The sequence below is a fragment of the Watersipora subatra genome, chromosome 3 (assembly GCF_963576615.1).
Source record: "Watersipora subatra chromosome 3, tzWatSuba1.1, whole genome shotgun sequence".
NCBI classification, from domain to species: Eukaryota; Metazoa; Bryozoa; class Gymnolaemata; order Cheilostomatida; family Watersiporidae; genus Watersipora; species Watersipora subatra.
In genome coordinates this window covers 54,376,332-54,592,657 of record NC_088710.1, presented here as the reverse complement: position 1 = coordinate 54,592,657, position 216,326 = coordinate 54,376,332, and the positions used below count along the sequence as shown (strand labels likewise).

Genomic DNA, 216,326 nt, shown 5'->3' with positions numbered 1-216,326 from the left:
ATAATTTAATTTACAAGTACAATATGTAAATGACTGCTTTTATTAATTATTACAAATAGATCTCGATTCTTTTAAGCAGTATTACAGACTTGGAGTGTTATCGTAATTGATTTCAATATCCATAAAACCAGAAGCCCCCTCAATCTAAGCCTAACACACTCAAAAAAGCACAGGCTAACATAAACCCAGTTACTATGATATAACAAACATCCTAAATAGCATTCATGTTTTCTGTCGCCTAAAGTGCAGCAGTAATCTAGAACAGCATGATAGAAGTGCAGGAATGTTGTGCTGTTAATACAGAAAAGAGTTTTACAATTTTTTACCTAGTAGTCTATTAATTCAACGCAATTTCATTCCATGTTTAGCTCGTTGATTACACACAGCTTTGATGATTCTAAAGTGATTAGCAAACATTGAGTTACTTAAATGATACTTTGTATAATTGTACAGTTGTTGGTGATACCTATTTTGTATTGTTGTACAGTTGTTGATAATACTTCCTATTGTTGTACAGTTGTTGATGATATTTTGTATAGTTGCACAGTTGTTGATGATATTTGGTATAGTTGTACAGTTGTTGATGATACTTTGTATAGTTGCACAATTGTTGATGATATTTTGTATTGTTGTACAGTTGTTGATAATACTTTTTATTGTTGTACAGTTGTTGATAATACTTTCTATTGTTGTACAGTTGTTGATGATATTTTGTATAGTTGTACCATTGTTGATAATGCTTTCTATTGTTGTACAGTTGTTGATGATATTTTGTATAGTTGTAGATAATACTTTCTTTTGTTGTACAGTTGTTGATGATACTTTCTATTGTTGTACAGTTGTTGATGATACTTTGTATAGCTGTACAGTTGTTGATGATATTTCGTATAGTTGTACAGTTGTTGATAATACTTTCTATTGTTGTACAGTTGTTGATGATACTTTCTATTGTTGCACAGTTGTTGATAATACTTACTATTGTTGTAGTTGTTGATAATACGTTGTATTGTTATACAGTTGTTGATGATACTTTGTATTGTTATACAGTTGTTGATGATACTTTGTATTGTTGTACAGTTGTTGATGATACTTTCTATTGTTGTACAGTTGTTGAAACTGTAAATTGACACTCGCTTTGCGTAATATTTGTTTGTTATTGAAAGTCTAGAATTCGTAAACATTTTAAAATACTGTTTTGACTTAAACTTTTACATATTATCACTCATCTTCAACTGAACCTATCTTGCACAAACATAATCACACTACATTGTGTGAAATTTGATGCGAAAACCTCTGTCTTGAAAGCAAGATGACAGCCCTCTGCTATTACCAGTGTGATGGCTGCATGATTATTTTAACAACTTTTAACACCATCAACAGCTCCAAATCAAAGACCAGAATGGTATCATCATAGTACTCAAAATGGTACAACACAGAATCAAACTACTATTTGGCAGCGTAGTTTGGCACCATTACTTTTGGTGATGTAATTTTTGGGTACCAATTGTTTTGGTGTTGAAGTTGAACCACCATGTCATAATGCTGTTAACTGGATTTGTGTAGATATCATTATTATTGACAATATCATTATTACTATTGGTTATTGACGGCATGACACTATTCGGTGACAATGTTTTGGTACCTTTTATTATGGTTCTTACTGAGCTTGTCGAACAGTGATAAGTATTCAATATGAGAATATTTCAGCATATTTCTTTCAAGATATGTTCAGTGTGATTATTCTAAAAACTTGGTGGTATTAAACCTTGCAGTTTTTTAATCTTAAATCTCTGATATGCAGTTACGAACAAAAGGAAGTTAGCAGGCTCTTTCAGCTTCAGTCTAATGTCCGCATCTGGCTTATTTGTCTCACATTACAGTAACCAACTCTGTTGTTTTATCAGTCGGCTGTTAGTATCATGAAGGTCAAATAGTTTGTAGCTATGAAATATTTATGAACTAACAGAAGACAACTGCTCAACCGTTTCGTCGAAATGCTAAAACAGGCTGCCGATGACTAGGTTTATTTGTAATATAGAACCTTCGTGCAACCCATCACGGAGTTTAGATGCTTAACTATAGTGCTAGTAATTTAAATATATTTTCTTACTAGTGAATTTTCTTACTAGCGTGCCTGGGCACGTAATTTTTCTTTTGCACCACTAGACTGGCAGGTGTAAATAAGTATGACCACAATTAGTCCACAGTATGGCAAGAACAGTGTCCTGTAGTGGATAGCATGCCTGTCTGCAGAACAGGTCTTTCTGAGTTTAATTCCAGTGCGAAGCATGTTTTTTGTTCCTAGATTTTAATCACTATAACTGGACATACGGATGACAGACAAACAAACACTGAGATTTATATATATAAATTCCAGCAGCAATGCTATCTCACTAAATTATCTGAAGGTATTGTGCTATAGGCTTGAAACCTTTTCAAGCTTAAGCATTTTTAGTAAAAGATTTGCCTGGTTTCTTAAATTTTTAAGCATTTAAAAACCAAACGAAAATTGTTCCATTTCATCCAATAGCTTAGCATGCCGATCGACTTTTAAAATCTTTCTCTTACTCTGTTGATATGAATGTAAGATAAACTTTCTCTTCACTTGTTTAGGCAGATTCCAAACAATCATACATGAAAATCTGGCTGTTAATAGCTATATTAATATTATTAGCCGTAGGTAGTTGAGATGTACATGTAGAAAAGCTTGTTCAACAAATGTGCTTTAGCACCATTATGGCAACTAGGTGAAGGTCAATCAGTTGTACATGATATGAGAACAGTTAAGAACAAAAGGTTTGGCTCAAAACCTCAGTTTCTGTTTTTGCTCGAGCTATGTTATCGCTTCCGTGTAACTTAGAGGCTGAGTGAATGACTAGGGCTGTTAATATTTCAGAAGTTGAAAGTACGTATATTGGAGTGATGTATACAGGATGCACAATGGAGACATACTTGTTGTGAGTCAGTCTTACTTAATAATATACATGTAAATACTGCGCAATGAATAACAGTACGCGGACATCATTATACATGGTTTATTCTAACATTCTGCAATAGTACAAGAAAGTCATTCAATTCTACTCCATCACTAATGGAAACAAAGGTAGGAGTAAGTAGTACAGATATTTTTGCAGAAGGCTACACTATAGACTAGACAACAGATAGCTCGCTATAAACTACTATAAACTACCGCTACACCTGTTAAAAATGGTTGACTTTTAATGTTTTCAGTTTTTATTTATTTTCAATATCTTCAGCAAGTTCTCTGACCAGCATGGCAAGGCTGCCAGCAAAAGGGTTGCTGGATGATCCAGGCCCACCAAAAATGTTTAAGAAGCCCGTGTCGTCCGGAAAACCAGAGGAACCTGATCCACTAGGGAAACCGGAGGAACTTGACCCACCAGGGAAACTGGAGGAGCCTGACCCACCAGGAAAACCAGAAGAACCTGATCCACTAGGGAAATCAGAGGAACCTGACCCACCAGGAAAACCAGAGGAGCCTGATCCACTAGGGAAACCAGAGGAACCTGATCCACTAGGGAAACCAGAGGAACCTGACCCACCAGGCGAACCTGACCCACCAGGGAAACCAGAGGAACCTGATGCACCAGGGAGACCAGATGAGCCTGATCCACCGCTAGTTGGCCCTAATCCAATAGGAATACCGGAGGGCTGATCATGTGTGCAATTGACAGGCAGTCCCAAACCAGCAAGAATGCCTAGTGGTCCTATATTGCTACCATTGTTAGGTGCCCCTGATCCGACATTGCCATGGGAAGGTCCGAGGGTGCTGTTGTTTGTGCCATTGCTAAGTAAGTCAGTGACACTGCGTTGATCAAGGCTGGATCCATTGAAGGATGGTGCTGAATGGTGTGTGCTCTGGCTGTCGTTATCACTGTATGGTAGTAAGCCGTAGTCAGGCGAACTTCCCATTTCTTGCCTATCGGATGTACGTAGTATTAGAAACAGCTTTTACATGTATGCTTTTTATACAAAGCTGATCATTGATGCAATTACATAATCATGTCTCACGGCAAACAAGATGATGTAATCTATGCCCGACAGATATATTGTGCAATATAGCTGCATGTTCAAAACAAATGAGAGTTGATTCAGCAAATGGTTTCTTTCCGAGCTGATGAAAGTTCAAGATGGTATTTAAACCTATAATAATAGACCAATTTGCATAAAATTGACGAATGTTATGGACTACATTGAGTTTGGACTTCAAATATTTAATACTATTTTTAGAAGATTACCTGTCGCTTGATAAAATCAATTGTATTACCAAAATGCTTGATAATTACGAAAATAACCTAGTTATTGAAAAAAAACTAAGAAAAAATATAAAACAATAAAACAAATAAAACAAACTTACCTTATGAGAATCCTGATTGTTTCTTTCAAATGAAGCACGACTTGAAGCAGAAATCTGCAATTCATTGAAATAAAATTTACTTAACAAATAGTACATACTAGCAGCAAGCCTTCCGACACATGAGATTTTTTATTTTCTGTTAGATAGAGTTCTCATGAACCAGCCTCTTAAACCAGTGTTAAAACTACTGGTAATTATTTTGGCAACCTTATGGAAGGCAGGGCACATATACATGTACATGTGAAGTTGGGACAAAATTGGTCAAAAAATGTTGAAACGTATGGCGTTTATGAAAACTGATAAACTTACCCGACATACTGCTCTATAAATCTTGGTTCCTTCCAGCTATTTCTGTAACACAAAACACACCCAAACACTTTTAAAAAAGCATGATAAATTGTTTGTAAGAATATTGGCAATTGAGAATGTGTTTGAATACAAACAAGAGTAAGTATGTTATCTACAGTCGTCCCTGTGAAGATAGACAAATATACGAATAGCCATTTTGAACTAGGATTTTAACAAACCTAAATATAGTCTAAGCGGTGGAGAAAGAATCTTGACCTAGCTGTGTGCTAATTCTGATCTAGATCTTTCAGTTTCAGAATAATTTGTAATTTTAGTTCTAGATAATAATTATTATAATTATAATTTACTAATAAACTACCCCATTGATGTAGTTGTGCGTGGAACAGGTACATGTATGTGGATTAGGCTCTGCTGGGGCAGCCTATTGGTTAAAAAGTCTAAATACATGTATGTTAGCATGCTTATGCTAACACCCTAACGTGCTAACACCCTAACGTGCTAACACCCTAAAGTACTAACACCTTATGCTAAGAAGTTGTGACACTTTAATATGCACTTCAAATCATAAAATTGCATTTTCACCGCTTTAATAGAAAAAAGAGAGCTATGTATCGTAAGAATATAACTGTTCATAATCTTACACGAGTTGTGCTTTCAGGCTGTCATTGTCATCTTGTTCATCCGTTGGGGCTGCTGGGTAGCTCGACACAAGACAGCAAACAATTGCAAAAACTGCGACAGCAACCAATTTCCTACAACAATTATAATACCAGACATTTAATTATGACTGTTTTTTATGAATTTGCAATTGTTACAGAGTGCACAGGAGCATACCGACTAGCGGATCTCTGGCCGTGTCACTGATTAGGCATGTGTTAGTTGACATAAATAGATATGAACTTTATTATCACCTGTAAATTCCATTCAAAGCAAATTAGACCTTTAAACAAAAAATAACAAGAATAAAATGAAGTCAAATAAAATTATGCACATTAGAAGAAAAAGCTGTTTTTGCACAACTCTAGTCTATAATGATGATTGGCAAGGCGTTGGTGTGCGTTATTCAATTCTGAACAAGCAGTGTGAAAGACAATTGTTTTTATTGTAAAAGTAAGGTGCTGCGGGTCAACGCATTTATTTTTTCCGTCATAATGTAGCATCATTAGTTTTTCTATCATCTTTATTTTGCCCATCAATAATTTCATTTTTTTATTGTGATTACAAACAAAAAAGTGATACATACGTACATATATACGTACATACATATATACGTACATACATACATATATACACACATACATACACACACAAATATATACATGCACACACACACATACATATATATACATACAGAGTAATGTTGTGACATACCTCATATCAAGTGTGTTCGGTTCTCTCCCTCAGTTGTCTGATCAATTTACTTACCTCCCTCTCTTTTATACCTATTGCATTTGAAATTACTGACAGCTATTCACTGATTGTTCTATATAGAAGACATAAGCGTGCATGCTAGCTTAGCGTAAATGTATTGTTTGTGAACCTATTGCAGGAGGATGATCAGAACACGAGAATGTTATGTAATCACGAACATTGCCTTATACATTTAGCTCTTTTGGACAATAGAGTCTGCATTGCTATAAATTGACTGTCAGACGTTTGGAGTGAAAGAACTGGTGATTTGTTGTTACAGTAACATTAGTGTCTAAATCCAAAACCCTGGGCATAGCCTGGTAGTACAACCATCAAAAGTGAAAGGGGTCGGTCAATTACACGCGAGAATGTTGTGTAGGATTTCGTTGCGTTGTAGCAAGCCTAACCCAGCCGCTGCAAACAGTTTATAACATTTATTCTACAACTGAAACACAGATTTGGTGAGAATAGAACATTTCATGCTCGCTGCGTGTTAGTATAATTTGCATGTAGTCTCATGTGAAACTGGCACAAAGTATACCATGATCAAGACAAGCTGGAGCACAACGCCATATAATTTTATTTACAGTAAAATATATACATGTACATATGTACATATAGACATACTTTGCTAGCTCAAAAAAAGTCATATGCATTTCATGAAACCACTCTTGAGAGTGGAGTAATAGGATTACAAGTAGGTTGAGATATCAGCTCACGTCTTCTCGTTTCTCACGTACTGTTTCCTACGAAAAAACATTACGATGAACGTTCTTCGAAGTCTTACATGTAAAACAGTCAATGAATTACCTCCTATTCTTAATTGTCTAATCAATACTTAGAGTAACTGAAATATCTTGAAAGTAGAATATTTTATAAATATTATTAGAGACTGGAATACTCGGTCTGTATAGTCAGGTGAAATTCAAATTTTGCTGTTATTGCAGGAGGCATCTGATTTGAAGCATTTTTTTGCATGAGCGAGTCTAAACCTTGCAGTTAGGTCACACGAGAATGAATTTCCAGTAAGCCCTACGACAAAATGAAATATTAGTTTATCTGGCTGGTCACATCTCACAAAAGTGTCTTGGGCCGTTTCGTCCGACTCCCCGACTCAGTTGTATTCACCCTATCCTCTGCATGAACCTGAACATTATAACTTTACCACGAACGATTGACCAATAGCGTAAAGATATAGATTTATTCAAGATAGTGCTGACAAAGGCTACGACTACCCAATCATATAAATTCTCCCTCCTAATGGTTTCATGAAACCTCACATTGCTTGATCTTTGCGAGACCTTAACATATCCATCATTTTGACTCAAATGAATTTCGTTGCAAGGTTTCATCGGATATTTTTCAGACACAATTTGACATAACTGGTATAGACTAGGTATTAATATGAAAGCCTTCGACTGATCGTATGCCAAACCTTGAACCGCTCTTCAAGTAGAGAGATCTCACTGATGAGGTCTGTAATGGCATTGGTGAGAGCTTCATGAGGCGGATAGTCTGCGGACGATGTCTGTACTCTGATGACAATCTTGAACTCTAGAGGGTGGGGGTTCTTATAGCCCGCAAACAGCACTTGTGGGTCTTTAAGTAACTGACTGCAAGGTATAAAGCTAAATTTTTTAAGCAGCCCTCAACATGACAAAAATAACCTAAGGAGCTTTTTGAGGATTTTTAAAGACTGATTAGTGTTGCTAGAGTTGAAATTGAACTCCGCTTCAGACTGGTATTTTACTTATGCATCAACGCTGCAACGGTCAAGCACTAGCTGATAGCTAGCCTTAACCACCTGCACTACTTGTCAACATGACATATCAGATTGAGTTTACTGTTGTGATAAACATTCTAAACAACTTACAAATAGGAAACAAATTTTGAAGTGAAAACTTTGCAATTAATGTTAGCTAATGTTATATATTGCACACTCTATAAACTTTACTTGTTCTCTGTGCAACAAGTAATATAAAGTTTCTAGCATCAACTATGAATAATATAATATAATAATATGAAAGACAGATATTAAATTCTATAATTTGTTAAGCCTTACCAGTCAACAGACTGCACATTTTAGAAAATGTCACATCTTGAATTAGCTCAACTTGACATGGGTGCCAAAAACCAGAGAAAACTTTGCACATATTCCATTATACAACATACCGTAAAACGTCTAATTGAAGGCCATTGCGCTTATTTTTCAACCCTTCCTCAGCAGTGGCGGTCAATTGAAGGTGGAGTTCAAATAGAGGCTGGCGTTGTATTGTTCAAATGGCTCATCAGAATTTTGGGAAGATAAATTTAGCCCTTTTTCGGGCGAAGCTAATGTCGCCTATATTTTGCCCTCTTTTTCCGGTGGAGCGATATTAAACCTTTTGGATGCAATAAATCTGCTAACTTACCTCCAACTTGCCGAAGATCTCTTAAATCGATGCATTGAGAAACCGAGAAATATCTCTACTAGTTAATATCTATTGTTTGCAATTAACCTGTAATGACATTATAGCCTGTGTCTTGCTTTGCAATTTGTTGACATTTTCAATTTTTATTTCATTCTCAATTTGAAGACCTATTTTTATTTTATATCTAAATTTACCAATGTTGCATAAAAGTTCATTGCACTCATGAATATGTTTGCTACAAAATGCAGCAAAAATTAGCTTTTTATGTGCAATAGAAGAGGAGTGTCGAGCGCCGATCAATTGTAAGATCAGGTTATCACAATGATGCTATCAAATAAAATGCTATAACCCATAAACCTGCAAATTTATAAGTTATATAATGATAATCTATCAAATGGTACAAATAGATATTCAAGAACAAATACATAAACGAACCATACGTATACTACATGCAAAAAGAAAAATTAACGTTTTTAAAATAAAATATTTGCATCGTTTGCTACGATAGCTGTGTTCTGATTGTTGCTTTTGATGGAATGAACATCTTCTGGTTGTCAAATACCTTCCACAATGTCATCTGACCTCAACTCTTCTTCTGCACTGCATAACTAGTCGATATTAGCATCCAAACCATTTTTGGCAAAGCAAAACTTTTACGCCTTGCATTTAGCACAAATGCAACGTGTAAAAGTTTTGCTCGCTAAACGTAACCTTCAGCCCACAACTTGCAAACCTTTATATATATGTACATCAAAATATCAAGATCGCATTAAACAAAAAACTACTATTAGCCTGAGACAGTTATGAATTATTTCTATGGTGTTGCTATCAAAGTTTTTACGGAAAAGAGCGAAAAGCTTCAAAGTTGGACAACGAGCGAATTATTTGTTATTAATATAAGCAATTCATTATTAATACGATTTTGTGGACACTTTTCTACTGACCGCTTGATATTATGGGCTCGTAAAGATCAAAGAATGTCAAAGCAAAGGTCAAATGGAGGTGGTGTTCAAATAGAGGGTGGCATTCTATTTTTCAACCTTTCTCTCATAGTGGCGTTCAAATAGAGACGGTTGGTTTTCAATTAGAGGTTTTACAGTAATCCAATTATCATTCTAGATAACTCATCAGAGAATGTTGTACAACTTTGTGTACAAAATTGTAACATGATATCTGCAATTTTACCAAAGAAATAGTTAAATCATTTAAATGTTGAGTTAACGTTATAAATGTACACAGCATGTACTTACGTTGTGATAGCATTTCCCAGGGTGTGGTCCTCTTTGTTGATAGTAAATATTGCAGCATTAGGAACTTTTGTGTCTTTGTCTATCGTAATTCTAAAAATGACGATGAAAAAATTCCAAGGACAAGTCACACCAACCAAATAAGTGTCTGTAGAAGAAGCCGATAATTTAGTACAAATGTTAAATCTATGTTACGAAAAAACAAATAATTGACAGATAGATTTAAACTTTGGCATATGAAGTTCAACTGTTCTGATGTTTAATATGTATGTCGAAACCGTAGTAAGTTGGAGCAGCTATTCTCATAAGAATTCAATGTTGTTAATTAGTTCCACAACTTACAAAACTCAGTGATAAATACTTGAAGATAATAAGTCATTACATATAGCATTAAAACAATCGCATTATATACAACTATATATAAGATATGCGGTATGTAAAAACAAAACTATATGTAACAAAGAAGTGTTTACTGTCAAATTGCCATTATGTTAAAGATAGAATTGAGGTGTAGCCTTGAAGATATGTGAAATAGATGTAGTAGTAGTAGATGTAGTAGTAGTGATAGATAGACAGAGCTATCAAACTAGTCTAGCTTGCCTACAAGAAGTTTAAATCATCACAACTAATTTATGTATCTTTTTTTTAATATTTTTAAACATTATATCTTTAATTACGCCGCCAGCTTTTTCAAATCTGTTTGTTTCAGGCAAGCTTTCTTTGTTGCACCAATTCCCATGCTTCCTCACGATAACTACTAAATGGCTTGTGAGATCTTTTGATAGAATGGATGATGTTCAATCATGTTTTCTATTACATGTATTTGTTGGTTTGACATTCATGCTAAAAAGCATTGCCTTTATTTTTTTTCATAATTTTAACATCAAGAAAGATATTAACAAGATGTTTATGCATAATAAAATGTTTCATATGATTTACAACAACGCTGTGTTTCAAAAAATTTGAATAATGCATATTAAAATTTACTTCGGATGTCGAAACAAACCTTTCTCAACATTTACATCATATTTAACAACTTTTATGTTGAAGCTTGATTGTAATTCATAGTACTCAAACACAAATCACAAGTCAATAATACAATTGTATTATCTAGTTTTTTATTCTACAGAAATTTAAAAATGAAATCACAATCTCCTCTCTTAAACCGGTATATTTTAGTCACTGCCACTAGTCTGCTAGTTGAGATTGTAATGCTGTCGAACAGACTTACTTCTTTTCACCATCAAAGAGTAGAAAGCATTCAAAAGTTGGAGGCGCATTCATAATGTCTTTTAATATGTAGCCAAATCAGTCGTTTCGTTCAAATCCTGTAAGGTATAGCATATCAACACCTGCATTAGCAGAATAACAGCAACTGATAAATCATAATAGCTAATAAAAACTATGTATAGTTGCAAGCTCAGTTTCCCACAACTAAACCAATCAAATTCTGGTGAATTTTGGTTTTGTTTTATTTAATATCAAGGTGATGCCATCAATTTGTATGTAAGACAAGGCAGCCCCAAGACCACTATTACAAATGTCCTTTAGATCATATGGGGCCATCAGAAGTTGAAATTTTTTTCATTATCAAATGTTTCCAATTTTGGTTTTTCCCAAATCGATTTTCTATTTCTCTGTTGGCATATTGAAAAAAGAAACTAACTTTAAAGGTTGACTTGCACTAAAATTCACCCTACAGTTATTTGATATCAAAAGATTCACCATGTCTTGCTCTGGCATGTTGTAGGGGCAAAATATGTGGAAATGCGATTACAAGCTCTTAAAAGCTCAAAAATGAACAGTTAATCGCAGCCAACACAAAACCGCCGTATATTAGAATTGACATTAGTGTCCAAACAATTTTTTAGCAGAGTAAAACTTTTACGCGGAGCTATCTAAAAAACTTTTCATGAAAATAATGATAAATTTTTAGCCAGATGAGCGCAAAGCATAAGTCATCCAAAGTATTGTAATTGTTAAAATGTTTCTCACATACATCGAAGTAGCAAAACCGCATTCAACAAAGCAATACTATAAGCCTGATACAGTTACTAATTATTTTGTGGTGGTGTAATCAAAGTTTGTAATGGAAAATCTAAAGACAGAGTGCGGAAAGAGACTTTACAGAAACTATACAGAAACAATGAACAAAAATTTGTTATCAATGTAATCGAGTCATTAGAAAAAATTTTCTTTACACTTTCCTACCAATCACTTGCTATTATGGGTTCATAAATATTAAGAAGTTCAAATAGTATCCGTCAAATAGAAGTGGCATTCAAATAGAAGTGGCGTTCAATTAAAGGGTGACGCTCTAATTTTTAACCCTTGTCTGATAGTGAAACTCAAATAAGGATGGCGTTCAAATAAAGGTGGTGTTCAAATACAGCTGTTACAGTATTTATGCAGATGCATTCTAGCCCTCGTTTAACATGCGCATCACGTTCTTAGATGGCGCATGTAACAGCACATTATTCAAATAAATCAATGTTTCATTTATTCCTGTGAGCAGCATGTCTAAATTTTTGTAATATATATATGTAAAATACAGTAAGCGCTTCTGTAAACATATGTAATCCGATCCAGGGACGTATACGTTACAGAGATTTTACGTTATACCAACAGTGAAATACATGCAAACTGCCTAATCTGTCCCAAAATCTTTCCAAACTCACCCCTTTGGCGATACAAAAAGAAAAAAACTACACTTAACCTTTTAATTTGTTGGCTGCATTGTAACTGTAATATTATTAATTTGCATCGAAAACATGTCTCTTTTTCTGAGCAATTTCACTGGCTTTATAGACTATGTTTGCGATAATTTTACAATAAGTTGATGGTGATCACACATACAGTCAAACATGGATAACTCGCCCACGGATAGCTCGAACATATGGTTAACTCGAACGGTTTCTTTGGTCCGTTCCCAGGTAATGATAAATTGCTATAGATAACTTGAACTCAACACTGTTAACTCGAACTGTTTTTTGCCCAACGGCTACCGAAACGGTTGTTATCGCTTTAGAAAATCACTTTATTCAAAGCCATAGAGGTAAACCTCAACTTTTCGTAATTCATAAGCGTCGTTATTACCACTATCGGCAAAATATTTTTGTCAACGACTTTTCTAAAGGTTTGGTGAAATTTGATTTATACCAAACATCCGCTTAACGATCGCCCTTCAGAAGCAAGGTAAAGTGAGGTAATCTTTGCATAAACTTCAAGAAAAATCGGCAAAATTGATCGTGGGTAAAACGCTCAAAAGAAAAAGGTGTCTTTTCTTTTGAGCATTTCAACAACGATCAAGTTTTGCCAATGTCAATCTAAAAAACGTCCTGACAATAACATCACCTCAAACAACAAACCAATCTCAAGTGATAGAAAAATCTCTATACTTTTTGATAAAAACGTTTTAAACTTTACATTAGAAACATTTAATTTGAAACAACCCATTTGTGCTTTTGATTTATATTATAGTTTGTATATGTTCATGTATCTACTAATAAATAAGTAAATACATGGGCTTGTGACAGTGCTCTGATAACTTGAACGCTCTGATAATTCGAACACTTTTGCTAGGTCCCGTGAAGTTCGAGTTATCCATGTTTGACTGTATACAACATCCATTCACAACGATTTGCTCAGTCTTTTCTAGACATTAGTATGTTTTGCCAAGTAAAACTAATGAGAAATATTTTATACGCCTATAACAACGCAAAACGAAAATATAATTTCACTACAAAAAGAGCGGTGTATACCTGTTCGTCGTCTATCTGTACCCAGGAGGTGAACGTTAGGATAAAAGAAAACGCTCGGCGATACTCTTAACTCGTGGTATTCAAATTGGTAGAGCGATGCTGTAACACCTGCACCAATCGATCACCTCAAAGTATTTAAGAACAATTGCACAGCTACTATTCTCTGTTGTATCGACACATCTGCCTGATCTATCACGACGAACTTGAATGTCATGGAAGTTGTACATACCGTAAAACCTCTAATTGAACGCCACCTCTATTTGACTGCCACTACGAAAGAAGGGTTGAAAAATAGAGTGCGATCCTCTATTTGAACGCCACCTCTATTTGATCCACCTCTAACGCCACTTTAACTATCTTTGATTTTTATGAACCGATAATATCAAGTGATCAGAAGAAGTGTCTACAAAATCGTATTAATAATGACTAGATTACATTAATAATAATCAATTATCTCGTTGTCCAATTCCAAAGCTTTTCATCTTTTTCGTTAAGACTTTGAGAGCCCCAGGATAGAAATAATCAATAATGGTCTCAGGCTAATAGTAGTTCCTAGTTTAATGTGGTCTTGATACTTCGAAGTTCCTGTACATATATAAAAAAGAGGTTTAAGTTTATGATGGTAGATGAACTTTGAAAGCAACGCCATAAAATAATTACTAACTGTGTCAGACTAATAGTAGTTCCTTGTTTAACGCGGTCTTAATACTTTCTAACAACATGCATATAAAAACGGTTTGCAAGTTTTGGGTCAAAGGTTACGTTTAACGAGCAAACTTTTATGCGTCGCATTTGTGGTAAATGCAGCGCGTAAAAGTTTTGCTCTGCCAAAAAATTGTTTGGACGCTAATATCGACTAGTTCAACAGTGCGGAGAGTTAAGCCAGAAGACATCATGGAAGATATTGGACAACTAGAAAATGTTCGTTCCATCGAAAGCAACAATCAGAACCCAGCTATTCAAGCAAACGATGCCAATATTTTTGTTTTAAAAGTGGTAATTTTTGTTTCTGCATGCAGATAATAAATAATATCAATAATAAAAATATGCAGATTTGTAACGTTACTCAATAGCATCCTTGCGGCTATCTTAACACGACTTACAATGGATCGATGCTCATAACTCCACTTCTAGTGCACATAAGAAGCTAGTTTTGGCTGCAAACTGTAGCAAACATATCAATGAGTGCAATGAGCTTTTATGCAACAATGTTAAATATAGATATAAAATAAAAATATGTCTTCAAATTTAGAATGAAATAAAAGTTGAAAATGCCGACAAATTGCAAAGAAGGACACAGGCTATAATATTATCGCAGGTCAATAGCAAGAAATAGATATCAACTGGTAGAGATATTTATCGGTTTCTCGATGCATATTTATTGAGAGATTTTTGACAAGTTGGAGCTAAGTTAGCAGATTTATTGCATTCAAAAGGTTTAATATCGGTCCACCGGAAAAAGAGGGCAAAATATAGATGACATTCGCTTCACCCGGAATAGGGTTAAATTTACCTTCCGAAAATTCTGATGAGCTATTTGAAAAAATAGACCGCCAGCCTCTATTTGAACGCTGCTCCCAATTGACCACCCTATAAAGGGTTGAAAAATAGAGCGCCATGGCATTCAATTAGACGTTTTACAGCATAATATATATAACACTACACGCACGTCAATTTTTCTTTTGCAAGTGCGGCAAGATAAGTTACCATTCAAATCAAATTTAAGAACTTGCCCCGAATTGACACTTTACATTATATGGAATTTTTTACGCAGTACGAAGCAAAATACTTCACATACATTCTTAATGTTATCTGGAATTTACGTTATATGAGGTATACGTTATAGGAGTTACACTGTATATATATACAGGATGATCCATTATTGCCGTGGGCATTGCATGTATATTTACTAAAATAAAAAAATTAATAAAAATTTTTTTATTGTTTGCATCCTTTTCTCTCAACTAAAATGAAACAAGGAATTATCCGCAATTCACTATGATGACGTTTGCGCCAGCCTATCTAATAAAACTCTAATTCTATTATAAAATGAGAACTTGAATTGGTCCAAGCAAACATAAGGAGCAGCAGCACTCTTTCGGGTAAAATACGCCATATTAAAAACGACAATAATTTATGCCAATGTCATATTGACCAGGTTCAACCTTGTCAATAAATTTTTTATCTAACTCCTATTACTGAGCCTCAAGTGTTTCCATAGCATGATATTTCATACAGTTGGTGACACTTTTTGACTGCCCGTCTGAATATCTATCTAATGGCATGTCACTGGATAGTTTCTAGCATATCTATTAAAGACTTTTCATATGGCAACCACACCTGACAGGCGTATTCAAGAATTGGCCTCAATTGCTTTATAAGTGATCAGTTTGGTCTGACAAAAAAGTCTTAAAAAGACTTCTTATCAAGCCCAGGGTCTTGTTACCTTTCATGACAACTTTTGATGTGTTCATGCCATTTGAAATTACTTTCTATAAAGACCCCCAAAGCATCTTACACTGTTAGTTTGTGGGATAGGAGTGCTATTTAGCTCTAATGTGAAACTGGAAAAGTCCTTCCCAACCTCCATATGAACACATTTAGCAGAGTTAAAGTCATGTCCCATAAAACTGACCAGTCATGCAGTTCTATTATGTTATCTTGAAGACCTGCAGTTCCGCACTCTGTGATATGCATGCCTAATAGGGTGTAATCTGCATCAAGTCGGCAAAATGTGTTTTTCACAGCCAGGGGCATGACGTTTACAAAAATCGAAAACAGCAGAGAGCCACGAACCGATCCCTGCAAGACCCCAGAGAAGACAGGAAACAACTCAAACCTCATGCCATTGCCGTAACAAATGAAGTTCGGCTCTCCAACCACAGCTCCATCCACTGCACTACATGAACATCTAATTCATAAGCCTTGATTTGACTGACAAGTTGATGATGAGGCACCTTATCAAAGGCCTTGGAAATTCGAAAAAAATATGATGGTAAACATTTCGCTCAGCTAGAGCCTATTTGCTTGTGGAAACCATGTTGGCTACTACTTCTCAGATTGAAACGGTTTACGTGTTGCCAGATGGAACTACCTATGCCATGCTCAATCGCTCTAGGGATAATACAAGTGAGACTAATAAGTCTGTAGCTATTGGGAAGATCTCTTCACCCACTTTTATATATAGAAACAACATTAGCTGTTCGCCAGTCACCAGGAACGCATTATTGGTCTAGACAGGCTTGAATTATAAGTGTAAGGCATGGTATAAAATCTTTTACTTTACTGCCAAATGCTTTCAGACAGTACGGCAATATATTATCAGAACCATGAACTTTTCAGGTGTCTAATGAGTTAATTAGGTTGGCGATTCCTTCCTCTGTTATTATTAGCTTTCCAATTTTTTTCCAGGAGGCAGTGTAAAGAAAAAACTAGGTACTGAACTTAAGTTTTAAATAAACACTGATAAAGATAAGTTGCAATGGCATTGGCAGTATCATCTGTAAGAGTGTTATTTAGGCATCCAATATTGTTCGTTTGGCCTCGTGACTTATTAATGTATTTAAAGATTGGCTTGCTATTGCCTTTTTAAAATTCTTGAGTCACATGATACTCGATGAAATTAGATTCAGCATCACTGCATTTTCACTTGGGTTTCAGGTGTTTCAGGTTATAAGAATGTTCTACTGAAAATTTCTGCCGAGCTGTTTTATATAACCTGTCTTTTTAGCCGACTAGGAGTAAAAGAGACCGTGTTATCCAAGGTTTTTTGGGTTTGATAACAATGTAGGAATATATTTTGACATAAAAAATAGTGTGGTGCTTTTAAAAAGGTCCCACGTTTTATCTGCAGAGTAATTATTAGTACTCAGCCCCTCAAATATATCCGAGAATAAAATCGTCCAGAATAGTATTTCGACGTTTTATAAAAAACCAACTGCGATCGTTATGAAATTACGAAACAACTTGCAACAGAATTAAAATCAGGCAACTTCTAACAACTAGCTATAATATCTTGCTAACACATAGATGAAAACTTCGTCTGAAGAAACCATATTTGGTTTAATAATCAACCAACTGAGAAAACTGATGCATGATTTCAGGGTATGATTTCAATGATAACAGTAGTTACACAAACTAAAGATTGAATCGCTCGACTCATAGAATATTTCATAAAAGGAATCAAAATCTTTGCTTGTATCGCTCATAGCGTGCGTATCCCCTACATATGAGTAATTTTACTTGTTCGCATAATCTTAGACTATCTATCCGTAACGCTGATTTACTGTCTGGCTTTTCCGGAATAGATCTGCTAGGATGTTTTGATTATTCATGTATTAAAACGACAAATATTTGTATTATTGATAAATTTCTATGGCAGCAAGTCAACAAACTGCATCACCAGAGCAACAATATCCCATACATTGGTCAGTTTGGCATAATAACTTAAGAACATTGACATCCCAATTGGAAAGCAAACAGGTTCGTACTACACTTTGCTTACGAGGATCGGTGCTTACCCTTTGGGTTAGCTTATAATAGGATACTAAGAGAACGCACGATCGTATGAGTTTTATTGCGGGTTATTTGCATTAGGTTTTTTTATAGGTCTACGAAAGCTTTAGTTATCTGATGGCCTTATTAGGAAGCTGTTATGGGACAATCGACAAGTAGATTGTAGTAGGCTACATGGAAAGTTGTTTTTTGTTGTGTGGCCATAATCTATTTGTAGGCTTACACCATTGTCTCATGGGACAGTGTTTTTACAAAGAGAGACAGTATATGCGTTTTGTGTCTACCCTACAAGGGTTTTCTACAGGGCTTCAAAAACGGAATTATTTAAATAAATAAGCAAACCACAAGGTCTTGATATACAGCTCAACCATGTGATTTATTGTTTTTTTAAATGAAAAGTGATGTTTTCGTTTATTGTAAAGATGCCCTTCTGTTACCAAGAGTCATGTATGGGATAGCCTAATTTTGGTGACTACTATGAAATCTCAAATGACATTGCACTAAATATATACTGTTGAGTTTGCCCCACTTTCAACCACTTTTGCAGTGTTGAGTGAACACTTTTGGAGAGCTGAGATGTAGGACCTGTGTTTAGCGTTGCTGCTGTTAGTCAATAGTACCTCCTGTCCTTCTTAACTGAAGGAGATTCGTGGTGTTTCAACAGTCTGCAAATCATTGTCAAATAGCGGCTCCCTCTGTTAAAACTTGCTAAAATTGATAATGGAGTAACTAAAAAGTGAATCAAGATCCTATCTTTTAGCTCTTTTTCAAATTGAAAACTTAGCAATAAATCTATTTTTGACATACTTCTAGAAGTATATATATCTAGAAGAAAGATCAGTAACATTAACCCATTCCATCACTCTAGTTAGTTATAACACTCCGCACCTTTTAGAGCTTAGAGTGCTGTTAGCAGTAGGCCTGACTACTTATCTATTATATAGATATACATATATCTATATATATATATATATATAGATATACATATATCTATATATATATATATATATATATCACTGAAGCTGTTTTGTCAGTTTTTAGGTTAGTCAACATTCCAATACAGGAAAAAAATACCAAAACGAGATCAGAAAATTAATTGTATTAATTATGGTATAAATCTAACTCCTTTAAGCCAATATTAGACATACCATCAGATGTTAAATATTCTTGCAGGAGCTATATCTAATATATAATCTATTTTTCCATTTGTACCAGTACCACCAGTACCAGTTCCACCAGTACCTATAAGCTGCTGTCCTATCATAAATAATGTGAAAATCTTAAAGGTGATTTTCTATTGTTTTTGGCTTCATTGTGCATGGTAACTGTGTAGTAATTCCTCGGCTTTGTGGGTTGAAGAGGATCGATTACCTATATCTGCACGGCATTAGCAAAAACTTGAAAGTGTAACATGTAAGAAAAGCAAGCGAACAAGGAATGTTGAAGCGTGGGAGAGAGTGGCACACTCGCTGTTCCTTTAGCACCGGTGGCTATATGTCTTCTAGAATAAGCTAGCTAAAATATGAATCAGTCTGCATGCAGCATTCAACATTGTGTGTTTCAATGTGCCATATTGTGCGATAATTAGTTTGTGTACTCCTATCGGCTATTACAGCTTTTTTATGGCCTTTGGTCCTTGTTTCCATTTGAGTATTCGGTGACATAATAGTTAGTAAGTGGTGCGTATTTTTGTTATTGATGAATATCACATTGACAAGAAATTTTGTCTATAAAGCATTTTGGCTTCTCCGTTTCTCTGCAAAAGTAATGCATGCATTTTTTTTCACCAGATGTACATTTTCTTGCTTTACAGGCCTCACTACTGTTTAGATACCTACAAACCTGCCATGCTTGATATGGATAGTTTGTAATTTCTCAATGCTATGGTAAAATGTATTATCTTCTATAGAGTTTTTTGTAAACTTTTAGTATGATTTGGAAGAGGTGGATCCTCGAGGACGGACTCCGTTACATCTGGCCATATCCATGGGCCATGTAGAGTGTGCCAAAAGTCTACTCCGCCATGGCGCCGATGCCAACAAAGAGAATGCCAGATATTGGACAGGTTGTTACACTGCTTTTATCGTGTATGGCTGGATAGACCTGATTTTATTTGGGAATCTGGAGAGGCTCAGCGTTTACAAGAAATTATTTTATTTGCAGCACTGCATGAGGCAACATGTACAGGGGATCCTGAGTTGGTACAATGTGTCCTGCAGCACAGAGATTATCAGCGGTTCATGAACAGAACTGATGGAATCCCGGCTCTCCTTAAAAAGATACAAGAGGTAAAACATTGCCTCGTGAAAATGTTTATAGGCGCATGCTATAAATTTAGTGTGTCTGAAATTTAGGTTGCAGATTTCATACCAGACATGATGAGAAATTTGATCTGAGTGAAAGATTTGTTTAAATTATTTTTTTCTAATACTGTGTTGCTTTGCAGACTGACTTAAACATAAAGCAAGTAAAACAGATATTTTAATGTAATTATTTTGGGCAGCTGTACCTTATCTATATGTCTTAGTTTACAGAATTAAAGGTTTTTGCTCACATTACGGCAGCTGCAATTTCTTTTTCTGTCAGCCTATTTTATTGCATAAGCTCGTTGTATTACAGGCACCAGACTTCTATGTGGAGATGACATGGGAGTTCACGAGCTGGGGTATGTAACTTACAAACAAACTACTGACTTCTGTAAATGAAGTACGCATCTGTAATTGGTATTATACTAACAACACCAGCTATGGTGTATATCTAGTAATATACTAACAGCACTACCTGTTGTGTACAGCTAGTAATATACTATCAACACTAGCTGTAGTGTATAGCTAGTAATGTAATTTATTAACATGGTACCTGTTTCTTCCAACTGATTCAAATTTATTATTTAAAATTAGTATCAGTATACATATATTTAGAAATCTCAAGTTTAACAACAGTGTTAACTTTCTAAACTACACATGACTAGATAATCAATATCGCATTTCGTTATAGGGTATTATCAACTATTGTATTTGTAGTTCCACTCGTCTCAAGAATGTGCCCGAGCGACACTTACAAAGTCTATAAAAACGGTAAGTCGATTTCTATGACCATTGTTCTCTTAAATTATCACTACATTGCTTTATACTATTTCATTGTCTTTATGCACACTTGCTTATTCTTACTTAATGTGACACAGTTTTATGCAATCAGTGTTACATGAATCATATTTATCACATGAAGGGATCTCTGCTTCAACAACAAATGAATACAGAAATGTTACTCGACACATCTGATTATTATGCAGTGAAGTCTAAATGCATCTCACACGTATTGAGACACCTCATCATAACAGCGCTTGTCATGTGTATTGCGCTTGTCATGTGTATTGCGCTTGTCATGTGTATTGCGCTTGTCATGTGTATTGCGCTTGTCATGTGTATTGCGCTTGTCATGTGTATTGCGCTTGTCATGTGTATTGCGCTTGTCATGTGTATTGCGCTTGTCATGTGTATTGTGCTTGTCATGTGTATTGCGCTTGTCATGTGTATTGCGCTTGTCATGTGTATTGCATCAACTCATTTTCACATTTATTAATAGCTGACAGGGTTAGGTGAGAACCCTTGAATACCTCTAAAGATAACTGTTATGCATGACTGTTTCCTGCTTGCCTCAAATTTCAATCGCTAATGGCTTGACGTAAGTCTGGCTGTGTTTTTGATGTTATTGTCGCTTTGCTAACATCTACATCTATTTGCTTTGCTGTAAACAGGCTCCATGGTACGAATAGACACAACTCTGCTTGGCTTTGACAACACCAAGTGGGAGCGGGGCTCTAGAAGCTATGTATTCAAGGCTGAAGGTAGGAGTTTCAAAGAATTTAAAGGTTTTTCTGTTTATGTGCACAGACTCCTCTATTTACTCAGCTCTGATCAATTAATTTCATGAACATAGCAGAACTGTTGTGTAGGCGATAATGAGATATTGTACGGAGAGAGTGGGCAGAGAGGAGTGCAAGTGATTTGAGCAGGACAAAAAGGGAGATGGGGTCAAGGGGGCAGAAAAAAAGGATGAGAGAGCGCAAGAGAAAAAGAGATAGAAAGCATGAGAAATGCATGCGGGTGATTGAATTGGTTTTGTCATATGAAAAATATTTACCTGCTCTGTTGTGTCTCCCCAGTCTTATGTACCTGCTCTCTGTGTCACTCTGTGTTCCTCCAGTCTTACGTTTTGATCATATTAGAGGCGTGTGCAAAGGTCTTGGAAATAGATCATGATGCTAAAGTCGTCTACAGCGAGACGATCAAAGAGATTACTCATAGCCCTAACCTTGACCTACTCTTACCTTCTTCTGACCAGGTACTTTCATGATAATGCCGACTTGATCGATATCTTTTACATTAAATGAAGTCTGTCTAATGTGTCTAAAAACATACTTATGTGGCTGAAGATTTGCTTTATCACTCGATAGTTGGTTGGTTGCGAGATATTTCCTTTAAAGGTATCTGCTCGGCTGACAGCTCCTGTCATTACTACTTACATAAATACTGAAAAGATAGAGTTTGAACGAGTCAAGGCAGGAGTCTGGGGCTTCAGGTCTGACAAGGTTGAGACAGTCAATGGATATGAGTGCAAGGTTAGTGCTCGGTATCACAGCTGCTGGGCTGACATGTCCAAAACTTCTCCTCGCATGTCTTACTAACCTTATGGAGTGTGTATAGTCTGAATAGCTGATCCTTGTCACTTCAACCAAACTACAACTTATCTTCCTACCAATTTTGCAAGATTTGCTGCAATGGAATTCCCACCAATATCATTAGCTTAATCAGCCAATCATAAAAGTACACGTCTAAAATAACTTCGAATGTATTTGCATTAAACTTATTTTTCTAAAATTAATATAATAATGATGTAATTAATAAAACAAATAAAAATATCTGTAGCTTATTTTATAGCTTGAGTTCATTAATCCGGTGGAGATCCTAATAGGTCAATGGAAGCCTGATAGCTTTTGCTGCAAGTTTACCAATGAGCTGTTAGGAGCATCTACATGTATATACGAGGGTAAGTCAGTAAGTAGTGGGTATTTTGTCATAAAATTTTATTACAATAAGATAAAGCTTTAAATTTTTTTCACTTTTCAACATATTTCACTGCTTTTTCTATACCCTTGTTCAACCTTCCTACAGTGTTCTCAGTTTTTGCAGAATAAAATACTGGCAGCTAAGTTTTAAACCATTTACGCACTGCTTCAATGACCGCTGCATCAGTTGTGAAGTGCTGCCTCTCATGCAGTTTTGTAATGGTTCGAAATGATGAAATGATGAAATGATGGCTCTCGGTGTCAGATCTGGGCTATAAAGAGTGTATACTAACACCTCTCAGCCCAGTTTCTCAGTTTTGGCCACTGTATGGGCAGCGGTATATGGATGAGTATTGTCCTGGAGGAACATCTTTTGCCTAAAGGCCTTTTTTCTTGTTTCTTATGTCACACTTTACCAAAGGCAGGAGCTCACAGTAATTTGGAGAGTTAATGGTGTTACCTTGGCTCTTAAAATCCAAAAGTATAGGACTTTTTCTATCCCAGAATACTGTGAGCATTACTTTCCGTGCCGCCCTCTGGGACTTAAACTTCTTCTTTACCGGAGTCTGTATTCCTCCACTCCTTCGATTGTTTTGGTGATTCCGGTTCGTAATGGTACACCCAAGTTTCATCTGTCGTTACTATCCTAAATGGTAAAGCATCCTTCTAGCCTGAGTATTCTTATGCCCTCTCTGGCAGCCATAACACGCTGTGCTTTGTGATCAGCAGTCAGCATCTTGGGTAGTCAGCGTGCGCTGACTTTGTTGAAAACTAGCTTCTCATGAACAATATTGTGTGCAGTTCCTCGTGAAGTAAGTGTCCACGGTCTCAGCAACATCATCTATAGTGAGTCTTCTGTCAGATTTAATCAGCTTTCCTAGCTTTGCCACTGTGTGTGGAGTTGAAACATCCACTGGTCTACCACTTCTTAGCTCATCAGTAATGTCTTCTCAGCCATTCTTGAATTCATCGACCCACTTATAGCAGCTTGTTTATGACACAACTTATCCCATACTGTTCTTTTATTCTACTGTATATCTGTATATGACATTAAATTTTGCGCCTTCAGTCTACAAAAATTTTATAGCGGCTCTTTGTTCTATGAGTGAGCATGCTTTCAGCCTTGCGACCATTTTGAATATAAATACGGTAATATGAAAGAATTGAATTGCTAAAATTCTGAGTTTTTGGGTATGTGATGACAACTCCCATTTCATAGAAGTCTAGAAAATATTAGGTAAATTGCTGGATGAAATAGAATGAAAGTTGTGACACAATTCCCACTACTTAATGACCTACTCTCATAGTTTTAGTTCATTTTGTTATAACTGTATTATAAACTTTACTCATTGTCTGCAGTAACTTCCTCAGCTCAGCTATATAAGGCTCATTACATTGCTGATCGCGTCTGACTTTTGTTGACCATTGCAGGTGTTCAATGCTAGCAATGTACAATTCATAACAAAAACTCGCACCGAACATCTGACTGCCCAGGATAAAAAACAGATGAAGAAAAACAAAACGTTCAATCCTCTGGAGAGCATGCTGGGCATGGCTGAGAAACATTCGGAGAAGTCACCTCACGCAGGAGTAAGTTGTGGGCATGCAAGTTGTTGTAATCTGTATTGCATGCATAACAGATGTTTCCAAATCATGTGGTCAAGTTTCTAGTCACATGTGTATCACATGTGTATATCATCTTTATAAACTCTACTCTTTAGGTTATATGTCCGTGTACAACATTCTGTGTGTGATGGCAACATTGCTCCTGTTGTACAATCAGATAAAAAATGTGCATTGCTAAGGCTCTAAATTTTAGTGAAATTAGGAGCAAACATATTTTAGTTGGAGATAAATATTCTCTATTGATATTTTAAAATGTTGATGATTGGCAAAATGAGAACTATTGAATTGCTTATTAGTGTTGCATATGTCAATCGTATCACATGCAGAGGTTGTTAGTTCAAGCCTTCCTTATGGCAAATGTTTTACAGTAACAATTTAACAGCCATTGACTGTAAACTTGCTCGCAGTTTTTACAAGCTGCTCTCTTTGCACCCGCATGCATATGTATTTTATTCCTTTACCATTTCGCCAACCTAGCTCATCGAAGCTTTTAATATTTTAGTCAGGTACTCAATGATGATAGGTAAACACCACTAGTTATACATAGATGTAGTGTATGGGTATCTTGATGAAATTAATATATGTAGCAACTATTTGCTAACATCACCGACATCACACATCGTATTACGTTTATCTCTTAAACTCGGCTATTTTGTAGCTAACTGAGGTACACTGTGTATCTGCTTTCATTTTTCCAGTAACAAGCTTTCAATAGTGCATAATAATATGGTGTGTATGAATAAACACATAATTATATGCGTAATTATAAAATTATATGCATGTAAACATATAACTATATGTGTAAGTAGAAATTATACAGGATAGTGTGGTTAATTCAACAGGCAGAATGCATAGACATTAACAATCCATGCAGCATAACAGCTGAAGAGTATTTCGACTCGTCAGTAGATCTGGAAGACCGAGACATAGGTCGGCCAAGGGAGACGACCACTAAAGTGCAAAAGTTTAAAGCTAATTTATCTCTTTGTCATGATTATCCCCTCACCCTACAGGAGCAGGTGGGTCGAGTTACTATGGCATACTAATGTTCAATTTGACACACATATTTGTTCTTTCAGCTGTTATCTGAAAGCAAATACAGAACATTTGAGATACGCAGTGAAAAGGTTAATATCTTTAGTGGTTTCACATATATCATATCGTAGCGATTGTCCTTCGAGCTCCGTGTTCTAATTTTAAATATCGCATCGCTTGTCACACAGTTCCTGATGATTTACCCAGCATGTGCCGTAATTCATCATTTTGCCATATATATTTTATTTTTGACTGATTTTCAAGGTTAATGAAGCAATCCAAGCTTGGCTTTAATGTGACAGGACATTCCCATAAATATCACATTACATCTTAATTTTGTACAGTTGACCTTGTTGTCATATATTGTTTGCTAACAAGTTTAATTACTGTGTTGGCCTGGTTACACTGTGAATAGACTATGGCTAAGTATGAGAATATGATAATGCATGCAGCTGTATTGTGCTTTACTACAGGTGTTGCCCATTATAGACCTCATGGCTGCTACCAGCGCCCATTTTCGTAAACTTAAGGAATTTATCACCCTTCAACTACCTGCAGGGTTCCCAGTAAAAATAGGTAAGTGAGATCCTCAGTTGAAATAGGAAAGTGGGATCCTCAGTTGAAATAGTTAAGTGGGATCCTCAGTTGAAATAGGTGAATTGGATCCTCAATCAAAACTGAAATGCGGAATTTTTTGCTACAATTAAGCTAAAATGCGTACAAAATGGGAACCATTCTTACTGTACTTGGAAAACAACCACAATGTAATCTTTGGCAATACTGAAGGTGTCAGTAGCATGTTGGGATTATTTAATAGGCTGAACCGATTAATAATGCATTAAGTTTTTTTTGTTATTTCACAGAGATCCCTATATATCATATACTTAATGCCAGAATAACCTTGTTATTTTACAGAGATCCCTATATATCATATACTTAATGCCAAAATAACCTTTGGAAATATTTTTTCCTCTGACACTCCTGTGCCCCGGGTATCTGTCATAAAGGACACGCTGCAAAGGGAGAATGAGGATGGCGTGACAGTGTTTGAAACCGTTGTCACATCCTGCGCGGTAGATGATACGGTCTTTGACGTCCCTACCGGATATCGTGTCATCGGTAAGAGTTGGAAGTTGTCTACTCTTTGTGTTAGTTGATATTCTACTATTTTAGACCACAAATCAAATATTGGGACTATGTGTGTTTGATATCAAACTACTTTACATAAAACTAGTTTGGGTTGAATAAGTATAAAACACCACATTGACTAGCATAGACCTAGATATGCACATACTAAGGTAATCTTATAACGTCATATAACAAATAATACTTTTTCCATAATCTAGTCCCTTTGATAAGTGTGTGAGCAGATGCTTACTAAATGCTGGTATCACAGGCGAAGGGAGTCACCATGAGGACCGCTATATGGACCAGGATGACCAGCTTCTCCAGTTTGCTATTCAGCAGAGCCTTTCTGATACAGAGCCTTCTACGGATCAACCAGGGGACCTCAACTTTGTAGAAGCTCTGCAGACTTTTTCCAAGGAAAGTCATTCACCTCATCCTGAGAGGAGGGCAGTTCACCTTAACAGGTATTACTTGAGTCCAACATTACCATTAGCTCTACTCTACATGTACGTCAGGCAATGATGGTTTGATATATCTGTCTCGTATATGACCAATATAGCCCTTCTTGATGATGTGTGTGATCTGGTGTGTGGTCTGGTGAGTGATCTGATGCGCGATTTGGTGCGTAATGTTATGCGTGGTCTGATGCGCGATCTGGTGCGTAATTTTATGCGTGGTCTGACGCGTGATCTGGCGTGTGATCTCATCTCTCATAGCAATAGTGATATTTACATTAATTCTAATTAATTCGCTAATTCATAATGACCAAAATCTGATCTCAGCCTGATCGTGATTTGTAAATGAATATAAAGGGAAGGTAACTCGGCACCTGTTATCTATGCTCAGTGGTGATGTTTTATTGTCTCCTACATGATGACTGTTGACCTCTATAGACCTGCGACAGCAAGGCTAATTACCTTTATTGACATGGTTTAGAGTGCTGTTTTATGATTCGCAACGTTCTGTATTTGCATTGTAATTTGTTTATGAATTGCTGGTATAAAATTTTGTTAGCTATTTCCCATCAATATGATGACCATTCTTATTTTATCTCTGTAAACTCCTAAGATATTTTTAGACATGTTACAAAGATTGGTTTTTTATTGTAACCACAGTTGTTCGTCACAACGGATTAAGGTAGTTACTATATATACATATATATTAGCTGTACTACCCGGCATTGTCCGGGTAATAAAAAAGTCTTTGGACAGAAAATCGATTTGTATTTAACATATAACAACATTTGCCATTCTAAATTTCAAACTACTTATTATGAGAAAAGTGTTTTGTGTGGTTGAAAGAAATTAAGGGAGAAAATAAAAACAACTGTGAAGGTTTCAAACTTTGTCAAACAACTGTAACTTTCAAACTTCACATCATGAGGAAAATGCATATATCAAAACTTTGAATATGACAATACTGGTACCTCTCGATACTGGCACAAATGTAAAAATGAGATATTGGACTGTCTTTGTCTGACCGAACAGTGAGTGAATGTCGAGGCTCCTCCTACGGAGATAATACAATTGTCCGTGTGAAAAGAATTGGCCTTGACCGCGGATATAGCAACTGAACCTTACGAAAAACCGAAAATTGAAGTTCAAGAAAACGCGAAAAAGTATTGTTTCATGGAGTTAAAAGAATTCATAGTTTCAAATAAAATGTCATTTAGCGTGTGCATACGCTATACGGTATATGATAGTGTCTTTGATCAACACGCCTTGTATAGCTCAGTGGTAAAGCGCTTGGATATTAAACTTGCGGTCGCAATCTCCATAAGTTTAAATCCATCTTAATGCGGAATTGTAAATTCTAAGATTTTAATACCTATAGCTGGACATGCACAGACTCACAGACAAACTTTGGGAAATATATGTATAAATGTACAAATATGCAAATAATATATATTTGTATAAATATATATTGTTCGCACAAATAATTGTATTATAATATGCAAATAATATATATATATTTGTATTAATATACGAATAATATATATACAAGGATATAGACTAACACGTAATACAAGCACTGTGATTAAGTCAAGTACATATGGCGTAGATACATCATATGAGATAGATTTGTAAATAAGCTCTCAGAAAGGGAAATCTAGAGAGAGAATAGGCAAAACTCACTCAGGCAATGACAGGTATTTCAGCAGGCCCATATTTATTTATAATTAATTATTATAGATTGTAGTTATCATGTGTTTTTTCACCAAATATGGATTGAAGGAACAGCTGCTCTTGTTCATTGCAGGACAATGGCTGAACAGGACTTTGAGACACAGCTAAACATGGCATTGCAAATGTCAACACAGCAGGCAAACACGCGTCAGCCTACCCAGGAGGAGTTGGAACGAAGGGAACAAGAGGAGCTTGAAAAGATTCTCGCTCTGTCTTTAGTAGAAAAGTGAAATATTCTAGTCATTCCAGTTTTTTAGGCTTCCCTCACCTTTACTCACGTACAGTAACTATTAGCCACGTTTTTATCTATATTTCACATTCGGTTTACCTTCGGTTGATAAATCATTCACGTTTATAAAGCTTACGGACAGTAGTATATACATCGGTTTGTTCGCTATGTGATCGGTCCTTTGCTCAAAACCATTTCCTGCTAAACATCAAAGTTTCAACTTTTCTTTTTTTAAATGCCTTCCTTCCTCCCTCATGTCAGCTCGTCTACCCACCACCCACACCCTCTAACATAACGAATTATTTTTGGCTACTGGTGACCCATTAGTATTTGTTGGAACCTAAGATTGCAGCCTGTGAATTAGCAAACCCTTCGGAGTTTACCCGGAGGCTTCCTGTGGAATTTGAATTCAGACGTTTTAGGTTGTTACATACTTTAAGTTTATGAAGGTGGCTACCGTGAAGAGTTTTTGGGTAATAAATCTCCTGGCTATAATCATATATACTCGTTGACTTTGGACGAAGAGAAAATAGTTATACACATATTTGTGGATTTGCCCTTCTCAAGCAGCTTGGTCTATTAAGTGATGACAATTGGACACTTTAATAACCTATGCCTATGGCAGCATGTACCATATCATATGCTGAGGTAAGTCAGCGTGTAACATATCGTCTGCTGAGGTAAGTCTGATCGACCAATATTACGACTGTCCGCATGATCACCTTTGTAGTATAGACTTCCAAATGGCCGTACATAATTGTTTGGCATGCATTGGCTTGCAAACTAGTGATTTTTTTATAAAAGTTTTTAGAGCTGTCCCAAATCTAATCTTAACTAAATTGGAATATATTTCAACATAAAAAATAATCTTTTAGCAGTCATCTTGAAATTTTTACAAATCTTCAGTCCAGAATTTGCCACACGAATGACAAGTTTTGCTGGTTTTAAATTCGAGAAATGAAAAAGCTCCTGCGCACGGATTTGAACTCAGAACCTCCAGTAATGCAGACAGGCTTTTATCCGATACACTACACTGTCCAACTAGCTGTACTATGGAATACATTGGGTACATGCTTATTACACATGTCAACCATTCAGCTAGCATTATGCGTGAAGCCATACCAGATTAATACGTGAAAAAATACTCATGCATGGCCAACAAGAATTGCAATCAGTATAGATTTGTAGTAGGCACTGCAGCTGCTACAGTATGAATTACACAGAAATAAACACAGTACACAGAAATAAATAAACTTCATTTTAAAGTTAGAATGGTAAACGTATATGTTGAGCTACAATAAATTTTCTGTGCAAAACCTGCTTTTACCTATGCAATGCCGGGCATTCACCTAGTAGATACATACGAAATATATTGAGATATACAGAAAGTATAAAAGCTCTAAGTTCTCTAAAATTATAATTTTCCGTCTTTAAATTTCACCGCAAATCCTGAGGGAAATGCTGAAAGTCTATCCCTAGAGGCAGCTGTACCGATAGCATTTTGATTGTTGGTCATATGAAAGATATAGCTTCAGCGTAATGCCTGATGTAGGCAAAAATACTCACTAGGCGCTTCAAATATCTATAGTGTAAATTTAATATATCTCAGGAGCTACGTACATGTACATATTTATATATAAATGTATATATACATGCCTAGAGGACAGGACAGTCTGGCCTAGAGCCAGACCGTCCTGCAGTTGCACACTACAAAGCGTCCGCTATATTTGACATCTTTGATTGCAAGTCCTGATGAGCATAGACTGAACAAATTAGTTATATTTTAAAAATACAAACAAACCATACAAAAATCCTGAAGTTTGAAAAATTTGCTTATCAAAGAATAAATTAGTTTCAAACCATTCTAAAATAAAGGAGCACTTCTAAAATTGCCATACAACCTGTTGTAGTTGTTCGCATGATTGAAAACAATAATAAAATTGTGTCTTTCGTACTTCACGATCATAACATAAACAGCGAGGTGCGCTTCTAAAAAGCTGTCCAATATCTGTATCAAAAATAATGAGTAACAGTTTGATTAAAATAAATCACTCAACGATATCAAAGCCGATTTGAATGATTAAAAAAAGCAATAAAACATTCATTTGTCAGGTTTAAAAGTTATGGTAATACGTGTGCGAGGAAATTTTGCGTGTATATATGTTATGCGTAGTCACTGTGTTCGAAATCAACCACTAACCATCTCGCCTTTCCCAGCCATCTTCAACCATCTGCTGATATGCACTCTCTTCATCCACCTCAAAGGCTTCTGTAAATATGCAACATGCAATAATTCTTATTTACACACTCAAAATTACAAGTATTTTCAATATAGCTGCATTAAAAGCTTTGGTGCTGACCAGCTCTGCTGTTCATGCATAAGAATGGTGAATGACTTATAACAACTACACAAGGAAATCAATAATCTACGACCATGTTTGTAAAATCTTTGGGTTGGTCTTGAAAATTTGATTTTTTAAATCAAATGTATCCCTACCTTCACCCATGGCCATGTTTGCCAGCTGCCGTTCTAAGTCTTCAACAGGAGGATCTCTGTCGATGTCCTCTAACAGCGGCACTCCTGTATATCCACCACCATTTTTTATGTGCTTCAACAGCCTAGTACAGAAACAATGCAAGGATGTGAGCTCCGCAGATATAGGCATCTGTCTGCCAGAGATATGACTCTGCAAAGCATATCTTTACGAAATATGGACAAACATGCTATAAGTGTGTAAGCTTACCTTCTCCAATTCGGATCACGAACAAGGATTGCTGGATTTCCGACGACGATGAGCAATGCTTTCGAGCGTGTGACAGCCACATTAAACCTCTGTAAGAGATAAGATAGAAGGAATGACGAGGTGTGCAGCAGCCAATTGGTCATTTCCTGTCAGCGTGCTGTGTTAAAGTTGATAAAACTCAATAGCTGTACCTTTGATTAGTTGATTTAAGCGGTTTTCCAGTGTTCTGCATAATTAATAAAGCAAGACTGGAAGGTAATATTTCCCCACCTTTGGATTGCCTATAAACCCGAGATTGAAGTCTTTGTCATGGGTGAGGTAGATATCTTGGCTCCTTACAGTACTAATAATAATAATCTCCCTCTCATCTCCTTGAAATTTTTCCACTGAGCCAACCTTTATCTTCTTATAGTCTCGAGTTCGAACAGTTTGTCTATCAAGTTCCTCCAATGCTCTCTGAATTTTTTTCACCTTAACAAAAAGCAAATACTTGGTTTTGTATCATAAAGACATTGTTATCAATTTGTTTGCCACTAGTACATAGTTTGCATGGTCAACTCACCTGCTGGTGGTATGGAGAGATAATTCCAATGTGCCAGTTGCTGACTGTAGGAGACCTGCTTTCCATCAGCTCACGGACATAGTCTTGAACAACGCCCACCTCATGTACATTGAACCATGATGGAGAGCTGGCTTCTCGGTCCTCTTTTCCATTCACACCATGGAATATGAGAGGAAAGTCTTTTTGAGGCAGCCCCTTCAAAGAGAATAGCCTTATAAAGAGCTGTCTTGTGACTTGAAAATGAGAAAATCACTTGGATTCAGACAATTTTCAAATACAAACTGCATCACCCCAATAATTAAAATGAGCTTGGAAAAAGGTTTAAGTTAGTGTGGACATAGTGTGGACATATTGTGGACATAGTGTGGACATATTGTGGACATAGTGTGGACATATTAAAAATATCCACAATCCTGTATAAATGCACCCGACTAATTCATCCACGTTATTATCCTTATGAAATGAAATATAATGACCAGTTTTATAGCCCTGCCATATATACTAGTATATAGTAAATATATACACTAAGAAAGTTAAACTGATAGTGTGACATGTAATCAATGCATTTTCATTTCACTACAAATGTAATCAAAACTATTTATATGTTATTATCACAGAAGATTTCTAGCATTGGTTAAAGTGATGAACAATTTACTATTATTTTTTAAAAGGCTTTAAATACAAAATGGTGTGATTAATTTAGGTGATGTGATTTAAATTGAAAATTTAAATATGATTAATTAATACAAACTTAGGTGCCATTAATTATCTGTATTTTAGAGTGATTCACATACAATTACCTTGCAATTGTGTGAATCACACAATTACAAAAAATAATCAAAATACAAAATTGTGTGAATCACACAATTTTAGAAAAATAACTTATTTTTCTAAAATATGTGAAGATCAGCAGGTGAAAAGTTGCGCAGCAATCTAAAGAAACACTGGCAGCAATGCTGTCAGTTATAGTCATTCATCACACTAACCCCACTAAATATCTTTGTTTTTGAACTTGGGCTTTAGCTATTGGCAACCGGTGCGTATATTGATCTTGTGAGTGTTTTAAAGCTAAACCTAGTGATGAATGAGTGATGATCTCCTTTTGTAAAATAGATTTGCAACAGATTCGAGACCGCTAAGCGATGATATTTTCAAATAGCAACTGTTGAAAACAAAGCATACCTCCCAGTTGCAAAACCTCTCTCGGCTTGCTTGGTCAGCGCAGACCTGTAGCTCACTCTCATAGAACAGATCGTTTGGCACTTTGAGTATGTCAGGATGAGACCTGAAGCTCTGCACCAGTTTGGTTACATAGTTGGGGTTGAATTTTTTGGTCGATCCCTGCCTCTTGTAGTTATCTCGACTCATCAACCTTTCTAGGAGGCTTGTTTCTATTCAACACAGAATTTAGTCACACCTTTAGCCTATTCAACTAAAATGCAATTTAATTTACTACTCGATAGTATAATCTAGAAGAGTGGATTTATTAATTCAAGCTTTTCCTTGAAATATTATGCAATGGAAATTTCGATATAAATGTTTCGCATAAGTGCATGCGTAAAGTTTAGAACTATCAGCCTTACCCAACCCTCCTTTGTTTGCAACTTGAGATCTAATGATAGGCCCTAACTGCTGAGGATCACCAGCTAAAACAACCTGACCACCGTGAGCCATTTGTGTGTCAAGGAGCCCAGCCAGGGGAATGACCGTTTCAGGTTCTGTGGCATGTCCAGCCTCGTCTATGAATATGTGTGTGAAGTGACTGTGCATCTCCGCAGACACGAATCTAATAAGTAACAGGAGAGGACAACTGAGACCAGAAGCAAGATAAAAACAGATACTCATACTTGTTCTAATCTCATTGGCTACTGTAATAAAGCAGCGAGTCTGATGGAAGAAAACTGTTTCTCCTAGTCCTTTCAAAATCGAAATGAATGAAAAAATATTTATTATCGAATGGGTGTGTGCGAAGATCGATTGTTGAGATCTACACATACCCATAAACTGAAAGTTATCATTTACATAGACAGGTAACTGCTGTATCAATTAGATGATGACCTAATGTGTCTGTTATATGATAAGAGGTAGGTTAGCAGAGCTTACAAATGTATACAAAAATTTAGTTATCACATACCATTGTGTACCACATTCATAGCAAAAATTACTGTAATTGTTCTGAGATTTGAACCCGAATGCCAAGAGCGTACCGCATGAATGTAGAGAAGCAAAAAAGCACCCTTTTTACTTCCAGAACTGATATTACTGATATTTTGTAAAAATATGCAATTCGCCACTACTACCCATGCGGTGTGAAGCATATGTAAATTTAAAAGGACAAAGTTGTCAACGATAACATCAGCTACATGTAATCGGCTAAATGGGAAAGTTAAAGTGAAAATTAAATGGATTTTTACAGAACAGTTTGAAATGTGTCTACAAACACACCTTCCACTTGTAACAAGGGTGACAATGAGAATCTTGTACTTCAGAAGATCGTCTTTGCTAGGGTACCAGATTTCCTTATCACCTCCTTTGAAGGACGCAATTCCTTGAGTTGATCGATAATTGGATACCTGACGGATCTACCGTACGAAACAAAGTTTTGGTTTCAAGACAGTCATGAAACAACTCACTGGTATTTAGGACTCTGCACAACACAACCAAGTACATCCTTTTTTCCAAAAACAACAATACAAACGTCTTCCGATTGTAAATATGAAAATCAGTATTATCTGCATCTGTACTAAATGTAGCACCACGGCTTTGCATTGAAACAGGAAGTGTCAATATAGCTAGAGTGTAGACATAGATTATCTTATAGGCACAAATCTGTTAAATGTTGATGGAGTGTCAGCTGGCCAGTTACAAGCATGAGTTACAACATGAGTTACAAGCAGTCACTCCATGAGTATATTAGCATGAAATCACCCTGTTGTGACTCTAGTAGGAATACTGCCAAGTTGAGATGAGTTATATACATATATACATACATGATATATATACATATACATACACGATATACATACATACATGATATATATACATACACGATATACATACATACATGATATATATACATACATACACGATATATACACATACGTACATGATATACATACATGATAGACATATATACATGATATATATATTTTTCATATTTATTTATATATATTTTTATTTATATATACTTACTTATATGTATTTTTATTTATATATATATTTTACCACTTGACCGATAAAAATAATCATTGGTTAAATAATAGAAGAGTACCTTCTCTTCTACATCCTGATAGTTCCTGGACATAGCATGAACTCTTAGCATGTCATTCCTGTCCACATGGCCAAGTAACCTCTTGGTAACTAGATCGGCGGCAGCATTTTGAGGAGCACAAACTAGGATGCGAGAGCGAGGGCAAGTCTTGTACACCTGCAAATATAGAAACACTAGAAATGTTGGTTACTTTAAACTCTAGGGATATCTCATCTTAGAGCTATAGTAATAATAAGGCAACTTCACCTGTTTGATGGCCTCAACAAGGGTGAAGGTTTTGCCTGTGCCAGGTGGTCCATATATGAGATAAGGAGCTGGCTTTGATGTTCTGCATACAATGTGCTTGACTGCATCTTTCTGCTCTTTGTTGCTCTCAATTTCCGTCATAGTAAACCTGCAAAGGATACAGTTAATGAGAGGAAGTGAACATAGTAAACCTACAAAGGAAACGAAAACGTGTGACTCCAGTACGCAAAGCATAGCATCCCTTTTCCTTTACAATCAAACATACATTCATGACATTGGAAAAATAATTTTAAAAATAAAAATGAAATAAAACTTGTTAAAAACCTTCAATTGAAAAACTATTATTTTGAAACATAAAATAATTAAACAGTATGCCACATTTGTGACTACAAATCATATATTACAGATTCGCCAAAAATAATAAATCTTATTTTTTACTCCGGTGCCAGTATGTCCTGGTTTTTCAAATCTAGCAACTGTTTTTTAAAAGAGTGATCTTCAAATGTTCAATTCATGCACACAATATATTATATGTACAAATTTTCCTTAGTGATATTTAATTTTTTATTTATATTTATAGTTATTATTAATGTCTCCATTTCCTTACACATATGACAATCAGAATGATGAGCAAAGTTTAGCTCTTATTTGGTGGAAAAGGGACTATTGCAGCAATTGCCACAAATTGTTAGAGTCTATTTCCAAGTAAATATTTTTCAGCCACAAATTTTTCTGATGTTACCTGATCTCAACCCACATAGTATTACTTGTGTGCTATTTACAAAGTACACGAATTCATAATAATAGCTAGTACACAATTACACGTAACTTACGTGAGCTGCAAATTATCCGGATTGTCACATAGCAATCGTTCTTCATGGCTAACGGAAGGAAAGAGAATGTCCTCCAAAGAACAGCAAACTTCTTCACCAGCCCAAGTTACAGCTCGATGTGAAATCTTCAAGGTGAGTCTATTGATGGTGAACTCGATGTCATGCTTCAAACCTTGTACAAAGTTTTCCCTCATCCTGTAGCAACAAATCTGTCTTTGTAAACTAATGGTTTTGTTTTTCAATGTATCAGATTAGTCTGTGTAAGAGAGTAGCCCGTAGCCCAAGACTCAATCGTCTTAAAAGCAACAAACGGTGAAAATAAGAGCATTTGGGCCTAACTATTCCCTCTACCAAATCATAAAATGTGAGTTAGACTGCTGTGACCACCCCTAATAGGCACATTAAACTTATCTGCGTGTACGACAATCAAAAGAAAACCTCCATAGAAAAGCTGACGTGGTGGGAGTGCTTGTATCTTACGAGGCAGCCATATGTCATCAAGCACTCACTGCCACCAAGTTCAGTCAACTTGAGCTGATCAGACAGCCCTTCTGGGGACTATAATACCTCAAAGCATTTTAGCTACAGAAAACATAATTATAGCAAAAATGATTTTTTACAAGTGTCTCACTCTTTGGTAAATCCTAAAGAGACATCATCGCGGGAGACTTTGTGAACATGACCTTGGTACTTCTTCCGTCCAGCTTCGAAGGTCGGTATGGCATATAACTTGTCACCCCGCAGCACTGATGGCCTATTCTCAGCTAGTCCTGGTACCTAAATAGCAACAGATTCTTATTGGCTGCTTATAGACCTTGTAACTAACAGCCAATCATCCTATTAGACAGGGATTTGGATTTAAAATAGAAACAGGTATTATTAAAAAGAGGGTTGATTGAGTAAAATAATTTTATTATATAATATATATATAATATTATATATAATTATATATATATATTATATATGATTTATATATAATATAAATTATATATAAATTATATACAATTTATATTATATATAATTTTATTATATATATATAATATTTGTATTCTTACATACTGCCTTTTGCACACTGACCAGGTGACCAGAACATAAGGTGTACACTTGTATTTATAAACACTGACCAATGTACACAGCTTGTACTATAGACATTGACCAGTGTACACGGTGTACACAGTGTACACTAGTGTACAGGTCATACATTTCCAGGCACAAATATACAAACAGACTACACTATTTATATTACTGCAGATGTTTGATATACAGAGCATACATTTAAAGGTTGTCAACTCAGCTTAATACGGTGGACAAACAACAATTGAACAGTTGGACTATGAAAGACATAATGATCAGTTGGTTCTTTACTGAACTTGTTTCAAGGAAACACTAACCTCGAGCTTGAGAAGACCGCTATAGCCTTCCTTTCTCATCTCGGCACCAAGAATGGTGTAGCGCTCTATGTCTATTTCCATCTGGTGCTCCTCCAAGTGCAGCAATTTGTTGAAGTAGTCAGAGTAGTTACTGAAGTCGAGTCTGTTGAGATTCAGCTTCTTCCTACAAGTTATCTTAGTGATTCAGGTCGCAGAAATTTCTTGCTAGCCATTCACTTTGTTTCACCATAGATTGATCAACATACATGGGTGAGTATTTGTCATTAGACTTATCTGTTGTACATAGAACCTTTCCTAAGAATCAATATACATGGGTGAGTATTTGTCATTAGACTCATCTGTTGTATATAGAACCTTTCCTAAGTATCAATATACATGGGTGAGTATTTGTCATTAGACTCATCTGTTGTACATAGAACCTTACCTAAGTACCAATATACATGGGTGAGTATTTGTCATTAGACTCATCTGTTGTACATAGAACCTTACCTAAGTATCAATATACATGGGTGAGTATTTGTCATTAGACTCATCTGTTGTACATAGAACCTTTCCTTAATATCAATTTACATGAATGAGTATTTGTCATTACACTTATCTGTTGTACATAGAACCTTTCCTAAGTATCAATATACATGAATGAGTATTTGTTATTAGACTAGGATCAGACATGATAAATTTTATTCACCTTCTTAGATGTGTCTTTCTAGTTGCAAAATTGAATTACCACTAGCTAACTATATGGGACCAAGTGCATATTTTATTGTTTAGTTTTTAGCTGTTATCCACTAGCTATATTTAAAATACAAGCATGATTTGTTTTATTGGCTAAAAAACTATTTTTCTTTTCATTCTAAGTAAATTCTAGTTGGATGACCTCTTTTCAGTTTGCAAACTAATTTGTACTTTAGTTGATTTTGAGATCAATTCAGGGTCAGATGCCTTTTCTGTCATTACCAGAGGCCTTTTCTAAGATTGGTCCTCAACCTGTTGTACACAAGTCAGTCACTTTAGACCACTAAGTCATGACTGACTCCTTCCTTGCTAAAAAACTGCATTTTAATATCACTTGGCGGGAAATATGCCAAAACTATTGTTCTAGAAAATACATTCTTCTTTCATGTTATTACCAAAATAGTTTATCAACATATCAAAACTACAGTACAATTTATCATAGTTAATGTGCAAAATAGTCATTCAGAGGTCAGATAGGGCATTTTGCACAATGGTTTTAGAATCTATACTATCACATTGGTTTGCCTGACTCGATAATACTATGAGAATTTCGCAAAGAAACAGACAGAGGTTACAGCGTCATCAGACCGACTGTGAAAAGGTTTCAACTACTCTTTAAACCCACATCAGGTTACTAATAGTTTTTACTGCCATACCCTACTAATTATGCTAATACTGACTAGACGAAACTGAACGGACAGGTTGCAGACAGAATGCTACTTGAAATGTAGAGCTGTGTACTCACATCATGCGCCTCACAACATATAATGAACATCACATTGTACATCTGAAATTGCAAAACAACACTAGCACCTTTTTGATTTCTATGTGTCATGATTCCGGTTAAATTCATATTTTGCGCAGTAACATCAAAATAGGCATCTGTTCCTCCAGTATTCAAAGTGGTAATATAATACTAGTCAATACTATAATTAAGTCAATTTATTCAAAAATGCAAGAGCCAAACTTATTTAATAAATTATAATACTCACAATATATCTTCCTCTGGAGTGGGCACACGCAGCAGACCGCGAATATTGGGAGGAATGAAATAGTCATCAGGACGAAGGGGCATCACCAAATGGCTGTTACTCCTGAAATACACACGACTCTAATACATACACACGACCCTTTGAAACAAACAGATAGTATGCTGGATGACAATATTCAAAAATCTGCAACAACTATAATGTTGGTTCTTTCTTTTTACTAAATAAAGCTACTTTATTTAAACATCAAAAATTAGTAGTAATGAAAAATGGCAAATTACACAAAGAGGATAACTCCAACTAAAAACTTAGTTGTTAAAGGGCCGATCAATATTGATTGATGAAACATGAGTTGTGTGATGACTGAATAGCTATTAGTAGATATAGCTGTTGAGCCTTCAGCCACTCACTGGAAAAAAACAAACAAGACAGCTTGTCATCTTTTTATCAGGCCATAGTTGAGTGCTTAAGTCAGAATCATTGACTACATTTTTGACAGGATGGATGAACAGCTGTTAACTCATCATAATTTCTTTCTTAAGATTTGGTTCACTTAAGTATTCACTATTTAGGTGCATAACCAAACCTTATGAGTAAAATGTGTGCATGGTGACCCTGCAATGACATTGTGGTCAACGACATTCTTAAGATAAGCTGTTCAGTAGCAGGACTGGGCCATGTAGAACTCTATAACAACTCCAAAAAACACAAAAATTATGTATAAAAATTACATATAAAAATCAAAAAATTTAATCAAAACTAATAGCCAAGTTTCCATTGTTATAAGAAACATGATCTACTTTAATAAATTAAGGCAAAACATATCAGATAAAGTACACATTAAAACTGGGATTAAAACAGACATTTCAACACGTAAGACCATAAGTGATACAACTTGTAAGATAATGCAACTCCATAACCTAAAAATTGTAGCAACTCACTCAAATGTTGGCACAAATTCACTCCTTACAATCTCAAGCCCGTGATCTCTTCGGTTCTTTTTTGGTTTCTTATATGGTATCTTAGGCTGTAGAATATCGAAGAGCTGGAGGTTACTAACAGATGAGATGGCAACCTCTCGCAGAATCTTGAAGTCATCAACATCAAAAATTCGCTTGAATGTAAATATGAGAGGGACAACCTTTCTACCTGGCCAAGCGGGTTTGAAGTTCATCATTACCGTGTGTTCGCCTAACAAAAATAAGTTTTGAATTTGAAATGAAACTGATAAAATTCCGTACAGCTTCACTGTTGCAACAGCCATATCAGCATTGCTCAGAGCAAAAATTTATACACCATTGGTAAAATTCAATTTGGCTTGTAAAAGAAATAGATCACATGCCTGAGAATTTTTTGACGATAAAAATAGTTTGTTTTCAATTAGTAGTTTTATTTTACGATGCCCGCCCATAGAGAATATCTGCTTGTAACTCACCAAACACTGGTATTTCACACGCATCATCACCAGATAAAATAACTTCTGGAATGTCATAGCGTAGATCACAAGCTTTGAATGCAACTGATGAAATTTGTGACAAATTTTTCATGCGGAAGCGGACAATCTGTGAGGACTGATCTTGCATGAGAATGTCTTTACACCCATTAGGTACCTCCTCTCCATCCACCAAAATCCGCACATCTTTTTTGTCTAGCAGTTGCTCTGTCCTAAACATGAAACATCTGATCACATTTTAGGTCATGCGTAAGAGACCTTATCGCTGATGGAAACCTTCCTTTATAGCACTATGTAGACAGATAACTCCTGTAACATATATATATATATGTATATATTTATATATATATGTACGTATATATATTTATATATATATATATATATATTTATGCAGTATATATATATATATTTATTTATGCAGTTCACTAGAAGAGAGTGCTCAATATTAAAATAGAGCATTTATATAAAATATATTAAGAGCTGAAAACTTTAAAAACTGCTTAGCCTACTATACAAATAATATTTAACACAATATTTAATACAAATTTAAATACTGTTTTATATATATATTTCTCAAAGTATGTCTGTGGATATGTGTATCATTCCAGCTATAGATCTTAAAATCTTAATGTTAAAATTTTGCGTACCAATGGATTCACGACGAATGCATCGACAAGTTTCTTATCCGGACGCTCTACCACTGAGCTAGAACACTATAGTGATCAGTTACGTTTTCATATAAAGGATACACCATGCGCAGGCTAATTATTTTAGCTTTGCGTCCACGAGTTACGATGCTCCGGTTCAAAATATTTTGGGACCTAAGTATATGCAACGCGATGCTTATTCGTCTTTTTTCGTTAGGGCTAATTTATTCGGCCCCACAATATCGACAATAATTTATCTCAAATTTAAAATTTGGCGATTTGTGTACTGGTTATATACAGTGGAACCTCGGTTCTCGAACGCTTTGTTTCTCGACTAACTCAATTTTCGACCAAAGATTTTGAGATTTGTTCATCTCGGAGCTCGAACATAAATTCGGTTCTCTACCAAACCGGAGCATGCGCATTGGAATTAGAACAGCTCCGGAAACAGTGTAGAAACATTCGTTAACAAACGAAGAAGCATTTTACGCTTCATAAATTCTTTACAAAAAGTGAAGAATCATCTGGGACGACGTCTCCTCTACCGAAGAAATTTGCTAGGGAAATAACCTTTCAACTCAAGTTACCCTAAATTGTTTTGGAGGAAGATTATCCTTTAAAGATGTGAAGTAAACTTGCCATTGCGGTTTATATTTTCTTTTTGCAACGATTTTTGATGTAACTGATCTGTTGCATTTTTTGCTGTTTCATTATCAATTTCTGCAGTATTGTATCTTAACCTTTAATGTTTTTGATATTTTAAGAGCCAATCATACGAAATGTTTACTTTTGTTTTCTTTTTCTATCATCATAAATAGAGATCCAAATATTAAAATTAAACACGATTTATATCTACCCATTTTTATTTATAGTATGCAGTATACGGTACATTTTATGGTGTAAAATGTTGAAAAATACTTTACCGAAGTTGTTTTCTCGCCTTGGAACGGATTAAAATTTACATAAATTTATTCTAACGGGAAAAAATTGTTTCGGATCTTAAACAACTCGGTTTTCGAACAACCTTCTGGAACGGATTATGTTCAAGAATAGAGGTTCCACTGTACGTTATTAAAAGATATACTGTACGTCGCTAAAAGTTAAGAAATTTTAAATTTACAGTGGTTTGAAAACCTTTACAGTCGTTTTATTTATTTTTAATTTAGTTGTCCTGCACAAGACTTTTTCCTCATGATATGAAGTTTGAAAGTTACAGTTGTTTGAAAAAGTTTGAAAACCTTTACAGTTTTTTTTATTTTCTCGCTTATTTTATCTCAACTACACAAAACACTTTTCTCATGATATGTAGTTTGAAAGTCAGAATGGCAAATGTTATTATATGTTAAATACAAATCAATTTCCTGTCCAAAGATTTTTTATTACCCGGGCAACGCCGGGTAGCACAGCTAGTATATATATATATATACATATATATATACACATGTATATATATATACATGTATATATATATATATATATCTACTATATAAACGGCAATCGTTGTCTGTCTGTGTGATTGAGTGTCCGCCTTATAGAGTACCATACTTTTCGAACTATTAGCCGCTACTAGGTATTTAGGGCGCATTAACGGGAATACCCAGTTAGTACAAGCCTCTATACATAACCTATTCATCGTTTTTACACAAAAATCACGTCATCTCTAGTTAGCGCGTCTCTTTACGGTGCCCAACGACGCTGGTGCGTTTGAAACAGCAAAGTTGCTGCCGTGTTAAAATGCACCGTCCTGAGTTCTGCGACCTATACAAAGGTGCCTATACAGCTATACAAATGTACTAATCATTAAATAAAATAAATTAATGAATAGTAATTTACATGCGATTAATATTTACTGCCAACGTGTACCGAGAAGGTCACGCGAACGTTGGCTTCTTGCGGTCACTGGAAAAAACGCAATTCTCACCTACTAAATTTCTACATAAGAAAAAGGTAAGGACTTCTTATTCAATGTTGTATTGTCTCTGAATTGCCACATTTTCACTACATAACCCTTTCACTTGCGTCCATGTACAAATTTAGCTATTGGCCTACTGCCAGCTATTTTGCCGATATTGCTTAATATGTATACAATATATTTTCAATTTCAAACTCCATCTAGAACGTTTGTTTTGGTTATATATTTCATTTTGCCAACATGTTAACAAGCACTGCTATACAAAAAATTTGTTGTATCTATACTTTGTGCATTGATGAAGCGATGTGAAGCTACAAAGCAAAACGATTCTCTACATTTTTCCTGATATTGCTTTTTAATTATCTGTGTAATCACAAAAATCTAAATCGGCTATAATGTCATCAACATAAGTAGTTATTTGTTTTCTAATTCAGACGCCTTTGATGAACTTACACAAAAATGTTCGTTTTTAAGTTGGGAATCCCCAAACGAAGATTAAAATATTAAACTTTTGGCTAATTTTATAGAGAAATGTTAGGACAAAACTGTCACTACCATAAAAGTCCTAAAGATCGTTGGTCATGTTATCAACGAATAATAAAATTCAGTTACTAGCAATTGCTGGGAAAGTCGCAAAAATGTGTGTACGGCGGTTGATCATAGGAAACGCATAAATGAGTCTACTTCGGTAAAAGGGTTGAAAACATTGGATTTGCCACTGTTTGTGATAGTAAACTTGTTTATTTCCTTCTGAGTTACTTTTGCTTTTTTCCAGCTACGAGTGCTACAGAACTACAGCTACTACAGAACTTGCACATGTACTGCTACTGCGTTTTACCTACTAAATTTCTACATCGAAAAGGTTAGTACGTTTTATTCAATGTTGTATTGCCTATGAATCGCCACACCTCAACTACTTAATAACGTTGGATTTGCCACTGTTTGTGATAGTTGGACGAGTTCATTTCCTTCAGCAGCTGAGTTACTAATTTTTTCCAGCTACGAGTAGGCCTACTGTAACTTACTACTACAGAACTTGCACGAGTACTTCGAGGGTTGCGATAGGCGATGGTGAAAAGAAAGAGAGCAGCCGGTATCGACTTACTGTCACCCTGCTTTAGCCATGACCAGCTGTACGTCGCCTGCTAAAAAGTAGACACAAGCCGAAAACTGTTTGTTCATACACCTGACAGAAAAACAAAAGATGTTGTCTATCTGCAAGTTGTGCTATTGTTATGTCATGCCATGTTCTTTATGTTCTGCTATACCACAAGCAGCATTTTCTAACATATTTTTCAGTATATATATATATATACTGAAAAATATGTTAGATACAGCATTAGCACCTTACAATAATAAAACATAACGCCAACAGGATAGCCTTTTTATGGGATACAATAAGGATAAAGAATGCATGAAAATATATATATATATATTTTTTTTTTCATGCATTCGTTATCCTTATTGTATCCCATAAAAAGGCTATCCTGTTGGCGTTATGTTTTATTATTGTAAGGTGCTAATGCTGTATCTGCCTTGACATTATACCGTCTGTGCAGTTATACATATAAATTTTATCGACACAACCTCATTACTGTTTGTATATACCATGTCAAAACACAGGCTATAGACGAAAAACTGGTGAGCTATGATTAGTGTTTTAAGCATGTATTCTCCATTCAATAAATGCTGGTGATAGCAAAATATTTTGTATAATTTTTTAGAAAAAGCAAAACTTTTCAATACTGCCAGTTTGAAGAACTTCAGTTTGCCTAGCAATGTCAATTTCATCATCAGTTCTCTGTACACAAATAGGGCAATGCCGATTTGAGTGGTTTGAGACTGATGCATTGTAGACTAGCTGTAAAACGTATTGCAGATTTCCATTGGTCTCTCAACATTATTGACATATATGTCTGCATATGTGTATGCATAGTGTGATCGGGGCAAAAAATTTCAGTAGACTGCATATTTGGAGTTGTTTTACAGTATGAAAGACAACTCTCAATAAACCTCTTGCTGTACATGAATCTGTTCCCGTGGACGGGTAATGCAGCTAGCGGTTTGGGGTCGTGGCGTCACTCAGGGATGCACGGGAGACCTTTTTCGCCCCGAGTGCAGCGAGACTATCCAGGCGTGGCTTTCTGGATAAATGAGTTGGCGAGTGCGAGGCGATTGATTGCGAAGCGATTGAGTGCTAGGCGATTGATTGCGAGGTGATTGATTGCGAGTGCGAGGCGATTTGTTGAGAGTGCGAGGCGATTGGTTGTGAGTGCGAGGCGATCGATTGCAAGGCGAGTGCGAGGCAAGTGATTGCGAGGCGATTGATGGCGAGGCGGGCCGATTGATTGCGAGTGCGAAGCGATTGATTGCAAGGCGAGTGCAAGAGCGCGATTGTCAACTGCGAGGCGAGTAAAGACTGGTCAGCCAAGGCGGGGGCTCGGCGGCAGAAGTGCGCGATCGTCAACTGCAAATATAAACGGGTATGGACGGACGCATGAATCTAGACACATGAATCTAGAATATTTACTAGATTTAATACGCATCAAGCTGTAAAACACATTGCAGATTTCCATTATTCTCCCCAACATTATTGACATGTTATATGTGTATGCATATTCAGGGCAACAATTTCAGTAGACAATTTACATAATAATACATCAGGGCAACAATTTCAGTAGACTGCATATTTGGAGTTGTTATACAGTATGAAAGACAACTCTCAATAAACCTTATGCTGCGCGTGAATCTGTTCCTGTCGGCGGGTAATGCAGCTAGTATATATATATACATGTATATATATATACATGTATATATATATAGGATGATCCATTACGCCTGTGGGCATTACATGAATATTTACTAATATAAAAAATTACCAATAAAAAAATTGTTTTTTCCCTTTTTGGCCTTCCTTTTTCTCAACTAAAATGAAACCAGGAAGTAGCCACAATTCACTATGATGATGTTTGCGTGAGTCTATCTAATAAAACTTTAATTCTATTGAAATACAAAAAAAATAAAAAGCATAAACAATTACAAAATTACTCCGATTTAAAGTAGTACTTTATGGAGTTAATTCATTAGTTTTAACATAACAATCGCAATATTTCTGGTTACTAATTGGCTCTTTAAAACATTCTTGTAAAAACCAGTAAAACCGGTGTGTTGAAACCTATTAATAACACCCTCAAATTCAAGACAAACTTATGATGAAATAGTTCATCTGCTGAGTTTCGTGTTAGTTGAACTTTTGTTTTTTTTTTCTAATTTTGACATCGAATCACATTGAAAATGTATAGAACTCTGGCCTCAGAAGTAACAGTGGTACTGACCTGGTTGAGTGAGGAGGAGAGATAAGATTAACTCTGTGCTGTAGGCCGACTTCATGCTGCGTGAGAAGCGCTGCCGGAATCTGAACCTCACATAGATCGCAGTAAGTTAATGTAGGAGCAGAGCATTTCTCAATGGTCAGCGTGGTCATATTCACTACTTTTGTTTTGTCTTGCTTTAGGTGTCTTTTGACTTCAGCTATGTCAGCTGACTTGAAGTCGCAGCCTGGGAAGGAACACGTTGGGAGGCCATTCTAAAAGGAGTAATTGAATGAAATCGGTATTCATTACTTTCTTGATAAAATTAAGCGAATTTTGATTCTGTTTGTAATGTGCGTTTAATATCACATGTTATTTGCTAAGATAATAATTGTTCTGAATGGACTCGGTGTAATTAGTAGGTCCATCTCTAGCATTTACTATTTTACTAAAATGCTTAGGTAAGTTGGAATAGAATTCTGGATAAAACCTCCACCAGCCAATCCAAGAGTCAGCCAGTTGAAAACCTTTTAATACTCAGACAAGGAAAAAAATATATTTTTGGCTCTTAGCCTTTCCAAACTGTTTCACACTATGTAGGACCCTAAGACTAAATATCGCTGTTGTTTACTCAGCTATAGCTTAAGTTCATGACAGTAAGATATACGCATGTTAACCTGGTTAGTTGCAGAAGAACTCGTCAGCACTTGTCAACAAATACTACAGAACCTGAAGTATTTTATATATATATACAACTATGACCTAGTTATGCATTTTTTATATTGCAAGTATGACCTAGTTATGTATTTTATATATAGACAACTATGACCTAGTTATGCATTTTATATATTACAACTATGACCTTGTTACCCATTTTTACATTGCAAATATGACCTAGTTACACATTTTATATATTACAAGTATGACCTAGTTACACTTTTTATATATTACAAGTATGACTTAGTCACACATTTTATATTACAAGGGTGATCTAGTTGGACATTTTATATTGTAAAAGCAAAACTGCAGCTTTATATCTGTTGGTAAATAGTGTGGCCGAAACAGTTATAGACCTAGTTATTTTTCTCTATGATAAGCAAACACATTTTTGACACTATTATCAACATACGTAATTATTATTAAACATATTTATTAAAGACAAGTAAATAATAAATATCTTTGTAACTTTTAGGTCTGAAAATTTGCATTGCAATCACATATAAATGGATCCAAGCTTAGACTAAACTATTTGCTGTCTGCTTTATTCTTGTTATAATAAACTAGCAGTAAGCCCAGGGATGTCCGCGAGTCCTTTCAGTTTTAATCAGACAGGTGGGTGTTTAACACTTTGAAGCCTCGACCTGAGATGATTTGAAATATGTTTGTCACCTAATCTTACAAACCAGTAAACTCGGATTCGAAGTTTGCCTTTGTTTTCATGTACTTCCGATTTTGTGAAAATTATGAAGTTTTGGGGCTTTGCATGGTATAGGAATTTACTATAATTCGAAAATTTTAAGTTGATTGGACAATTAGCCTTTCAGATATAGCAAAAATACTGACGACATCTCTATCTGAGCAATAAATTAAAAATGGCTGCCAATGGAACCCAAGTTCTGTTTGCGATTAGTGACTTCTGGCTTACGTAGAATTACAAAATTCTAAAGACATTGTGAAGTATATGTTTTAAGTGTAATTCCGAAATTTCAAGTTGAATGGACTCCAGTATCATTTCTTAAGATATTGCCAAAATAAGGACACTTTTAATAGGCTGAGAAAGAAAAAGTGGCTGCCAACAGAACTTTAGTTTTTTTTTACATCCATTTTACGTGGCATTACTAAACTTTGATCACTTTATGGAGCGTATACTGTTAACATAATTCATAAGCTTTAAGCCGATTGAACGATTAAATCTAGATAAAATGCTGAAATACCGAGGACTTTTAAAAATGATAAATTGCTGTCGTCAGTTTCTAAGAATATACTGATTGAAATTCTTAGTAATGAAATAGGCAATCTAACTGAAAAGCAAACTAAATAGCTTTTTCCTCAGCAAAAAAAGCTTTACACTAAAACTATTTGTTTTTTCTATTCATAAAATATGCACACTCCATCAAACTCGGTTTACACAAACCATTATATTTCTTCAGTTACCTTTAAAACATCACCCGTTTGAAGAGTGTGAAAAAAACTACTTGCTATATTTTATTTCTGTTTTTTTCTCTGTTGAGTTCTACAGCTTGGAGCTTCAATATGAAATTCAGTTCAATTTTAAGTACATTCGCAGTAGATTGAAAGTGTTAATACTGTCTAGGATCAGTTGGCTTGCTTGTGTATACAAGACGATTGAAAGTGTCAAAAGGCATGTTCTCAGAAACCAGATAAAATTTATAAACCAAATATTCTTAATATTCTTAGCAACCTGGTAAAAAGCATGGAGTATGTGTATAAAGTTGGAGTCGAATCTGCTAAAAGATTGGAAGGGCATACTGTTCACAGAGACTAACAGACAGACACAATGACCAAGTATAATTTATAAACATAGATTATGCAACGATTTTCCTAACTGGGCTTGGAGTGAGTTCAGGGCCTTGTTTGCGTTTCATTAATGCAACTTTTACGAGATTTTCATTTTCATCCTCATTTTATTGGACAATTTCTAACACTTTGCACCAAAATTCTTCAAAAATATAGCTCTTGTCCTTGACTTTTCAGAAGATTATGGATACACTCACGACAGATGTGATGTTTTGAATCTCTTCTTCGAGTTGTTGCTCATGGCACACAGACAGTTGATGTCGACCGAGGCCGTGAGCGTTAGCAAAGCCTCTCTGGCATATCTCACACACATGGCATTCACTTTCAGAACGAGATCTGAAGACAAAAAGAAGCGGCAGACGTCCTGCGATCTCTCCGATGAAGAATGACTTAAAGGTGAGAGTCCAGCCACTCATGTAGTAGAAAAATGACTTCTGTTTTAAGTATCTCATGACCTCATCAAAGGCGAACCTACAAAATTGTTCGACTATAAATGATACTATAGACTACCATTTCGTTTAGACATTCCAACACGCAATGGCTTGCTTTCTAGTCAATGTATAGCCTCAGATTCTCAGAAATCGTTGTCAGCCTTTTCGGCGTCCAACTGCAAAGTTTCAAAGAAATATAAGCACAAGATCTTATGTTACAAAATGTGAAGAAGTGGCAACACGCAAAGATGTAATTCACCTCCTTGGTGTACGTAAATAGCTTGCACATTGCTAAAAAATTCTGAATCATTTCAGCAGAAAATGTAGTTTCAAGGAGTTGTGCATCCTTATGTTTATATAGTTTCATACACATATAGCTCTCTATGTTAATATGTATACAGCGTTGCGTAACTCCACAGGCTTGTACAAACAAGACTATGTAATTCGATAGAGCTGTGCAGCATCCTGTAACCATGCGACTTCATACAAGGATGTGGTTATATGTTACTAAATGCATGGCTTTATGTAGAGCTTCATGAAGCAATGTAATATCCTATAACTAGGCATCATGTTGATATACTATGTGATTACAATTACATGATCTGGTGGGGTTTGGTGGCATCTAACATGTTCTGATTAATCAGTGCCATCTAAGAGTCGACTATCTAAACATCACACGGTATGCAATATTGTAAGTTTTATTATTTGGAAACTTTAAAAAGCCACACAGTAATACTGTAAAGCAACAAATATTGATCCGTATATATGTATATAGAGATCAATATTTATATATATATATATAAATAATTATGTAAAATAGTTGTACTTAACTTGCCACTACTGGCAATTTCATGACATCTTCTGTCCGAAGACAGAAGAAGTCATGAAACTGCCAGTAGCTGCAAATTAAGTATAACTATTTTACATGACTATTACTATTCGCTCCAATTTCTTGTAGAGCTATTTTATTTTGGTATTACTTTACTGTATTATTTTATAATATAGTAGAACCTTAGTTGTAATTATATATATACCGTAAAACCTTTATTTGAACGCCACTATCCAAGAAGGGTTGAAAAATACGGTGTCACCCTTTAATTGAACACCACACGATCTCTATTTGCCTGCCACTTTGACATTCTTTGATCTTTACGAACCCATAATGGAAAGTGATCAGTAGAAAAGTGTCCACAAAATGGTACTAATAAAGACTCGGTTATATTAATAACAATTAATTCTTTCGTTGTTGCCATGATTTTAGTGACGGTATACCTGAGAATATCACCCGTCACAATCATCAGAACTACACTCTGATTCAAAGTTACTAAGGTCGAAACCCTATCCATTGTTTTCAGATTCCTCCATAATGTGGTTTAGGCCTACAATCTTACCTGAAGAGACTTTAAAGCATTTTGACGAACAGTGAGATACTCTTCAGGAACACTGTACAACGTAATAGCAGCTATTATTATGAAATATTCTAGCTTGAAAACCTTAAAAACATCTTTAAAAACTAAAAACGTCATGTCCATTTTCTAACTCCTAAGCTTCATCGTTTTTAAAAAAAACAATATAGCAATACTTAATAACAGCATCACACTAATATGTTATAATCAAAATAGTTTCTTGTTTAACTCAGTTTACTACTTCGATGTATATGAAAAATGGTTTAGAAAAAATGCTGAGGCCGTCAATATTAATGTCGATTCACTCGAAAAAAAATGAAAAATCTAGGTGACATTAGCATCGCTTTGCCCGTAAAATTGTTAAATTTGGCTTCAGAACATCTGACGAGCAAGTCAATAAATACAGAGCCCCCTTTATTTGAACGCTACCTCTAATTAAACGCCACTATAATAGGGGAAGGGTTGAAAAATAAAACGCCATGGCTTTCAAATAGAGGTTTTACGATCTATATAAACAAATACAATGTATAACGATATTGCTAATAATGCAGCTGAGATGAGCAACATTGGGAGCAGCGAACCGTATCTACAAACTTACTCATTAGAATCCAGATTGAGATAGTACTCATAGAAAGTTGACTTAGCAAGACTGAGGCCATCGCTAACATTGTGCTCGTCATTGAAGCCAAGGAGAACTGTATTAGCAAACTCTCTCAGGGTCTTGGCTCTTTTTTCTGCCATTGTTTCCTTCTCAAATCACCAGCATGGAATGACTGCTTCCTGATTTGCCGTAAGCTTTTAGGAAAGATAATATATAAATTATTTTGGTAATTCATGTAATGCTAGAATGCTGGCATGTAATATTGATCTGGCCTTAACCTCAGTCCATAGCTTGTACAGAAACATGCACATTAAGATCTTAGCTGTACAGATATACATAGTCTACAATGTTTTCGAGTTGAGGGTAACTGGATCAAAGAGGTTGGTGAAATCAGGTGAAGTATGAAACAGAGAAAGTTTTCAGCAAATGAAGTGAAACGTGAGATGCTACCTATTACATACAACACTAACGTTTAGTCTAGTTAATACAAGCTATCCAGTGCGTGACACGTCAATGTAGGTGTTTCCGAAATTTCTAAGATAGGGAAACAAGCCATAAGTTTTCACCTATTACAATTCGATAGCAAAGCCCAGCGTGTTCACAATGGAGAGAAGACCATCCGCAACATATTGTTGACTTTCTCTTGTACTGATTCAGCTTGCTATGATCGTATTGTTATGACAAAACAACCGTAAAAATGGGTATCTTGTAACTATCGTTTACGATAGATGCAAAAGATTCACTGAACGGTTTGAAAACACTTGCTTCTTCTTTTTGTTCATATTTCTTCTGAAATTATCAGTAGCTAAAGTGTACAGACTGGGAAGGTTCTGCTATCATTACTATTAAAAAGGAAATAAGTAAAAGAGGATTGCAACGTACGCCATGTGTAGGTGACCGAATAACGCTACAAAACACTACTGTAACTATTTGCATTCAAATTGGCGGAACTGTCACTCATGCATGACTAGCTAATAGAATCTGGGTATAGCCATGAGGAGTGTCAAATAAACATCAATATTCATCCAGCGATTACCACAGAGACAGAGTACATCATCAGTGGTAAATGATGGCATAGAGCAGCGCTACTTCGTTCATTAAACATTAGATAGATTGGTTATGTAAACGTTCTTAAATTTCCAATTAGGATGCCACTGCCAGGTGCCTTATTAAAGTAACTAAATACATTCCTCTGTCTGCATTCCCACAAGGTTTAGATGCGATTTTGGCTTGATAAGACACTAAATATTATAATGCTTCCAAAAGCGTTCAAACTACCAGTGTTATAATAATGAGATTAGTCATTTTACAAGTCTTTTTATACAATTGACTCACCTTTTGCCTTCAGCGAGCAAGAACCTTTCTGTCTATAGCGCTGTTACATCAGCCACAAGTGCTCCGTGTTACTAGTCAGCTGCCCTCACTATTATAGCCCGTGATTGCGATATGTCTGAAAACTTACATGTGGAAAATCCACGAAGGGGATTCCCATTTCCCTAGTCCTGTTCCCAACTACAAGATGCATAGCTAGTCAACCGCCAGCGACCACTGCCAATGACTGCTTGCTCCGCGTCATTGGACTCGTTCACAATTATCCATCCCTGCTATTGAGTCTTTTGTTCAAATAGTCAAGTTTAGGCTATTGTTGGGCATCAAACAAAAGCAACTATCCAACGAATAAGCAGTCACTGAGCTGAGTAACAACTCCTGTGCTGTAGGGTGCAATATGCTTTGCTTTTAAGCTTATTGTCTTATTGCTTTTAAGCTGTTACATAATCGATGATGTAATAGAGTAAACACGTTTGCCAGCCAGCAGACCCCCAGCAGATTAAGATGCAGATAGTGAACTTTAGATAATGCATTATCAGATAGAATTGAGCGGATATGAAACACATGTGTATCTGGTCCTTAGGTTCCATAGCCAAAGTGCAGTACCACAAGCATTCTTGACTTGTCCAATGTATTTCAACAAACATTCACTGAAGCAGTGTGCATAAAGGTGCTTCCGTTTGCTAATATAATCAATAAAAAGCTTCGCTTGTAACAGCAAGCCAAGGAGCCTCTCAGAAAGTAGTTTTTCCAATAAAACCTACAATCTACATCTCGCTGTTCAAGTAGGATTAGGTTTACTGTCGCGACTGATGTAAACCAGTTACAAGAGAGCATGCTGTTGGGTGGAGCTAGGATTTTAAAAATAGAAACTTTTTAGATCTCTAATAAAAAAGTCTTGAACTATATGTAGTTGTTTAATTGCTTGAATGCTTTTTAACTAAATGAGAGGAGTTTGCTCTGTTTTAGTTAAAACTAGCATGATACTCTCAACCGTAACAGACTAAGTGACCCTCAACTGTAATAGACTAAGTGACTCTTAGCCGTAATAGACTAAGTGACTCTCAACCGTAATAGACTAAGTGACTCTCGACTGTAATAGATGAAGGGAAAATGGTCGGTACAACTCGCGATCTGCCTTATTAACCTCGAGCTAAGGTAGTAAGAGATTTGGAGACCTAAACCTTGCAAAACTTCATAAGTAGATACACTTGTATCTATCAGGTAATTGATTCAACCTCTAGCAAACAAACCACATCCCCTCATACACAGGTGACAGAACCTATTACAAGTCAAGTATAAAGTGTTATCATTCTAGCTTAGACTGAAATCCTCTTAAGTCGAACAACTATAAAATACAACAAAGAAATCTACAAATGATGTAGGCCAAAGCATGAGATGATCTACCAACAGGGCATTCGAATTATATGTAATTCAGTTGTCTTCCCTAAAAAGTGAAAGGATAACTCCGAAAGATTCTCTAGTATTGGTTGTAGCTAGACACTAGCTAAATTTGGACAAAAAATATTGCACTCAATTTTGATATTGGTATACTGTTCCTTTTATTTCATTTTTTTATAATATACAGTAAATAAACAGTTAGTGAAATCTCAGAAACTAAACTTAAAACTTTAAACAGGCAAAGCTTAATTTTATTCATCTCTCAAATGAGCTGTAACTAACATTCCTCAGAACCAAACAGAGACTGATTTGCTTTGGTGACAGGTTTGGGTTATATTGTCAATTACTGTGCACCCATCATCTTTATGAAAGCTAAACTAACTTCATGCTGAAATCAACTCATAATATACATCGTAGTATATTTTTATCGCTAGCGTTCAATCGCTGTTTCGGCAGCGGTCTCTACTGAGAGTTTATTAATGAGTTATTACTGTAAAATAGTAAATATGTATAAATTTCTATTAGCATTAGTAATAATCTATAAAAAGGATGTTTGTTGTTACACGCCAAAAAAATTAAAAGACAGAAATCAGGAAATATTGAATAAGTAAAACAAATGCGCTTTACCTATAGCGTTGCATCTTACCTTGATTGAAGATGAACAAATATAGCCAGCGAAAAATTTTTGTCCATCAAGCGCTGAGCTTGTACAAACAGCATTTTTTATCGGTAAACCTCCATTTACGTGTTACCATCCAGTAACGGTTTTAGATATAGCTTGTCAACAATAGTTTCAAGCAATAAAAGCTTCCTAGCCTTGAATACTGCTGCCAAAACATGACGCAGTGCAAGTTTAACATCTGATGATGAATAATGATCATCATCAGATGAAATACTCATGGGGTCGGGTCAACATTTTATTTTAAGTTTCCTGATCCTTGTCAACCGTAACCTCAAATATTAGATTTTTAACATAGAAGTGCTGTAGAATGTCAAGGTGGCTTAGTGGTAGCATCTTTGACTATCAACCACGGGGTTGGTGGTTCGAATCCTGCTTAATTCCAATGTGACAAAAAGCTCTCAGCAAGCTTTCAACTCTAAATTGTTAGGTCTTTTGGGTCTTAACCATTACTTGGAGGCGCCCGTGTACCACAGTGACATTGTGGACACATTAAAGATCCAACTCTGTTCTTCACCATTGGGCAAGTTAAATGGCTATCTGGCTTTGTCAGACTAGACCTGTTGTGAAATGTATCCCTTCAGGTTAATCTGACAGTCCCAGAAGTGATAGATACTCAGAACAGGTTCACCTCTACTCCACCATACTGCTTGATCCAAGCTTGCATCTTCTAAGATGGAAGTCATTGTCAATTTCAATGAATAGCTAGAACAAAAGTGCTTTTACGGTAGATGGAATCTGATTGTAGTAAAAACTGCATTTGTATGAGAACTTGAGAAAAATATAATATGAGACATCACATCATGATTCTAGTTTCCACTGACAGGGTTTTCGTACACATTCTGAAGAGTCGTAAGATTCTGAAACAGTTGAATCGAACATTTATCTTGGCTCTCCTCTTTAACCTAGGAGTGATAGTCAGCAAACGAGATATAATATGGAGAGGCAGCATTCTGTTAAGTGTAGTCATGTCAAAACATAGTTGTTACATCTAACAAGCTGTGCTGTCGTTTAACAAATCTATGTATATATAAATCTCAAAGTGTGTGTGCGCGTGTGTGTGTGTGTGTAGTCATGTCGAAACATAGTTGTGTGTTTCGGTTTGTTTAGCTATAACTGTTAAAATCTAGGAATGACATATCCATTTCATGCTGGATTTGATCTTGGAACCTCCCGCTCACCAGGCAAATATCTTACCGATACCCAAATCTCACGGCTCATATTAGTAAGTATAGAAATACGGATAGTAGGTACTCAAATTAGTTTTTGGCAACGTGCCAGGCTAATGGCGAGCAACTACAATACCTGCAACTATTTATAAGCTTTTTTCTTATACCCGTGTAACATCGGGCATTTGGCAAGTTGACTTATATAACTGAATCAGAGCTTTGTGACAGGTATTGTATAGGTAGTCACATTTGTAAAAATATTTCAAAGCTTATTGGTAGAACAAATTTCAGATGAGAGATAAATTTAATGAATTCCAAAACTATTAACAGTCTCCTTTGTAGTATATGAGCACATTCTTGAAGGCAGCCTTTTTATCTGTACTTTTATAACATGTACTTAAATAACCTTTTTGCATTTCTAGCAGTGCAATTTCAACAAACAATTATTTTGAGTTGATACGAGTTTAGTACGTCGAGATTATATAATATGAATGCAGAACCGGTGCTAACGATGCTAGATCACACTTTTAAATATGAGAGTGCATAAAGCAAACACAAGTAGAGTTTTATGATTATAAATTGTTTGCATAACGCATTGTATTTAAAGTAATAAAACCATAAAAATATAATCTGAAGTGGCAACAAACAGCAAATACAAAAATGTATTATATGAAATGACCCGTAGTCAGTACAAAAAACCGTAAAAATATCAAGTGTCTGCCGTTATCATGGATAAGATACATTCTTACATGACATGTGAGTGTGTAACGCAGGTAAACATACCCATACATTGACATATGTTAAAATCAAACTCCTCAATACTTGCACACACTTCCTTAGCAAAGATAACAGCTTTAGTCTAAAGAAAATTGCACATGTATTTATAAATCAGCAAGTGTAAAAAGATGAATGGATATGAGGAATGTATGAGACAGTTGGGAAAATTGTAACGGAGCAAAAGAGGTGAAAATCCGTTAATGCAGAGGAACAATCTTTAGACCTGAGTCAAGATCATCGATTATGGCAATGCTGAGAACGGTTACTATACTCTCACTAGTCTTCTAGAATAGAATACCCTGTTGAACATAGCCAGTGGGGCTACAAAATATACCGTAGGTGACCGCACACGCAAAGGTTAGTTTTTCAAAACCAGCAACGTAAATGTTTGATTGAAATGTCCGAAAAGCCAAACCACGAAAAAATTAGTTGTATAACAAAAAGAACTTTTACAAGTAGTCATTTTGTAGTTAATGGTCAATTATATAATTTATATCTAGATCAATATATTTTATTGAACTAGTGGGCAGTAGGACTAAGTCTGCTGTTTGAATGGGAACGAATCAACTGAACAGTTTTAACTTTGCAAAAGTTTTAGAGTCACAAGTTGGAACAAAATTGACTAGCGGGCAACCGCTGATGGTCTCTAAAACTCAACATTTTTATTCCTCTTGATTGGCAGATGTACTGCAGACATTCTAAGGGTGTATTTGAGATTTGCCACAAAAATATTCATAACCATAGAGATATTCATAACCATAGAGATATTCATGTGTCATAGGCAATTCTACGCTTGATCCAATTTTGACTGATTCTATACATCTTATTTTGCTCCTAAAATCTCAATGCAAATTTTGATAACTTGGAGTGAAAAAGAAGGCAGTTTTAACGTGAAAAAAGACGAGCAATATGTTTGTTTGTCTTTTTGTTTGTAAAGATTGACTTCTTTTCTCAAGTTGTTACAGAAGAGTCAGTGTTAACAGTTTTGGATCAGTGTTAACAGTTTTGGACCAGTCAATGTTAACAGTTTTGGATCAGTCAGCGTAACAGTTTTGGATCAGTGTTGACAGTTTTGGATCAGTCAGTGTTAACAGTTTTGGATCAGTGTTAACAGTTTTGGATCAGTCAGCGTAACAGTTTTGGATCAGTGTTAACAGTTTTGGATCAGTCAGTGTAACAGTTTTGGATCAGTGTTTACAGTTTTGGATCAGTCAGCGTAACAGTTTTGGATCAGTGTTAACAGTTTAGGATCAGTCAGCGTAACAGTTTTAGATCAGTGTTAACAGTTTTGGATCAGTCAGCGTAACAGTTTTAGATATGCAGTTGGTAGCTCAAGAAGGATGAAGGGTTTGTATAAGAGATAAATTCCCTAAGACTGACCAGAGTTTATCATAAAAAAATCAAAACTTCTGATCTTTTCTGATGAAGATGCACTAAACAATTGCAGAGATCGGCATTGAGCAGCTCTCAATTAAGTAAGCCAGTTCCTAGCATTACTGTTGTCTATCCACTCGTGCATAAATGTCAAGAAATAAAAACTAAACTCTTATAAAAGTTATATAAAAATAATATGTCTATTTGTGTGGCGCACAAACGATTGTCTCTAGTGCAAGAGCTACGTTGCACTTGCATGAGCTCGTAAGGGAATTGTCTCATCTTGCAAATTACTCTTTCCTCCTCCACTCTTGGTTGCCCTGCTGCTGATACTCGCTGACACCATTGGCTAAAGCCTCTGCAAGCATCAACATTTAATAATAGCAAACCAAATGCGTCTTAGGCAGTGATTACAATGTAGAAAAGGCTTTTCTATAGTCTCAATGTGATCTACCATGTGGGCTTACTAAGCCTCAATGAGACTTCAGAGCAGAATCCAACTATTGAACATTTTAAAAATTCAATTTTGGAATAAAAATTGTTAGAATCAGTTATCGCGTAAAGCTGCAATGTAAAACTAACCATAGTCAGGGCTGAATATTACTACACTATATTACACGTGTAGTTTCGGTAAGTGTTTATACTTGATAGTAAGCATCATATCATAGTAATACTAGTCTCTCATTGCCATATTTTAATTTTCAATCGCAATTTAAAAAATTCATTTTAAAACAAAAACTGCCCAAAAAGGTTAAAAAATAGGGCAGATAATATATTGACAAAACTGATGTTAAAAATCTTGGAATGCAAGCAAAAGCTCAATTCACATTTCATAAAAAAACTTCGAATACGGATGAACATCTTGTCTGATATAGAATATTTAGTCAACTTGCCTGTCACTCTTCAAGCTGTGCTTTAACAATAAAATCATGGTTTGTCTATACATTTTATTGTAAAACTAAATTTTGAGAGGTCATCGGAAAATAATTAAAATTAGCCTGTGAATTACTGTAACTCTACTGTTTCTCATAATCAAACCTAGACAACTGTTTATGAACTCTTGTTAGATAATTTCTATTCTACTTTTATTAATATCATAACAAGACTTCCCTTCTCACGTATGACACCACAGCTATATGAACTTTTCGTATCGTGAGTAATTAATGAACCACTTTCCTCCATTTTAAAAAAAAAATGAATGACACGAAGTCTTTACATTTTCTAAATATCATGCGACTGCTAAATGTGACACTCAAACGCTGAAGGAGATAATCGGAGGAAGGGTTTCAACACGTAAACACATCTCCATTTTCTCTTCCGTACTCATTCAACAGGCTGATTAAAAAACTTTAGATACCAAACAACGCAAACCATAATCAATGAGAGGACTACTCTATATAGTGTATGTATTTAAAGATATAACATTTTATCAATCAATGACTGAGATTTGACTTATTGTATCTAGTGATGAGTCTAGAACTTTCATGACTAAAGCAAGAAGTCCAGTCAGATGCCGCGATTACCTTTTTATACCTGTCAGCTGATCATGGTAATCTGGCCAATTAACAGCGAGTGAGTCACTTTTACTCATATATTAGCTCGAACAATCAAAGCTTTGTAATGTTGGTCGTTAAATCTAACGGAAACAAGGTCAAGGATTTCGTAACTAAGCAAGAGTGGCAGGTGCTTTAGAAGATGCGGAAGGCACTGGTCTTGAGAGGAATATGTCAGCCAGTATTACTACAGTTTTTGAACAACTTCCAGCCTTCAGTTTAAACCCATTTAAAAACAGAGTGGAATGTGATGGGAAATACAGGCTGATGTAGAAAGAGCTACCTAAGTGTGGAAAGGTCATGTAGCTGACAAAGTTGGTTCATGAAAGAAAATGTATGTCTAGCTGACCAGGTTGTAATTCCACCCGTACCTTTGATGTCCATGGCCTTCATCATGTCAGTCACCTCGGTTAGCTCTTCATTGTCAACCTCATCCGGTGGAGGGACGCCCACATATCCTCCGCCCTCTTCAATATGGTTCATTAGCCTATAATGAAATTATAGGTTATCGCATGTGACAACATAAATGAGAAACTGTATGACGTGGTATAGGTTGCAGGCACGCTTTGGCAAGTGATGCGAATAGAAAAATGATCTAATATAGTAAGCTTGCTGCTTTTGTCTGCTTGCTGTTCAACTTGGAAGCTTTTGGAGTTGGATCTTTATAACCGTGTCTCTATTATCAAACTGTATGATGTAAAATGTGTGCACTTGTAGGCTTTTGATCTAAAATTTTGGCGAATGTATAGTTATTTACAAATTACTATTCATACTGAATAGCACCAAAATGAGTGTTTTTCTCAAACATTAAAATAAATTACAAACTAATTACCAATACAGCGACTCACTAGCAGTTTTGCTAGCATCTACATGAAGTTAACATATTTTTAGTTGAACAGCTGAAAATCTGGATGAAATTTGTGTTGTTGCGACAAACCTCTGCACAATCCCTTCCAGAACATTCCTAAACTTTTGCGCGCTGCCTTATAGAATCCTCCTAGACTTTTGCACACTACTTCTAGAACCTTCCTAGACTTCTGCACACTCCCTTCCAAAACATTCCTAAACTTCTGCGCACTGCCTTATAGAATCCTCCTAGACTTTTGCACACTACTTCTAGAACCTTCTTAGACTTCTACACACTGCCTTCTAGAATAGAACCTTCTTAGCCTTTTGCACACTGCCTCATAGAATCCTCCTAGACCTTTACGCACTGCCTTATAGAACATTCCTAGACTTCTGCATACTGCCTTATAGAAATCTCCTAGACCTCTGCACACTGCCTTATAGAACATTCCTAGACTTCTGTGCACTGCCTTATAGAATCCTCCTAGACTTTGGCACACTACTTCTAGAACTTTCTTAGACTTCTACACACTGCCTTCTAGAATAGAACCTTCTTAGCCGTTTGCACACCGCTCTTTAGAGCCTTCCTGATCTTTTCCATACTGCCTTCTAGAACCATCTTAGATTACAGTAAGAAAGTTGCGGAGCTCTACTACTTCAGGGTAATATGTAATAGAACTTTAGTGCATAGATACAAGGCTCGAGAGGCCAGCGAGAGGATTTGCTTTTTGCTTGGCTGTATAGCATATAACTTTTGGTCTAGTCACCTGAGCCTTCCAACATATCATGTGATATGTATATCAATAGAAGATATCACATTTATCTTAAAAGGTGATTCATCAAATGATGCAATTTCAAGATGATTGGCTAGCTGCTACTCGAAGCTGGGAAATTCTGTAAATTTGGTAATTTCCCCAAGGGCTCAATTTATATAAATCCAAACTGAAAAAGTCCCTGAATATTAATCAAATCGCAAACAAATATCAATGTATCAACTGCAACTTATCACTTTATGTTTCAAAGTTTCCCAAATAAGAATTTTTACTTAATGCGCTAGATATGCTTAAGCTGGGCTAACAGGGCGTGTCTATATACAATGTACATGTACAGTGTACTGGCTAACAGGGCGTGTCTATATACAATGTACATGTACAGTGTACTGGCTAACAGGACGTGTCTATATACAATGTACATGTACAGTGTACTGGCTAACAGGACGTATCTATATACAATGTACATGTACAGTGTACTGGCAAAAGCGGCTTGTACGAGACTTCTTCAAGAGATGCCAATAAATGCTAGATATGTACAGATATCACATGACCCGCCTTTGAAAAAGAAAATTTATGAGGAATACTTTTGGAATGTGGCAGCTATCTGGCACATGCCCAAATGGTTGTACCACTAATAGGTTGCGGTACGTATGAAAGAAATGGTGCTTTCCAATGCTCTTTAGTAGAACTGTCATTTTTGTTTGTTATCAGAATCAAAAAACCTAATTTTTGTTAGCTGAAATGAGTCGTGCAAGTAAGAATCCTACATTATCATGATGAACAACAAGCTAAGACATATCTATCCACAATGCTTCACACTTTCAATAAGAATAGCCATAGGACGTTCACATATCTTGCTTAAAATCTATTAGGTTGCTTTCGGCTTATTAGGAACATTTTCGTGTTGCTACAAATTCTGTACCTTTCGAGTTATTACACGTACCTTCTCTTTCAGATTTTTTACAGATAGCAAAAAAGAATTTGAAATCAGTTTTCCTTTATGTATATGTATCCATATACTTGAAGTGATCCTCTCCATGTTGCTTTCATGAATATGTGACAGAAACAGTAATGACTGTAGCGAAGACACGGAAATGAATACAATAAAATATTTTTAGCAGACGCCGAACATGTTTTTTTTATAAAATAAGCATTTGTTTATCGCAGCCTAAAAATGTTAAAATATTTATAAAAATTTCGAACCACGTCTTTTGCTAATGCATTACCACGCACGGACTTGTCTACTCTCTATGAGTCTATGCACCATACTCCAGTTATCATGTAACATCTTGTATCCCAATCAGAGCAAATCTACTGTATTTCCCCTACAATTGTGAGAGGTATGTGGTATGTGCCAACTGCCTGTAGGCAATACAAAAAGCACTAGTATATGAGAATCTGCCCATCAGCCACTGCTAGACAGTGGTCTTAGTGATCGCCAGTCAGCTATAGATAAAACAAGATAGTTGACGCAAAAATAAAGATTACAAGCGTATTTTAGAGTGATAGGTTACCTTAGCCAGTCTTTACTCCTTCTCAAGATAGATGGATTACCAACGATGATAAGCAGTGCCTTGGCACGTGTCACAGCAACGTTGAACCTCTACAAAGAGAAATGTTGAAGATAAAGGTACTAGTAGAAACTAGTAATCTTCAGGCACTTGAAACTAAAAGTAAAAGTGGTAAAAGTGATTTGTGCTGAGTGATTATGTCATATATACGAAAACTGTTACAGTATAGCGTTGCTATGGAAACAACTTCACACCTATAAAATTGTGTACTATCAGCGAATTAGTTTTTGATCTAAGCTGTATAACTTGAGGAAGAGCGAAGAGATCAAACGAATGAAAGAGAAATCAAGTAGCGAATGAATGGAAGATACGTGGCCCAAAAGGAGAAAAATAGAATTGCAATGAGATTAAAGCGAGGCCCCGTGGCCAAAGTTGGCGCTCATGTGTGAATTGAGTGTTAGAAGGCTGTCTGAAAGAAGACGACTTGTGACCAAAGTGAGTTCAGTTTTTTTGTGATTGTAGCCTTAGAGAAGTCATACAGATTTTGTTCTTAGTAAAGTTAGTTATGGATGTCCAACGATTCTAAATATCCTAAAACGAGTGGTAGTTCGCACACAACGCCCTACTTATAGTTTTGGACTAGTTCATAAATCTATAGCAAAATGATAAGATAAAATATATAGGGTCTAAAGGATGTGGGAGACGCTAGAAGCAATGGACAGCCTCCTAAAAAACCTCATACTTTATTTATCAGGTTGAAAAGAATATGGAGAGTCGTTAGGGAAGGTTGGTGAATAGCATAGAACAACATCTGAGAGAGAGTCGGTTAGAGACAACTTTAGCTAGATTTTATAACTAGATGAATGTGCGGCGGTGCGCGCTGGATTGTTTTCATTTTTAATTGGGCACAGCAAAGTTGTAGATGTTTAACACAAATTGCTACACTGCTCTGACCACAACAGTTTATGAACATATTCATTTGAGGGCAAATGTCCGTAATGCATGTAAAGGTGAATTCTTGAATTTCTAGTCAGATGGGTGTTTAACAGACTGGTTTTCAAGCAGTTTTGAACTCAAGTCTTTTAGCCATCTGGCGGAGGGCATGAACCGTTTGTGTGTGAAGTCTGGATGAAACCGGCCAATAAATGCGGGAACGTATGGCGTTTACACAGACACCTAGACACACACAATGTGCAATTTTTTAATAAATTTTCATATATAATTGTTCTTATTCGTAGTAAACATTTTATTTCAATATTCTGTGAAATTCAACATTGTTACTGTTTAGACTAGAATTATTGAATGACCATTCCATAGAGATCACCACAAACAGATAACTGATTGGACAAATGGCACAACAAATTACCCATAATTCTCTTTTAGTGCTAGTTAGCAGCAAAACAAAAAGAAAGACAGTTTTTCTTTCAATTTTGCTTCGACGAACTCAAATTCAAAAAATGCTAATACATACAATTTCTTCCCACCGCTAGAGTAATAACCAACTCATCCTTGACCCTATCATTGGCTCTAGTTATCTATTTATCATGAGCTGTGCAGTATCAGCAGGTTGTTAGGGAGATTCACAGACAAGCGGCTACCTTCGGGTTATAGATGAAACCGAGGTTAAACTTTTTGTCAGCAGTGACGAAGGCATCCTGACTTCTGACAGTGCTGATGATGATGATCTCTTTCTCACTCCCTTGGAACTTCTCAACGGAGCCAACATCAATCTTATCATAGTTTCTAGTTCGTTCTCTAGTTTTCATCTCCAGAGCTTTAAGACCCTTCAAGATCTTGTTGACCTTGACATAGCAAGTATAATTGTTAACAATGCACAAAATTGTATGCGGGAAATAGCGGTAGTTATAAACAATCTATGGTACGCGCTACAAACAGTGTCTGCAGAAAAAGGTTGTACACAGTTATATACGCCTCGTGGTTAAAATATTCAAAGGTGCAGTAAAAAATACCTACAGACACAAAAACTATAGATGACTCTCAAATCGGTAACATCAAAGTTGATATCAATGCACTGTGAATTCATTTGTATTGTTTGATGTTTGAATCAATTGCTAACTTTGCCGAATGAATGATTTGATTAGCAAGAGAGAATAACTTATATTGATTAGATATGTTTTATATCTTGGTGGTTAAAAAATGACTTGATACAAAATCTAGCAAAAATTTAACATATAGACAAAAACCTATTATTGAATATGAATACAAAACAATTGTTTAAATTTTATTTATCATATAACATTAAATTTAAAAACTTTTATATTGTAATATTTGATATGTTGGCTTGATTTGACAGAAAACTGTAATTTGAAATGGATTAGAACAGTTTGAAAAAGAGTCATTTCAGCATTGCCATGCAACAAGTATCACATATGCATTGCTATGCAACAAGTATCACATATGTATTGTCATGCAACAAGTATCACATATGCATTGCCATGTAACAAGTATCACATATGCATTGCTATGCAACAAGTATCACATATGCATTGTTATGCAATAAGTATCACATATAGATGTATATGACTTGAAATAAGCGAATAGAAATGTGGTTTGGTCATATTTGTACTGTAAATATGTTATCTTCAACCATTAAGAAGATGAAAGGTTCAGAATTTAACTTACACACTTATTCAAAAACATAACTTTACAGCTGTTTGGTTTACATATCTGAAGTCAGGAGAAATGAGGATTAGTTTAATATATAATTACTGGCTATTCAATACATTCCCAATGAGTAATAATGTTGTGAATGAAAATTTTAGTTTCCTATCAAAGGAGTTCAAATTATTTTGCGCACTACTGTGTATCATCAGATCCGTATGTCTGAACACATGTTAACATATGTTAACTAGCTAGTATCAATCATTTCATAGTTAATGCTAACCTACACATGATTAATAAAGATGCTTCCGGAAATAAGCTAACAAAATCTCATTGCATCTGTTTTTAACCATATCATCGCTTACTATAACAGAAATGCATTGCATAACCAGGTTTTTAATGCACAGACTACAACAGACTATTGCATGCGTTTAGCCATTTTACCTCACACGTGTGCAAAGTAAACCAACCTGCTGGTGGTAAGGAGAAATGATGCCGATGTCACTGGCAGTGACACGAGGTCTTTTGCAGTCCATGAGAAGCTTGACATAGTTAACAACTGCCGAGACCTCTCCAGGGTTGAACCATGATGGCGATTTACCTTCTCTGCAGTCGTCTGAATTCATTCCATGGAAAATTAATGGAAATCCTTTTGTCGGCAAGCCCTGTGAAAAGAACACTAGCAGTATTTCATATGAAAGACAACGACTGATCGAGACATATTTCAGTGGCTAACACCAGAGCATTTCTTGCACGACTCATCTTTTTGGCGACCCAAACTCGTAGACTGTCTAAATTCTTCATAAGAAGTTTTTTAAAAGAAACATCTTCTATAGACGCTTTGGAACAAAGGTTCAGAATGCCATTGAACAATGTATTAACTACTGTTTTGTTAGTTTGAATAAAGAGGACATTCAGTTTCTATCCCCATTATTTCAGTACTAGCAGTAAATGTGTACATACAAGTATTCACTCCTATCAGTGGATAATAGGTTATCAGTATATATACATGTAGTAGTAGTCACTCCGATCAGTGGATAATAGGTTATCAGTATATATAGTAGTAGTCACTCCTGACAGTGGATAACAGATTATCAGTATATATAGTAGTAGTCACTCCGATCAGTGGATAATAAGTTACCAGTAAATAATTATATATAGTAGTAGTCACTCCTAACAGTGGATAATAGGTTATCAGTATATATAGTAGTAGTCACTCCTGACAGTGGATTACAGGTTATTAGTATATATAGTAATAGTCACTCCTAACAGTGGATAATAAGTTATCAGTATATATAGCAGTAGTCACTCCTAACAGTGGATAATAGGTTATTAGTATATATAGTAGTAGTCACTCCTGGCAGTGGATAACAGGTTATTAGTATATATAGTAATAGTCACTTCTAACAGTGGATAATAAGTTATCAGTATATATAGTAGTAGTCACTCCTAACAGTGGATAATAAGTTATCAGTATATGTAGTAGAATTCACTCCTAACAGTGGATAATAAGTTATCAGTATACGGTATGTAGTCGTAGTCACTCCTGACAGTGGATAATAAGTTATCAGTATACGGTATGTAGTCGTAGTCACTCCTGACAGTGGATAATAAGTTATCAGTATACGGTATGCAGCCGTAGTCACTCCTGACGGTTTTATAATATCTTATTAAAAAGTTTAAGGTTGACATGAAGCCAAATTCCCATTACAGTTATTTGACTTCAAACAAAATTCACATTACGGTTATTTGGTATCAAAAGGTTCACCATGTCTTACTCTGTTGTGTTGTAGGTGCAATATATGTGGAAATGTGATTAAAAGCTCTTAAAACCTGAAAAACGAACAGTTAATCGCAGCCATCACGAAAACGGCCGTAACGAAACTGAACGGGCCAAAAATGGCTCAAATGTGACATAGTTGTACAAGATGGCTTCTGTTTACACTTTCATGCAACCTTATTCGTCGAAATATTTCACAAATATACTTCACGCATTCATTCAAACTATGTCTATTGTCCTTACGCGTCTATTTCATCATTATTGTAATGCTGTCACTGAGCACTGATATCTCAAAACCTACCGTAAAAATTTGTTCAGTTTTTTAACCTTAGCTCGAAGGAGTGCATATCATCCTCTGATAAACATGACGAGCCTATTGGTCACCTGTGATACTCAAAAAATGCTGCAGAAATTTTTCGTGCCATTTGGCAGGAAGTATGGGTCACATGATCAGATTACGACTAGATGATTAGACTAAACTGAAGCGAAACTGTAAAGTAGCAAGCATCTATATTTGATAAGGGCTTTTTGGTAAAACTTGAAGTGTTTGTCATAAACTAGTGCTATGAAACGTTTTATATTGAGCCTTTTATTGGCAATTACCCCATCAAGTTGAGTATGTCATCAAAATAAGGGATTCCAACCTATGACCATTTTCGTGATGAGTGTTGGTTTTTGAGCTTTTAAGAGCTTGTAATCACATTTCCACATATTTTGAACCTGCAACACAGCAGAGTAAAACATGGTAAACATTTTGATACCAAATAACCGTAATGTAAATTTTGTTTGAAGTCAACCTTCAACATTCAATTAGAAATTGCTACACTGAACAGTAAGAAAACCAAACATATATTCACCTCCCAGTCACAAAATCTCTCCCTTTGCATTTTATCAGCTTGAGCGATGAGTTCATTGTCATAGAAACAGGCGTTGGGTACCTCCAGAATGTCAGGATGAGACCGGAAACTTCTAACCAGCTTTGTCACATAGTCCGGGTTGAATGAACCAGATATCGGATCCTGGCGGTGCAGTTCTGAACTCATGAGTCGCTCAAGGAGGCTCTTACCTACACAAAAACAGTAGTTGTCTTCCCTAATAAAAACACGAGAATAAGTTCCTACTGTACCATCTCATCTAACTGATAGTACAATATGAACAATTTCCTTTGCAGCAGAGCCGATAGCAAGCCGTATGCAAAGTGATTGTATAATATATTGTATAATATATTATATAATATATTATATAATATATTGTATAATATATTGTATAATATATTGTATAAGCTGATCAAAAAAGAATTTTCAGTATTAAAATTTAAAATGTGCTTTACTCACCATTTATTGATTTTACAAACAGTCAGTAATTTGGTAATAGTAACTTAGTAACTAGTTCTTTAGGTACATATTAGTTGTTAGAGTTATATTAGCCAATCTACATGTATATGCGTGAATGATTGTAACTCAAGAAAATGAATACGTGTAGGCCTGATACCAACTAGAAGCACTGGCTGGAAGTGTCAATTATTAGATAACAACTAAAAGCACTGACTGGAAGTGTCAATCATTAGATAACAACTAAAAGCACTGGCTTGAGGTGTCAATCATTAGATAACAACTAGAAGCACTGGCTGAAAATGTCAATAATTAAATATGAACTAGAAGCACTGACTGGAAGTGTCAATAATTAGATACCAACTAGTAGCACTGGCTGGAAGTGTCAATCATTAGACACCAACTAGAAGCACTGGCTGGAAGTTTCAATCATTAGATAATAACTAAAAGCACTGACTGGAAGTGTCAATCATTAGATAACAACTAAAAGCACTGGCTTGAAGTGTCAATCATTAGATAACAACTAAAAGCACTGGCTCCAAGTGTCAATCATTAGATAACAACTAAAAGCACTGGCTGCAAGTGTCAATCATTAGATACCAACTAGAAGCACTGGATAAAAGTTTCAATCATTAGATAACAACTAGAAGCACTGGCTGGAAGTGTCAATCATTAGATAACAACTAGAAGCACTGGCTGGAAGTGTCAGTCGTTAGATACCAACTAGAAGCACTGGCTGGAAGTGTCAGTCGTTGGATACCAACTAGAAGCAATGGCTAGAAGTGTCTATCATTAGATAAGGATTCATACCAAGTTCAGAGGCAGCGGATGATCTAACAACGGGTCCGAGTTGCTTAGGATCTCCAGCAAGCACAACCTGTACAACCGAGCTGCCACCCACGAGTCCAGACAGAGGAATGACTGTCTCAGGCTCTGTGGCGTGCCCGGCCTCGTCTATGAATATGTGCGTGAAATGATTTCTCATATTAGCAGAGACGAGTCTAAAAAAGAGTGCACAACTTCAGTTTGATTCTGGGTTAGTTTCAAACCAGTTAGTCATCAATACAGAACCATGTGCAGTTGTACAAGCAGAGATATAAAGAGAATACTTCAACAGTTGGTGCGTGGATAGTGAATATCATTGTTATATTTAACTATGCATGTATTTAACCCTCTGCGTACTATAAGCCATGTAGAGGGGCTCGGCACAGTGTTTGCATACGGCCAAGACAAATCGTTTCTGATTAGTGATTAGCCTATCGTATCTGTACTTGAACAAAAAAAGGTTACCCACATGCGTTGAGCCAGTAGAGAATACTTTTACAGCTCATCCTGAGCCTAGTTTCGCTTTGCAAAAACTCAATTGTTTTATCACGATTTCTTCTTAGCAATAACCAGCCGTGTCAGATGCATTACAGGAGGTTTCACTAATTGTAGATCAATTTATATTGGGGGATTTTTATTGAACAATAGTACCTACTACTGAAAGTGATCATTTTATTTTTAGCAGTAATATTAGTGCCCTAAGCAGTAATATTGATAACATATATAGCAATATAATATTGATAACACCTCCAATTCGGCCATACTCACGGTAATACCAAAAATGACCGAAAAAGTGGCTGAGCTCATTCCACAAAACATCTGTGCCATTTTTATGACACCAATTAATGTAAAATTTTATGCTGATTAATTTGCTATCAAAATATTCTAAATAGGTTATAGACCATGTGATTGTAAATATATGACAATTTATATGTGCCTTATCAAATATTAGGTTTGACCGAATATGTAATAATGTCCCGGTAAAAAAGTTAATTTGGTAGTAAAAGAGTTAATATGCAAACATACAATATCAGCTTGAAACTTTTCTTGTTACGAATTAATTGTATCAATGGTTGAGATAGTTAGAAATAGATTCAACTGTAAGCAATAGAGCTGAATGTGACTATAGTTGCCTATGGCATTGAAGGGAACAATTTAACGAGAAAGAACAATTTAATAATATTATTAATTAATAATATTAATTATTAAATTATTATTAATTAATGTTATTAATTAATAATAATGATTTAATAATATTAATTTAATAATTGTTTAATCTGCTATATAATTTATTTTAAATCTGATCATCAACAGAGTCCACTTGCTCCAATACAGTCTCGCCTGCAGTAAAAAGTAATGCAAAATAACCATGTTTATAACAAAATACCAAGTTCATTCTGACACCAGTTGTGATAGACAATCAAGCAACAATTAATTCCTACCTGCCGCTGGTTACAAGTGTTGAGACCAGTATCTTCCGCTGCTTTAAAACATCCCTACTAGGAAACTCCACCTTCATCTTTGATGAAACTGCCACTGGTCCAAAGAGTCTACCACCGCCTGCACGAGATCCACCACTCGAGTCTTCTACGTAGTTGGACACTTTTCGAACTTTCTATAACAAGCGCAAGGTCGCAGCGTCTGTTAATCTTCTCATACTCTGACAGAAACATTTTACACTGGGTGGAATTAAAAATGAGAGCAACATTATTTTTATATTGATGAAGATCTCGTATCAGGATTTTGAAAGTTTCATAGAAACTGGCGCATAACCACTATCACAAGGCTTTTACAAATTGATGCTTTAACGCAATCTCAAATCTACCATAATTCGTGTACGTATGTATGTACATGTATGTACGTATGTATGTACATGTATGTACGTACGTATGTACATGTATGTATAACATTTTATTAGCATTGGTAATCATCAACAAAATGTTTTTTGTTGGCGACATGCCAAACATAAAAATACATGAAGAATACATGACTGGAGTCCGAGTAACATATGCCTACCCTATGCGCATACACCACACATATACTCTCTTAAGTGGGAAATTAGAATGCACTCTGAGGCCAGGAGTTTGAATATACGTTAAAAGAAAAACTTGCACAAAATTTTAGTATATTTTATCAGAAAGTGTCGGTATTTTTTTATCATTTGCGATTGTTTTTTATGTTTGAAGTGATCTGACTGCAAGGATGTTTTAAGTTTAAAATTAATAAGACTTGATCGCGGTTAAAATGCTCAGATCAAGCAAAAGTGCAATTATGACATCTATAGTTGCAAAGAGACCGACAGAATGGAGACATGTAACGCTGCAACTTGAACGTAATGGCCGATATCAATTATAGCAACTAATGACGTCATTCCGTAGACATTTCTTTCCGAACATTTCAACTATGATCAAGTTTTGTTGATTTTAATCCTGAAACATCCTGTCAGTCAGATCATCTCAAACATCAAAAACAATCGCAGATTATAGAAAATACTGATACATTCTGATAAAATCTACAAAGATTTTGTGTAGATTCATCTCTAAACGAGCAGCATAAACTGCCGGTGCTTCATCTGTGTAAACAAACTCTCATAGATGAATCTAGGAAATGACATATATCTACTGTAATTATTAAAATATTTCAACATAAACCATAAAAAATGTAAAATTGATTTTTTTAAATACTAACCAGTGAATGGATATCATCGAAAGAGCGAGACGGAGCATTTAGTCGGAGAATATCCTTCTCATCAACGTGCGCAAGCAGCCTCTCTGTCAGCAAGTCAGCCGCAGCGTTTTGTGGAGCACAGACTAAGATACGACAGCCAGGTTTGCTGTTCCACACCTATAACCATATTTTAACTGCAGATGAACTCATCGGAGGGCAATCGATAATTGAAGCCTGTCCTCGTGAATAAATCCTAACGCATCTGTAGCTTCATTATGTGCTAACCTGTTTGATTGCTTCCACTAATGTTGAGGTCTTCCCTGTACCTGGTGGCCCGTAAATGAGGTAGGGGGCCTCCATGGACGTCCCACTGAGGATGTGTTTCACTGCCGCATTCTGCTCAGCATTGCTTTCTACTTTGCCATTAAAGAACCTAAAGTTACAATTTAAAGATTTATAATTGTGCCAGAGAAAAGGATATTGTTTTAACACTAGCGCATTCCGGATGCCTCCGGATCACCAAAGTTGAGGGGGAACTTGATTGGATATACGAGAGGCATTCAGGCTCTAATCATATATTCTTCACATTTGTAAGAGAATGCTTGATTGGAGTAGATAACAGTACACTATATCTGAGTCTGATAGGATCCATTGATAGTCGATGAGTGCACGGGTGTTAACGCACCATTTAGTCTGAGATCTTTATATATGGCTTTATGTTTACAGGCTGCAGCAATTAAAAAAAAATTGGTTTATAACAAACGTGTTTGGCATATGCTAAAATTGTTTTATTGGATTTTTCGCAGGGCATTAATGAAGTAGGTGCATATTGCTGACAGCAGTGTGAGGGATAACTCAAAGTTTATAGATACACATAAGAGTACCGTATACAAAAGCTTGTCACATACCACATCCCACGATTGATATGTTTTCGATATGTTGTCATGCATAGACAATCTGAAAGTACCCTGAATCTTCAACATAAAACAACATTTACTGACCATATAAAATGGATTGGCAACACAAAACCGAAAAGTACAATTACTTAGCCAACAGTTACGTGGTAATACTGGAGACCTTTTGTTAGAGACTCATAGCGAGTGAAAGGATCAAATGCGAGCACGTATGGTAGGAGTGAAAACATCTGATTTCATTGCATTTGGACAGCGTGTCATGAATGTACGAAATATATATGCATTGGGTACTTCATACAACTTGTCAACATGTATAATAACCACAGCACATGTACATGCATTGGGTACTTCATACAATTTGTCAACATATGATGAACACAGCACATGTACATGCATTGGGTACTTCATACAATTCGTCAACATATGATGAACACAGCGCATGTCCATGCACTGAATACTATATACAATTAGTCAACATATGATGAACACAGCGCATGTACATGCATTGGGTACTGAAACAATTTGTCAACATGTGATGAACACAGCCCATGTACATGCATTGGGTACTTCATACAATTTGTCAACATATGATGAACACAGCCCATGTACATGCATTGAAAAGTATGACTTTATTTTTAAAAACCGTCCATCCTAATCAAATGTAGTCAATGTCATCAACTATGATACATTCTTTGCTACATGCTTTCATCTGTCATTAATTTAATCTGTCATAAGTTCTTTTTGCTTATCTAGTTTCATTTGGCCACTTTGTGTCACTTTGTTTATAGGCAGTGCATTATGGGAAATACCAATTGTACCAATTATTTTTCATATACATAGTTGTGAAAGTGAATCTGTAGGAACAACACCATCGACTTGTTTGTTTGAACCAAGAAAGCTTTGATAAGAGCTATCAGCTAAGATACCATTAGACGCTGTAATCAATGTTTCTAAATCCTGTTATTGACTAGGAGCAAGCGCGTCACAGCTGAGAAACGCAATAGCGTTATGCAGAGCAGTATAGCTTCACAGAGTCCCGCGACCGAAACCGGAAACAAAAATGCTCGTTTCCAAACAAATCCGATCGACATACTGATCTCTGATGGAATATTCATACCTCGCTCTCAATACCTCTCTTTTTTGCATTTACTTTACTCTTTTACAAAAAATTATTGGTAGTTTCTCGTAGAAAATTTCGTCCTCTTTCAAATGGTGTACAATACAACAATAAATTTCAGAGCGACTGCCAATTGGAGTAATTTTTTTGGTTAATGTTGCGACCTCTCGATTATAACTTATATAAAAATAGTGGGCGTGGCCTATTTGTTTGGAAACGAATGAGCTCTCATATACGCTTCCATTGGTTACAGGACTCTGTGAAGCTATACAGCTCTGGCGTGACGTACACGGATATAAAGGTAGATTTACTCAAAACCTTGCTTTTTTATACCACACCTGAACCTCGAAGCCAGAGGTTGTTGACGCTGAGGTGAAGGGAAAAGTACGGATGAGACCTTCTGGAACATCGGCTTGGAAATAGCTCGATGCTCAAGTCTCAATGAAAATCTGTTGATAGTGAACTGCACACCAAACTTCATCCTGTCTATGAACTTGTCAGTCAGCCTAAAATAACATATATAATAAATAATAATATAATAAATAATAATATAATAAATGTACATGTAAAGACTAAAGCTAGAAAATATTACTACTGAAGGCCTCATTCTATCACAGTAGAAAAGTATGTAGATGTGTAACTTGTTTGTTTGAATTAGTTATTAAGGTGTCTTTATACCAAGATATCAACAAGATCAATTCCTTTTCTAAAATTTTCCTATTACAAAATGTGCAGTCGCTTCACATCACTCAAACAGGAGACATTTTACTAATTATCTGAAGCACTAGTCCCACCTTTACTATGGTTGAGTCACATGGGTATTGGGACTGAGTCACATGTGTATTAGGGTTGAGTCAAACAGGTATTAAGGTTGAGTCACATGAGGAAGAGCACATAGTCGAACAGGTGCAGGATTGGTCTGGCTGACATACACTATGTTTCCATGATGCGCAGTGCTTCGGAGTTGCGCTATCTCCGAATCATGGAAACGGCGTCTTCGCACTGAAATCACTGCGCACTGATCAGTGCGAAGCCAGTGCAAATTCGCAGCAAAGAAACAGCGACTGCACAGTGGCTGCGCATAGCTCTCATGCCGTGGATACGGATTCTTCGAAGGCCATACACTAGTACAAAGGTTGTCCTGCTAATCTTGTTTTTTTTAATTCTTTCGATCTTCTTTCACCTAAATTTAATTATGGTCTGCATTCACGAGGATGATGAGGTGATTACTTTCCTGGACTTTGTTATCGATGCCAACACATTTCGAAAAATAGGTGGCAAGTCCTAAATTAACGTATAAATAATATATTACTTAAAAATACTTATTAAAAATATATTACTTTGTAAAAAGTGTGTTAAGGTTTGTAAAACCTTGTGAATGTGAATTGTAAATAAAAGTATAATGACGACAGAATCATAAAAAGACCGTTTATGACGTTCGGTATCCGTGATCGATTCTATTTCTCCATCAGGCGATTCGATTTATACAATTTCTCTTCTCTGGCTAATTTGCTGAAATTCTGAAAACCACTGCGCAGCATGGAAACGCACAATCCCCTCGACTTCGGAGGGGGGCTGCTTCGCAGTACTGCGCACCATGGAAACATAGTGATAGTGTTATTCCCAATAATGCTATGGTTAAGCTTTTTGGGGACAAACTTGCTAGATCTGATGAAATTTAGTCTCCTTTCTGCACCTTTAAAGCAGTGATTTTGTATGGAGCATGGAGCAGCTAAGTATGTGCCAGAATTCTCTAGATGAAAAGCAGAATTAGCAAACTGCCTTCAAATCACTAAAATATTCAGGCAGCCAATATGTAGATACAATTATTTTTTGTGTCAGATGCGGCATTCTCTCAGCAGCCATTTTACTGAATTGCGAATTTGATAACTATGAAGCAACATCTGCAATCATTCTGCTGCATGAACAGACAGACATAATTTATCGTATTAATAATTCAATATAACTCACTAACCAGCCGGTTTCACCTAACAGATTACTTGGTTTTCCGCACATATAACTGTTATTTTAAAATCTTAAATGGAAGGATCTCATCATGCAAGCCGCCTTTTAACAAATGTTCATAAAAATAGTTTTTGATTGCCTCACCTGCTTTAAAATTCCATCACCAGTAAGCAGTTGTTATCGCTATAATAATCTAATTGATCCCAGAGAAGCGAACTACGGGAAAGGGACTGAGTACATTAGTGATAAAATAGTGGTGATGTATTTTAATGATGCCCATGTTTCCCGCTGTACAAAAGCAAGAAAGCAAATTTAAAATAAAACACTTGAGGGCCAACCGATTGCGCTAGAATACAAATGTAAAAAGTCTTCTGCTAACTCGACTTATTACATTTGTATTCTAGCGCAATCGGTTGGCCCTCAAGTGTTTTATTTTAAATTTTAAATTTGAAGTGTGATTAACCAATCACAACTACATGGCAACCAATCACAACTACATGGCAACCAATCACAATTACAAGGCAACCAAACAGTCTACCAACACTGGAATGGGATGTTGGTGCGCTATGACTGCCCTCAGGCTTGTTATTAGTTAGCCTGAGTACACTCTGACCTCAAGCGAAGAAAAAAGGCCAGTTTTTAAATGAACAGATGCTAAGCAGCTGTTATGACTGCTTTCTAATATATTCAATTGAGGGAAGATACCTACTTGGAATCAAACTCAACTTTCACGCTGTCGAGTTCGACTTGCTGCACGACACCTTCATATTTCTTGCCATCAGGGGGTGTTTTTGTGACATACAGTGCGTCTCCCTTCAGCACAGATGGTCTGTTTTCTGCTAATCCTGGTATCTATAAATAGATTCTTCTCCATCATATACCGTACTTTTCGGACTATAAACCACACCCCTATATAAGCCACATCTGCTTTATTTTGCAAAATACGATAATAAAACAATACATAGGCCGCACCTTTGTATAGGCCGCAGAACTCAGGACGGTGCTTTTTAACACGGCAGCAACTTTGCTGTTTGAAACGGAACAGTGTCTAACGGCACTGTTTCGTATTAATTGACGCTTTTTAACCTAGTGCCTAACGGAACAGTATCGTTAGGCATTGTTTCTCATTTTCTTTCATTGCTAAAGGCGCACTAACCGTAGATTATGGTTAATGCTCCTTAGCGGTCAAAGAAAAAGCCACAGAATAGCTGCACCCTTATATAAGCCGCATGGCTCAAATCATCAGAAAAAAGTAGCGGCTAATAGTCCGAAAAGTACAGTACATACGGTAATCTTTTCTTAAATAGCTCAACAGACTGATGCAGAGATGCATCAAGTTATCATGTCGGGTTTACATTGCTAGCAGGGGTTGAGTATGAGCACTGCACAGATTTGCAGCATCAACTCAGGTTGCTGGCAGCTGAAGCTTTCCAGTTGTTGTTCTAGGAATAGAATCACCATAATCATAAGATGGACTCTACATTAGAGGTAAACTTATACAAAATCTTAGCAGATTTTATCAGAAAGTGTCGGTATTTCCTATCATTTAACATTGTTTTTAATGTTTGAGGTCATCTGAGTGTCAGGATGTTTAAGGTTGACAATACTTGATCATGGTTAAAACGTTCAGAGATAATGTCTGCGGAATGACATCACTAGTTGCTATAATTGATATCGGCTATTGCGTTCAAGTTGCAGCATTACGAGTGTCTATTCTGTCGGTCTCTATGCAACTTTAGATATCATAATTGCACTTTAGCTTGATCTGAGCATTTTAACTGTAATCAGGTTTTGTTGATTTTAATCTAGAAACATCCTGGCAGTCAGATCACTTCAAACATCAAAACCAATAGGAAATGATAGAAAAAACACCGATAAATTCTTATAAAATCTACTTCATCTAGTTCATCTGTGACTGAAAGAGAAAACTTCACCAGTTGGAGAGTTATCTGACCGTACAAAGGTAGAAACTTAGCAATAACAGTGCTATGATGACAGAGCTGCTTTCATCTGATTGTCTTGTTGATAGTTTTGGTAGTAATAAGCAAGCGTTTTACATTGTTAAAAGTGATACTTTCATCTTCAAGGCCAAGTGACAAGGTCAAATAGTCTACTCACGGTCACACGCTCTTAAAAAGCTGAATAAAAGCCTTGTATGAAAAGTTACAAACACTTTCTCATTTTCTCCTTGTTAACTATAACAGACGAGGAACTAAGAAACTTAAATGAGTAGCCCACACATTAGCTTTCTCAACTTGCTGACTCGCTGATGTCAGATACCACAAATATAATAATGAAAACTATATCATGCTTTTGACTCGTAATGGTAAACAAATAATAATAACTTAAATAATATAAGCAATGAATAAATTATTTTACTTCAGAGAACCTTGATGATGATATAGTTGGAGCGTTTGTCCTTTGTCAGTTGCACCTCTTCCATAGCGTACTGCGCTATATCCACTTCCTGCTGGTTCTCTTCCACGTGAAGCAAGCCCGTGAAGAACGTTGTGTAGCTCCTCTTGTTAAACCTGTTCAAGCCTAGCTCTTCCCTAGAGAGATCACAAAACTATATTACAGCTTTGCATAGCAGAGAAACTGGTGACCAGTTTACTAAACTCTTTGCGAAATGTTTTCAGCAAATTTCGGTACAAAATTAAAGGGCTGCATGCGTATCAAAAACAACTTGACAGTAGGCTATTATTTGCAAGCATGAAATTTTTTATTGTCTTCTCAATTTTTTTAAATATCAAAAAATACCCCGACTTCAATTTATTCTACATAGTATCTGAGTAAAATTTTTAATAATTACTGCATTTCCAAACTACTATGTTAAAAATTATTTGGTTTGTGTTCGGTAAATAATTAACAAATTTTTCCTACATCTGTTCTCCAAAATTTGTCTGTCTGATATAACATCAACCTTACAGCAGATGCATGAGGTCGAACTTGGCCTTAATATCCTCCCTTTTTCTGTTACATCCTGCCGATCTTTGTTATGTTATGAGGAAACCCAAAAACTAGTAGAATGCACTTTAACCATGTCTACACAATGCTTACTGAACTTCGCTCCACCTCTCTTCTGCCTCATTGCTGGTGAGAGCCTTCTCCATATATTCCAGCTGGTCTCGCACTTTGGCTTCCAACCGATACTGTCCCAATGAGATTTCCCTTTCCAGCTGCATCCTGTTGCTACATCACAACATAATCAATCCTGTCAACTGAGTTCAAGGGTTTCACCACAAGGGAATACCTCAATAAATACTACAAGGTCACCTTCATTTACTGTCAATACCTGGAATGGGATTGTTTGGCGCAGACGTTCTATCGCAGGACTTTTTGGAATGACGATTTCGGGTGCAGGAGTTTTTTTGGCATAGTTCCAAAAATTCAGAATTTATTCGTCTTTGGTTGTGCCTTATTGCTCAACCAATTTTAAGAATAAGTGAAAGAGAAAAATTTGTACATCACGGCTATATTTACGTATTTGACAGTATTGTATATTGTATCGTATTATAGTTCACGAGGTCCTTTAATCAAATTTTGGTAATGTGAACATAAAAATTGATGTAAAGGAAGAATCCACACTAAAAATAGTGAAATGATTAGTAAAAAGACCAGCATGGCCACGGATCATCAGCTGCATCAATTGAAACTGCTCATATTTTATGGCAATAACACGCAGAGTAAAATAATGAATTGAATGAGTGAAATATGACGAACCTAAATAAAATGTCAGCTTATTTTTTATGTAATTCACAAAAAGGTATTATGAGTGAAGTTTTATAAATAAAATGTGTATTTTTCATTTTAATATTATTATCATTGAGTAATTTACTGTATATAAGCATATATAATTTATTTGGAGTAAAAAAATCTAGCGTCAACAAGTCCTGCGCTAGAACGTCCCAGATTAGTCAAAACCTACTCCTGAGAAACCTTCAATTTTTAATAAGATATCATAGGTGTAAATGGAGCCACACTCAAAATACTTGTATAAAGAATACAATCTATCATAGCAATTTATTAATTTAGTTATACCAATATCTATAACTATAATATTGATCATAAATTGGCTGGTTTATAATCAATAACTTTATGGCTACCGATAGTTATAAAATTTTATTAGATTAGGGTATATGAAATTATTATTGAAATGAAATTATTGCCAATAAAGTACTATATATATATATATATATATTACATAAAATATCTACACTAAATGTAATATAAAGATATTGCACACATGTAGAAGATATTGTGGCAATTTGAATGACATGGCAACAGAAATGGTAGACACAAGAATAAGCACTAAATTATGTTTGAATGCTTCTGAATGTAACCTAGTGTTTTTATTAACTTTTTTACAAATTAAATTTTAGAACAGAACTTAAATGTCTGGAGAGCTGTGACTTCTAAAAATATACTAGAAAGATAAACTTTGGTATTAAAAGTAAACAGTCACTGCAAAATAGACACCAAACAAAGGATTAAGAGATGCCTGTTCATGTTCAATTTTAGTCTCCAATTATGAAACTCACAACTTCAGTATTATATCCTAAAATCTTCCAGTGACAAGAAGCTGTCAAATCAACCATTCTATGACTGAGTTGGACACCAGCCAACTAGTGAGAGATGAGAAGCATTTGTCTCTCTATTTTATGATCCACTCTGAAGGCAGGTTCACACTAGGTCCCAATATCTCGGAGTTCATGCCACAATACTTCAGTGATCTTCGATGATAACAATGTTCACACTATCACAAACCCATTCGTGTTTGCATCCGCGAATACACCACGATGTAGTGTTCTAATTTTTTTGTAATTTTTCCCGAAGGAACCTCTTTGTTTTCGCGTGCTTGAATCAAATACTAGTACCACAGCAACTACCATAAACGGAAATGAATAGTTTATGCAAATCGTGACAGCGGATCACCATCGTGACAGCGGATCACCATCACACATTATACATGTGTGATGGCTGTCGTTGATGCTCGGTGAACTATCGGGAAAGTTTGACAGCTGCAAACTTATCCGTCAATATATATAAATCTGTGTTTGATTTTTGTACACCTCTAGCAATGAAACAGTTTGCTAACTATGGGATTTAACTGAGAATTCTGGGTTCATTCGAAATACGTAACACAAGTTCAACCCACCACTTTACGCAACTACCTTGCTCCGCTATGGCATAGCCCTCATACTAATTGCAGCTACAAATCAAAGTGCGCGTGACTGAGCATCAGCGCATCTGAATGCACCCAGTTCGATTGATGAGATGTGCAATCCTTTTTTCCAGCGTTTTAGTGACATGATAGTTGATTTTTTTTAGTGATGCGAGCTTTTCTGTGAACTGCCTCTGGTTTTAAAAAAGCCGTTTATAAAACGTACGCTTCTCTAAGCTGGCTGAACAGCTTGCATGCCACATTGAATACGAACAAAACTTTGCCTACTTTTCTATTTACCATTTTTACGTTATTTTTTTATTTATTTTAATTAAAACTACATGTAATTTTTGTCATAACTAACTTTTATTAATTTCATTTAAAACATTGTCATTGGTATTTTTATATGGATATTATTTTTATGGATATAATCGACATTAAGATGCAAAATTTCCTTTCATAAACAGACGAGTGTTGAGTTCATTACGCGTGTTCATCACAAAAGCTCATTACAGTATTTGTTTTCTGCGTTATCTTGCAAATTTTCTCCCTCGAATTTCACGAATGTGTGATTCACATTCGCTATCCGCTCAGCCAAATAAGGGACATCATTTACCCTCGCGTGCTTCAGTTATATATTAAATAAACCAGCATCGATGTATTCAAAATTTTGATGGATAGCTTCCACAGCAACAGTAATATTGTTTACACACACACTTCTATGTATTCACTGTTAATATTAATTCAACATATTCATGATTTTTATTTGGGTTTCTCAGTTTGCATTAATTGTATCAGTATTAAATATTTTTATCGCAATCATTTCTTCTGGCCAACAATTCTAGCTGAAATATTTAGCGTGAAGCCATGAAAAATTGGAATGTGAAATGAGTATGTGCACAATTTAGTTCATAGTATAGCCAGTTGGACAGCGTATTATATTGGTAGAACTAGAAGTTGCAAGTTCGATCCCAGTACTAAGTGGATTTTCATTGCTAGGTTTTAATCTCTGTAACTGTACACAGGGATGACAGAAAACAAAAAATAGATACTTCCATTTAAAATTTGGACTGACGGAAGTGGTGTGTTAAATAAAAATGTTCTGCGCAAAAACCTTTTTACTACCTGTGCAACACTGGGTATTCAGCTAGTATTCACATATATGCGTATAATCAATGATGGATGCCAAAAGGACAATGCCGACATACGCCGATAGAGTGTGAGCCAGTCTTTAGAAAGACAAGTTTCAGGTATGCTTTTGAAGAGTTATGATATGTGAGAAATATCCAAGCTTACTCAATCGTGGCCTTGACATTGCTGCGAACTATTTCTAGTGGTTCTGGCTTGATGACCTTTGGCTTTTCATAAGGTCTGACAGGCTGAGCTTCTTTGAACAATTCAACATCTGGCACACAATCGTAGAGTATCTCCCGGACAATACCATACTCCTCCCCAGATCGACGAAAGGTGAACAGAACAGGAATTTTGTGCTTACTACAGTCTGTTGGAGTTATAACCACTTTTACGGTGTATCTTCCTGCAAAAGACCACCAACAATGTTATCAGTGTTATCCACCAAAAATGCTCAACAAAATGTGGTTTTTGCCAGGATTTGTACAAGGGAAGTTCGTAAAACTGAACTTGAAAGACTTGACCGATACTTGTATCGGTACAAGATTGACTTGTAAGATATAAGGAAAGCCAAACTTTACAACCATCTGATTGACACATAGTTTTATTTTGGCAACGCCTGCTACTCTAACCAGTTCTTTAACGACAGCGTATGTCAAGTTATCTGGTAAAAATATCTCCCTTTGTTGAAAGTCGCGAGCATTGTCTCACCAGGACTTTTACTTGACCGTAGAGAGTGAAGCCAATGTCACCAAAACGAATTCAGTCGTCAAGTTGAGCCGTCAAACTTGAGGTCAAATACAACTTGAAAAGATGTTGAAAGAAAAGACATAAAAGAAAAAAGGGTTGAAAAATGGAGCGCCACGGCCTCCAAATAGAAGTTTTACAGTGTACATATATAGCGATATAGAAAAAACACTCTATAGTCTATACTCTAGTGAAACCAGCACGTTTAGATATAATTTAGACATTTTTAGATTAATAGATCTGTAGATATATATATATATATATAAACAGTAAAGTGTAATTATATATTTTTTTAAATAAATAGTCCAAGTTTACATACACACACAAACACCTTTTCACGAGCAAAGTCTCAACTTGAATTTTCCTGAGTAGAGTTGAAAGGAAAATGACATATCTGTAAATGTCAATAAGCTCTAAAACCGGCTACACACCATGATACATCATCTACACATGTACAGATACATCATCTACTGATGTACAAATACACGACTGCACATGTACAGATACACCACCTACACATGTACAGATACATCATCTACACATGTACAGATACATCATCTACACATGTACAGATACATCATCTGCACATGTACAGATACACCATCTACACATGTACAGATACATCATCTACACATGTACAGATACATCATCTACACATGTACAGATACATCATCTACACATGTACAGATACATCATCTACACATGTACAGATACATCATCTACTTATGTACAAATACATGACTACACATGTACAGATACACCATCTGCACATGTACAGATACATCATCTACACATGTACAGATACATCATCTACACATGTACAGATACATCATCTGCACATGTACACTGGTAACAGTCAACTAAAAATAACCTATTAACCCATTTTGGTTTAAGTCGTGTAAAACTGGATGTGTTAAGATGTGATACACCGATGTACTGGGTTTATAATACCAAAACTAAACACTCGATTGTCTTACCTCCTTTCTGAATAGAGTGAGTGGCGCCTTGAGAGACAGCCGAGCGATCTGTGAGGCTGACAGTATGCGTGTCATAAATGTATAAATGTTTAAAGGAAGTTAAGTCCACTCGCTCTGCTTTATTGAAGATTACAATCTTAACTTCAACCTTCTCATTTGATACTCCGGTCATGTGAAGCACTCCCCCAACATCCACATCATCGGCTAAAGAGTTGGGCTCAAATTTCACTTCTATTCCTCCTTTATTCTGCAGCAAATTATGCCTACAACAATCCTCGGCAATCTTAATATCGATCACGCACCTCATGACTTGCTATTTTAAATGCGTTTTAGAGTTTAAAGTGTGTGTGCATTTGTCTCAGTAAGAGAAATATAAATGTTTGTGTATATGATCATAAAAAACTGATGCTGACTAAGAAATACATACATAAAAATGTGCAACCATAAAAATCATATTACCATATCATAATACTATTACTTTCAAATGGATATACGCGCGCTTGGTTTATTTAGAATTGTCCTCCTTTCTGACTGATACTATGTATGACGGGGTCTGTATGCAGGCCACTGCCCAAGTGGTTTTCATAAATTAATAGGTTTCCATACAACAATAGTGGCGACAGCTGGGTGCGCCAGTGTCGAATCGCTACGCTAGGCTGACAAACAGATCATGTTTCCAAAAGGCACTATAGTAGAGTGATGGTTGTGTGACGCCTTGTGTCGAGGCATATATCTGCATACCAACAATAGACCGCAATATAATAATCAATACCAACAATAGACCCCAATATAATAATCAATACCAACAATAAACCCCAATATAATAATCAATACCAACAATACAGACTTACTAAACTAAATTGTAGCTAATATTTAGAGAAATTTAAATGACCAACACTGAGCATATGTACTTATACATGAGATGATTTCCCCCTACATGATGACTATTAAAGTATACAACAAGATACTAGCCTTCCTTGATTATAAAGGCTCATCAATTCATTGGTGCGGTGTTTCCTTCCAAGCTGGTGATGCCGTAGGCTGCTGTCAGAGGTGCACTTTATGTTACACAGCTCACAGTAAGCATTTCGCTGTTTGCACGCCTCAACTGAACTTTCCTCAGCAGATACATCCTGCTTGACTCGAACAGACTTGCCTTCTTTGAAGTGCCTCTGCAGATCATCTCTGGATCTCCCACGAAAATTACAGTTGAGCATTGGACAGGAGTTATCTTCCTAAAAAAGAATCAGGAACTGATTCTGTACCTGAAAAGAACCACGAAAACAGGATGATGTGTGAACATTACAGAATAACTTTTATTAAAAACTTAGAGTGCAGTACGAAAGGTGCACAGAGGTGAGAGATGTTCTTAACACTAAAAGAGAAATGGTGAGGTACAACCCTCTGCGTGGTATGAAGTAAAAATGTTTCTGACTGTTAAAGCCATAGCTATTTAATTCTCACTCAGCAGTGCACAATTCTGATCCGGATAGCTGCATGTAACATATTTACATAAAAATTCACAACAATAAAATTATGCTTCTCAACTACGGTATATTTCTACTACATAATATTACGTATGGTACTATTACATATGGTACTATTATGTACGATACTATTACATAGGGTACTATTACGTACGGTACTATTACGTACGGCACTTACGTACAGTAATATTACCTATGGTACTATTACATACGGTACTATTACGTACGGTACTATTACGTACGGTAATATTACGTATGGTACTATTACATACAGTACTATTACGTACTGTACTATTACATAGGGTACTATTACGTACGGTACTATTACATAGGGTACTATTACGTACGGTACTATTACGTACGGTACTATTACGTACGGTACTATTACGTACGGTAATATTACGTATGGTACTATTACATACGGCACTATTACGTACGGTAATATTACGTATGATACTATTACATACGGTACTATTACGTATGGTACTATTATGTACGGTGCTATTACATAGGGTACTATTACGTACGGTATTATTACGTAGTACTATTACGTACGGTACTATTATCATGAAGGGTACTTTCCATTTATCAATCTAGATCATGTCATGTAATACCAGTGAGTCACATGTCCTATTACTTGTAGGTCCTAAGGTTACCACAAGCAATCTTATCATCACTGTGATTACTGAAGATGACCTTCATCTTTGATTACCGCATTCGCCAGACTATAAGTAGCGGTTTTTTGCATAGTTTGGCCGGGATGTGCCTAATGCTCCGGAGCGACATAGGTGTGAAATTATTGACACATTATTAACGGTACAGCATTTAACATGGTAGTTTCACACAAAAAGCGCTCTAGGCCTGAGGTGGTGATTTCAACATTGGCATAAACTTTTAAAAACAGTTGAGTAGGGTACGAAAAGAAATGTATTCTGCAGATTATAAGCTGCAGGTAGTAAAATATGCTGCCAAAAATGGTGACCGGCAGCCGAAAGAAAAGTTGGAGTTGGTAAAAAACTTTTAAGGATTACAAGTTGAAAAGCCGAGGTTACTCATACTGTAATGAGGAAAACAGAAACTAATCGGGGGCTAAAAGTTCAGGTTTGTTTCAGGGCTAAAAGCTCCCGAAGGTCGACTCAAAAAGCCACATCTTCTACTTCTCAAGGAAAAGCGACACTGAGAAAGGCTTCATTGGATTTTAGCTACCGTGTATTTGGGAGTTACACGGATGGTTTCGGTAATTTCTTCAGATGTTATTTACGCTATAGTTTTTGGACTAACTCTTAACATGTTATGTTAACATACCAGCCATGTAACGTAAGCATTCAGCTCAGCCTGTTGTTGCCTCTATTCCATTTTAATTTTAAATTGTTCATCATTTTAATTTCACATGACTTGTCTGTTCTTGATATTGAATTTTATAAAATAAATTTTTCTCAGAAACACAACTTATACTTCATTGCGACTAATGTTTTCTTCTTCCTTATTATATTATAATCACAAGCCAAGAGCATTGCTGCGGTGAGCTACAGCTCTATGTAGCCAAGCCTTCAGTTTTGTTTATGTCAACACACAGCCAACACCTACTTTCAACTACAAAACATCTTTTGAAGATGATTAGTTAACACCCAATTACCCTGGCAAACTGCAGTTGAATCCTCATCTGTTTGTTGTGGTAGTTGGACGACTGGTGGCACATGAGGCTATGATGAGTCGCAAAACCGCGATCACACACTTGGCAAACGAAATACTCGCCAGATCTTTCAGAGCCCGGGTTAACCGTGAACAGAAGTTCTTTTCCTCGCTCCAAGTGGATAAACATCGGCTTTAGAACAACTTGATACTTGGTTGCATATCCATACTTTTTGCCCTTGACATAGCAGAGAACATCATGGAATTTGTACCTGGCAAGATAAGGTGGAGTTGATAAGCTTAGATGTAAGAGACACAATGCAATTGATTAGCATGCTATAGCGCCTGATAAGTGTATGCATTTTTGTATTTACCATTTGAAGCATGTAGTCAAAAATCATTAAATCATTAAAGCTTTATTCTAAGAATTAAACTGCTGCATAGAAGCTTTTAAGATACAGAGAGCTCAAGTCAAAGCGGAACCACTGACAAGAGTGCAACTCCCTATGGTCATCACAAGTCTTAGTATCGTGGAGCCTGTGTACGGGTGGCGCCTACTCTAAGACCACCGGCTGAGCAACTGGTAGCAAACTCTTACATGACGAGCTACTCTGAGAACTTAAAAAATCATTTGAATTACACAGTCATTCTTGGCATACACTCTGTTTCTGATGCGCAGAAGATGTGAATTTGGAATTGTGCATACATTATATTATCGCGCAAAGAGACTTCGATAGACATTAGCGTGTTGCGGATTAACAAGGGCGCTTCGTTAACAAGAATGAGGAATTTTATACTAGAGGTCATTGCAGCGCACTCCTGTCTTGCTTATCAGCAGGCTTTTAAAATAGGAATGACTGAAAGGTAGAGAATGTTTAAAATGGAATAGCTTGCACTGCATTTTCTTGCTCACCGTTTGAAAGAGCCGTTTTCATCTTTCGCAAGCATGAAACAGTCGATAAAAATTTGTAAGTAATGAACTTCACTTGAATCCATAGTTTTTTTTGACGTCATCACCCTGTTTGCACATGCGCTCGTCCACGAAAAAGCCGCCATTTTTGTAGAAAACGAGCGTCATTCTCTTGATTAATAGTATTTTTCGGTGCTGTTTTGATACTAAAATAAAAAATTTGCAAACAAAAGCATTGATTGCAATAATTAATTGCAGAAGCTTCCTGTTTTTAACGATAAAAGTTGTCCATAAAGATGGCAGACAACGATAGAATGACGTCACACAAAAAATGAAGGAATGCGGGTTTTTTGCCCTTTCCATCCCTTTCCCTTCTATCTTGTGCAGGATGCAAATTTGGTGATAAAGATAAACATAAAGATTTAAACATAGTGATAAAGGTCAAATGAGGTCAAATGTTGATGTTTATATGTGTCTTAACTGATTTTCTATGTAATAAAATAGCACCATCACTTTTAGTAGTTCTTTTGGTAATCAGAAATCTATTTTTTAGAAGAAAAGGTGGCATGCAGATGTTGTAACGGAGCCATGCGTATACCCACTGTCTGGAGTGATATTGGACTCAGTGGTAGCATACCATTGTATACCTCAATGAGTGCATTGCAGTTCTTCCGCTACTAGGAATTTCGACGCCCAAAAATTCGTAAGAAATTCAAACGTAGCCTTAGCATTCACTCAAAATCACTAAAATGCAATTGCCAGTTTTAAGGCCTCTTCTACTAATGATGCGATGAAATATGCATAAACTTTAATGTGGGGAACACAGGAACTAGCCGCACAACTTTATACCAGCTTATTTAGAGAGGCAGCGTTACAGCTACCGGATGGCGACTTTACAATGATGACTTTGTAAATGACGACTTGCCAGATGATAACTCATGAGATGACGACTCTCCAGATCACCGGCTCATATTAAGCATGGCGTATGAGGCAAGCAATACAAAACTTTATGCTACAGGCAGTGGCTGACAGCTGAAGCATGCTGCACACACACGCACGCACGCACACACACACACACACAGATGTTATATAGAAGCAAAGCATCACTAAGTGAACTAACCCATTTCATGTGAACAATGTAATATTTTTGAGATGACAAAGGCAGTCGGTTTGATCAATAATTACATGCGTGCAGTTGCTTTGTTAAACTATAATGGATGGTATCGTTCCATAATTGCACAAATTTACTGTGAGGTCAACTTGAGGTCAGATCCAATAAAACTGTATTGTTATTTCACATATGGTTTAGAACACTTTTGGTTGTATTTGCTGAGAGGTTAACGACAGGTAACCGATTTGAGTTGAAAAATAGTTTTTCAACTAGCAATTTAACAAGATCAAATTAAAAACTTCTAAAAAATCAATTTTTTAATGAATCAGATTTCTACCTGGTTTATACCCAATTACGGAATATTGGACATAAATGAAGTTTAAATTTGCTGATTTATCAAAGAAAGTACATTGTCTTACTCGCTTGAAATATTTTGTTTTTTAGCATACTTGCTGCAGACATGCACACACGCACGCGCACACACACGTATTTTGTTTCAGCTGTCTTGTTATCAATGACAGCCCTGCTCAGATTTTTGCATTTTGCACGACTTCATCTGTTTTTAGTTTTTGCCGTGCAGTGCTTGAGGTTATCAAACCACAAGGTCACAGAAAATGTTGAATCAATTTGATTTCGTACTTAGAATTGACCATTACAAGTATACATGTATGGATGATCTTATCACGCTGTATATCTTATCACTCTGTATATCTTATCACGCTGTATATCTTATCACGCTGTATATCTTATCACGCTGTATATCTTATCACGCTGTATATCTTATCACGCTGTATATCTTATCACGCTGTATATCTTATCACGCTGTATATCTTATCACGCTGTATATCTTATCACGCTGTATATCGTCAAGCGCTTAAAGGCTAAGCATGTAGGTGATAAATATGATGCAATACGAAATGCTAGTGCCAGCACTTATATTACAATGACTGCTCTGCAAGGCAAACAGGAAGTGGAAAACACAAGAAAATCTTACGCCATTTGCATTTAGAAATACTTATAATGGGAATTGAATGTTATATTAAATAGTTGTTAGTAATTTTCTTGAGAAACTTCTATTTTAAACTGTAGGTTAACATAATATTTTTAAGAAATCTGGTTTTAATTATAAACGAAACTACATTTTTTAGTGATTTATGGACTTACTTTAAAACGCGCTTGCTGACAACCAGGAACCAATCAGAACAAAGCAGTAGTAAATATAAAGCAGTCCAAACACAAAATAATACACAAGCATTTACTGCTAGCGCTAGCTGCAGCATCAACAACTGCAGGTTCGCCAATCAATTCGTTCAAGATCTCTTCAGCATCCTTTAGTCTCTTGGCTTTTTGACACGCAAAAACACATACCGTAAAACCTTTATTTGAGCGACATCACACTGTATTTTTCAACCCTTCACCCATAGTGGCGTTTTATTAGAGGTGACATTCAAATAGAGGTTTTACAGTAATTGTTAATTTAGCTACATGAAGCAGAATTTCGAGATTTTTGGTTTCAAGCTACTTATCTACCTCAAGATAAGTTGGACCTCAAGATACAGCAAGCCCAACATAAGTTTTTTTTACTAATGAGCCAAATCTATTTATTTATCCAATTTTATTTATTTGAATCGAGCCAAAATTTGGTTTGTCAAGCGAGCTGTTATTTTGAGAAAATTGCCACTTCGTATATGACATTTGCAGCTAATGAGATCAGGTGTATCTAACATGTTTAGTCTGCATTAATACTCCCTCTTTTAAATGAAACGATATAAGTGGAGCTAAAATGGTAAAACCAAGAAATAATTTAATGAAAAAATTTAAGTCTACATTAAAAGATAACAAAACACTTCTTTCTCTCAAATGCATAGATGACTTTTCTTTGTTTCTATTATGCATTGGTAAAGCATATACAATACATGATATCTATATATATATTTCTCAAAGTATGTCATCCGTGTGTCGTATGTCTGTCTGCATTCCGGCTATAGCTATTATTTGAATAACTGCAGCTGGAGAACAATGCTGACGCAATGTCATGGAGTACAGTCATTAGAAGCCTAGCAGCTTACTGCAATTTTCCATTGACAATGTGCCAGGCTAATAGCTTGAAAGTTACAGTTGTTTGAAAAGTTTTAAAATCTTTACAGTTGTTTTCATTTTTCTCTTAATTTATTTTAACTACACAAAACACTTCTCTCATGGTATGTAGTTTGAAAGTTAGAATGGTAAATGTTGTTTTATATTAAATACAAATAATTTTCTGTCCAGACTTTTTTATTATACGGGCAACGCCGGGTGGTACAGCTAGTACATATATAGAGCCACTTCTATCTGACTGTCACTACCTATTTGACATTCTTAATCTTTACAAACCCATAATAGTAAGTGATCAGTAGAAAAGTGTCCACAAAACCATATTAATAATGACTCGATTACATCAATAACGAGTAATTCGTTTGTTGTTTCTTTTGGTATCAAAGTCCGTTTTCCAAATCCGTTTAAGTTTTTTGTTAAAAAATTCGATTGCATCGCCATAGAAATAATTAGTAACTGTATCAGGCTAATAGTACAAGTATTTTAAATGAGATTAATTGAGTGACAGAGTGACATACGAGTTGTTGAAAAACAGAGCTTGATCAGGAGGATCTACGTGTTCTGCTGTATATATGCTATTAGTAAGGCAACAGCTACTAGCTTCTGATTCATTGCTCATGTAAACAACAGTGCAGGGTGCTAGGCTAACGGCTGACCTTCATACATACATGTGGTTGACTCCTGCTAGTTTGAGTCACCAACTATGCAGCTGCATGCTCTAAATCCAGCCTCATCTATTAATCACCGGTACAATTGCTACAGTCAAGTATGAAGCAAGGTCCAAAGCTAGCTATAAACTTGTGGAACTAGTGGAACTTTGTCAGCTGTATCCTTGCAAGAGATGAATATTACTTGCAGTGAGGGACTAGTGCAAGACATCCTCGTCTGACACGGCTAGCTATGTTCGCCACAGTGCTCTTTTGTCTTATATGACTCTGTAGCCCAGCGGTTCTCAAACTAGGGGAATAGCAAAATGGCAAAGAGCGAATTATATTATTCATACAGTGGTACTTCCTCGGCACTTCATCATAACTCGTTTGGGTTCGGTAGTCGAGCATCGATTTGTTTGAAAAATAACACACCTATTTTCCCATATTAAACAATGGTAAGTATTTAAATTCGTTTTTACCCTTAAAAGAACATGCATCTAAACAACATAGAGACCTAAATCTGTACATGATAAAGAATATATATACAGTAAAACCCTTTTTGTTTACTCAGATGAACTGCAAACGACTCGAACTGTTAACTTTACTTTGCTAACAGTTCGAGTTGAATAGCTGCAGCTAAGATGTTTACCAAATTATTGCAAAAGGCTAAGGAAAGCGTTCAGCTCCACTCGGCCTTTTCTGTTCGAATTCAAATGCATTTTTGGCTGAGTTTTCCGTTGAGCTCTGAATTGTTTGACTAAAGAGCAAGCTAACCATCGAGGTGCCACTGTATATGCCAAAATGTCTTTATTAATCATTAATTAGTTGGCATCAGCTTAACCTTGAGGTACAGAGTCAGGCACTGTATCTCAAATACATGCAAAACAATATTTTTTAGTAATATGTAATATTTTTATTATAGTGGCGAAAATAAGTTTTACATTGTAGTAATAACAGTCTTCTATATTATTATTGTCAGCCTACCAAGTATTTATCTGTCCGTCTGTCTATTCGCTTGTCTGCGCCTCAAAGGAAATTACAATTTGGCATTCAATGCACTGATTATGACGAAATAATGAAAATGCTGATATTCTATTCACCGAAATCTCTCCTAAAACAAATGAAAGAGATATACGATGCTCGCTATCGCAATTCATCGTTATTCGTTATAAGTTATAGTAAAAATAAATTCGAAAACAGATCAGTGATAAAATTTTAGCCCGTGACATAGTTGAAGTTTGAATTGTAAAAGCTCATACTTTGAATTGTTTGTATTCTTATCTATTTTCTCAAATATATAAATATGTTTTCCTTGTACTCAAGTGGTCTGGTTCTTGTGGAGCGGTAAAGGGAACATAGCACTTTCCTTTACACTAGTACCAGACGCAGTCAACGATGAGATTTTGGACCTTTAATGAGGTTGAAATGGAATTTAAAATATGTTTTTCACAAGTCATTGAATATGACTTAAACTTCACAAGAAGCCCATCCAGACTACCCACTGATAAGCTGCCAAATGCCTTTTATGATGTATTTTGTGGTTTTCAGAATATCTCGGAAGCAAATGATTTATGGGAGAAGGAACAATGGAAGTTTTGGTCACAAACGGCCACTTCGAATCCAAGAATATCTCGCTTGGCTTCGAAAAAACAGCTGCTATTTGAGCGAACAAATTTCTGCGAGACCGCATTCTCGTCTTTAATACAAATGACTGAACACAGAAGCAAACTAACAGTGTAGGATGATTCGGAGTGTTCTGACACAAACGACACCGCAGATCAATGTACTTGTCAAAGAAGCAGTGTAGCGCCACCCATCATGTTAAAAAAAGAATATTCAAATCTATATATATTTCTCAAAGTATGTCTGTCTGTCCAGTAATTATGATAAAGTTTTAGAAATGAAAATTCTTCTTTCCACTGGATTTAAACTCAAAACTTCCAGGTCTGCAGACAGGCGTTCTAAACAACTAAACTACACGCCCAACCGTTCTTAGCGATAAAGGATCATGATCATATTTATTACATCAGTTAAAGGTTGACTTGCAACAAAATTCACAATACAGTTATTTGGTATCAAAAGATTCACCATGTCTTACTCTGTTGTGTTGTAAGTGCCAAATATGTGGAAATGTAATTACAAGCTCGTAAAAGCTCAAAAACGAAAAGCCGCCGTAGATTGGAATCTCTTTATTTCGACGACGTAGTCATGAAATTTGGTTATCGTCTTGTCACGGATGTTCTCACGTGAATTGAAAGGCCAATACAAAGCTCAATATAAAACTTATCGTAGTACTAGTTTATGACAAACACTTCGGGTTTTACCGAAGACCCCGTATCAAATATAGATGCTCGCTACTTTACAGTTTTGTTTCGGCCTGGTCTAATCGGCAAGTCGTAATTTGGTCATATGACCCAATACTTCGCAAATAATTTCTGCAGCACTTTTCAATTATCACAAGTGACCAACAGGCTCGTCATGATTATCAGACAATGATATGTACTCCTTCAAGCTAACGCTAAAAAATTAAACGAATTTTTGCGGTAAGTTATAAGATATCACTGCTAAAAGCGACAGCATTACGATGGCGATAAAACAGACGCGTAACAACAATAGACATAGTTTTATTGAATGCGTGAAGTATATTTGTGAAAATATTTAGACGAATAAGGTTGCAAGAAAGTGTAAACAGAAACCATCTCTCACAACTACATCACATTTTAGCCGTTTTGGAAAGGGAATCCAAACTACGGCGGTCTCGTGTGGCTGCAATTTTCTGTTCGTTTTTGAGCTTTTAAGAGCTTGTAATCACCTTTCCACATATTTTGCACCTACAACACAACAGAGTAAGACATGGTGCATCTTTTCATATCAAATAACGGTAATGTGAATTTTGTTGCAAGTCAACCTTTTAAATACACACGTTTGAAGCGCTGGGGAAAGTGATGATTGGGTAGTGATTATAAAGTTGGCTTCACGCACTGCTCTTATTATAGTAAAGATTTAGACTAGCTTAAGGTACTAGCTTACCAGCTAAGTTACTCAAATTCATTGGGTAATTGCGCAATACCGAGCATTCAGCTAAGCTTTCTTATAAGAATAGTCTTGTTACAGTAGGTCCATCCATTTGAAGCCATGGTTGGAGGTTGTTTCAAGCTTGCAACTTTCAGCAAGGTAACCCAATACTCCAATAACTGCATCAATCGATCAGTTGGCTGCGTTTTGGAATTGTAATACCGCAAGTCCTTATGCTCAAGCCGCGCGGCTTGTCGTTGAGCGTGGCTTCTGGTTCAAGGTAATAAGCCGCGGCTAAATCCAAGTTTTTAAAACTTACGTGAGGCTTAGGGCAGCTTCTCAATAAATACGGTCTTTGCTCAGTTCCGCGCTATAACCATAGAACCGCAGTCATGATACACTTTTATGTACGGGATTTGGCGACCTACTCATTTATTTTCAGGGTCATGTTTATGGAATACTTTAGAATACTAAGTCGATTGCTAAAGCCTGGTTCCCATATCGATTGCGGGACTCCGGCGGTAACTTGCGCAGCAAAACGCTTGCGACGCTAGGCGGCATCTGTTTACATATAAGCTGCATCACTAAACAGAATCGCGGAATCAAATAAAATGTTCGCTCGCCATCCCGTTGCTATAATGGTGACCTTCACCTGTACAGTGCATTTCGGAAAGGTTTTGCCTGCGACCTTTTGCGAAATTTGAACAAAGCTAAATGATTGCGTTCCCGCTGGCAACTACCGGCGATCCTCGAGGCGCAGGTTCCTATTTCACCGCTAATAGCCTGAGGTGATGTCGCCGGTGCTTTGCGACGTATATAAAACCAGGCTTTACACACATTTTAGGCCTGTAAATGTGGAAAACATAATTCTTTGAATTTGATGAGAGTAGGTATGGAGCAAAAACATTTGGGAAACACTGCTCTCACCAATAACCCAAAGCCTAAGTGCCCATAGTCTAAGTACAACACTGTCCCACAGCCTAAGTACAACGCTGTCCCATGGCCGAGAAAGCGAGCTATTTAGTAGGCTAGGTACCGGCCAAATTCCACAGCCTTGGTGCCAAATCATGTAATAGCATAGCCTAGGAAACCTACCTTCACATGGTACAAGAATCACTATACCTTGAGCTAGGTAGGAATCACGCTATTCCATGACGAAAGGCCTTGCCATGCGTGTAGAATTTTCACTCATTACGTGACCTTATAGACATAGGGAGACACACTGGGTGACAACTCTGGCATATGCGATTTATCACCCTATGTATTGTGTTCATTTTTAAAGCCATGCTTTGTCTGATATAGAAATTTTAAGATTGGTTTGCACAAAAATTTAAGTAGATTTTATCAGAAAGTATCAGTATTTTCTATCATTTGCGATTGTTTTTAATGTTCATATGTGATCTGACTGTCAGGATGTTTCAAAATTAAAGTCTACAAAACTTTATCGCGATCGAACACTCAGAAGTAAAATATGTGCGAAATGACGTCACTAGCTGTTATTGTTGTGATAGTTGACATCGGCTATTGCGTTCAAATTGCAGCATTACATGTCTCTATTCTGTTGGTCTCTTTGCAACTATAGACGGCATAATCGCACTCTCGCTTGATCTGAGTGTTTTAATCGCGATCAAGTTTTGTTAATTTTAATCTTGAATTACCCTGGCGATCAGATCACCTAAAACATCCAAACCAATCGCAACTGATAGAAAAATATTGATACTTTCTTATAAAACCTACAACGATTTTGTGCAAGTTAATCTTTAAAATATGGTTACTAGTGGCGTACTAGTAACTGAACTTAAAACCTAAAATTTTAATTGTTTGTCAAGATGAGCTAAATTAGAGCAAAACTCTAAAAGTAATGCTGTCGGCATCTGACTCAGTATGATGTAACAAGCTTTATACCATGAATAACCGAGGTAGAGAGACCAGTCTGCTGGGCGTTACCGAAGCAGCGGTTCAAGAACAAGAGGCAGCTAAAAATATGGGTGACAATATGCAAAAGATGTGGAGCAATCAATTAATAATCACGAAATTATATAAATAATAAAAGATGAAGAAGCAATAGTGAAAAGGAAAAGCAAAATTAACAGCAAGATGTCGCTTTCTTACAGCACGATTCCATCACTTCTCAACCACACAATCCCATCACTTCTCTACCACACAATCCCATCACCTCTCTACCACACAATCCCATCACTTCTCAACCACACGATCCCATCACCTCTCTACCACACAATCCCATCACTTCTCTACCACACAATCCCATCACTTCTCAACCACACGATCCCATCACCTCTCTACCACACAATCCCATTACCTCTCTATCACACAATCTCATCACTTCTCTATCACACAATCCCATCACCTCTCTACCACACAATCCCATCACCTCTCTACCACACAATCCCATCACTTCTCTACCACACAATCCCATCACCTCTCTACCATACAATCCCATCACCTCTTACACGATTTCATTGACGGGCATCACAGACCATGATCAGCTGAGCATATACTTGAAACTTAGAAATATACTGAAACCTCCATGATGTGAGGGGGTGTTGACACAATTGTTTTCCTTGACCGGCTCGCAGCAGTGATACAAAACACTCACTACTTTCGCTCACCTTGAAGCTCCAGGGTTTCTAGCGCAAAAGTCTCTATAGCGTCGATTCAGCTCCTTTTTGTAGTATCTAGTAGAGCCTTCCTTTGTGTCCAGCTCATCCAAAAAGCTAATAGTATATAGTCGGAGTTTCTTGTCATCCTCATTCATGCTGCATTGAAAAACCAGTGTATTGAGTGAGTAGAGTTGCAGCTACATGCCGTTTATATAGTAGATAGTAATTGACTGCGGACCCAGTTGGTACAACATTTGGCCAGCAGAGCTGCTCTAAGATAATAGACTGTGTTTCAAGAGCTCACGTTTTTACCTCAAGGATGCAAGGATGGAATGTGACATATTCAGCTGTGCATACAGAGCATCAGGCAATGAGTTGATTGAAGGCATTCATAGGACAACATGAGGGTGGCCATGCGTACAGAACGAAGCATAGGGCAAATGGTCTTCTGGTATAACAACACTCAAAATGTAAGGAGCAAAGTGCCTGCAAATCTATTTCATAGCTACGCCCATAAACCTATTTACTATTATTATTACTATTATAGTATAGTTAATAGGTCTATGGCTATGCCCCGCGATTACCTGGAATAACCATAGCCAACATCGTTAGCAACATGCATATTCCACCAATCCTTATTGCGTGGGTGACACAGTATATGTGAAGACGGCTAAAGGTCCGGCCACACGTAACGAATTATTCGTTCAATCTGACCGAATCCACGAATTTCACAGAATTCACAGATCTATTCTGCCGAATATCATAGATTCGTCTGAGCTGTGCATGCACACCGAATTCGTTACCGAAACGCGTTTAATTGGCTAACCAATTTTTTTAGCGAGCACGATTCTATTAGCTTTGACAAGTGATATAGTCCAAGACACGTACGACGACCCACAATAAAAGTTTCACCGCGATATGACTTAATACATACGATGCAACTACCTATATGCGCTATTGTTGGTTCTCTCTCGTTGGTTCACCATGACAGGAACTTCTCATCGTGTATCTAGAATTTTTTTTTAGATATTTTAAAAGTTATGAATTATTTCTTTTTCAATAATAATAATTTCTTTTTATGCAGCAAAAGCTCCGTCGCAAAAACAGTCGCTATCTCTAGCGCATATAGGCAGTTGCATCGTATGTATCAAGTCATATCGCGGTGATACTTTTATTGTGTGTCGTCGTACGTGTCTTGGACTATATCACTTGTCAAAGCTAATAGAATCGTGCTCGCTAAAAAAATTGGTTAGCCAATTAAACGCGTTTCGGTAACGAATTCGGTGTGCATGCACAGCTCAGACGAATCTATGATATTCGGCAGAATAGATCTGTGAATTCTGTGAAATTCGTGGATTCGGTCAGATTGAACGAATAATTCGTTACGTGTGGCCGGACCTTTAAGCCTGGTTCCCATATCGATTGCAAGACCCCGCGGTAATCTTGCGTAACAAAGCGCTTGCGATGCTAGGCGGCTTCTGTTCACATATAGCTGCATCGCTAATAACCGCATGAAAATGTTCACTCGCCATGTCGTTTCAATAATGGTGACCTTCACCTGTACAGTAAATTTTAGGAAAATTTTGCCTGCGGCTCTTCGCGAAATTTGAACAGCGCTAAACTCTTGCATTGACCGCCTGCAACTACCGGTGGTACTCGGCGGTACCAGGCGTGTAGGTTCACATTTCACTGCAATAGCCTGAGGCTCAGTTGCCGGTACTTTGCAGAGTATATGTGAAGACGGCTAAAGCAGCGCACAACTTCGTGGCAAGCGGGTGCATTTACTGCCATAGTGTCAACCGCTGTGATGGAAGTTGAAGGCACTGCCTGCCAAAATGGCAATATATGACCCGCATGATGAAATATAGTAACATTTTTACAGACAATGACAGCAGTACTATTCCGGGTGTTGAATTCATGGTTGATGTAGATGCTTGTCACTCACAGAATGATGCAATGAGCCTCGTGCCAGTTCTGGGGGTTAGTTGTGAAAGTTACTATAATATGGGTGAGGAATGGCGGGAGAACAACGATGATGAACACGACGACGCTCAAGAGTGCTTTTGCTTGATCGACAGCCACCACGTTGGCTAGCAGAAATTTATATAGACTAGTTTGCTTATGCTAAGACACTGCGTAAAGTCATCAATTGTACACGCTAGAAGTTGAAGTATTCTTCATAAATTCGTAGTGCCTTCATTAGGGTGATCCGGTTTAGCTAATTTTAGAGGTGTGCTTATACACACACATATGTTTTTGTAAGCTATCCGGTTTTCTGATAATTTTCTCTGTGATCTTACAGATCAAGGAGGCATGCAGTTAGTAAATTGGGCTTGTTCAGGCCTGTTAGCGCAGTAGCATTTCATTAGTCATTTACTGTGGACACGTGCTGAACAGCTTCAGCATAGACTTCTGTTCTTGCATTCAATTTGAATAAACTGTTATGAGTGAGTGACTTTCTTAAAGAGGCAAACTTTAAACTAAACGCTTGTGGAAGTAGAGTTAATGGGTAGTATTCTTCACTTACCGGTATTTTGTCTCCTTTTTAAACAAGCCAAAAGAAAACAATATACATGTAGCAGTTGCCATGATCTGTGATTATACCAAGTGTATGTCGGCACACTAGCAGACAGAGCAGTTTATGATATCACAAACAATGCACAAGGCAGCTTTCTTACAAGAAAACATTGTACAGAAATTCAATGTAATCAAATATAAACAGAGGCCTACTACAACAAGAAACAATAGAGATTATGCTGCTAGCAACACTAACCTGAATGTGTGAAGATGTAATGTATTAATGCTAGGTTTTCAGACGATAGTGGTGTTATTATCGTTTGCCAGCCACCAAGATACGCCTAGCTATATTACCCGACTGTCAAGAACATGCAGAATTCTTTCAAGCAGTGGCGTTCTTCAGCAAGGTGACTGCTTTTTTATATTCTTGATGAGTGCAGGGACTTCCCCATATTTTAACCAATCACGCAAGCTCTTTCCGAATCATGTGACAAGAGCCGCTATGATTACGTGCCGAGCCGATAGTAAGGATCAAGTTTCCTGTAGGAATTGTTATCTAGGAATTCCCCATTTGACAATCCCAACTGCTGGTAACATTTGCTTGGGTGTCCCAACCATAGACCTTTCAATTAGGTTCATTAATTAGGCCTAACGTTCAACAAGAAATACATAGAAAATTGAATACAGAATCTAACCAGGTTGTAACCCTCTATGACCTCATATCACCATGTTCGGTAGTTTTTACGTTAAAAGCTAATCAAAGCTCCACTGCTGAAGCAGAAGGATCTCCTTATTACACGTAGTTAATAAGGCTGTTACCTCTTTATACACAAGAGTAAGTAATTAATTCAAGATAAGGTAAATTAGAAGTCTATCCATACTCCGGCAGCATAGTACAGTATTTGAAATCAGCTAGAACTCTTTATTATTATATATAGAGTGTAAACTACAAACAATAAGGCAACGTAAAATTTGGCTTGCCATAAATCTTAGAGTTTAGTAATGGTTACAGTACAATAGGATCACAGGTATCAGTCACCAGTTGATACCTGGGTAGGGTTCAAAGTTTGTGATAAGAATTCAGCATTGTCAGCTTGTTCAAAAACTTTTTGTTCAACTACGTAATTCTGTTTGCTTTTTAACTGCGAATCATTGAACATGAGCTGAATATATAAGCTGACTAGCTGATAAAGTTTGGCATATGCAGTGATGCCTATAGACAAAACTGTATTTGATCAAGACTATGCAGTTGGCAGCGCAACTGACACACATGTATTCGGTCTGCATTTACAAATCTGCTACATACTACATAAAGAGAGAGCAACAGTTTCACATTATTGAATATTATTTGTTTGCTTCTAAAGTTTAACTATGTATACACCAAAACTAGGTCTGAAATAGCAGACAATTGGAAAGATGGTAGGGAAGATACGGGAGCCTTTAAAACTAGATTTTTCAGACCTTTGTACTCAAAATAGAAAACCATAAAGCAATAAGTGACTGATGAAAATTTTTCATTATATATAATTATATATTCTTTACATCTACAGATATTTCTCAACATTTGTGTGCGTGGTTTAAGCTATAGCTATTAAAATCTTGGAATAAAGATTTCGTATCACAGAAGAATTGATCTCAGTCCCTCCGGTTCACCAGTCTGACACCTCACCAATTCAGGCACTCAAACTTGATAGATTCATTAGGCGATATATGTCGCTATATGGAAGCAAATACCTTACTGCTTACCGTCACGACGCAAAGTGATGTCGTAACGTCATGAAAAGCGGTAGCTCTTATTAGTAAGCTCACTCAAATTATCCATCGGCAATGTACTCAGGCTAATAGCAAGTGGCAGGGCAGGCAACTCTCATTACCTCTCATTGTTTATAAACTGATTTTTAATACCTGGGCAACGCCGAGTAGCACAGCTAGTATATATATATATATATCCAAGTGATATATATTCATATTCACATATATTCACATATATATATATATATATATATATATATATATATATATACATACGTGTATACTAGTTGGATGCCGGGTGTTGTCCAGGTAATAAAAAAATCTTTGTACAGAGACTTTTTCAACATATAACGGCAGTTACCAGTCTAACTTTCAAATTTCATATTATGACAAAAGTGTTTTGTGCATTAAGACGGAGAAAGTGGGAGAGAGAGAGAGGGAGAGAGAGAGCAGGAGAAAGAGGGAGAAGGAAGGAGAGAGAGGAAAAGAGGAAGGAGAAAAAGGGAGAAAGAGGGAGGGAGACAGAGAGGAAGGTACAGTATCAGAATTGAAGGTCTCTATCACAGCTAATCTTTTCATGAAATACCTTCAAACTTGGGCCCAGTTTTATGTATCCCATAAGCCATCCCATGATGCAGATCGAGAAAGATAAGAATTAGGGAAGTAAGGTGAGTCCTAAGCACAACTCATGTGTGAGTTCAGTTGAGCCAACTTGTTATATAATGAGTAGTAGCATTAAATCTTAGTAAGTCATGTCAGGTCTTAACATATACTATACCTGGTCATGCACATGACAACTTTTTAAAGCTGCCTGTGATGCAGCGTTGATCAAACAATCCCAGCTATTATTATTGATTACAGCTAATATGGTTTGATCACGTTTTAGCCCATTTCATCTAGCCATTAATTGAATTGTTAACGCAAATATGTTTGCTCACTAGTTCCAGCTTTCAAGTCAACTAGCAGTAATGAAGTGGCCCTAGTAGGTGTGTCATGTTAATTCGCAACACCATATCATATAGCAGCTGTTGTTGCTCCCCAGTAGACTAGCAACAGGAGTGAGGAGTTCATGTGACATCATTCTCATAAGGGTAGATGAGAGTTTCTCACTAGTGATTTTTTCCAAAGTCATTTTCGGGATCTTTTCTATGTAGGTATAGTAAAAGCCATGTTCATTTGTTCAAAACCACAGGTCGGTGGTTGGGTAAAAATATTGCATCACATCGGAATTGAACTGCAACATTCGCCATAGCCATCAGGCATGGCGAATGTTGCGCTACTCTAACACCTTTACCTTTCTGCGCCACTCTACCACCTCACTGCATTTGAGAATAATTGTGCCAATACTTATTACACCCAGTGATATCTCGCGGTTTACTGAACTGCTAGTATATTATCATTATAAGAAGCAAGGTACTTATATTCAGTAGAACTGTTCACAAGCCTCTGGGTCTCATGTATTACATTGTCTAAATGGCTACACCTACCTCTTCTCTCTCCTCACTCTCATCCATAATGACTCCTGAGCATTTTTCAAGACCATTCAATCTCAAAAAATTACATGACATTTAATCTACTTCACTTATTTTATTACTCTTATCATTATGATTATTATCACCGCAAGGAAGGGCACAATCCTGTCTGATTATCAGTGCCTCTTCATAACGGACCCCTTGCAAAGTTTGCACTTGCAATTATCCTCAATTTATATGTATATTCTCATTGGTGGGACTCGAGCTCAGAGATTAGGCAAATATTTTTTCAAGTGCCTTATCATTTCATACACAGACCGCGTAGATACTATAATTTAGGGCTGTCATATATGCTATTAAAGGAGTCTCTCCACTGCGCACCATTCAGTCGAGAATGACCCTGGTGAAACAGATTTAAAAAAAAAACGTTTGAACTACTGTACAGTAGGTGTTGTAATCAGTACAGAAATAAATTTCGATGAGAAGACAATTCTTTAGGAATCAATTGCACCGACAGCGCTCTTTAAATACATGTTTTACAGATTTTTATATTTAAGTAAATAAGAAAATCAGTGATGGAAACATTGAGAGTCGCTGGAATATAATTGCTGGTTGCTTACCTAATTCAGTCTAACGTGACTGAATACAATATTTAAATGTAAAATTAATACAAAAACATCTCAATGCGTAATAAAAGTGCTCTTTGATAGTGCAGACAACTCAAATTACCAACGTTTCAAATTTGCTAATGACAGATATGCTATAAAAGAATGACATTGACCAATTTTAATTTGATGGTCTTCTCTCAGTTCAGCTAAATTTTCTCATTCATAAACAACATTAGTCAAACAAATTAAGTGAATTTTGACTGGCTGTGCGTTCTCTAATGAGATGTAGAACTCGGGTCAATGGAATGCTTCATTGGTACCCACTGCTGCAGTTGACCAATAAGATCTTGTGTTACTAATACTCAGAATATATATCAATATACTCTGCAACCTACATATTGGGTACCTATAGGATATTCAACTTTCCAGTTAGTAGTGCAAACACTATTATGTTATCAATATGTAAATACTTATACAAACACGAATACCAGCTGTTAAAATCTTAATAAATTTCATAAGAGAGTTTTAGCGTTAATTATAAACTCTGTGAAACAGTTTTGGACAGTCTACTAACAAAAGTGCTTGGTGCAATAATTTGCCAGGTCTTGTTGACTGACCACCTCACTGACTGCTCAAAGTGATAGAAATCCTAAAGCAAGAATAAAGCCAGTTAGCAGTCATGGTATGAAACTAGTGAAGAAGTACCTTAGCATCTCAGCACCTTCAAAACGTAACAACATGAAAATATCAGCAGCTTCCAAAGGTAGCAACATAAGAATATCAGCAGCTTCCAAATGTAGCAACAAGAATATCAGCAGCTTCCAAAAGTAGCAACATAAGAATATCAGCAGCTTCCAAACGCAACAAAACGGGAATATTATCAGCTTCCAAACGCAACAACATGAAACTATCAGCACCTTCCAAATTTAACGATATAAGATAAAAATAAATTCGAGTACAATCAAAGATCGACTTACGATCACCTCTACATTTAATATTTTCAGTTTTCCAAATATTGAACAGGGAAGAGTTAATAATAATAATATTTAGTATCATAAGAGTGATGTCTGTGAGGTTAATAGCGAGAAGTTATGATTACAGGAGACTCACTACAGCTTACTTTATGTGTAAAAGCAGGCCGACTCCAAGCAATGCAGGGCTCAATTGGCAACCTAAGAACTTTCAGTCTCTGTATAGATGTGCAACGATCTATATGATTAAAAACTCTAGAATCTGTCTTCGTATGCATTAAGGACAATTGCTCTCAATCAGCGTCTTCATCGAGGGCAATTGTAAACAATTTACAATTTTTTGTTGCGATTTTTGTCGTGAAACAATTTTGGTTCAAGATGAATGAGATCCTGAGCTTCCCCGAGCTTAATGCTAGTGCTTAATGCTAGTACTTAATGCTGATACTTGATACTAATACTTAATGCTAATACTTAATGCTAGTACTTATTGCTAATACTTAATGCTAGTACTTATTGCTAATACTTAATGCTAGTACTTAATGCTGATACTTAATACTAATACTTAATGCTAATACTTAATGCTAATACTTAATAAAAGTACTTATTGCTAATACTTAATGCTAATACTTGATGCTAATACTTAATGCTAGTATGTACTTAATGCTAGTACTTATTGCTAATACTTAATGCTAGTACTTAATGCTAATACTTGATGCTAATACTTAATGCTAATACTTAATGTTAATACTTAATGCTAGTACTTAATACTTGTGCTTAATGCTAATACTTAATGTTAGTATGCGCTTAATGCTAATACTTATGCTAGTACTTAATGCTAGTGCTTAATTCTAATACTTAATGCTAGTACTTCATGCTAATACTTAATACTATTGCTTAATGCTAATACTTAATGAATGCTACACCTTTAACATGTGGATTAGTTGGTCACAATGTATGTGCACAGGTAAAGCTTGCTCACAATGTTTATGAACATCGCTCATAAAGTCATTAAAAAGGACCAGATTTTCAAATTTTTTATAACTTCTAGCAACTCTTGAATATAACTAGTGCATAAAAGTATTTAAATTTAAAAAACAATCCAATAAAACAGGATATACTAACAGAAGTTATTCTGATACAAAACTGTGTCATATGTGTAACTGTGTGAATATGATAGCAAATGTAAAATTGAGTGAGTAATATATTTGCTAAAGAAAAGCGCAAGAATATAACTAGACATAATACAAAATAAATTTCACACTTCTGTGCAGCTATATTGCAATTTAGCACATTCTATTCCGTATGTGACTGAGATATTATCTGTATATTAGTAGAACTAAGGAACTGAATGAATGTTAGTATAGAAAATTATTAGAAAAATTAATCTAAGTGGCATGGATAAAAGTAATCTCTAAGGTCAGCAAAGGTATGCCAGACCTATTGACTAGATATTTAGTGAACAACTTTCCAAATTTGCTACAGAACTACCAGGAGTTGTCTACTCATTCCTTTCTGTGCCATTCTTGGTCTCCTACGAGAAGGCCTTCACTCACCTCATCAGCTACAAAAAACGTGTCATAAACTTTTTAATGAAAAAAGTTCAGGAAATCAGATCCAATGTGCAGATTGACATTGAATATGTAAAGATAATCAATAAAACGGTGCTAGTGCAATCAAGCATCATGTCAAAAAATACAGCTTTGCGTCTCGCAATGCTATAAAAACTTAGGCATTTTGAGAACACCAAAGACGCCATCTGCACCATGAATAAGATGGAAGTGCTTTTTCAAATACTTTTGCACCAATCGTGTCTCATTGCTTAATTCCATTCAGTTTTTATGTTTGCCAAAGTAAATAGACATAATGCTGATACCATCGAGATAACTCGGTTGCCTTTCCTTTAGAGTAAAAACTAAATAAGCTTATTGGTCGATAGTGAGCTTGCTTAAGCACCTATCGCACATGCATGAAAGACCTTTCTTTGATATAAGGTATTGCGAAACAAACATTTCGTTGTTCCGCATAAATCGTAAATGATATTTTCTAATAATAGCGCAAACACTAGAGTGACAATGTATAGCTCTGCATAATCAAGCCGCTAGGGTACTGCCAATCATATAACTATACAAGTATTCAGCTTAAGAAAACGAGTGGTAGTCAGATGAGAGTTTGCTGAAAATCTTGAGAAAATGCAAATTCAAAGTATTCCTTCCAAATCCTTGGCTTGCCTATATTGAGCCTGACAACTAGCAATACATAAATGGTATACCAGCACGTGACTATCTCCGGGCTGGAGACATCATGGAGCGAACCGGATGTAATTCCACCAGATCAAATAAGTCGGAGGAGGTTTAATTCTTCGAAAACTGTTCATTACTTGTCATAGGGCACAGAGTAAAAACTTGTGGACAAATTTAAACGGATCGACAATCGTCTATGAAGCGTAAATCGTTGGTCTTCAATTTCTGAAAAAATCAGTTACTTGGAATTCTTCCCCAAACATTTTGCCTATATTTATACATAGACATATACATACAGGTATATATATAGACATATACATATATAATACTGCTATATATAATAATACCGGTATATACATGTATATACCAATCATAGATCTCTGGAATATCTTTCTATGAAGTTGGACCATCCAGCTATTATTCAAAATATTCTGCTCTGCTTTTCTATCAATATTTTGACCTATTCTTTGTCGCTGGAGTATGGCCATCATGGATCAAGAAAGATAAAAAAGCTGATTGAGGTGAATGAAAAGAAATCAATAAAACAGCTAGCTTAGCTCAGCTAGCTCACACCAGTTGGAAAAAATCAACTGAAATAATCACATGATATCTTTAACAATATCATAGTGACGGATAGCTATAGAGGTTTCAAAACCTTGATCTGTGAAAAAATCCACCCGACATGTTAAACGAGTTTGGCAATTTAAGAAGACGGTAACCTCATTACTGTAGATGGTAACGGCAGCTGCTAAATGCACCGCATTAAGAATGATAAATTACCAATAGATTAGAAAGTGATGATTTACTTCTTGCACTTTCTGTTTCTGAAATCTTGCACTAGTTTGTGTTACTAGTTTGTGTTACTAGTTTGTGTTGCTCATATGTGTTATGAGGTAGATTTAGATTTAATGTGACAGAGTTGAATAACAGATTTATCTCCCACGTGAAATGTGGTAATTCTGAAATTATGCCAAACTGAGAAGAATTAACCCAGGGTTAGGGTTATTTGTCAGCTTTTTATCAACGCTCCGCTCAAGTAGTACGAGTACCAACATAAACTAAAACTTGTTATTCTGTCAAAGCTTATTTGTGCTTTTGCAAGAATGGCCACTCACAACACAGATGTAACCATAAAATAGAAATCTTCAATATTACAACATTGAGCATGCTTCTCCGAAAGCATATACAGTGGTGTGTATAAACTTGGAATCACATTGTTTTGTTCACTCTATATCGAATGGATCATCCATTTGCTTTCTATTTTTCCGCCAATTATGATGCCATGCCAGATATTATATATCAATCTGATCAGCAGAAGATGTGCTTTCAAACAATGCATTGATTGATTTAACACAATCATTTCTGAGTGATTTATATTAATCCTATTAAACAGATTAGCAATTTTATCTGGTCTTGTTCGTAATCTGGTTATAACAGGTTAGCACAAACCTTCCCAGCTGAGAAAGTTTACTGCTTGTCAAATTTCAAAGAAAGTGAAATATCCTAAATCCCATCATGATGGCATTTCAGTTATGCAATTTGCTGACTGTTGCATATTTAAAGCAGGACACTTGAAGTCTTATTCATTCTCAGTTTAACTTTGAACTCAGTTTGACTTTGAACTTTACCATGCCTAAAGTGTTATCTACAGAGAGAAGAGCCATCATTCTGCACCTTCACAAACAGCAAAAGACCCAAAGACAGATAGCTGCGGAAGTTGGTTGTTCTCAGAAGGCAGTCTACACAGCAATCAAGACTTGGACCTCCAATGGCAGTCTTAAACCCACCTACTCTGCTGGACGACCCAAGAAGACGACTATCCGTGAAGATCGGTACCTGGTACGAAGATCCCTTGCTGACAGACATCTGAACAGTACTCAACTTTGTAAGGAGATCAAGGACAACAGAGATATTGAGATTCACCCCAGTACAGTGCGAAGAAGACTGCTTGCAAATGGTTTGAAAGGCTGCAAGGCAAGGCGCAAGCCCTTAGTTTCTGAGAAACAGCGAAAGCGTCGTCTAGAGTGGGCTAAAGATAAACGGTTCTGGACAACAGCCCAATGGCAAAGGGTCTTGTTCAGTGATGAGTCAACATTTACCATCCAAAACCACTCTGGAAATTGTTATGTGAGGAGACGACCTGGAGAGGAGTACAGCCCGGCTTGTACGCTACCAACCATCAAGCACCCTACTGGAGTCATGGTATGGGGTTGCATGACAGCTTTTGGTGTGGGAAGACTCTCCATTTGTGAAGGCATGATAAATGGAGACAAATACATCAAGACCATGGAAGATGTCATGCTTCCAAGTGCTCGGAGCCTGTTCACCAGCAACGACCAACCCTGGTACTACCAGGATGACAATGCACCCTGCCACCGTGCCAAGAGAGTCAAGGAGTGGATGACCAGAAGTAATGTGAGGGTAATAGACTGGCCAGCACAAAGCCCTGACCTGAATCCCATTGAAAATCTTTGGCAGCGTATTGGTGTGATAGTCAGCAAAGATAAACCAAAGACAAAACGGGAGCTCATAGAGAAGATTATTCATGCTTGGCATCACATCATCACTCCTGAAGAGCTCAGAAAGTTGGTAAACAGCATGCCTCGACGGTGTCAGATGGTGATCAAGAACAAGGGCTGGCCAATAAAATACTAATGCTCAGCTCAAGACACCTTATCAGTCCTTCTGAAGACCAACAATAATCCAACGGCCCTTTTCAGGGCCACCAATTTGTATAAAAGAGTTTGTTTGTATCCTATTTTATCAATTTTCACTAACAACATTCATAGCCTGCAATAAGTCTGCCTTTCGGTAGATCCACCCCCAGCGATAAAAATTTGAGAATATTTTCGAATATTTGGCATCATCTTGTTCTTCAGAATTTTCCCTTTCAAATGATATATATATTGATGGGGTTGAGGCACTTAACTCCAAAGAATTTCTTAGACAACAGCTTATAAACATACATATTTGAAGATTTAACTGGTGATTCCAAGTTTATGCACACCACTGTACTACTGAGCTATAAGCTAAGAAAGAGAGCAACAGGGTGAAATGGATTGTGTGCGTGCGTGAGTGTGGTGGTGGGGGAGGGGGGTGGTGGGTATCTGTGTGTATGTCTGTGTGTGTTTCTGTGCGTGTGTAATCCCTCAAAGTTTGATCATTATGTCTGTTTAGCTTGATGCAAATACATATAGAGGTTGCACATATTTTAACAGCCATTGTTACACAATCGATGGCTCTCTGATCTTGGCTGGACATGTTTGAGCCCGTGGCAAAGAAACTTTGACGACTGGAGACATGCCCAGTTTCAGAATGCAATTTAAGTTAAATAGCATTCCTGGTAGTGAAATATCTTCACTAGCAACGAGGGCGGGAATGGCGTGTAAAGCTTTTTTGTAAAGCCTAAACATCCTAAACTGTTGTTTGAGAGTCAGACGTTCTAGACCACTACCCCACGGCTGATTCAATATGGCTGATTCAATATGACTGCTTCAATATGGCTGATTCAATATGGCTGATTCAATATGACTGCTTCAATATGGTGCACGTCCATCCAGCCTTATATGAACTATAAGTGTAAGATTGACAGCACTGGTAACGGCATGACGTGAAATAATGACTACCACACAAATAGATATTTGGATATGAATCAGCAGCGGAGCCAGATAGAAAATTTGACCAAGACTCGACGCTAAGTTTTTCCAAATTCGATCCTATAAATGCCCGCTAAAATTTGGTTTAACAGTTATAGCCAATGATAGCAGCACATTTATAAGATCTTCTGCTACAGAACTGGTTAAACAAATAAATGGAAACTTCAATAATCATACGTTTCAAATTTCAACTATTTATAATTTGAGTCAACACTGCCAAATAAAATTCAATTAATATGTTTGCCTTTGATTATTTATAGATGAGAAATCTTATCTGAACAGATACACTGCGTTTCCATGACCCGCATAATTCGCAAATTAGAGCCAATCCGCAAGATAACCGCGTCATGGAAACGGCATAAATCCGCAAGCTATCCGCGTAAATTCGCAAGCTAAGCGAGTTTTGCGATCCGCAAAACTTTATCGAATCCATCGTGCTTGCGAATCATGGAAACGGTACTCGCTATTAATGCGCATTTGATTATCGTTGGCTATTACATTAAAAACATTTTCGCGCTTCAGTCGTTTTTATTTCGATTTCAGCAGTCTCAATGCGCCAACGTTCCGAACGATCGCTGCTAAGCTAAGCGTGACAAGACTGCTTAGCTATTTATAGAGTCATTAATTAGGCTAATACTTGACCTACGGGGTCAAGTACTGGTGTTAAATCCGCATCGCCAGGTGTTCATTGAAACGCTCGATTGCTAAGTAACTCAACTTGCGGATCGTTCGAATTATGGGAATCATGCGGATTAAGCGAGTCATGGAAACATAGTGATAGAAAGCCAACAAACTAAAATCATATGACTTGATGTTATGGTGTTATAGCATATCATATGACACTAGTGAATTCGCGATTGTCCACCATCATGAAGCAAGTTTCAATATCAGCACAATCAATATCAATATCAGTAAACAAAATGTTTTAAAATAATTTTAGAATTGACAGCAGGTAAAAGTAAAATTTTACAGTTGAAGTAAAGTTTAGCGTGCAGTAAAAAATGCTTCAAGTCGACGCTGATTCCTAATTCAACTAAAGCCTGTTTTCTAACCTTTAATCTTCATCAACTCAAACTTTTCCTGGAGTGAATTCAAGTCATCCTCATCTTCCTCAATGTCCTCTTCGGTTAGGGGGCACCCAACATAACCACCACCTTCTTCGATGAAGGTCAACAGGCTATATAACAGAAAACAAACATGTGATGTGCGGAAAGAGGGAGCCTTAACAACTTATAACAGTCATCAGTCTGGTCACCCTGATTCCATTATCTTTTACATAATTACAATCCTCTATCCCTCACAGCTTGCCTGATCCATCTTAATCTAATGTTCAGTTGCATCTATACATATATATATTTCTCAAAGTACATCTGTCGTATGTCTGTACGCATTCCGGCTATAGCTATTAAAATTTTAATATTCAAATTCTGCGATAGAATTGAACTCACAACGAATGCATCGACAAGTTTCTTATCCATTTATTATCTTATCTACCACTGAGCTAAAACTGCATATTGATCAAAAAAGTTTTCATATACCACATACCCCATGTCAATTATTTTATCATTGGGCCCACGCGCTACGATGCCGCTGTTAAGAAATATTTTGGGAATCAAGTTTATGCAACACGAAGCTTCTTCATTTTCTTTCGTTAGGGCTGATTTATTCCGCTCCACGATATCGACAATAATTTATTTCGAAGTTAAAATTTGGCGATTTGTGTACTGATTATATACAGTGGAACCTCGGTTCTCGAACGCTTCGGATCTCGAACAACTCGGTTTTCGAACAGCCTTCTGGAACGGATTATGTTTGAGAACTTAAGTTCCACTGTACAATATTAAAAGATATACGTCGCTGAAAGTTATGAAATTTTAAATTTACAGTTCTTTGAAAACCTTTAGTTGTTTTATTTATTTTTAATTTAGTTGTCCTACAGTTGTTTTTATTTTCTCTCTTAATGTATTTCAACTACACAAAACACTTCTCTCATGATATGTAGTTTAAAAGTTAGAATGGCAAATGTTGTTATATGTTAAGTACAAATCAATTTTCTGTCCAAAGACTTTTTTATTACCCGGGCAACGCAGGATAACACAACTGGTCTCATTATACATAATAGTTACCGTCTATTTTAGCACTTATTACAACTCGATTACAAACAGATACAATTGACTTTCTATTTATGAGACTTATTAGTAATTACCAACATGATTTTGAATTTTTATTCAACAGCTGCAATTAATATTGATATGATTTAGGAACTTTGGCAGCCTCCTTAGTTAACGCTTATGTAGGCTACAACAGAGCCTATCAATAGCAATTTTCTAACGTTTCAATAGATGTGAACTATGTAGTATTCAGATGCCTTCTGGTCTAAAGTCTGCAGAGATTTTCAGCTCTGCATACCCGTGGTAATCTAACAGTGATTTCATTTCCCAAATGTCTAGACAGAAGCAGTGCTGACTATTTAGGATTCACTAATAGCTGTCCTGGAGAGGTCAGTGTTTAAATAAGCTAACAGGATCATTTATTTTTGATACAATATTGACAACTTCTAACTTCCGCGACCACAGATAATAACTTGAAGGCGAAGTATTACGCTTAGCAGTTTGGTAATAACTAGGTGAAGATGTACTCAATACCTCTACAATATTGAGACTATATTAATAAATTGAATATATATGTACCTCAACCAGCTGGCGTCTTTGCTCAGCACTGCCGGGTTTCCGATAATAATCAGCATTGCCTTTGCCCTTGTAACAGCGACATTGAATCTCTAAAAAGTGACAAAAGAAAAGATATAGTCTGGATTGATGGTTAAATGCTGCAAGTTCCCAGCTAAACAAGATGCAAGGGAATTTGAGGTATTGACAGTAAAAGCTGATCTCAAGATTTTGGAAGATGGTTGTTTTAGTGATAGTCTTAACCATATATATTCACATGCTTAATATTTTATATTATAACTGCATTTCTATACTTCAAGGATTACTCCTTCGTTGTGTGGAAACCTGTAAAACTAACAAAATCTTAAGGATGATTTTTCTAGAATGCTCCTCTTTGAAAAATGATTCCTACAAAATATCCTTTGACAGCATGACAATCTCTGAAGATTTTAACTGATGCAAGTGATATCCAGCTGGTATTGACTCTAGCGGAAACATTATATAATTAGCCTTAGGTTATGTCTACATGCCTGTAATACATAAGTGTCGAGAAGGCCACAACTTTCAAATGCTTTATATTTTCAACTAACAACACATGGAAACACCAGGTTTCCATTAAAATAATTTTGCTTTAGGTTACTTAACTCGAGGGAACACGTGACTATATGACAATTCTGGCTAGAAATGGCATTATTTGACCAATTAATTAAAATGAGAACAACTAAGGCTCTGTATTCATGGACCACAATCTTTAATCCGTAGCAACTTATTATCTAATAAAACAATCATGTGACCTTCAGAGCCCACAAAAATAAATGAAATAAATCTATATTCTTCTGTAGGGCAGACGACTCTGTTTTCAGAGAACTTTGGCCATTAAATTAACACATAATCACAGTCTGGTAGCAAGCACCCAGACTACAGTATTTAAAGACATGGTCATGAGAACTGAGTGTATGCTATACCGTGTTTCCATCAGTTCTTATCAAATTCTGATAGCTTACAAGTCCGACTCTACTATAATGAAAGCCTACCTTAGGATTCCGCACAAACCCAAGGTTAAATTTCTTGTCATGAGTGAGGTAGACATCCTGACTTCTAACTGTGCTAATGATGATCACCTCCCGTTCATCGCCTTGAAACTTTTCTACTGAGCCAACTTTGATTTGAGCAAAGTTTTTCATGTGTCCTTTGTGGGAGACTTCTAAAGCCTTCAAGGCTTGTTGAATTTTAATTGCCTACAATAGATTATTCAATTCAAGTACATACCGGAGTATTCGCTGATCTGATGTAATAATATAATTACATATAGGTGAAACTGATCTGATATAATAATATAAATACATATGATGAAACTGATCTGATGTAATAATATAAATACATACGAGCGAAACTGATCTGATATAATAATATAAATACATACAAGTGAAACTGATCTTATGTAATAATATAAATACATACGAGTGAAAATGATCTGATATAATAATATAAATACATACGAGTGAAACTGATCTGATGTAATAATATAAATACATATGAGTGAAACTAATCTGATGTAATAATATAAATACATACGAGTGAAACTGATCTGATGTAATAATATAAATACATACGAGTGAAACTGATCTGATGTAATAATATAAATACGTACGAGTGAAACTGATCTGATGTAATAATATAAATACATACGAGTGAAACTGATATGATATAATAATATAAATACATATGAGCGAAACTGTTCAGATGTAATAATGTCAAAAGCTTAGAGAATTTGGCTGACATTCACAATTTCTTTATTCATAGGATCACCAAATTGAAAATTTTTTGTAGAGTCAAAAACCTATCCTCTCCATATGTCAAATAGCAGATATTTCAGCACCGAAACAACTTTACTCATTTACTAAATTGACTAAATTACTAAATCAAGACTGGCAGAGACAGTCAGACATTCACTTACCATTTCCTTAACATCCAGGCTTTACAACATCAGACATTCACTTACCATTTCCTTAACATCCAGGCTTTACAACATCAGACATCCACTTACCATTTCCTTAACATCCAGGCTTTACAACATCAGACATTCACTTACCATTTCCTTAACATCCAGGCTTTACAACATCAGACATTCACTTACCATTTCCTTAACATCCAGGCTTTACAACATCAGACATTCACTTACCATTTCCTTAACATCCAGGCTTTACAACATCAGACATTCACTTACCATTTCCTTAACATCCAGGCTTTACAACATTAGACATCCACTTACCATTTCCTTAACATCCAGGCTTTACAACATCAGACATTCACTTACCATTTCCTTAACATCCAGGCTTTACAACATCAGACATTCACTTACCATTTCCTTAACATCCAGGCTTTACAACATCAGACATTCACTTACCATTTCCTTAACATCCAGGCTTTACAACATCAGACATTCACTTACCATTTCCTTAACATCCAGGCTTTACAACATCAGACATTCACTTACCATTTCCTTAACATCCAGGCTTTACAACATCAGACATTCACTTACCATTTCCTTAACATCCAGGCTTTACAACATCAGACATTCACTTACCATTTCCTTAACATCCAGGCTTTACAACATCAGACATTCACTTACCATTTCCTTAACATCCAGGCTTTACAACATCAGACATTCACTTACCATTTCCTTAACATCCAGGCTTTACAACATCAGACATTCACTTACCATTTCCTTAACATCCAGGCTTTACAACATCAGACATTCACTTACCATTTCCTTAACATCCAGGCTTTACAACATCAGACATTCACTTACCATTTCCTTAACATCCAGGCTTTACAACATCAGACATTCACTTACCATTTCCTTAACATCCAGGCTTTACAACATCAGACATTCACTTACCATTTCCTTAACATCCAGGCTTTACAACATCAGACATTCACTTACCATTTCCTTAACATCCAGGCTTTACAACATCAGACATTCACTTACCATTTCCTTAACATCCAGGCTTTACAACATTAGACATCCACTTACCATTTCCTTAACATCCAGGCTTTACAACATCAGACATTCACTTACCATTTCCTTAACATCCAGGCTTTACAACATCAGACATTCACTTACCATTTCCTTAACATCCAGGCTTTACAACATCAGACATTCACTTACCATTTCCTTAACATCCAGGCTTTACAACATCAGACATTCACTTACCATTTCCTTAACATCCAGGCTTTACAACATCAGACATTGACTTACCATTTCCTTAACATCCAGGCTTTACAACATCAGACATTCACTTACCATTTCCTTAACATCCAGGCTTTACAACATCAGACATTCACTTACCATTTCCTTAACATCCAGGCTTTACAACATCAGACATTCACTTACCATTTCCTTAACATCCAGGCTTTACAACATCAGACATTCACTTACCATTTCCTTAACATCCAGGCTTTACAACATCAGACATTCACTTACCATTTCCTTAACATCCAGGCTTTACAACATTAGACATCCACTTACCATTTCCTTAACATCCAGGCTTTACAACATCAGACATTCACTTACCATTTCCTTAACATCCAGGCTTTACAACATCAGACATTCACTTACCATTTCCTTAACATCCAGGCTTTACAACATCAGACATTCACTTACCATTTCCTTAACATCCAGGCTTTACAACATCAGACATTCACTTACCATTTCCTTAACATCCAGGCTTTACAACATCAGACATTCACTTACCATTTCCTTAACATCCAGGCTTTACAACATCAGACATCCACTTACCATTTCCTTAACATCCAGGCTTTACAACATCAGACATTCACTTACCATTTCCTTAACATCCAGGCTTTACAACATCAGACATCCACTTACCATTTCCTTAACATCCAGGCTTTACAACATCAGACATCCACTTACCATTTCCTTAACATCCAGGCTTTACAACATCAGACATTCACTTACCATTTCCTTAACATCCAGGCTTTACAACATCAGACATTCACTTACCATTTCCTTAACATCCAGGCTTTACAACATTAGACATCCACTTACCATTTCCTTAACATCCAGGCTTTACAACATCAGACATCCACTTACCATTTCCTTAACATCCAGGCTTTACAACATCAGACATTCACTTACCATTTCCTTAACATCCAGGCTTTACAACATTAGACATCCACTTACCATTTCCTTAACATCCAGGCTTTACAACATCAGACATTCACTTACCATTTCCTTAACATCCAGGCTTTACAACATCAGACATTCACTTACCATTTCCTTAACATCCAGGCTTTACAACATCAGACATTCACTTACCATTTCCTTAACATCCAGGCTTTACAACATCAGACATTCACTTACCATTTCCTTAACATCCAGGCTTTACAACATCAGACATTCACTTACCATTTCCTTAACATCCAGGCTTTACAACATCAGACATTCACTTACCATTTCCTTAACATCCAGGCTTTACAACATCAGACATCCACTTACCATTTCCTTAACATCCAGGCTTTACAACATATGATGTAAAAATTTCAGAAAATACTTTGATTCTAAACAAGAGGTAATTTCCAGTATTTGACACCAGAAGTTTCATGAAGCAGTTTCATAAGCGAAAGTGAAAAGGGAGGTAAAAATAAAACGTAAATTGTGATGTAGCCTATCAGCACCTCTATCTCTACTTTTGTTTACATGTTTCTAAAAAACAATAGAAACCTCTTTATGGATTATTGCTTAACTAATTTAATTTTTTCTATAATTTAAATTTAGTCTTTGACTTTAAAATTTTTTACATTTTCTTAAATAATACAGTCATTTTAATTCCGTGTAGTTATTTGCAGTATTTATTAAGCAGTATTCTAAATTTTTGGGTCGTCAATGAATTAGACAAACCGTAGTAATGTATTCTTGTACAAATTTGATATACAAAAATATCTGCGAACAAATTCACTTTGTATGCAGAGGTTCTTATTTATGCACTAATGCACGAGTGCCAACCATTTTTGGTAACTTCTCAAGAATGGTTGAGCAATCTCGAGTGTAGATATGTAGAAACTATATATAGGCTACATGTATCTATATCTAGCCTTGAAGCAGTTCCCCCGCACGGGTTTCCTTATGGCAGAGTGAAAGTGTACCCTGGGCACTATCCACGTAGACAACAGCACTAAGTTCCTGTCACTTCCTGTAGAAGAACCTCTTCAAAATAGATTGGAAAGTTCCAAACTATCTACATCCTCTAATACATCTTCAAAACTCTCTACCAACCAACTTTATCAAAAAAGAAAACCTTCTAAATGTGAACAAACAGACCTGCTTGTGATAAGGTGTGATGATGCCGATGTGTTCAGGCTTGATCTTGGGACTTTTGCATTCAAATAGCTTCTCGAGGTAAAGTATGAGCTGCATCACCTCAAATCGATTGAACCAGGATGGAGAGTTGCCCTCCTGCTCCTCTTCCCCATTCACGCCATGAAATATCAAAGGGAATCCCTTCCTTGGCAGCCCCTGGCGTAAATGAGAAAGGCTAGAACTATTGCCACAAGTAGCCGACTGAACTTTTTATGAGTTTGAAGAAAAAATTTGATGAAAGTATCATTAACATTGAAATTTTGAACTGAGAATAAATCTCTACTAATTAAATTCTACTATTTTAAATCTTTTTAAAATTGTACCTAAGAATACAAAAGTTTATGACAGCAAAACAGAGTCTGTATCTTATTTTAATAAACATGTTTAACCACAGTAATAACAGCGACAACGTAAGTTGCGATATTGGTTTGACTGCAATATGAAACTCAACTAGTTTTAGATTTTCCTGATTACCTATGAGTTTGTTAATATACTAATAGGTCAAACTTTGAATGAAATAATGAGCAATACCAATGAACTATTTCTAACAAATCTGCGAAGCTCCAGTGTTTTGAGTAAAAACTGTATAAAAAATGACAATATTCAGTACATTGTACTAGATACAGTACAATCTTTATGAAGTTATTTTGTTTCATATATTTCCTTCACGTATCGAAACCGTCGCGTGTTGGAGCCAAAATTCATACAAGCATACACTGTATTTTGACGGCTTTGTTTCGCAACCCAAAACAAAACAGTGGAAAATATTTCAGTAAATGCATACAATATTAAATTAAGTGCGTTACAAAAGGTAAATGTTAAAACATAAGTCGAGGCTTGACTGTATTTAGTTTCTGTGTCAATCTACCTTCTTCAGCGCTAGCTAGTTAACTTTAACTCAAGTTCACCATAGCAGTTTTACCATCATTGAAATTATTTCCTTGACCAACACGCAAAAATATATCTTCAATACACAAAAGGACTGAGAAATAATTAGCTAAATATTTGTGGGTTATAGAGAAACTAAAACTATCTTGAACATACTGGATTTTTTGCGATTGGCTGACTTCACCAAAATCAAAGACAATTAAATACAATAAAAACTGAAGAGAACTGCAATCAAACACTCACCTCCCAGTTACAAAACCTCTCTCTTTGCATCTTATCAGCATGAGCAATAAGTTCATTGTCATAGAAACAGGTGTTGGGCACCTCTAAAATGTCAGGATGAGAACGGAAACTTCTCACCAGCTTCGTCACATAGTCTGGGTTGAACTCTCCACTGAGCCCGCGACTGTAAAGCTCCATCGACATGTATCTCTCAAGCAAACTTTGACCTGCAAGATCCGACAGCCACCCATGTAGAAATCTCGCATTAACTTCACATCATTAAGTCATGTTCAAGTTTTGAAGTTGTCTTCTCACAGCACTCAAATGTTCCAAGAATGTAACTGATCATAAGCTACAAGTCCGGCAGTCAGTGATCTAGAGTGTCTGACATGCAAACAGCAGGTTTGGACTCAATTCCCAAAAAGGCCTTGTCATGCCATACCAATGCCCAGACATGCAATTACTGCCCCCATTTGGGCTGCCTGAATTTAATAAAATTATATAAGTAATTATGCCCTCACCTAAACCTCTGTCAGAAGCGATATTTGATCTGATGATGGGCCCTAACTGCTGAGGATCACCAGCTAAGACAACCTGGCCACCATTAGCCATTTGTGTGTCAAGGAGCCCAGCCAGAGGAATGACCGTTTCAGGCTCTGTGGCGTGTCCAGCCTCGTCTATGAATATGTGTGTGAAGTGACTGCTCAAGTCGGCTGAGACGAGCCTATGTAAAAGAAAAAATTAGATTGACCCACTTATAAAGCTGTACTGCTTATAAAAACTCTCATTAAGTGAGCACACTTTCCATCAGTAGAGTTTATTGTCAACCGAAAACAATTCATGGCGACCACAGATCTTTTAACACTTAGAAGACACCCTTAGTAGGAATACTACCACTATGTTTCCATGACGCACATGATGTGAATTTTAAGCCAATCCGCAAGTTATTTGCATCATGAAAACAGCATAAATCTGGAAACATACTGTACATCCGTCAATAAACAACGATGTTATCCAAACTTTGTCGTTTGAGCATGGTTTGGTTTGTGACATTTGATACCAGCCAGTCTTCCTATTTATTTATGTTTTGGACAATAACGTCGCTTGCACCGCACAACCAATGTTTGTTGAATTCCACAATGGTGGAAGACACTACCAGATGTCAACTAAACTGTCATTTTGTGAGAGATATTCTCGTCCTTTATGATCGAGCTTTTTAATAATGCAATATTCAGAGACCCCAGTTCTTGCAGCCAAATATTTTGCAATAATATAATTACATGTATGTATCTAAATAAAATAATAACTTTACATATATGTACATAATACATATACAGTCAAACATGGATAGCTCGCCTTCGAATAGCTCAACACATGGTTAACTCGAACGGATTTGTTTGGTCCGTTCCCACGTAATGATAAATTGCTTTCGATAACTCGAACTCAACTTTGTTAACTCGAACAGTTTTTGCCCAACGGCTACCGAAACGGTTGTTATCGCTTTAGAAAACCACTTTATTCCAAGCCATAGAGGTAAACCTCAACTTTTCGTAGTTCATAGGCAGCGTTATTACCACCATCGGCAAAATATTTTTGTCAATGACTTTCAAAAGGTTTGGTGAAATTTGATTTTTTACCAAACATTCGCTTAGCGATGGCCCTTCGGAAGAAAGGAAATGTGAGGTAACCTTCGCATAAACTTAAAGAAAAATCGGCAAAATTGATTTTGGTTAAAACGCTCAAAAGAAAAAGATGTCGTTTCTTCTGAGCATTTCAACAATGATCAAATTTTGCCAATGTCAATCTAAAAAACGTCCTGGCAATAACATCACCTCAAACAACAAACCAATCTCAAGTGATAGAAAAATCTCTATACTTTTTGATAAAAAAATTTTAAACTTTACATTAGAAGCACATAATTTGAAACAAGCCATTTGTGCTTTTGATTTATATTATAGTTTGTTTATGTACATGTATCTACTAATAAATAAATAAATACATGGACTTGTGACAGTGCTCTGATAACTTGAATGCTCTGATAACTCGAACACTTTCGCTCGGTCCGTGAAGTTCGAGTTATCCATGTTTGACTGTATATGTATCGTAAAAACTCTAATTGAATGCCATGGCGCTCTATTTCATCAGATTTAAAAACAGTAAACTGTCACCTTATATTGCGATTCCATCAACCAAATTGATATTAATAAAAGTTGATGAATTGAGTTTTGTTCTGATTAAGGCCACTTTTTGATCTCCTGAGATTGCAACCTCAAGTTTTAAACCCACTGTGCTTTACCACTGCGCAATACAAGTTTTATTGATCAAAGACGCTATCATATAGCGTATAGCGTATACCGTATGCACACGCTAAATAATGTATTATTTGAAACTCTGTGAATTCTATTAACTCTATGCTGCTTTTTGTGTTTTCTTGAACTTCTATATTCGGTTTTTCCTATGGTTCAATTGCTATATCGCAGTCAAGGCCAATTTTTTCACGCAGACAATTGTATTATCTCCGTAGGATGAGCCTTAACAGTCTTTCTCCATTTGGTCAGACAAAGACAGTATGATATCTCATTTTTACATTTGTACCAGTATCGTCGTATTCAAAGTTTTGATGGATAGCTTCTGGTGGAACAGTAACCTTTTTTATACACGCACACTTTTATGCAAGAATTGTTATTACTAATTTAACATATTCAGGATTTTAATTTTGTTTTCTAAGTTCGTATTAATTGTATCATTACCGAATCATCTTTTATTGTAATCAAAGCAAAACATACTTAATTTAACTATTACTTACTAATTATTTCACATTTACATTTAAACCTCTTTTAGAGCCGTTTTATTTTTTTTTCAATTTATTTGACCTGCACAAAATATTTTCCTCATGACATGAAGTTTGAAAGTTACAGTTGTTTGACAAAGTTTGAAAACCTTTACACTTGTTTTTATTTTCTCCCTTAATTTATTTCAACTACACAAAACACTTTTCTCATGATATGTAGTTTGAAAGTTAGAGTGGCAAATGTTGTTATATGCTAAATACAAATAAATTTTCTGTCCAAAGACTTTTATATTATCCGGGAAATGCCGAGTAGTACAGCTAGTATATTTGTTCAAGTACAAATATATATATATATATACATGTATATATATATATGTATATACATGTACATTTATGAGGAAAGAAAGAAAACATAAGCAGTGTGATAGGGCTAGAGTCATTACCAAGGATGAAGCGCTCACCTTCCACTAGTGACCAGGGTAGATACGATTACTCTCTTCTTCTTGAGAACGTCTTTGTTAGGATACTCGACCTGCATGTCTCCTTGTTTGGACTTGCCACTCAGACCATGCCTGACTGCGCGAGATGCGACTCCCGACACACTTTTGTAGTTACTCACTTCCTGTACCTGGGGATGAGATGACGGAAGCTCTTAATCAGTCAGAGGCTAGTATATAAAAGATCTACATATCTAAATATCACTCGCATAAATGGTAGATAAACATCCATGTATATGCCACTAGTGCATACACAAATAGTAAATGAGCATTTATGCACAATTCTTGTCTTTAATGTCAAAGAAGGTTAATTCTCTTATCGTATTCTATGTCTGTTTCACAAGAACTTTTACCACCTTTCAACTTTCACATACTCTTCAACATAGAAGCAGAGGTGCTTTATTCCCATACTGACTCAACATTTGCACACAGACCCAACGAATATCACCACAATTGTGTCAACTATACATAGTGAGCCACTCATCCTAGTAACTATGCCATATTCAGTTTGTACATCTGTCGCTATAAAAGCAGTTGTATTCCCTGCTGCTGGTAATAACCTCAGGAAATACAATTGCAATGATAGCAAATTTGGTCAACTTATACTACCAACAAACTGGTTTGATATGCAGAAGCCATTACTGTTGATAGTATTCTTACAACCAACACACACACATAACAGGTAAAGAGAGTAACCTTTCTCTCGATGTCTCCATATGCCCTTGAGAGAGCATTTAGTCTTAAGATTGCATCCTTAGGTATGTGGTCCAGTAGTCTACCCGCTAGCAAGTCAGCAGCAGCATTTTGTGGAGCACAGACTAAGATATGACTTTCTTTGAATCTATTGAATACCTGCAATGGTAGAGAAGCTGACATCGTGTATTCAACTAATGCAGCTTGTGACAAATTATCGGAATTATATTACCACATCAACAAAATATAGTGTCCTCTGGTAACAAGTTATTGACAAATAATGGAAGGACGGAGTGGGTAAGCATGACATCCCCCCTACCTGTTTAATGGCCTCAACAAGTGTGAAGCTCTTGCCAGTGCCAGGGGGACCATATATAAGATATGGAGATGGCCGTGACGTTCCACAAACAATGTGTAAAACTGCCTTCAGCTGTTCATTGTTGTTTTCAACTTTCCTCTCATAACATCTACAGAGCACAATAATAGTTATTACGAAAAGACTACCTCATTGCATATACATCATGCGTGATGGCTGTACAAAAAGGTACCAGTAAATATTGTAGAGCCTGTATGAACAACTCTGAAAGCTACGACAAGACTTGTATTAGCCAGGGAAGACAAGCCTACATCTGAGATTTTCTATCTTGTATTCCATACTAATACCTTAATACAGGCAACTCTTGAGGCTGAAAAGCATTGCAGCTGTTGCATTTTGGTAGTGAATGAGAAGCTGCTATTCCCGCAAGACCCGAACCCTAATTATTTAGTAGAACTAAGGCTACTAAAGCGTGCTAGTTTTGAAGACTTTTTATCATGCGCTAACGTTTAAATGCTCTTCTATTTCCAATCTCACTTTTGGATAGACATTAATTCAACTCTTTGGCTGGGTAAGAGCCTCGCAAAAACAGCCGAAAATCATGTAATTTATTTTTGAAAATTCAATAAAATCGGTATTCTATGAACATACATAGCTTAAACTGAAATTTATTTCTATTAATAGAAAACCTTTTGTGTATAAACATTTATTTACATATGTACTACTACAAAAAAGCTATGACTATGTAAAATTGTTGATGTATGAAGTGCTTGGAAGCATTCCTTTCAGCAGAGTCCAATGCCACAGCATAGCTAACGCCGCAGCATAGCCAACGCCACAGCGTAGCCAGGCCAGTAGCATCGTCATCATCCGAGCTACCATAACCATCATTTTTTTCTGTATATTCAAAGTCTTCAGAGTTTACATCACTACCATAATCGAATTATTATCATACTGATCAGACATAAGATCACTAACGATCACGGGATCAAATAAATTTTTATCTTTTTGTTGACTGGTTTTTCCAACTTCCACTTTTCAAAGGAGTTGCGATTTCTTTAGCTTTTAGCACAAAGCAACACCTCTCAAATGATCGTCTTATATTGTAATTCGTCGACCAATATCTGTCGATAATAATTACGATTTACTAGCGTTTATATCCTTTGTTTATTGTTACTAGGCGACAGCTTTATAAAGCGACAGAAATGTCATTTCCCCACAGAACTGATAAACGACATTTTGGTCGTTTCCCCAGCCAAAGGGTTAACAGTCTAACTAACCATAGACTAACAATGCCTATTATAGTGTGGCTATAGTCTGAATGATAAAGAGAACAACTCCTTACTGAGGTACAACAGCTTATGTAGCTAGGACTTACATGTTAACTTTTTCTGAAGGCATCTGATTTCGTAATCACTTATGTTAGGACATGATTTCGTAATCACTTATGTTAAGACCTGATTTCGTAATCACTTATGCTGGGACCTGATTTCGTAATCACTTATGTTAGGATAGATAACCATGATGAAGACTGTAAATCTCATTTAGTTTTTAAAACTTTTGGACACTCTTGAGGCACTCTTTAAGCAGAAGATTAAAGACATTGATTACTGCATCACCATTCGACGGAGTTTGACTACCTATAGTACCTCAAAGAGCCCGGTTGAGTTACTAATCCACATATCTTGCCCTCAATCACTTTACTACTTTTATGTACACACCAACCACCTACCACCCTAAATAACATCATCCTCCAAACCAACCTATGCACCGACCTACATGTTCATACCTAGCTACTCATCAACTGTCCTAAGCACTGACTTACATGTACATACCTAAATACTCAACTACCTACCAATCTACCTAAGTGAGCCAACCTACTTATTACACATTCAATAAACTCACCATAAACGCAATAATAAATGCAAGTCTAAAAAAATACATAAATCTATAGTGCTGATAAATGAAGCAAATACAGGCTCATCTGCTCAGGGACATACCTCAAGTCAGTTTGTAGCAGAGGCAGAAATGGTGGAATTCTGTCTTGAGCTGCTGGAAAGAGTACTTTTTCTAGCCCAAGGTCACTATGAGCTCCTGCCCATGAAACTGCTCTATGTTCTAGCTTCAGCGATAGCCTGTTGATTGTAAACTCTACTCGGAACCGCATGTTCGCTATGTACATCTTAGAGAGTCTTCAAAGAAAAAATAATGAAACAAGACTAAACAATGAGTGGGGTGTTTTTTCTGAACAAATCACATAGCGAAACTGTGCCCATTTAGTCGATTAGTAACACAATTTAGTAGCGCACTCTAGCAACGCATCCTAGCAATGCATCCTAGCAACGCATCCTAGTAATGCATCATAGCAACACATCCTAGCAACACATCTTAGCAACGCATCCTAGTAATGCATCATAGCAACACATCCTAGCAACACATCTTAGCAACGCATCCTAGTAATGCATCATAGCAACGCATCCTAGCAACGCATCCCAGCAACACATCCTAGTAATGCATCCTAGCAGCGCATTCTAGTAATGCATCTTAACAACGTATCCTAGCAATGCATCCTAGTAACACATCATAGTAACACATCACCGTAACACATTCTACTAACAAATCATAGCAACACATCATAGCAACGCATTCTAGCAATGCATCCTAGCAACACATCCTAGCAACGCATCCTAGTAACGCATCCTAGCAACGCATCCTAGCAACGCATCCTAGCAACGCATCCTAGCAACGCAACCTAGTAATGCATTATAGCAACACATCCTAGCAACACATCTTAGCAACACATCCTAGTAATGCATCATAGCAACGCATCTTAGCAACGCATCCTAGTAATGCATCCTAGCAATGCATTCTTACAACACATCCTAGCAACACATCCTTGCAACGCTTCCTAGCAATGCATCCTAGTAAGGCATCCTAGAAACGCATCCTAGTAATGCAACATAGCAACACAGCCTAGTAACGCATCCTAGCAGCACATTCTAGTAACGCATCCTAGCAACGCATCCTAGCAACACAGCCTAGTAATACATCCTAGCAACACGTCCTAGTAATGCATCCTAGTAATACATCCTAGTAATTCTACTAACATATCATAGCAACACATCATAGCAACGCATTCTAGTAATGCATCATAGCAACACAGCCTAGTACAGTAATACTTCAACTTACGAGTGCTCCAACGTACGAGAAACTTGAGATACGAGCCAGCTTTTAAGCAAGTTTTAGCACTAACGTACGAGCCATGTTTGAGATATGAGCACGTGAGTCAGTTGCCAAGTATGCCGGAGGTGTATTATGAGAAAAGCATCACTCTGTATTTTTCAACTGCTCAGGTTATACTTTTGTACCATGTTTTTTGTGAGGGATTTTCAACGCAGAATTATGTGAATTAAAAGTACTCTGCGTTGACCGAAAGTTTGCCAGTAAAATGAAAGATAATGCAAAGAAAAAGCGAATGATAACAGTTGATATTAAACGGAAAATTATTGAAAAATATGCGAAATGTGTATGCTTGATTGAACTAGCTCAACAATATGACAGAAATACATCCACAATTATTAAACCGAAGGATTATATTCAGGGCATTTAGTTCGCAAAAGGACTAACCATAGTTTCTAAACAGTGCAGCGATCTTCACGACCGCTGATGGAGAGACTGCTCAGGCATTGGACAAAAGATAAACAATTGGCCGGTGACAGCGTAGCTGAAACAATGCTATGTGAAAAGGCCGGTGCTTATCTATCAAAACTATAAAAATAGACATTCGGACAAGTTGGCTAGTGGTCGTGCATTAATCCTTTGTGACGACACCTGTGTTCGCCCTAATCGCAACATGTTGAAAGGGCGACAAAGGCAAACGTCCCTAGATAGGTTTATCTTAAAACGGCCGGCTAGTCGTGAGAGCGAAACAAAGGAGAAATTAGCTAACCAGCGAAAAACTTCAAACTACGAACGCCGAAATTATTTTAATTACGTTAAATTAAAAATGAAAGTTTGCTTTTTGGCTTGCTTCTAAGTTTGTCTTTTAAGACTTTGATAAAATCCAAATTTATCAAAGTCAACTGTTGTAATGAAGGCTAACTTATATCTCCCTCCCTGGCAAATGCTAGCATTAGCTGCTATTGTATGTATTTAATTTTACATTTTAATTAATCACATTTCCTTGCATTATTTTTTAATTGTTGCTTTTTGAAAGCATGTGGTAAATTAGGACAATAACCAACATGTTCTTTCTGTTACAATATATTGTTTTGAGTGTTTTATTTGCATTTTTAGAGTATGGAAACCAATCAATATCTATTTAATTGTTCTATATATAAATTAATTGCACCAACATGCGAGTAAATTAACATACGAGCTCAGTCTCGGAACGCATTAAGCTCGTAAGTCGAAGTATGACTGTAATGCATCCTAGCAACATAGCCTAGTAATGCATCCTAGCAATGCATCCTAGTAATGCATCCTACCAACACATCCTAGCAATGCATCCTAGTAACGCATTCTAGCAACGCATCCTAGCAACACAGCCTAGTAATGCATCCTAGTAATGCATCCTAGCAACACATCCTAGCAATGCATCCTAGTAAAGCATCCTTAGAACACATTCTAGCAACGCATTCTTGCAACACATTCTAGCAACGCATCCTAGCAATGCATCCTAGCAACACAGCCTAGTAACACATCCTAGTAATGCATCCTATTAATGCATCTTAATAACACACCCTAGTAACGCGCTCGAGCAATACACTTAAAGGTTGACTTGCAACAAAATTCACATTACAGTTAATTGGTATCAAAAGATTCACCATGTCTTACTCTGTTGTGTTGTAGGTGCCAAATATGTGGAAATGTTATTACAAGCTCTTAAAAGCTCAAAAACGAAAAGCCGCCGTAGATTGGAATCCGTTTATTAATTTGTTCGCTGTTTCTGCTCGAATCTAGGTCCGTTTTCCAACTATAAGTCTTAAGGTTTTTCTGTTAAAAACTTTGATTGCAACCCCATAGAAATAATTAGTAAATGTGTTAGGCTAATAGTAGTTCCTTCTTTAACAGGGTCTTGATACCTCAACGTATATGGGAAAAAGTTTTCACACTCACGATGGAAAATATGCTACTACATATTTTGAGGCTAACATTTTGAGGCTACCTTGAGTACAAGCGGTTTTTCTTTATTTGCACTAGAAGTTTCTATTCAAGATAGCATCGCGTAAAAGTTTTGCTCTACTAAAAAATTGTTTGGACGCTAATATCGACTAGCTCAGTTGAGCACAAGATGGATTGAGGTCAGAAAACATGGCAGAAGGTATTGAACAGCCAGCAGAATATGAAATGGTTCCAAACAGAAGTAAACATCAGAACAAAGAGAAACGATGCTTATTTTTGTTTTAAAAATATTAATCTTGGTTTGAAAATCTTAGATTTTGTTTCTGCATATCTTATAATTATGGTTTTTTTATGTCACTTGTTTTTGAATATATATTTGTAGCATTTGATAGATTATTATTATTGTAAAACTTGACAATAGATCGACGCGCGTAACTCCTGTTCTATTGCACATAAAAAGCCAGTTTTGGCTGCAAACTGTAGCAAACATATCGATGAGTGCAATGAGATTTTATGCAACCTTGCTAAATATAGCTATAAAAATTGTAACGCAGGCCATAGGATCATCGTAGGTTAATTGCAAGCAATACACATCAAATGGTAGAGACATGTATCAGCTTCTTCATACATATTTATTTAAAGATCTACGACAAGTTGAAAGTAGGTTAGCAAATTTAGTGCATCCAAAAGGATTTACGTCGCACTGCCCAAAGGAGAGTGCAAAATATAGGTGAAAGCTTGACCTATGAAGGGGTTAAATTTATCTTCTCAACACTCTGACGAAGTGTTTGAAAAATACAACGCCACCCTTTATTTGAATGTCACCTCTAATAAAGCGCCATTCTAAGGAAAGGGTTGAAAAATAGAGCGCCATGGCGTTCAAATAATGGTTATACGAGTATCCATTCTTAGTGATGAGCTGGCAGTGCGAATAAATTATTAAACTTGCTAAAACCATCAATGAGAAACTTTGATAGAAACAGTCAACAATATGTAAATCTTGACTCACTAAAGATACATCGGCTAAAGTTATCTGACCCTACGAATAAAAAATGGCAAAATCGCCCACTTTTAGTCTAAACTCGTCCTGATGTGTACAGAAAAAATCGAGGTGATAACTACCATAAAACCAGTCAAATATCGGCCACAAAAAAATCTGAGATTGTAGTACAATACAATAGTTATTGTGTGCAGGTTTAAAAAGCTCCAGTTTATCCTGAAGCAAACATTTTTTTAATTTTTGAAGCAAACTTGAATTACAGTAATCTATCATTTTTCGCGGTTAATCTGGACCGGTGCGGGACTGGTTGCTTCCTTGAAAAATGAAAATCCGTGAAATACAAAGTAATTTTCAAAGTTACATTTTCTTCAACCATAAAAATTTCTCCTTATTCGTAGGTTCGTTAGACGAGCTTGATTTTTGAGAGTGTGTTTAAGAGATGATGAAGGGTGTCACAACTACTCTGCTCTTTTAAACTTTACAAAAAAAATGCAACGAGAAAACAGTGAACCAGAACAACTATCACAAAAATGCTCGCAGAGGGATTTCACTGGGCCGGCGTATGACAGAGATTTATGTACAGTGAAACATGGATAACTCGCCCACGGATAGCTCGAACACATGGTTAATTCGAACAGTTTCTTTGGTCCGTTCCCTCGTAATGATAAATTGCTATAGATAACTCGAACTCAACACTGCTAACTCGAACTGTTTGTTTCCCAACGGCTACCGAAACGGTTGTTATCGCTTTAGAAAATCACTTTATTCCAAGCCATAGAGGTAAACCTCAACTTTTCGTAATTCATAAGCGTCGTTATTACTACCATCGGCAAAATATTTTTGTCAACAACTTTTCTAAGGGTTTGGTAAAATTTGATTTATACCAAACATCTGCTTAGCGATCGCCCTTCGGACGCGAGGTAAAGTGAGGTAATCTTTGCATAAACTTCAAGAAAAATCGGCAAAATTGACCGTGAGTAAAACGCGCAAAAGAAAAAGATGTCTTTTCTTTTGAGCATTTCAACAACAATCAAGTTTTGCCAATGTCAATCTAAAAAACGTCCTGGCAATAACATCACATCAAACAACAAACCAATCTCAAGTGATAAAAAAATCTCTATACTTTTTGATAAAAACGTTTCAAACTTTACATTAGAAGCATTTAATTTGAAACAAGCCATTTGCGCTTTTGATTTATATTATAGTTTGCATATGTACTGATGTCTTTTCTTTTGAGCATTTCAACAACAATCAAGTTTTGCCAATGTCAATCTAAAAAACGTCCTGGCAATAACATCACATCAAACAACAAACCAATCTCAAGTGATAAAAAAATCTCTATACTTTTTGATAAAAACGTTTTAAACTTTACATTAGAAGCATTTAATTTGAAACAAGCCATTTGTGCTTTTGATTTATATTATAGTTTGTATATGTACATGTATCTACTAATAAATAAGTAAATACATGGACTTGTGACAGTGCTCTGATAATTCGAACACTTTTGCTCGGTCCCGTGAAGTTCGAGTTATCCATGTTTGACTGTATGTAGCTTTTTTTAACTTTTTACGTTTTCTTGAATTTTTTATTTTTTAATGAATAGTAAGGGATTACTGTATTAAACATATGAATGCTAGGAAGGCTGAAAATATTGACCTTCTACTGACCTCTTATTAAAGCCAAGAAAGAGTTCGGTCAGGGTCACATTGTGCACATAGCCTTCATACTTTTGGCCACAGATAGGCAACGGGCTGACAAAGACTCTATCTCCTCTGAGGACTGAGGGCCTGTTCTCAGCCAGCCCAGGAACCTGCAATCAGGTGTACATGTCTCTGAGTTACACGGCACATATATTAACAGCCTAGAGTCAAATCCATGCCGATAGCTTGGTGAGCATTAAACCAATTGCTGAAAGACAGTAGACCTTTTACAGCTACCTTTTTAGATAAGGTTAGAAAATACATTTAAAACAGGCAATTATTTACCTGCTGACAAGTTACAAACTCATTCTTGCAATAGACACCAAATAGAGTACACGACAACTACTTATTTCGTTTTATTATGCCTATTAGATGCAGAAGTTTCTACTAATTAAAATGACGTATTCATTATTATTAGCTTGTTAGTTTCAAGGTAGACAACTCTAACAAACAAACATGAGCTGAAAAACACAACTCAGATCAAAAATTCATTTTCAGTTATGAGTTTAGAGTTTGCACTGCTAAAACTTCGCATTTTATTTGTTTACATAGTTAATCTCTTAGCAACAGCTATCACAGAGTTGCTCAAACAGACAAAACTGACTTCATGACTATATCTGTGAGAATTCTAATGGTGTCTGTAATTTTTGCCTTACAATTCTTTGAAATATGTTATTTAAATTAAATTACAATTATGTTAAATGACCAAGTTGCTCTCCCCTCAAAGATGCCTCTGCGCTATACAAAGAAAATAATAAAGTGGTTAGCATTTGCATATCAGAACATAGAGACTGGCAAATTAGATGCATTTAACTTTGCAAACGATAAATACTCATATATATCATTATATATATATAATTATTATAGTTATATATAATTACATATATATATACTATAATTCAGACAGGAATATTACTATTTAGATGAAGTCAACACACAAAGTCAAGTACGAAGATATATCAGTTGACTTGTTTCCTGCTATAATGAATACTTACATGTATAGTTGACATCGAGTCATCAACATGGAGATTCACATCTTGTTCTTTCTATTTCAAAATCTTATTACAGAGGAAAAATCAGAATACAGTTATTTGTAGTTAAAATCGAGTTTCCTGCCATTATGAATATTTGTAGTTGAAATCGAGTGATCGGCATGGACCCTCAAGTCTTGTTCTTCGTATTTACATGAGATCAAATTGAAATATTTGAAATAGAACCTCTAATAAAACAAGTAACTCTCTCGTATCACAAAACTACTTTATAAACTTTATAAGGAAAACTTAAAATTATCATTGAAGGTGTTGGTTCTCCATAACTCATTGTAAAGTTATCGCAATCATAAACCATGTGAGAGTGATATGAAAAAGTGATATGAAAAAGTGATATGAAAAAGGAGAAAGGTTGTCGATATAAACCAGTAATGCTACAGTTAGGGTAGTCATTAAATAAAAAAAGTTAAGTATAGTCTTTTTTTCTGTTTGAAGAACCAAATGGGTGAGTTTGGGAAGACCTTGGAATGAATTAAGTAATTTGCATGTATTTTACTGTTCATATAACTTTAATCCCTATAACGTAAACGTTCCTTGTTTCACATTGTTTAACATAAACATTCCCAAAATGCATTGTTTATGTTGTAGGAGCGTCTACTGCACACTCATAACTTCCCAGACATAACATTGCTGCGTTAACGTAAAGATTGGTAGTGAATCATCAAAATTAAAATTATTTCATCGAACATTCTGTAAAAATTGCTCCTGGTGTCAAGAAATTTGAGGTTCTAGTTACTTCAAAATACTAAAGCAAACTAGTGCTGTGACTAGGTGACTAGGGTCAGAATTTAGTCTGCAGGTGATCTACCTCAAATGTATTAAAATTATCAACATATACAATGTATGTAGTTGCCAATAGAGTATCTAAATGTTTCCAACTATCTGCTACTGCTGGGAATTCTTAATAAAAAGTAAAGAAATATATTTATTTTACCTTATTTCAAATAATATTTATTTACGCAAGTTGTTTGTAAATCTTATCAAACTCATTTCCTTGCTTCTGATACTTACTGAAAAAGGTTAACGCATATTAGAAGTAGAAAATAATTTGTCACATTTTTCAACTTCATGGTGGCTGCCACAAGAATACAATCCTGTTCAAACTGCTTTTAAATAATTTACGATTGATTTTAACACATTCTGGTATTGAATGTAAAAAGAAACTTTGTCATAAAACGTTTCTTACAAATTGTTTTATGAAGGTGATATATGTTGTTCAATTTTACTGTTGGTGTACTATATGACATCCATGAAGGTAAACTAGACTTCTACAAAATTTAACCATATTACGAAATTCTAAAACGTAAATTTTATGCAATTTTAATCAGAAACTATTTAACAAAATCATGCTTCATTAAGCCTTAGACATTAAAGTTACTCGTGGCAGCGTAGCAAAAGTTATCACCTACCCAAATGATAGCGAGAGTTTACTTAATGTACTTTTAACGTAATTAGGACTGATTCAGTCTCTGTTTGAATGGCAGCGACAGCGAGCACTCACAGTAAGACGGAAGAGCCCTGTTCTGCTGTCGAGTCTCATGCTGACCTCTTCTAGCGTGTAATGACCTATATCAACTTTCATCTGCTCCTCCTCTAAGTAGAGCAAGTTGTTGAGGTAGACAGAGTATCGCGGAAAATCTAGCTTGGAAAGACTTAGCTCCTCTCTGGAACGGAGAGTGAGACAATGTTGTTCAGCGTCAGTGACAGTTTGTTTATACTAGCAAATGAATACCCTAAAACTTCTAATTGAACGCCACAATATTTGAACGCAGCCTCCATGTGACCGCCACTATAGAAGGGTTGAAAAATACAGCGCCGCCCTTTAATTGAACATCAGGTCCATTTAACTGCCACTTTGACATTCTTATATCTTCGCAAATCCATAATAGCAAGGGTCAGTAGAAAAATGTCCACAAAATCATATTAATAATGACTCGGTTTCATCAATAACAATTGTTTCTTTCGTTGTTTCTGTGCGTATCGAAGTCCATTTCAAACTCAAAAGATTTTTGGTTTTTGGTTTGTCAAAACTCTGAAAGCAACATCATAGAAATAATCAATAACTATCAGGCATATAGTAGTTACTTGTTTAGCGCAGTCTTGACACTTGACGTATGTGAAAAACCAATTTAAATTTACGATGGTATATGAACTGTTAGTTTTAGGCTAAAAGTTATGCGGTTAAAACTTTATCATTATTTGTGCGAAATACAACTCGTAAATGCTTTGCTCCGCTAAAAAATTGTTTGAACACTAATATCGACTAGTTCAGCAGTGCAGAAGAAGAGTTCAAGTTAAAAGACATTGTGGAAGGTATTGAACAGTCAGAAAAAAATGTTCGTTCCATCGAAAGCAACCATCAGAACGTAACTGGCCAAGCAAATGATGTAAATATATTGTTGTTTTAAGAATGTTAATTTTTGCTTCTGCATGTATTATAAGTATGATTAGTTTGTGTCACTTGTTCTTAAATATATATTTGTAGCATTTGATAGATTATTATCATTATATAAGTAATAAATTTGCAGATTTATATCAAAGTATTTTATAGCATCATTGCGGTAATCTGATCTTACAATTGATCAACGCTTGTAACTCCTCTTCTATTGCATATAAAAAGCTAGTTTTAGCTGCCAACTGTAGCAAACATATTAATGAGTGCAATGAGCTTTTATGCAACATTGGTAAATAAAGTTCTAAAATAAAAAAATGTCTTCAAATTTAGAATGAACTAAAAAATTGGAAGTTCCAACTAATTGCAAAGCAGGACACAAGCTATAATATCATCGCAGATTAGTCGCGAGCAGTGGATATCAACTGGTAAAGATATTTCTTGGCTTTTCAATGCATATTTATTTAAAGCTCTTTGACAAGTTGGAGGTAAGTTAGCAGATTTACTGCATCCAAAAAGATACAATAAATCTGCTAATTAATGCCGCTCCACCTGACGGAGAGTGCACAATAAGGGCGACCGACATTTGCTTTGCCCATAAAAGGGTTAAATTTATTCTCCCAAAATTCTGAGGAGCTAGTCGAAAAATACAATGCTAGCCTCTATTTGAATGTCACTATATGAGAAGGGTTGAAAAACAGAGAGCCAAGCCAAATAGAGGTTTTATGGCATATAACTTGAATTGGATCATATGTTATGTCATCATGAGTAAGAATGCATTGAAGGTCAGATGGAACATCTGTTTTTTTATTTAAAAGAATTTGACTACCAGCAATAAAAAATCACTTTGTTTTTTGGCACTTTATTCAGTTTAATTAAGCTAATATCACTAATATACTACTACTAGCGCTACTAACAACTAATATACTACTAGCACTACAAACAACTAATATACTACTAGCACCACCAACAACTAATGTACTTCTAGCACTAATAACAACTAATATACTTCTAGCACTAATAACAACTAATAAACTACTAGTACTAATAACAGCTAATATACTATTAGCACCACTCACATTATAGATTCATATCCGTCTGCTGCTTTTCCAGCAGAGAACGTGAACTGAAACAGCAGTTTCTTGACCAGGGGAGGGATGAAATAATCAGCAAGTTCTATGGTTCGCTCAAGAGCATAGCTCGTCCTGAGGTGACACAAACCAACAGTCAGAACAGTCACATCTCATATTATGAAACTGACTGGTAACCAAATGACACAAAGCTCAAATACGATGCGGATGAAATCAAAACCTTCATTAGATCTCCTCCACATTACATCGTTAGACTGGTCATATAGCTAACAGTACAAGTAGACAAACTCATACAAAGTAATACAAGGTCTATTTTCACAAACATACATACGAACACATTATTAGTCGAGAATGAGATGATAAAAATCAGCTTTGTTCTGATTGACAAAGCACAAAAACACGTAACAGACAAAATTGCCTTGAAATAACAAACATGAGCTGAACTAAAAACTATTTATTAAGCATATTTCCAAAGATACACCAGAGGTTACCGGTGCTCATACACATACTGTACTCATCATACATTGATAAACTGTACAATTACATGTAATTTGAGACTTGTAATTAATCATGTGGTTGCACATATCTTTTTGTTTCTTGCTGTCTATTGCCTGTACTATCAAATGTAACCAAGTCCTGAACTTCTCAGACATATAGTAACTTTAGTATGTATGTACTAAAATTACTTCATTTTTGATTTTCCCAATACAAATCTCTTTTCAATAAATTTGGTAAACATGATCAATTGTATACAAAACAAACAGTGTTACTTGATTATAGCCAATAGCAGTCTTTAAAATCCGTATAACTGCTCCTTAGCCCAACTTCGATTATTGAAACTTTCTTGGAAGTATTTATGCTTTTACTATATAAAGATAGTGAAAAAATTGAAAATATTGTATGCTATCACTCACACATCGCTAATCTATCATAAACTCTTTGATGAGAATTTGACCTGCAAACATGATTAAGGCCGACATTAAAATTGATGTTTTTATTAACCTCTGGCAAAGCTGATAATTTGTGTTCTTCGTGTACTATCTTATATTTATGTTAAATTTGGCGTTTAAAAGGTTACTATGGTTACCAAAGGTTTCATGTTCTTAGTTCATGTTATAATAGTATAAGCATCCACGGCTTAGTTCAAGAAAACTTTAAAAGCAAGTTTTATTCATTTTATCAGTGACCCAAGGAGTTGTTTCCACAATCTGATCATACAGTACCTTACCACAAAGTTTATAGCCGGTTTTTATGAGCAGCATTAAAATTTATGTCCTTCAAAGACATTCATGGGAAACAACTTGTTAATCTAGCACAGCCCTTATACAGACCAGAGGCGATGCTCATGCAAGACTTGCCCATGGCATTGTTAGATGACTATCAACCTTAACCCTTGCCTACATATAACTCACTCTATGTCAGGCTTTGAGTCACTGTGGATGATATCACAACTGGCAGCCTTCTTTCGCTTTATCTTTTGGTATGGCTCAGATGGCTTTAGCTGATGAAAAATGGCTGAGTTTGAAACACATTTGAGTGTAACCTCTTTACTCACGAGAAAACTCGTCCCACCTTGGCACACGACAAATAGCACAGCAAGCTCGCTTCTGCCATAGTGCTGTGGTCTGACTGTCAGTTCAACTGCTTTTTTGTCTGAAATCACATCACAATGCACAAAATTGAAAGAATGTAAAAATTGGGTTGTAACTGAGTAGCTTTGTTTAAACAAAGGAAATATGGAAATTGAGTGGGCATCAATTTGTAAAATGTGAGTAGTCTGATTTTAGCTTTTAGTGGTGGTAAATAGCGAATTAATCTTTTTTAAAAACTATGTTTTTTTAGAAGTTGATAATTAATATTAATCATACTACATGTGAAATAAATTGTGTAAACTGTGTCATACGGCAAGTATATACATTCACAAGAAACCGTATACATGTACCGGTCATTGTACTTGTATTGAGACAAAGATGTAGCAAAGCGTAACATGAAGTTGAGGGAACTTAGCCTGTCTTGACAAACTGTTGTTTTTGCGGAGTTGTCCTCCGGCGAGCGAAGCGAGCAAAACAACAGCTTGTCACAATATGCACTGCACCTGATGCATCAGCTGCACCGAAAAAGAGTGGTTTTCTTCCGTCTATGCGGCTTGGCTGCGATGCTATTTTGGTCACTCCATTAGTAATTATAACGGATTTAGCCCAAAAATTTATGTTGAAAAAATAAGATAAAACATTTAACCAGAGACCAGTCTCTGCGGTAAACTTTAGTAGAACTTAAGAATAAAATAAATTAAAAATAAAATCGATAAAAACAAATAAAACTGACTGATACAAAAATACAAATAAAACTGACTGAGCGCACAAATAACAACATGTTTAGTTGCTGTTGTTACCTAAGTTCTTATGTTCTACTAAAGTTTACCACAGAGACTGGTCTCTGGTTAAACGTGGTCATCTTAGTTTTTCTACATAAATTTTTGGGCTAAATCCGTTATGATTGCCAATAGAGTGACCGAAATAACATCGTAGCCAAGCCGCATAGACGAAAAAGAACAACTCCTTCTCAGTGCAGCTCATGCATCAGGTACATTGCATTGAGCATTGTGACAAGCTGTTGTTTTGCTCACTCCGCTCGATGGGGACAACTCCGCAAAAAAACATAAGTTTGTCAACACAGGTTAGAGGGAACTATGCACCAACAGATGATGAGAAAATGCGGCAAACAGAGATACATGGAAATCAGTGATAAAGCCTAGGACATAACATGGGCTGTCCAATTGAACTGGCATGTATACCTACACACACTTACATGTACTGAAAAGTTACAATTATAACACACAGAACAGTGAGCAAATGATTTGTAATTTCATGGTCAAATTTAAACAGCTGATAAAGTTCATTTTGTAACAAATCGCTCTACATGCAATGACACCAATATATGCCAACTAGATGCCATTGCCTGCAGTTTATTCTTAAATGAAAATATACCTGAGGGTTTAATTCGGACAGGGCTGCCCAGAGAGATGGTCACATTAACCCATGTATTTATCGAATGTGCGGTGAGAAGTTCAAGATCTACCTCCTGAGACTCATTTTTCACCACTAAAGTGATCTTTTGAGATCGACCTCTCTCATAGGCTAGCGTGACCACATTCTGATCCTCCTGTTCGCAATATATCTTGACATTAGCCCTTGTCTCTCTTAACACATCTCTGCAAATATAGGCCAACCAGCTAAAAATGAGATGAAAATATATACAGTAAACATCTTTTATCAAATTTATCCCAAAGCTCTTTTGGTTAACTTAAACTTGTTGGCGAATAAACTAGTCCAAATTGTGCATTAAGAGCTGTTCAGCTAAACTCAGAATGATTGAAGACACCGCAACCGCCCGACTATTCAACTTAGACATAGAAGCTCAAGTGTTTGACGAATTTGCAGACAAGAAATAGGAATGCACTAAAAGCGAGTTTATTGATTTCTGTGGGTGCGCGCGCATGCATGCCTTACCATGTTTGTGTTGCGACGGAACAGCAGTTTTGTACTTTCCTGTTACTCAGCGGCTGAACAATGTTTACAGTTATAGTGAAACAGTTATAGTTGGGAAAACTTCAACTTACCAAACACATGTTTTGTTATGCTCACTGAGCGCTGCAATCCGAAGCGCCTTCCTTATATGTGGACAATAACAGGAATTGACATATTATAATCGATGCGGTGCCTTATAATCCAGTGCTTTCTATAGCCCAAAAAATATGGTATCTTTTGAAGTTCCGGCGTGCCGCAGAATAAAAACTGACTTGATTTACCACAAGGCAGAGATACAATGTGAGCTTAGAGCCCTGATTGTAACCAGAAGTAATAAGAGATACTGACAGACTATGTACAATTAAAGAGGTAATAAATACATCTACAGACTAGGTCAAATTAAGACTAATAATATCTATAGACTAAATCTAATCATAGAGTCACTAAAGACATCCACCGGTTATGTTCCATCATAGAGGTACTACCTATTGACTATATCTAAACATAGAGGTACTACCTATAGACTATATCTAATCATAGAGGTACTACCTATAGACTATATCTAATCATAGAGGTACTAAACACAGTCATAGACTGTCTAATAATAGAAGCACCTAAGATATTTATGACTACATCCAATCATGCGGATGCTACAGACAACCAGGACGGGTCCAATCAAAGAGGTGCTACATGCACCTAAGGTATAGTTCAAACAATAGAGGCACCAGAGATACCTGTGTGATAAGTAAAGATTTTTGAGCACATTACGCTTGTGCCTTTTTCCTTTTTTGTGTTGTGCCATGCTGACGGCACATGTAGTCTGAACGTTACAGTCCTCGCACCAAAATCCAGTTTCAACATCATCGGAGTGATCTTGTGGTGTCAGCACCGGTGGCGGTATCATTTCCACCCTCAACCACTTCTCGTGAGTGAGATGGTGTGTGTACTTGGTGACGCTGTCGAAACTTTGGTCACAGTGGAGCTGGCTACAGAAGTAGGTCTTGTACTTTTTTCCGCCCTGTCAATACAGTGTAATCACTTTTATTTAGCTAGGGTTATTAGTATCAATGCTCATAGGTGGACAAGTTTCTGTGTAGCTTGTGATATATCCATCAGCTACACATAAACTCCAGAAGACTATTAGGCAAAAATGATGAATGACTTGAATGAGTTTCCTAGCAATAAAAATAATTCTTGCTGACATCAATGATAACAGGCTGCCACAGACAAATCTTAACCGTTAAGATAATATACTCCCACACTGACTACTTACCAGCTTATGAACGAGCCTCTTTACTTGTTGTAGGTGGTCAGAAGAGGTGTTGTGACTCTTGCAAGCATTGCGGGAAGGAAAACCCTTCTCACAGATATCACACGCATAAAAGCTCTCACGACCAAGAAATACTCCAGCACTAACAGCATACACACGATACAGGCCAAGCTGCTTCTTGATGTAACGAGGCTTAAATACTAAATCTGATCTCTGAATATGCAGAAGTCTCCTCGACTGACAATGCTGTGCAAACTCGTTGAACGGGAAGCTGTACAAAAATATACAACATTTATTGAGACGTAAGAATATAAATACTGGGAACAATGAGAATGTTAAATAAAAAGAGAAACGGAAAAAATGTGAGCTCGTAATTTCCTAGCCTGTTAATAATGAATTTACATTAGGTTTTATTAAAAATGTAGGGAGTTGTCTCGAATTACTCAAGAGAACATTCAGCGAAATGAATATGACCTACCGGAGTGCTATTGGGTAATTTTCCATAAATGATTCAAAAATCTCCTTCATCTCAGGCTTGTAAAATCTCGTGTAGTCAGCAAATAGATTCTGCTCCAGAAACACTGCTGCAACATTCTCGATTCCATCTACAAAAATGTGCATCACCATAAGATCTAGAGCCGAAGCGAAGCTTGATTAGCCAAACAAATTATGGCTTAAAGTGTTTTATAGGGCTGATAAAAGTGGTTTAAGAGAACAAATGCGCAAATTTATTATTTTAGTATTAGGCCACCAAATTGAAAATAACACACCAGCTTAGGGACACATAATTAGCCTTGCCATAGCTACATGGTAATTTCCAAAAGGCTCAGATCAAGGTGATAAGGTCACATGATATCTATAGCAAGTGTGAGTCTAATATAAATACTCAAAACTGATAGCAAGAGAAAGATGAGAGCAGAGATGCTTACGAGTCGAGATGAGTGTCAGTTTTTTCTTGATCTGCTCCACTGATGCACCAAGTTCACCACACAGATGTTGCAGAAGCTGCTCCTTCTTGACTGCACCCCATGGCGGACGCGCCTGATCTTGAACGCATGGCCGAATGAACTCATTCCGGGCCTTTTGTACACACTCAATCCAATCGCGATCCACCAGTTCGCTGTAGTGAGTGTTACTCAGTATGTTCTCGATTGAACCATACTCCTTTAACAATGATAAGGCTTTCACTTTGCCAACACTTGGTATTTTGTCAACGAAATCACAGCCTAATAAAATGCAGAGATCAACAAAGCTGCTCATTTTGAGATTCATTTGCTGGAGGACTTTGGAGAGGTTTATTTGTGTAGGTTGAGTTTGTCCTGGTTCTTTCAGATGTCTGAGCAAAATTTCTCCCCCATATGGAAGTGTGTCTAGGTCCTCACTAGCCACGGCATCGCAAACACCCAGCTTAACCAAATGCACACATTGGGCTTCTGCTTCCGCAGGGGCAACTATATATGGCACACCAATCATGTCTAGCAAAGCTTGGCTATCTTTTATATGTGCTGTTGAGACCGTTGGGGCATATTGTTCTGCCCGTCTCATGAGCTCATTTTGTTTTATAGCAGGGGGCTGTCCATCAAACACAAAGACCAGCTTTATACCAAGACCAAGCAAATTGGCAACCCGATGAAACAGACCAAGTAATAATGTGACACGATCCTTCTGACCGACAGAGAGAAATTGATAGAGCACAATATGAGCGTCTACTGCGATGACCTTTCCTCTGAGACTGTTAAGACTGATGTTCTCTATGGCAGACGGTGCATGAGTCTCAATGACCTGTGTCAACTCTTTGATGCCCATTACTGTGATTACTGTGATTGTATTTCACATTTACTGTTACTAACTTCTCACTCTAAAAATAGACAAAAGAAAAGCAATTGGAAACATACACCATGCAGTTACGCATTGCATTTTAGTAAAATACATATTAATAACATCTAAATAATTTGGTTGGTAATTGAAAGCTAGTGAATTCTACGCTCGAGCGTCATGAATGTATGTTTTGTTAATATACATTATGGAATGCCCTATTTGAGCGCATTTAATATTTTGACAATCTGCTTCGCCATATGTCACTACCAACTTTGCACCAATAAATTCCTTCTGTAGACGATACATAGAGGAAACTGCTGTATATGCACGTTTTGCAATTACGTGTTGGGAATTCTCAATCTATATATATATTTCTCAAAATCTGTGTGTCCGTTGTGTCCGTAAAATCCGGCTATAGATCTTAAAATAAATATTCCGTACCGAAGAGGACTCGATCTCGGACCAAACCGTTCACCAATCTGATGCCTTGACCACAAGACTACGGAAGTCGAATTCCTAGCCTGCCAAAATGTCATTATATCAGAGCAAAACCTAACAGCTTTGCGTGTGACGTGGGTCATAGCATAACGTCACCAGAAGCTGTTCGCTCACATTAATAAACTCGCTAATAGCAAAACGCTCACTACTTCTCATTGTTTATAAGACAAAAAACTTTTCTCATGATATGCAGTTTGAAAGTTAGAATGGCAAATGTTGTTATATGTTAAATACAAATCAATTTTCTGTCCAAATACTCTTTTATTACACGGGCAACACCAGGTGGCACAGCTAGTCTATATATATATATTTCTCAAAGTACGTCTGCTGGAAATCCGTCTGTTGGAAATCCGGCTATAGCTATTATTAGAACAGCTGAGCTGGACAACAATACAGACTCAAAGTCATGGCTTACCATCATTGGAAGCCTAACCTTATTAACTAGCTTAGTGGAGTTTTCCATTGGCAATATGCCAGGCTACTAGCTTGAAAGGTACAGTTGTTTGACAAAGTTTTAAAACCTTTAGTCGTTTTTATTTTTCTCTTAATTTATTTCAACTACACGACACACTTCTCTCATGATATGTACTTTGAAAGTTATAATGGCAAATGTTATTATATGTTAAATACCCTAGCACACTTATGTATTCGCCTCATCTAACTTTCGCGTTTTCGCGGAGTCATCCTCTCGCGAAAATTTCTTGAGCGAAACTAAACTATCATAACAAACGAGCGAAAATGCGGAATTAAATAGCTTTGTTCATTGATAGTGTAGAATGGAATTTTATAATGACATTTATTTTAACGTTTTTAACGACTACTATAGCGTCGTTAAAATATAAACCAACAAAATAATTTGACTGTCAAAATTTATTACGTTATTATTTTGCAATTAATTATGATTATTTTCCATTAAGAATGATTTATAATGATAGGAATTTGATGTCAATGCACACGCATTAGTAGCGTTATCGTTTGTTGGGGACATCAATCAATGCAGTGAGCACCGAGTGTTGAAAGAAAATAAGACACACTGACACTCACAGTACTACACAAGCAGCATGGCTCTGGAAAGGTTTGGATTTACCACTGACACCTCTTCAATAACTTGTAATGGTTCAGAAGATGAGGCAATAGAGAAAGAGTTAGCTCCGATAAATAACACTAATAAAAAAGGAAGAGAAGAAGTTATAATAACTACACACTGTGCTAGTATCTGTAGCTGTAGTATTACTAGCAGCTGTATCATGTATGTATTTGTATACAACTTCTAATTACTGTAATAAGGATGTTCAGCAATTATTAGCAGCAGTTGAGTGTTTGGGAAAACGTTAAAATTAAAGGTTGACTTGCAACAAAATTCACATTACAGTTATTTGGTATCAAAAGATTCGCCATGTTTTACTCTGTTGTATGGTAGGTGCCAAATATGTGGAAATGTGATTAAAAGCTCTTAAAAGCTCAAAAACAAAAAGCCGCCGTAGATTGGAATCTCTTGATTTCGATGACGTATCCGCGCTGTATGGTTATTGTCTTGTCACGTGATGTTCTCGCGTGAATTGAAAGGCCAATAAAAAGCTCAATATCAAACTTATCGTAGCAATAGTTTATGATAATAACTTCGGGTTTTACCTACGACCCCGTATCAAATATAGATGCTCGCTACTTTACAGTTTCGGCTTGGCCATTCCGTTCGACTATTCATGTCTGAGTTGCGGTCATAAAAAATGTCAAATTCTGAAGAGTTAAGACCCTGGCGTTTCGAGCCTGACGCTCTATCTGAAGAAGATCCTCAACAGAATCAAACCTCCCAGCAAGTAAGCACCGCCACTAGCCAGCTCTTATGTGCCAAGCTAGCTAGTAGTAATAGTTTTAGCTTGAGAGTGATAGAACGAATATTGTTATATATGATTTTAATGATGATAATTATCGCTTCAATATTGCGAAAAAATAATTACAGATTTTTCTCGAATGACAACATTAACAATTTTAATATTTAAATCTAGTGCTGCACTGATATACTGTTGGATAACATCGACCTGATGTATTAGCTATGGTTGCATAGACATATCTGTTCATTTCTTTAGGAGCTAATACCACCGGCTACAGAGTGGTGTGCCTGCGAGCGTTGTCAAGACATGCCATCTCTTCCTGAATGTTTGTGCTGCCATTATGCTGAGTTTGCGCATTGTCTCCTTGACCGAGGGGAGCAAGAATGCCTGCGTATGCATCCTGATGTAAACGAATTTGTGGCGTCTGCACCCTTTGAGTTGAGGTGGAATAATTACCTGCGATATCATAGTGAGTTGGATATTCATTTAATGCCAACAACACCAAGGCTATGCTAATGTGTCAAGCATTATCTACAATTCTTGTGTTACACATTTAATGCATCACTTGAACACACATATTCTGAACTCGTGGAACACAAGGAGAACTGGTATATTTGCCTTGTACACTTACTACAGTAGAGAGTGTATTAGTTTTATGATTTTATTATATAAAGATCGAGATTATTTTGATGATCAGCAATTATTGTTTTTCAATAGTTGTTTTGGTAGATAATCTATTCCCATTTGGAGAGCCATCGCCAAATGCTCGGAAAAGGTTGTGTGCATACCGCAATCTTGTGTTTTGGTTTATGCCGCAAATCTTGTTTGCAAGTCTGCAAACTCTTCTTCATCATCCGTTGGTGGGAAAAGAGCCCGAATCTTAGACACCAAGCATGCAGGTAGAGGCCGTCGCTCACGGCGACAAATTTGCGGCATAAGCCAAAACACAAGCTTGCAGTATGCACACAACCTTTGTAACAACATCCGTTGTAATGGACCTCACTCTCAGGCTGTGGGAAATTAGATCGGACTGGCATCGCTTGAAGCCTTTCAGCTCCATGGTGTTAGAGCTGGTGGTCTCTGTTGACTGCAAAGTAAAGAAAGTTACGACCAACAATTACTTTCACATTATTTGAATGAACTATTTAGCTAGATGAGCAACTTCATGTTTATGTATTGATATCTACTAAAAAATTTGGGTTTTTGTCAGGCTGCGAAGTAAAAATTGTCAAAGTTTTACCTTGACAAGATGGCTGCTGACTATTAAACCGCAGCTCTGATCCATCATAGTGTAGGCTCTGTATAGTGCGCAATGCCCCGGACTATCGCATCTACCGTCACCTGCCAAACCAAGCTCCCAATCGATTGCTGCCATCAATCCCTCGTTATGCAAGGTGTACTGCTCAGCAATACACTGTAATATATTGTAAAACTTCATTATACAGGATTAATTTGTATCATTATCATTAGTCTAAGAATGTAGAATCATCTTCCCCCTTTTTGTGCTATATTATGATGAAGAATCAGAATTTTGAATTATAACATATTTTGCTTGAAGGATGACATATTTTCATTTCAAAAAAAAAATTGTTTCTAAATGTTGTTATTCAATTAGTGTGCCAAGCTTTTACTCACATTTTCCAAGTTTATGAGTAAATATTAACACTCACACCATGTAAGTATTCTCTTTGTTGGTAGAGGCAAACGCTGTGGCTTGGTATTGCGATGTTCAGGAGCGACAGAAAACGGAGGTTCTGTGTAAGGCATCCGCCAGAAAAGAGTGATGCAGCTGCCAGCAGGGGGTTGATGACGGGAGCTCTGTTCACCCTGGCAGTTGTTTCCTAAGTGTACGATCGGTGACAGGAGGCACATGTAACCTTGAACTCTACCCATCCGCCTTTTCGCACCATCGTGAATGAGCAGGGGAGGGCGCAGGTGTGACAGTGAAATAGTCGCTGGAGTGCTGTCACACTTACTATTATTTTCTCCTCTTTGAAGGAGAATTCGGCTCTGAAATCACAACACAATAGTTGACTTGCAATAAGATTTGTACAATATCATTTCCTGTTATTATATCATATTTGCTTGATCAGAAAAAGAATAAATATATAGCCATGCAATCATGACACAGATTTTACAAAACCCTATCAGAATCCATGATATTGTAAACATAAAATGTGAGTAATAACTCTATGGATATTTCTTATATTTTGTCAAGTTTGGTTTAGTTCAGCTCTATCTTACATGTAATTGGAGAGCGTTTGATGCTGGCCAACATAGCGCTCAAACTCTTCCCAGTCTTCAGTGGTTGGCACAAACTCTTCATCTAATACTAATAATAATCAACTAATAATAGTAATATGCTATTAACGATGATACCAGAAAATGACAATAACTATTTTATATAACATATCTATAAGTGAGTGGGGTTAAGAAATTTGGCGAAATTAATCGTGAAACAACATTATTTTATCAATTATATATTAATATATTACGTTTTACAGATAGATATGCAGTATGAATTAGTTTTGTTATTATAATAAGAATAATACACGTTATTAAAAAGATAAAATACTAATAATATAATATTACAATTAAATGACATTAATATTGTTATATTAAATATAGATTAATACAGTACTATTAGGAGAATACTAAATAATAACCCGAGTTACAACTACTAATACAAGTAGTTCATAAAATAAATTACTCACGTGCTTTGGTGATATGTGGAGTATGCAAACAGGTTAGAAAACATGTCGTCTTTGAACTGGCGAAAACAAAGGTAAGAGTAAGCAGGCGAATAAATAAAGTTTGTCACATCCAGCTTCACCCAGTTGCTCCACGCCCGGTGAAGGTCTGGTCTTTTCTCAGGTCTTGGACAAAAAAAGGTGCTTCTCAGCTTGGCAGCTGCACAAACACTGACATTAGACATTATATTTAGACATTTATACATATTTAGATATTATATTTAGACATTAGACACAAACACTGACGCGTTAGACATTATGACGAATTGAAATAAACAAGTTTAATATGAGATAGCGTGTTTGCTATTTGCGATAGATCAAACTTGAACTGAAACTAACATTATCTGATCATGTGACTTACAATTCCCGCTATATGGCGCGAAAAATTTCTACAGCATTTTTTAACCATCATAGCGGACCAAAAGGCTCATCATTTTTATCAGAGAATGATATGCAATCGTTCAAGCTAAGCTTAAAAAATTAAACATATTTTTATGCTATGTTTTGAGATATCAGTGCTCAAAGTTGCAGCATTACGATGCCGATAAAATAGACGCGTAAGAACAATAGACATGGTTTTTATCGCAAGCGTGAAGTATATTTGTGAAAATAGTTCGACGAATAAGGTTGCATGAAAGTGTAAACATAAACTATCTCGCACACATTTTAGCCGTTTTAGCACACATACGTCACATTTTAGCCGTTTTGGAAAACGAATCCAAACTAGGGCGGTCTCGTGTGGCTGCGATTTTCTGTTCGTTTTTTAGCTTTTACGAGCTTTTAATCACATTCCCACATATTTGGCACTTACAACACAATAGAGTAAGACATGGCGAATCTTTTGATACCAAATAACTGTAATGTGAATTTTGTTGCAAGTCAACCTTTAATACCTATACACAACACCGTTGATCGTTAAAATAAAAATACGTTAATATAAAAACAAGCTAAATTGTGACAAAAACGTTAAAATTTTCAGCGTAATTAAATTCCATTATACAGTAGTCCAAGAAACAAATAACAGCAAGCAACCACATTGCATTATCGATCTCGGCCATACAATTCTACCTGCGGTTTACAATTACAAACTAGTCCCAAAATGAAAAATTTTTCTTACCGGCGAACTGAACCTGAGAAGTATAATTGTTTGTTCCACTGCATTTATTTTCACATCATTATATTTTTGCACTCATCAGAGTTGCGAAATTAAGTTGCAGCAAAATTTTACTCTGTATGCTACTCACGAAACTAAATACTAGCGAAATATAAGTGTCCTAGGGTACAAATCAACTTTCTGTCCAAAGACTCTTCTATTACACGGGCAATTACTCTTCTATTACACTATAGTTAATATAGTATAGTTAATAGGTCTATGGTTCAAATGAATATGTAATTCTTAAACAATTAAGCTCCAAATGTGGTTGGTGGCGCTTATAAAGACACCGTTGATTTGTTTCCAGCTTATAGTGTATAATGCTATTACGCTTTTAATCATGGGTTCCAACAAAATACGCTGCAATTTACAGGAATATCACATGTTTACATTCTTTGCTGTTTATTTAGTTCTTATGCTGCCGATTATGTACATGTAGTGTTAATTTGATTAATAGAGATTATAGTTAGAATACAGAAGTCATCCTAAAAGGAGACACTTAATGCGAGAACATGTTTTTTAAAATGGTGTTGATACAGAAATCACTTGATAAGTTTTGGCCGTCAATAGTCAATGCCTTGAAGAGATGAACAGAGATGGCAAAGTTATACAAGTTATGCATAGTTATATATACAGTGAAACTCGGCTAACTCGACCTTCACGAGACCGAGAGAAAGTGTTCAAGTTATCAGAGCGTTCAAGTTATGAGAAGACTGTCGCAAGTGCATGTAATTATCAGTACATATACAAACTATATATATAAATCCAAAGCATTGATTGCTCGTTGCAAGTTAAGGGGCCTCTCGTGTAATGTCTTAACAATTTTTATCAGAAAGTATAAATATTTTCCTATTACTTGAGATTTGTTTGTTTGTTTTAGGTGATGTGACTGCCAGGACGTTTTCAGATTAAAATAAGCAAAACTTGATTTTTTTTAGCGTTTCAACAAAAACCAATGTTGCCAATTGTAACCAAGGTTACCTCACTTCTCCTTGCTTTCAAAAGGCTATCCCCAAGCGGATGTTTGGTAAAATTTATTTTTTTGCAAACCTTTGGAAAAATCGTTAACGAGAACATTATGCCGATAGTGGTAATAATGACGCATAAGAACTACTAAAAGTGGATGTTTATCTCTATGGCTTGGGATAAAGTGATATTCTAAAGCGATAACAACCGTCTCGGTAGCCGTTGGGCAAAAAACTGTTCGAGTTAACAAAGTTAAGGTCGAGTTATCTAAAGCAATTTATCATTGCGTGGGAACGAACCAAACAAATCCGTTCGAGTTAACCATGTGTTCGAGCTATCCGAGGGCGAGTTATCCGAGTTTAACTGTATATATATATATTACTTTATTGACAAGAATGTTATTCATGCATGTCGAAAAGAAAGGATTGACAATAACTGGGCATAAAAGAAGTTCTAACTTTAGACAAGACGTTCGAGATTTAGATCAATCACAAGTCACTAAGTCCGCTATAGAGAACTAAAGATCTTTAAATCTTTTCCTAGATATTCAAAAGAGTTTTGCAATGCCCTTGCACAATAAATCATAAACCATACACTAGGATACACCATACACTAGCTACCCAAAGTCTAGTTAGGCAAAATTTAGGAGATACTGGAGATAAAAGGAGATACTGAACATTGCATCATATCATTACTGATATTGATGTAACTGAGGTGAGAACTGTAGGTTCTGAACATCTTGACTTTGGGGCTATAGTAGAAAGGATCAACAATTAGGAGACCAAAAATAGTATTTATTACCTCCAAGACTCATTTTGCCTATATGTGAAGCCAAACTTTAAAAAATACAACCACACCGGAAAAATGAAAAAGAATGGTAAAAATTGTCAAAATGAATGAAGCGATGTTTAATGCTCTTTATCTTTTGATTGTGAAAGGACTATTTACGACTAGAGCAAAAGATCTGGTTGCACAGACTGGTGAAATGCATAGGAGACGAGTAGTCTAAATGTTTGCTGTGGCTACACATTCCAATGCTACTAATATTCCATTAGTGTTATACAAGGAACATCAGCATCATTTTTATCTAATAATAGCTGAATGCCCGGCGTTGCTAAAGTAATAAAAGTCTGTGCATAGAAAATTTATTTTTATTTAACACATACAACATTTACAATTCTAACTTTCAAACTTCATATCATGAGAAAAGTGTTTTTTTGTGCAGTTCAAATTGAGACAAAAATAAAACTGTAAAGGTTTTCAAACAACTGCAACTTTTAAATTTCATATTATGAGAGAGGTGTTTTGTTGAAACAAGTTAGAAGGAAAAAATACACTTGTAAGTGTTTAAATGTAAATGTGAAAATATTAGTAAGTAATGGCTAAATATAGTCTGTTTTGCTATGATTACATGGAAAAAATTATTTGGTATAAACTTTTATGATTTTATATGATTTTAGTGTTAGCATCGTAAGGCAAAAATATCTTATAGAGTGGTATAGAAACCCTGTCATTATTTAATGCAAACACCCCCGGGTAAAAATCATCAAAATGACCATCATTAAAATTTAGTAACAAAACAATATGTTAACATTAGTAACTATAACCACCTACAGTAACTTTAGTGCATTTAGTGGCTATGATCTGCAAAAAATGTAACATTACAATATACTTCATGCAAAACGTACTGTGGGGGTTCTTAATTTCGAGACAGATGTGTAACATAAACGATGAATCTAACGTAAATGAATTTAGCTTACTAAACACATAATTAAAAGAGGTTTTAGTATGTATTTTTCTAAACTTCAAACATTCAACTAAAATTTTATTATTTATTTATTTGCGAATCCATTTTTACCATAACGAATAACGCTGAGCTGAGAAAGTGAGTGAGATAAAGATATCTTTCTTTCCGAGAGAAAAGAGATATATCTTTATCTTATCTTTTGTGGAAGATATTTCGGTGAATATCATATCAAATTTTTTTATTTCACCGTAATCAATATGTTATCATCAAATTTTAATTTCAATAAAATTTTTTTTGGTATCGTATGGCGAAAAACAAATTCGCTTTTATATGGCGAGGACGAAAAAGCCGCGTGTTTCATAGAATTAGGCAAAATTATTTTTTATATCGGGGGTATCATAACTCGGGGGCGCAATGTATCAATTAATACATCATTTAGCGTGTGCAACTGAGAAAAGGGTATACAGTATACGGCAGGAGCAAAGGAATTGTAAGAACTACGTAACCTTATGGTTAGAGATAGGCGTTTAGAAACTCGTGATTGCAATCTTCGCGAGCGCAAATCCAGCACGAAGCGAGCTTGTCATTTTAAGATTTTAATAGCTATAGCTGGACAGACAGATAACGACAAACTCTATAATTTATAAAGATAGATGACAGACAATAATTCCTTATACCGATAACATTTGTCCAGCTATTATATTGTTCTTAAATATATTGTTCTTAAGGGAAAATGTTCCAAATGAGTGATAAAACCAGCAACATACCTAAATATGTTAGGATCATGACATAAATCAAACAACATAACAAAGCTTCACAATCAGTGGTAATTTACAATATGAGCATTTGTACATCTAGTGCAAGTGAGAATATATAAATAGTTGTTTGTGTAAAGCTGTCTTGTCATCATCGTTTGAAAGTGAATCTTAGAGGAAACTAGCTTTAATTGAAAATGAAAGAAATGGCATCAAGGTAGCTGGAATCAACTACCGGAGCCAATCACAAGTTTTATCCTTACCAGCATGAACCAACATTTTTATTTTGACACAGCGCATTAACAATGCCTCGCTAATGTGCCGCTATAGCGCTGGTTATGCAAAAAAACGCATTTTTTTTATATATGAAGCCAAACTTTTAAAAATACAACTCCACCAATGAGAATGAACTTGAAATAAACACTAAGGTGTGATGGTAAAAACAATAAACGATGAGTGTACAATAAAAAGCATGAAATGCTGTGGCTGACTTAAAAAGAAAAATTAAGGAAATAGTCAAGATTTGGAATACAAGTATCACAGATACGACTATGCATGTTAGTAATTAAAATTCACTACCGTAAACTTTAAAACTACCGTAAAAATTCGTTTAATTATTCAACCTTAGCTCGAAGGATATCATCCGCTTATATACATGAGGAGTCTGTTGGTCATCTATGATAATCGAAAAAATGCTGCAGAAATTGTTGGTGCCATTTGGCAGGAAGTATGGGTCACACGATCAGATTACGACTAGATGATTAGACCAGGCTGAAACGAAACTGTAAAGTAGCGAGCATCTATATTTGATACCGGCTTTCCGGTAGAACTCGAAGCGTTTGTCATAAACTAGTGCTACAATACATTTTATATTGAGCCTTTTATTTCACGTGATAACATCACGTGTCAAAACAATAACCACAATGTTTGAGTACGTCATTGAAATAAATAGATTCCAAGCGACATTGTTTTCGTGATGGCTGCAGTTAACTGTTTGCTTTTGAGAACTTGTAATCACACTTCCACATATTTTGCACCGACAACACAGCAGAGTAAGACATGAAAAACCTTTTGATACAAAATAACTGCAATGTGAATTTTGTTGCAAGTGAACCTTTAAAAGCTGGCGTGATAATAAGAGGTTTTAGGCGCAAACAAAAGCCCAACAAGCAAAGAATGAAAAGAAAAAAATAGAAAGACTCTCGTAGAGACCTAAAAGGACTGATATCAGAGAGAACCATCATAACCTATAAATTGAGAAAAAATATTAAAGACCTGCTGCAGCTTAAAAAAGAGATTAAGAAATTCTAGGAAGAAAAAAAGCTAGAGCACACAAAAAAAAAGAAAAAAATGTGGGAGTGCTAGTCTTTTAAGAGACATGCTAATCTGATGGAGCCATAAAAAGAAACGTGCTCTTTTTAAAATTGAGACACATTACGAACAGGGTTGGCTCGGTTTAAACCAGCCTGAAAAAAACCGGTTTTTATGGTTTTTTTTATTATTTTTTGTAAAAAACATAATATTTTAAGCTCCTAGCAGTTCATGTGCAGTAAAAATGCAATTATATGTAATTATCAGCTGTGGAAGTTTATTTAGAACGCAGTAGTAAATTGATGGCAGAGCTCAAGTTGCAACTACATGAAATCCTAGCACAACAATGAATTAGTGAATTTCATTTTTAATTGGTTTTATCAAGTGATATGATGATCTCTTTATTGATGAAATATAAAAACCATGTGAAATATACTAATCCAATCATCGTCTCTAATGATGACTGAATACTTTTTTAAGTCTGGCCAGTGAAAAAGGATTACTTATAATTAAAAATTAAAACAAAAAACTCCTTTTGGGCAAAAACTTTAAGTTTGCAAACTAATATTTCATTTATTGGGCACAAGTCAAAGTAGTTGGATTGTTAGAATTCAGTTTATCAAGTTTTTTGTGTTTTGAAAAGTTAAAGTTGAATCTCAAATTTCCAACAAGCCTCGCAAACAGGATCCCATTTGGCAGTTTTTTACTCGAACTGCAAAAGGCGAAGGTTTTAAGGCAAAATGTAATAGGTGTGCTGTCATAACGCGAGGTCACGCGGATAGGCTTAAAGCTCACATAGCAAACTGTCAAGCTGAAAACACCAATTTAGACAGTGATGCTAATATTCAGGTGATAGAAGTTGAGTCATCTGCCACTGCTCCAAACACTAGCAATGCATCTGCATTATGCTCTGCTCTACCCTACCACATGACTAATCACTTGGAATGAAGTTCCTACTTATACATAGAGCTGTATGTAAAATATTCACTTTATGTGATAAGATTTCTGCTCCGTATTTTATCGATCATGTTTGATTTAAGACTCATTCTGAAATTTCCATGTTTTCTCTCATTTTCCCATAACAACTCCCACAGTACCATCTTTAACAGATGATTCCACATATGTGTGTTCAATACTCAATCATGCAGTTATAGTAAGTGATGTTAAATAGACTTAAAATAGCAAAAACCTTGGTAAAATTATAAAAACCATAAAAACCAGTTTAAACCATAAATACCGGTTTAAACCAAAAAGCCTGGTTTTACCAGCTCTGATTAGGAAATCATGATTGGAAACCGAAATTTCGGATCAGAGTAATAAAATGCTGACACTTCCAAGCTATATAGAGATGTCTATATTTTCAGAGTGCTAGATAAAAAATCAAAGGCTTATAAAAGAAAACTAAAAAGTATGCTAAATAAAATGAGACGCTATATTACTATACACATAACAGGAAAAGACGCATAAAAGAACGGGAAAGAAAAATAAACGAACAAAACATTGCATGTCTTGTTTAGATCCAACTAGACTCACTAACAAACAAATGAAGGGTCTTCATGAGAGAGAACTTACAGAACAAGACACAACAGAAAAGCTGTAGCTAACCACAGCAAATCACATACATGACAAAGCAAATTCTACACTGATGTTGGGTGTGGATTCCGATTAGTTGTGCATAACATAATCTTCCTATATCCACCATGACCGGATCGCTGTTGTCACCTTATTTAAAAACAAATGCGCTAAATTTTCAATGAACTGCATTCTATTGCAAAATATCACGACTGCACTGGGCAACCAACAAGTTTGTACAGCGATGGCTAATGAATTACGTAACAGAGTGCCGCATCTACACAAATAATTACTTTAGTTGACGATTGTGCTAAAATCGTATTTAACGTGCTTAAACCACGTGCTAAAATCTTTGTGCTTGCGCCTCCGCGCTGGCAAGAAAAGCTTATACAGTGGGCGTGTCATCAGTTCTTTTGACCAACTATTGACTAGCTACAAATATAAGCCAAGATTCCAGTAAATGCTCGTACTACTGATATTCGGTGATCGGCGCGTATCCGTTACCTATAAAGGAGTTTTGCTAAAAATTTTGGAAATTATGTCTGGGCCATTTCAACACCGCGCACTCCACTCATAATTTATTTTTATAGGGAGAACCAATTCTTCATTTAGTTGAAGCAAGGATTTTTAATATAGAATCTTCAGTGCTAAATGATTTGTGCTGCAATAAATTCTTAGTGCAATCGGGTTAAGCTGATATTGTGGCGTTGGAAACTAAAGGAGCCACCATCCCTGTTTTACAAACTGTAGTAAGATTTGAAGTGCTTCGTTTTACATATACGTGATTTACTGTTTAATGAGGGTTTACCCTCATTAAACAGGTGAGTATATGTATAGTGGATAGTATAATATGTATAGTGTATAGTATAATATGTGTGTGATAGACACCACAATGTCTATCACACATATTCCAGGTTTCTATTGATAGTGGCAAGCTGCCCAATTGGTGGAAGTCTACTCATGTCACCCCAATTTACAAGAACGGCCCAACTGATGAACCATCAAGTTATAGACCAATCTCACTCACTAGCATTCCTTGTGAATTGCTAGAGCATATTGTTCTGCACTATCTAAATGTTGTTCTTGATAAAGTGCTACACAATCACCAGCATGGTTTCCGCTCAGGTCTCTCATGTGAGACACAGCTGTGCTTTACATATCATGATTTAGTTAAGACTGCTGAGACTTGGTCCTGTACCCATGCTGTTGCCGTTGATTTCAAAAAGGCGTTTGATAAGGTGCCACACTGACTGCTTATGCTTAAAATACGACAAATCGAAGGACTTCATCCCCAAATAAAAAATTGGGTTCAATATTTTCTAAAAAACCGAAACCAAGCTGTGGTGCTTCGAGGAACATCATCTTCTCAGCTCCCAGTAACTTCAGGAGTCCCGCAGGGCTCTGTCCTGGGACCCACACTGTTTCTTATTTATATCAACGATCTGCCTGCAGCTGTAAAATGCAAAGTCAGTCTGTACGCGGATGGTACACTGTTTTACTCAGAAGTAAATTCTGCAGGACCAAAGAAATTTTTAGGCTGATATTGATGCAGTTTAGGATTGGTCAACTAAATTGAAAATGCCCTTTAACTCAGCCAAGTGTGAACTGATAGTATTTGGAAACTTGGAGCAGCAACAGCCACAATATTTACTGGGTGATAGGATTCTTACATGTGTTGATGCTATAAAATATCTTGGTGTCACCTTACAGTCTTAACCTACGCTTTGATACACACTCAACTGAGAAAACCAACAAAACTTCTAAGGTTCTTGGATGCATCAAACACACTCTATACGATGCACCATCACAGTCTAAACAACTCGCTTATACAGCTTTGTGTCGTTCTGTGCTGGAATATGCTTGTACAGTATGAGATTCGAGTGACAGACAGACAGTACATAATTTGGAAATGGTTAAAAACCAAGCAACCAATTCATAGCCAATCTTAAAGGTAGAGATAGTGTCAGCAACACCCGTAAAAAGCTAGGTTTACAATCACTTGAATCCAGAAGAAGAAACCAGAAAGAAGCTTTACTGATGAAGATCCTATCACATGAAAGTAAGCATAATAACGTTCTAGCTTTTGATCAGCTAACTACTGACAGAAAGGATACTTCCGTAATCACATGTGCTGATGCCCGTGGTGAACCAACATCCATATATGCCATGACTCGCCTCTTTCATGACAATTTCTTACCCAAAACTGTTAGAGACTTAAGACTTAAATCTCAGACTGAAACATAACTCAGCTTAATGCTGGAATCTAGGTGAACTTAAAGCCTAACCAAAGTTTTACTTTTGAGGCACTTTCTCAAGGCCCATGGGGCTAATTACAAGTGTATTATTACTATCGAGTAAGTAATCGAGTAAGTACCGGTGCATCTCATTTTGTTTACATTGTATGTTACAGTGCTTGTGTGTAGAGCATCTAAATATGTGTTGATGGAACAAGACTCTGAGTGTTATGCGAACGGTTATACTAGAACAACATATCCGTAGCAAAGCCTCATGAGTGAGGTAACATTTTTTTGATAGTATGATGATTCCGTTTGCTATACCATTACCCGAAGCCTTATAAGTGCAACTGAATGTCTGGTTTACACTCTACTTTAAGGCATATAAAAAGGGACCATTGTCTGATAGTATCTCACAAGGTACCTTTTTAAGAATATATAGCTCAGGTGCTCTCTAACTATTGCAGCAGTTTCCTTCGTCAGTTTTTTCACATGGCTGAATAGCTGACATGCTAAATGTCAATAACAGTGAAATGTGTTACTTCATTATAGTGAGTATCCATAGCTATTTTCTTCCAGTCATGTTCTGCATTTATATGTTTTGTTTTTCAACTAGCTGAAGCAGGGTCAAGTCACTTTCATAGATGGCATTCTCAATTATCTTGTCGACAACGGCTCCCCACTCTGATCTTGTTGTCATTTGTTACAAGTCTTACCTATCCGTGTACAGTTACCAAGTCTGTTGCCGTTGCCGCATTTCTCAGTTGTTACTTTATTTAAATGTAAATGACTTACCACATCATCTAACTTACAACATTGATGTTTCTCAGACAAAAAAACACCTTTTACAATGTTATCTATCTCTACACAGCATTCGATTGTCATGCTACTTGCATTGGCACCTAACCTTACCACCCTTTATAATAGCAGCACTTTACTGTTCACCGGCATAGTCTTCCATCTTTTTCCTCTCATTATATTGTGTACCATTGCTCCAAAATACATGAGTTTTATTTTCATTTTGTATAAGTGCATGCCACTTAAAACCATCTTGTCATAGGGTAACACGATTGTGTCCAATGCATTTTTCAAAAATGGGACATACCCAGTTGTTTTTTACTGTTGGCTGAATTTTAGAAGACTCCTATCTCTGTGCTAATCAATAGAATTTGCTGTGTATTTTGGTCTCAGACCCAGAACTTTTGTTGCACTGTTGGTTAGTTCTTCAGGCTCCTTTGATATTACCCCGCATATTTTCAGATCTTGTTTTACTTTTGAATTGATGTTTTGATTTTTCTTGATGCAAATCGAGGTAAATCCATAGTAATTTATTACAGCATGCTTTTACATGTAAGTTATTTATAAAACCTTTCTTATCATAGATTCTTAGCAAATCCTCTGCATTTGAAGCAGATTCGTTCTAAGATCTTTGAATGCCGAAATTCAGAAATATTTTCATAAGAATACACTTATTATTTTAATTCATTTCACAGCCCAAAAACCTACAATAGTTTCTTAATTACTCGTAGCACTAAAACCAATAAATGATATAGAACTGTTTGAAACTGAAAGTAGAAGTAACTATATTAATTAAGCATTACTCAATAAAAAGACATTTTTTCCAGTATATCGCCTTTGAGACGTGCTAATAAAAACGTAGACCCGACAATGGGTAGGTTTAGAAGTGGTGATAAAGATATACGGTGTAACTTACTCTAGTGGTGATAAAGATATACGGTGTAACTTACTCTAGTGGTCATAAAGATATACGGTGTAACTTACTCTAGTGGTGATAAAGATATACGGTGTAACTTACTCTAGTGGTGATAAAGATATACGGTGTAACTTACTCTAGTGGTCATAAAGATATACGGTGTAACTTACTCTAGTGGTGATAAAGATATACGGTGTCACTTACTCTAGTGGTGATAAAGATATACGGTGTAACTTACTCTAGTGGTCATAAAGATATACGGTGTAACTTACTCTAGTGGTGATAAAGATATACGGTGTAACTTACTCTAGTGGTGATAAAGATATACGGTGTAACTTACTCTAGTGGTGATAAAGATATACGGTGTAACTTACTCTAGTGGTGATAAAGATATACGGTGTAACTTACTCTAGTGGTGATAAAGATATACGGTGTAACTTACTGTAGTGGTCATAAAGATATACGGTGTAACTTACTCTAGTGGTGATAAAGATATACGGTGTAACTTACTCTAGTGGTGATAAAGATATACGGTGTAACTTACTCTAGTGGTGATAAAGATATACGGTGTAACTTACTCTAGTGGTGATAAAGATATACGGTGTAACTTACTCTAGTGGTCATAAAGATATACGGTGTAACTTACTCTAGTGGTGATAAAGATATACGGTGTAACTTACTCTAGTGGTGATAAAGATATACGGTGTAACTTACTCTAGTGGTGATAAAGATATACGGTGTAATTTACTCTAGGTAAAATCTAGCCTAGTTTAGCTTATACACATACACTAGCTGTGCTACCCGGCGTTTCCTGGGTAATAAAAAGGTCTTTGGTAAAAAATTGCTATGTATTTAACATATAACAACATGTACCATTCTAACTTTCAAACTGAATATCATGAGAAAAGTTTTGATAGATAGCTTCTGCTGGAACAGTAACCTTTTTTTATACACACACACTTCTATGCAAGAATTGTTATTATTAATTCAACATATTCAAGATTTTTATTTTGTTTTCTCATTTCGCATTAATTGTATCATTACCGAATCATATTATATTGTAATAATAGCAAAACAGATTTAATTTAGCTATTACTTGCTAATTATTTCACATTTACATCTAGACCCTTTTATAGTTGTTTTATTTTTTTTAATTTATTTGAGCGGCACAAAACCTTTTTTTTATGATATGAAGTTGGAAACTTACAATTGTTTGACGAGGTTTGGAAGCCTTCAAAGTTGTTTTTATTTTCTCTCCTAATTTATTTCAACTACACAAAACACTACAAAAACAACTACACAATCGATACTGGTGCAAATGTAAAAATGAGATATTGTACTTTTTGTCGGATCGATTGGAGAGAGAGAATGTCGAAGCTCTTCCTGTAAATGTCCGAGTGAGAAGAATTGGCCTTGACCCCATATATAGTAGTTGATCCTTACGAAAAAAAATTTTCAACAGGGGCATCGTAATGTGTGGGCGCTTTGCTAAAATAGTTAGTGTGTGGTTACGGTATATCGAATATGATAACGCCTTAGATCGAAATTTCCTAATCCGGGGCTTCCTAACGTGTGGGTGCGGCGCTAAAATAATAGCTATAACTAGACAATTAAAACTACGAATACACATACAACCAATTTTGAGAAATATATAGATTATTTGCTATTTATGTATATGTATCGTTTGCCCATGTAACTTTCACAAGCCTCTTCATTGTCACTTTTAAGAAACTTCTAAGGTCATAGGTTAGAAACGTACATGAAGATTAACTTATTTACTTAAATTTCACACAAGCTGAAAAAGTTGTATATTCAGGTGATCGTGAGCAGGTTTGATTATTGATTTGAATTTCATATTTTGTTAGATGAGACAAGATAATGTATCAAGTCGGCTATAATAAAGTTGCATTGATTAGGATCTCAAGCCTCATGACTACTGAAACTATTTTAGCTAGAAAAGGGTAGTGCTGCTCTATGAGATGGCATCCCATCGCTTGTTGAGCTACGGTGATTGTCTGTTGGATGAAGATGATTTAAAGCTCTTGCAGGGGCCGCACTGGTTGAATGATAAACTTATTGGATTTGCATTTGAGTAAGTGAATATTATCAGCATTGTCTGAATGCACCAGTTTGATATGGTAACCTAACCAATTAACAACTACATAAATTATATATAGTATAGTTTTGTGAATGGCTCAAATGTCAATGTTTACTTTTGGAGTTATTTGCTCCCATGCATGATCATGAATGTTTTTAACTCATTCCTAAAATCATATCGCTGGTGTTATAATGTCATAGTAAAACTGATGACCACAAGCAAGTGAGAGATCTAAACCAGACCTTCACGCAATAAAATCATTTTATTTTTAATGTTCCCATGGATACAAACATTTTACTCAATGCTGCTAGTTATTGCAATACCACACAAGTTACGTTATTAAGGCATAGTAAGATGATTTAGAAAGTTTCAGCCTCACTCTGAGATAAATTACTTTCCTTGCTGCTAAAATCAGCTTTAGGGATGTATACAAAACTTTCTGTATGGCTTCAATTAGCGACCTCCTGGTAGCTTAAGTTGTTTCACACTTTTCAGAGGTTTGCATTTTACCCTCAAGAATGTCATGAAGGTTAAGACTTTGTAGTTTGAGATGTTGAAGAGTTTCTTGGTTACAGACATCGATTGCTAAAGATATACATATGGAGCCTTATAGTGTCTCGAGTTGATAAACCGAGTTATATTTACAAACTCGAGTTTGTGAAAATAAGGTACAATATACTGGTATTATGGTAGCATGACCATAGATCTGGTTATATTAACAATGGTACACCGACAGGCACCCGTTAGCTAATAGAAATTAAACTATGTATGTACTGTAAAACTAGAACTTATGGCGAATTAGAGTGTCCCGAGTTTGCAACCCGAGTTGATAAACCGAGTTATATTTACAAACCTGAGTTTGTAATTTTAACTCGGTTTATCAACTCGGGTTGCAAACTCAGGGCACTCTAATCCGCCATAAATACAGTATAAAAACTCTATTTTTGGGTACTACTGATAAAGACCAGAAGTGACATCAAATTGCTTCATTACAAAAAAGTGCTGTCCAAAGCTACAATGAAATACAAAGCAATTGTCAAACATTGATATAGCTATAGCTTTGTGTTGGAAAGTCATTAGACAGGCATGCAAAAAGCACATCTATAACTTCTGATGATTTGTTTTTTGAGACAATCATAGAATCTCAGCGGTCCAAGCATAGGCTTGTCGTTCTGGCTATAGGCTACTTGTAGATGAATTAGTTACTAATAGTAATGTTGAACACCATCAGATGGTTTCGCTTTCTCTGGCCATTTACACCCCACTCCTAAATATACATTTGTTTGTAATTGCTCTGTTTGCAGATACATGACGAATACACTCAGTCTAGCATCTAATTCAGATATCGTGCTGTGTTGCGCTGAGGTTGTTCAACTCATTAAAATGTGTGGCAGTGAGTTCTATGCTTATTTTCTTGTCTTTCGCATCCCGTAGCCATTGTACAACTTTTTCATAATGCCATAACATTTTATTGATGACAGGTTATTTTTGGTAGTGCTGAAGTAGCTAACTGCAAAAGCATAGTACTAGTTATCTGGATACTGGTTATCTGGATACTAGTTATCTGGATACTAGTTAGCTGGATACTAGTTAGCTGGATACTAGTTAGCTGAATACTAGTTATCTGAATACTAGTTATCTGTATACTAGTTATCTGGATACTGGTTATCTAGATACTAGTTAGCTGGATACTAGTTAGCTGGATACTGGTTATCTAGATACTAGTTATCTGGATGCTAGTTGCATGTTCAGTGTGACCCATAACTGATGAGAATTTTATTTATTGTTGCTGTGTTTTTGTCCAAAATGTAGATATTCTATGATCATTTTAGTTTCATCTATTAATCCCTGTAAGAAATCGATCAATTGTTTTATATTAGAGCTGAAACATGTGTAGGTTAAAGCTACTAATGTAGACAGGAACCATGGATGTCATTCCTGTCACCATCATTGATTATCTGTGAGGTTCTTTCCACATGGTGGTTTCAGACATCTAGTCCACATATTTTACAGTTCCGTGCACATCGTGACGTGACATAACTTACAAATATGAAGCATTCTGTTCCGATTTAAGTCTGATAAGATTATTGGTGTCTACATCAACAAAAAGGTTAAAAGAATTTTTAGCAAACTCAAATGCGTTTGTTATCAAGCTTGCAATAAATTTGCTTTTCATCGCCTAAAAATCTAAGCATTTATAGAGATTTTAACCCGAGGTCTATAAGAGACCATTGCCACTCCTACATTTATCTATCATCAACAGATCTTACCTGACACAGTAATCGTCTACCCTCGTGTATTCTAACCAAACTGAAAACTACCATAGTTTTCCTAAAATTGTAAGGAGTATGTGATTGGAACCCGTGCACTTCACACATATGTCAATCGTGTACCTCTATTTGCCTAGGGGACAAATCCATCTAGGAACATCCAGGAACACACTGTAACAGTGTGTTCCTGGTTACTGTTTAACCTGATTGGTTATTTTTCAGACTCCCAAGAGCTGGCCCTGATCCTAGAAAGCCTTGATATTAAAGCAAAGAAGCACGTGTTTCTTCCTGTCAATGACAATGCATCATTGGAGCACACAGGCGGCAGCCACTGGTAACATATAAGATGTGTTGTATTACTAAATGCACAAAAGTACTATATTATACTACTTCCTTTAGAGACACGGTTGTCAGAGTTGAAATATGCATGAATATGGAATCCTCTGCCACAAAATTAATTCATTTGGCTACTTGCCAAATGGGATTAGTTAAAACTGGGTATAAATTGAAACTGTGAGCCTTCAACTTGGATTTGTGTGCTCTAGATTGGTAGTTGTGAACCCTTACTGTACTCTTCAGTTATAGCTGTAAAAGTAGTTGGATCAATAAACACTATTATATGGTATAATTGCAGGAGTTTGCTGGTGTATGAAGGCAACTCTAGGAGTTTTACACATTATGACAGTGCTAACCAAATGAACCACAGTACATCCGCACACATAGCCTCCCGTTTGGCTCCTTTACTTGGTGGTAGGTGATATTTAATAGATACATCTTAATTACCAAAATAATAATAATGAAATCAACGAGCTTTAAATGATGTATGGCTATCGTGATATGTATACGTTTAGCTATTTGATAGATAACTATATGCTTTATAGCTATATGATATATAGCTATATAGCAAAGAGATAAAAACCAATTAAGAAGGAAGAAAAGATAGTGAAGCACGAGAAGTTGAGGTTTGTAAGAGGGCGTGAAAAGCCAAGACTAAAATAATAGCAGTAGTAGTAGGAATGCTTGGATTAATTCCCTTGCCATCTGATATCATGTTTAGCTGATATGCTGGCTAAAATGTCTTTTGTGACTAGTTTAAAAATAGTTCTTTTGTAAGGCTGGAAAGAGCTTCTATCTAGTATGGATGCAGTGATAATTGTTTCATCTATAACTAATGGTAGCCTTTGGTTGTGATACAAAACTCATTAGGAATGGCAAAGATATCATAAAACCAGCATGGCTCTATAAAGCCAGCATGGCTCTATAAAACCAGCATGGCTCTATAAAGCCAGCATGGCTCTATAAAACCAGCATGGCTCTATAAAACCAGCGTGGCTCTATAAAACCTGCATGGTTCTACAAAACCAGCATGGCTCTATAAAACCAGCATGGCTCTATAAAACCAGCATGGCTCTATAAAACCAGCATGGCTCTATAAAACCAGCATGGCTCTATAAAACCAGCATGGCTCTATAAAATCTGCATGGCTCTATAAAACCAGCATGGCTCTATAAAACCAGCATGGCTCTATAAAACCAGCATGGCTCTATAAAACCAGCATGGCTCTATAAAACCAGCATGGCTCTATAAAACCAGCATGGCTCTATAAAACCAGCATGGCTCTATAAAATGTATAGTACTACAAGATCTGTGAATAAATTCTACTCCCAGTTACCTCTTTGCCTCCTCATTTATGTCTAATCACTATTGATGGTGTTTTCAAATAAATGAAGATGGGAGTGAGATAGAAGATTTAGATTACCAACCTTGATTAGACATCTTTGGATATTACAGAGACCCTTTAGTTAGTTACTAGCACTAGGGTTTCTTTACTTTTCAATCAGATATCCTGCAGGTGGGTGTTTATGAGACGGGTTCTCAGGAACCAGATGAAGATTTAAAACCAAATATATTAGAGACTTGGCGGAAAGCGCAGAGCATATGCATGTGAAATTTAGATGAAATCAGCCAAAAAATGTGGAAACACCGCGTTTATGCTGACTAAGACTAACGCATGCACGCAGTGACAGTGTCAAAATTTTTAACATAGATTATTAGTGTTATTAGTCATTATTAGTGTTACTAGTTATTACTAGTGTTATTAGCTTTCCTCTGCAACACGAGAAGCGTAGCAAATCTTTGTTAAAGAAAATTACTTTCATTGTTGATTTGTTTTTTAAAGGAAACTGGCATTGTTCGAATGTTGTATTGCAGTTCCAGCAGACTTGCCTGTGCAAGAAGGAAACTCCCCTACGCAAGAAAATGGTAAACTAAATTATTAATTGTCTTCTCTTGGATTGTGCATGTGTAAACAATTCATATCACGATTACATCTACACGTATGTTAACCACTGCTATTTCAGGTTATGATTGTGGAGTATATGTAATAGAGATAACCAAAGTTTTGCTGAAAGAGCTAATGACAGGAAAATCAGTGTCAACATCAAACGGGATTTCTGATTTGTCTTCAAGTCAAATCAAACAGGCTAGGAAGGAATGGAGTGAAATAATTCTAAATTTAGCCAGCGTGTAAACATTATAAACAATAGTACTTAACACTGTTAGTAGTTCTGTTTTGGATAGCTGAATTGTAGCGTAGTCAAATTATACAGGAGGACAGAAAACTCATGAGTTAATAATCAGATAGTATTCTTTCACTAATGATGCTTAAATCATTTATAAACAATTCGCTAAACACTTACGCTAGCAGTGTTTTAGTGTAAGTGGTTAGCTCCTTGGTACAGCGGTTATTTACTGTTTATGAACTATGTTATTCGCTGCTCTGTTTCAATGTTAATTGTTACCGTGGTCAATAAAAAAGTGATTTTAGATTCCTAGGCTTTAAATTTACTCGAATATCGATGCAGCAAATGGTCACATTGATGCATTAGTAGAACTAAACTTGTGTATGAATTTTATTCCTAAAGAATGTAATTAAAGTGAACAACTGGAAGAACAATTGTGAGGAAAAATGTGCAAAAATGCTATGCATACATGTTCTTAGTCTATTTGACTTTACCTAGACTATGCTGTATTCCATATTTACGTTTCATACGCTGTGGTTGAAGACCCACCCTCACCGAAGGTTTGGGTGGAAGTGTTCTATGAGATACTGTGGATTGCTTGAATATCTCATCGATGCTATCATCACTAGGTGACTCCAAAACCCTGGCATGTTGCTTCCTCGGAACTAATTTCGGCTGATGATTAGACTTGGGTACTTTTCCCATAGGTAATTTTCTTTCTACCAACTTACCTACTGCCACCCTTTTCGTAGGTGCTAACGGGTGTGGCTCGTTGGAAGGTTTCGGTTGCAGCTTCGGTAGTTGCTTTTGTGCAGGTGGTTGAAATCTTTTTTTCATATGTAAAGTGTTCCTTGCTGCAGGTTTGTTGACAGGGGATTTAAACACTATCGGTCGGCTTTCTAGAGACTCCGGGCTTGACTTGCTGATCGAAGGGCTGACTACCGACAGCAAGTTGTTTTTCGAGGGTTCCAGCTTAGTTTTCTGTAATCTTGGAAGTTTAGATGGTTTGTTGATAGTTAGGTTCGGGGATATCTTAGCGGCAGCTAATTTCTCTCTTACAGTCAACCTTGGTTTGTGCTTATATCCGTCTGAACTTTTCAAGTATGTTACGTGCTTTCCTTTGAAATCTTCATCATCATTGCTGTCCAGGGAATCCCCTGTGCCACTGTCTATACTGATGTCACCATCACTTAAATTAGGATGAGGAGTAAAAATTCCCTCATGATGCTCAAGGGGCAAGATCGGTATATGGTTGCTTGGCTTGACTCGCAAGGGAGAGTTCTTGTACACGGATAAGGTGTTCTGATAATTGCTGTCCAACGCCTGCAAGGATTCATAGTCATTCCCCTGCAGATGCTCATGCGCTCTTTTTGTCTTGACTGCCTTTTGCTGCCGATAGATAGTCTTTTGTGTAGATATCTTGGCATCAGTGACTGTCTTGAGAACAAACTGATTTTTGAAGGGGTCTTTAGGTGTGCTCCTCTTTAATATGTAGATAGTCTTTGGCGGGCCTGTCAATGGGTATAGATAAAATATATAACAAATAAGAATGTAATGGTTTAACAAAGAACCTACTAGCTTTAACTAACAGCTCAAATGTTTACCATGACGGTAAAAATCTGCATCATGAGACATCCATTCATAACTAACCCTAAAATTTGCCAGTTCACTGCGATATCACGTCAGAAGAACATGACATGTTCTATGTATGTTTATTACACTGCAACATATACAAGCTTACTAAAGTCATAAACACATAATATGAGCTGTTCATGATATCATGCTTTAAATTTCAACAATATGTTGAGGAGATGCGTGCATTTATGCATTGACATTATACTTACTTCCTGTTAAACATGCAGTCTCCTCAGCTCTTTTTAAATACAAGTTGAAACTTTTCACTTTTATGACCTACGCCTACATGTGTATGCCAAAACAGGCTTTTCCAACATTGAATTCATTTTATTGTTCAGTTTATGCCTCTTTTTATTTAGAGCAATAGATATTATTGTTACGCCAAGTTTCAATTCTCTGCAAAAGTTTTGTTACCACATTCTCCTACTCCTAATAATATTGAAACATGGTTAATTAAGTTGTGTGACAGCACCATTTGTTAAAAAAACCTTTAGGGTATATTTTAAGATTAGCAACCTGCAATTTTCAGCCCATTCATGAACTGAACTTTTCATTTCTGTACCTCAGTAATTTTAATTTTTAAATATTTGTATTTTTGTGCTAAAATGTTTGTGATAGTGACTGCACTGTTATGAGATAGTTCAAATCTTTTTTTAAATTTAGAGGAAACTATTCGTTGAAACAGAAAAATAAAATCAGATTATAACAATTGGAACAAATTATAGTTGTTTCCTTAAAACCTGCGTCTCTGAATTATTGTTTGTAGCATTCATTCATTCAACTACATGAAAAGTTTACCTGGTACAGGTTTGATCTTCTGTTGATAGATGTACTCATCAGACACATCGCTCAATGGAGAATATCTATCCGTATTTCGCTTTACATACTTTTTACTCTGAGGTCTGGAAACATGCATTTCCTGGTCTGAATCCATGTCTGCCTCATCACCGCTTTCAACTGTGGCATCGCCTCTGGCAACATTCTCTTGCACAGGTGCTATTTGCACAGTTGGCTCTTCAACCCTACAGTCTATTGTAGTTTGCAGTCCCGAGAGATCAAGTTCAAATTTCTTCTTTAATCGGTCAACTCGCTCTCTATATTGTTTGGCCTCATGCGTATCCAAGATGCCTGCAGTTGACGGGTTATAATCAGCTAGTAACACTGTCTTCTCTTTGGTTGGTGTAGCCTTTTGCTGCGCAGGAGCAATGGGTGGTGGTGGTGTCTCCTTCATTTGCTCTAGTTCTGATTCTTCACTATCTTCACTTTCAAGTTGCTTTGTCTGTTCCAGTTCAGCGGTCAGCGTATTATCAAGAGTTTCTTCGAGCTGTTCGGCTTCTCCGGAAGAACTGACATGTCCCGCAGAGTCACTTTGTGTGGCTTTAGAGAAAATATTGATTGATGCGTGTGTTGAGTATTTGTTTTGCAGGTGTATGTCCGCTTGCTCGGCTAGGAGCTGGTTCGCATTGGGTTTGTAAAGAGCAACCCAAGCCCTAGCCACTTTAGATCTGAGCTTGTCACACAAGTAGCGATTTCTGGTCATCATTTCTTTGTCTGCAACGATTGAATCGTTGATATCTTTGAGGGAGGACTTGACATCATTTTGTCGCCGAATTAAATCAGTGCGGTTGTCCATTCCAACCGCGTAGTCTTGTTTGACCAACTCCAATTCATAGCTAGCTGTCTGAAGCTCTCTATAAACTCCTTTCATGGATTCCGCTAGGTATTGAATTTGTTCATATGTCTCCTTGTATTGCAGGTCATCTCTGGCCAATGTATCAAGCTTAGGATATTCTGCATTTCTTTCACCTTTCAACTGTTTATAATATTCTTTCAACTCCTGTTCCCTTTCTAAACAGATTTCATATTTTTCTTTCACTTCATCAAATCTCAAAATCTGGTTTACTAGGAGTTTTCGTTCAGTCTGCTTGATTACTCTCAATTCTTTGTTGCGCTCAATTGTGGCAGCCATTGCTGTGATGTCCTGATCACACTTGTCTATTTGAGCAAAGAATTGTTGAATGCTATGGCAGTCAGATGATTGGGACCCACCTAACCGCCTTGCAGAATTGTACCATATCTTTGCAAGCTCGATCAGTTTAAAGCCCTTGACTAGAATGTCAGGAAGAAGACGGAAGACGGGCTCAAAGGGGAGATAACTCTTGTAATCTCTCAATTGCCTCCAGCTTTCCTCTTCAAAACAATTTGTATCTATTGGTCCCATAGTGATCAGCTCATCCCACGAGACTTTTATGTTAAAGATTCCTTTAACTGCAAATGCAAGCCTTTGTTGATCCGTTTTGTTTCTAAGCTTTTCAAAGTCTCTTCCACTTCCTTTTTCTTCGAGCTACAAATATATTCTTTATCGCTGAGCTGTGGAGGAACTAAACCATTTTCCAAAATTATGTTGTGTTTGAGTTTCTGCTTTAACCGGTTTTGTTCTGACCAACATTCAGTACAAGTAGGTGAGATTTAAAGGAGACATGACAAGTATGTATTTTCAGCACGCAACCATTTTTCGGATGACTTCTAGAAATCAATATGAGACAGTTGTGAGGGAACTGCTCTGCTCATCAGAAGAAAGCTAAAGATATGACAAATATGAATAGTTTGCATGCTACTGTCTTATATTGATTTCTGGGAGTCACTAGAATAATGATTATACGCTAAATATGTGTACATAATTAAGTCTAATTGTTGCTCTAGCTCATTACACATTCAGACTAAACCATGTGTAAACAATTCCATTTCAGGCTGAGGATTTAATCAATCTGGAACAAACAGTAGAATAGCAGAATAAACATACAAATATACATAATCTCCTGATCTTCAGCTAAATGGTTGTACCTAGATCAGCAAGCAGTAACCTGATTACCCAAGGTAGTTGTCTGTAAAAGATTATTCTCGAAAACATTGGAGCGTCATGAATTTGAGACCAAAATTTATGAAAAGGGTTTAAACGCGACATTGTTAAATTTGTAAGCCGACTTCGAGCCAGCAAGTATGTCAATTTACCTACTGTTACGATCTGACAAAATATGTCAACTTACTTACTGTTCCAATGTGACAAAATATGTCAACTTACTGTTAAAATGTGACAAAATATGTCAAACAACATGAGCAAAGCGATCTAGTTCTAACATAACTTGTGTATACTTATACTAGGCCTCATTTCATCACTTGTTTGTAGAAACATGGAATCTGAAGCTTTCTAAAGCTTCCAACTGACAATGTACGTATTACCATAACTCGATATTGCCACCAATCATACACCTTATATTAATTTACTATCGGTTAACTTATTATCGAAACAAAATATGAAAACATGATATAAAACAGTATGAAACCAACTATATGAAAGTGATGCGGGTTCCGAGTATGCTTAATGAATTTGTAAACATTCTTTAATTGAAGAAAAAGATGCTGTAGCAATAGTCAGGCTGCATTCATATATAATATATTCATAATATATTATATATATAATATAATAATATTCATATATAATATTTATGCTTGTTACCATGTAACCGTATGACTGCTGCTCCAAGCAAATAGCTTCTTAATAACTTGGCTATATATCTTAGTATTGCTAAAATAATTTTGCTATAAAACCAAAAACTAAAACAAATATGTTTGAAATTTTCTAACCACATCAAAAAGCATTTGCATGAATGTTTTACCATGCAACTACCTTTCATGCGGCTACGATTAGTTAAGGGCTAATTTAACCAAGGCACATATACATGTATACTGAGTAAAATTGCCGGCTGTGTTAAAGCATAACAGAGTATACCATAAAACCTCTAATTGAACGTCATGGTGCTACATTTGTCAACCCTTCCTATTTAGTAGCGGTCAGTTGGAGGCGGCGTTAAATAGAGGCTGACGTTGTATTCTTCAAATGGCTCGTCAGAATTTTGGGAAGATAAATTTAGCCCTGTTTCAGGCGAAGCGCTGTTGCCTATAATTTGCCCTCTTTTTCCGGTTGAGCGATGTTAAACTTTTTGAATGCAATAAATCTGCTAACTTACCTCTAACATGTCAAAAATCTCTAAATGAAATATGCATTGAAAAACTGAGAAATGTCTCTAATAGTTAATATCTATAATTGGTTGCGATTAATCTGCGATTATATTATAGCCTGTGCCTTGCTTTGAAATTTGTTAGAACTTTACACTTTATTTCATTCTAAATTTGAATGCATATTTTTATATCTCTATTTAAAAATGTTGAATAAAAGTTCATTGCACTCATTGATATGTTTGCTACAGTTTGCAGCCAAAATAGCTTTTTACGTGTAATAGGAGAGAAGTTATGAGTGTTGATTTATTGTAAGCCGTGTTAAGATAACCGCAAGGATGCTATTAAATGATATGCTATAAATCTGCAAATTTAAAAGTTATATAACGATAATCGATCAAATGCTACAAATATATATATTCATGAATCAGTGACATAAATAAACCATACTTATATTACATGCAGAAACAAAAATTAAAGCTTTTAAAGCAAAAATATTTGCATCGTTTGCTCGGATAGCTGCATTCTGATTGTTGCTTTCGATGGAACGAGCTTTTTTGGTTGTCCAATACCTTCCACAATGTCTTCTGACCACAACTCTTCTTCTGCACTGCTAAACTAGTCGATATTAGCGTCCAAAAAATTTTGGCGGAGCAATACATTTACGCGTTGCATTTAGCACAAATGCGATGCGTAAAGGTTTTGCTCGCCAAACTTAACCTTCACCCTAAAACTAGTCGTTCATCTACTATCGTGAATTTAAACCATTTTTTATATGCATGTACTTTGAAGTATAAAGACTGCATTAAATAAGGACCTACTATTAGCCTGAGACAGTTATTAACTATTTTTATGGTGGTGCTTTCAAAGTTTTAACGAACAAAATTATAAGCTTTGGAATTGGACAATGAGAGAATTACTTGTTATTGATGTGAACGATTCATTATTAATATGATTTAGTAAACATTTTTCTACTGATCGATTAATATTATGGGCTCGTAAAGATTAAATAATATCAAAGTGGTGGTCATATAGAGGTGGCGTTCAATTGGAAAGCGGCTCTCTGTTTTTCAACCCTTCTCTCAGGGTGGCGGTGAAATAGAGGTGGCGTTCAAATAGAGGTTTTACGGTATATCGACAGTTGGGCATTTTTTAAAGTTTCATATCCCATGCATGCAGGATCATTACTTTAAGGATTTGTAAGCTCGCCTCAGCAAGCCTCAACTACCAGAACATCCAAACAATCTATAGAAACCTCCACAAATCACTAGCAAATCAACACACCAAGCATTCAGTTTTATATTTATTAAGTTGGTGATGAAATAGTGTACAATAAACTGATCATGTTGAAGGTGTCGCACAGCTAGTAGAAGAATCTTTCCTATGATACTCAATTACCAACATACAGAAGCACTGCATATTGCCATACCTTGTGGGCATCTGACTGTTGAGCCTCTCTACCAGCCTTCTCCCTCTGTATCTGCTCAAGCACCTTCATCCTGTTATCTACGCGTTTTCTTTTATTCTTTATGTTGTTCAGAAGATTTTGCTTTGGCTTCCGCCGTTTTTTCTTTTTGCGTTTCACAGTTTTGGCTATGTTTATTTTCATTTCTTTAGGTGGGTTTTCCTGGGTTTTATCTACCTCGATCATACGTTTGTCCTCCAGAGGTTGTGATCGGTTCATACCTCCATCTGATTTGTTCTCTTCATCATTTTCGTCTGATGTGTCGTCTACAATCAATCATTCATATACATAACCATTAGTATCTCACATTATCATCATTCAATAGGAAATTTGTTTGTTGGAGTTAATCTCCCTTGTATACTTGTTGAGACATCATCCTAGGAGTTGTCAACCTATTGCAAAATGTCTATAAATAGCAGCTTGTACATTAGGATCTGGCAGAAATCACCCTATCCCAATAAATCTCTGATATGCAAAAAATGGATGACATTAGAAATGAAAGTGGAGAGAGAAGGTTAACAGTAAGGACTATTTCCATTGAATCACATTAGAAATGAAAATGGAGAGAGAAGGTTAACAGTAACAGCTATTTCCAGATGAGTCACATTAGAAATGAAAGTGGAGAGAGGTTAACAGTAACGGCTATTCCCAGATGAGTCACATTAGAAATGAAAGTGGAAAGAGAATGTTAACAGTAACAGCTATTCCCAGATGAGTCACATTAGAAATGAAAGTGGAGAGAGGTTAACAGTAACGGCTATTCCCAGATGAGTCACATTAGAAATGAAAGTGGAAAGAGAATGTTAACAGTAACGGCTATTCCCAGATAGAACAAAAAATGGGGATCATCAATGAAAGAAACGTCATGGAACATCAATGAAAGAAGCTGTAAGGCTAAACGACTCACTTCAACATTGGTTACAGATTTTGACAATGGAAATCTACTGTAATCAAAACTATACGTAAGAATTGACCAATAATTTTCTCACCAAATGTATATGGACCCACTGAGGGCACTGGCAAGTCCACTAGAAATGAATGTAGAATATCTACACCACGGCAATCATAGAGAAGCAGAAACACAAACATGCAGCATTGCAGAATAACCGATAGCTTTTCCTGGATTAATTTTCCTGAGCTAAAATGGATTGCAAGGTTTAATGCAAAACAATTTCCGTCTGTTTCCGTCTAATATTAGATTATTCTCACTGGTAAATGATTAGAGAGTTCAATATCATTTATCAATATATGATAACTAGTCTTTGCTTGCAGAAGGGGATTACATATCTCAACTCTGTGCAGTCTGTTTAAAAAACAAGAACATAATAATAATAGTATTATCAGAGAGCATATATATATATAAGCCATGAGGAAGACGATTTCAACTGCCAGTAGAGGTTATCAAAGTACTTTTCTAGCAGAAACGTGGTTGTGTGCTGTTTTTCAGGGAATCAAGACTAAAACTGGAAGGCCAATACATATTCTTCTCATTGAATTTCCAAGCTCAAACAAAAATAAGCGAAACAATGTTTTAACCAAAGGTATTAGCTAATAGTAAGCATGCAATTGAAAAAATAATAGTATCAGAAGTGATAAAGACAGCGTGTAGTCACAGCAAATATGCTATATGTCTAGCAAGACAAACGCTTTTGTTCTAAAGCTATGCAGGAGGTCCTTCCTAATAAATTTTCTAGATACTTTGTGATAGACATGTTGTGGAGTATTAATTATGCAAATACTGAAAGTCTATAACCAATTCAAATTCAAAGCAGCAAGTTTTGTTTAATAATTATGAATCTATATGTATAAATCGAAATGTTTGTTTGTCGTGTGTCTGTCGTTCACTCGGTTATAGTGATAAAGTTTTACCAAAGAACAATCACCTTCATACTGGATTTGAACTCGCGACATTGGAATCGCAAGTCTACTAACAAGTGCTCGTGACTACAAGGCTAAGCCGTTCTCATCATTTCCATTGCTCTTACCATATACTGTATATCCTTTTCGCAATTGCACACTCTGAATAAGTAAGTAATACAGCGTGCCCTCGAGTTATGTTGCCAAAATTATAAGAATTTTTTGCCTTACGATGTAGTACACAATGCTTCCCTCGTCTTCGCCTTACGATGTAGTACACAATGCTTCCCTCGTCTTCGCCATACGATGTAGTACACAATGCTTCCCTCGTCTTCGCCTTACGATGTAGTACACAATGCTTCCCTCGTCTTCGCCTTACGATGTAGTACACAATGCTTCCCTCGTCTTCGCCTTACGATGTAGTACACAATGCTTCCCTCGTCTTCGCCTTACGATGTAGTACACAATGCTTCCCTCGTCTTCGCCTTACGATGTAGTACACAATGCTTCCCTCGTCTTCGCCTTACGATGTAGTACACAATGCTTCCCTCGTCTTCGCCTTACGATGTAGTACACAATGCTTCCCTCGTCTTCGCCTTACGATGTAGTACACAATGCTTCCCTCGTCTTCGCCTTACGATGTAGTACACAATGCTTCCCTCGTCTTCGCCTTACGATGTAGTACACAATGCTTCCCTCGTCTTCGCCTTACGATGTAGTACACAATGCTTCCCTCGTCTTCGCCTTACGATGTAGTACACAATGCTTCCCTCGTCTTCGCCTTACGATGTAGTACACAATGCTTCCCTCGTCTTCGCCTTACGATGTAGTACACAATGCTTCCCTCGTCTTCGCCTTACGATGTAGTACACAATGCTTCCCTCGTCTTCGCCTTACGATGTAGTACACAATGCTTCCCTCGTCTTCGCCTTACGATGTAGTACACAATGCTTCCCTCGTCTTCGCCTTACGATGTAGTACACAATGCTTCCCTCGTCTTCGCCTTACGATGTAGTACACAATGCTTCCCTCGTCTTCGCCTTACGATGTAGTACACAATGCTTCCCTCGTCTTCGCCTTACGATGTAGTACACAATGCTTCCCTCGTCTTCGCCTTACGATGTAGTACACAATGCTTCCCTCGTCTTCGCCTTACGATGTAGTACACAATGCTTCCCTCGTCTTCGCCTTACGATGTAGTACACAATGCTTCCCTCGTCTTCGCCTTACGATGTAGTACACAATGCTTCCCTCGTCTTCGCCTTACGATGTAGTACACAATGCTTCCCTCGTCTTCGCCTTACGATGTAGTACACAATGCTTCCCTCGTCTTCGCCTTACGATGTAGTACACAATGCTTCCCTCGTCTTCGCCTTACGATGTAGTACACAATGCTTCCCTCGTCTTCGCCTTACGATGTAGTACACAATGCTTCCCTCGTCTTCGCCTTACGATGTAGTACACAATGCTTCCCTCGTCTTCGCCTTACGATGTAGTACACAATGCTTCCCTCGTCTTCGCCTTACGATGTAGTACACAATGCTTCCCTCGTCTTCGCCTTACGATGTAGTACAAAATGCTTCCCTCGTCTTCGCCTTACGATGTAGTACACAATGCTTCCCTCGTCTTCGCCTTACGATGTAGTACACAATGCTTCCCTCGTCTTCGCCTTACGATATAGTACACAATGCTTCCCTCGTCTTCGCCTTACGATGTAGTACACAATGCTTCCCTCGTCTTCGCCATACGATGTAGTACACAATGCTTCCCTCGTCTTCGCCTTACGATGTAGTACACAATGCTTCCCTCGTCTTCGCCATACGATGTAGTACACAATGCTTCCCTCGTCTTCGCCTTACGATGTAGTACACAATGCTTCCCTCGTCTTCGCCTTACGATGTAGTACACAATGCTTCCCTCGTCTTCGCCTTACGATGTAGTACACAATGCTTCCCTCGTCTTCGCCTTACGATGTAGTACACAATGCTTCCCTCGTCTTCGCCTTACGATATAGTACACAATGCTTCCCTCGTCTTCGCCTTACGATGTAGTACACAATGCTTCCCTCGTCTTCGCCATACGATGTAGTACACAATGCTTCCCTCGTCTTCGCCTTACGATGTAGTACACAATGCTTCCCTCGTCTTCGCCATACGATGTAGTACACAATGCTTCCCTCGTCTTCGCCTTACGATGTAGTACACAATGCTTCCCTCGTCTTCGCCTTACGATGTAGTACACAATGCTTCCCTCGTCTTCGCCTTACGATGTAGTACACAATGCTTCCCTCGTCTTCGCCATACGATGTAGTACACAATGCTTCCCTCGTCTTCGCCTTACGATGTAGTACACAATGCTTCCCTCGTCTTCGCCTTACGATGTAGTACACAATGCTTCCCTCGTCTTCGCCTTACGATGTAGTACACAATGCTTCCCTCGTCTTCGCCTTACGATGTAGTACACAATGCTTCCCTCGTCTTCGCCTTACGATGTAGTACACAATGCTTCCCTCGTCTTCGCCATACGATATAGTACACAATGCTTCCCTCGTCTTCGCCTTACGATGTAGTACACAATGCTTCCCTCGTCTTCGCCTTACGATATAGTACACAATGCTTCCCTCGTCTTCGCCTTACGATGTAGTACACAATGCTTCCCTCGTCTTCGCCTTACGATGTAGTACACAATGCTTCCCTCGTCTTCGCCATACGATGTAGTACACAATGCTTCCCTCGTCTTCGCCTTACGATGTAGTACACAATGCTTCCCTCGTCTTCGCCTTACGATGTAGTACACAATGCTTCCCTCGTCTTCGCCTTACGATGTAGTACACAATGCTTCCCTCGTCTTCGCCTTACGATGTAGTACACAATGCTTCCCTCGTCTTCGCCTTACGATGTAGTACACAATGCTTCCCTCGTCTTCGCCATACGATATAGTACACAATGCTTCCCTCGTCTTCGCCTTACGATGTAGTACACAATGCTTCCCTCGTCTTCGCCTTACGATATAGTACACAATGCTTCCCTCGTCTTCGCCTTACGATGTAGTACACAATGCTTCCCTCGTCTTCGCCTTACGATGTAGTACACAATGCTTCCCTCGTCTTCGCCATACGATGTAGTACACAATGCTTCCCTCGTCTTCGCCTTACGATGTAGTACACAATGCTTCCCTCGTCTTCGCCTTACGATGTAGTACACAATGCTTCCCTCGTCTTCGCCATACGATGTAGTACACAATGCTTCCCTCGTCTTCGCCTTACGATGTAGTACACAATGCTTCCCTCGTCTTCGCCTTACGATGTAGTACACAATGCTTCCCTCGTCTTCGCCTTACGATGTAGTACACAATGCTTCCCTCGTCTTCGCCTTACGATGTAGTACACAATGCTTCCCTCGTCTTCGCCTTACGATGTAGTACACAATGCTTCCCTCGTCTTCGCCTTACGATGTAGTACACAATGCTTCCCTCGTCTTCGCCTTACGATGTAGTACACAATGCTTCCCTCGTCTTCGCCTTACGATGTAGTACACAATGCTTCCCTCGTCTTCGCCTTACGATGTAGTACACAATGCTTCCCTCGTCTTCGCCTTACGATATAGTACACAATGCTTCCTTCGTCTTCGCCTTACGATGTAGTACACAATGCTTCCCTCGTCTTCGCCATACGATGTAGTACACAATGCTTCCCTCGTCTTCGCCTTACGATGTAGTACACAATGCTTCCCTCGTCTTCGCCATACGATGTAGTACACAATGCTTCCCTCGTCTTCGCCTTACGATGTAGTACACAATGCTTCCCTCGTCTTCGCCTTACGATGTAGTACACAATGCTTCCCTCGTCTTCGCCTTACGATGTAGTACACAATGCTTCCCTCGTCTTCGCCATACGATGTAGTACACAATGCTTCCCTCGTCTTCGCCTTACGATGTAGTACACAATGCTTCCCTCGTCTTCGCCTTACGATGTAGTACACAATGCTTCCCTCGTCTTCGCCTTACGATGTAGTACACAATGCTTCCCTCGTCTTCGCCTTACGATGTAGTACACAATGCTTCCCTCGTCTTCGCCTTACGATGTAGTACACAATGCTTCCCTCGTCTTCGCCTTACGATGTAGTACACAATGCTTCCCTCGTCTTCGCCTTACGATGTAGTACACAATGCTTCCCTCGTCTTCGCCTTACGATGTAGTACACAATGCTTCCCTCGTCTTCGCCTTACGATGTAGTACACAATGCTTCCCTCGTCTTCGCCATACAAACTAATAAAATACCAAGACGATTTTTTTCCGGCTTTTTGTTGCCATACGATATTGAAAAAAAGTTTTAAAATTAAATTTGGCAGTCGGCACGCTGATTACGATGAAATAACAAAAATGCCGATATGCTATTCGCCGAAATCCGTCTAACAAAGAATGAAGAGATATGATGCGCAATCTCATTTAGTTCGGTGTTACAAGTTATTGTTAAAACGAAATTGGAAACAAATGGGTGATAAAACTGTAGCCGATGAAAAATTTGAAGTTTTGTAAAATACATACTAAAACTTAGCTTTATGTATGTGTTTAGTAAGCTAAATTCATTAAAGTTAAATTCAACGTTTGTGTCATACCTTTGCCTCAAAGGTAAGAACTCCCCACGGTACGCACTGCCTGTAGTACCTTGTAATGTTACATTTTCTTGCAGATCATAACCACTAAACACACTAAAGTTTCTGTAGGTAACTTTAATTTGTAAGCCTAGCATATTGTTTTGTTACTAATTTTTAATGTAATATGTTTGTTTGTTTTATTTCATCAAAAGATATGAAAACAGAAAAAAACAAAAACAAAAGAACGATGAGGCCCAAACTGCGCAGTAGCATTGCTAGTCAAGGCGCTGGGCCACAAGGTACAGTAAGTATATGAAGTTTATGATTTTTACCAGGGGGTGTTTGCATTAGATAATTGCTATTGCTTTTTATACCACTCTATATGAATTTTCGGCTTACGATGCCAACACTGAAACAAATCAAAATCATGTAATTGTATACTAAATAACTTTTTTCTGTAATCGTAGCGAAACAGACTTTATTTAGCCTCTACTTGCTAATTATTTCACATTCAAACACCTTAACAGTTGTTCTATTTTTTCTCTTAATTTATTTCCGATGCACAGAACACTTTTCTCATGATATGAAGTTTGAAAGTTATGACGGTAACTATTGTTAAAGGTTAAATAAAAATTAATTTTTTGTGCAAAGACCTTTTCTTTAAATTTGGCTGCATGTTGTGTATGCAATCATTTGTTTTAATAGAAATGTACCACCAAATATATTTTGGTTAACATGTATAAACATGAACAGTCTGTATAACATCAGGTAATACCCGGTACTATCTATAAGGGGTAACAATATAAATTAACATTAATTCAGACATACACATCTGGTTTATAGAAATGCAAGTTGAAATCAAATTTTAAAAGATCTCAGAATAAAATGTGGAGAGTATGCAACATGTAGTTCGCCTAATTTTTACTACAATGAAAGCCATGTTTGTTTGTCCAAAGCAATGGCTGGAGGTTAAGAAAAAAAATTGTATCATACGAAATTCAAACTGGCGACCCTCAGCTTGGCAGGCAGACATTCTAGTACCTGCTTCAATCAACCACTGTCTACTATTCAAAAATAATTATACAAATAGTGATTTGCTGTGCTTTATTGGCACGCCTGGCAATCACTCACAACACATCAGACTGCCAAATTTTTCAGTTGGTGTAAGAATTGTACTTGTTGATAATAAACTATGGTTAGCACACTTGTTCTCGTACGCCTTATAATAGCCATTATCTACAGTAAAATAATTGATTTGACAGAAGCAGCGGCTAATTGTCTTTAGGTATTAGGAATAGCTGTTTTTTGCTGCGTTCGCGGGCTTTCTTGCTGGCAGTTGTTGTGCTGTCTAGGTGTGATTGGACACGGGAGTAGTGTCATCACCTGTTGACCAATAGAGTTCGTGTCCAGCTTTGACCTTTTGGCCGGTCCTGCGTGTTCTGTCAGCCCTAGTTAGTAGGTTTTTTAGAGCCCATAATGGAAGGCTACAATTTATCTGTTTATTACCAATTTTAGTCAATAATATTACCTACTACATATGTTACATTTTATCCAAAGAAGAAGCAAAGGTAAATTACATAATATTATATACAACAGTTGTTTAATTCTGCTATCACATATTTGCTGTTTATTGTGCTATTTTTTGTACTTGCTGAGTTATTTCTTGTGTTTTTACTCATGCATTATATTATGGCACACTATACCATATTGTATCATTGCGCATTATTATCACGGTATATGTATGCATTTCAGATTTCACGGTGTTTAGCATCATGCAAATAAACAGCAGTGAACTTATAACTTCAAGTCTCTTTGGAAAATTATAACTTAACATACCACGGCATAAAGAAATTTGCTACAGTTGGTACTTTATTGACATACGTACTAATGAATGCCCGGCATTGCACGGGTAATAAAAAATAGCTTATAAACAGTAGCAGGTGATGTAGTGGCCATTAGCTAAGTTTTTTTATCCAATGAATTTTAGTAACTTAAAGGTTGACTTGCAACAAAATTCACATTACAGTTATTTGGTATCAAAAGATTCGCCATGTCTTACACTGTTGTGTGGTAGGTGCCAAATATGTGGAAATGTGATTACAAACTCTTAAAAGCTCAAAAACAAAAAGCCGCCGCAGATTGGAATCTCTTGATTTCGATGACGTATCCGTGGAATTTGGTTATTGTCTTGTCACGTGATGTTCTCGCATGAATTGAAAGGCAAATACAAAGCTCAATATCAAACTTATCGTAGCAATAGTTTAGGACAAACACTTCGGGTTTTACCTAAGACCCCGTATCAAATATAGATGCTCGCTACTTTACAGTTTCAGCTTGGCCATTCCGTCCCACAGTTCAACATACGTGTACATGTCCGAGTTGCGATTATAAAAAATGTCAAATTCTGAAGAGTTAAGACCCTGGCGTTTCGAGCCTGACGCTCTATCTGAAGAAGATCCTCAACAGAATCAAACCTCCCAGCAAGTAAGCACCGCCACTAGCCAGCTTTTATGTGCCAAGCTAGCTAGTAGTAATAGTTTTAGCTTGAGAGTGATAGAACGAATATTATTATTATATACATGTATATGATTTTAATGATGATAATGATCACTTCATATTGCAAAAAATAATTACAATAATTACGATGTGGTGCGTTAGAGGTTATGACGAATTGAAATTAACAAGTTTAATACAAGAAAGCGTATCTGTTATTTGCGATAGATCAGACTTGAACTGGAACTAACATTATCTGATCATGTGACTTACAATTCCCGCCATTTGGCGCGAACAACTTCTACAGCATTTTTCGACCATCATAGCGGACCAAAAGGCTCATTTTTATCAGAGGATGATATGCAATCGTTCAAGCTAAGTTTAAAAAATTAAACATATTTTTATGCTATGTTTTGAGATATCAGTGCTCAAAGTTGCAGCATTACGATGCCAATAAAATAGATGCGTAAGAACAATAGACATGGTTTTTATTGCAAGCGTGAAGTATATTTGTGAAAATAGTTCGACAAATAAGGATGCATGAAAGTGTAAACATAAACCATCTCCCACACATACGTCACATTTTAGCCGTTTTGGAAAACGAATCCAAACTAGGGCGGTCTCGTGTCGCTGCGATTTTCTGTTCGTTTTTGAGCTTTTAAGAGCTTTTAATCACATTCCAACATATTTGGCACCTACTACAGAACAGAGTAAGACATGGCGAATCTTTTGATACCAAATAACTGTAATGTGAATTTTATTGCAAGTCAACCTTTAAGCTAGCAACTTGAGCTAGTTTAAATCTTTACTATAATAAGAGTCATGCTTATAAGTTTGCTTATAATCATTACATTACACTTCATGATCTCTCATGCAATCATGATCTTCATGCACATTAGTAATAACCAATAACATTTTGGCAAGCACTTGAAGCCTATTTTAACCGGTTTTAATAAGTATGTGCACAGTTATTCCATAGTATGACATGCAGGCTGTGTGGCGTAGTGGATAGCATGCCTGTCTGCAGACTCAAGGTTTCCGAGTTCATTTCCAGTATGAAGTGTTTTTTTGTTCCTAAAACTATCATTATAACTGGACATACGAATGACAGACATTCATATATATATATATATAGTATAAATTATTAAATTTATTATTATAGATTATTATCAGTGGCTTTTACCATTAGTACTAGCGTAACATAATAAAATAAGTCAGTAAACTTCTTACCGTGTTCGTATTCCTCATCTGAGTTGTCACGTGTAGGCTCATAGAAGAATTGATAAAGGCTATGATAAATGGTAGCATGGAAGAATTTGTTGACTCGTGCCAGATGTGTCACCTCTGACAAAAAACCGTCAAAGAAATCTGAAACTTGTTTACTTTCTTCGTCGGTGTTAGTAGTTTTGTAGAGTTCAACGCATTCGATGAGCGAATCGATAGAATTAATCCTCAACATTCCCTTGTTTCCAGCCTTCAGCACCAGCTACAATCATGGCAAATGTTTATTACAAGTTTGAACTGTCATGGAGATTCTTGTTTTTTCATAAAGGAACAGTGCAGAACTGTTACAAAAATTTTTGTATTATATTTCTTCATTCTCTAAATAAAAACAGACGGAAAATGTCATAAAGTGAAAACGGTTACCTTTTCCTTTATAGAGGAACAGATGGAGAATTTAATAAAGTTTTTATTATTAGGCCTACCTACATATATAAAGAAACAAGCACAAAACTGTCATCAACATTCGGTTATTAATAATCTGGGTGATGAAAACCCAGCCGTGTGGGATCTTAACAATTGTTACAAATTTATATATAATGAATAGGGTAGGTAATTGCATGTTAGTATAGTTGAGTATATACTGTATGTCAAGAGTTCCATGTGCGTTACGCTAACACATCACGCTATTTGTATGAATGCTTCTTCGTAGATAACGCAGTTCTTTTGCTGTCACCTTCAGACAGGCTGACTTTTACGTGATCACCTCATTGAAGCAAGCTCGCTTCAATTATTTTATTGCCCCTTACTAGATAGAAATGTCTATACAGGAAAGGTTTAACAGTATTTGGTATGATCTTGCAAACCTTTGAACATCAAGATGTTTCACCTTTAGCTTAAAAATCTATCGTAGGACTATTGTCAGACAAAGAATGCTTTTAGTATTTGATTTCTAGTAGAGGCAAAAAAGTTACAGATTGTGTTTCTTCTCTTAGAATACTAACAATAAACTGTTTTTCGAATGACAGAAAGCTACACATTTGGTGTTTATTCATCTAGCTGTTTATTCATATAGCTAGGTTAGTTTTAACAATGATATACAGCCCCCACAGCCCCATGGGGGCTGTATATCATTGGTTTTAGGCAGACGAGACAATTTTTAGGAAGTCATCAGCAATTTGAACACGGAGAATATCCGCTCATAAAATGGCATCTACATGTGTATAGGATCATTCAGCTCATCGGCAATACAGCCAAACACTATTATTACAGGAGATCAAGGGAGAAACAGTATAACATGGCTATAGCGCTGTATATACCGAGATCATTCCATTATGCTTTAGTATGAAAGGCTTTGCTATAACAAGCTGCTTCACAACGGCTCTACTGTGATTCTACAGAGCCAGCCACTTAGAGATTACACAGGCAGCTAGGAGATTACACAAGCTACAATATCATTTCATAAGTAAAATGTTTCCCTTTACCACAATGACTGTAAATGAAGCATTACATGCATTCAAATAGCGTTTGATACTACTGTCGACAATAAACGGTTGTATTTTTGCTTCTACCCAGCATTGAGACACTCACAACGTATTGACTCCAAGCACCAAAGGTTATCCTAAAACTGTCTCGTGGGTTATGATAAGTAATCATGTATTCGCTAACCTTCAAATTCTTGTAGAGGCTGGCCACTGATAACCTGGAATGGCTAATTACAAGGAGCTTTTCAAAAGCAGATAACTGCCTTGCAAAGTTGTCATGTTGAAGATCAGTTGATCCTTTCATAGCCTGAGGCTCAGTCTTCAACACACATTAGCATTAATTCACTTCATTAATATTAAAATGATACACAAACTCAATATGGCAATTAGCGGACAACAAGCAAACTAACATTTGTTGAGACAAACATAGCGGTACTTCAGTAAGGCATGAGCTCTGATACATGTATTAGGCATATTAAGCTTATGATTACAAAATGCAATAGTAAAACTTACCAGTCTTAGATCAAGTAGGTGACCTGTAAGGAACTCCATGTTGTCTCGTTGGTCGGGAGATGCTAACAATGTTGTCTTCCTAAACCATCGTATCTAGTCAGGTGCAGTACTAATCAAACATTAAGACGTTACTCTCCTTGTCGACCATATGGCCAAATAATCGTTAAATAATACGCACACATTCAAGAGGTAATAGATTCGTTATGGTGAACTATAGATTTTTTGATATATTCACAATAGGTGCTGTAGAGAGCATGTAGACAATCCTAAAATCAATAACTAGATAGGCAGTTGCTAGCAGAAGAAAATAAACATGATACAATCAGGGATTGATGCCATCTCACCTGACATTCTTAATATAGAAGCCTGCTCAATACTAGCTGCACAAATGCAGGGATTGATGCCATCTCACCTGCCATTCTTAATATAAAATCCTGCTCAATACTAGCTGTACAAAAGAAAATTTCCAACGGCCAACAGCACACCAATGTTAAACTTGTTACAAAGAAAATTATATGGGAACAAATGTATTATCAAAATACATTATGTCTAGAATTAATGAAATACTGTCAAGCATAGACATTGTGATGCTCGTGTGATTATAAACATTATTATGAGAAACATCAGCTTTCTTCTGTCTTTGGTTTTTTATATTTGCATTGAATCCAAACTCTATACATTTTGAGTTGCTTTCCTCTATTCACTTGCAATCGCCTGTCTATTAGATTACACTCCTCTTCCAAACCAGTCTTTATTAGCATTTCTTTCATCTCATCTACAAATGCAGCCAGACTCAGATGAGATAACAGGAAGACTAAAGTGAACAGAAGCCTCATTGAAACCAGCTCTAGCAAGCAGGCTAACCCTAATACAGCAATAATGCCTATGGTTACAGCTACTATTGTTAAAAACTGACTCAACCTCAAAATTTCAAATAAACAATTTTTCTCATCCTAAATTATGGAGCTGTAAAACCTTGGCTACCATCGCCGCCAGCAACAATGTTAAATTATCGATTTACAGAGGCTAGTATTTACTTGTATGATACTAGTAGAGTCTTTGGACCTTAAACTTGTCCATCACTGAGATTTGGTGCAAAAGACAACTACAGTAATTCCTTTCTACTGGGCAGTTCATCTTTTGTGGCTTCAGTACTTCAATGGATAAAAAATATTCATTAAAAAGTTTAATTACAGAAACGAATAAAAGTAGAATACATAAATCTCTCGCATACTCTGGCCCAGTGAAATCCCTCTGTGAGCATCATTGTGCTAGCACAGTTTGCTATTTTTCTTTAAGATTGTGTGGAGTGCAAAGGTGCAGCGTGCTTGTGACGCCCTTCATAACGTCTCCTAAACACCCACCAAAATCGTCTAATGAGCTTAAGAAAAAGAGGAGACTGCCTATGAATAATGAAAAAGTAATATTATTCATCAGTTTTTTTATTTGTATATTCCTTGATTTTTTTACTTATCGCGGAGGAGTGCGCCGGTCTCAATTAACTGCAAAAAGTGAAGGAATACTGTATGCTGGTGTGCTTAACAGACTGACCAAAAATAAATATGTTATCAGATAGCTGGGTGACCATAAGCATCAGTGAAAATCAAAACAAAACTGTATGACAGAAAACAAGCTAGTTTTAGGATGAACCACTCTACCACTGCCATCTCTAAAATTCATTAACTGGCGGTTATTGAAATGCAACTGGTTGACATGCCACTTGCTAACACATCACTTATTGACGCACCACTTGCTGACACTTGTCAAAATGCTACTTATTGACTCCCGACGAGTCTATCATTTCATATCACAAATACGAATCAACACTTGAAAATGATGAGCAGCTTCATTATAATCACTTGAAAATTCTGAAGTGCAGTCAGTAAACGCAACTGGCGAGGTGATTATATAAACTGTAATGTGAACCTTGTCAATTGCCGTCGTAAAAATGAGTCATTCAAACATGGATTTTTATGATCTGCTTGGCTTGTTCTGCTACGATTGAATAAAAGGGAAGGGAACAGATAAAACAAAAGGCCAAATCAGAGGCTAACATGGTGGCTCTTTGAGCAGCAGTAAGTAAAAATAAATTAATATTTTCACATATAAGACATAAAAAACAACAGACTCTTGTTTAATTTTTTCTTGAATTTATCATTTTGGTTTGTTACATTAAATTATTTAGTCATACTTCGACTTACGAGCTTAATGCGCTCCGAGACTGAGCTCGTATGTTGATTTACTCGCATGTTGGTGAAATTTATTTATATATAGAACCATTAAATATATATTGATTGGTTTCCATACTCTAAAAAATGCAAATAAAACACTCAAAACAATATATTGTAACAGAAAGAACATGTTGGTTATTGTCCTAATTTAGCAAATGCTTTCAAAAAGCAACAATTAAAAAATAATGCAAGGAAATGTGATTAATTAAAATGTAAAATTAAATACATACAATAGCAGCTAACGCTAGCATTTGCCAGTGAGGGAGATATAAGTTATCCTTCATTACAACAGTTGACTTTGATAAATTTGAATTTTATCAGTCTTAAAAGACAAACGTAGAAGCAAACTTTCATTTTTAACTTAACGTATTTAAAACTTCTTCGGTTTGAAGTTTATCGCTGGTTAGCTAATTTTTCCTTTGTTTCGCTTTCACGACTAGCCGGCCGTTTTAAGATAATCCTATCTAAAGACGTTTGCCTTTGTCGCCCTTTCAACATGTTGCAATTAGGACGAACGCAGGTGTCATCACAAAAGGTTAATGCACGACCACTAGCCAACTTGTCCGAATGTCTATTTTTATAGTTTTGCTAGATAGCACCGGCCTTTTCATATAGCATCGTTTTAGTTACGCTGTCACCGGCCAATTGTTTATTCAATGCCTGAGCAGTCTCTCCATCAGCGGTCGTGAAGATCGCTGCGCCGTTTAGAAACTATGGCCAGTCCTTTTGCGAACTAAATGCCCTGAATATAATCCTTCGGTTTGTTAATTGTGGATGTATTTCTGTCATATTGCTGAGCTAGCTCAATCACGCATACACATTGCGCATATTTTTCAATAATTTTCCGTTTAATATCAACTGTTATCATTCGCTTTTTCTTTGCATTATCTTTCATTTTACTGGCAAACTTTCGGTCAACGCAGAGTACTTTTAATTCACATAATTCTGCACTGAAAATCGCACAAAAAACACAGTACAAAAGTATAACCTGAGCAGTTGAAAAATACAGAGTGATGCTGTTCTCATAAAACGCCTCCAGCATACTTGGCAACTGACTCACGTGCTCGTATCTCAAACATGGCTCGTATGTTAGTGCTAAAACTTGTTTAAAAGCTGACTCGTATCTCAAGCTTCTCGTACGTTGGAGCACTCGTAAGTTGAAGTATTACTGTACTTAGAAATAATGCATTCTAGTATTTTAGATATTTATTTATATATCATCAGTTTTTCAATCTTTTCCTAAGTAAGATATTCGCTTGTCATATATATTGCATATGATCAGTTACTCGGGTGATCACAGCAGAATTTGAAAGTGACCTCTCATTGAACTACAGGAGACATCAATGCTAACATCAGAGCTTACTGAACCAAACACTTTATTCCCACTAGTAAACATAAATATGAAATCTATGAATCACATAAAGGATTATTTAAATGGAAAAATGTCTATTTTGAGTGAAGAACGTTACAGTGTGGCAACAAGCATCCTATTGATGGGAAATACGGAGAAAGGGCAATTCACAATGCAACATTGCCTACCTTGGGTAAAAAAATAAACCCTGGTTCCATCTCCTCTTGCATAGAAATTCTCCCCGAGACACTGGCCTACACGAATAAAAGGATTAAGCATTAGCAGAGAAACAATGACAAAAGACTGTCTCCATATCTTAGCCAATAGCCCACCCCTAGTGTATCTACATACAAATATTATTCTAAGATAAATCTCCATTGCGCTATCACTATCAACATACTGTACTCCGCTACATACTCTCTCAATTTTAAGGATATGAAATTAAGTTTTTTTATGCACTAATGTATTAACTCTTTCGCTACCAAATTAATTTTTGACGGGGACCTAATTGAATATTTAGTGAAACCAAATAATTAACAATGTCCCATATACGTTGTCATAACTTTTAAACCACAAGCTTCATGAAAAATATTTTGCTACCAAATTAATCAGCATACAATTTTACAACAGGTGATGCTAGAGAAATTTCACAAATGTGTCACAGAATGAGCTCGGACAGTTTACCGTTCCCTTCGGCTACTACCGTGCGTAAGAAGTTGAGAATGAATCACATGATTTACCACAAGTACTATAACTTACACCATTATCACTACTAAACATAAATAATCACTGTCACTACTACTTTTGCTCAATAGATAATCATCAGAAGTCCATTAATCTACAATTTGTGAAACTTTCATAGTTGTAATGCGTCTGCCACAGCTGGTCATTGCGAAAAAATTGCGATAGAAAATAAAATTTTGCAAAGCAAAACTAAGCGCGGGCTGTAAATGTGTCTACTATTGGCTTAACACAGGCAGATGATTGTTTCCTATTGTTCAAGTATAAATGCGATAGGTTAATTAATTAACTACTCACTAATCAGAAAAGCTTTGCATGAAGCCTACTAACACCACACTACCAACACCAACACCAAACTTAAACACTGTGGCACAGCAGCTTGTGGCATGCAATGAGTAAAGTTAAAAATCCATAACTTGTTGCTTTGCAACAACAATGAACTCCAAACACTACCATATGACTGGCAATAAAATTTTGTATGAAATGACGATTGACTAGAGAAAACAAAGAATTTAGAGTTTGCAGAAGCAATACATATTTTACTTAGCTGAAGATATACAGTGAAATAAAACAACATTACAACAATAAATATGTAGAAGGGTGATAATTGATGAGCTGCCAACGTTACCTTTTTTAAATCGAAGTTGAGCAAGGTCATATCTTCCATAGTCTCTAAACAAGAGTACTCCCCCTGGCTTTAGCAGCTTGGCCATTCGGGTGAGAGTAGACTGCATTCTGTCAAGTACAGGGGAGATAACTACACAGATTCAGCAAGAAGAACACTTCTCAGAGACGGTTAGCAAGAATGATAATGTTGCTGTATGCTGCTGGTTTCTTTCACAATCTCTCAAGAAGAATATCATGAATACAAACACCAACAGCTTTCAGTGCACTCAGGTTCTCTCAATGTACAAGCTGCTCCTGAAGCAACGGGTGCTCCCAATGAACCAGGTGCTCTACAAGTACTGGAAGCTTCTGATGCACCAAAAATTTTTATCAACTTGGGTAAGTTAGTATCAAAAATCAAAGCAAACACTGGGGGTGTTTATAGACAAATCATATGCTACATAATGATGCTACTTACTTCTGAGGAGAGATAGCACTGAGCACAAATATCATAGTGATAATATCAAGAGAGCCATCAGGGAAAGGCATGTCAGCGGATGTGTCAGCAATATCAGAAACAAAACAGTGGCATCTTGATATATCGTAGTCTTCATTCTCCTAAAGAACATGCTGAAGGTCAGTTGATTGGAGATGAGTAAATTATATATTGATAAGCCAGCAGTAGATCAGCACAGCTGACCGCAGATCACCACCGCTGACCGCAGATCACCACCGCTGATCACAGATCACCACCGCTATTCACAGATCACCACCCCTGACCGCAGATCACCACCGCTGACCACAGATCACCACCGCTGACTGACTACAGATCATCACTGCTGATCAGAGATCACCACCGCTGACCACAGATCACCACCGCTGACTACAGAACACCACCGCTGATCACAGATCTCCACCGCTGACCACAGATCACCACCGCTGACAGCAGATCATCACGGCTGATCACAGACCACTATCTACTGAGTACTTGATATCATTTACAGCAAACCTTTCTAAACATGTTTTAGAATTTCCTACAGGGACCTTATCGGATTCGCGAGACAAAAATAAAGAAAAATTTATCATGGAACGGGGTACATGATCAGCACTTATTTAGTCTTATGCGTATTCATAAACTTGGAATTACCTTCTATATTCCGCTATCAGCACTATGTAACCAGTGTAGTAATTACTTTTTTGATGACCTATAAACGAAAACGTTAAAAGAATTTTTAGCAAACTCAAATGCGTTTGTTATCAAGCATGCAATAAATTTGCTTTTTATCGCTTAAAAATCCAAGTACATGTATTTATAGATTTTAACCCGAGGTCTATAAGAGACCATTGCCACTTCTGCATTTATCTATCATCAACAGATCTTACCTGACACAGAAATCGTCTACCCTCGTGTATCCTAACCAAAGTGAAAACCACCAGTTTTCCTAAAACTGTAAGGGGTATGTGATTGGAACCCGTGCACTTCACGCATATCTCAATCGTGTACCCCTATTTGCCTATTTCCCGTACTTTTTATTTCATAAATAAAATCAGAGAGCTATAAAAATTTGAGCATAGATAAAAGTATTTATAAACTCTCGATGAAGCCATGAAAAGTGCATGAGAATTAGGCTTCCACAAGATAGTCTCTCGCTCTCAGATTGCTTGTATGCATATTGTTTTATTTCGTTATCACCGGTAGTCAACAGTACATTTAATAGAAACTATTAGAATATTCACAGAAATTTGAATGGGTAGAAATTATTTAAAGAGACAAAAGATATGGTCTGTAAAAACTTGCTAGCTGCTGCTCATCAGTGGGCAAACAATGAAAAGGTGAATGCAAAGGGCAATTAAAATACACAACTTTCACAGCTAGAACATCCAAATCAAAAGTTAGTGGTGTTACATAGAGCAGAAGATGAGTAAATCCACATGATATTATCACATAGTATTATATTCATGCTAGTCCCACACACTTGCCCTATATTTGCTTCGTGCTATTCTTATGCACAGCTGTACGTACTTCGTGTTCACTTTATATTAGCCTTATGCTTATCCCATGTTAGGCTACATCATGTTACTATTACTTGCTTAGTTCTGTATGATTTTGCAAAGTTAATTGGTGACAACAACGCAAAATGTAGCCGAAACAAATAAAAAGACTGGAGTTTGTAAAAATATTTTGAAAAGAAATAAGATACTCATTATAGTAGCTCTCACGCTAACAGAGATGATCTAAAACAAGCTCTCATCTTAGAAAATCCTTATTTCACGCATGAAATTCATGCGATTATTATGAAACTTGTGTGTGACTTACTATGTATGTCAGTATAAATATAACTACAGTATAAATAACCTAAACATAATGGTTGGAGCAGAACCCGTGCTGCTGCGTCAGCGATCAGTAAGAAACTCAGATAGTAAAACGTGGAAAAGAGTGACCTAATCTTTGAGCATGTGCTGTGTGACACAAGTGCCAAGTCATCACTAGTGACAAAAATAATGCGCTACGTGAAGAGGTACCATCTGGCACAAAGGCTAACAGCTGTAAGTCTATGATGTTATGTAATAGTAGTACATTGTTTCTTGGATGTTAGTGTCAATTAACATCACTACATGAACCTGTAGCAGCACCAGGCTAGCATGGACCTATGACACCGGCATTTATAGTGAGATTAGGGCAATGTACTTTTTGGTGTGGCATTCGAGGGGCTCACTAATGTACCATGTAACAATAGTGACCATGTTAACATGATGAATTCAAAAATAAGCACTTAACCAATCAGACTCATCCACATCCATATAAGGATATGCCATCCACACTCCTTTACAGTTTAACTAACATTCATCTAGTACCGATCAATTCTACAGGTACAATGCAAAACAAACAATAAAAATGTGACCATGTTTTCCTGGCAAATCTATCTCCTCAAACTCAACACGCAAAAGCTGCTGAGCTCCCATAAGTTTGGTCCAAGTAACTGGTAGCCATACTAACTGATGAAACCAACTTCCAACAGCCACATATTTGAAAGGCTACATAAACGCCACCGACAAATGGATGAACACATTCAAAATAGCTAGACAGAGTAAAATATTGAAGGTACGTAGTCCAAAGCCCTGTGACAAACAAATTCTGGTAGCTTCAATAAACCATGGGTAGATTTTATGCTATATGCAAATCAGAGATAAGCAAAGCACCAGCAAGCGCAAACCGCGACTTCAAGAAGAGCAGTAAACCACTGTGAGTGAGATTACACCACTGTCTAGACTCTAGAGAATACCATAAATATGAAGTAAACAGCTGATCTACTACATACCTTGACCAAAGTGACGGCCGTCTCAGAAAAATCACAGCAATACACAAATAGCCTCGGATCTCTAAAAGCCATGAAATATATACAACATAATACAGTATTAGAGCATTATTTGTAGTCAGTTGAAGAGAAGACGACTCTGTTTACTGTAAGCAACCCTATAGCAAATGTATTATGAGAAAGATTACAACTAAACTCTTACAACAATTTTAATGCATGCATAACACTATATAATTAATCACCTGTTGGCTGATAGAACTGGAAAGACTGTGTTCCCGGCTCCACATCCAACCTGTCGAATTCACAATAGACACAGTAATTGCAGACCAGCCATTGCACTGTTCAGCACTATGATTTTGGAATGAACTTTCGACGAGTCATGCAATAACAACAGAAACTAAGCGTAGGAAAGTAATAAGCATATAAATTACTAAATAATAAAATGCTGACGCTTGAGAGAGAAAGAACAGTAAGCGCACGTTTATTACACTTCAAAGAACAATCAATTGAGCTTATTACTGGTTATTTATGGATAACATAAAACCACAAACGTGACAGCTGGCTACAATTCATTAGGTAAATCACAGAGTAGACTAAAGATGATGTTGTTAACGATGATGTTAAAGATACCAAGTGTCTACAACACACACATGAATGCAACTTCATCTGATAGAGCTTAGTAAGAAAGGATAACTTTGACAAACAAAGATTATTAATGGACAAAGAATGTCGCAGTCTGGTTGCATACACTCGCAGGTTTAAGTTGATGTATTGACACTACACTATGAAATTATACAAACTAACTCATTATTAAAAAAGTCTATTCTACCAACCTCAAGAATTCTAAAAGTTGAGTGAGAGCCAGGATACTCTCTGTTGATGTCATCTGATGTCGGTCTATCCACAGTAGGTTCTGCATCAGGATTATCCGTGTAGAGCTCTGGAAACTCTGTGAAGAGCCAATTTCTATCCTGTGCAACAGATAATAAAAAAATTAGTCGCCTTATATACTAATAGTTTTAAAGCAAGTAGGTATGTCTCACTAGCTAGCTTTTTGAGACCACACTTTTTTAAAAGTTAGTAGCAAAATATGCATGTACACTATACTATATCAAGTTAAAAGAGAACTAATTTTTGCAAACTTGCAAAATGTCAAATGACTTTAAATATGGTGATTACACGTAAAAGACTCTGGTCCATGGTCTCAAAGATTGCTTCATGCCAACATAGTTAGAACATCTTTAAATATATGCTAGGTAGATTTTGACTACTGAGATTAATGAAGAAGTAAATCAGACCTACTAAAATAGGACAATAATTTTTCTTGTTTCTCCTTTACTGAAGTTCATGTTTCTTATTTATCACGCCTTGCTCGGTTTCTCTATTCCGTGTCATCAATATATTTACAGTATAATGCAGCTATAGCTGTATCTCGTGAGAACCACTCACTTTGACAAATTATTATTTATTACAGTGATTTTCCTGTACAAACAGTACTCACGTGTCAAGTCAGTACTTGCCACCTCAAGTTACATTAGAATAGTCTCATAAACATTGCAAAGCGCTGATTAAAATTAGAAATGAAAGGTGGTCTCAAGTGACTAAAGCGGTCACTAAGTATAGATATAATGAGTAGTTCTATATAGCAATGGATGTTCTACCTTAATTTCACCTTTCACGTTCTACCTTTCAAATACTTAACATATATTTGTTTGTACATATATGTATTAATTATAATGTATTAATTATAATGTATAATTATATTATGTATAATGCGAATACATATACATGTATGTATATGTATTCGCATTCTCGACAACCAGCTAGGTGAAGGTTTGCCAGATGAAGAGCCTAAGTGATGACAATACCAAAAACGGCACATATTGGTAATGCTGATCGTATCACTGTAAGAAAGATTTGGACATTTTCAAAATGCTAGTGAAGTCAATTTAATGAGAAGCCTAAAGATAAGATAAACCTAGACTAAACCTTTCTGTCCTATCCGAGCAGATCTAGTACATTGGCTCTGAAAGTTCTTATATTCAAACTTACATGTGATGTGCAAACACCCTAAAGTTAGATAAACAGGACAAAAAGGCGTAATGCTTGACTCACCTCAACACTGAACTCAACTGACATCCTTTACAAATATGCCATCTAAAAAACTAGCTAGTTACTTTGTGTGTTTTTTTTTGATGAATAGTCTCATCTCAAAATTGAATAAAAAGGACAAATAGGATGAGACTAGAGATAAAACTGGTTGGTAAAACAAAATTTCTCTCAACCTACAGTTCAGGATAAAATACTGAAGAAATATGAGTGAGACTGTCTGCATACCACTCTTACATTCCTAAAAAATAAACGCAAAAGGCCCTAATGAAACTAGCAAAGTGAACTGCTTGATAAAAAACTACAGCATGTACGCTGTTTATTATGTATTCAAATACTATTCAATTTCTTTAGTACTTTACATTTTTCTACAAGCTGAATCATCATTTTTAAGGAATGTCTGTTTTTATGTTGCTAAAAAAGTGATTCTACGATTAGACAAGACTATCGAGTCTGTCGTTTTATTTATGACTTGATTGGCCTAGACTTATTTGAACCATTTCAATGCAAGTATGTGTATAGTTGGTCTAGTGTACAGCAGTAGTACAGTTTCTGTAGTGTACAACTGTTTAACGTTGTAGTTTGTACCTAGCGTATGTTTGCTGGGCATAAGTGTATACTGATATAATACATATAACTATACTTGTACTTATACAATCACAGATGCAATAGATAGCCATCCACTAGTAGAAACTTGGTGAAATGGCCAAAGGGACAACTCCAAAAATAGATAGTCCACAACCCCAGCAATCTACTTAAAGTATCAAGCAGAACGATGACCCACCTGTGTCTATAACACTACGGCAGATATACATTTTCCACTATAATAAGTGTCATTAGACATTAATTATCTCTGTTCATTTTGCAAAAAATGTAACTCTTTGGCTCTACATAGACCAGATACTCACCTACACATAACTCTCCTTCAGACTTTTCCCTACATTCATTAGTAAACTGATTGTAAAAATGTTTACAGATTTCTGTTTAAACTCCAAGAACTTCTACATAAGTTTCACGTCCAATTAGATGCTAAAACATATCTTCAGTAACAATTTTGAGTTACAAATTAATTTTTTAAAACCAGAAATTTTGTTTAAAAGTGCATAGCTAAAATAAAACATTATTTTGTCCAAAAAGTGAACCCCATTTGAATGTTTGTGTTATTCGTTAGAAAGCATGCTGGTGAATTATTATGCACATAAGTCCCCAAGATTCAGACTTGAGGATGTATTTGTACTATTAAATACACGGGCTTATCACAGATATAGCATAATATACGTGTATGTTAGTATATTATACTATATAATATAATAATATAGTATAATATGCCATAATATAGTATATTATGCCACCACACGTTACTAGTTATAATATATAACTAGTAGCGTGTGGTGGCCTACTAAAAAGCTACCCAAATAAAAACAGCTGACCTTGAAGAAACCATTCTGGTGAATTCCATAAAATTTGTTCCAGTATGCAGCAGCTTCCTCTTCATAGTCAGCTGTTAAACAACGTATTAAAATAGATTATTAAAGGTACATGTATATCATTCTACATTGACAAACTGAATGAGTAATAATTGATAAAAATGATACGCCCACCTATCTTAGACTCGTCCAGAACAGTTGCTGAGTTGAGCGATACTTTTTCAGATGCTAACTTTTCTTGTTCATCATCCCAACAAACATTGTCCCTAAAATTATAACTCACTTTGCTGAGGTTACAAACATCAATTTGCAAATGCTTGTCAAGGAATTTACATAATGAACACCTCAAAACCTAGGGTTATTTATTGTAGAATTGATTAACAAAATGCTAAATTTAAAAATCAAACTCTTTTATTAGACCAAACTAAAATATACAATAAAATGGGTTCAATACTAGGAATGGGTTCAATACAATAATGGGTTCAATGGGATCAAAGGTAAGCTTGTAGAATTGATATGGAGGAAGGTACTAACTAAAAAAAGAGACAAACCTCCATAAAATGGCAGCATTATTATTTCACAAGTAAACAATTATAATGCAGAAATAGTAGTTTATCTTGAACGCAAGACATTTTGAAAGCAAAATCTAAAAAATATTTTAGCTAACAATCAATTCACAACCAGGAAAGAAAAATAGAAAAGCCCAACTTTTAAACATTTCCAAATCATATACAATTATTACTCTGCTTGTTTTTCTGTCATAGCATTTTCCAAGCATATATGTAATTGCATTAAAATGGGTCAAATATGGAAAATAAAAATCCGGATGACTCCAAAATGATACTATTATCAAAACTGATAATCTCACTTTTGACGTGATCTTACAAAACCAAATACTTTTACTATTGTCTATCAGCATATGACAGCTCACCAGGCATTGTGCTGAAATACATGTTTTTCATCTGTTAAATATCTGTTTCCAAATTGAGGTCTCTTGTCGCCATCAGTCTCTGTCTCACTTGAAGAAGCCATTGCTTGGCTATATGACCCAGTGATTCTTGCTGCTCGCAACTATAATTTGACAATAGTTTAAAACAATCACATATTTGTTCCACGTTCTATTTTACATTTTTGTAAATTTAAAAATGGAAGACGGCGTGTTTTAAACCATTTATTACATTGTTGTCTACAGCTATATGCATGTTCCTTGACAGATTTAAACATTGCAACTGCTACTCAAGTAAAATATTAAATACAGTTGCTAATGTTTGATTAATTAAAACAGTAATCTGAACAGCAGTTCAGATTACCAGGTATGTAAAACCTGGTCTCTTGCATACCAATATTTGCCTTGTCTGATAAAAAGAGAGTACAGTTGAGCAATAAATCTTCGAGTGATTTGTTTTTCAATTGAACTTGAATATCAATATGCTAAACAGCATGAAGGCAGAATCGAAAGAAAGAAGAACACATTTTATTAATGCTAAATTTACAGATGCAAATTGTTCAATACAACTCGGCAGTAGCTTATTTTTGCAAACTTGTATTATGTTATCTAGATCTGTCACATATTTTAAAGGGTCATAGAAAAATGATATGAGCATAAAAATACAAAAACCAGAATCCCAATATCGCTAATGAAACCAGATCAATCCATCTGTCCTTTTTCTTCCAGCTTTAGGAACAGCAAAGCTAGAGAAAGATAACAAGTCACAAACAAGGTTCTGACATTTTTTCTGACTTAATCTGACTTTTTATCTGAACTAGCTGTACTTATATTATATAACTAGCTGTGTTGCCCCGGTAATAAAAGTCTGCAAAGAAAATTGATTTGTATTTAACATATAACAACATTCGCCATTCTAACTTTCAAACTACATATCATGTTTTGTGTAGTTGAAATAATTTAAAAGTAAATAAAAACAACTGTAAGGTTTTCAAACTTTGTCAAACAACTGTAGCTTTCAAACTTCATATCATGAGGAAAATGTTTTGTGCAGGTCAAATAAATTAAAAAAATAAAACAATTATAAAAGGGTTAAGATGTAAATGTAAAATAATTAGCAAGTAATAGCTAAATACAGTGTAGGTCGGTTTTGCTACGATTACAATAAAGTATGATTCGGTAATGATACAATTATCACGAACTGAGAAAACAAAATAGAAATCCTGAATATGTTGAATTACTAATAACAATTCTTGCATAGAAGTGTGTGTGTATAAAAAAGGTTACTACTCCACCAGAAGCTATCCATCAAAACTTTGAATACAACGATACTGGTACTTCTCGATACTGGTACAAATGTAAAAATGAGATACCATATTGTCTTTGTCTGATCAAACGGAGAGAGTGTTGAGGCTCTTCCTAGAGATAATATAATTGTCAGCGTAAAAAGAATTGGCCTTGACCCAGATATAGTAATTGAACCTTACGAAAAATATATCTTAACAGGGGCATCGTAACGCGCGGGTGCACTGCTCAAATGATAATCCTGTGCATACGGCTATAGGGAATATAACTTCATCAATTAAGAAAGTTTATGTAGCTCAGTGGTTGAGCGCTTGGATAACAATTTTACAGATGCATTCGTCGTGAGTTCAAATCCGTAAGAACCACAAAATTTTAATTCCACAACTTTCATAGCTATAGCTGGAAGGACACACATACCAACACTGAGAAATATATCCATTTATATATAGACGAGATGGCAGAGTTGAATCCAAGTTTGAAGCTGTTTCTGAAGTGAAAAAAGGATGTACATGTAGTTGTCAGTTAGACCAGTATTCAGGGGCTGATTGCTTTGTACAGTAGGGAAAATGATAAGTTTAGTAGACATCTATTGGTGTTTTCAAATAGATAATTGATTTGGCTTATGATAAAGTTAGATTAATGAAAATAACAACTGAAATAAGTTGAGGACCTTTAATATGCCCAAAAAGCTTTTGAAATGATCTACATTCATGTCGAGGCTTTGAAATATAGCTTTTGCAGATGAAATAAATAGTCTTATCTAACAATAAGAGTCGTTGGCTACGGCTAAGGATACTTTTTGTAACATGCTTTTTTTTAGGCAAAAATGCCTTTGGGCAAAACTGTTGAATATATACGCCAGAAATGTGGAGCTGTTGAAATAATGTTTGTTGGTAGAAATACATTGCATCTGTCAGCATGGGTTCCCTGCATTGCCCAGAGGCTATTGTGTTCTTGTTTTAGACGTGTGGTGCCGTGCTGAACAACAAGACCACACAAAAAAACATCACAAAAATTGTTAGGTATGAATATGTTGAATGAGGTAACTTCTTGATCGGCTTTTACTCTCTTACATTTACATGCTACTATGATGCCAGGTCGATGCTATGAATTAAGCATCGACATACATGTACGTGTATTGGACGATGCTTAATGCCTGTCATGGCAGGTGGCTATGATTACCTTTGTTACAGGATCACAGGTAAAAACTAAAAAAAATGGCGGTGTAGTGTTCAACCTTCCTTAATATAATGAGAGCCCTGTCTGTCCTCCGAAACCACGCTTTGAGGATAGAAAAAAGATGGCTTTCAACGAGATCAAAAATCGTGAATTTCAGCTCGGTACGTCAACACTACCACCAGCACTAAGCGACCGCCTTGCCGTACTTTGAAATAATTGCACAGTTATGCCATTACACCTGACGGTCTCTCACAGCACACCGGACTACCAGGGTACTAGTAACTAATAATTGATATGGCCTTTTAGAAAGAACAGATGGAATGAACCTCAATAAAAACAGTATAATGAACATCAACCCTTTTTGGAATTTTGTTTCAATATGGTTGAAAGCAGTGTCTTTTGACTTACTACAATGACCAGTTGAGTTTTGAAAGAGTTTATTGGCAATTGGGCTTTTAGTATATAAAACTATTTTGACATTTATGACCAATTTATTTTTACATTTTACATAGATATAGTAAACCTAGATATGCGAATAATCAAAATAAGTGAGGCCTATAAATAGCATGAAGCAACGTCATGTTGATGTGTAGAGTGAATCAGCTGATCTATGAATTCCTATTGACAACACTAAAACCTGCACAATTATTTCGTAGTTTGTGCATCTGAGACTGCATATTTTATTGAAAACATATAAAACTTATATAATGACTTTGGATGAGAAAGGCAAGAATCTTACACACACGGTAAGGGATAACACCAATGATTTAGAAGCTTCTATATCATTGATAATACAAAGAGTGACCAAATAGAAATTAAACTAATAACAAACTAATGAGTCAAATGAGATTTAAAAGCAGTTTAGCTGAACCATTATATTAAACACCTATTAGACATGACTGAAAATGACTAGACGGGATAGTTTTTGTCTACGGTTTGTTGAACTAGATTCCTGCTTTGAAGTGGCATAGTGTATTCTGATTTTAATATAGCGATTTACTATAGTTTGAGCAGATTGGTGGCATGCACTGTGCATGTGAAACCTTGATTGAGGCCACCTTCCTCGGCTTTTGTCTCTTCCTTTTTCTTTCTAGCCAGAGAATGTAGCAGGAGTTGGCCAGTTTTATCAGCCCTGCTCACATCCAAATCATTACGGTTAGCATTGGAACTTGGTGTGATTGATATCTGCTTTTATGAGCAGTGCTCGAAGTGAAGATATAAAGCACTGCACATCGGGGTCAATGTTATAGCCACCCTTGAATCGTATCGTGGAAAACAGAGTTTCAATGTGATCCTGGTTGATCTTAAAGGTTAGGAAGTCGTTGATGTAAGGGTAGTTGCTGAAACGATCTTGAGCATTGCCATGTACAAATTTGGCTGCTGACTCAAAACCAATGCTGAAGGTTTTCTTATTATTTTCCACTAGCAGCTTCTCGCTTGGTGTCTTTAATCAGCATAGATAGCTTATGATATTGTTGAAAACTTCTTGTTTTGAGTTCAAGTTCTGTATTGTTATGGGCAATTCAGGATATACCTGGGGTTTTGTAGTTTTCTCTGATGATATTTTACCAAGAATTTGGTCTTATTGTTCCGTTTATGACTTAAAAACTAGCATGACAAGCATGCATTCACTACAAAACTCATTGCTCAATTGAAGGCTCTGATGCTGTGATGCCCATCACTGCGACGTAACGTCGTGAAAACAACAGCCAATTATATGCCTCACTTTTGCTATGTTGTAATGATAGCTATTCGCCAATCTAGGGTTTACTATATCTATGACATTCTACATGGGGATGGGCACAAAATTATTTATTCTATAAAAGCCGTTTTGCTTCTCTAGCATGAGATATTGGTGAGCAATAGAATAAACATGGTGATCCTTCATTGGATTACAAAACAATTTTTCATTATGATTCTGATGGCCTTGCTTTACTTTGGCGGCTTTTGCAAGCGCTGTTCTGGAACAAACTGAGCATGACTTTGCATCAAAACAGGTGGCCAAAGAAATAGCACTTTTTGAGTTTCTTTTTGCCTTGATGAGTCTGAGCGTAGCACATCATCTTCTTCGATTAAAAAGTGTTTTCATCTACTAACTTGTAGCAGTGATTGTTTATTTAAGTTAAAGTTAATTTCAAAGTAATACCGTAGTTCAGAATTTTATTATAAAAACTTCCCACAAGCATACACTAATCAGTTAACAATGGAAAGCGGGCCCTAAAATCAGAAAACTCAAAACACTGTATAAAAGCGTTGTAATAGGTAGTGCTCTATCCTGTGTTGGCATTAGGGTGAGTCATAACAGCAAACACCTTCTTTGGCGATGTAAGAAGTTGTGTTGAGATTAATTTATAGGTTGCTAAAACCTGATAATCTATAATTGTGTTAATCTGTTAATATGTTATAATAATCTATAATTTTGTTTTCAGTGGTCATCATGTGACATGTGAGGATTGCCGAAAACCAACTTTGATAGGAACAATATTTATAAAAAAGCAATGTTTAGTTTTAGAGGTTAAAAAGCAAAATATGTGAATTTTCGTAACAAAAATTATGTATTTTGGTACCGGGTTAGGTTGTTGTGAGCTTCAATATAAAAAACAGCACACATTGTAGGCAGTTTAAAGGGTGCAAAGATTGGTAGCTCTTACAAAATGGGTGCCATACTATACATTAGATCAGAATGAATGCATAAAAATCTCCTTGTTTTATCTATTAATTCTGAATCAAATGCAAGCATATTAAAGTTTAAACTATGTTATTCAGTTATTCCATGTTTGAAAAGTTGCTTGTCTCATGTTATGAGTGAGCGACTCTTATTTGCCTATGTGTTCAAGCAACATGTTGCGATTGGTTAATTGGCCATTAATCGATATAACCTGATTCATTAATTGTATAGCCTTACATGTAAGCCGCATCCTGTTCTTATCCGTGTAGAAAAGTCTAACTGAAAATGACGTCAAACAAGGTACAACGTTACCCCTATCTACCAGTAAGCTGAGCTTGCGGGATATACATGCAAATTTGAGGTACAATCAGATAAGTTTTTTAAAAAGTTGGCTTTAGTAACGCACTCAAAATATGGTGCTGAAAATTGGATAGATGCATCGATGTACGTACTTCAGTTCTAACGTCAAGGAATAGGCTTAATCGATAAGTTAGCCTTTTTAAACATTGCTTAATCATCATTGTATCAACAGAAAAAAAGTATCTGAACCTTCATACGGCCATTGAGTGGCTAAGATACAATCATGGTTTAACACTATCTAATACTGATGAACCACACACAATTTCAATAATAAGCTCGTTACGGGGAGAATATGGCGCCTTACAGTGCCTCGCGTTGCGTGTTCGCAACTCGAGTTGATCAACTCGAGTTGCACAACTCGAGTTGTGAACGCGCAACACGACTTTTCAAAAGTAAGGTGCAATATATTGGTATTACGGTAGCATAACCGTAGATATGGTTATATTAACGATGGTACATCAAGAGACACCCGTTAGTTAATAGAAATTAAACTATGTGTACTGTAAAACTAGAACTAATAGCGAATTATTAGAATTATACTGTGCCGAGTTTGCAACTCGAGTTGTACAACTCGAGTTGCAGAACTCGAGCTGTTATGGCGCCTTACAGTGCCTCGCCTTGCGCGTTCACAACTCGAGTTGATCAACTCGAGTTGCACAACTCGAGTTGTGAACACGCAACGCGACTTTTCAAAAGTAAGGTGCAATATACTGGTATTACGGTAGCATAACCGTAGATCTGGTTATATTAACAATGGTATATTAATAGGCACCCGTTAGCTAATAGAAATTAAACTATGTATGTACTGTAAAACTAAAACTAATAGCGAATTATTAGAATTATACTGTGCCGAGTTTGCAACTCGAGTTGTACAACTCGAGTTGCACAACTCGAGTTGTACAACTCGAGTTTGTAAAAATAACTCGAGTTGTACAACTCGAGTTGCACAACTCGAGTTCATCAAAACCCAAGCCGAGTTCTTTCAACAGCAACTCGAGTTCAACAACTCGGCTTGAGAACATCTCATCATTTTATTTTCTCTAGCTATATGGAATTTTTTTGTGCATCATTAAACGCCGTTGAAATAATTTCTATGTTCATTTTCGGTGTTCATTCAGTTTCTTGTCAGATTCTAGAGAGATGACTCTTTTTTCATTTGAAAAAGAAGTTGCCCGGCTGGCTGCGAATTTCTTTTTCCCAAACAGGTTTACATACGGCAGTAAAATTCTGGCTCATGATTGGCTTTAGTAATTGAGTTTTAGTAACCAAAACTTACATCATTAAAATAGAAATCAATAGTTATAATTAGAAAGAAACACAAAATTCTAAATAACGTAGCAAAACTGATGTTATCATTCAAAAAGTGCTGTTTAAACGTAAGAGGCGCTCACTTAAAACTCATTAATTTAAGCGATTTTGAATAAAATTTTGAAATTTTGTGTATTTCTCTAATTATAACTATTGACTTTCCATGTAATGATGTAAGTTTTGATTACTAAAACTCAATTACTAAAGCCAATCATGAGCCAAAATTTTACTGCCGTTTGTAAACCTGTTTGGGAAAAAAATTTCGCTGTTCGGCTCTCATATAGATTGTTCTTAGTTTGCTTTTTACATTCTACAATTGTTTTTGTCTCTTTATATTTATAGAAATGAATATGCGCAAATCTCGCCAATATATATAATTTAAATATGTATACATATTTAAATTATTATTAAATTTCTGTAAATGAGACATCCCAATTACTCACTTTGCTTTCTTTACGAACCCGTGTTAGTTTTGCGTATAGGTAACACAACTCGAGGTCATAAACCCAGGCCGAGTTGTACAATTCGGCAACTCGAGTTGGACAACACGGCAACTCGAGTTGTACAACTCGAGTTGTGAACGCGCAACGCGAGGCACTGTAAGGCGCCATAAGCTGTACAACTCGAGTTTGTAAATATAACTCGAGTTGTACAACTCGAGTTGCACAACTCGAGTTCATCAAAACCCAAGCCGAGTTCTTTCAACAGCAACTCGAGTTCAACATCTCATCATTTTATTTTCTCTAGCAATATTTTCTATATACGGAATTTATTTTGGTGCATCATTAAACGCCGTTGAAATAATTTCTATGTTCATTTTCGGTGTTCATTCAGTTTCTTGTCAGATTCTAGAGAGATGACTCTTTTTTCAAATGAAAAAGAAGTTGCCCGGCTGGCTGCGAATTTCTTTTTCCCAAACAGGTTTACATACGGCAGTAAAATTTTGGCTCATGATTGGCGTTAGTAATTGAGTTTTAGTAACCAAAACTTACATCATTACATTAGAAATCAATAGTTATAATTAGAAAGGAACACAAAATTCTAAATAACGTAGCAAAACTGATGTTATCATTCAAAAAGTGATGTTTAAACGTAAGAGGCGCTTACTTAAAACTCATTAATCAAAGCCATTTTGAATAAAATTTTGGAATTTTGTGTTCCTCTCTAATTATAACTATTGACTTTCAATGTAATGATGTAGGTTTTGATTACTAAAACTCAATTACTAAAGCCAATCATGAGCCAAAATTTTACTGCCGTATGTAAACCTGTTTGGGAAAAAAAATTTTGCTGCTCGGTTCTCATATAGATTGTTTTTAGTTTGCTTTTTACATTCTACAATTGTTTTTGTCTCTTTAAATTTATAGAAATGAATATGTATACATATTTGAATTATTATTATTAAATTTCTGTAAATGAGACACCCCAATTACTCACTTTGCTTTCTTTACGAACCCTGGTTAGTTTTGCGTATAGGTAACACAACTCGAGGTCATAAACCCAGGCCGAGTTGTACAATTCGGCAACTCGAGTTGGACAACACGGCAACTCGAGTTGTACAACTCGAGTTGTGAACGCGCAACGCGAGGCACTGTAAGGCGCCATAGGAGAATGCTCTAAATCTATGGCGCCTTACAGTGCCTCGCGTTGCGCGTTCACAACTCGAGTTGATCAACTCGAGTTGCACAACTCGAGTTGTGAACGCGCAACACGACTTTTCAAAAGTAAGGTGCAATATATTGGTATTACGGTAGCATAACCGTAGATCTGGTTATATTACCAATGGTATATCAATAGACACCCGTTAGCTAATAGAAATTAAATTATGTGTGTACTGTAAAACTAGAACTAATAGCGAATTATTAGAATTATACTGTGCCGAGTTTGCAACTCGAGTTGTACAACTCGAGTTGCACAACTCGAGTTGTACAACTCGAGTTTGTAAATATAACTCGAGTTGTACAACTCGAGTTGCACAACTCGAGTTCACCAAAACCCAAGCCGAGTTCTTTCAACAGCAACTCGAGTTCAACAACTCGGCTTGAGAACATCTCATCATTTTATTTTCTCTAGCAATATTTTCTATATACGGAATTTATTTTGGTGCATCATTAAACGCCGTTGAGATAATTTCTATGTTCATTTTCGGTGTTCATTCAGTTTATTGTCAGATTCTAGAGAGATGACCCTTTTTTCAAATGAAAAAGAAGTTGCCCGGCTGGCTGCGAATTTCTTTTTCCCAAACAGGTTTACATACGGCAGTAAAATTTTGGCTCATGATTGGCGTTAGTAATTGAGTTTTAGTAACCAAAACTTACATCATTACATTAGAAATCAATAGTTATAATTAGAAAGGAACACAAAATTCTAAATAACGTAACAAAACTGATGTTATCATTCAAAAAGTGATGTTTAAACGTAAGAGGCGCTCACTTAAAACTCATTAATTAAAGCCATTTTGAATAAAATTTTGGAATTTTGTGTTCCTCTCTAATTATAACTATTGACTTTCAATGTAATGATGTAGGTTTTGATTACTAAAACTCAATTACTAAAGCCAATCATGAGCCAAAATTTTACTGCCGTATGTAAACCTGTTTGGGAAAAAAAATTCGCTGCTCGGTTCTCATATAGATTGTTTTTAGTTTGCTTTTTAATAATATAATAATGCCAATATATAATTTAAATATGTATACATATTTAAATCATTATTATTATTAATATTAAATTTCTGTAAATGAGACACCCCAATTACTCACTTTGCTTTCTTTACGAACCCGTGTTAGTTTTGCGTATAGGTAACACAACTCGAGGTCATAAACCCAGGCCGAGTTGTACAATTCGGCAACTCGAGTTGGACAACACGGCAACTCGAGTTGTACAACTCGAGTTGTGAACGCGCAACGCGAGGCACTGTAAGGCGCCATACTAAATCTCACGCTGTTTTTGGCATCATAACGACCTTGCTCTCGCTGTAGTGTCTTATGCTAGGAATTTCACAAGACGTGCAATGATGTAAACAAAAGCTCTCAGGCTATACTATAGAAATATTTGTATATGGAATTGCTACAATGCTTGACGAATGATTTTGTGTCCAATCAAATCTCGACACACCGGTGCTACGCTGTCTCGCTGATCCACCGCGAGATATTGGAACGTAAAAGAAGAAACTGAGCGGTCTTTCATTCATTACTAGACAACTTTTTTACGATGAGGTTTTTGATAGCTTTGTCTTTATTTGCAGTGGCCTTTGCGAGCGATGTTTTAGAACTATCTGACAGTGACTTCGCCTCACAACTAGCAGACAAAGAAATAGCGCTGGTTGAGTTTTTTGCACCTTGGTGAGTGAGCAGTGCTTTTTCTATTTAAATAGGTTTTTCTATTCCATAACTTCTAGTAGTGATCGGTTTTTTGGTGGTATGTTTAGTTTGATTAATGTTGTATTATATTTCTGCACAAGACTATTAGATATGATGAACTGTCAACAATGCGCTCCATTAGTAGGTACTTTACTTCATTCAGGTTTAGGCGTTACTCTTTGACTGTTGTTTTTTCAGATTTAATAAAGCATTTAATGAAGGCCATTTGTATCTTTGTTAACAGCTGTCTATTTTTTAGGTTAAACGTCATCAACAGTCCCATTTTTTTCAATTTCAACAATAGAAACTGGAGTATTTTACTTTTTATTGGATCGCTATGCATAAAGAAAGACCGGCCATATGTTACTAATACCTGTTCACTCTCAATGGTGAATTCATAGGATACAATTTACTAAATTGTCATTGTAACTACAGAGATTAGTACGGTAGGACTACAACCAAACACAAATAATTGATTTGCTATTTAATCTCATGTTTGCTACACAAAAATGAATGACCCGCCTGTTATTGCTGATTTGCTGTCATCTTTTCAGTTCCGAACTTCCGACTATGAGATTTTGTAGCGAAAAACCAGTATTAATACCTGCTAATGAGAGCCAATAAGCATGTTTGATTGCTTTATTGAAGAGGTTAAAGCTTGTGTTTGAAAGAAAAGAAACTGGTATCATGTAACATATATGATCTAAAGTTTTCATGACTTTATTGTATGTCCATCTCTTTATTTCAGAGCTGTTTGCTGCTATTTATTAATACTCAAACATGAAGTTCACTACAATTTTACTTCGAAACGTATTTTATGAGAAAATTGTTTTACGAATATTGTGCTAAAATGGCTGCTGATATGTAAGCATTAATTTCCGGCTCTCCAGGTATTGATATAAGTCAAAATTTAGCTTTGTTTAAGATTAATCTATAACAACATTGGTGAAGGTTAAATTTAAAAGAGTGCATATATGCCACAGATCTTATCCTTCACGTTTGCAGCCTAAATTGCTCACCAAAAGGAAATTTTGGGAATTGGACCTTCTATCCACTGTAGGACACAACTAGCCAAAACAACATGCTTGGTGTTCATTTTTAAATGTCAATTTTTATTCTAATTTAACACTCATTTCATTGTCGTTAAGCTATTTTTAAGATAACATTTAAGATACCGAGTGCAAATATTGCATTTATGCACAAGCAGAAAATTGATCTTAATGTCGGTTTGAATTTATATGCAAACCCATACTAGCTGATACCAGTCCATAGGTAATAGCAGTAAAGTCATTATGGATCACTTTTGAACTAACCTAGTCTGTTATAGTGGTAACAAACTTTTTAAAATCTCATTCACAAATAGTTCAGTAAAAACTCCTAAAAAATCTCAAATTTTTCAACCCAAATTCATTCAGCCTCATTATAATGAAAATAAATTGTTTTATTTATATCATACCAGATTAACCATCCTAAATATTTCAAGTTTTGAATGTGTTCACTAAAACTAATGTTGTCATAGTCAGATAAAAATGCAATTAAGAATAAATTTTACATGTTATTTTGTAACTCACCAAGTTTATTTATTGATAAAGGATTTTTTAACAATTGTTCGGTACTTGACAGTTACACCAGTGGCAGATGGATGTATTAGACCCTATACACTCTCAAAAGATATATATTAGTCAATTTATCTAGCATTTAGTATTCAACAGTTTGTGACATCAAATATATTAAAAATAACGGAAGATGAGCTATAGCGGTCACATGACATTGTCTTCATAACTATATAATATCTAAATCAAACTTTAGGTGTGGTCATTGTAAGAAGTTAGCACCCGAATATGAAAAAGCTGCAACAAGTCTTCTCGCTGCAGATCCACCAGTTCCACTAGCGAAGGCAAGTACGAGTACTTTGTTTCAAAATTATCAGTATATACAAATCGAATGTTGGTAGTTCATGGGTTATGCAAATTTTTAGTTTAGTTTCAGCTCTCCTAGTCACTCTTAATCCTTCAGTCTTAACCAGTTCTAAAATTTGCTGCCTTTAGTTTTTAGTCGTCATAGTGAAGGTTTTTGAATTGTTATTAATAATCATGTTGAATTTGTATTTTAGGTGGACTGCACCGCTAATACAGACGTTTGTGGAAAGTATGGTGTCTCCGGGTATCCCACCTTGAAAATATTTAGGTCTGGTGAATTAGCAGAAGATTACAATGGGCCAAGAGAGGCTGGTAAGTGCATATATGAGCTGGATTGTTGTAAATTTTGGATGAAGCTTATGGAATTAGTAGTTTTTTTATAGCGGTGACATTTGCATCAAATTATGATTTTGGTATATTTTACCATAATTTCATTGCCATAGTCAGTCAACTTCATTATTTTTTTTCATCGTTGAGTTTGTATGTTGATGGGTTTGTGTGATTTTGTAGATGGTATTGTAAAATACATGAAGACAAAGTCTGGACCTACCTCTAAAGATCTCGCGAGCCTTGAGGTCGCAGAAAAGTTCTTCAAATTTCCCGAAGCTGCCTTTGTTGGTATGTCTGCTACTTGTTGAACATTTAGATTTTTTGATAGTTCGTTGAGTAGGTAGTTTGAAGTCTGCCACATAGTTATACAACTACCTTTTTCGTAGCGCAGTGAAGTGTACCAGTTCAGGCCAAAAAAGTGAGATATGGCATAAGCAGTGTCAATTCTTCATTCTATTTATCTGTTGTGTGCCCTTTTGAGTAAAAGCAAATATAGATTATAATTGAAATAGTTGGGTCATCTTGTTGCTTTACTTAAAACAGCAGTCTAGATTGACTTGCCAATTCATTTTTCTAATGGTAAGAAACATGTTGCAATGAGATTTTGCTGCAAAACAGTTCATATGATTAACCTTATGAAACCTTTAATAAATGGACGAGCTAGTCAAGCGATGGGTGTTCACAAATATACATGTTAATCTAAGAGCCTTGCTGGCTAATGGCTCACTTTTTTACCCATTTAAACTACTGTCAAAGCTGTGGTCTCCTTCTTCCATTTCACTCATGGTAAAACTAACTATTGAACATTTGAAAGATCAGATGTTAAGTAGTGGGGTGCCACTTCAATGCGACATCCATTATAGATGATACTTTCTCACTGAAAAGTCTTTTCTATTTGATTCTTGCTAATACTTTATTTAAAAACTTTAGAAAATGGAATTTTTCTGTATGAACTAATAGTTATTCAACGTTTTAATACGCAGAGTTTTTAGTCGCTACTCTTTCTCAGGATTCTTTGATGATGACGATTCGAGTTTAGCAAAGAGTTTCAAGAAAGCAGCGGATGCTATGGCAGAAAAGTACAGATTTGGACATTCGACCAATGCTGATGTTACAAAGAAATACGGATCAGAAAAGTGAGTGTGTAGTCTTATCTAGCATAGGTCGAGTTGCTTACAGAGATACACCTTTTGTAGAGCATCACTTTAGTAGCTAGTTTTTTGTTGTCTATAACCTACAGAGGCTTTTGGTGCAATTTTGGCTGACAATTTTTTGGTAATTGTAGCAAAATAGTCCTTTTCTACCCAACTGTAATGCACAACAAGTTTGAAGACAAAACTGTGGAATACGATGGAGCCGCTGATGTACAGAGTATCAAATCATTTGTCACAAAGAATGCCTTTGGTTTCTGTGGACACAGAACTACTGGTAATTCAGGAGAGTTTACAGCAAAGCCATTGGTTGTTGTCTATTATGATGTGGACTATGTCAAGAATGCCAAAGGCACTAACTATTGGAGAAACAGGTAACTGTTATATTCTCTTGCAATCTTTCACATGGTTAACTATACATCTGCAACTTGAAACGTTAAATATGTATGATGTCATTATTTGTAACAAGTAACTATTGCTTTTCAAAAATTCACAAAAAATTCTTATAAAGTCAATATGTCACTTTAGGGTCATGAAGGTTGGCAAAAAGCTTGTTGACGATGGAAAGAAACTGAATTTTGCCGTATCCAATGCTGAGGATTTCCGTGGAGAATTGGACGAGTACGGTCTGTCCTACAGCGGGTCTCCTGTCGTCGCTGTAAGAGATGCTAAAAATAAGAAGTTTATCATGTCTGACGAGTTCAGGTAAGTGCCACTATCTGCTCCGTCATATGTACATGTTTTAGACATTTCACATATTATAGACATGGCCTGCAAACCTCTTGATTACATAAAAGAATACAGTCAAACATGGATAACTCGTCCACAGATAGCTCGAACACATGGTTAATTCGAACGGTTTCTTTGGTCCGTTCCCACGTAATGATAAATTGCTATAGATAACTCGAACTCAACACTGTTAATTCGAACTGTTTTTTGCCCAACGGCTACCGAAACGGTTGTTATCGCTTTAGAAAATCACTTTATTCAAAGCCATAGAGGTAAACCTCATCTTTTCGTAATTCATAAGCGTTGTTATTACCACCATCGGCAAAATAATTTTGTCAATGACTTTTCTAAAGAAGTTCGAGTTATCCATGTTTGACTGTATTATCAAATCAGTTTGTTATCATCGTGGCAAAACTATCACATTGTTTAGTTATCAAATAAAGTAGTTGTTGAATATAGTATATCATGCAACTTCAATACTCAGCTGAAAACTGTCAAATGAATTGTTAGCTTAGCATTTAACGATTAAAGCGTAGCTTGTATGACATGCATTGTTTCTTTTAATATATCATTGTGAAGAGGTTTTACTCGTGAGGACATAGTTTGTTAACCAGATTGATTTGTTAACATTACAGTATGGATAACTTTGAGAAGTTTCTCAATGACTTTCTTGATGGTAAGCTGGAGGAATATCTTAAGTCTGAAGATGTACCTGACAACAGCGGTAACGCAGTCAAAGTATGCAAATAACCTTGATTACGTAGTGTTTTCCTGTGTGAATATTAGTAATTGCAAGTAGCTTGGTACTGCCTTGATCATGTGTTGATGGTTGTTACATTTTTTACAGGTAGTCGTAGCTAAGAATTTTGATGAGATCGTCAATGACCCAGAAAGAGATGTTCTGATTGAGTTCTATGCCCCATGGTGTGGACATTGCAAGAGTTTGGAACCTAAATATAAAGAACTGGCTGAGAAGGTAAATTGCCAAGCGAGTTCTCGTATGTAATTTTTGACCTGTTAATGTGGTATTTGATTTCTGTAAAAGGCAAGCCATGTTGTATATAATTACCCATGTAAAACATTAACAACTCGGTGCTTTAGTTATGGCTTGCATTGAGTTCCTTCTCAGCATCAACCATACAAGGTGCATTTTGTTTTTTAGTTTGCTGATGAAGATGGTATCACGATAGCTAAAATGGATGCCACAGCCAATGATGTACCGTCTGGATATGAAGTCCGAGGATTCCCAACCATATACTTTGCTCCCAAAGGCAAGAAGTCTTCACCTAAGAAATATGAGGTAAGACTAGGAAGTATCACTGACCGAAATCTGTCCGTAATTCCAATCATTGGAAATCATGGGAAGACAAATTAGTTGGAATTTTCTTCTCCTAATGGTAGTATTTAGGTAGCATAACTACTGCATGTTTTTTGCAGTCTGGACGAGAAGTTGCCGACTTCGTGAAATATTTGGCTGCACAAGCAACAGACGAGCTCAAGGGATTTGACAGGAAGGGCAAAGAGAGAAAAACCGATCTCTAGTGTTAATGTACATTGTGTGTATAATACTGATTAAGCTTCCACAGTCGTTTCTCTTCTCAAAATCATGTGACACTAATTTCTTCGGCTTACTACCTAGTATTATATAGACTGTTTTACATAGAGAAGCATTAGTAGCGTTGATTGAAGAACATAATTATGCTGATGACTCATTCCAGCGTTTAGCAATTTCAATAAAATATTACCCAACCCTTGAAGTCTTCTGTCATTTTGTATGTCTTGTATTTATGCGCTCATTACATGTTGGTTGTCATTAGGTTTTTAGGTTCATTTTGATAGTTTTCCTTCCCTTTAAGCAAACTATCTTCCAAATTATAAAACAAATTTTTGTGACGACCTTATTCTCACACATTACCAACTTGAATTAAAAATCAAACCATGTTTGTTGTACACGATTGTTTTTTTTTAGAGAATTATTGAATTTATCCCAAATGGTTGTGAAAAAATTGGTATTTACTGGTAAATACTGCGGAAAAACGAAAAAAAGTGGTAAATTGCATTTTAATAAGAAAAGCAAAAACAAATATTGAAATATATGGGTTGGAGTTGTTTATCAACTTTTCAGAAATTTCAAAACAATGAACCTGTTGAACATTTGTCAGTTCTCTCCTACCAAATAACACATGTTTCACAACTTAGAATAACCAAAAGACCTACGCTCATTCTGTACTTGGAAGTTAGCTCATCCTATCAACCTACATGTAGATAACAAGGATTGGATTTATTGGTACAAATAGCCTGTATTTTGTTAAAGTATTTCACTCGATTCAAATATTGGTCTGAAATGATTTTACTCGAATGAATCCTACAATTTAACATTTTCAGGATGTCTAGCCATG

General features: G+C 36.2%; 13 protein-coding genes, 1 long non-coding RNA gene and 1 pseudogene across 16 annotated transcripts; 6 read left to right on the top strand and 9 right to left on the bottom strand.

Annotated features, from left to right (window-relative positions):
• The first annotated feature begins 3,274 nt into the window (after positions 1–3,274).
• LOC137390747 (acidic proline-rich protein PRP25-like) lies at positions 3,275–3,676 on the top strand. The gene has a single exon (XM_068077069.1). The coding sequence runs from the start codon at positions 3,275–3,277 to the stop codon at positions 3,674–3,676; it is 402 nt and encodes a 133-aa protein (XP_067933170.1).
• Positions 3,677–6,662: 2,986 nt separating this feature from the next.
• Positions 6,663–11,085, bottom strand: LOC137390141 (DNA-directed RNA polymerase II subunit RPB11-a-like). The gene is made up of 4 exons (XM_068076413.1): positions 10,987–11,085; positions 9,759–9,848; positions 7,533–7,710; positions 6,663–6,843 (listed from the first exon to the last, which is right to left on the bottom strand). The coding sequence occupies exons 1-4, from the start codon at positions 11,037–11,039 to the stop codon at positions 6,808–6,810; spliced, it is 357 nt and encodes a 118-aa protein (XP_067932514.1). The 5' UTR covers positions 11,040–11,085; the 3' UTR covers positions 6,663–6,807.
• Positions 11,086–17,797: 6,712 nt separating this feature from the next.
• LOC137392257 (ankyrin repeat domain-containing protein 13B-like) lies at positions 17,798–29,803 on the top strand. The gene is made up of 14 exons (XM_068078922.1): positions 17,798–17,998; positions 19,961–20,096; positions 20,195–20,319; positions 20,651–20,696; positions 21,055–21,108; positions 21,789–21,878; positions 22,260–22,375; positions 22,518–22,652; positions 24,531–24,689; positions 25,568–25,744; positions 26,234–26,336; positions 26,676–26,879; positions 27,157–27,352; positions 29,148–29,803. Exons 1-14 carry the CDS (start codon positions 17,891–17,893, stop codon positions 29,302–29,304), a joined length of 1,806 nt encoding a protein of 601 aa, XP_067935023.1. The 5' UTR covers positions 17,798–17,890; the 3' UTR covers positions 29,305–29,803.
• Positions 23,150–24,232, bottom strand: LOC137392216 (protein GVQW3-like; annotated as a pseudogene).
• A 1,261-nt stretch (positions 29,804–31,064) lies between the features above and the next one.
• Positions 31,065–53,758, bottom strand: LOC137390043 (putative helicase mov-10-B.1). Its single transcript, XM_068076277.1, has 20 exons — positions 53,709–53,758; positions 52,371–52,567; positions 50,133–50,406; positions 47,422–47,672; positions 41,510–41,739; positions 41,016–41,265; positions 40,078–40,179; positions 38,351–38,513; positions 37,591–37,736; positions 36,960–37,154; positions 36,127–36,274; positions 35,881–36,036; positions 35,055–35,191; positions 34,193–34,395; positions 33,792–34,000; positions 32,610–32,804; positions 32,318–32,518; positions 32,048–32,136; positions 31,801–31,922; positions 31,065–31,572 (listed from the first exon to the last, which is right to left on the bottom strand). Exons 2-20 carry the CDS (start codon positions 52,511–52,513, stop codon positions 31,499–31,501), a joined length of 3,288 nt encoding a protein of 1,095 aa, XP_067932378.1. The 5' UTR covers positions 52,514–52,567; positions 53,709–53,758; the 3' UTR covers positions 31,065–31,498.
• Positions 53,759–57,526: 3,768 nt separating this feature from the next.
• On the top strand, positions 57,527–59,112 carry LOC137389783 (uncharacterized). The gene is made up of 3 exons (XR_010978079.1): positions 57,527–58,701; positions 58,790–58,852; positions 59,001–59,112. It is a non-coding gene; the product is annotated as an uncharacterized lncRNA (long non-coding RNA).
• Positions 59,113–59,321: 209 nt separating this feature from the next.
• On the bottom strand, positions 59,322–85,277 carry LOC137391766 (putative helicase mov-10-B.1). The gene is made up of 16 exons (XM_068078299.1): positions 85,026–85,277; positions 83,467–83,707; positions 80,067–80,198; positions 79,396–79,558; positions 77,716–77,858; positions 75,380–75,547; positions 73,296–73,443; positions 73,032–73,187; positions 71,786–71,958; positions 70,329–70,519; positions 69,045–69,253; positions 66,878–67,072; positions 65,384–65,587; positions 63,789–63,877; positions 61,027–61,142; positions 59,322–59,460 (listed from the first exon to the last, which is right to left on the bottom strand). The coding sequence occupies exons 1-16, from the start codon at positions 85,195–85,197 to the stop codon at positions 59,393–59,395; spliced, it is 2,568 nt and encodes an 855-aa protein (XP_067934400.1). The 5' UTR covers positions 85,198–85,277; the 3' UTR covers positions 59,322–59,392.
• A 695-nt stretch (positions 85,278–85,972) lies between these two features.
• On the bottom strand, positions 85,973–101,443 carry LOC137390746 (uncharacterized). Its single transcript, XM_068077068.1, has 4 exons — positions 101,319–101,443; positions 98,555–98,701; positions 88,149–88,416; positions 85,973–86,260 (listed from the first exon to the last, which is right to left on the bottom strand). The coding sequence occupies exons 2-4, from the start codon at positions 98,698–98,700 to the stop codon at positions 85,973–85,975; spliced, it is 702 nt and encodes a 233-aa protein (XP_067933169.1). The 5' UTR covers position 98,701; positions 101,319–101,443.
• Positions 101,444–106,917: 5,474 nt separating this feature from the next.
• On the bottom strand, positions 106,918–137,681 carry LOC137390101 (putative helicase MOV-10). The gene is made up of 14 exons (XM_068076352.1): positions 137,562–137,681; positions 135,592–135,754; positions 133,009–133,151; positions 127,218–127,409; positions 125,221–125,368; positions 124,905–125,060; positions 124,173–124,339; positions 121,442–121,644; positions 120,942–121,147; positions 119,772–119,966; positions 115,462–115,665; positions 114,452–114,540; positions 112,814–112,938; positions 106,918–107,426 (listed from the first exon to the last, which is right to left on the bottom strand). Exons 2-14 carry the CDS (start codon positions 135,670–135,672, stop codon positions 107,368–107,370), a joined length of 1,968 nt encoding a protein of 655 aa, XP_067932453.1. The 5' UTR covers positions 135,673–135,754; positions 137,562–137,681; the 3' UTR covers positions 106,918–107,367.
• Positions 137,558–144,176, bottom strand: LOC137390745 (uncharacterized). The gene is made up of 7 exons (XM_068077067.1): positions 143,300–144,176; positions 142,849–142,975; positions 142,374–142,641; positions 141,835–142,118; positions 140,561–140,784; positions 138,986–139,226; positions 137,558–137,687 (listed from the first exon to the last, which is right to left on the bottom strand). The coding sequence occupies exons 1-7, from the start codon at positions 144,174–144,176 to the stop codon at positions 137,558–137,560; spliced, it is 2,151 nt and encodes a 716-aa protein (XP_067933168.1).
• Positions 144,177–146,368: 2,192 nt separating this feature from the next.
• Positions 146,369–148,417, top strand: LOC137391572 (uncharacterized). The gene is made up of 3 exons (XM_068078086.1): positions 146,369–146,503; positions 146,774–146,987; positions 148,217–148,417. Exons 1-3 carry the CDS (start codon positions 146,414–146,416, stop codon positions 148,300–148,302), a joined length of 390 nt encoding a protein of 129 aa, XP_067934187.1. The 5' UTR covers positions 146,369–146,413; the 3' UTR covers positions 148,303–148,417.
• A 14,259-nt stretch (positions 148,418–162,676) lies between these two features.
• LOC137391614 (sentrin-specific protease 8-like) lies at positions 162,677–167,892 on the top strand. Its single transcript, XM_068078131.1, has 6 exons — positions 162,677–162,812; positions 164,123–164,211; positions 165,311–165,422; positions 165,723–165,838; positions 167,300–167,350; positions 167,449–167,892. The coding sequence occupies exons 1-6, from the start codon at positions 162,700–162,702 to the stop codon at positions 167,616–167,618; spliced, it is 651 nt and encodes a 216-aa protein (XP_067934232.1). The 5' UTR covers positions 162,677–162,699; the 3' UTR covers positions 167,619–167,892.
• A 164-nt stretch (positions 167,893–168,056) lies between these two features.
• Positions 168,057–185,132, bottom strand: LOC137390743 (uncharacterized). The gene is made up of 5 exons (XM_068077066.1): positions 184,904–185,132; positions 174,692–174,993; positions 170,307–171,589; positions 170,044–170,195; positions 168,057–169,121 (listed from the first exon to the last, which is right to left on the bottom strand). Exons 1-5 carry the CDS (start codon positions 185,130–185,132, stop codon positions 168,091–168,093), a joined length of 2,997 nt encoding a protein of 998 aa, XP_067933167.1. The 3' UTR covers positions 168,057–168,090.
• Positions 185,133–187,104: 1,972 nt separating this feature from the next.
• On the bottom strand, positions 187,105–205,401 carry LOC137389933 (tRNA N(3)-methylcytidine methyltransferase METTL2-like). 3 transcript variants are annotated; one of them, XM_068076124.1, is made up of 12 exons: positions 205,224–205,401; positions 205,009–205,050; positions 199,605–199,744; positions 198,848–198,939; positions 198,677–198,747; positions 195,971–196,108; positions 195,380–195,429; positions 195,141–195,201; positions 192,299–192,438; positions 191,843–191,949; positions 190,662–190,727; positions 187,105–187,666 (listed from the first exon to the last, which is right to left on the bottom strand). In XM_068076124.1, exons 1-12 carry the CDS (start codon positions 205,290–205,292, stop codon positions 187,515–187,517), a joined length of 1,128 nt encoding a protein of 375 aa, XP_067932225.1. In that variant the 5' UTR covers positions 205,293–205,401; the 3' UTR covers positions 187,105–187,514. The 3 variants fall into 3 exon arrangements, with proteins under 3 accessions (XP_067932225.1, XP_067932226.1, XP_067932228.1); XM_068076125.1 differs by lacking the exon at positions 205,009–205,050; XM_068076127.1 differs by lacking the exons at positions 205,009–205,050; positions 205,224–205,401 and adding an exon at positions 204,755–204,760.
• Positions 205,402–209,566: 4,165 nt separating this feature from the next.
• Positions 209,567–215,684, top strand: LOC137392232 (protein disulfide-isomerase A3-like). Its single transcript, XM_068078892.1, has 11 exons — positions 209,567–209,780; positions 211,608–211,695; positions 211,912–212,029; positions 212,228–212,335; positions 213,057–213,183; positions 213,333–213,572; positions 213,727–213,903; positions 214,563–214,665; positions 214,775–214,903; positions 215,090–215,227; positions 215,365–215,684. The coding sequence occupies exons 1-11, from the start codon at positions 209,650–209,652 to the stop codon at positions 215,467–215,469; spliced, it is 1,464 nt and encodes a 487-aa protein (XP_067934993.1). The 5' UTR covers positions 209,567–209,649; the 3' UTR covers positions 215,470–215,684.
• Positions 215,685–216,326: the final 642 nt, after the last annotated feature.

What these genes read in the sequence shown, in the direction of transcription:
- LOC137390747 (XM_068077069.1), top strand. Translation starts at nt 3,275, where the DNA reads ATGGCAAGGCTGCCAGCAAAAGGGTTGCTGGATGATCCAGGCCCACCA.
- LOC137390141 (XM_068076413.1), bottom strand. Translation starts at nt 11,039, where the DNA reads ATGAATGCGCCTCCAACTTTTGAATGCTTTCTACTCTTTGATGGTGAA. An exon ending in CTGGGAAATGCTATCACAAC is followed by an intron (nt 7,711 to 9,758) that starts GTAAGTACATGC and finishes TATACCTTGCAG; the next exon opens with TCAGTTACTTAAAGACCCAC. An exon ending in TACTTGAAGAGCGGTTCAAG is followed by an intron (nt 6,844 to 7,532) that starts GTTTGGCATACG and finishes GTTTTTTCGTAG; the next exon opens with GAAACAGTACGTGAGAAACG.
- LOC137392257 (XM_068078922.1), top strand. Translation starts at nt 17,891, where the DNA reads ATGGCAGCAAGTCAACAAACTGCATCACCAGAGCAACAATATCCCATA. An exon ending in TTACAAAGTCTATAAAAACG is followed by an intron (nt 21,109 to 21,788) that starts GTAAGTCGATTT and finishes TGCTGTAAACAG; the next exon opens with GCTCCATGGTACGAATAGAC. An exon ending in AGGGTTCCCAGTAAAAATAG is followed by an intron (nt 26,337 to 26,675) that starts GTAAGTGAGATC and finishes GTTATTTTACAG; the next exon opens with AGATCCCTATATATCATATA.
- LOC137390043 (XM_068076277.1), bottom strand. Translation starts at nt 52,513, where the DNA reads ATGGCAGAAAAAAGAGCCAAGACCCTGAGAGAGTTTGCTAATACAGTT. An exon ending in GGTTTATAGGCAATCCAAAG is followed by an intron (nt 32,137 to 32,317) that starts GTGGGGAAATAT and finishes TATCTCTTACAG; the next exon opens with AGGTTTAATGTGGCTGTCAC. An exon ending in CGTGATCCGAATTGGAGAAG is followed by an intron (nt 31,923 to 32,047) that starts GTAAGCTTACAC and finishes TTTCTGTACTAG; the next exon opens with GCTGTTGAAGCACATAAAAA.
- LOC137391766 (XM_068078299.1), bottom strand. Translation starts at nt 85,197, where the DNA reads ATGACCGGAGTATCAAATGAGAAGGTTGAAGTTAAGATTGTAATCTTC. An exon ending in CCTCTGGCTTCGAGGTTCAG is followed by an intron (nt 73,444 to 75,379) that starts GTGTGGTATAAA and finishes TTGTAACTTTAG; the next exon opens with GTTCTTTAATGGCAAAGTAG. An exon ending in AGGAGTAAAGACTGGCTAAG is followed by an intron (nt 61,143 to 63,788) that starts GTAACCTATCAC and finishes ATTTCATTATAG; the next exon opens with GCTAATGAACCATATTGAAG.
- LOC137390746 (XM_068077068.1), bottom strand. Translation starts at nt 98,700, where the DNA reads ATGAATGAGGATGACAAGAAACTCCGACTATATACTATTAGCTTTTTG. An exon ending in AGAAACCCTGGAGCTTCAAG is followed by an intron (nt 88,417 to 98,554) that starts GTGAGCGAAAGT and finishes TTATCTTGCCAG; the next exon opens with GTACAAATTCCATGATGTTC. An exon ending in TTCAACTGCAGTTTGCCAGG is followed by an intron (nt 86,261 to 88,148) that starts GTAATTGGGTGT and finishes ATTCTTTTTTAG; the next exon opens with GAAGATAACTCCTGTCCAAT.
- LOC137390101 (XM_068076352.1), bottom strand. Translation starts at nt 135,672, where the DNA reads ATGAAAGTTGATATAGGTCATTACACGCTAGAAGAGGTCAGCATGAGA. An exon ending in AGAGGTTTTGTAACTGGGAG is followed by an intron (nt 119,967 to 120,941) that starts GTGAGTGTTTGA and finishes CATTTACGCCAG; the next exon opens with GGGCTGCCAAGGAAGGGATT. An exon ending in AAAGACGCCAGCTGGTTGAG is followed by an intron (nt 112,939 to 114,451) that starts GTACATATATAT and finishes TCTGTTATATAG; the next exon opens with CCTGTTGACCTTCATCGAAG.
- LOC137390745 (XM_068077067.1), bottom strand. Translation starts at nt 144,176, where the DNA reads ATGGGCATCAAAGAGTTGACACAGGTCATTGAGACTCATGCACCGTCT. An exon ending in ACTGACACTCATCTCGACTC is followed by an intron (nt 142,976 to 143,299) that starts GTAAGCATCTCT and finishes ACATTTTTGTAG; the next exon opens with ATGGAATCGAGAATGTTGCA. An exon ending in AATCTTTACTTATCACACAG is followed by an intron (nt 140,785 to 141,834) that starts GTATCTCTGGTG and finishes CTATATTTGCAG; the next exon opens with AGATGTGTTAAGAGAGACAA.
- LOC137391572 (XM_068078086.1), top strand. Translation starts at nt 146,414, where the DNA reads ATGTCAAATTCTGAAGAGTTAAGACCCTGGCGTTTCGAGCCTGACGCT. An exon ending in AGAATCAAACCTCCCAGCAA is followed by an intron (nt 146,504 to 146,773) that starts GTAAGCACCGCC and finishes TCATTTCTTTAG; the next exon opens with GAGCTAATACCACCGGCTAC. An exon ending in TAATTACCTGCGATATCATA is followed by an intron (nt 146,988 to 148,216) that starts GTGAGTTGGATA and finishes CTTTGTTGGTAG; the next exon opens with AGGCAAACGCTGTGGCTTGG.
- LOC137391614 (XM_068078131.1), top strand. Translation starts at nt 162,700, where the DNA reads ATGGCATCCCATCGCTTGTTGAGCTACGGTGATTGTCTGTTGGATGAA. An exon ending in CTTATTGGATTTGCATTTGA is followed by an intron (nt 162,813 to 164,122) that starts GTAAGTGAATAT and finishes CTCTGTTTGCAG; the next exon opens with ATACATGACGAATACACTCA. An exon ending in CTCCCCTACGCAAGAAAATG is followed by an intron (nt 167,351 to 167,448) that starts GTAAACTAAATT and finishes CTGCTATTTCAG; the next exon opens with GTTATGATTGTGGAGTATAT.
- LOC137390743 (XM_068077066.1), bottom strand. Translation starts at nt 185,132, where the DNA reads ATGTTGAGGATTAATTCTATCGATTCGCTCATCGAATGCGTTGAACTC. An exon ending in AGATGAGGAATACGAACACG is followed by an intron (nt 174,994 to 184,903) that starts GTAAGAAGTTTA and finishes GATTGATTGTAG; the next exon opens with ACGACACATCAGACGAAAAT. An exon ending in CGATTAAAGAAGAAATTTGA is followed by an intron (nt 170,196 to 170,306) that starts ACTTGATCTCTC and finishes CACAGTTGAAAG; the next exon opens with CGGTGATGAGGCAGACATGG.
- LOC137389933 (XM_068076124.1), bottom strand. Translation starts at nt 205,292, where the DNA reads ATGATGATTAAGCAATGTTTAAAAAGGCTAACTTATCGATTAAGCCTA. An exon ending in TCCTTGACGTTAGAACTGAA is followed by an intron (nt 205,051 to 205,223) that starts GTACGTACATCG and finishes CGTCATTTTCAG; the next exon opens with TTAGACTTTTCTACACGGAT. An exon ending in GTATTTCAGCACAATGCCTG is followed by an intron (nt 198,940 to 199,604) that starts GTGAGCTGTCAT and finishes TTATAATTTTAG; the next exon opens with GGACAATGTTTGTTGGGATG.
- LOC137392232 (XM_068078892.1), top strand. Translation starts at nt 209,650, where the DNA reads ATGAGGTTTTTGATAGCTTTGTCTTTATTTGCAGTGGCCTTTGCGAGC. An exon ending in CAATGGGCCAAGAGAGGCTG is followed by an intron (nt 212,030 to 212,227) that starts GTAAGTGCATAT and finishes GTGATTTTGTAG; the next exon opens with ATGGTATTGTAAAATACATG. An exon ending in ACAGCGGTAACGCAGTCAAA is followed by an intron (nt 214,666 to 214,774) that starts GTATGCAAATAA and finishes CATTTTTTACAG; the next exon opens with GTAGTCGTAGCTAAGAATTT.